A 288358-nucleotide genomic window follows, 5' to 3' on the forward strand; every position below is an offset into this window, starting at 1 on the left:
CAAAATAGTGAATTTAAACCAAAATAGGTCAAAAAAATTAGAACAATTAGAAAATTTCTTATTGATGAGGTCATTAGTCAAATGCAGAACCAAATTTGATAAAAGCAACCCATATAAACTTATATGATGGCTATTAATCTGATTCCAGGTTGTGCATGAAAGCCTATGCGTGTGACATCCACTAATCAAAATTGCATCTGGATTCAGTTCTGATAGTGAGTAGGACCAAGAGAGTGTCCTATTTGTTATTTCTTTTGCGATAATTAATGAATTACAATATTACCTGCTGTTACACATTGATGAATTTATAGCTAATGTTCAACACTAGGTAGGGAAACTGTGGCCTGCACATACAGTGCACGATAGCCTTGAAACAATTGGTAGAACCTCGGGTTGACAATTAAATGTGGATTGGGTGAATTGCATGATTCATACTTGGACACCAACAAAGGTCTTGAAGCAGTGCAAGCAAGGTGAACAAGGGAAAGAGATCTAGAGGGAGAAATTGTTTTTCAGCAGCAAACTCCATTAACTAAGCCTCCTTCTCAGCAGAGTACCATGCCAGAGCAATCTATAGCTGAGAAGACACCATTGGTTACCCGCGCTAAAGTGGAGATTATTCCAGCAAATCCAACTTCAAAGATCTTTCTTGACATTGAAGAGATCCCTTCGATGGATATTTTTTACAGCCCTGTGCACAAAGCAGTGGTAAAAAGAGGAAGGAAGAAAAGGAAGATAGATGATTCCCAGGCCTTAGTCCCAGGGAAAACTTCACAAGCTTCTCCTTTTGAAGTTCTTTGGAAAGGTACTTCAACTGCCCCTGCTGATGAACTTGGAAAGTTAACTCAATTCATAAGTGCATATGCTTCTGCCACCATGGACAAAGCCATTGAAGTACAAGAATTGCTAAGGGAGGAGGATGAGAAGATTGCCTCTTTGATCAAACACTCATCAATAAGGAAGAACAACTGAGAACACAATGGAAAACTCAATTAGATCAAAAGGAGATTGCACTGGCAGAGCTGCAAAAACAGTTCAATCCCCTTCAGATTCAACATGCAAAGGAGGTCAAGTCAAAAGATAAAAAAACTCTGAGAATCTTAGCATAAGAGAAATCAATTATAGGACAGGACCCTTCAGCTGAAGGATTTCAAACAAGAGGTCCATGATTTGAATGCACGGCTACAGAGGCAACAACAGTTATTTTGTGAGAAATTGGGTTTGATCTAGGAACAATTCAGATTGGGAAATGCTTTGACTAATGAGTTAGTAGAAATGATCTCATGTTTTGATGAAGCCAAGAAGGATCTCACTGAAATGTTAGAATGGCAAGATAGTGTTGAGGGGAGGAAATCCAACTTTCCCAAAATCAATGCAATGCATAAATCAGTGATTCTTAAGGGATGGAAAGCCAGGATACATCCAGTTAAAAAACTCATCAGTGATGCTCGTAAAATGTCAAATGCCCTAGTTGAATCCATCAATGATTCCCTACTCAAATTGAATCTCATCTCCAGTTGTCCAGAGGATTTTCTGCCAAATGTGGAGAGCTTGCTTAAGAATTAGCTTGAAAAAGGGGTCGAGGTCACAAAGAGAGTTAACCGAGTAAAGTTGATCTCGAATCTAATTGGCATTTTATGTTCAAACCCCACACCAATTGGTTGATTTTAAAGTAACTTACCAACATCTCCACTTAGATGTTGTCACCATCGCAAGCGGCTATCTTCAACAGCCATACTCAAATCAAACCTCGTTCCCCTCCAGAATTGGTGATGCTTCTAAATATTCAAAAATCATGGCAAGGATGGATAGTGGAGCATGGGTCCACTTCAAAGGATCAAGCGAGCCAACAATGAAGAATTTTCTGATTCGGGAATCATGACAGATCATTGTCATTTTGCATTTTGTAAATATTTTATTTTCAAGAAATAATCAATTATGTTATGTAATAATTAGGATAACTAGGCCATTGGCATGCTTGCACAGCTAATTAGTTAGACAACTAGAACACTCTGAGATATTTTGGGTCACTGTTTTTGTTGGGACTCTCCCTATAAAAGGGAAGAGGAACTCATTTGTAAGGGTTCAATTTTCTATTCTAGAGGCCATAATCTTTTGCAAGTTTGGCAAGTTTTGAAGTTTATGAGATGTATGATATTCCTAAATACTAAAGAAGATATTTTGGTGATTCCAAGCATTGATATGTGAAGTATGTGTTCCTGTCTTTGTTTATCATTTTCATGTGTTTCTTTCCTCTTAGAAATCATGTAATTGTAGTTGTTGGAACTCAGTCTTGTATGTCAGATTTATCTATGTCATGCTATGAAAAATGGTCTCCATGGTTTTCATATGTTAGATTGAAGGTCTTAAAATGCGCTCCATGGTTTCTAATTTCATTCACTTTGTTTATTCATAATTCCATTGGAATTTAGTGCACGAGATTCTATAACTAGCCCTCTGCACCAGATTTCTTTCTTTTATTTTTTCTTTCACCTATACTACAACAACTGAAAAGACTTCATTGTCTGTGTGTAGGCCACCATGGATGAGCATTAATTCTTTGGAACAAAATATTGTTAATGTATGGAATGTGATTCGCCTCTCAGTCAAATAATTGAACCAAATTTAAATCATTTTACAGGTAACTCTTGTGCAACACTGATTTATCTTCGAGAGACACTAAGATGTCCTAGGCACTGACCCTTCTCCTCAACCTGGGGGTTGTCTATAGGAGCAACAACACTACTTTCAGATAAAGTTATGGACCATGTTGAAGATGGACCAAGTTGAAGATGCACTTCAAGCCCTAAGGAAGGAAAATAAGTTATTGTTGCAAATAATGTTTTCATATGATATATGAAGGGACAATTGACAATGTGATGCTAATAGTAAAAAATGTTGTTGATCTTGGCATGGATCTAGATGCAAGAAAGGAAGATAAAAATTGAAAGCACAAACTCAGGGGGTGCACGAGAAGTTCTCAGTAATAGAAATAAACGAGACAATGCAAATAGGGGGAACACATGTCAAGAAGTGATGAGAAGATGCAAACAAGGGGAGCACACCATTTTCCATTAATGGCAAACGGGGAAAGAATATTGAAAGGAGGAGAAATGGAAAGATTGTTGTCATCAATGACAATAGGGGAGATTGTTGAGTAAAGTTATCATTGATGTTAGAGCCCTAGCCCTAGGATTGGTGCCCTAGCCCTAGGAATAAAGCCCTAGCTCTAGGAATGATGGAAAAGAGCTTGGAATCATGTTAAATCCCCAAAAGGAATGTCAAAGCATGTGATAATAGTTCAACAAAAGCCCTAAGAATCCAACAAGAGGTGTTGCAAAAGGGTTTAACCCCTTAAAGGCAAAGATGATAATTAAAAGAATCCTTTCAAGAAAATCAAGAAATAAGTGGTCAAAGTCAAGGCAAATGCAAAGGAAAGCTACATCATCAATGTAGCCCTCAAAGATACCTTTTCATAGGTGGCATGGCTCCTAACTCTTCATGGTCTAGGAGAAATGAATTTTTCAACGTAGCACTAAAATCACATCAAGTGGACATGATGGTTCAACCAAAAGTCAAGTTGGCCCATGTGTGACACCTAAAAACTAGTATAAATAGCCATCCATATTGGTCATTTTACACTTATAAACTTGTAGATCAAGGAAAATAGAGGTATGCAAAACCATAGGAAGGAAGAGGTCTGAGTTGAAGAAGAAAACTATAATTTTTGGGTATATATTTTTGTATTTATTTTCTGAATTTGTGAATACCAATATCTACTCTGGCCAAGTTGGAGTAGAGGTTAATCTGTGGCTGAACCAGGAGAAAAAATGTCGAAACTTTCTTGTGTATTTATGTCGCACATTTTTAAATAAGCAACTCGTAAATAAAGATGAGCATCAACATAGGGTCGTAGTTTTTATTTGTTGTGGTTATCTTCATGGCATACTGAGTCATCTGTAGGTTTCTGAGGCCCATCCGCAAGAGAAACAACAAAATAGTGAGCTTGTGGAACCGATATTAGTGGCACATCTAAATAGATTTGTGGGTAGGAGAAATTCATAGCTATTATCGAAATTACGTGGCAAATTGGAGTCATTTATGTGACATATAACGTATATAAAAGAATTTGGAGAAATATTATTTTATCTACTATGTTTTATGGGAAATTTTCCAATGCCAAATATGAGCGTGTACCCGAAGTAAACCGTAGAGTTGCTTTGAGTTTTTCAATCCAAACCATAGTTAAAAAGGAGCGGGTGGAGATAAAAGGAAAAAGGTCGGAGACTTGTAGCTAAAGTGCCACACCACTTTTGCAGTAGTAATACGATCCACAACAACTTAAGAACTGTGACATAATCTGACCTGTAGTAAAAAATTGAGCCAAAGTTAAATTGTTTTACTTGTGACTTTTCTGGGTTATGTAGCTAAGTATTATTGATATGAGCACCAAACACTATTTTCATAACTTGGAATCAAAGAAGGATCATTTTCGTGTAAAGAAACTTCATGTCAAGGCCTGAATGCATGGTAATGCAATTTACAGATTTATAGGCTAAGCTACACTAGTGTATAAAGGGTGCCAATAGAAGAGGACTATGTTTTTGAAACAAGGGTTGAAGTCCTAGTAGTAAGGAATACAATAGTGTACTAGGTTCTTGCTGAAGTATTGTATGAATATTTTGTGTGAAGAACTGAAGGAAGACCTAAGTCATATACAACAATATTGACAGTGACCTATACTAATAAGTTTGAAGAAGCCCTAATTGCAGAAATGAAGCTTTAGTGATGAGTGTTCGTTACCAGGTTGGCAAACCCCTTCTTGATAAAATATATAAGAATTGATGTACTGCAGAACAAGCCTGATGAAATAAGTTAAAGTTGAAGAGCAGATAATGCTAGTGTACAAGCCGGGTGGTTGTAATAGAAGGGGTATCTGAAGATTGTGTGGTAGAGTGATGATCATTCAATGAAGGAGAATTTGTTGAGGACCTAATGTTATTTTTTATAGAACTAAAGTACAAATTGAAGCTAAGGTGGTACTCAGCCGAGGAATTGGTGTCTCCCATAATTTGTTGCCTACAAATTCACTAAGTTGGTGCTCAATTAGGGGATTGGTGTCTCCTGTAGGTTGGTACCTACAAAAGTTCTAAGTTGGTGCTTACAAAGGATTGGTGTCCTCTTTGTGAAATTGTATCAAATTAAAATTATTAAATAAAAGTTGAAGAAAATCTTTGTGTTCATATATTATTGATTGATACTTCTATGTGATTGGTGTTCAAGAGGAAAAAAGAGTTAATAATTGGTGTGATGTTGATTCATCCCCCCCATCTCAGTATCACTATGTGTTCCTACAATTGAATCCAGGAGACACGGTCATCTTATTCCCTTTTCCTTCCCATCCAACTTGGAACAATATTCTCTTAACGTGTCCATTAGTGTAATCCCTTGATCCATTGATCTTTGTCCACCAAAAAGTTTTCCATATTGTGCTTCCAAAACTCAAAACTCTACCAATTAACTTTATCGATTTATGCTCGTGATTTCCTTTCACCACAAAAATCAATATTGTTGATCTCCCACTGCAAAAAGGTTTTCCATAGGTCTGAGCCAAAACCCTTAGTCACAAATATGTCTCCTTGAAGCCAAATTGTTGTGATACCAAATGCTTATTTTAACCCTGTGTAGTTAATTATTGAAAATAGATTCTTAATAAAAACCCAAAAGATGTAATGGCACACACACATTTAACACATAGATTTTACTTTGGAAACCCAAATCGGGAAAACCATAAAAAAAAATTCAATATCTTATTTCTTTGTAGTGTTATAATACAACATTTAAATCCCACAACATCCATAAAACCCCAATCCATTCACCTTGGATTAGAATACAATTGTAGTTATTTAACCAAAATTATAAAACTATGAGCTAAACCACCATGCACCACAAAACCTCCAAAGGTGAAAATCCTGTGTCAAAAACCACTAAAAACATATGCGAAAAGACACCCAATCTATTTTTAGGGAGTGGTCCACCTATGACCCCTTAAACAAAGGGGGATGTTGCCTCTTGTGACCCCTTTGCTATACCCGGCACATATGAATTATGTATGTGACGAGTCATGTAATGACTATAAAACATACCCAACACTTTTGTCGTCATACCACTCTTGTGAAAGAGTTTAGGCTAACCTAGCTTTGATACCATATGTTAATTCCTAAAGGGAGAAATATTAAGAGATCGACACAACATAACAAATATTAATCACACGAGACACCATGATTTATCCTAGAAACCATAAATTGGGAAAACCAACACCTGAAAGATCTATTAATCTTGGCCAAAACACCAAGAGAGGCCAAAATTGGCCAATCAAGGCATCATACAATGGAGTTTCCAAGCTATTTAATAGGTTATATTACATCAAATATCATAGGAAAATCCATGGGTTACCAAGACCACAGACTCGTAAACCCATAAATGACCTACAAGAGATAGTTAGCAAAGTCGTACGATTAGGGACTAGCTTGAAATGGGGACTAAGAGGATGGACCATGACTAAACACAAAGGGTCTAGCAGAACAACCTAGATGGAAAAAACACTTTACGTAGGTCATATAAGCATAGTCTAATACAATGCATGGAGTTCAAATGGTCACATTTTTTGTTGATCATTGTATGATACTGAAAAAAGCATCATGGTGGCATATGTAATCATGGTATTTTTAGCTTTGACATCATCAAGATAGGCATAAACCTACTCATATGATGTATCACTCATGGCAAAGAAAATGAAGTAGACTAAACTAAAACTAAGGGGTAACACCTCCAACACCTAGTCATGCAAATTATAAAATTCATCCAACTCCTTGGACCATTTTCCTACCAAAACGTTAAGTCCTAATAGGTAGACATTAGCCTATTTAGTGTTAACATCAATTGGTTACATGTCTTGAACAACATACCATTCAAATTCCTTGGTGTTGTACAACTATTGCGTGATTGGTCTAAACTATGCCAAAGCATGAATGGTCTAAACTAGTGCAACAGAACTTAGACTCACCTGTTGGACTAGAATAACTAATCTTTTTCTTCGTTGGAATATAAAATTTCTTGTAGCTTAACATCCTTTGCCACTAGGCGAATCATCTGCTTGGCTTTTTGTTGTAACTTATTAATGTTCTCTTAGATGGATTATGTAGGTTCCTTTGTCTAACAATTTGCACCTAACTCTGCATGGCTATCAAAATTTATGGTATGTCATGACATAAATGTTCTCTATGAGCTACCTAACTAAGTGTGTGGTAGGATCCAAACTTTGTAATAACTAGGACGAATTTTATTGTTTGGTCAACTTCCCATAATTCCAAATTAACTTTAATTTTTTTCGCTACTTCATCTGATGGAGTGCCTGATGAAGTTGTTTGGTAATAATAGGGAACAAGGTATACAACTCTAAATTGTGGAGAACAACATCTTCTTGCGGGGTCATCCACATCTTAATTAACTTATTTTAGGTTTCTTTGAATTTATTTGCTATGATGACCTTCTCTTATTAAAGGCTATTTACTTCTTCCAAGTTGTCATCAAGTTGCAATTAGAGCTAACTATTTCCCCCATTTAGTTGTGTCAAGCCTATTCTACCTACAACAATCTATACTCGATTTCACTTCCAGAGATGAAGTGTTGGCAAATTAGGTCTACCATTAACACCTAGTTGATATTTGACAAATGGCACACCTAGGAGTGGAATGTTTCTTATGAATTCGAGATGGTTAGACACATTTATATGGTTTTGTTTGAGGAAGGCGTGAAATTGGCCTCCATATTGTCCTACTCAACCACTTCATGGATTAACACTGGGGATGCTAATTCGATCATGTATATCAACAATGATGAACTACACAATGTCAAAAAGATTTTGATACTCTTCCATGAGTATAAACTAATAATTTTTTCTTTGCAAGCCATAAGGTTAATTGCATGGTTTTCCTCATGTCTAAAGTTTTGGTCAAAACTATGATAAAGGTAGCACTAGTCACTTGAGTGGTACTAGTGCTCAAGTGAACTTTTGCATCGACTCGTTAATAATTGCTCCTACTAACTTGGATCTTACTTGGGATTTGCAACTAGTGCTTCTTCTTTATCCATCTGCTAACTAAACACACCAATAAGGTCTTCCTTAGATTTTTGGATGTCCCCTAGTTGTTGTTCTTGGGAAAAATCCTAGTCGTTGATGGAGCCTCAACCATCTACGAGTTGTTATGTATGTTATGGTTTTTGACATTTTGCTAGGTCTAGTAGGCTAGTTTCTATTTTCATTATGATTGTCAGTAACGAGGGATTGTTTCTCATGTTCAAGGTCAGCCATGGATTGTTGCACCAATGGTTGTGTTGGTAATGGTAATGTAGTGAGGGAAGGCATAAGGCGACTCACCATCGATCTAGTCATAGTGAAACTACTTGTGACTATGGAGGGAATCCCTTATGATTTTTTTCTTGGGAAAGTTGTGGTAGGTAAAGCGTTGATATGTGGCTTATCGGCAAGGGGCTTATGCATCAATATTTAGACCAATTGGGTCACTCCCTACACTGCTTAATCTTTAGTCTAGTTGGTTTTGTGAAGTATGATGATATTAGGGATCTAGAATGTTGACTTGGTGGATGCTAGGGCTATAGGGGATGACCCCACCTCAATTATGTGACATGATGAGGCACCCTTTCTTGATCCCTCTCTTATCTTTTGTGCAACAAAGGCCAAGATTTGCATCTAATCATGTTACACGATGGTAACCCTTTCTAGATCCTCTTTGTCATTGTTCTACTTCTCTTCGAGAAGAGGAATAAGTCATCTTTGTTTATGTTGATCGTGTCAGTCCTAAGCCAACTCTACACTTATTGACAATTCTCATTGGCAATTAATATATAAGCATTCGATTTGCCTCTATCTAATCTCATTAAATGATATGTTTATCATAGTTATTGTCCTAGTTGTCTTCAAATTTTAACCACTTGAGGTAGTGGTTATTGCTACAAAAATGTTGATTCATTGTCACCTCAACCATCCTTTTATACCAAGTCATAAGGACCTTGTCATTAAATTCCAAATGGTCCAATTCTTTCCTCTCCCTCTAGGGTACAAATGCCATCATGACTAGACCCTTTTATTAGGGATAAGTTGATGCCCAAATGGCGCTTCCTAGTTGAACATGGTAAGTGTTATCAAGAAATAGTCATAGGTGAAGGAGGGTGTATTCTTGTAGACCTCCAATATGGCCTTAATGATTTCATTACTAAATGTCTAGCACTAGTTCTCTAGCCTTGTGAGAATGCCTATATTACAAAGAGGGTGTATAATTACATGTAATCTTCATTTGTTTCCTAATGACTTGGCAGGAAAAAATTGTGTTTCCAGCTAAACTTGTATTGAATTATTAAGCTAATATCATCATTTCCACTACATCTGCGTCTACCATAATTCATGTACAAATAATATTCACCTAATTTATCGGCCCTCTTATGTTGTTGGAATGACATGGTTGTTAGGTCCCAATACCACTAGTGTAGCCCCTTATTGTTATTAGTGCAACCCCTTATTGTATTGTTGTGCCCATGTAGTCCCCATATTGTTATTATTGTGCTCCATAGAATCCCACTATTGTTATTGTTGTGCCCTTACATTATTATTGTTATGTCGGCTATGATTATATTGTGACCCCTTAGACTCCTATCTATAGAAATGAGGTTTTGTCATTTGTATCATCCAAGAATTGCTCATTTGTGTAATGTAAAGGCAGTTTCCCCTTCAAAGAGGCTTATTTTGAAGTCATTGATCTATCTCTTCTTCTATTTTGTGAGTTGGTTGTATAACATTTGGAATCAGAGCTTTGGATTCTAGGGTTTTGCTGCTTCAAATAGATCATTGTGGCATTTTCGCTATAACTTTTTTTCTACGAATCTTCAGACATTGAAATTAAAACCCAGTTGAGCTGAAATTTTGATACACCTCATGACTGAATTTCAGATCTTGTATCGCTATATTTTCAGAGATATGAACTGAAAAAGTTAGGGTTTTTGCAACCTCCAGAATTTGATTGCAAACAAGTGACCTTGGGAAAATCATCATAAATTTCTCTCTAAGCATCGGATTAAAATTTCGTAAAAAATGATAGAAAGAATACAAACAATAGTTTGTTGGGTATCGTTTTCAGGGCCAAAGGTCAAAATAGTGACACGTGGAACTTCATACAAGTTCGTTCTACTGAACTAGTCTATAATCAAGTCATCGTGGGAGATTGGGCATAACTCTTTCTTGAAGAATACAATCTCGATCAGACTTGTGTATTTGGAAAGAGGACTCAGAGGAATACCACATGACAAAATTTCAGACCTTGTAGATCCGAAATTACAAATATATAACAGATTCAAGATCGAGCTCATAAAAGCAAGAAAAAGAATGACTCGAATCAAGAAAATAGAAACACCTAGTAAGCAAAAATGGAGGGATGATTTGAAGAATGTGATCGAAGCTATGATCAATAAGATCAATGGTATAGAAGCAAAATTGAATGGAAACATGGAAGATTTGAATAATGACATGGAAGGTTTGAAGGAAGGAGGCACAAAGTCACTACATGAAAGGCTTTCTAATGGCGAAAAGGTAGTAGAAGAAACTCATGATAAAAACAAAAGAAATGTTAATTATGATTTCGTAGAACCTAACGTTGGATTGAAGACCCACCATATTCCAAAGACCGATACGAGGAAGTTTGATGGCACGGATCCCGCAACATGGATACTACAAATCGAGCAATATTTTGATCTCTATAATGTGCAAAACACACAAAAGGTACGTATTGCAACTTTATATTTAGAACCTAATGGGTTTGTATGGTATCTATGGCTTTTCTATCGTAAACAAATAGTCAATTGGTCCAATTTTATGGTGGAAATTATAACACATTATGAAGATACAAAGAACAACACATTCCTTAGCCAATTGATAAATCTCAAACAAAAGGGTTCAATGGCAGAGCACATTGAAGACTTTCAAAAATTGAATATAAGGGTAAATGATATTCCAGAGGAGCATATGATTGATGTCTTCATAGGGACTTTAAATGATAACATCCAACATGAGGTTCGCCTTTGGGAACCTTATTCATTGGAGAAGGCATTCAAGGTAGCCATAAAAGTGGAAAGCAAAATTATGGCAACAAGGAAGTCTGCCACTTACAACTATAAAGATGAAAGTGTTGTTGCTCCTAACCTTCCACCACCTACAAGGTTGACGCCATAAAAATTGGAAGAAAAAAGAGAAAAAGGGCTTTGTTACAATTGTGATAGAAAATACACTAAAGGTCATAAGCATGCCGAGAAGAAATTAATTTACATAGATAGGGAAGAGGAGGATGAAAAGGAACAAGAAACTTCAAAAGAAGAGGATATACACCAGGAACCAATCCTAGAGAAAGAAGAAATGAATCTGACCATATCTTGTAATTCATTGACAAGAATTACCACTCCTCAAACTCTCAAGATTGAAGGACATATCAAGAAGAAAAAGTAATAATGTTGATTGATTCGGGTAGTACCTATAATTTTATTCATTGTAAGATAGCCAAGGAATTGAATTGTTTCCTATATGCAACACCAAAGTGTCAAGTAATGGTTGCAAATGGAGGAACCATAAATTGCTCTGGAAAGTGCCATAATATCAAGCTATCCATGGGAGAATGTCTTGAATAGTCCAATGCTTTCCATTCCAATGGGTGGTGCTGATGTTGTACTAGGAGTCCAATGGTTACAATCTTTGGGGGCAATAGCTTTCAATTTTCAAGAACTTTTCTTGAATTTTTTTAGGAAGGAAAGGAAGTTGAATTAAGGGGTATCGGCCTGCAAAGGTTTGGTCTCGTGGCCAGCGGACGATCTGCTAAGTCGTCCGTGCCGCTGTGCAGGTCACAAGTTCGAGTCTCGCCTTAACCGAGAGCCATTCTTGCAGGCTGGGCAGTTCCTTCTAGAGGTTATAGTGGCAGCCGATGGGATTCGACTCCGTGTAACGCGAGTACGATACCACCGCAGTTTCCAATTCCGCTAGTTAACAAAAAAAGAATTAAGGGATATCATAGGGAATCTAGGAAAGATAATCATCTCTAATAGCATGACACAGATTCTAAAGAAAAAACAATGGGGCGTAATTGCACAATTATGTTCACTAGAGGTTCAAACAACGAAATCATCTATTTCTCATGATCTCCAAAAAGTCTTGGACAATAATTCTAAGGTTCAAGCAGTGGAAGATCATGTCGAGCATAAACAACAAGTTCTCCAACTCTTAAAGCATAACCTCACTTTGGCACATAATTGAATGAAACAACAGGTAGATCAACATTGCAGCGAAATAAGTTTTGATGTAGGTGACTAGGTATTTTTACGGCTACAAGCATACAAACAAATGTCCCTCAAGCAAGATAAGAAGGATAATAAATTATCACCAAAATATTATGGTCCTTACAAGGTGTTGCAAGAGATTATTACTATGGCATACAAATTGGAGCTTCCTGCATCTTCCTGAGTGCACCCAGTTCTCCATGTTTCATGCTTAAAGAAGGTTATAAGCGACAATCTCTTAGTTCAAACAATTTTGTCGAAACTTGACGAGGAAGTAAAAATCATATTGGAACCTGAAGCAGTTACGGAAACAAGAACCCGACAGCTACGAAATCGATCAATTTCAGAGTATCTCATCAAGTGGAAGAACTTACCCACTGAAGAGTCCACATGGGAGGACGATAATTTTATATAGAAGCATCCAGAACTACTCAAGCATTGAGGACAACATTTTTGGAAGGAGAGGGGCATGTTAGGTGCCTATACTACTAGTGTAGCCCCTTATTGTTATTAGTGCAACCACCTTATTCTATTGTTGTGCCCATGTAGTCCCCATATTGTTATTATTGTGCCCCATAGAAGCCCACTATTGTTATTGTTGTGCCCTTACATTATTATTGTTATGCCAACTCTGATTATATTGTGACCCCTTAGACTCCTATATATAGAAAGCAGGTTTTGTCATTTGTATCATCCAAGAATTTTTCATTTGTGTAATGTAAAGGAGGTTGCCTGCTCGAAGAGGCTTATTTTGGAGCCGTTGATCTATCTTTTCTTCTATTTTGTGAGCTGGTTGCATAACAATGGCCACCTTTGGTCCATTAATGGACAAATTACTAAAGTTTTGACCCTTCTCTAGCATAAATGGTATGGTTTGTCCAACCATTAATTTTCTTGGTGAATGTTATTGGGCAATAATTTGATGCATTTATGTATAGGAAGGGAGGTTCCAAATGTAGATCGATTAAGAATGTTCAATATCAATGAAATTTGTAGTGGCTACAACTCTAGAAGCATTTCCTCTCTTGTGTCTTCATCTATGAGTTGATTAGCACATCTAATAAGTAGGTTATAAATCTAGAAATTATTCAACATCAATGAAATTGTCCTTCACAATTAGCATATATTTAATCTTTCATTCAAATTCCCCTCTTTTTAAAATTTGGGGATCGATTGGCTCATCTAAGATGACCTGTTTCCTTTCACTTTCACATTTGGCTTGCCCATGTCTTCTACACCATGAACTCACCTCGTGTATACTAGTGGCAACTTACTGATAAATTATGGAAGCATTGTTCTCTACTCTCCATTTTGTTGTACGTGAGTCATCAAGCTCTACATTATCCTTCAACCTATTTCCATTTTTTAATGCTTTATATAATGACTTAAGAAGCAAACAATGTTAATTTACGTGGATTACTCTATGAATCTTGTCAATTTAGTATCAAGTTGAAATAGGGCAACATCCTCCATAAATGTAAAAATGTGACCAAATCTCTCCCAACCCTATCCCTAATTTTTTGTTGTTAAAAAAATCTACTAAAGAGAAATATAAATTTGGAAGCAACAAAACACATATAATAAACACACTATTGTTTATCTTGGGAAGTTCCAATCTAGGAAAAATCAGCTAACATAATATTCTATTAGTGTCCCCTAGCCAAACACGACCAACCTAGCTAAGTGAGCATTCATTTCTCACATCCCTAACACATTACAATGAAGCATTCCTAAGAATTTAAAAGGCTTCATTACATGTAATCCATGGGAACAAAACCATGCACCCAAAACCACCATTGTTACTTTGACTCTTTCACCGAGTCAAGTTCATCCGACAATTCCCCTTAAAAACTTGACTTTGGGTTTCCCTTGACCAAATCCAACCAAATTGGCAAAGTGAGCCAACACCCCTCATCTCTGAGCCCTATCCATTCAAGGTTTATAACTACGGTATCCGATAATTTGACATGCCCCCCTATTACCTAATTCTAAATCTAGACTTTACCAATAATTTCCTAAGGGTATGCATGTCGTATCAGGTCTTACAGTTGTGTGCCCATTTACCTGTAATTAAAAATATATATATAATTCACTATAATGATATTTTTTTTATTGTCTTAGCACTTAAACTACCATTCTCCTTTGGTGCCCCTCTCTAGATCCAACTTTTGTGCTTGTTCTCCCTATGAACCTATACACAACACCTCCATAACCACCTAATTCTAAGCCATTCATTATGGCTCATAAACATGAACCATTACTTCAAATTCATTATCATCAAACACATCCCCAAGGAGTTGAACCATGCTACATCATTTCAACTCCTCTAACTAGCTACTCCCACTATAACCCCCATTTCGATCTAATCAATCATGTGCTCGCTCAAATCACAATTCCAGTTGACATGTTATCCCTAGACAAGGTATATGCCAACTCATCATTGTTGTCCCAAGGGGGATTCACTACACTCACTAAATACAAGCAACATTTCCTTTGACGTGGTGTCTCAATGCGTTGCTTGATAAACAATAACGACTCATACTCTTAAAAAATCCAACATCTGCTTCATATTGACACCACATCGTGCTATAGGCATGGTTCACCTCCGTCTCCTTGCCCTAACAACAAGAACAATCTCCTTCACTATTTCTTCATTCGTAGTGGCCATCGATTTTGTTGTTCATCTTGCACCTTTTGATCTAGCAAATATAGCAATTCCCTTGCCCATGCACCTACAAAGCACATCATCTCCAGATATTTCAAGCATCCAAATGCATCATCCAAGAAATTCCTATGCCACTCTTGCTAGAGAATCTTGGCCAACTAGGGCTTTGAAACCAACTATTAAAAAAATTACCATAAAGAAATATAAATTTACTAGTGCAATAAAACACAAATCATAAGCACACAATGTTTATCCTGAAAAACTCCAATTTGGGGAAAAACCAACTAACAAAATATTCTATTAGTGTCCCTTGGCCAAACCCTATCAAGCCACCCAAGAGAGCTTCACCACTCACACCCCAAGCACATTACAATGAAGTATTCCCAATCATTACAATTTTGTGTTTGACTTTTATTTCATGTGTTTTATTCCACTATGCATGTTTAGTCAACTTCATTCACAATTCAATAAATTACTATGATGCACACGTATATGAATGTCATGCTATGCACATTTAATAATAATTGGTATCAAAGTCCTTTGTAGTAGTAATATGTCCCAACAAGGGAGTTGGGTGTGTGATAGAGTGGTAAGAGTCATTTGTTGTAGTAATGTGGCCTAACAAGGGAGTTGGGTGCATTACAATACAAATAATGACATCAAGAAAAATTGAGTTTGAACAAGTTAATTAATCAATTCAATATATCTCAAATATTATCAATAATGTAATAAATGCAAATGGTGACATGCTTAATAAATAAGCCAACCTCACAACGTAACCTGACAGAAAACCAACTACATTCAAATGATAAAAAGAATGCAACATATCCAACATTAAATCTTATGCTAAAAAAATCATAATTGATAGTTGAGCTTGAAAGAACAAATGAAATGAAAGGCATAGTTTGTTGATGAGGCTTGACTGATTTTTTTTTAAGGGGTCCCGCAATTCTAAAGACTCAGAGCCAGTCGAGACCTTAATAATTGGTCATGAAAGCTATACAATGTACAAATAATAGTGTCAAAACACAAATAGTTGTGTTTTATCTCAAACATAAACATATATAACATGCCATTAGATAAAATCAATTGAAATGTCTATTTGATGTAGCTCAAGTGGTTGTAAGGAAACATTGTTATCCTCTCCTTAGGGTCAAATCCCACTTTCTGACATGTTTTTTCTCATTGAGTTGATTGTTGATGTGCTATATATAATGTATCCATAAGTTTCTTGACTTGGCATTGTGCCCTAAAGAATCTAGGGTTTACCTTGAGTATCATTCTCATAATGATGGTAAGTGGTAGGGAAGTTTCGCTTGGGATATGTTACATGGAAAATGAAGAAAGAAGAAGAAGTCATATTGTAATTGGTTCGCAACCACACATGACTATTAATATCACCAATGATTGCACAAGTATACCACACCTAGGTAATCACCTTAATAACCACTAGAGTAACACCATATCAAGATGAAGTATTATTTCCCAAAGTTGCAATACATGGGCATGCATAGTTACCCCATGCATGGAATGATGAACTTGGATAAGAAAAGTTTAATGTATAAATAAGTGACCAAAATTAGAGGCATTTCGGTGGATTTTGATAACACATAGCTTTGCGTATATCAATAACACTGTGAAGTTAAATCTTTTTGTGTATGTCACCAAGAATATCATTGCTAAAATAGTGGATGGGTAAGAAATCAAAGGAGAAAGAAGGTGCCATGAACTTTGAGTTCAAATACAAAATTCAAAGCTATAAATAGGATTTCACACCTTACCTCTTGCTAGAAATGGATATGGTATTATGGGTTAAATGGTTGATTCCGTTGGGTACTTCTGCTACAAATCTCAAAAATTTGATCATGGAATTTAGTTGGAAGGGGAGAAGTATAAAGTACATGGTTTTAAATTGGGAAGGCATCCCAAAACCTATAACCTTATGATTGAGAAATGAAGTATCATGAAAGCGACTATAAAGATTCCTGTAGGAATTTACAGGGTAAGTTCCTAAGATAGAACACCAAAGGACACCACTCACAAACAGATCATAGATTAATACATCAGTATTCTTGACGTGGTTAAAACCCTCAAAGAGCGAAATAGTCCACGGCCTGAGCCAACGTGGCCACTTCAGACAATTTATTAATGTAAAAGAAAGAAAATTTACATAAGCTTCTCTCATGAACGGTCACCCTACAAATGACCCTCCATGCTCTTTAATTAGATATCATGGACCAATTGGGTGTTAAGCCACGTATCAAGTGTCGATAATATCGAGGAGAGAATGAACTGTCGGATCACTTAATGTCTAGAACATATCGTGACCATTGTTCCATATACATTACTTCATGCAAGTCCCCATGCAAGAAGGCGGATTTAACATCCATCTGATGGGCTTCCCATTTGAAAGATGCAACAAGGGAAAGAACATGGTAGATAGAGTTCATTTTGGCAGTAAGGGAGAAGGTTTCAGTATAGTCAATGCCTTCAACTTGTGAAAAACCCTTAGCAACAAGACGAGCTTTATGTTTATCAACTTTTCCATTTGATCCAAACTTGGTTCTATAAACCCATTTGCATCTAACAAGCTTTCGTCCCTTTGGAAGAGGAACAAGATCCCATGTATCATTTGCCAATATTGAACGATATTCTTCATTCATAGTTGTGTCCCTATTTGGATGGCCTGAAACTTCTGCAAAGGTGTCAAGATAATAATTCGTTGAAGCTTGAGCCAGTAAAGAAGAGGCTCTATCAAACTGAGAACGTGTACGTCGCTAATCTGTAGGATCACCTGCAACAGCACCTGCTGCATCCCGAGTAGCACGGACCCATTTTGGAAGCTGAGGAGCTGAAGGAGGATCTTGAGAAGGTGGGGGAGGATTATCATCTTCGTTGTCATCATCTGAAGAAGAAATATTTTCAGAAGTAGAATGGATAGAGAGAGGTGGCACATCCACTGAACTAGGCTCGTAGGCTGATATATTTTCAGCAAACTTTACATCTCTTCTAATGATAACATTTTTGGACTTAAGTAGAATAAGTATATATCCTTTGATATCTTCAAAATATCCAACAAAAATACATTTTTCACTCTTAGGTTCTAAGGATTTATGTTTCTCATCTGGAATATGGGCCCATGTTTCACTTCCAAAAACACGAAAGTGACTGACATTTGGTTTAATTAAGCTCCATGCTTCTTCTGGAGTGATATTCTTTAAAACCTTAGTAGGAGTGTGATTTACTATGTAATTTGCACAGTTAATTGCTTCTGCCCAAAAATTAAGACCAAGTCCTTTAGATTGAAGCATACAATTAGCCATTTCCTTTAAGGTGTGATTCTTCCTTTCATCTACACCATTTTGTTGTGGAGTATATGGAACAATATGTTGCATTTGAATTCCATACTCAGTGCAAAAGTTGATGAATTTGTTGTTAACATATTCTACGCCATTATCAGATCTTAGCTTAAGAATTTGATGTCCAGATTGTTTTTCAACAAAGACCTTAAAGGCCAAGAACATGTTAAATACTTCACTCTTGAGTTTTAAGAAGTATACCTAAGTGCGTCTGGAGAAATCATCAATGAAAGTTAAGAAATACTTGTAGCCAGAGAATGAAACAACTGGAAGTGGACCACATAAATCACTATGCACAAGCTGTAAAGGGGCTGAGGCGTGCCAAGAGGCATGTTTTTCAAAACTATCTTAATGATGTTTTCCGAGTACACATCCGGAACAAACACCATCTCTGCAAGATACCATAGGAAGACCTGTCACCATATTTTCTTTAAATAGATTTTCAAGGGAGCGATAGTTTAAGTGACCAAATCGCTCATGCCAAAGTTTTCTCACTTCATCATTATGAGCAACAAATATCGAGGGAAGAGTTGATGACCCAAAGTTGTTAAACTGATACAACCTTGTAGAATCATCAACAATGCCAGTAGCTAAAATCTGTCTTGGATTTCTTAGGTCCTTAATTACAACATCATGAGGTGAAAATTCAACGATTTTACCTTCACCTGAATGAGTTATCTGATGTACAGATAGAAGGTTGCAGGATAAGGTTGGAACACATAGTACATCATTAAATTGACCATTGTCTAGATGAATGGTTCCAGTCCCTACGACACTAGAGATCTATCATCACCAACATATATATTTTTGGTGTTACAATCATTTAAAGAAGAAAACATGGCTTTGCTTTTGCCCATGTTATAAGAAGCTCCAGAATCAATGAGCCACTCATGAGAATGAGAAGAAGAAGATACATTTAGTGCATAACCAGATCAAGATGCTTGACAACCACATGCAGAAAGTGCAATTTCTGAAGATGAAGTTGAAGTTGAAGAATGCTCCAAATGGATGTTATGCTTCTTCGTTGTTGCTTCCAAGGCTTCCATCTTTTTAAAGCATTTGGATTCTAAGTGGCCATCTCGATTACAAAAGTTGCAATTACTATCAGTCTTCTTCCCTTTGTTTTTATTTGCCTTATCATTTTGTTGAATTGATTTTTCATTTTGAGATTGAAATTGCTTAGGTCCTGTTGTAGCTATTGCGACAACACCTCCAAAAATCTAGGTAACCATTAAATTTTTGGAGCCCCTACATCAAGCCCAAGATTCAGCCCCGCCAGATCCTGCCTGAAGGTTCGTCAATGTCGATAAACCTGAAGAGAAATCCAAGTTTCTGACTAAGTTAAGCCAAGTCACCAGTTCACGCCTTGGTAGACCGTGTCACATAGTCAGAACGCGACTATCGCCTGTAATCGCAACCATGGCAACCATTGCGACCACAATGACTCACAGGTTGCAAGGTCGCATAGTCGCACCTCCAACCGCTCAACTATCCTGCGACCCGCGACCTCGCGACCTTTCGAGTCGCAAAGTCGCAAAGTCGCCTTAATTACCGTCAGTCACTTGTGCGACTATGCGACTCCGCGACTTGCAAGGTTGCAAGGTCGCAAGGTAACACTGCCTATTCATGCCCTCCAACGCAACCTCGCGACTCATGTGACTTCGTGACCTGCGAGTCGCAAGGTCACAATAGCCGCACTCCCGACCCTTGCGACCTCCACACGTGCGATTATTTTATAAATAGGAGGGCACCCAGTCGCATTTGTCAAGGCTCTGTTGGTCGCACTGGAAGCCAGAAGCCCCTCCGACCCGAATTCGCGTGCGCATCTGACTCCGGTAAGTAACGGTCCTCCCTCCTGTAATGATTATTTTCTTCCAAGTGTCACTGACTGCATCTCCTGAACTCCAACTCATCTCTCGCCCTAGGGTTTAGCCTTTTTCTCAGCTTTCCTCTCCGTTTCATGCTTCATAGCTTGCCCTAGCCTTTTCCCCATGCCTCCACTCAAAGTTTCAGGTTTGCCTTGCATTTGATCCCTTATTTGATCAAGAAGCCGAAACTCCATCCTTCTGAAAGTGACCCCGGTCTCCCAAAGCCATTCTCAGGGCCTTCTTTGAGCCGTAGTCGCGCGCCCCACGGCCGCGATACCTTCCCCTCATGACTCCGCTACTTTGTGGCTCCTCATCCCCGCGACCTCCGACCGTTTTCAACCACCACCCGCTATGCGATTGCGACCAAATTTTGCGCATCGTGACCTTGCAGTGACTCCCCGACCTTTGACCTCAGTCGCGCAGTCGCATTCTTAACATTGGAGACCGTGCGACTTGCCTTCCCCGTGACCTTCCTTTCACCGGCTAGGTCTCCTTTTATTTTTCCAATATATTGTCATGCCCTCTCTCTCATCGTGGGATTGCGTTTTTGACATGCCAGGTGACGTCGAGCTTGAGTGCATATCCATTTCTTCTTTTGAAGACGAGATGGGTCACCCGACTACTAAAGCAGCTCAAGGCACCTTGGGAAGTGGGGCATGGGAAGCCGATCCAGACGAACAACCACCTATCTTCACAGACACGGCTTGCAACATAAATAAAACCACCAGGCTCTCCTGGTATGAAATCTACAAGGAATTTGCTAAGAAGGATATCCCGGAAACACAGGAGGACTTCCAAGTATATATCAATGTCAAAAGGTCAAAATTACATAAAGTAGCGGCTCATCCACCAGTATTCCCATGCACTGAAACCATCGAATGGATCTTGCAGTGTACAAGTACAGATGACTAGATGATCAGGGGTCATGATGGAGCACCTATAGCCACCATTGCTTTGACAAGCATCAACGCCTACTACAAATTGCCTGAGAAGCAACAGATTTTTAACACCAAGTGGCTCGCCGGGTTCACCATCCCAACGAAAGACATCTTGAGGGATTGGTGGCAAGAACCTGCGAAATTCCGGGTCAAGACAGACTAGGCTTACAAGATAGAGGGGCTACGCAAAGCATATCAGTTAATCGTTGCAATGATGTGTCGGCTATATGGCAAGGCAGACTGTGATGTTTTTTTTGGCATGTGGGTTCCACTCATGTATGTTGTCGCCACTCAAGGAATTATTTTTAATTGGGCGAGCATCCTCTCATCATCCTTGAGGACAAACATAGCCGCCACCCAAAGCCCACCCCTTGAGCAACCTCCAGAATTTTATATGTCTTCATACCTCCTTGATGTTGTCTGTTCGAGGTGCCACTTTGAGCACTGGAGCTGTAATTGGGACACATCGGTAGCCCAACTCGTCCACTGCCACTACAAAGTTTTCTGGGACACAACTTATAGAAGCATGTTGGATGTAATATCCGAAACATTTATCATCCCATTATACCAACTGCTGTTTGGGGAAGAACCACCTTGCATGTCACAAAGAGCCATGAGGACCATGGTTAAAGTAGCTCATTGGTTCCCCATTGATGAAGGAACGATCGTCAGGGTGTTTGGTACTCATAAAGCTCCTCACGCTCTGCCCAAGTTTGTCACAGATAGGACACTTCTACGAGAGGTCTGTTACCAGATGACACAAGGTTTCTCGAAGGTTTTGAACAAAGGCAAGAAGAAACCTTGGCCGCCTTTCCCTCTCACTATTGGGGTGTACGTAGTAGAAAACTTCAAACAGGTAGAAGCGGAAGCTGAAGAACTGGAGGGGAGCCATTTCGTGACCCTGAATTACAGAACGTATGACCCCGAGAAAGTCGTAGCTACCCACTGTAAGAAGGCGAAATTCAGTTGGTCTTACACCCACACTAGGAAAGATCTCAAGGACGGGATTAGGAACTGGTAAAACTCCACAAGGGAGATCAGCCCCAGCGAGCAGTAGGCCATAGAAGATGATCTCCTTGATGATTTCCAGGATGATGTAAGCCTCAAAGAAAGAACACCAAAGGGAGTCGAGGAATCAAGGAAACGAAAAGGAAAAGAGGTTGAAGACTGGCTCACGAAACAGAAGGATGGGAGCACGAGATCGAAATGTACCACAATGAACTCCTCGGCTCACACGACTCCTCATCATGGTATGCCGATTTAAAACAATACCTAATACAGGGGTCTTTACTCGAAGCCATGTTCGCTAAACAGAGGAGAGCCATCAAGCTTAAAGCCGCCTCATATCAGATGGTCCAGGGGAACCTTTTCAGGAAGCATCACCTCGGTGTGTTACTAAGATGTCTAGAATATGATGAAGCTCAACAGGTGCTGAAAGATCTACATGACGGACCAGTAGGAGGTCATTATGTAGGCGACACCACGGCTCACAAGGTCATGCAGGCAAGTTTCTACTGGCCCACTCTATTCAAAGATGTTCATGCCTATGTACGAAAGTGTCCGATCTGCCAAAAGCATGCAGGTAGACAGGCAAGGTCATCTGCTCCTCTGCAACCCATAGCAGTCGAGGAACCTTTTCAACAATGGGGTCTGGACATCATAGGCGAGATCATCCCTAACTCGTCAAAGCAGCATAGGTACATACTCACAGCCACCGACTATTTCACCCGATGGGTAGAAGCAATCCCATTACGAAAGGTTAACGACGATGAGGTAATATCCTTTATCAAGCAGTACATCATGGCCAGGTTTGGCGTTCTAACCTCCCATGTTTTTGATAATGCTACTTACTTCTCATCTTTGAAATTATATAATTTTTCTCTAGAAAATAGCATAGTGTTAAAACATTTGGCTAATTACTATCCCCAAGGAAACGGCTTGGCAGAATCAACCAACAAGAACCTCATTCCTATTATCAAGAAAACCCCGCTCTCGCAGCAGAAGAATTGGCACAATGCCCTCAGTAACGCTCTTTGGGCTGATTAGGTCACTCCCAAAACCTCAATAAGCACATCTTCGTATTTCCTGGTCTACGGGAAAGAAGCCATCCTGCCACCCAATCTGTATCTCCCTGCCCTTAGGCTAGCTCAAGAGTCGCAAGGCACCCCGTGCCCATCTATACAAAGTTGGATCGATACCTTGGTAAAACTAGAGGAAGAAAGGTCCAAAACTAAGGAGAAGTTCACCATCCACCAAGCCCGGATCAAAAGATGGTTCGATAGGAAATCCGTAGGGTCCCACAAATTTGAGGTAGGGGACCTCATGCTCAAATGGGACCGGGCTCATGAGGACAAAGGCAAACACACAAAGTTTCAAGCTTTGTGGGTAGGTCCATTCCAGATTGTAGAAAAAATTGGTCATCACACTTTCAAATTACAAACCCTGGGAGGGCGAGTGGAACCCCTCCTAGTGAATGGCCATGACCTCAAACGTTACTTCACCTAGCAACCCCAGAGTTGCTAGCCCCACCTTGTACTATAGTCTACCATTGCTTTCATAGATAGTTGTCATTTACTGTCAGTTAGTTTTGATTGCTATTTTAATCGTTGTCTTTTGGAATAAAGTAGAGATGGCAGGTTAAAGTTAAAACAACCCTGCACTTTGGATCCCTCAGATGTTCTCCGGATCCGTTAACGGACCAAAGCTTAAGTTGTGACAAGAGTATAGTAGGCCGGATTGGTGACGATGGGGAACTCGATGGCATACACAGGTCCTCATTCGCGCCCACGTCGGTCTATCCCCACTGCTTACATGGTCAAAATTCTTGAAGTCGTTCTAGCTCACCCGTAGTCCTGGGAATGAAAGAGAAACTGAAGAAACCAGTAATGAGTATACATATATCCCGGGAAAACAATAAGGACTCTGAAAAATCCAGAAACAACCTCTTTGCAAGTTAAATAAGTCGGGATCCCTCGTCTGCCCAGGTTTTAAGCCTTCATTAAATAAGTGCATATATGCACAGGAAAAATAAGTGCCAATGAGCACCTACACCTTTTCATAATAAGGGCTAAAGGATTGAGAAAGGCTTCCTGCGCAAAGAGGTGAAGCAATGACTCCGTCGGGGTACTGACGAGGCTCGCTGGCAACGAAGCAACGTTTGCGATTTCTAGGTAGTGACTCCGCCGAGGTATTGTTTAGGCTCGCTGGCATCGCTGGCAACGGAGCAACACCAAAGTACCATGACCACTATACCGGGAATACCTTAAAACTCATACTGTAACTTCAGTTTCCCTTTTGGGCCCAAGACAGCAGGAGGTAGCACCCTATTGCGTGTGCAAAGATCATGTCAGGCCAGTCGGGACAACTGACCAAGTTCGAAAGGGGGACCCGGAATACCATCAGTGGGACCTGCAGCTCCATGAAGCGATATTTACTCAAGTCCCCTTAAGCGAGGCCCGTAAATATCAGAGATCCTAGGTTCTTCCAGGGAATCGCCAATTGTTGTAGCTGTTGCGACAACACCTCCAAAAATCTGGGTAACCATTAAATTTTTGGAGCCCCTACATCAAGCCTAAGCTTCGGCCCCGCCAGGTCCTGCCTGAAGGTTCGTCAGTGTCAGTAAACCTGAAGAGAAATCCAAGTTTTTGACTAAGTTAAGCCAAGTCGCCAATTCACGCCTTGGTAGACTGTGTCGCATAGTTGGAACGCGACTATCGCCTGTAATCGTGACCATGGAAACCATTGCGACCACAATGACTCACGGGTCGCAAGGTCGCATAGTCGCACCTCCAATCGCTCAACTATCCTCTAACCCCGTGATATCGCGACCTTCCAAGTCACAAAGTTGCATGGTCGCACTGCCTATTCACGCCCTCCAACGCGACCTCGCGACCTGCGAGTCGCAAGGTCGCAATAGTCGCACCCCCAACCCTCGCGACCTCCACACGTGCGATTATTTTATAAGTAGGAGGGCACCCAGTCACATTTTTCGAGGCTCTGTTGGTCGCACTGGAAGACAGAAGCCCCTCCGACCCGAATTCGCTCACGCGCCTGACTCTGGTAAGTAATGGTCCTCCCTTCTGCGATGATTATTTTCTTCCAAGTGTCACTGATTGCACCTCCTGACCTCCGGCTCATCTCTCGCCCTAAGGTTTAGCCTTTTTCTTAGCTTTCCTCTCCGTTTCATGGTTCATAGGTTGCCCTAACCTTTTCCCCATGTCTCCACTCAGAGTTTCAGGTTTGCCTTGCATCTGATCCCCTTATTTGATCAAGAAGCCGAGACTCCATCCTTCTGAAAGTGACCTCGGTCTCCCAAAGCCATTCTCAACGCCTTCTTTGAGCCGTTGTGAGCCGTAGTCGCGCGCCCCGTGGCCGCGATACCCTTCCCCTCACGACTCCGCGACTTCGCGGCTTCTCATCCCCGTGACCTCCGACCGTTTGCGACCACCACCCGTTGTGTGATCTGTGACCAAATTTTGCGCATCGCAACCTTGCAGTCGCTCCCCGCCCTTTGACCTCAGTCGCACAGTTGCATTCTTAACATTGGAGACCGTGCGACTTGGCTTCCCCGCGACCTTCCTTTCACTGGCTAGGTCTCCTTTTATTTTTCCAATATATTGTCATGCCCTCTCTCTCATCATGGGATTGCGTTTTTGACATGCCAGGTGATGTCGAGCTTGAGTGCATATCCATTTCTTTGTTTGAAGAGGAGATGGGTCACCCGCCTACTAAAGTAGCTCAAGGCACCTCAGGAAGCGGGGCATGGGAAGTCGATCCAGACGAACAACCACGTATCTTCATAGACACGGCTTGCAATATAAATAAAACCACTAGGCTCTCTTGGTATGAAATCTACAAGGAATTTGCTAAGAAGGATATCCCGGAAACATAGGAGGACTTCCAAGTATATATCAACGTCAAAAGGTCAAAATTACATAAAGTAGCGGCTCATCCACCAGTATTCCCATGCACTGAAACCATCGAATGGATCTTGCAGTGTACAAGCACAGATGACTGGATGATCAGGGGTCATGATGGAGCACCCATAGCCACCATTGCTTCGACAAGCATCAACGCCTACTACAAATTGCCTGAGAAGCAGCAAATTTTTAACACCAAGTGGCTCGCCGGGTTCACCATCCCAACGAAAGACATCTTGAGGGATTGGTGGCAAGAACCTGCGAAATTCCGGGTTAGGACAGACCAGGCTTACAAGATAGAGGGGCTACGCAAAGCATATCAGTTAATCGTTGCAATGATGTGCCGGCTATATGGCAAGGCAGACTGTGATGTTTTTTTGGCATGTGGGTTCCACTCATGTGTGTTGTCACCACTCAGGGAATTATTTTTAATTGGGTGAGCATCCTCTCATCATCCTTGAGGACAAACATAGCCGCCGCCCAAAGCCCACCCCTTGAGCAACCTCTGGAATTTTATATGTCTTCATACCTCCTTGATGCTGTCTGTTCGAGGCGCCACTTTGAGCACTGGAGTTGTAATTGGGACACATCAATAACCCAACCCGTCCACTGCCATTACAAAGATTTCTGGGATACAACTTATAGAAGCATGTTGGATGTAATATCCAAAACATTTATCATCCCATTATACCAATTGTTGTTCGGGGAAGAACCACCTTGCATGTCACAGAGAGCCATGAGGACCATGGTTAAAGTATCTCATTGGTTCCCCATTGATGAAGGAACGATCGTCAAGGTGTTTGGTACTCATAAAGCTCCTCACACTCTGCCCAAGTTCGTCACAGATAGGACACTTCTACGAGAGGTCTGTTACCAGATGACACAGGGTTTCTCGAAGGTTTTGAACAAAGGCAAGAAGAAACCTTGGCCGCCTTTCCCTCTCACTATTGGGGCGTACGTAGTAGAAAACTTCAAATAGGTAGAAGCGGAAGCTGAAGAACTGGAGGGGAGCCATTTCGTGACCCTGAATTACCGAATGTATGACCCCGAGAAAGTCGTAGCTGCCCACTGTAAGAAGGCGAAATTCAGTTGGTCTTACACCCACACTAGGAAGGATCTCGAGGACGAGATTAGGAACTGGTATAACTCCACAAGGGAGATCAGCCCCAGTGAGCAGCAAGCCATAGAAGATGAGCTCCTTGATGATTTCTAGGATGATGTAAGCCTCAGAGAAAGAACACCAAAGGGAGCCGAGGAATCAGGGAAGCGAAAAGGAAAAGAGGTTGAAGACCCTCTAAGCGACAGTGAGGAAGAAGAAGTTATGCTCATACAAAGAAATGCCAAATTGGCAAGAAAGAAGCGAGAGCTAAAGAGGCAAAGAGAACTGGAGAGCAAACAATCGTAGGAATCTGACAACCAAAGCCAGAATAAGAAAAGGAGAAAACAAGAAGAAGAAAAGAAAGCGTAGGATGAGAGAGAGAAGAAAGGCAAGAAGACGAGAAAAGTCGGTAGGAAGAAGAAAAGAGAGCTCAGGATGAGACAGAGAGGAAAAAACAAGAAGAAGCTGAAAAGCAAAGGCACGCAGAAGGAGCTGAAAAGCAAAGGCAAGCAGAAGAAGATGCAAAGAGAAAACAAGAGGAACAACAAAGGTTATAACAAGAACTGAAGAACATGGAGGAGGAGCTAGAAAGGGAACGGGCACTAGCAAAAGGAGAAAAGAGGCAACAGGAGGAGGAGCTTAGGACAGACAGGGAAAAGGAAGCTGAAGTAAATGAACAAGGAGAGACAAGAAAAGTGGTCGACTCAGGCTCAGGACAAAGTGAGCTTCCTCCTTTGGATGTACCTCCTGTTACTCCCCTCACTAGTGGACACCTTCCCCTCCGAGAGCTAGGCATCTTAGAAGATCAAGATGAAGAGGATCTAGATCTAACTAAAATCGCAGTTGATGAAGTAAACCTCAAAATTATACAGGAGAGGAAGAAATCTTGCAACAGGAACCCAACTGACCCATTGTCAGTAACTACGGCAACGGATATTGTGCCAAATATCACGACAAATCCTCAAATGATCGCCTCTGCCGGAACAACATTCGTGGCTGCCACAGAACACAACGTAGCCCGGATGAGTAAGCAGATTGTAGATTTGCAAAACAGGCTATACGCATCCGAGCAAAGGGCCACTATCGCGGAACAAGGGAAGAGAAGGATGGAGGAGGAAAATGCGACACTTCACTTATTACACACAGGATCAGCTGAATTCCAAGCGGTAGTCGCATTAGAAACAAAGATCCTGGGGGAGACTATGGCAATAGTGTATGAAGAAATGGCAAAATTGCACCACACTATAGCACCCATAGTGACCATTCAAACTCACTCAAAAGAAAGGGTTGCCATGCTCAAAGAGGCCATGACCGCTTTAGATAAAATACATGAGTGGTCTGAAAAGTACCCCAAAGCCCCGACAATAGTTCCTAGGAAAGATTGGATTGCTATGCAAAATACCAGGGTCCAGCTTCGTATCAAAGTTCAGTCCAGAGAAAAATTGGCCAAAGATGCGGAGAGGGTGTTGGCCTCCTACAGACAATTGTTCAATAGTCTAGAATCAATGATCCAACTACATGGGGCCCCCTCTATAGGAGAGATTGGACAGGTAAAAAATCAGGAGGAGATCAACAATGAGGTGCAGGCATTTGTAGAGACATATAGACAAGCCACCCGCACGAGAGATATGCCGATCTCAAGAGAAAATATCAAGCGTTACATAGTAGAACCAGTGAGGCTCTACACCAAGTTGGGTACCTTGAATAATCATATACATGCCAAACGGAATACCCTTCTCCTGGACGCACTGGAGTGCTTACACCGACATGATGAAGGCCAACCACAAATCTCTCCCATCGCAGTAGAATACAACATATGGCGCGCTTACCTGACAGAAAAGCTCGGGCTCAACATTCCGGAACTTGCCATCTGTAGATTAGCCAATTAGGATGGTAGTCATTTTTCTTTTGTGTACTACAGTAGCACAGAATGCCCTGTGAACGTGAAAGGTCACATAGAATGCCAAGAGTCATTTGGTAGGTGAGAGGTCATGAGGAAGTCCAAGAGTCAAGAGTAGACCAAAGGTCACTCTTATCCTATAAATGTAACCTCATGCCTCATTTGTAAGGGCTTTTTGCTGAGGACTATTTTGGAGATTCATAGACATATTTCTTGAGAGAATTGTTGTCCTTCTAGTCAATACAAGAGTTAATTGTATGTTTTCACTATTGAATTCTTCAAATATCTATGTGCTTGTGCCATGAGTATTTTCCTCACTTGACGGATCAAATGTTCCCGAAAGCTATTTGATGTGCGGTCTCCCCACATGCTGTTTTGTACTTCAAATCTGGTTTTGCTACGTAAGATTGGTATTTGGTTTACTCACTCTATACTCATGCTAATGAACTATTTCTTTAGGTATTAGTATAATCTGTTTTGACTGCATAGTTATGTACGCCGATAAATGGTTGATTGTTGTGAACTAATTTACAATTGTTAAGCATTATTTATCTAGCATGCACAAGTCTTATCTAAAGTCCTACTAACAGTAACTTTATGTGAGATTGTGTGGTTTACCTTTTTGCTATTCATGGTATATATATGGTACATGATATTTGTCAATTATTCTCTTGTGTTTATTAAAACTCATACATTCTACTAAGTTTATATCACACCTCCATACGAAGCTAGCTCCACAAAATTGAACGGCAGCCGGGCCTACATACCGGAAGGGATCTCCAGCACACCCGGTGCAGACTCTAGTTGGGAACCTACACCGGAGAGATCCCCTTAACTGTTGGTTTAAAATTCCAGCCCATCAACATGAGCCTTTTTTGGTTTAGGACCATTCTTTTTAGGATATTGCTTCTTAGGATTCTTTGAATTTGTTTGCTGTTGGGTGGCTAAGGCTTTCTTAGAAGAGTTTCCAAGTTTAAGAAGACCAAGATGTAAGAGTTTTTCTTGTTCTCTTATTAAAGAATCACAAAAGGCATCAAAAGAGGGGGACTTGTAGTCTGGTACTTGAGAAATGAAGACTTCTCTAGTAGAATGGAAAGTGGAAACAAACATAGAGTAGGTTGGTCCCAACTTCGTAAGAATGGAATAGATAAGGCTACCATCTTCTTTCTTAACCTTAACACCTTCCAAGAGAAGTCTAAGGGTCTTGAACTTGGATAAAAAATCTTCAATGGAAAAAAAAATTATTGGGGTCCAACGTCAGCAACTCATTTTCGAGTTGATGGGCTCTAATTTCATTTTTAATTCCAAAAACTTTAGTGAGTTGTTTCATTGCTTCATTAGGGGTATCAAGTTCTGTGATATGGAATCTAAGGTCTGGAGAAATAGAAATCCCTATCAACCCACGTGCTTGATCTTGTCTATTTTTCCATTTGGCTGCCTTATCTTCATCTTTAGGTTTAGTTTCTTGGCCTGGGGCTATTTTGTAAAGACCTTTACTTCTAAGTAAATCCACAATGTAGGACCACCATTGGAAGTAGTTGGTGCTGTCAAGAATAACTTGGCATGGAATTTCCATTTTAACAGAAATTGAAGCTGTAGATGCTAAAACTAAGTGCTCCAATGGAAAGATCTCGAAAAATTAGGCTGTTTAAAAAAAAAGGGCTCTGAAAACAACTTCCAGATGAAGAAGTTATGACTTTTTGAAGAAAAGTTATTGAAGATGCTGACAAAGTGCGTGAATGTGCGGAAGTGAATGATAATGTTATATTTAAATAAAACCCCCCCTTTCCAAACTTAATCTAATTAACTCACTTTAAAAAAAGATTTTATGTGACTCACTTTTATAAATAAGTGAAATTCACTTTTACAATGGTACTTTATGAGCTACCCACTAAATTGTAACTTAAATAAAAGATAAAGAAACTTTAGAATTATAAGTGACTCACTTTTATAATGGGTGAGAACACTTTTACATAAAGTAACTTTAAAACATAAGATACATGTGTTTTTTGAAAAAGTAACCCAACAAAAAGAAAGTTGAGCTACCCACTAAATTGTAACTTAAATAAAAGATAAAGAAACTTTAGAATTATAAGTGACTCACTTTTATAATGGGTGAGAACACTTTTACATAAAGTAACTTTAAAACATAAGATACATGTGTTTTTTGAAAAAGTAACCCAACAAAAAGAAAGACTCGAACTCAAAATCTCTATTCTCATAAAATAACTTTGGACCAAGTGAGCTAGTTTAAAAGGTCAGTAAATTTTGGAAAAGAGAAAGGGTTTTTTTGTCACTAAAGCTTTGGGGTGCGTGCTTATTTGAAAAAACTCTTTTTGCCTACAAAACAAAAAACCACACATCCCAACACGGACATACAAAAACACCAAACCTTATGGCTTGAAGTTAGCTTTTGCCAGAAACTAAATATTTTCCTCAATGTTTCTAATTTTTTGAGACACATTAAGGCGAGGTAGAAAATAGCATACACATGAGGAAAATACTTTCTTTCTGTTTCTGAATTGCCCAGATCGCACAGAGTCGCGGGGCAAAGAGCATACACATAAATGAAAGGTATAGATCTGGTAATAAAAAATAGAGAGATAAATAAACCGAAATAAATAGAGAGATGAATGACTAAAACTGCAAATAAAGACTGTATACCTCCAGATCTTAAAAATGACGTAGTTAGGGCTACCAGAATTTTTTTCGCGTGAAACGAAAGGGGTTCCTCACTGGAACAAATGCTCCTAACACAATAGAGTAGTCCTCTAGGCCCGAAAGCAGTTAGAAACAATAGATATAGGAAACGACAGTCGGATGCAGTTGTACCGACTTCCGATTTCGATCACCAACAGATGCGGCCCTCAAATAGCTCTGATACCATGCAGGATTTTACAGGGTAAGTTCCTCAGATAGAACACCAAAGGACACCGCTCACAAACAAATCACAGATCAATACACCAATATTCTTGACGTGGTTAAAACCCTCAAAGAGGGAAACAGTCCACGGCGTGAGCCAATGCGGTCACTTCAGGGAATTTATTAATGTAAAAGAAAGAAAATTTACATAAGCTTCTCTCATGGACGGTCACCCTACAAATGACCCTCCATGCTCTTTAAATAGAGATCATGGACCAATCGGGTGTTAAACCACGGATCAAGTGTCGGTAAAACCGAAGAGAGAATGAACCGTTGGATCACTTAATGTCTAGAACATATCGTGATCATTGGATTGTAAGTTACAAAACTACATAGTAAAGAAACACACTTTACCTAACTCTATACTAGACCAAGTTATACTTAACTATTTCCTATGTGTCGGAATATGCTAACAGTTCCATGCTAAGTTACTAGATCAACTAACTTTACAACTTCATGAATGCCCTATAAGGCATCGTCGGATTGTAAGTTACAAAAGTACATAGCAAAGAAACACACTTTACCTAACTCTATACTAGACAAAGTTATACTTAACTATTTCCTATGTGTCAGAATATCCTAACAGTTCCATGCTAAGTTACTAGATCAACTAACTTTACAACTTCATGAATGCCTTATAAGGCAACCTTTTTAGTATTCTAGATCAAATCAAGATCCAAGTCGGTCCTTTATAATCAGATAAGAGAAATATCGAGGACATGTTTGTAAGAAGACATTGTTGTTTATAGTCACTGCTCTTGAAAATGCTTCGAAGGAAATAAGTTTTTCTAAAGGGGAAGGCATGCAACATATATATTGTACCTCACAACAACAATAACAAAAACAATAATGCGCTTAGAGTAATAGTTGAAGTGGTTGGGAGGTGGGTTTCACACTCTCCTTGTCGAGATTTAGTTATTTTCAATACCATTTGGCTGAAAGCTAGAGGGGTGGGCATCCCTAGATGTAGGACCTCATGACATGTCTCTATATGTCTCAATCCTTTCTAAGTCATAAGTTGCTAGCATTGGCTTACAAGATGCTGATGCTAACAAGGGATTTATAATGGGAACCACTTTGATATTGAACATAATAAACTTATTTTAGTTAAAATAATGATAATAAAACTAGTATATTAAATAAACTTATTACAATATCAATAACCTCTAACGTTGAATTTAGTGATAAATCATTAAGAAATATCATCCATTATTTCTATTTAATAACACACATATACACCAACATGAAAATATTTATTATTACATATATGTGCATGGTTGTGTTCACTGAAGCTTATATTATAAATTCAAATTTGGAATATATGAAACTTACATTTATTGTGATATATCCATAAGTTATGTAGACATGTCACATTAATAAATTGAAGTTAACCACATTTATAAGTTATGTACACATGTCACATTAATAAATAAGTTATGTACACATGTCACATTAATAAATTGAATTTAACCTATGAAATACAAGTTAATCGGTTTGTGTGGAGTTTACTCTCCATCCAATTTTAAATTTAAATTTCACAGGGAGGGGTTAAGGGCCGAAGTCGTCAATTGTGAGGACTACACTTGTCTATGAGGACAATCCCCATTCCAAACTTAATTTAGTTTGAAAAAAACAATAAATTGAATTAAAAAATAATTAAATTTCATAATTAAAAAAAATTCATAATTTTATAAAACTGCAATAAATTAAAAAAACGCGTTTCCTTATAAGAGGTTATAGGTTCATATCCAAAGTGTGGTAGAGTATGTACATCTCCATAAATTTTAGCAGTCAAATTGTCATGGGGAGGTGGGTCCCTTGTCCCATAAACAAGGGGTCTCATACACCAATTTAGGGACATGTTTGACTCGTGATAAGGCTTGAAGAGTAGGTGCCCCCACCCACATGATGTCGAGTAGGTGCACCCACCCACATGATGTCTCAACTCTTGTTGAGTCATAAGTTATTGGTATATCTGACTCACTGGCTTTTGGATATACTTTTGGTGTTATAAGGACAAGGGAAGGTTTGCGCTTAGGCCTGGCCTAAATTACTTCAATGTGTTAGCAATCAACTCGATTTGGGACGACATATTCTTTGTCTCACAAAAAAAAGATCTCATACACCAATTTATGGACATGTTTGTTGTCATAATGCTCAAAGAGCAAGGAGCCATATGAACATGATGTCTCAACTCTTGTCAAGTGATAAATTATTAATATATTTAACTTAGACTTTATTAGATACGCATAACAATTGAAAAATTTAACCTTAAACCTCATTCAAATTACTACAAATTACCAATTCACCATACTTAAAAAAAAAAAAACCAAACATAAAATTTCCTTTTAAATAGTAATATCTATCTATTTAAATAAAATAATATTTTTATTTTTAAATAGTCGTATTATGAATGGGCTAAAAAGCAATATACATTTAATCAAAAACATATGTAATAAAGTGGCGATTTAAAATATCCCTTCGAAGGCACTGCTCATTGATGTCAACATTAACCAGAGGGCGCAGAGTTTGGAAGTGGCGATTTAAAAGACCCCTTCGAAGACATTGCTAATTGGTGTCGACATTAACCAGAGGGTGGCGATTTAAAAGACCCCTTCGAAGACATTGCTAATTGGTGTCGACATTAACCAGAGGGTGGCGATTTAAAAGACCCCTTCGAAGACATTGCTAATTGGTGTCGACATTAACCAGAGGGGGGTGGTGAGTTTGGGAGATATATATTGACCGTGCTCGCACTGACAATGCTCGCAGGTTCGGTTCCCTCAACTTACATGAATGGCACTCAAGAGAAGGGTGCCAAACTTGGCTAACCTATCTGAGGAGATTAAGTCTCCCCACTAGGAAATCAACGCAGTTTGGATTCAATATAAGGCTCGCCTTACAAACCTCTACAGGTATCTGTCCAAGAAACGAAAGCGGTATTTAACTGTTGAATGATTAAAGGGCGGCTAATAGAACATGCACGTTGGCAATAGTTGCCAGAATTGATGACCCAGCGTCGGAGATTGGGGTTTGCAAATTGCGCCAACACATAGCAAACCATTGGATTGAAAGGGTGGGAGAAGGACCGACCTGGGGAATGACAGCCTTGGTGGTTTTCGCATTACAACTGTGCAGTTCGGAGGAAGAGGCCAAGGTACGGTCTTGATTCATGATTGATGGTTTCCGTGTGTCACTTTTATGGTTTCAGATTTGGATGCCCCTCTGCAAGTCTTGTTAAGCCCTTGGTACTGAGTTTCTAGCAAGGGAAAAACCAATATAATGTAGGAGTACACATTTTCCTATGTGTAATTTCAACAAGGGTACTTAAACACTGAATTAGCTATTTATTGATTTGTTCTCCAATTAGATTTCTACCATTTACTTCCCAGATTTCAGCGATGATCTTACCATCCTCTGGCATTTCTAGGAATATTGATTGGTGGCTATCTGTATTTTCGTTTTTGTTTTTAAACACCATACATGGAATTTGAATGCCCTAGTTCTAGGAATATTGGTTGGTGGCTATCTGTATTTTCGTTTTTGTTTTTAAACACCATACATGGAATTTGAATGCCCTAGTTCTAGGAATATTGGTTGGTGGCTATCTGTATTTTCGTTTTTGTTTTTAAACACTATACATGGAAAATGTAATGTATGGAGTTGTTTAGGAGCTATAACTGTGGCGTCTCTGGCAAGCACTACTAGCCACGGGATGGGTAGCCAGGAAATAGGGCATTCAAATTCCGGTCTCAAGGATCCATTTACCTTGACATAACATCACAGGGACAGGTCTCCCATAGAAGCTTGAAACAGTGCGATTTAATGCATGCAGTGGAATTTACAAGCATTGACCAACTATTTGATGACAGCCTAGTGCTCATATATATAATTAATCAAACACACACCTGCAGCTTGCGATCACATAATTTTTATAGCAAAAATAATATTAATTTTGCAGATTCATAAATAAGAATAGAACGCTTATTTTTCAACAGGATTATGCCTAGAAACTAGCTGTCTATGAACAATTTTGCACCCAATTCCAGGCGGCTATTGAGGCGACAAGGGTGAAGGAACCAAGCTGTTGAGGCTCACTCAACCCAACCCTTTTTCTCTCATACTTAGCCAATTTTGTTATTGTGGATCACTGCGGGCATTAAACTTAAGTCATTATACAACCATGGCACTCTCTTTCACCACCCAATACAACTCAAGGAAGATCTTCCCTTTCATTGCGCAACAATGCCTTGGGGATATCCTTTCTTCCGTTGCTCTTTGGTGTGGGCAGAAAGAGCGCAATGTGTTTAGTGCTTTCTAGAAATTTCCTGCAAGAATAGTGCTTGGTTCTCAAGCATCCAAAGAGAAACAAGTATATGGTGGGTGAGGGTTTCTAGCTTGCCTAGTCTCTATGCACCATTAGCAGTCACATCACCATTAGGAGCTTTAAGCTCCATTTCCAGTGCCTAGTAGTCCATCGTGTGCTTTCCCAACGAATACAACCACTGAACCCCCAATACCATATTGATGTCTGCAAGATCTATCACATAAAAATCACTAGTAAAAGTATAATTACCGAGTGTTATGTTCAAACCTGGTATCATTCGGGTGCAATCCAAGTTGTATCCATCCACAACTATTACATCTAGGCCTTTGAACTCTTCGGTGGGAAGTCCTCTTTTGGCCACCAGTGCTACATCAATGAAATTGTGTGTGGCTCCTCCATCAATTAGTGTTGTGATGCGTTGCCCCTTGACAACTCCCCTAACCCTGAAGGTGTAATACTTGGGTGTACCTGAAAGGGTTGCAATCTTGACTTGGGATGGGACTTCTTTTCCTTGTTGGTCTTTTCTTCACCTTTCGCTTCCTCTTGTGGTTCTTCCTTGGAACTACTAAGCTTTTCTTCTTCTTTTGCTTCCTTTGCAGTGACTCTTCTTCAATATTTGGAGTGGCCTCTTCTCCTTTCTTGTCGTCAGAGAGCACCTCGATGTAGTGAATCTTCCCCTTTACTAAAGCTTCCGTAAAAAGCATGACTATTCTTTCTTCGGATATATCTTTTACCATGACAACAATACGTTCAAATTTGAAATGAGCTCTTCATGCAATCCTCTCTGCTTGAGAAGTGCCAATTCTCTAGAGTGTATGTCTGAGTTCTTCTAGTCAAATCTTTCTATCAACCTGTTGTGGCCACAACTACCACCCTATTAAAACATGCTCTGATAGAAAATTTTAAATGGGCCCCCTATAAGTCTGATCTATCATCTCTCTGAATGATCCTTTTCATCCCAGTAATTTTAACTCTATGAAGGGCCCAATCTTCCATTCGCAAATGGGTAAAGCCCTTTAACAAATCCCTTGCTTAAGCCCTTCATTCCTATGTTTATCGGGATTTGTTTAACCCCTCAAAACCCTCATCGCATTATTATTCCCACCGCAATGCCCTATAGCGGAAATCCTTCACAAAGCATGCATAAACCCTTTTCGGGGCCTATTGCAATAACACAAGGCATTCATGGCTTCCGGACCCGACGGGTTTTATTAACTCAAATGTATGCATTTTGGGTTCGGAGCCCCAGCAATTGAGCCCCATCGCAGATCGCTATCGGCTTAGCCCCAAAGCCATGTGTATAAACAACGCACCACTGGTCTCCAGACCTGCCGACACTATGAACTGCATTGTATACATTGTCAGGTCTGGCCCCCAATCGCATATCGCATATCGGCGGAGCCCCGAGCCTTATACATATTACGCGCAGCGATATAGCGGACCCGCCGACCTATCAAATACGATATATATATTTTTGGGTCCGAAGCCCTATCGCACATCGCGATCGGCGGAGCCCCAGGCTTGTGCCTATTGCGATATGCGATAGGGTGGACCCGACGATATTTATAGACTCCATCACATAACTTTTGAGGTCTGGCCTAAGCGATCGGGGTAGAATTTTCAGTGTTTTCCCATGTTTTCCAAATTTTCTGAAATTACAAAGGATCAGGTTTTCAGTGTAAAAGAAGGGCCTGTGGAGTCCCGATAGTGCAATTGCGCATCGGGGCGGTGGAAGGCATGGGTCCTGTGACCTGAGAAGGGGGCCGATACCCGATTGCGATGAAAGGAAGCCCTCAAAAACTGTGCCAAGCCTATGGGTTGAGCGGGAAACTGTATGTTGACTGTGTATTAGGCATAAATCCTTTTCACACTGGTTTAGTTGTTTTACAAAATGAATGAAGGCATTGTTCACGTTTAATTGAACATTTTTGTTCTATTGTGCACAATCATCAAGCTAATGATAGCTATCCTTGCAGGTGAGAAGCAAAGGATGCAAGAGGGGATTCGAAGGGCCTTGTATGCAGAAGCGCTGCGTTTAAGGGTCTGGCCGCAAGCGTTCCGGGTCGAAACCCCACGCGTTGCCTGTACATTCTGTAAGCAGAGTTGTCCCGGTCTTCATTATGGGAAGGCAACATACAGTCACCCTTTTCACCAACATCTGTTCTCTTCCTCATGAAAGGAATCGATCCGGTCGTTATACTTTCTACATGCCAGCGGTCATGCTGACAATCCTACCTCTGTGTACTCGATTTGCATATCTGAAACAATGGGAAGATGAAGAGGCAGGGTAGACCTAGAGTCATGGGGCTTTTGCATAAGTATTACCTCCGAAGAGGAGAAATGGCTTTTGATTTTCGAGAAGAACAGTGTTGCTTTATTGTGAATGAGGAGGACTGTTTTTGAGGGAAGAAGGAGCCTTTAGTTTCAGACTCATTGTATTGTTTTGGATCAGAGTGTTGTTACTGGCATGAATGTAAATGTGATTTATATTTATGCATATTGATGACTTACAGTTCACTATTAGTCTTGTTAAATTGAATGTGATTCAATTTCATGGTTAACTTGTGAATGGTCTCTGATTTGAAACTAAATTAAACATCAGTTGCAGTTTTAATTCCATAGAAGAATGTGGATTCCTATATGAGTGATTGGATTGCAATTTAGCTTTAATACAGTCTTGTCCAGCTGTGAATTCAGTGATTGATTCATTTGGACTTGAATCTATGCATGATGTTTAACCTTCTTTATCACGCTCCTGCTGAACATATATATGATGTTTAAACCTCTGTATTATGCTCTTGTAGGATAGATTAGGATAGCTAGGACTAGATTAGAGTAGTAGAAGTAGTATAGATAGGATTTAATACATAGTGGTTAGCTGTTTTATTTTGTTGATTTAATTGAGGTCTTCCTCCCGGAAGCAATCTTTCGACATGTTCAAACAGTTTACGGGGTCCCTTAAAACCTGTCGGAGCTAGCCATTCCAAACGAAAGTAGGTCTAATTGGGGCTTGCGATTGGGTTAGTTCCCCTTGTTGGCATAGCGAACATTAGCCATGTCAACAAATTGGCGCTAGAAGGAGGGCTTGAACCGCCGTCTCCAGCTTTTCAAGATTTCATCTATAAGTGCCACACATGGATTCAAAAGGATTAATGTATGGATCATAAAGGTCGGAGAGATCCTGCCACACATTTGAAAGAGCCTCATTTTGAAGAAACAGAGACCCCTCTAAGTCCTATTTCCGGGTCACCCAAGGAAGAGAGACTGTGGGAGTATCCTGTCACTCAAGAACAACCAATCAGAGCACTTACTCGGGCTTATGCTCGTTCCCTCTCTCAGCTTCCCATCTTTCACTCTTTACCTCCGACAACTAAGAGAAAGCCAAGGATCTTTACCCTGAGTGAAGATACATCTGCAGCCACTTCTCTCGAAGATATTGTGCTAGAATCCTTACAAAGTATCGACACCCCTTGGGAAGAAATTCCTGAGGATTCCCCTTCTAAAGGTAACTCCTTGCTTGATTTTGAGAATCCTAACGGAGAAGTCTCCAACCAAAACTTCCCTGTCCATAATATGGCCAACGTTCCTCCTCCAGGTGGGAATCAACCTCCACCTCCTCCTCCGGGTGGGAATCAACCTCCACCTCCTCCAGGAGCACTCCCTCCCTGGCTTGCACAGGATGCTGTAGCGGTACCTGGGCAGCAGCATCCCTTACCCAAAAATACAGAAAGAGTGTTACCCAATTTCGACCCTGAGCGAGGAGATACCGCTGATAACCATATTCGCTCTTTCTTCCTAGCCTTGCGCAGGTTGGGGGTCACCGATGAAGATGTGGTGTGCCGCCTATTCTCTTTTACTTTGACTGGTGTAGCCTCCACGTGGTATTTCAACTTGAGAATAGGGTCAATCACCTCTTGGGATGCTTTTCAGCAGGTCTTTTTAGACAAGTTTGGTGATGACAAAACACCTGCGGCCTTAGTTTTAGAACTATCCCGTCTGAAAATGGAAACCAAGGAGAAGGTTAAGGATTCTAACATCCGGTTCAACAGAATCCTAGTCATCGCTAGACCTACTGAAGAGGTGCTAATGGAATTCTATATCTCTGCTCTCCCTGTCCCTACAACGATGTGGGTTAAAAGGAGTAATGTGCAAACCTTACAAGGTGCTATTGATGAAGCGGTGAAAGTTGAAAATGAAATGATCAACCTCACAACATGCCACCCTACAACTGGAGAAAAGAAAGCCTCTCAGACATCCAAGAAGAATAATGGAAATGATAACAAAGGGGCTGAAACTAAAGACAAGGACACCACGGATGTGGAAGGGTTGCATCGGATCATTAAGAAACTTACGAACACAGTCATTGATATGAGAAGGAATCATAGAGAGAGTACTAGTGGTAAGGGAGGAGATTATAATAACAGAAAACCCTTCAAACCTTTCTACCGGAAGAAAATAAAAGGTGGTCATGGTCAGCTTGCATTGCCTGCTCCACCTAATGAAGGGGCTTTAAACACAGAAGAATTGGCTTTGATTGGATCGCTCCTCAACAAAGAAGAACCTATACTGGAGCTCGAACCAGAACAAGGAGACGAGGAGGAATACCAAGTAGAAGAACCCTCGGATGAGGAAACCCAAATTAATGTGCTGTGGGATTTCCATAGTGATGAGAATGACGACGAGGGAGATAACACTGCAGAAATCAACGCTAATGAAATCCACACGTGCAGTAAAGGGTTGCTTCCAGGTGCGACAAAGCCCTTAGACCGAACAAAGCAAGATGTTCGCCTTGTGAAAGCATCTGCTCCTAGAGTTCCTGTTGAGAAGAGTAGGCCTGGTGGTCAATCCAAGAATACCCCTGTTGCAAGTCACCCAGAGAAAGAAAATGCATCTCCCACTGCAACGAAGGCTACTCAACATGGTAAACTCCCACTTAAAAATGGCAAAACAGGTATGTTTACTCTGCCCTATCCTGTTTATAACATTGATTATAATATTGTGGATGATCTCAAGAAGTCTAGGGCCAATATCACATATTTTGACTTGTTAAAATTAACGCAGCAAAGAGATTTGCTGCTGAAAGCTATGAATGAGCAGAACTGCAAAACCCCCACCACCTCAAGCACCCAAACCAAGAAGCCAATGTCCAAACGTGTTAGTAACTTAGTACCACTAGTGCAACCCAAATACCATCAGCTATGGAGGCCACGTTATCTAAAATGAATCGAAAACCCCAAGATGTCAGCGCAGCCATGATAGGGAGGAAATCGAAATCTATGACTCCACCGTTCCTCATTACGTTTGAAATTTTCAACATGAACGTCCACAATTGCTTGGTAGATTCCGACGCCTCATCCACTGTCATGCCTTATGCTGTTGCTAAAAGACTTCAGGCCATACCTGAAAAAACTGGAACTCGAATCATGCAATTAGATAGGACAAATGTGACAGTAATTGGAGAATTGAAGGATGTGTTGATTCGGATGGCTGCTAAACCTGAGTCGATATACCTGAGGCCTATGGAATGCTGCTTAGCAGGGACTGGTCAGCAAAATTGAACGGATACTTCTCGACTAATTGGTCCCATCTCTTGTTGCCTCAGAAGGGAAAGGGTGATATGCTGAGAGTCGATAGGGAAAGATACATGAAGTATGTGGTAATGGAACTAAATGGTCCCAATGAACCTGTAATGTTTACCAACTCCATCCTTGGGAACTATAGTTTCAATGTTTATACTATAGAAACCTGTTTTGGAGAGTTTCATGTAGAAATCATTGAAGAAACTTTGACACACACACACTTGGAAATTCCCTCCCATAATCCAACTGATGAGCTATCCTGTATTATAGTAGATGATAGGACCAATTTCTTAGATAGTAGTTCAATTGATGTAACATTAGATGCAATATTCTGGACACTCTATTTTGATGGTTCTAACTGCCTTGAAGGTGCAGGTGCTGGAAGTATTCTCATTGACCCGCAAGGGAACCAACATCTAATGGCCAGCCGGTTGGAGTTCGCATGCACCAACAACATAGCGGAATATGAGGGCCTGCTGCAAGGCCTGAAGAAAGCCATTGGTATGAATGTGAAAAATCTTAAAGTTTTTGGTGACTCACAAATAATCGTAGATCAGGTAAGGAAAATGATACATTGCAATTCTCCACACCTGGTGAGGTACCAGCATGAGGTATGGGATTTAATTGACAGTTTTGATTCCTTTAATATTACATACATACCTCGAGGCCAAAACCAAGATGCTGATCTGATGGCTAATATGGCTGCTAAACTTTTGCCTGATTTTAGATTGAAGAAAAATAAATGTTCTGTTGAATTGATTTTCAGACCGTCCATGCTTGATAACATCTCGAATTGGCAGGTTTTCGAAGATGATGAGCAAATCCTTGAGTTCCTACACTGTGAGAAGACATTCAAGAGTGCAGTCATTGACGAAAAGGAGCATGACAAGCTTATGAGTGAAAGGGAAGATGAGGAAAAGGATCAGCCCAATGTGATTCCAAAATCAGTGGTTAGGATGGAGCACTTGTATGACTTGCATGATAAATTCAAGAAACCTACTAACTGCAAAACACACAGCTCGTCCATGAAGTATGAAACGGTCAACCTTGGGACCGAAAAAGACCCAAAAAATGTCAATCTAGGCCTGGGGTGCTCTCCGCAAGAAAAGGCTGCATTTGTCAAACTATTTAAAGAATACAAGGATGTCTTTGCATGGACATATGAAGACCTAAAGACCTTTGATACCAGTATTATGTAGCATGTGATCCCTTTGGAAAAGGAGGCCAAGCCCTACCAACAAAAGCTGCGTAAGATGCATCCAAGCCTAGAACCATTGGTGAAGAAAGAACTGAACAAGATGCTGGATGCTAAAATCATATTCCTGGTCAGACACACCTATTGGGTAGCCAATCTCGTGCCAGTGAGAAAGAAAAATGGAGACATCAGGCTGTGTATTGATTTCAGAAACTTGAACAGAGCGTCTCAAAAGGATAACTATCCTATCCCTTCTATGGAACACATCCTTCAATGTGTTTCTGGGTCTGAAATGTTGTCCCTATTAGATGGGTTTTCAGGATATAATCAGGTACTGGTATCTCATGGGGATCAACTTAAGACAACCTTCAACACCAAATGGGGCACCTACGCATACCGTAAAATGCCTTTTGGGCTCATTAACGCGGGTGCCACATTCCAGAGAGCTATGGACATAGCCTTTCGAGGGTTGATGAACAGATCGGTAGTGGTGTACATGGATGACATCATTGTGTATTCATATCGCAGGAGGGATCACATTTATCACTTGAGGCAGATTTTTGAAAGATGCCGAAGGTATGGAATTTCTTTGAATCCCAAGAAGAGCATCTTTGCAGCCACAGAGGGGAAACTATTGGGTCATATCCTTTCTAAAGACAAAATTGTGATTGATCCTGAAAGAATACAAACCATCATGAGAATACAGCCCCCTGCCAATAAAAAAGCCATGCAATCTTTCTTCGGGAGGATTAATTTCGTTAGAAAATTCGTCTCAGGCTTCGTTGAAATAGTACGCCCCTTGCAGTTGATGATGAAGAAAGACGTTGTGTATAAATGGAGCGATGAAGCCAAGGAAGCGTTTTGGCGAATCAAGGAAGCCATTGTTGAAGCTCCTGCACTGGTCAGCCCTGATTTTGGCAAAGGATTCTTCTTATACACCATTGCTTCTGACCTTTCATATGCTGTAATTCTCACTCAAAAGAATGATGATGGCAATGAAGTCCCCATTTCCTACATGAGTTCAAATCTCCAAGGAGCGGAGCTGAATTACCTAGACGTGGAGAAACAGGGCTATGCAGTTTTCAAGGCCGCCCTTACTTACTAAAGGCCAAGACCAAAGTCATCGTGCCCCATCCTGTTGTAAGAGCCCTCTTCGTGCAGAAAGAAATGGGTGAACGAAGAGGGAACTGGATAACCGCCCTTCAAGAGTTCGACCTGGAGATAAAGCCGACACAGATAGTTCGAGGGCAGGGACTTTGCAGGCTGGCGGCAGAAGCCTTAGCGGACCAAAAGGAGGCATCCGAAGAATCAGGAATGCTGAGCGTGCAATATGCACAAAGGGAACTCAGGGAGGAGCTCTTATGGAGTAACGAAGCGCTGATGTATGAGCGAGAAGCATCAGAAACCTTTTTGGACCTTGAGTCATGGTACCATGACATATGCTTCTATCTAGTGTGGGGTTCGTGTCCTGAACACATGGATGCATCACAGAGGAGAGCACTTAGATTGAAATCCAATCTGTATCATTTGGCCGACAACATCTTATACAGAAAAAATCATGATGGAATCTGGCTGAGGTGTTTGGAGAAAGATGATGCCAACCATGTATTGAAAGAAATGCACGACGGCCCAGCAGGTGGTCACTATGGCGGAGAGACCACTGCTCACAAAATATTGAGAGCTGGATATTATTGGCCCATAGTGTTCAGAGACTCGCATGCCTATGCTCGCAAATACAAGGCGTGCCAAACCGCCGCAGGACGAGAAAGAAAGCCTGCTGTTCCCCTCAGGCTTGTCATGATTTACCGATCGTTCCAGCAATGGGGCCTAGACGTCATAGGCGAGATCACTCCAAACTCCTCACAGCAGCACAAGTATATACTCACAACGACTGATTACTTCACCAGATGGACCGAAGCCATCCCGCTCCGGAAGGTGAACGAAGATGAGGTAATATCATTCATTGAGAAATTCATTATCAACAGGTATGGCATCCCTGACGCTCTCATTTTTGATAACACTTCTTACTTTTCATCTCTGAGACTGACTGAGTTTGCCATTGATAAGTCAATCCACATAAAATATGCAGCAAACTATTACCCCCAGGGAAACAGAGTTGCAGAGTCTTCCAATAAGAACCTTATCTGCATAATCCGCAAGTCAGTCGCTGATAACCAGAGGAACTGGCACAATGCCTTGACAAATGCCCTTTGGGCCAATAGGGTCACCCCTAAAGTGGCCTTAGGAAACTCTCCATACTTCCTAGTCTATGGACAGGAAGCCATCTTGCCCCCAAACGTTGCCCTTCCATCCTTACAGCTCTCCCAAGCTTCAAGAGGAACCCCTTCAGCCTCGCTTCAAGAAAGGATCGACCAACTGATGAAGCTGGAGGAATTAAGGGATAGAGCTAGAATTAAATTCAAAAATCACCAAATGATTGTAAAAAAATGGTTTGATCATCATCTAGCGGGAGATAAAGATTTCCAAGTGGGGGAGCTAGTCCTGAAATGGGACAAGCTGAGTGAGCCAAAGGGTAAACACACAAAATTCCAACACCTATGGCTGGGCCCATTCCAAGTTGTTGAAAAGATTGGTCAAGGGACTTACAGGTTGAAAACGTTACAGGGAGAGACTGAAAAGCTCCTTGTTAATGGCCAACATTTGAAGAGATACTTCCAGTAGCCACCGCATTGGTGGTTGCCTCCTGAGTAGGTTAGAGTTCATTTCATTTTTGCTGTTAGTTTAGTTGTATTTTTGTCCTTTCCTTTGTTTTCTGCCAAGTCTATTCTCCTGCTGTTTTGAATTACATTCCTTTTTAGCCAGCTGATTGTAGTCCTCCGGTCTCGTTCTACCTTTCAGATTTGCCCTCATTCACTACTCTCGGCCTTTCCCTTCCTCATTAGCTTGCTGATGATTCTGCTGTTCCTGAATCCATCATTTCCCCGCAAATCAAACAAACCTTCTATCAGCCCATGAGCACTTGAGAATCAGCAGTGGAATGCAAACCGAAACCCCTCATTGGCATTTGTTGGGAACTGTGTGAGATCTGTTGATAACTTGGACATCTGGAGCATGTAGGGGCATCTTTATAAAACAAAAAATGTGTAACTACAGCTGGACTAGCATGGAGGAATGCTGCATTTAAATAAATCCCACTCAGACCTAGCCTATACTTGCTTGTAAGGTTTACAGTCATTCTCCATTGGTCCCATCCACCACACTAAATGGTCCAATACCTGTTACTCACAAGTAAACCTCCTTTCATGGGCTAAGCTCACTGTCTCATACCCTGTGGCAAATCTAATTGTGCTCTAGTCCTTGTGCCTGAAACTGGAAGGACTTATCTAAAAAGAAATGAAATGTCAAGTCCTTGTGCCAATCTGGAAGGACAGGTTGTTTGGGAAGCCGGTTAGAGTAAGGACTGTTGCTGGGCTCAGAGTACCGGTTGACACAGCAAGCCCAACCTTGCTTAAGCGGTTTAAAAATATGGCATGATCCATGACTGCGCCCCATTCAATCAATAAATATAGCATTGAAATTCTCATATAAAGTGCAAGAAAAACATGTCTACATCAAGCTTGATGAGCAATAAAGAGCTGAGGTACACACCTAAATAGGTATGGACAGACCAGTGACGGCCCTAAAGGGATTTTTGAAAGTGGGAAATAGGTAAAGGAAGGTCAATAAACCCATAATACTGCCATTGGAGAATGCCTGTCAAAATCATATCAACAAGTAGAAGCTATTTGTCTCTATCCCTTCTGAAGCAGTAATGTTTAAGTGGAACCCATGCTTGTCCATCTATATAGTTTGCATTTCAAGTTTATTTTAACATCCTGATGTTCTATTGATCTGAAGGTTATTTGGAAACAGAGATAACTGGTTCACCCAGCGGTTCGCCATTTGTTGTGGCCACAACTACCACCCTATTAAAACATGCTCTGATAGCAAATTTTAAATGGGCCCCCTATAAGTCTGATCTATCATCTCTCTGAATGATCCTTTCATCCCAGTAATTTTAACTCTATGGAGGGCCCAATCTTCCATTCACAAATGGGTAAAGCCCTTTAACAAATCCCTCGCTTAAGCCCTTCATTCCTATGTTTATTGGGATTTGTTTAACCCCTCAAAACCCTCATCGCATTATTATTCCCACCACAATGCCTTATAGTGGAAATCCTTCACAAAGCATGCATAAACCCTTTTCGGGGCCAATCGCAAAAACACAAGGCATTCATGGCTTCCGGACTCGACGGGTTTTATTAACTCAAATGTATGCATTTCGGGTCTGGAGCCCCATCACAGATCGCTATCGGCCCAGCCCCAAAGCCATGTGTATAAACAACGCACCCCTAGTCTCCGAACCCGCCGGCACTATGAACCGCATTGTATACATTGTCGGGTTCGGCCCCCAATCGCATATCACATATCGGTGGAGCCCCGGGCCTTATACATATTACGCACAATGATATAGCGGACCTGCCGACCTATCAAATACGATATATATATTTTCGGGTCTGAAGCCCTATCGCACATCGCGATCGGCGGAGCCCCAGGCTTGTGCCTATTGCGATATGCGATAGGGCGGACCCGACGATATTTATAGACTCCATCACATAACTTTTGAGGTCCGGCCTAAGCGATTGGGATGGAATTTTCAGTGTTTTCCCATGTTTTTCCAAATTTTCCGAAATTACAAAGGATCGGGTTTTCAGTGTAAAAGAAGGGCTTGTGGAGTCCCGATAGTGCAATTGCGCATCGGGGCAGTGGAAGGCATGGGTCCTGTGACCTGAGAGGGGGCCGATACCCGATTGCGATGAAAGGAAGCCCTCGAAAATTGTGCCAAGCCTATGGGTTGAGCGGGAAACTGTATGTTGACTGTGTATCAGGCATAAATCCTTTTCACACTGGTTCAATAGTTTTATAAAATGAATGAAGGCAGCGTTCACGTTTGATTGAACATTTTTGTTCTATTGTGCACAATCATCAAGCTAATGATAGCTATCCTTGCAGGTGAGAAGCAAAGGACGCAGGAGGGGATTTGAAGGGCCTTGTATGCAGAAGCGCTGCGTTTAAGGGTTTGGCCGCAAGCGTTCTGGGTCGGAACCCCACGCGTTGCCTGTACATTCTGTAAGCAGAGTTGTCCCGGTCTTCATTATGGGAAGGCAACAGACAGTCACCCTTTTCACCAACATCTGTTCTCTTCCTCAGGAAAGGAATCGATCCGGCCATTATACTTTCTACATGCCAGCGGTCACGCTGACAATCCTACCTCTGTGTACTCGATTTGCATATCTGAAACAGTGGGAAGATGAAGAGGCAGGGTAGACCTAGAGTCATGGGGCTTTTGCATAAGTATTACCTCCGAAGAGGAGAAATGGCTTTTGATTTTCAAGAAGAACAATGTTGCTTTATTGTGAATGAGGAGGACTGTTTTTGAGGGAAGAAGGAGCCTTTAGTTTCAGACTCATTGTATTGTTTTGGATCAGAGTGTTGTTACTGGCATGAATGTAAATGTGATTTATATTTATGCATATTGATGACTTACAGTTCACTATTAGTCTTGTTAAATTGAATGTGATTCAGTTTCATGGTTAACTTGTGAATGGTCTTTGATTTGAAACTAAATTAAACATCAGTTGTAGTTTTAATTCCATAGAAGAATGTGGATTCCTATATGAGTGATTGGATTGCAATTTAGCTTTAATACAGTCTTGTCCAGCTGTGAATACAGTGATTGATTCATTTGGACTTGAACCTATGCATGATGTTTAACCTTCTTTATCACGCTCTTGCTGAACACATATATATGATGTTTAAACCTCTGTATTATGCTCTTGCAGGATAGATTAGGATAGCTAGGACTAGATTAGAGTAGTAGAAGTAGTATAGATAAGATTTAATACATAGTGGTTAGCTGTTTTATTTTGTTGATTGAACTTAGGTCTTCCTCCTGGAAGCAATCTTTTGACATGTTCAAACAGTTTACGGGGTCCCTTAAAACCCGTCAGAGCTAGCCATTCCAAACGAAAGTAGGTCTAATTGGGGCTTGCGGTCGGGTTAGTTCCCCTTGTTGGCATAGCGAGCATTAGCCATGTCAACACAACCTTTGCGTAAAATCTTCTTAAGAGGTAATGTTGGCATGCCCTAATGTTACTAAACCATGATACCACCATTCACGCGCTTCCCCTTTAAGATGCAATGTGGTAAAGTGGATCGCGTCTGTTTCTGCCATAAGGTTGAGCCTAAAGTAGGTGTCCAATTTCTGCACCCAAGCTCTTGCTTTACATTTAGATGATCCATCAAATGAGGGAAGGGAAAGTTTACTCACCTTGCGTATTAGATCAGAATTAGGCTGTCCCCTGGGTATGTTTCTGAATATGAAATTACTGTATTCATTGAAGGTCATGGAAACTCCCGTGTTCTCTTCTAGCACGACATATTCCCGAAAGTAACTGTCCAACAATTTGTTTGGTTCAACAACTTCTTGGTTTTCTGCGGCTTGATTATTCATGAATTGAGGAAGCAATGGTCAGTGGCTCCGTCTATTGGGTTCCCTGGTGTTAGGATAATCGGGGTTATGATTCCCACTCCCTCCATGTTAGTTCTGTTGTTGCAAGCAACATTTTCATTCCCTATGAGATGAGTCATCAGTTGAGCAAGTTGTTGACCTTGGGCCAACGTTTGCATTAACTGTTGTCTTTGTTGTTGCCTTTGTAATATCAAATTTGATATTTCTGTCTGTCCATGTATCAATACATGTAAGAGATCCCCGATGTCTAGATCTCCTCGTTCCTCCTTACCTTCCATGGCTGTCCTGCAATTACCCTTGTTCTTCTTGATTGTAACGTTACTTGTGTCTCTCGGAAACATGCACAAAACTCATAGGTTGGTAGGATTCCAACGCTCTGATACCACTGTAGCGAGCTAGGACAATTTATGCTAGGGTTTCGTAGGATATCAACAATTTTCTTTCAATACATAAATTAATTCAACACCAGTAACATCTTCTGCAATAAAGCGTGCCAATTGTTGCAATAAATTGAAACAGAGCAATAAATTTTTCCCTTCAATCAACACAACAATTAACCTTTTAGTGCATTATATGGTTCATAGATTCATACCAATGGGACACAACATCACAAATGTTCCACGTTCAACACACTGGGACAATTCGTCTAATACTTAACCAAGTATTTATCATTCTAACTTTTAAACGAAATGATACTTATCGATGATTAATACATAATCTGGAACAAGCTTAACCAATATAATTTTCAATGCAATCCAAATAGTGTGCACCAATTTAATAAAATACCCTAATTAGTGGTCCGAGCCTTTCTGCATACTGAAAATTAATGAGATATCTGGATTGACCTCAGGTTCGGATTCGGCCTCTAACTCTGATTGGCTTCAATCTACTCTCCAATATCTGCACATGATCTTCGCTTACTGTTATAGCCTTGATCTTGTGAAACGAGCTCGAAAAAACTTCCTCACTCCTGCCCATAGTTATCAGAACCAGACTGGTAATTGAACCAGTATACCCCCCGGACCGGAAACCAGTCAGAACCGTACGGAAACCGGTCAAAACGGTACGGAAATCGGTAAAAAAACCGGACCAAAAACCGGTCAAACAAAAACACAAAATATTCAAGTTTTAAAGAAAAACATATATATTCATGTGCATCCATATGAATCCAAACCATTTGTACACGAATAAGCAAAAGTTCTCATTTATATAGCATGTAAGGGTGCACATAACCAAAATATCACCAAGAGCAATCCATCTCTAAACTGAAAATACATCAGCAAACAAGCTCCACATGGCCTCTAGCATCCAAAAAAAATATGCTACAACAAATACCTACATATCATCAAAATCATTACCTATATTGGGATCTTTGTCATCAATATCACCCTCTAAGGATTAATTTAAGATAGAAAAATTATAACATGTCAAGTCAAGATTTTGTTGAGTGATGGGTATTTTTTTAAGTAGGTTCATGATAGAGGAGTTCAACAACCAAGGCCACTAACATCAAGGTACATAGAGGGCTTGGTGCTCTTGATTAAATACTAGTTCCATACCCTCGTACATGAGAAAATTCGATGTAGCGTTGCAATCCCCCCAATCCTAAAATCCTGGAAAACTGTTAAGTCTGCTAGATTTTGAGTGAGATCTAAAATTCTACTTTCTATATATGAACTCCAATGAGGTCAAAACCACTCTCAAACATCCTGAGTCATTTCATGGTAATGTTAAAAATTTAAGTAAAAGGATGGAAAATGAAAGTTAAAGGAGAATGTCACTACTTTCATTTTCCATTCTTTTACTTAAATTTTTAACATTATCATGAAATGCATAGCAATAGTAGGGCCATATGCTTGAATATTAGGCTAATAGGCACCTATTATGGGTTAGTGCCCAACTAAGACAAACTTTAAAAGAAAAAAAGCAAAAAAGATCCCACTTGCTTTCTATGTGGCTTTACCGTATTGAACCGGACAAAAATGGTTCAAGTCACTGGTTCGAACCAGTTTTTGCCTCAAAACGGTCGGACTAGTCTGAACCGGCCCGTTCGGTTGGGTCCTTATAACACTGCTCCTGCCTCAGTGTCCGAAGAATCAAATGACGACACAAGATCTTTGTTAATGCTTCGGCTTGTGGTACGAGGCACAAAAACGGTAAAACTGTCCTCGCTCGGCGTTCCTGGAATGAAACAACTGTACAATTGGACACCGACTAATTGCTCAGATTGGATTACGTTCAGGTTGTGCGATTGTGCCAGACTTTGGGATCTGTTTCGAAGTGATGTACGTAGCAAGTTTGCGGAATCTTGCAAGGCTCAATTCAGTCCATAATTCAACTGCGACTTGTCTTCAAATGAAACTGTGGATATACTTAATCACTCCAGCCTCAGAACAATAGAAGGTTATGTTGCCCAGCGTTATGACTCAGAAATTCTTTATCTTAGGATCTGCATGTTGTCCTGCAGAGAACTATGATTTGCCTAGATTTATGTTTAAGAGTTCAATTTTGCTACCAGGTGTTGTTTCAAAACTTAAAGATTTCGTTGATTTGATATGGAGGGAAAACCTGTGCCGAAACCGGGATAAAAAAATAACAGAATTTCACTGCCCTTCCATATATTGTCCTGTGCCAATTCAATAAACCAACCAACAGAGAACTGCGCTGTCTTCCAGATGATATATCCTGTGCCCAGAACAAGTAGAAAAAAATAGTAGAAGGTTTTGTCAACTAGGTTGGAATCTTTCACTACCGAAATTGATAGGGTAAAGGGGTCTTAAAACCCTCGGAGCCTCATGCTTTAAAAACAGAGATAAATTGATCCACACTTGATGCCCAAAATGAATTGATTCCTCTCATATTTATAGATTTCCTAGAGGGGCCTCTTCTTTCAAAATGGTTGAGTAAACTTTACTTCAAGCCCCAATTTTTGGGTTTCTTTGCTCAACTGCCCCAAAACTTTCTCAACAATGGGATTTTTAGGGTTTCCCCCCTTTATGGAGGACTATATCCATAGTTACCAAGTTCGGCCGTATCGGCCTGGAAAATTTGGAAATACGGCTATTCGGTTCGGTTCGAGTGAAAATTCGTTAATTCGAATTCGGTACGGGGTCATGTGAATAATAAATTTAATATTGTTATTTTTGGTAAAAAAAATTGATATATTTAAAAAAAGTTATAATAACTTGTTAATTGTATATGAAAAATTATGGAATTTGATAAAAGAAATAATTGTAAATATAAAATTTAATATTTAAAAAAAAAGTTTTATATTAAAAAATTATAATTGTGGTTTAATTTTGTAAAGTTTTTTGTTAATAAAAAATTTAATATTTAAAAAATTGAAATTTTTATATTAAAAAGTATTTAAAGAGTAAATTGTATATTAGAAAATTTGTATTTATAAAAAACAATCAGTTTCATATTGAAATATGGGAGAAAATAGTAAGTTTATAGTTACTAAAATAATAAATTCATGTAACAAAGATTATTAAATTCCTATATATAAATATTTGTAAGATATATAATTTCTATATAAAATGGAAATTTCTATATTAAAAGGTATATAAATAGTAAATTGCATATTAGAAAATTTGCATTTGTGAAAAACCATTAGTGTCATCTTGAAATATGGTAGAAAATAGTAAGTTTATAGTTACTAAAATAATAAATTCATGTAACAAAGGTCATTAAATTCTTATTTACAAATATTTGTAAGATATATAATTTCTATATAAAATGGAAATTTCTATATTAAAAGGTATATAAACAGTAAATTGTATATTAGAAAATTTGCATTTTTGAAAAACAATCAGTGTCATATTGAAATATGGTAGAAAATAGTAAGTTTATAGTTACTAAAATAATAAATTACAACAAAGATTAATAATTTCTTATTTATAAATATTTGTAAGATATATAATTTGGAATTTTTTCCATATTAAATTTTATACATATTTTTTTTCAAATTTGGTAACTATGTTTTGTACGCTCCAAAATGGAAAACCATGAATTAAGGTTTGGGTGTGCTTCCCCAGCCTAGAATGAGTAGAATGTGCAACTTTTAACTAAAAGAACAAAATCAACTTTTGAAAGTGTGCTTTCAACTAGATCCACTTGGAATGAGTAGAATGTGAAGCGTTTAACTAGAAGAACAAAATCAACTTTTGAAAGTGTGCTTTCAACTAGATCCACTTGGAACGGCTAAATCTATGAGCATGAATTTAGATTTTAGTTATTGATTAATAATGAAATTATTTTTCATTTTTAAGAGAGATATTAAAATTTATGATTTGAGGTAATTACTCTTTTCTAAAAATAATATAGGTTTATGGTCTTTTTTTTATAGAATTATATAATATTAAATATATTTATAGTATTTTCAATTGTTTTAGTTTATAAATAATTAGTTCAAGAAGATAGAAAGTAAAAAATATATATTTTTTAAATAATTAAAATTTATAAGATCTATATTTCCGAATTTTTCCCGTATTGAATTTTAAGTAGTCGAATTTTTTCCGTATCGAATTGAATTCGAATTCGTATTTGAATTCGAATTTGGTAACTATGACTATATCCTATGGGGATTGATAGGCTACTTTGTCCTATTTGTCCTCAATTCGTAGAGGACGTTACAAAGAGAGAAGAGCTCCAAGTATTGACACCAAAACCTCTGATAAGTAGGTGTTCAACTAAGTTGCATTCTCAAAGACGTATCCAACAACAACAAATTGGAGTGACAGGAGAGCCTTTATTTATAGAGGAGGCCTCTTCATTCTTCTCATTCTTTATTGTTTTCTGTCCCCTTTGATCTTTCTCATGAGAGCTATAAAAAAGACTTGTCATTCACAAATTAAAGGAGATATTCAAAATACAGCAAAGATGTGCCATCTGTACAAGAAACCCTCCATGAGAGGAGGTCATCCAACAAAAGAGAGGTCGACTAGGGTACAAAGACCTCAATGTCTCTCCAAAACGCAAGGGGGACCCTCAAAATATGGTAATATGCTCCTCCAATGAAAAATAGTCAAAATATGTTGCCTAGCACCAAATGAAGGAACAGTCACATGTGTGGGGTACATAAGCTCCAAAAAGAGATGAATACTACTCTAAGTCATCTTTATCATCCACATGTTAAGTTTGTAAGGTGAAGGAACACCCTCAAGTCATGCAAGCAACCTCCACAAACTAGGAAATGACCCTTCCCGAGTCAAAAAGTGCTCCCATGTGCTAAAACAACTTGTAGATAAATCCTCCAAAAGAGGTGATCCTCGAATCAAGTGAATTATGCCTCCAAAAGTGAAGGAAACGCATGTCAAGAGATGACCCATGTATGTAGAAATAGCTCCATAGTGTCTTGGATAATATGACCAGTGCCTTGGGATTCATGGGCCCCAAAATGCCTCGGATGATGTGACTAGTGCCTTGGGAACTATGAGCTGCCTCTATAGTGTGAACTACCTTGGGAACTGTGAAAACGCCTAAAAATCTGAATGAAACCAACTGCCGAAGAAGTATTATGCGACATCATGTAGTCCTTCCACATGCTATCAAACTCTCCAGCTCATGAAAACAAGTGCCCTGGCTGTCCAAAGCTCAAACATACAAGAGCTAGTGAAGAAATTCACTAGGGTTGCCTCGTGTCAAAATGAGGGGTAACATTGCTGAATGCAATTAGAGGTCATTGACGATTGGAGCTGATACTGTATGAAACCCTACACAGAAGAACAAAGAACCCGGGTGGTAGAGGCCTTGGCAACAAATTGAAGACAATGTTTCAGAAGTGCAGATAAGTGATGGTGAGCTATAGGCTTTTGGGATCTGTTTTGCCAACCGATAATGTCTAACAACTGTGCCTGTGACCTTAGTGTCATCCACCTCATCTTCTCCATTCTGAATTTAGCTTATAGCCTGTAGGTTATAGTTATGTGTGTATATTTACCAATGTTGTTAAAAGCGTGAGCGGGATTAAATCGGCGGCGGGAATAAAGCGGAAAAAATCGGAAAAAGCGGGAAAAAAGCGTTTGGTACAAAAATATTCTTTTTTTTTTTTTTTTCATTTTTTTTCAATTTTCATTATAAATCGTGCTGCCAGGGACCCCCGAGCTTTTTTTACGAAAAAAGCGGCAAAAATTTTTTTAGGCGCTTTTTCCCATAAAAAGCGCGATTAAATCGGCTTAAGGAAAAAAGCGCGATTTAATCGCGCTTTTAACAACACTGATATTTACTATTTTTATATATACATATAAAATAAATTGTAAAATAAAATAGACTATGTGGCATTATATTGCATCTCATTTTATATAATATCTTATAGAAACAGTATAATTCAAAATTTGGACAACATTGATGATTTTACTAGGGCTCATACTACTATTCAGATAATAAAAGCTATTCTCATTTCAAAAATGTTGTAGTGGCTGATTCATATATTTAGTTCATAGAAATGAAATTAAGGGTAAGGGCGCTCTTACATTAGATTTTCTCACATTTTTAGCAAAAGTTTATGGAGGAAATTTTAGCAGGGTAGGAGGAAATATACCTCGGTGCTCATATCAGGAACTTCAAAGTTAATTTTGGTGGTCACATTATACATCACATGCACATGAACTTCCCCATGAAAGTCAAAGCTGGATTCATCCAGCATGATTATCCATCCCTATTCAGAAATGTTGTTTGAATTATCCAGATAGAATAATCTTGCTATTAGTAAGATAATTTCTTGTGGTTTTGATAATAAAACTTACAATTTAAGTGTAATGTACCCTATTGATTAATTGCCAAGGGAGGACAAAATAGGTTATAGAACCCTGTAGGCTATAGTCATGGATAAAGGGGAACCTACTATCCAATGTTTTGGGGCAACATTGGGTAAATTTTGGGGTGGCTGGGGCAAAAAGCGTTACTTTAATTTAAGGATAAGAATCCCCACAAGGAAATCTATAAACAAGAAAGAGTTAGAATCATTTTCAATCATCGAATTGGAACTGAATTCCCTCTGTTTTTTTGAGCCCGAGGCTCTGAGGGTTTTAAGACCCTTTCTTTTTGATTAGTTTTGGTGGAGGTGATCCCACCCTAGCTAGATGCTTCTTGTCCTTGTTACGGCACAACAATAGCATTGGAGCATCTCTAGCTTGGTCTGGTGGATTATCTGGTTATCAAATCTATCTAAGAAGATCCATAAGAGTCTCTCACTGTGAACTTCGGTGGGTTGGTCACCATGATTCTGGCTGAGGGAGTCCCAATATAGCGCACTCCGGAGGTCCTCCCAATATAGCGGACTCTGGAGGTCCTCCCAAGGGTACCAAGACCCAGTTTGAAGGCAGCAGGGCACCTATGCAGCAGAAGGGTTCGTTTTGGGCACAAGCATTTCGGCCTGAGGCTAATTTAGGGCACTGGAACCCTAACCTGTTCAACAGTAACCCTCCACGAGTTTTTCTGAGGCAGAGGATCCTCTGTGCTTTCCTGTGAGGCACCAAGGACAAACAGAAGGACAGCGGGGCTCTTTCCTAGGCAGAAAATCTCTTTCCCTAGGGTCTGTTCAGCCACCGAGTCTGAGTCAGCGAACAAGGGTTCTGTCTGAGGTTAACGGAGGGATTTGAGACCTTAACAGCTTATAACAGAGGCTGCAGTAGCCTTCATCTGAAGCACTGAAGCGCTGTAGGCAGGCAGAAGCCAGCGAGACCCTTTTCCAGGTACCTTGTCGGATTGTGGTATAACTAGACATAACCAGTTGCTGGACAGTGGTTTCTACAGCCGACCTGAAGCCATTTGACCTCCTCAGAGTTCAGCCTTCCCTCAGCAGGGTAGCTGTGAGTAATTTACATGATAGGGAATACTGTGCTCGGACCAGAAGGGGCTGTCACAAGCCCTAACCAGCAGTTGTTATAAGAGAGCCGCAAGGGGATCTTGGATTAACCAGATAAGCAGTAGTCGGCCAGTGTAACTCTGTGCTTTTGGAGTGTGAATCAGTACCGTAAACAGCTTCTATTCTTTGTAAACATCCTATTGGTCTATTGTTTCTAATTAACTTCTCATTTTCACCAGAGTCACAAAATAGTACCGTTTGTTTGCAATGTATTATTGGGATTGTGATATGAACATTTGACTTCATTATGTTGAAAAGTACTTGAAATATGTAGTACCTGTATTCTTTCTAGGATTTGCATTTAAGTTGTAAGATCTTGCTTTCCATGAAAATAAATTATAGTGTCTGTATGCATTTAATTTAAGGGCACTACTTTATGTCAGAATTTTTTTTAATCAGGAGATATTTTGATGGTGTTTAGGTATCTTTGTGCTTGTAATGGCGTTCTAGGCTTTGTGAAATTGGCAAGGTGTTTGATGTCTATATAAGACACGAATGGCAAATAGAACAGATCCAGCGGCCAAGAGTGTTCATGGAACAAACCCTCAGAATTTGGTGGAGAAGATCCTACGGTCAAAGATCTACCAGAATTCATATTGGAAGGAACAATGTTTTGGACTGACAGCTGAAACATTGGTAGACAAAGCCATGGAGCTTGACCACTTTGGAGGCACTTATGGAGGGAACAGAAAAGCTACTCCATTTATGTGCCTTATGATGAAGATGCTTCAAATTCAACCAGAGAAGGAGATTGTCGTAGAGTTTATCAAGAATGAAGATTACAAGTAAGGCATTTGTTCAAGTTTTAACTAATTTTTATTTTTTGGGGCTTCATTTTAATTTGTTGGTCATCTACTTTAGAAGCAGCATTTGTTCTAACTTAGGACTGGTTCCTAGTGCATGATAACTTCTTGTTAAAAATCGAGTGAACAGTAGCTTTTACTAAGTGCATGATTTTTTTTTCCAAGGAAAAATTCTTTTAGTTCTTTCATATTCAATAAGGCACTGAGGCATTACAACAAAAGCACAGATTGTTCATACATATCTGACTGTTCTCATATATACTGGCCAAGATGGGGCACCTTCAAAATAAAACAAAATAATCCTGAATCAAATATATGGTGTTAAATCCATCTACATAGTTTCGCCCTTATAACCAAAAACAAGCCCAATATAACAGGGTAAATTTTAGAGCATCTTGTGAAAGAAACCTGAATCACTCTCAAAGCCTACCATAGCAAGACCACAGAAAGGTATAAGCCAAGTCTATACCTGACAGCCTACAAAAAAGATAGCGAGTGGCCTAGGTTTTCCTCTTCTCTTGGCACCTTGAGTCCAAAAGCTAGGAGGAGAGGAGGTTAGGCTAGCTTGAAACAAAGATAATGCACAGCCCTTACAGAAAAATTTAGAAACAGACTTCTAAATCTGAATCTGATGCTTCTGAATCTGACTTCTTCATAGGAGGCTCTAAGATCTGGCCAGAACCTTTGACGCTAATATCAGTGGAACTAATAGGGAACAATACTTCAGGACCTCTTTCAGAGGCAGATGGGAAAGCATGTGCTTCTGCTATCAGTTGCGATTGTCCACCCAAAAATTCACAGCAAGGAGATTCAGTGCCAGGTCAAATCATTTCGACCTTGTTCTCAATAGAATTGATCTTTGCCCCTTGAGTAAAGTACCCATCATAGTGTCGAGAAAGAGGAGGAACCCCATGCTCCATAGCTGAAATATGGCTGCTGATCTGTCCCTCCTCTGCCTGTGTCTTCAATTCATCTAGAGCAAGCTCCCTCTGCAAAGGGCTTTGTGACTCAAAAACATTCAGACCTTAGCACCCTTGGTCCCAAGAAATGTCCGCACTCCTATTGTCATATCCCATGCCACCGACTCTTGACCCAAGGAATCTAGAACCCCAAATTCAGGCATCCTAAAATCAGCACTGTAGGCCTCACTGACATAATTTTGAGCAACCAAATGAACTAGTTACTTGTCTCCTTTGCAACAGTCTCATCCCCAACTAACTGAGAAGAGAGCCTGCCCCATTTCCATTTCCTGGCCATATCCTAGTTGTTTTAGATGAGTTTACCAGGTTCATTGGGATTCAACATAGTGTATTTGACCCTCTCCCCAAAGACATCTACGTTACAATTTGCTACTTCGCCCCTATTTCATCTTAGTTTGTTATCCATAGTGACTCAGACAAAGACTCCTATTTGGGCCTTCTTAACCCTTAGATTTGCCTATTAGAATTAGAGGGTTAAGAGCCAGCTAGTTTTCATCAGGCTGGTATTCAGAGAGTTTTCACACAGGTCAGAGATGGCTTTCATAGACATCATGTACAGGTTTTTCAGTGATTTGAGTTCATTTCGGAGTCAGAGGCTTTTCAGAGGCATTAATCATCAGTTTTGGGGAGATTGCTATTTTTACTTTTTAGCAGTTGTCCTACTTTTTAGAGATAGTGTTTGGAGGTCCACAATTCAGAGATGATTACATATTTGGGATACTTGTGAGTTCACTATGCTGATAAAGCTTGTTTTGGGCGATATGCGAGACATTGCTATTTTTAGTAGTTAAGGGTTTAGGGCTCGCATGACAATTCTGAGCATATGTTTGGATTCCTTGCAGAAAATTGAATTCGATGAGCCTGATTTCATTAACATGCCAGAAGTTGCTAGATTTAGCAGTGTCTATTTTTAGGTGAAACATTGGCAAAAAATCCGCAAACCACGGCAAACAATTTTTTTTTTGTTGGTCTAGATTCTAACCCACGGGATTTGAACTTTGAATCTCATGCTTTACATATTACTTCATAACAAGGCGATCACCAATTGAGTTAAACCCCGTAGGAAAACCACGACAAACATTAAAAATACAAAATATATTCATTTTTCTCAAAATCAGAATTTTTTTTTGGCAAAAATCTGAAAATTCGCTTAGGTTAGAAATCACAATTTTTTGGCACATTGCCAAAATCAGTGATGTGATCAACACACTGTTGGACTGTTTCTAATGCTAAATAAATCTTGCATTTAATGCTATAACTATTGATTCAATTACTTCTATAAAAAAATCATTACTACCATTAATGTTGCAATTACAATGAATTTAAAATTAAAAGTTAATGCTGAAGTCAGTGTATTTATTAAGAGGAAAATGAAGAATGATTGATAGAGAATAAGGCAACCTTTGCTCTATTTATAATATATACTAGTTTATATGCACGAACTTCTAAGTCTACGCAATAATAAATGCAGTTTGGCTTACTGTAATGATAATCAATACAGATCAGCCTGCTATAACTGCTGTAGCATGTTTTGCATTTGCAGAGTATGGCTTACATTTAAAAACGACGTGGTATGCACTAAAAGAAGATTACAACCTGCTATCAATCAGCATCTTATCTGTCATTTGATGTTTGATATTGCTGTCATTTGCATAGTACAGCTGTTATTGTTTCATTGTACAGCTGCTATTTAGTTATGTGACACTGTTGCTAATTCATATATAGTACAACAGTTAATGAGTCATAGTAAGGCTGTCATTAATGCTCAATTTGGATCCCCAATTTAATGTAGGAGAAATTTCGTTCCTGTTAGGGTTTAAGGCCCCCCCATGCAAGGTACTTTCTTAATATTTTTAAAATCCACGAATTATTTTATGGTTTTGTTTTAATGACTTTCTAGAGGATCTAAATGAGTGACATTGAGAAGGTCAGATATGTATTCTGAGCAAAACCTCCAGCATTTCCAATTAGGATATGGATCTGGGCTGGATCCTGCTGTATCCGGATCCAATCTGTGGAAGATATTAGACTCTGGCAGGCCGGATCTGGTAACATAGTTAAAATTAAAAAAATCTGATCTGCTGATACAGTTTTCTGCTAGGCTAGGACTATTCAGAAATTGATTTTCTTGAATTTTCTGCCAAAGCAGACATGTTGGTATTCCTTGCCTATGTAGGGAGGGATAGTTCACATGTTCATGCATTGGCTTGCTAATGTAGGATTATCTGATGTATCCTATGGAATTTAAGATGTGTTTCTTAAAAAAAATGTTTTCAAATATATGCTTTATGACTTTTTCTTAAGCGAATTAATGTGAGAGTGATGTTACTCGTTGAGAATCCCAACTCGGCAGAAATTGCATTTGTAGGGTGGACATTCTAGATGGGATACTTCAACTAATATGTTAATATTTGCTTCTAACTTAGTTTTATTTCCTTGAAGATAAAACAAAGGACAATTCTAAACATTCAACTTTTTTGTTTTTCTGGCAACTATCACCGGAATCTGGCTATGGGATTGTTGGTGAAAATGCAATTTTCCATTACTCAAATTGCATTCTTGAATTCATAGATAGATTCAGTGCCCCGAAAAATCCTTGGTGCACCCAGATTATGCAATTTCCACAACTGATATCTGCAATTTCAACAATTTTGCTGAATTTTGGGCCGGATTCTGAGCAAAACTGGTCAGCCAGGAAAAGTTTAGAAGGTCAAATGTTTAGACTTCAGTTAAAACAAGCCTTGCAGGGAGGCCAGCTAAAACATTCATAAGAGAAAATACAAACTGTCCATACTACAATATGTGATTTAAATCTACATGGTCATATGTAGGCTTCAAATAATTATTGAATCTTACAGGGATGACATCCAAAGTGAGGTGCTGATAATCTGATTTCTATTGAGTTACATTCCCTACAATAAAATTTAAATATATGCTAGACTGGTTTCTGATTATTTGGCAGGATGAATAGGCTATCGAGATGCTGGAAAAGGTTAGCTCTCATATAGAGTTTCATTAGTTAAAAATTACATCTTTGTAGTATAAATTCCTAATATTATCCACTGATTGTCTTGAATGTTTTTTGTTGCAATGTTTTTTTCATTTTTGAATGGATGATTGTTATTGGATGGACAATTTCACAATTGCATATATAGGATTAGTCTCATCAGCCATTGACAATTTCACAATTGTGTATATAGGATTTGTGCTTTGTTTATGAAACATCTTTGGTTTAAGTGCTGTAAAATGGTTATCCTTAAATTTTGTGTTCTTATAATGAATTATTTACAATATATCTCCTTCAGATATGTTCGAATCCTTGGAGCTTTGTATTTGCGCCTTGTTGGTAAACCAACTGATGTTTATCAATATTTGGAACCTTTATACAATGACTATCGAAAGCTACGACGTAAGCTTGCAGATGGAAGTAAGTTTTGGCAGTTATTGTTTCTGATCATTTTTACATGCCAAACAATGTGCCTTTATTATTATCTGTGTGTTTTTGTTGTCATAAATGTTCAATATATCTTAAAGTTGCAAGTGCTATGAAGATTAGGTTTTGTTGCTCATTTTTAATTTATTTAATCGTTCCTTTATACTCATTAATGAAGAATATTTTGTCTTCAGGTTTTGGATTGAGTCATGTGGATGAGTTTATCGATGAACTTTTGACGACTGATTATGCATGTGATGTTGCTTTGCCGCGCGTGCCTAAAAGGTGATTTATATTTTCTGTTTTTTTTGTTTTTGTTTTTGATTTTTGAAATGATTAAAAAACTCTCATGCAATACAGTTAAAGAAATTATTATTTGTTTGGTGTTGGAATATGTAACTAGGTTCAGTCTTCATAATGTCTTATGTATTGTTGATTTTATGTATTTGATGTAAAGAGAAAAGAAAAATTTATTATTATTATATTATAGCATGGGTTTCATTCTCATGGTCAATTTATTTTTAGTTCAAAGCACTCATTGTGTGCTTCTAGGGTTTGTCATAATGTCAAAGAGTCAAAATAGTCATTTTCATATGTAATAGACCCCATTGGGTATCTTGTATCGAGGCAAAATAATTTATTTGAGTAAAAATTGTGTCAAAAGACCCTCCAAGGTCAAGTCAGTCTACAAGAGAACAAGTCGGCATTGTTGTCCCCCGAAGTGTATACCAAGGGCAACAATGCTCAGGGCAGGGGCTGTCACTCTAATCTCTGCCCACTCCGTTCTAGCGATCTCCTAGGCAAGCTAAGGGGGGTAGTCTCTAAAGGTGAGAGGTGAAGGATAAGGGGAAACTTGTTGGGAACCAACAAGTTCTAGGAGATACACTTGGTTATCTTATGAACTTGATTATAATTAATTTGCAAGTGTGATTAATGAGCAATGTGGTTATTAAAGATAGATTTAGTTATTTCAATAAGACACTTAATGAGATAAATAAATGATAGAATAGTGCCCTTATAAACAATGCTCAAGACAAATTATAACACTTGCACAAGGATATTTCAAGCTATAAGATAAGTAATGTTGCAAGACCAGCACTAGTACAAGAAACCAAGAGATTATAAGCAATTAAAATTATGAGCAATAAGACTTAAGGTAAAACTTGCAAGAAAGAAAACTTGTACTTCAAGTAAAGATGCTTAATTTATGATATGACAATCAAAAGACAAATACATTAAATTGAGTACAAGAATATAAGGAAAAGCTTGCAAGGAAATAGTTAGCCCACAATTCTAATTACAAATAACCAATTGAAAGGGAAAGTTAGATGAATGAATGCAAGAGTAATATATGTGAGATGCAAAGATTAGATCTAATATGCAAATGAAATGCAAATGTTAGTGCAATGCTTTAATGAGATGCAATTAAAATAATATGCTTCAAAGAGAGAAATGCTAATCCGCTTATGATGAAAAGTACTTTAAGCCCAAAATCACAAGATCAATGAAGCATGTAAAGTTACTCAATGAAACAAAGCATTTAAGGAGAATGTCAATTAGAGAAATAACACAAGTGCTCTTAATTAGAAATTTGCTCTTTTGTGAAACAAAGCACAAGAAGTTATTTAAATGATGAGAGATATAAGCAACTTCAATAGAACTTAGATCTATTAGCCAAATAAATGCTATTTCAATATAAACCAAAGCTATTTAGATCAATAGATGATAATCAAGTGAAGTGCTTAGGCAATGCAAGTTAGAAACAATAGCTAGATGGCAGTTAGATTAACAATGAAACTAGATCTAAATGGTTAGTGAGCTACTCTAACAAATGCAAGAAAATTAAAGAGTTAGGAAGTTAGCATAACTCAAGACTCCTCCTAGAAGATGAGACAAGATACCATGGGAAATTGTTGACACCTAATCATCAGGATTGGGTAAATAAATAAAATCAATGTAAATAAATAATAAGAGACATGAACAGTCATCGGGAGATGAAGTGAACAGTCTCCCTCATGTATATAATGAAGACCAACCTGAAGGAATAATACATACGAATCAATTTTGCTTTGAGGAGTTACTGCCTGGCCTGACATGGTATCAGAGCTAGCTCCCAAAATAGTTGTAACTCCCTTCTGCCTACTGCTCTCTATCCACTGCCTACTGCTCTCTGTCCACTGTCTATTGCACTCTCTGTCCCCTCCACAGTCACTGCCACTCTGTAGTCACTACCATCCATTGAAGAACCATGCGTGAATCAGGTTCCTTGGTTGGGATCTGCGCTTGAATCAACTGTGTATTAACGCTAGTGTCAAAATTTTTTGAACTGTACGCTGTACGCTGGTCCGTTGAAGGGGGGATTCAAAACCCATCAAGGCAAGACAAGCCTACGGTCCAAAGGGCCACCGTCGCATCAGTCTGCTGGTTTTTGAGGATTCTGCAGTTGGCTACTTGGAGGCAGACCGTTTACACAAGGATTTCTCGAAAGAAGGAAGAGGTCGAGCTGATTGGGAACGACGAGGAACGCTGCTCCAGTTATTGTGTTGGTATATACCTCTGCTATATGCGTTGAACTGTTTTGAACACTGGTGGCCTATGTTAAATGGCATATATTAAATGGTATGCATTGAATATTGAAATCTGATGAAGCGCTGTCTTTGTATATTCCGATTTGAACGCTGTTCATGACATATATTAGATGGTATGCGTTGAATATTGAAATCTGATGAAGCGCTGTCTTTGTATATTCCGAGTCGAGGCAAGTGTATTTTTGGCCTGAACAGGATTTTCTACTTGTCCAATGATTCCATTATGTGACTGCGTTTGAGATTTCCTGAAAAGATTTTCTCATTCACTGTGGCATAATAACAAAAGAAAATATTTACTCTTGTCCGATTGTGTCTAGTAAATAATTTTGGGACCATTCTGGATACGAAAGGAGGAGAAGTGGATTTGATTTTGGCATTCAGAGAATGTGAAAAAAAATAAAAAAATTTGATGGAGTAAAGGAAGATGATTCAGTACTGATTCTTGTTGGTATCAAAGCGCTGTATAGTTTTTTTATATACACAGTCACTCACCATATATATCGGCTGTCTTACCCATATATATTCTATACTTTAACGCTGTCCAGATGAATGCCAATTGACATTTGAATTTGCTGTCCCATCTTATTTTTTTCCATTAAGAGTAAAAGTTTTGCAGCAGAAGTATTTTTGTTACAATATGCATTCAATCATATCCATCGTGGGAATAGTTCTCACTGGCAAAGAGAACTATCCTGAGTGGTCCCGGATGATAAAACACACGCTCATTTTCAATGAGTTGTGGAAAGGAGTGTGTGTTGGAGACGGAGACAAAGAGCCAGAACAACCTACCTTAGACAAAGAGCTTGTCATTTGGGAAAACAAGAACAACAAAGCTTATGCATTAATCGCAGCATCTGTAAATGAAGAGGTGAGTCGCCATATTTCGCCATTTTCAACTGCCTTTGAAGCCTTACAAAAGCTGAAAGAACTCTATGACTCACATTCTGCACTTGAAGTTGTTCAACTCATGATTAAACTCTTCACTCTTGAACTGCAAAATAATGATCCTCTTGCTCTTGCATCTGAAGTAAAGTCTATAATGCATGATATCAAATCCACTAAGGTTGAATTGGATATTCCTCTTATCGCTTTTCTCAAGGCACTTTATCCTACTTACTCCAATTATCTTGAGTCATTGCAAGCAAATGGAAATCTCAAAGATATCACCTTTGACTCTCTTGTGAAAAAGTTTGCTGAAAGAGAGAAAGCTTTTGGAAAGAAGACAACCCCTGAATCTTCTGAAGAGGTTGTGTGTCTTGCTCATAAAGAAAAGCATCCCGCTCAAGATTCTTCAAGAGGAAGAGATGGTCGAAGAGGAAGATATTTCAGAGGCAGGGGGGCAGACACTCTCAAGGAGAAAAGACAGATTTGCACTGCATACGCTGCAAAAGAAATGGATCACATGATGCCTCTACATGCAAGTTACCATGGGACAAAATTGAGCGGCAAAGAAACCAGCAGAAAGGTAAAACTGATGATACAGACAAAGGTAAAGCACCTGAATCCGCTCACTATGTTGTGGCACAATGTAATATTGGAGTAAATGAAGATTTATTTAATGCTTCACTTGCTTCTTGGAAAAATGATTGGTTGCTTGATTCAGGAGCAACCTGCCACATGACTCATAGAAAAGATTTTTTTGAAGAATTTACTGACAATGTTGATGGAGCAGTATACTTTGCAGACCAATCAAAAATCAAGCCATCAAGGCTTGGCACAATCAGGCTTAAATAGTCTGGTCTTCCAGACTTTCTTCTGCATCATGTTCTATATCTCCCACAGCTCAAGAGAAACTTGTTGTCCTTGGTCCACATCCGCCAGCAAGGTCACTCCATTCATATGTTTGATGGCAAGCTTGAGGTAAGAAAAGCATCTGACCACTCACTTGTCATGAGGGGAATAGAAGAAGAAAGGCTTCTCAAGCTACAAGGAACCTCTGCTCGTGCACAATATTTCTCATACAATTCTCATTATGAAGAAAGTACACTTCCATCAAGTTTATTATGGCATGCTAGATTTGGACATTTGAACTATGACAGCCTCCGCTTGTTGAAGAAAAATGGTGTTGCTGGTTTGCCTACAATTCCTAGGAAACTTAAGCAATGTGATGCTTGCATTCTAGGAAAGCATAGCAAACAGTGTTTTCATGATTCACATTCAAGAGCACATAGAAAACTTGAACTCATTCATTCAGATTTATGTGGTCCAATGCCTGTTCCTTCTGCAAATGGAAATAAATATATGATGACATTTATTGATGACTACACCAGAATGTGTTGGGTTTATTTATTGAAGAACAAATCTGATGCTTTTCAAACATTCAAGAATTTTCATAAATGGATTGAAAATGATGCACAATCTCATATTGGGTCTATTCGCACTGATAATGGAAAGGATTACACATCAAACGAATTTGAAAACTATCTTCGCCAACATGGGATCAAACATCAAACAACTGTACCTTATAATCCCCAACAAAATGGTGTAGCTGAAAGAATGAATAGGACAATCTTAAATATGGTACGATCCATGCTCTTCTTAAAAAATGTAAAGATAATGTTTTGGGCTGATGCTGTTCTATGTGCTGCATATATAAAGAATAGATGTCCATCTAATGCTATTAGAAACAAGACTCCATATGAAATGTGGTATGGACATTTTCCTTTGGTAAAGCATCTCAGGGTCTTTGGTTCCACCTGTTATGCCTTGATACCAAAGGTACATAGAAACAAACTTGGTGCAAGAAGTCGTAAGTGTATCTTCCTGGGGTATTCAAACACCTCCAAAGCATACCATCTCTATGATGAAGTAAATAAAAAGTTTGTTGTATCTAGAGATGTAATTTTTCTTGAATCATCCAAAACTGACAATGTTGTTGAGCGGCAACTTGATCGCTTGGATAGATTCGCAAAAGAAAAATCATTTCAAGAATTTGATAATCAGATTCCACATCTTGAAGGGGGATTCCTATACTAGATCAACATGTGGAATCTTCTTCTGAAGAACACTCTCCCCCGCATGAAACTCCAACAACAGATGATGGTTTAAGTGATGTGATTGATAGAATTGGGAGACTCAATCTTGATTCAGTCCCAACTCAATCAACGGAGCAACCTGGACCATCTGAGAAAGGTCCCCCAAAGTGGTTGACAAAGACACTTGAAAGTGTTCATCCTGATGAGGTTGGAAAGACAGGAACTAGAAATTCAAACCGGCAAAATGGAGGTGATGTAGATGACTCTAATTCACCTGTTGATATGGATGTTTCTTATGATTGTGAATTGAACTTGTCTACAGATTTTGAACCAACTTCCTTCAAAGAAGCTGCTTCTCATGATGAATGGAAAGAAGCGATGCAAAAGGAGTATGATGCCCTCATAAAGAACGACACTTGGAAGCTGGTTGATCCTCCATTAGGAACCAAACCAATTGGCTGCAAGTGGGTCTACAAGAACAAGTATAAAGCTGATGGCTCACTTGACAAGCACAAAGCTAGGCTCGTGGCAAAAGGTTTTGCACAGAAGGAAGGGGTCGATTATGAGGATACTTTTGCCCCCACAGCAAAATGGGCTACCATCCGGACACTTTTTGCCCTAGCAGCTCAGAACGGTTAGAAAGTCCATCAAATGGATGTAAAAATTGCTTTCTTGAATGGCGATCTAAAAGAAAATGTTTTTATGTCCCAGCCTGAAGGATTTGCTGTGAAAGGACATGAACATAAAGTATGCAAACTTGTGAAGTCCTTGTATGGCCTCAAACAAGCACCGCGAGCCTGGTATGAAAAACTAACTGAGCATCTTCTGAAACTCAATTTCAAACATTATGATCTTGATGATGCAACTTTATTTGTCAAGAAAGTTGGCAAAACAGTTGTATATCTTGTGGTATATGTAGATGATCTTTTGATGACTGGGAACAATGAAAGCTACATTGCATCAATAAAGAACGAATTGGGGAAAAGTTTTGAAATCACTGATTTGGGCTATGTTCATTACTATCTTGGTATTGAATTAACCCAACATTCGATGTCCATATTTCTTTCTCAAAAGAAATACATTGAAGATTTGTTGAACAGGTTTGGCATGACAGAATGCAATCCTCTTACTACTCCAATGGAACAAACCTTAAAGTTCACATTTATTGAAGGAAAAGAATTTGAAGATGCAACAAAGTATAGACAGCTTGTAGGAAGTCTCAACTACCTAACTACTACTAGACCAGACATTTCGTTTGCTGTTGGAATCCTCTCCAGGTTTATGCAAAAGCCTTGTGAGGGACATTGGTCTGCTGCAAAAAGAGTTCTAAGGTACTTGAAGGGAACTCAAGATTTTGGAATCAAGTATACACAGGTGGACGACTTTAGCTTGATTGGATACTCTGATTCAGACTTCGATGGAGACAAAGAAACTGGGGTATCTACTTCAGGATATGCTATGAGTTTTGGATCAGGAGCTGTCTCCTGGAGATCACGCAAACAATCAGTTCCAGCAGATTCCACAACAGAAGTAAAATACGTGGCAGTAACTGAAGCAACAAAAGAAATTGTGTGGCTTAGGAAAATTCTTGAAGATTTTCAGGTAAAACAAGTACAATCAACTCCACTCATGATTGACAATACCTCTGCAATAAAGTTGGCCAAAAACCCAAAGTTCCATGATCGAACAAAGCACATCAATACCAAATATCATCTGATTCGACATCATGTTGAGGCCAAAACAATCCATCTCCATCATTGTTCCACCAATGAGCAAATTGCCGACATCTTCACCAAAGCACTTGGAAGAGAAAAGCTTGAACGATTCAGAATGATGCTTGGACTCACCAACATCCCTTCAGATTAAGGGGGGGAATGTTGACACCTAATCATCAGGATTGGGTGAATAAATAAAATCAATGTAAATAAATAATAAGAGACATGAACAGTCATCGGGAGATGAAGTGAACAGTCTCCCTCATGTATATAATGAAGACCAACCTAAAGGAATAATACATATGAATCAATTTTGCTTTGAGGAGTTACTGCCTGGCCTGAGAGAAATAATCCCAAGCTCCCCTAAAAAAAGAAATGATTTTATTAAAGTTACAAATAAAACCCCCTTTCTGAGAAATGAGAGGGCTTTAATAATCTTAGGAATTTTCAAATAGAATTTTAATATCCTTCCCCAAGATACCTATGAGAGAAAAAACTTTATAATAATTTTACAATTTTAACAATAGACTTTATCCAAAAAAAACAACTTTCCCCCACTCCAAAAAATAATTTAAAGTCTAAAATCAAGGAAAAGTATATGCTAGGGATTAAGCGGAATAAACTTTGTGGATGGAAAATTTTTAAATCCTAAAATCCCAAGCTTAATCAATTCTCTTTTATAAAATTAATTTGCTTTTCCAAAAAACAATATTCTTTCAAACCAAGAATTTGATGAAACCCTTGCTAAACCAAATATTAGATCTCTGCAAAAATGGCAAGGGTTAGATAATAAATCAAAAGCAAGAAAGAAGCCCAAAAGGCTTGCAACCTTCTTTAAAAAAACTTAAATAAAATTTTATGGCCTTCAAAGAAATTGATCTTATGCAAAAATGGCTTGCGACCCGAAGCAAAATTATTTGAGCCACACAAAATTAAATCTTGTAATGCAAAAGGCTAGAATAAGCTTTCCAAGGTTAATGACTTCCAAAAATTAATGAAAACTCTAATAAGACTCTAGCTGTGCAAGGAAAAGAGGGTTTGGAAATTAAAAATTCAATCTTCCTCTTGATCCACCTGCAAAGAACTCGTTAGAGAAATCCTCACTCAAGCCTTCAAATCTGCAAACACAAATGTGAAAAAAAATGCAAACAAATATATATATATATATATACAAAATGAATGAAAAATATATACAAATAAATAAAACTATGCACAAGAATTTATTTACAAATTTACAACAGTTAGATCAATGGAATATGAGTATAACTCTGTTCCATGATTAGCTAATAACAACTCTAAATAGAAAATTTGTTCTATTAAGCACAATAGTTTAAAGAGATTTGAGATAAATAAAATTTTCCTCTAGCTTAAGGTCTAGAACCCCTGCAACAAAAAATCGTCAGATAAATCCTTCGAGTAAAATAGAGTGGATCCTCCTACTTCATCAAGAGTTGGTTAACTTAAACAAAAACATCTCCTCACGCTTGAGTTCTGATTCATTTAAATATTTTCCACACAACTCAGAAATATTTTGTTAGCTTCAGATGAGACATGAAAAATATAATGAAAGGAAATTCTAGCAACTTAAACAAAAGCACACTAGCCACGTCCAATCCTAAAATATTTTCCAAATCTAATTACCAATGTAAGATAACTATACACTAATAATTCTATGTAAGCAAATGAAGTAGCAAATATAATCACCAGTAGAAAATTAAGCTCAAGAATTCATTACCATATCCATAAGAGGAGCCACAATATTTCACCCCAAAGACTTGTGTATTATTATTTCAAAATAGAGAGAGCTTCAAGACCAAAAATCCAAAAGCACAACATCAAGAGATGTTATAATGAGGAGCATATGCTTCCTTATATAGAAAAAATGAGAGCTCTAGAGACTCTTCCAAGTGAATAACGACTAGTTCCATGAAGGTGCACAAATTTGACTTGGTCTTGGGTGATCAAATGCCTGATCCATGTCAATATAATCTCCACCGTTGATTATTAATCTAGTTGTTATTGATGTCAATATAGTGAAGAAGGCAAGAACATGAAGATGGTGATGAAGAAGGCTGGGACGTGGTAATGAAGAAGGCAAGGACATCAAGGACATGACGATGGTGACCCTATGTTGAAGAAACCAAACGATGGAGGAGCCTAACACTCTGCCCTGCCTCCGTTTTTGCACTAATAAATGATCAGTCACTTTAATTAATATTTTTCTCCAACTTAGAAGAAGAATCTCATCATGAGACCTGGACCATCTTAAAGAGCATAATTTTAAGAGCATAATTTTATTTTTCTAATGAGTTATTACGTGTCCCGAAATTCCAAATAACGAGAGAGAACGAGATTTTACAAATTTGAGTCATGAATCTGCGAGTGAGCCGACCTTACCTAGTCAAACTCATGTCGGCTCAGCTAGGAGACACATCTCTTCATTGTTCACGCACAAAAAGGTATATATATATAGGATATGGTGTCGTTTTTGGATTAAGCGATTTAGTGGAGAAAATAAGAAACATATAGTTCACATCTCGTGAACTAAAGAACAGAACCAGCCACCTTAAAGCATAGATTGCAGAGTGTTTTTATGGTGGATTGTGGACTGTTTTAGGGTGGTTGAAGACTGTTTTGTGGACTGTTGTAGTCCTCATCTCCAAGCTGTGGAAAGGGTCCCCAAACTTGATTGCGGGCTAAGTAATTAACCCTCGGACTGGTACATCTGTTGTGAACTGAAGTCTTAACCTTTTTTGCTGCGGTGTATCTATAAGTCTGCTATATACTTGACTGCGGACAGAGTTCGTATGGTGGTCTGAGCAACGATGCCTCTCCCTACATGTAGATAGAAGTATTGTGCCTTTCTTATAGTGCAGACAATGCAGTGAAGACATTGTACAATTCAGTGCTTGAGTGGAGATGATGATCTAATGAAGTAACCTGATGATACTGTGCCTGGAAAACATAACAGTGGGTGTTGTGATCTCGGTGGAGCCCAGAATTGTGGGTATTGTATTGATCGGTGAAGGCTTACTGTGGAAGGCTCGAACCTTAGGAAAGGCAGTCTTTTGGGAAGCTTCTTTCAAGCTCCTATCAAGCTGTGGCAGAGTTTTTTTTTGTGGTGTGACAGACCACTCTCTTGGTGCTATGACAAACCTTGTTTGGTGTCAAAATTCCCTTGGTGCTGTGGCAGGCTTCTATGGTTCAATCTGTGATGAATTAACCCCAGATCAGTGACAAGATATCCCTTGAAGTATTGAAGAGAACTTCGAACCTGTGACAATCTTAGTGCAGCAGTTGATTTGGTGTGTGGAGTAGGGAAAAGTCCTGGTGCAGTGTGATCTTCTTTGGACAGTTGGTGCAGTATGGTGTGAACATCTTAATACAGTTAACATGGTGCAAGAATTTTGATGCTACAGTAAAGTGTTTATGAAGAAGGGTGATGGTGCAAAATAAGGCAGATTGGTAAAGTGAAGTATTGGAATAATTTGAATAGTGGTCTGGTGCAGTGTGGTGCAAGGACATTTGTAAAGAAGAATTGTCACAATCTAGTGCTAAAGTCTTGGTGCGTTGGACAATGGTGTAGTGTGGTGCAAGGATTGTCATTATTGAAGTTTTGGTGCAGCATGGTGCATTGGGCAGTGTGATATTGTGGTCTGATGCAGTGAAGGATTATTGCTCATAGGAAGATTGAAGCTTGGGTCTGAAGTTTATTGACCTGTGAAAAGAACAGTCACCTGGAACCTGTGATGTGTGGATGAGTAAGACTTGAAGAAGCCTTGTAAACATCCTTGGAGACATGATGCTGTGCTGAAGTCATCATGAAGTAAACTTGGAGGATTTGATTGGGTACCATGAAGAACAATGGTGACACCTTCTATATGACAAGGTTGTCATTGATGATGTAAAGTGGAAGACTACAGTGAAGTTGAAGATTGACAGGGCTCGGTGAAGAAGATTTTGGGAGCCGTGAGTTACTACCAAACATATCTTGACGAAGTATTGCAGTGGGTTGGAGCCTCAAAAAGACAAGGTTGGTGCCTTGGATGATAGGGTTGGAGCCCTAGAGGATCGGTGTCCTCAAGAAACTAGGTTGGAGCCTGTACGAGAGAAGGGTTGGTGCCCTAGGGGTTGGAGCCTCTAAATGCAAGGTTGGTGCCTTGAGAAGATAGGGTTGGTGCCCTAGAGGTTGGAGCCTCACAAAAGTCCAAGTTGGTGCTTGTCAACAGGTTGGAGCCTGGGTGATTGAAGATTGGTGTCTTCATCTATGGTTGGAGCCCTATATACATTGTACTTGATTTATTAAAGAAATTAATGAAAGCATTTATTCTTATTGTTCATTTTGTGTTCTAAATATAAGTGATCTAATTAATAAAATTCACAATTGAAAAGAATTACTGATTCACTCCCCTCTCAGTATTTCCAACTTTGATTGTTTGAGAAAAAAATCGAATTCCTTGGTGATGCCTTTTTCTTGGTCCATTTTCTTTTGACTTTTTCTCCTCGAAAAATCCCCATTCTCTTAACCAACTTGGACAATAAATTCGATTTTCATTAAAAAATCGATTTTTCTAGGAATTAATTCCTTTTTTCTAGGCTAAATTTTCTTGAATTTTTTTCTTGCTTGATTTGTGGAGATTCCCTTCTTGGAAAGTGCACATTCCCTTTTTTAATATTTTTCACTTGGAGAGAATTTATTTTCTCTCATTTTTATTTTCTGACCAATTTCCGACTAATTATTTAACCACTTTTTCATCGGAAAACCAAAAATAAAAATTAATTAATTTTTTGGCTTAGGATTTTAATTTATTTTGGCCAGAAAAATTACTTAATTGATACTAAAGGGGATTAATAATTTTTCCACCCTTAAATATTTAAGCCATGGTGTTCAAATATGAGAGACCACGCACACAAATATTTTTACATCAAGATATTACAATTTTAATTCTCAAAGGGGAAAACACCTTTAGACATAAACCCTTAATAATTTACCCAATTGTGTGACACAATATGATCTAGTTGTCATGTAACCAGCTCACAAAATAGAAGAAAAGATAGATCAACGACTTCAAAATAAGCCTCTTTAATGGGGCAACCTCTTTTATGTTACACAAATGAATAATTCTTGGATGATACAAATGACAAAGCCTCCTTCTTATATATAGGAGTCTAAAGGGTCACAATATAATCAAACCTGACATAAGAATAATAATATAAGGGCACAACAATAACAATAGTGGGCTTCTATGGGGCACAATAATAACAATATGGGGACAATAGGGGCACAACAATAACAATAGGAGCTACAATGACAATAGTAATGGGGAATCACTAGTATTATAGGGACCTAACATGCCTCTCTCCTTCAAAAAGTGTTGTCCTCAACGCTTGAGTAGTTCTGGATGCTTCTTTATAAAATTATCACCCTCCTACGTGGAATCTTCAGCGGGTAAGTTCTTCCACTTGATGAGATACTCTGAAATTGATCAATTTCGTAGCTGTCGAGTTCTTGTTTTTGTGACTGCTTCAGGTTCCAATATGATTTTTCCTTCCTCGTCAAGTTCTGGCAATATTGTTTGAACTGAGAGTTTGTCACCTATAACCTTCTTTAAGCATGAAACATGGAAAACTAGGTGCACTCGGGAAGTTGTAGGAAGCTCCATTTTGTATGCCATAGTGCCAATCTTTTGCAACACCTTGTACGGACCATAATTCTTTGGTGATAATTTATTATCCTTCTTAGCTTGCTTGAGGGACATTTGTTTATATGGTTCTAGCCGTAGGAATACCCAGTCACCTACATCAAAACTTCTTTCGCTGCGATGTTGATCTGCTTGTTGTTTCATTCTATTCTGCGCCAAAGTGAGGTTATCCTTTAAGAGTTGGAGAACTTGTTGTTGATGCTCGATGTGATCTTCCACTGCTTGAACCTTAGAATTTTCTCTTAAATACAATGTGATGGACGGTGGATGATATCCATAAAGTGCCATAAATGGGGTCCTTTTTGTTGTAGTATGGAAGGAAGTGTTATACCACCATTCAGCCAGAGGCAACCATTTGACCCATTGTGTTTGTTTATCAGATACAAAGCAACGGAGATATCCTTCTAAACATTTGTTTACTATCTCAGTTTGCCCATCAGATTGAGGATGATAAGATGAGCTATGAGCTAACTGAGTACCAAGACAAGAAAATAATTCTGTCCAATTTTTTTTAGTGAAAATGGGATCTCTGTCGCTTACAATAATCTTTGGGTTTCCATGTAGCTTTTGAATTGTTTCGGTAAATGCAGTAGAAACTGTACTGGCTTTAAATGGATCCGATAATGCACAAAAGTGTGCATACTTGGTAAGTCAGTCAACTACCACCACGATGACACTATTAGAATATATTAGAATATTCCTATTTAGCATTTAATGCTCATTCCTTTTAGCTGTTGCTATTTATATTCTTTTAGCAGTTTCTTTGATGAAACTGAGTGTTTCTATATTCTACATAGAAACCTGATGTTTCTATTATTGTAAATATCTCTGTATTATGATTGAGCTGTTTGCTCGTTCGGAATTAATTCATTCAACATTCTTTTATGGTATCAGAGCAAGGTTAAGAGATTTCTTGAACAGTAATTCTCTTTGCATCGTAATCTCTTGAGTCCTTTCTAAGGTCGAGCCCTCTGTAAGCCAAGCAGCCTTCACTGAGTCTTAGCCTCGGCTTTGTTCGCTGTGATAAAAGCTTACAGTCGTCCATCTCGATACAGAAATGGATTCTTCCCTTGCATGATCATTTTATTAAGGAAATAACTCTGTGGCGGTGACTGTTTTCGTGGGAGCGGAATTTTTTTTGGCTGGCCAGTTCTGCTTGGAATCGTGGATCCGGCTATCTTCTTCTTCACCTGGCGGCTACTCGACCACAACGTGGAATTTCTCAGCATTTGTGATCCAGGTGTTTTCTCTCAAAACTCATTTGTTTTTTTGAAAGTCAGACTCGTGGTTTGAAAATTCGATCTGCGGGAAAATTCGTGGTTTTATTTTCAAAGCTGTCAAACCCGTGGATACGCGTGTATTTTTGAAACCCGTGGAAGCCTGTGGATATATATTCTGCCGTGGATATATATTTTCGACCCGTGGATACACATTTTGAAACCTGTGGATATATATTTTGGCGTGGATATATATTTCCGACCCGTGGCAGTTGAAACCTGTAGATATATATTTCCGACCCGTATTTGAAACCCGTGGTTCATTTATATTTCAAACCCGTGGTTCATATATATTTCCGACCCGTGGCAGTTGAAACCCATAGATATATATTTCCGACCCGTATTTGAAACCCGTGGTCCATATATTCAGTTGAAACCTGTGGATATATATACACCTGTGGATCTATATAGCTGAGCCGTATATAGCTGAGACGTATATCTCTGAGTCGTTTACAGCTGAGATGTGACGTGAAGCCTTGATAGCTCACGTGGGTCAACTTGTTTAGATATTCGTATTTGATTTATCAGCGTTACCAATCCGTGGTGCTTGCCGGAATTTTTATCTGTGGAATTTGTGGTTCTGGTTGCCGGTTTGTATTTGATTTATCAGCGTTACCAATCTGTGGTGCTTGCCGGAATTTTTATCCATGGTATTTGTGGTTCTGGTTGCCGAAATTTTTATCAGCGGAATTTTTTTTTGTGATCCTGACAGCCTCCTTTACAAGCTATACACGTGTGGTAGACTTGCATTCTCCTGTGGGAAATTGTATTCTCAGAAATATATATTTTGTGCTAGCAGTATTACCATTGTTTTAGACTGGAGAGATATCTTTGCTGGGTAATTTTTTTTTTAGCAGGACAAAGTCTGTTCTTTAATTTACACCAGGATAAACAGTCAGCTACATTGTTCTTGTGTGTCATACTTCTGTATTTTCTTTGTGAAAATGGCCACACTTACCAATCTGATGTTAGAAGGAAATCAACGCTTCAATGGCAGCAACTATAACATTTGGAAACAAAGAATGTTGACCATTTTTGAGTACAGGCGTCTTGATCAACTCATTTTGGGCAAAGAGCTTCGTCCAGGTACAGCCGGGACCGATCAAGATAAATTTGATGATCGAAATCGAGAGGCTGTTATGCTTCTCAAGCTCTCTGTCGCTGATGATCAGTTACCACAGATCCCTTCTGGCAAGACAGCTGCTGAAATCTGGCAACAGTTGAAAGAATTGCATGAGACATCTGATAAAAGCAGAGCTTTTTTTCTCAAAATCAGTTGTTCTCCATCATGACAGACGAACATATGTCTTTACAGGAACATCTCAACAAAATTAAAGACATTCGAGATCAGCTCGAAGCCATTGGTCGGACCATGGAGGAGGAAGATATGGTAGTCATTACTTTGAAAAGTCTACCGAAATCTTATGAACACTTCATTGAAACGCTCAACATTACCACCACAAATGTTGATCTGAAGTTTCCAGATTTATGTACCAAACTTCTGCAGCAGGATCGGTGGAAACAACAGTTTGGTAGTAGTGCTTCATCAGTGTCCTCGGAAAATGCATTTTCTGCAAAATATCAGTCCTCTCAGTCCTTTCAGCAGAAAGGCTCCTCTCAACCTTTTGATCCTGCTCGGAAGAAAAGTGTGCAGTGTAATTACTGTCACAGGTTCGGTCATATGAAGAAAGATTGCCGACATAGGATTGCTTCTGAACAGAGGAAGCAGGGAGGGCCACATCAGACAGCCAATGTTGCAGAACATTCAGAGCAGACAGAGTCTGCCTTTTACGCCTTTATGGCTAAAAGGCCTTCAGACCATGTTCCTTCCTCTGCATGGTACATTGATTCTGGCGCATCACGTCATTTTTCTCACAGGCGTGACTGGTTTATTGACTTCTCACCTTTCAGTGATTCCGTGGTATTTGGCGGAGGTGAAAAGTACACAGTAGCTGGCAGAGGTACAGTTCAAATTCAGTCTGGTGGGCACACACTTATATTTCTGAATGTATACTATGTTCCTGGTATGGAAATTAATCTGCTATCTGTCAGCCAGATTATGAGGAATTCTCCTCAACTTGATGTAGTGTTCAGTACCCACAAGTGCTCCATTATTGACAGGGAGTCTAGTTTAACAGTTGCTGTTGGCCTAGAAGATCATGGTTTATACAGGCTACTTGACATCGGTGACTCTCCAGAAGTGGCTCTAGCAGCACATATTTCTCCTATCAGCACTCTATGGCATCAGCGATATGGGCATCTCAATATTCAGTATCTCTCTCAGCTCTCTAGGGAGGGACTTGTGTCTGGATTACCTGATATTCAGACTCAGCAGTTGGGGGTATGCAGCGCCTGTCAAGCGGGAAAGCAACATCGGTCTTCATTCAAAAATGGAGAATCTTGGCGCGCATCTAAGGTACTTCAGTTACTTCATGCTGATATTTGCGGACCTATGAATACAGCCTCTATCACTGCTTGCAAATATTTTTTACTTATTGTAGATGATTTCAGTAGAAAGATGTGGGTATATTTTTAAAAAAATAAATCTGATGTTCTTAGTACCTTTCAGAAGTTTAAAACATTAGTGGAGAAAGAATCTGGTTGTAACATCATGACTCTTAGGACCGACAATGGGGGGGAATTTTGTTCTTCAGCGTTTGCCAACTTCTGTGATATTCATGGCATCAAACGACAACTAACCACTCCTTACACTCCTCAGCAAAACAGTGTTGTCGAGCGTCGCAATCGCACGGTTGTTGAAATGGCTCGTTCCATGCTACAACACAAGAGTGTTCCAAACAAATTCTGGGCTGAAGCAGTATTTACTGCTGTTTATCTTCTTAACAGATCACCCACTCAGGCTGTTACAGGGAAGACTCCTGAAGAGGTTTGGTCTGGCCGAAAGCCTAAGATCAGTCATCTCAAAGTATTTGGCTCAGTTGCATATGTTTGGATTCCAGCTGCTAAGCGATCTAAGTTGGATTCCAAAAGCCAGAAACTCATGATGACAGGGTACAGTGATCATCACAAAGCCTATAGGCTAATAGATATAGCCACTGGTCGTCTTAGCTTCAGTCGGGATGTAGTATTTGATGAAGACAGAGGATTTTTTCAGTCTTCTTCTTCTAAGCAGTGTTCTGAGGATCAGCCTCACAGTGTACTTCTTCCGGTCGGTCCACCTGATGGGAGGGATGATGTAGCATCAGTATTTGATCATACTCTATCTGAGCTTCCTCCAGAAAATAACCCTCCTCTTGCCGCCCCTATTGCTCTTGAGTCTCCTCCACCTCCTCCTGATATTGGTTCCTCTACTTCTGCTATTGCTTCTTCTACTCTTCGGCCAAAATGGTGGGCTAAAACCATTGGTGATCTCCGGGATGATGAGCTCCTTGAAGGCAGAACTTCTAGACATAAGAACAGACAACAGTCTACAGTCAATTTTGCCCTTATGGCTAACCTGCACAGTACTTTTGAGCCTCAAACCTATTCAGAGGCTAAGGGTACATCTGAGTGGGAACAGGCTATGGAAGCCGAATTCCAGAGTCTTCAGAAGAATCACACATGGACACTTTCTGATCTTCCTGCAGACAAAAAGCCCATAGGCTGCAAATGGGTGTATAAAGTGAAATACAAAGCTGATGGAACCATAGACAAGTATAAAGCTCGGCTTGTGGCTCGAGGATTTTCACAGAAGGAAGGCATCGACTATGAGGAGACTTTTGCTCCTACAGCCAAGATGAGTACCATAAGGCTTGTTCTTGCCCTAGCAGCTCAGTTCAATTGGAAAGTTCATCAGATGGATGTAAAAAGTGCTTTCCTAAATGGTGATCTCCAAGAAGAAGTCTACATGACGCAGCCTCCAGGATTCAAGGTTGCTGGTCAAGAACAGAAAGTGTGTCGGTTAGCTAAAGCAATCTATGGATTGAAACAAGCTCCTCGGGCTTGGTATATGAAAATTGATCAGTACCTGACAGATCAGGGTTTTCAGCGGAGCCCTTCTGATGCAAACCTGTATATCAAGCATACTGGTGATGATATCTTGTTTGTGGTTGTCTATGTGGATGATCTTATCATCACTGGCAGCTCTGCATATTTGATCCATGGGATCAAACAAGATTTATGCAGAACTTTTGAGATGACAGACTTGGGGCTTCTTCATTATTGTCTGGGGGTTGAAGTTTGGCAGACTGAAAATCAGATCTTTCTCTCTCAGTCCAAGTATGCCAAAAATCTTGTGGACAGATTTAGAATGCAGGATTGCAAACCGGCCACGACTCCTATGGAACTAGGGCTCAAACTTTCAGCTCAGTCATCCTCTCCCCTTGTGGATGAAACTTTATTCAGGCAATTAGTGGGCAGTCTCATCTATCTTACTGCTACCAGACCTGACATCAGTTTTGCAGTAAGCTACATTTCTCGCTTCATGTCTGCTCCTAAAGCTGATCATTGGCAAGCAGCAAAGCGTGTGCTACGATATGTGCGTGGCACTTCTGATTATGGCCTCCTATACACTCGAAGTTCCAATCCTATTCTCAGTGGTTACACTGATTCTAACTGGGCAGGTTCGGTTGATGACCGTAAATCTACAGCTGGGTATGTGTTTAATCTAGGATCCGGCGCTGTTACTTGGACTAGTAAGAAGCAACAGGCAGTGGCTCTCTCCTCAACAGAAGCCGAGTATCGGGGAGCAGTTAAGGCATCCTGTGAGGCAGTTTGGCTTCGACGTATGCTGGCAGATATGCATGTTTCCCAGACAGGGCCTACTTCTTTGTTTTGTGATAATCAGGGGGTGCTCAAACTTGCCAAGAATCCTGTCTTTCATGAACGAACAAAGCATGTGGAAACTCATTGCCACTACATTCGCCAGCTTGTTGAAGACGGCTCAGTTCAGTTGCAATATGTTCCGACAACAGAGCAGCCCGCCGACATCTTCACCAAGCCTCTTGGTCCTGATAAATTTGTAAAATTCAGAGGGTCTATTGGTGTTGTAAATAGATTGAGCATTAAGGGAGGGTATTAGAATATATTAGAATATTCCTATTTAGCATTTAATGCTCATTCCTTTTAGCTGTTGCTATTTATATTCTTTTAGCAGTTTCTTTGATGAAACTGAGTGTTTCTATATTCTACATAGAAACCTGATGTTTCTATTATTGTAAATATCTCTGTATTATGATTGAGCTGTTTACTCTTTCGGACTTGGGTAACCTCGTGATAAAATCCATTGAAACCTCCTCCCAACGTTGGCTTGGAATGGATAAAGGTTGTAATAGTCTTGGGGTCTTAATTGTTTCAACTTTATTTTGTTGGCAAACCAAACATTCCGCCACAAACTTTTGAATATCCGATTTAAGGCCATCCCAAAAAAATTCCTTCTTAACCCTGTGGTAAGTTTTTAAAAATCTCAAGTGACCTCCTAAGGGAGGGGTGTGCAATTCCATAAGATTTTTTTGTTTGAGTTGGGAATTCTTACATAGGTATAAGTGATCTTTGTACCATAATGAATCATTTTTCCAACTAAATGTATCAGATGCACTGGGATCTTATTGTAACTTTTGAATGAGTGACCACACTTCTTCGTCATTCTTCCATTCATCCCTTGCTTCTTTTATCCAATCTGGTTGGATAATAGAAATGGCGCAAAGCAATGCTTCCACATCCTCTTCCTTTCTTGAGAGTGCATCTGCCACAACATTTTGCTTCCCTTTTTTGTAGATGATTTCAAAGTCATAACCCAACATCTTTGTGACGCATTTTTGCTGCTCTTCTGAAGATAATCGTTGTTCTAAAAAGTTTTTAAGACTATCATGATCCGTTTTTACCTTGAAGTGTCTTCCCATTAGGTAGAGTTTCCATTTCTTAAGTGCATGTAGTATTGCCAATATTTCCTTCTCATAAATAGCTTTGTGTAAATACTTTCCTTTGATTGAACGACTTTCAAAAGCAATGGGTCTTTTTTCTTGCATTAAAACTGTTAAACTCACATGGATAGTAAACACAATAGGAAAGATAAATCAGTGAGTGTAATTTTTATTAACAAAAGATGTACATTTATAGTACAATAGGTGACTCTTGGGATTCAGATCCCAAGGTCTCTTGGACTGCTTTGTCCATTCAACTTCCACGCTAACCCTTTAGGATTAGGTGTCCAACATTCCCCCCCTTAATCCGAAGGGTTATGTATGAGTCCAAGAAGAGAGCTGTAATACAAAATGTGCAAAAAATGCATGGCAGCACTAGGCTGAATGTGCTCTATGAAATGTTGGTAAAAAGAAGGGCGGTGGTTTAAGGATGACCACCAACACTAGAACGCTTAGTGCAGTTCCCGAAACTCTTCCAAAACTGGCAAGAAACTAAAGTTTTCTGCTAGAGGAAGTGATCCTATTGTTTTAAAGAGGGAAACCTTCAACCATAAAAGGGAGGTCTCACCTCGCATAAAAGGTAAAACTTCAACCTGAAAAGGGAAGTCTCAACCTGTGATGGTTTAAGGATAACCAACAACTCTGGAATGCTTAATGCAATTCCTGGAACTCTTCCAAAACTGGCAAGAAGCTGGAGTCTTCTGCTAGAGGAAGTGTTCTCAATCTGTGTTCACGGGCATCTTTGTCTCTGGCTGCAACTCTGAAACTGGTGTGGCAGGTTGTGGCTCAGGCTCGCTTGATGTGGCTTTGAAGCTTGTAGATGACCATCATTTCCCCCCCTGTCAGGTACAAGGTGAGAAGATGGAGAAAACTCAACTGCAAGACTGTTCAATACTCTAGAACAAGTTCTAACATGCGTTTGGAATATCTTCTTGGCTTTTGATGCCCATTGCCAAGAAGCGATCCATCCAAGATGAATCTTTGTTCTTGCAGGACGTTTGTTTCTGAAGCATCTGTTTGAAGAATGGCTGGTTTTATGACAGTGCTCACATGGATGAAGATCAAAACAGTGATCTTTCAGATGGCCAACTCGATCACAGTGTTGGCATTTCACGATCTGTTGTTTTTGTTGTTGTTGTTGCTGTGGAAGAGGAGCAGAATCTGGAACAGCTGAAGCTGATCTGTCATGAGGAGCAGGTGAACTGTCATAAATAAATCCAGCACTTTGAAACTGAATGGGCTTTGAGTAGTCTGGAATATGAAAGGACAAGTCCTTGTCATATCCAAGACCAGTTCTGTGCTTGTTGTGGACAAGTTGTTCCCAAGGTCTGATGATGGGCTTGGGAAGTGCAAGCTGAACTTCTGCATCTGCATGTGACTTTGCTGCTTCATTGGCCACTGGATCAACTTGTTTCTTATGGGAGATTGTTTCAATGTTTTGAACAGAGACAAGTTCAGAATGATGACTATACTTATGTAACTCCTCTTGCTGTAGCTGTGATTCAAGCTGCAAAAAATCAATGGTTTCTTGTGAAAGTTGTAAATATGTTTGAATATCTTTGAGAGTGTCTTTGTTGAGTTTAACTGTACTTCCATTAGATAAGATTAGAGTACTTAATAACTCTAATAATCCATGAATTTTCTCCATTATTCAAACAATCAAATCAACCATGCACTTGTAAAAACAATCAAATGACCAAAAATGGTTTTTTTTTTTTTTTTGTTGGACCTCTGTCTGCTCCTTTTACACATAAAATTAGTCCACTAGATATTCACTTAACTAAATGTACGCACCCAAAATACAAGTGTTTCCTCCCTAAACAATGAGCTGATATACACTCAAGAACACAGTTTTTCTCGCAGGTAGACTGCTCTTTTCTGGGCTTACTGACCCAAAAATCTCAGCCTGCTCCTACTGCAACCTTAGCCTGTACCCAAGCATTAAGAAAAATGCTGAAAAAGACTCAGACTTCACACTGAAAAACCCATAAATCTGAGTAGTGACAAGCCTTGGTTCCTATGCAAATTCCTGCCTTTTACCGCCATTATTTTAGCTGATAAATACACACAGCTCACCTTTGAGAAATAGTACTACGATTCATTTATTATTTCAGCCTTCTATCCCTGAAACTTGGCCTGATTTTTCCTTTGCAATCATAAGCACAACAATTGTATCTCAGCGCTGCGAGTCACAATGGATTTTTCGGTAGCATCAAAATTGTTTGTGTAAGTCACCTCCAGTTGCCACCTTAGAGGATGAGGACTGGAATCCTTCTCACCTTATTCTAGTTATAACACACTAAAAAATTCCCAGAACTTGGAGAATATCTACACTGGGTTGTTCCACTGCGCAAAGATTTCGACATCTACCAAGAGGATCAAATTATACCATACAAACCTCATGTCCAGGGAGATCCCCTTTTTCTGTACACTTTCACGCTCTATGAACAGTTCAAAGTCGACCTAATGTAGCCTTTGGTAGGGCTTCCTTGTCTTGACGATGGTGAGAATAACTGGCGGAACTTCAATTTAGAACACCTTGCAATTTTAAATAAGCTTGAAGCTACACACAGGGTTCATTTCAAAGTTTAAACTTTAAAGAGGAAACTTTGCTGTACAAAAGCTGTAATATATCAGAAAACACTTCAGTGAATCTTCAACGATATCGAATTAATGTAGAATTCTATTTTGGAACTGGTGCTCTGCACTTATTCAAGACTTATTCTTTAGTGTATCTCAAGAATCCAATCCCCTGTCCATCATGATGAGAATCCTCCATCTTTGCACAATTTTGCAGAATGTTGCCTTGCAGAACCAACATGGGTGTTGTTCGTGATAGCAAGAGGCTCAGAACAGTGGATTATGGTGGGAACGCAGCCTGGATCCATTCTTTTTCTTCGCCAGCATAATCGTTTGAAGGAAATTGGTGCACGAAGGTTGCGAGAGCCTGTTGTATTATGAACAGCCGCGGCGTTTATCCATTGACTGTGAGGTGGTCTTTCGATACCATTTCAACCATGGCGGACGTAGATGGAGATGTGACCGCCGCCCAGCCCAAAAGGAGGACGTTTAAGAAGTTTTCGTACCGCGGGGTCGATCTCGATGCTCTTCTGGACATGACCTCAGATGATATTTGCAAACTTTTCCCAGCCCGTGCTCGTCGAAGGTTCCATCGAGGGCTGAAGAGACAACCTATGGCTTTGATCAAGAAGCTTCGAAAAGCGAAGCTAGAAGCTCCTTCTGGTGAGAAACCAGAACCTGTACGAACTCACATGATCACTTATAGGTCACGGAGAACATGTATTGTATAGGACATGCATCTTCCGTGAAAATGAACTTCGAAAGGAGGAAAACGATTATGAACAGCCGCTGGCAAAAATCAAGCACCACCACAAAAATTTCTTAAGGATATGAACAAGCAAAAGAGCTATGGGCCACACCCAGCCTTTTTTTTTCAGTCCAAGGTTGGCGGAAAGAGTTCTTGCAAAAATGAGAATTCAGAAAAATGGACTCAACGGCACCCAGAAAAAATGAAAATCCGTCAGGGTTTGAGACAATAAGGCAAATTTAGAATCCTTCCGGTCCGACCTGATGAATATTGTAATGACAACACTCAGTTCCAAAATCCTTGCACAAGACAAACAACATTTTGCATCATTGGCTGTTGATGCAGTAATGCGGCAGAGGTAGCGCTGGAAAAGGCAGCGCGTTATGGTCAGAGGTGAGCAGCGACTGTGGAGGGTCAGGTCGAATAGCTCTGAGCAGGTAAGGGGCGTTACAAACGCTCAATGCACCGCAGACCCACCAAATTCAATCATTAATGCAAGAGTAACGATTTTCACAAACTCAACAATGCACAGTTAGGAATTTGAATTGTCAGGACAGCAAGTAACGCAGAAGAGAGAGAGCGCAGGTATGATTTCAAGGGTCAGGCAGAGAGGCTTAAAATAGCCATGAGTCAGCAGATTTCTGGCAAACAATTAATGGAGCTTTATAGGTAATGGGCAGTACTGGAAGGTCTGCACAAATGACATATACATAGAGACCACAAAACAAGTGGCTCAGATATGAGTAGGGCCAGAATTCGCCCGCTCTGATACCATGTTAAACTCACATGGATAGTAAACACAATAGGAAAGATAAATCAGTGAGTGTAATTTTTATTAACAAAAGATGTACATTTATAGTACAATAGGTGACTCTTGGGATTCAGATCCCAAGGTCTCTTGGACTGCTTTGTCCATTCAACTTCCACGCTAACCCTTTAGGATTAGGTGTCCAACAAAAACAACACCAATTCCATTTCTCCAGGCATCACATTCCACAATAAAGGTTTTTGTGAAGTCCGACGTAGCTAGGACCGGTGCTTGGCACATTGCCTCTTTAAGATGTTCAAAGGCCTTGAAATGTAGCAGGTGCATTGATAAGGCCAAAAGGCATGACCAAAAATTCATAATGACCCTCATGAGTTCTAAATGTTGTTTTTGAAATGTCTTCAGTCTTCATTCTGATTTGATGATATTCTGAACGAAGATCCAACTTGATGACGTAAATTGATCCCATAATTCATCAATGACAAGAATGGGAAATTTATCTTTAATAGTGAGCTTGTTGAACTCCTTATAATCCGGACACATGCGCCATGACCCATCCTTCTTGTGCACCAATGCTACTGGAGCAGAGAAAGAACTTTGACAAGGTTGAATTAAACCAGCCTCTAGCATTTCTGAAACCATATGTTCAATTTCACTCTTTTGGGCATAGGGATATCTGTAAGGCCTGATGTTTGGAGGAACACTTCCTGGAATCAAATGAATAGCATGATCATGATCATGAATAGGTGGGAGGTCTTTGGGAATCTCAAATACCTTGGAATGATTGTCCAAGACTTCTTGGAAATCTGGAGAAATAGATGATTTCGATGTGGGAACCTCTAGCGAACATAATTGTGCAATTACGTCTCGTTGTTCTTTCTTTAGAAGCTTTGTCATTCCGTTAGAGCTGATTATCTTTCTCGGTTTCCCTGTGATACCCCTTAATTCAACTTCCTTTCCTTCCGAAGAAAATTTCATGAAAAGTTCTTAAAAATTAAAAGCTATTGTACCTAAGGATTGTAGCCATTGGACTCCTAGTACAACATTAGCACCACCCATTGGAATGGAAAACATTGGGCTATTCAATACATATTCTCCCATGGATAGCTTGATATTATGGCACTTTCCAGAGCAATTTATGGTTCCTCCACTTGCAACCATCACTTGACACTCTGGTGCTGGATATAGGAAGCAATTCAATTCTTTGGCTATCTTACAATGAATAAAATTATGGGTATTTCCCGAATAAATCAACACTATTACCTTTTTCTTCTTGATATGTCTTTCTATCTTGATAGTTTGAGGAGTGGTAATTCCGACCAATGCATGATATGGTCAGATTCATTTTTTCTATCTCTAGAGTTTGTTCCTCGTGTCTATCCTCTTCTTTTGATTTTTCTTGTTCCTTTTCTTCCTCCTCTTCACAATCTATGTAAAATAATTTCTTCTCAGCACACTTATGACCTTTAGTGTATTTTCTATCACAACTGTAACAAAGCCCTTTTGCTCTTTTTTCTTCCAATTGTTGTGGTGTCAACCTTGTAGGTTGTGGAAGGCTAGGGGCAACAACACTTCCATCTTTATAGTTGTGAGTGGTAGGCTTCCTTGTTGCCATAATTTCGCTTTCCATTTTTCTTGCCAACCTGAATGCCTTCTGCAATAAATCAGGTTCCCAAAGGCGAACTTCATGTTGGATGGTATCCTTTAAAATCCCTATGAACACATCAATCCTATGCTCCTCTGGAATATATTTTACTGTTATATTCAATTTTTGGAAGTCCTCAATGTGCTCCATCATTGAACCCTTTTGTTTGAGATTTATCAATTGGCTAAAAAAAGTGTTGCTTTTTGTATCCTCATAATGTGCTATCATTTCTTCCGTAAAAGTTGCGCAAGTGACAATTTGTTTACGAGAGCAAAGCCATCGATACCATACAAATTGATTTGGTTCCAAATAGAAAGTTGCAATGCATACGTTTTGTGTGTTTTGCACATTATGGAGATCGAAATATTGCTCCATCTGTAGTATCCATGTTATAGGGTCCTTTCCATCAAATGTCCTCATATCGATCTTTGGAACATGGTGGGTCTTCAATCCACCGTTAGAGTCTATGAAATCATCATTAACATTTCTTTTGTTCTCATGAGTTTCCTTTACTACCCTTTTGCCATTAGTAAGTATTTCTTGCAGCAAATTTGTCAAATCTGTCTTCAAATCTTCCTTGTTGCCTTTAAGTTTTTCTTTTATACCATCCATCTTAACGTCCAAGCTTGTCTTCAAATCTTCCATGTTGCCTTTAATTTTTTCTTCTATACCATCCATCTTAGCTTCCACGCCTTTGTTTAAACCATCCATCTTAGCTTCTGTTACTTTTTGTGCGAGTGAATTTGTTGCACTTGGTCTCATAATTTTGATATATCATGTTGCATTTCTTCCTCTTCTTCATGAGTCATGTTAGAGCTTTCAGGTTGCTTACTAGGTGTTTCCATTTTCTTTCTTCGGGGCATCAATTAATGATAATAATTCTTCACTATGCCCTTTGAATTCCTTCAAACTAATTTTTCAAACCAAACTTATGCAAAATTAAAAAAAAACTACACACCTTTTTTCACTTTGTAGGAACTCGATATTGAATCTGTTGTATCTCTGTAATTTCGGATCTCCAAGGTTTGAAATTGCGTCCTGCGGTAGCCCTCTGAGTCCTCTTTCCAACCCCGCAAGTCTGATCAAGATTGGATTCTCCAAGGAAGTGTTATGCCAAATCTCCCATGATGACTTGATTATAGACTGGTTCAATAGAGCGAATTTGTACGAAGTGCCACGTGTCACTGTTTCGACCTTAGGACCTGAAACTGATACAAAGAAAACTACAGGCCATCCTTTTTTTGTAACTTCTTACAAAATTTCAATCTGATGCTCAGAGAGAAAGTTATGACGATTTTCCCCAAGTCATCTGTTTGAGATATAATTCGGGAGCTTGCAAAAACCCTAACTTCCTTGGATCCTATCTCCGAAAATATAGTGAGAAAAGATCTGAAATTCGGACCCGAGGTTCATCAAGATTTCAGCTCAAATGGGTTTTAATTTCCGCTTCTGAAACGTCGTAGAAAAAAGTTATAGCGAAAATGCCACGATGACCTGTTTGGAGTAGCGAAACCCTAGAATCCAAAGCTTTGATACCAAATGTTATGTAACCAGCTCACAAAATAGAAGAAAAGATAGATCAACAACTTCAAAATAAGCCTCTTTGAGGGGGCAACCTCCTTTACATTACACAAATGAATAATTCTTGGATGATACAAATGACAAAACCTCCTTTCTATATATAGGAGTCTAAGGGGTCACAATATAATCAAAGCCGACATAACAATAATAATATAAGGGCACAACAATAACAATAGTGGGCTTCTATGGGGCACAATAATAACAATATGGGGACAGTAAGGGCACAACAATAACAATAAGGGCTATAATGACAATAGTAAGGGGGGAATCACTAGTATTATAGAGACGTAACACTAGTAGACCAAGTGATTCGTAATAAAATAATTTAGCCAATTACCTTAAATTATCCCCAAATCACTTTTATAGAAGACTCTACTAAGAACACTAGGACTCACTTAAGACTTTGACGATAAATTCCACCTTAGCTTTGGGGTGAGGCTGGAGGGAAAAACTTTGTTGATCATCCGTGTTTAGAAAAACAGATAATCAATGAGACGAAAAACCTCCTAGGATGAAATTTGTCACCAAAATAATAGGTTTACCTAGGTTGTTACATAATTAAACGGTCATACTAATCATTTACAATAAACTTGTAGAATTTGGGTTTACAATTCTGATGAACTGACGAATCATGATGATGAATCTTGGATATTTAATTGCTCAAACATGATGGAATTCCTTTGCAAAAATGTGTACTGCTATATGGTAGTTGACATGGAGTGGTCAACAGGCCTCATGAAGGCAATTCGTACCTCTTAGAAGCCTATATATAAGTGCATTCGACCTCATTTGAAGGATACATCCAAGAAATTCGATCAACCAAGAGAAGAAGTTCGATCACAAGAAGGAAGAAGCAAGAAGGCAAGAAAGGAAGGACGAAGAGCAAGAAGAAGAAGGAAGGAAGTTGAAATCGAAGTTTTTAGGTCTCTATCTCTCTCACACGTGCGAAGAAGAACTAAGGTTTCTGAAGTTGCGAAGTTGCTAAGTTGCTAGGTCGAAGTTGTTGGAAGTTGCTAGGTCGAAGTTGTTGGAAGTTGCTAGGTCATAATTGTTGGTGAAGCTGCTAGGTTGAAGTTGCAGAAATAACTGGGGGTCGAAATTTCAGTGGTAGCTGGAAAGCCGAAAAACTGTAGCTGGAAGCTGTTTTGACTTTGAAGGAAAAGCTCATCAAGAAGGAAGGGTGACTTGGTCTTGGAGGTGTTTTAGTCTTGGGTCTAAAGGTCACTGAATTCATCATTTGAAGATTCTATAAGAAGAGAAGAATTACTTGTGGGTTTTCCTCTCTAGGAGAGGTTTTGGCCCTGGCTAGTAGCCTATATCCTGTGTCCATTTGTGTTATTGATCTTCATAGTTTGGTAGTTGTTTGATGATAAGAACACTATAATAATCAAGAGAAGAAGAAGCTAATTATAAATACTACAAGTTGAAGTAAAGAACATCACAAACAATTATCAAAGTAAAGAGAAATCAACCTAATCTAGCTGCCCTAGATTTCTCAACATGGTTTCAGAGTTAAGGTGACAAGAAGAGGTAGCTTGAAGATCACTCAATTGAAGAAGGATACATAAGGACCAAATACAAGAATAAGAGCATCAAGGAGGACTAATCAACACATCACAAAGACTCTATCATCTTGAAGGAAGAACTCTTGGAAGAAGAAAGGAAGACCTCAAGGACCCTACATTCAAAGAAAGAAGGACCCTGCACATTTGAAGCATCTTGGGAAGTCTATCACATTCTACATCCAAAGGAAGCAACAAGAACACTTCATCATCAAAAGAATCAAAGTAATCTCCCTCACATTGAAGAAAGGATCACATCTCAAGCATCTTTGAAAAAGAACATTTCTCCTTATATTGAAGAAGAAGCATTGTCATTCTTGAAGAAGGAAGATAATCATCAAGAAAGACATCTAGTGGAAAACATCATTATCAAAGAAGCATCCTCATTTGTCATGTAAGTACTTTTTATTTCATGTCTCATTCTACAAACCAAATGACTACTTTATGCAAGGAGAACAATAAACTTGTTGGGACTTCGAACTACCTTGCATGGAAGAAGAGAATAGATTTGATCCTCATAGAAAATGAAGTTATTGAATATGTCAAGGGCTCAATCACCAAACCTTCACAAGAACAATCTCAAGCATTATCAAAGTATATGAAAGGAGAAGTAAGGGCTCAAAGGATCCTCATTGAATCAATCAAGGATTCTCTCATTCCCTATGTAGCAAAGTTGAAGACATCAAAAGAAATATATGACAAGTTGGTGGAATTGTTCTCTGTAAGTACAACAAGAAAAATAACATCTTTAAGAACTGAATTATAGAATATGAAAGTATCAAGGGAAGAAGGGGTAGCCTCATATCTCATGAAGGTATCTCAAATAAGAGATCAACTACAAGAGCTAGGAGAAACAATGTCAGATCCAGAGATGACCACTCTTGTACTCAATGCACTACCAGATGAATGGGGCAACTTTGTATCAAGCATCTATGGAAAGAAGGAAGCCACTCCATTCAATGATCTGTGGTCATTATGTAAGATTGAAGAAACTAGAATAAAAGCAAAGAATGACGTTGGATTAAATGAACAAACACAAGCATATGTAGCTATGACAAGGAAGAAAGAGAAATTTGGAAAGATTGAACCTTAAAAGAAATTTCAAAATAAAATTGACATGTCTAAGGTTTAGTGCTATGAATGTAAGGAATACGTGTTGGATGGTGTTGTCATTGATGTCAACCCATGGAGTTGATTGGGTTTGATTTTGACTAAAAACACCAGTCATTGATGTCAAATAGTTAATGAATGCTTCCTAGTAATTGTCGGATTACATCAAGTTGGCAACTCCATTGTTTTCCATGGTCTTTAAAATGGAAAACTAAGTTAGAAGGTTTCTAGGAGATGTTCAATTAGGATTACTTGAGATTGTGAGCAATATAAAATGAAATAAACTTTAATAACCATCAACACATGAGATAATGGTAAGCATATATAAAACCAGTGCCTTCAAATATTGCTTTAAGAATAAATAATACTTGCTCAAAATAAAATGAAGTGTTTCAAATTGAAACACAAACAATCCTGTCAATCAAACAAAAGATGTTAACAAGATATGATATCAATGCAAGATATAAAATATGCTTTCAAGAAATGCTTTTTAAAATATTTGATCATTCATAAATTCAAAGCATGCAAAGAAGCAACATGGAAATGATTTGCAAAGGAAACAAGTTAGAACTTTACTTGCAAAAATAAATAAGATGATACTTGCCTAAATAAAGTATTCAGTTCAAAACATTTTCATCAATAACAAGTACATGGATGATTTGCAAGTAAAATAGTAAAATGAAATGCACCTAAACTAAAATGTGATGCAATTATCTTGGTTACTTTTAATCTAAATGCGTAGTCGAGATGTGACCTTTCTTCCGACTATTTTGAAACAAGTCTCTTATGTAGGTTGTGGAAGGGGTCCAAGAGAAAAACAACGAAGACTAATTAACGATACCTTCCTTGGATTACCCAACACACCTGATGCCTCCGGCGCTGCAGAGACTGTGGCTCTGACGACTGTAAGGTCACTGTGTTAACCACATAAGAGGGTCTATGTACCTCAAGTTGATGAAAGAAAGGGGTCCGTAAGAAATGTCTTTCGATCAAGCTTATGCTTGGAGGTAAATTAAGTTAAGATGCAACTACACTAAAATGCCTAATATGGTATGTAAGTAAGTTTCCCAAATAGAGATTTGCAATGCTTTCAATATAATGGAAATAGCGCTCAAAGTAAATTGCAAATATAAACTCAATTGGAAAAGAAAATTAGCTTGCACATGAATTAAGTAAGATTACTAAACACTTTGCTTCAAGTAAATGGAAATGTGCCCAAAGAAAGATAACTTTGATAGTTTCTCAAGATAATGCAAGATACATGAGCTTCATGAACATGTTAGATTGTAAATTGCTCAAGATAATTGCTTTGACAAATGATAAACCAATAACCTACTAGAACAATGAAGCTTGAAATTTGTATGCTTGCAAAATGAACAAATAATTTGAAATAAATGAGCATGTAAATAATGAGCCTTATTGTGAGGCCAACATGAAGCAAATTGTTAGAGTAACTAAGTCAACTTTGCTACTTGAAATAAGATGCCTTGCATAAAATAAATGGCTTTCAAAAGTAAGATTTAGAATTGTGCTTGAAAGCTAAACTTGAAATGGCAAAGCATGCAAATAAGTAATAAAAGAAATTCAGAAAATTAGCTTGTGAAGGTGATGTTGTGTTAATTTTAAAGGCGTGCAAAGATAAAACAAGCTCAAGATTAAACCACCTACATGTTCCTCCTTTTGAAAAAGGAGAAAATGATGCCTTGGGTGAAAACCCAAGCTCCCACAAGAAAAACTAAGTTTTTATTAGATGTTACAAGATGAGAAGCCTTCAAGAGGTCTCAAGTAAATCTTCAAGAGGAGTTTTTACAATTCAATGATGCTTCTAGGGCTCTAGATCTTCTTCTTGAAAGTCAAATTCAGAAATGAAGTAAAATGAGAAAGCTCTCAAGATTGAAGAAGTTAAGTGTCTCTTGATGTATCAAAGCCTTGACTCCAATGGTGAATGAAATGTTGCACAAAACAAAGAGCCAATCCTCCTTAAATTCCCACAACCTCCCAAAAAATCAACCTTGGAAAGAGTTGAAAGGTCCTACAAGGAAAAATGTTCGAGTTTGTGTGATCCTATTTTGATTCTCTTATTACCAACACTTTACCTATGGGTTGCAAGATCACTAAACAAATTAGTGTAGAGTGAATATGAAAACAATTAAATAACTTACAAATAATATACAAGAAACCAAATCAAGTGATGAAAGTGAATCCCAAGGCAAATGGTGACAATCCCAAAGCAAATGGGTGACAATCCCCAAACAATCCCAAACCACCTTCATGCAAATTCAAATTTCCCAGAGAGGCCCACGCAATCCTTGAGAGGAGCTACCTCATTGTTGAAGAGGGACAAGTGTATATGGGAGTGGAGTGGTAGGAGACCACTCTCCACTAATCTTTAGTGAAACTCCAAGTCAAAGCCCACCAAAAAGATGACTCACCAAGGCAATTCGAACTCCTTTCCTCGATAATTGCATTTTTCCTTTGAGAAACTTGTGGTCCCCTCCAAAAATTCGATTTTCTTGGAGCACGTCTTTTCCTTGATTTTAGGAGTCCACATCACCTTGGGACTTCACTTTAATTCATCAATGATTTTCCACCTCATTTAGCATGTGTGGATATTTATTTTTCTCCATTTATTTAATTGTTGGCTTAATTTATTGCCACTTTTTCCACTAAACTTAGGAAAAGTGGGTTTTGAGGGTCTAGAACACATTTTTAACCCCTCAAAGTGTGTCATAGTAGAAAGTTGAGGGTGAGAGGTGCAATTTTTATTACTCATACCCCATACAACTTCTCTAAACATCACTTATTACATTTCAGATACAAATTTTATTCCAATTTCCGCCTTGCGAGCAATTAAAAAAAATTAAAAGTGACCCCCTATACCTAACCAAATTCCACGAAACTTTATGAGTGACCTAGTATGGTAATAGGCAATGACTCTAGACACCAGAACTCACCCAAGGCTTCACCATCAAGCCGTACTTTGGCTTTGGGGTTATGCTTGGAGGAAAAAACTCAATTAATTATTAAGTCCTCATAAGGAGATGATAACTAACCAAGTGAAAAAAACATCCTAGAGTAATACTCACTTGATGATAAGCTCCCAGGCCACCCATGCCTGTTACATTACTCGACTCCTCATACTAATATCACTTTTACATTGTCCTCACAAGGATTGTGGAATTTGAGTACAACAGAAAATGATAAGAAGAAGAAATAGAGTTGAAAAACTCAGAAGCATAATGATCTCTGATGGTACAAACAAAAATTGGTACATCCTTAGGCATGGGGTCTTCAAAAAATCTTTAGGTGCCAGTCCAGTGGTCAATAGGGCACACTTTCAAGAACTAGCAAAGTGTAAGATTTGACTGATTTGTTGGACAATCTTTGTTTTTATTGCCTTAGAAAAAATTTGTGGCTTGGTCTAGAATCTAGATGGTAGGTTGGAAAGGTACCTTGTAGGAAGAAGACCAAAGGTCTGTTCGTGTCAAACCCTCAACCCTCAACTAGGGCTAGGTTGCAGGCTTATTTTGACAATGGTTTGATTCTGAACTAGCGAAGGCCAGTTAGGTTATGGCCCGTCCCTCTTGCATTACAGAACTCTGCCTTAAAGGGTTTCAACCAAAGCAGTTTAATTATTTCAGGCACTATCCTATTCCTGCGGCTAGGGAAACCTCTAAGATGCAAGGGTTCTGATCAACATAGTTAACAAATTATGTGACTATATTCTCCTTTGTGTTGGTCAGTTGTGATGCGATTGCAATGCTTACCTTGACTTATAAACCTGATTCTTTACAGTGACACTTACAATCGCATAATAAAACAGAGCTGGACTTAATGATCTAGGATATGCTTACACAACAGTTTGACAACAGTGAAGAAGCATAACCTCGAGCGAAAGACATCTTGTGTATATGACAGGACATTAACATGTAGTGACTATATGTGATGAACACATTGATATTGATGTAACATCTTAATTTGACTTGACATGGTAGTGATGATGAAACTGATTGTGGCAGTGACTTAACGTTGACTGTGATAATGTTGAAGCAACAACATTCATATACTATATGACTTTTGTAATAGCTATGTTTGTTGACAAAACTGAAAAGGGTGAATTGAGTTAATACCTAGACATAACTAATGGTCCTAACATACAAATGCTTAACATTTGACCTGATACCTTAACATGATATGTTAAGTTTGACTCATAGACTGATAAATGTTTGACAGTGAGTTGACAATTGTTGGTTGTAACAAAAATTGTGAGTTGTGACAATTGTTAGCCCTGGCTGAGTGTCATAGACTGATAAATGTTTGACAGTGAGTTGACAATTGTTAGTTGTAACAAAAATTCTGAGTTGTGACAATTGTTAGCCCTGGCTGAGTGCCTACTTCTGGTGTTATTGATCTTCATGCGTTTGATTTGATGATTGCTTGATGAAAAGAAGATAAAAGAACATAAAGAAAGTTAATAAGAATATAAGAATATCATAAGTAATTGTCATTATAAGAAAATCTTTTTGCCTCTCCAATTTTCTAACATATCTATGAGTCTCAACCTACTGGTTAGGGCAATTTCTGAGCAATAAACTCTGAGCTTTTTGACCCTTTTAAAATTAATTATGAAATTATTGACAATGGCTCATATGCTTGCGGTCTTGTGTATTTTGGGACAAAATTCACAGTGTTACCTTTGATCCTTGTGGATCACCTTTGCTCTCAAACATCTAGCTAAGTTTGGCCTTGTTTTTGTCTTGTAACATCTCCTAGCAGGCCAGTAGTACGAGCCCCAGTTTCATTCAAACTTCAGTCCTCAAGACCAGTCCACTGTGCATGTTTTGGTACCGTTAATCGATGATCTAAACTCTATAGAGTTTGTGGTAAAGTTCGACATCTTACACCTGCACCCAACCTTTATTTCTGTGGCATAGTGACGCTAGTTGAAGGAACTTTGTAACATTAATTCTAGGCTGTCTTCATCTTGACTGAGGTTGAGGCATCAATTGAAAGTTTTCGTGTGCACCAGAAGTTACATGTGGAAGCAGATCTAGAATTGTTATTGAGGCTTAAGGCTATTGCAGAGATGAATTTGACACAAATTCCAGAAGTCTGAACTTAGTATTTGGATGTTGACTTGGACAACGTCCTAAGAAGTATTGGTATTGAAGATTGTAAGGTGGAGTAAGGGTTTCAGTTCGAATACAATTTTGAACACATAAGCTACATCTTACAACAGTTAGAAGGGTTTGGGATTAAAGATGCTGTTTTAGAAAGGGTTCACTGTTATACCATTTGCAAGAAGTCGTTAAAGATTATTAGTTTGCAACAAAGGGTTTACTGTCATATCACTTCGTTGTAGTCTGGTAAGGATTGTTATCATTTACAAAAGACACAATGTCATCTGCAATAGTTGTAAAGGCACATTAAGGGAAGCAAAACAAAGTTAAGGGCAGAAGTATACGAAGGGAAGAAACATTTAACAAGCAGAAGCATCTCATCATCTTTAGATTGCAGGTATGTTATGTGGCAAATTTGGAGTATTCATGGTTGGTTTGAAGTTGGGCATTTATATGTATTCATCAGTAGTTTGATATTGCACAGTTGAAAGTGGGTCATTGTCCCAGGTACGGGAGCCCACATCTTATTCTTCATTTTTTATATTTTGAAGGTGGTTGGGTGGTGCAAGGTAGGTGATTGAAGTCACCTTCGGGTTTTAGCCTAAAAACACGTTAGGGTGGTAGGGCCAAGTTGTAGCTTGCAGTGCATTGGAACGTCCTTTTGATACAGCTGGTAAAACATGGTGTTGTAGCTTCCTTTCAGTAGTCGGAGCTACCTGATAAATCTTGGACACTTTCCTAGATTACTAGGGAGTTGGGTCTTCCCTTTCAGTTGGTGCTGATGTATTGTACTCATAAATATTATTAGAGAAGCGTTCGATGGTTTTTATCTTGGAAGGGTTTCCACCTAAAATTTGTCATGCATTGTTGTTCTTTGATGTGTTGAAGTTTCAAATGTTTAATGCTCTAAAAATTAATAAATACTAATTGTAATAAGAAATACTGATTCACCGCCCTCTCAATATTTCCATCAATTGGTATCAGAGCAGGTCCCTACACAATCAGTCTAACCACTGAAGGGAGATCATGGAGTACACTAAGAATGGAGTTCTATTGTTCAATGGGAAAAAACTATGCACTATGGAGTGGAAGGATGCAGGTATATATACTTGCACAGGGATATGATATTTGGAGCGCTGTCGAAAATAGTTACACTGCACCAACCTCTCCTCCAACAGATGAAGCAGGTAAGAAACTTGTCGAGAATGATGCTAAAGCCAAGAATGCCATTTTGAGTGGTCTTTCAGAAGCTTTCTATGTCAAGGTGTTGGCTTATAAAACAACTAAGGAACTTTGGGGCAAGATTCATAAGATTCAAAGAAGCAAAACTTCAAATTTTCAAAGCACAATTTGAACAATTGAAAATAAGAGAAGACAAGAACATTGCGGCCTATTTTCTTCGATTAAACGAAGTAACAAATGCTCTGGAAGGATTTGGAGAACCTTTAGATAAAAAGGTTATTGTTCGAAAGGTTCTAAGATCTTTTCCAACAAGATTTTATCCCAAGGTTTCTGTTCTAGAAGATGGGCCAGATTTAGACAAACTCAACATGGACGAGCTACATGGGATTCTTACAGCTTATGAAATGAGGACTGAACATGAAGATCCATCTACAAGTGAAGCAACATTCAAGGCCTCAAAGAAGACAAGTAAAAACAAGCAGGAATCAAAACAAAAGCCCAATCAAAGTAACAACGAGGACTCAGATGAAGAAGTAGCCAACCTCGTAAGGAAGCTCAAGAGAGGAACCGACAAGTACAAAGGTAAGCTCCCTATATTGTGTCTTAATTGTGGAAGAATATGTCATTTTGCTTCAAAATGCCCCTATCTAGAACATTTTGACAGTGATGAAGAAGATGAAGCTCCCAAGAAAAATCAAAATCAAAAGGGGAACAGGAAACAAGGCAAAAACAAAATGCTAAGAGAAGATAGTTCTGCATCTGACAGTCGTAGTGATAGTGATTCATAATAGGTGTTGTTTATGGCATTCGAAAATCAAGATATCTCTGAGGATGAAGAAGATGTGGAAGCAAAAGTTGACCTCAAAGGCAAATTGATAAGTGCTCTTGACGATTTGTAGGTAGAAAGAAAAAATGTCAAGAAATTGCAAATAGAAGCGAGTAAAATAAAAGAACAATATGAAGATCTTGTAAAGAAAGTTGAGGACTTTGAAAAGATAATCATCGATTCGAAAATACAATTAGAAGAAGCAAAGAAGATTGAAGAAACATTCAACAAGGAATTGGAAGAAAGCTCCAAGACAAGAGAAAGACTGGAAGCAGAAATAGTCTCCCTCTGAAAGGAAGCACAAAAGAAGGATGTCCAACAGGACTTTATGAACAGTTCTAAGATATTAAGTGAAATCATCAACAATTGGAGGTCATGTGACGACAAAACCAGTTTAGGATATAAGACAAACTTTGTTAAGGGATCAAGCTCCATGATAGGGAAGGAGGATGAACATAAAAGTTATGCCGACGCTGTCAAAGAATCAATTAGGAAGCAACAATCATTCTCAACTTAGGATTAGCCAACTAGAAGGATGCCCAGGCAACAACTAGCTAACAACTAGCAAGAAGGTCCATGGAGAAATGCACCACCTAGAAGATTCTTTCTTCCAGGTATCAAACTATCTTCCTTGGTGTTTGTTACTCTTGCAACAATTTTGGGCACAAAGCTGTGAATTGCAATGCTAGAAACAAGAGAACCTATGAAAACCATCCTCAGAACAACTATGTCAGAAGACCTCATGAATATCAAAATCAAAACTACAACAATTTTGCATTACTAAACAATGAAGTAGAATGCTACAAGTGTAATAATTTTGGACATATAGCACAAGATTGTCGGATAACACTCCTTTGAAAGAGACAAAGCCAAAATTCAATGCTCCTTCAAAAGTATGGAAAAGGAAAGATGAGACATGCAACCTTGCGTTTACTGTCGAGTGCAAGAAACATGAATGGTTAGTTGACAGTGGTTGTTCAAAGCATATGACAGGAGACAAAGACAGGTTTATAGACTTGCGAAAGGACAAAGATGGAACAATATCATTCAGAAATGATGGATCATCCAAAGTTTTGGGAAAAGGCACAATTAAGCTTGGAGAATGCCTTACTCATTGAGAATTTGAATCACATTTTGTTGAGTGTGAGTCAAATGTGCGACCAGGGGCACACAGTTCTTTTCGACTCCAAAAAGTGTGAAATAAGAAAGAAAAAGATAGGTAAAGTGGTGGCTACAACATCTCAGGGACATAATAACTTATATTATCTAGATGAAATTGGAAAGGAAACATGTTGCGTAGGAAAGGAAGATGAAAGTTGGCTTTGGCATAGAAGAATGGGTCACATTCACTTTGACAACCTTGTCAAGGTCAGCAAGAAGGAAGGAGTCAAAGAAATGCCTGAAATCACAAAACGAACAAATGTGATATGCAAACATGGTTGGCAAGGAAAGCAAACCAGGGTCAAATTTAAGACTAAGGAACATTCTAACTCAAAGCCATTGGAGCTAGTGCACATCAACTTATGTGGACCCATGAGAACTAAAGGGATGAAAGGTGAGCTTTTATTCATATTGTTTATTGATGATTCTACTCGAATGACAACTATCAATTGCATAAAGAAGAAGCTCAAAGATTTTAAGCATTTCGAGATATACAAAGAAATGGTTGAAAATGAAACTTATCTGAAAATAAAATGCTTAAGATTGGACAACGGAGGTGAATTCACATCCAAGGAATTTCAACATTACTGTGAAGAACATGGCATTAAAAGAAATTATCAGTAGCTAGGACACCTCAACAAAATGGAGTTGCCAAAATAAAGAACATGATTGTAGTAGAAATGGCCAGGACTATGCTAAGTGACTCAAAATTGAGCAATATTTTTTGGGTTCAAGTAGTAGAAGCCACAATTCATATTCTGAATAGAGGAATGCTCAGGAGTAACAATGACAAAACCCCCTATGAGCTATGGAAAAGAAGACCAGTCAATGTCAGACATTTCAAAGGCTTCGGGAGCAAATGCTATATAAAGAGGGATGACTCAAAGATTGGCAAGCTAGATTCCTGAGTGGATGACGGCATATTTGTTGGGTACTCCACCAAAAGCAAGGCATACAAGTGTTATAATCTGAGACTCAACAAAATAGTGGAAAGCATCAATGTGACATTTGATGAAGGCTATAGGACACAAACCAACCAAGATTCAACAGAACAAGAAATCGAAAAGCCAAGGAAAGAGGAGAAGGTGAAGGAGAAAGAACCAATGTTACTTGGGAGCGGGAGCGGGAGCGGGGAGTGGGAGCGGAAGCGGGAGCGGGAGTGGGGAGCGGGAGCGGAAGCGGGAGCGGGAGCGACCATTTTCAGAAGCTCCCGGTTTGGGAGCGAATCCAGGAGCGATTTTTTTAAAATATATATATTTTTTATATTTTTTAATTTTTGATACATATATGTCAACAAAAACATGTAGAATGATGAAATAGACATAAAAAACATAAAAAAACATAAATTGATCATTGAACCATATCACATCAATCATCTAGAAATTATAATCGTCATCAACCATGTCCACAAGTTAGTAAAATACATATTACAACTACAACATATTGAGTCTTATAAATCATGATTCATCAAATTCAATATTAAAGTTTCAACTTCAAGCTTTCAGAATTGATAATTCAATAACATTTATCATCATTGATCACCAAAGTTGTACTTGTAAGCCAAGTTTAACCATTACAAGAAGTAATATCGAAGATATTTCTAAGTCCTAACTTCTAACTGTTAACATGATATGAAATGTTAAAAATCTATAAAATGAAACATGAATAATGAGATGAAATGAAACAACTTTAGTCTTTCACAAAGCATCATATTCATAATTCACAATCATTACCAATGAGTTATAATTGCCAAGGCCCAACTTCAAACTTCAAATTTTCATTGTCACAGTGATATAATGTTTACAAAAAATATCATAATGTCATAATGATATGAAAGAGTCAAGAGTCAAGAGTCAAGGAATCAAAACTCAACAGTTATGAAAACTAAAGTCTAATAGAAACTAAAAAAGACAAGTAAACTGTAAATCTACAAGTGGCCCTTGCCACGAGAGTTTCCAGGAGTATAAGCAGGTCGTGGTGGTCTTCTAGGAGTCTCCCGCACAGATCGACGACCAGAACTAGAGCCTCCACGCGAGGGTGTCGATGGAGGTGGCGACAACAATGGAACAAGACTCGGGCCCCGAGCACTGCTACTGGATGGTGGAGGTGGAGGTGGCATGGCTGCTGCAGCTGCTTCATTTTCATCCCTTACAAGCTCCTCTTCTAGTTCTTCAATATGTACAATGCCATCCTCCAAATTGTTGTCCTCAGGGTGATTGCCCCAAATTTTATATGTGGGATCTTCATTAGCCCGATCACTGTAATGGCTCAACAACCTCAAGTTGTAGTGCACATAAACCAAGCTTTCTGCTCGGTTTTTGTTGAGTCTGTTTCTTTTCACATTATGTATATAACTGTAGGTGCTCCAACACCTGTCTGCAGAAGAAGAATTTACAACCTGTGAAAGAACTTTTTTTGCCAATTTTGGCAACAGTCCGTGGCCGCCATATGTTTCCCACCATGTGAGAGAATCAAATTTATCTTTGTCGTCCACTGCATGGAAGTTACCATACAAACCAGTGCCACTGAAGTATCTGCCTATTTCAAGGCGCACAGCTGCACATTCCTCCCTGTCAGGCACCAACTTTTCTAATGCTTCCAGATATCCTTTAGTTACCTCTTGATCTAAATGGGGTTTGGTCCTAACCCCACCCCCTATTGCAGGTTGGCCCAACCAAGATGTAGAGTAGTATTTTGGCGTAAGGATATACGCCAAGCAATGTAGTGGAAGGTTAAGCCTATTCCACCGTTCACACACACAATCATGAATCAGTTTGTACAAGTTGGGATCTTTATTATGAACAATGTCTTTTATTTCCCCCAACATGGTATCCATTTGCTCATACACCTCGCCAATCACTGGTTTGTCTGTATCTGCAAACTGAATCATGTGATAAATTGGCTTGGTGAAATCCAATACCTGCCTCACAGTTGTCCAAAACTGCCCATCAAGAGCGGCCTCCTCCACCGTTTCAAAACCTGCCATGTCAGCTACATTTGTAGCCCTTTCCTTTAACACCTGCCAATGTGGACTTGATACCATGCTAGCTAATGCCTCTCTTACCTTCAAAAGGCGCCTGAAGGTGAGGTAATAGCTACCAAATCTAGTCCTCGCAATCTTCAACAACTTCAATCTCGAGTGACTGCGGAAAAGGCCATGGGTATTGCTATGATTTGTAATAAATTTTATCATTTGTTTTCCTTTCTTGTACAAATCACCAATCCATTGGTATTGTTCATTTTTGTTTTTGACAATATCATGCAACAGAAGGTTCAATGTGTGAACCAAACATCCAGACCAAAATATGTTCGGCTATTTATCCTCAATAATTTCTCCTGCTGCCTTACAATTAGGAGCATTATCAGTGATGACTTAGATGACATTGTATGGGCCAATACACTCAATTGTTTCAAGTAATGCTTCTGCAATGTTGATAGCAGTCTTGAACTTGTCTGAGTAATCATGTGCAACTCGAAAGATGGGACCACTAACAGACACAGCAAGAACACTTATCAATGGCTTGCCTTTTACATTTGTCCATCCATCAGATACAATGGACACCCCATTGTCAGTCCAAGAACTTGTCATTTTATTCAAAGAATGTGATATTTTTTCTTTTTCATGATCAAGGTCAACAGTTCTTGCCTTGTCATACCCAGGGCTCTTGTATCCTTTAGGGGCATCATTTATGGCAGAAACCATTTCGTGCCAATAAGGTGAGCGTAGAACATTGAATGGTATCCCACATGCATAGAGGAACCTGTAAACTTTTGAATCCACATCATTCCTACACCCCTCATCAAGGAAATCTGATATGGTTCTACGCCTTAAAGATGATGACCCTGTGCCTCCATGTCCATATCCACTGCCTTGGGAGGATGCTGAAGGAGTTCTTTGTGATTGTGAGCTTGGTTCAAAGAAACCCCTTGATCTTTTTGTTCTGTATTGGGCGTCCTCCTCTTCCTTTATGTATTTGGCTCTATCTGCTGTTGACACCGCTGCACAAGTTTTGATTCCTATTTGTTTCTCTCCATCCCAAGGCCTTTTCTCGCAGAGGTGTCTTCTAGCACGGGTGTATGAGCCTTTGTAATCAGTGTTGCAATGGGGGCAATGAAATTTAGTGGTTCCACCCCCTCTCCCTGTTTCAGCCCTCTGAACATATTTCCACAATGGAGTTTGGTCTTGTTTAGTTTTTTGAGGGTCATGTTCAACCTCCTCCACCTCCTCCTCACTGGGGTTTTCACCCATTTGACTTCCTCCGGCTTCTTCATCCACCTCTTCAGTTTGAGGCCCCCTCCGTTTCCTACTCTCCACCACCATAATAACCATAAAAGGGACCAGGAAGAGGAAAATGCCAATAAATATCCCCAGGTCCATGGTGTTTGATGTTTGTAGGGTTTTGAGTCTTGAATCTGCAAATTAATTTAGTTTATTGGGATTAATTCATTTAATTTATTAATTTTATTTAAATACATGATTTTTAAACAGTTAAACTCAAACAACTAAATTAAATCAACTAAATTAACTACCTAACCAGCTAAACTAACTAGATTACTAAGTTACTTACCTCTGCAGGCTTGCTCCTCGCTCCTTGGCAGTTGCTCCTCGCTCCTCAGCACTTGCTCTTCGCTCCAATGCTCTTGCTCCAGCTCCAAATTGCTCAATGAAGTGATAATGAAAGTTTTTTTTGGCCCATTGGCCTTATAAAACAAAAAAAAATTTCAAAATTTTTTATTATTTTCGGGTTCGGCGGATTTTTTTTCCGCCGAACCGCTCCCGGCCCGGCCTGATTCGCTCCCGGAGCGTTTTTTAATGCCCGGGAGTGATCAGGGAGCGATCGCTCCCCGATCGCTCCCGGGCATTAAAAAACGCTCCGGGAGCGCGGGAGCGGATCGCTCCCCGATCGCTCCCGGGCATTAAAAAACGCTCCGGGAGCGCGGGAGCGATCGCTCCCTGAGTCGCTCCCTAACAGACCAGGGAGCGTAAATTTTTTTACGGGAGCGCGCTCCCGAAAATTTTGGGAGTGCGCTCCCGAGCCGCTCCCGCCTGGAGCGCGCTTCGGGAGCAGGTTCGAAGGGGGGGTGGGCGCTCCCCTCAACACTGGAAAGAACCATTAGAGAAAGAACTAGAGGAACCAACAAAAGAGCAAGGAGAAATTGATCAACGAATCTCTCAAGCATCTTCTAAAGCACCTAAGAGATGGTACTAGAAAAATCACGCATTAGAACAAATAATTGGAGACATAGATGCAGGAATTGGAACGAGAAGGTGGCAAGCACATATGATAGAAGAAAGACATTTTTCATTGTTATTAACCATTGAACCTAGTAGTTTTAATGGAGCTAGCAATGATGAACACTGGGTCAAGGCCATGAATGAAGAACTTGATCAAATTAAAAAGAATGACACATGGGAACTGGTGCCAAGACTGAAGGAGAAAAATGTCATAGGTACAAAATGAGTCTTCAGGAACAAGATGAATGAAGATGGACAAGTTACAAGGAATAAAGCCAGACGAGTTCGTAAGGGATATGCACAGGTGGAAGGAGTTGATTTCAAAGAAACATTTGCTCTTGTAGCTAGAATTGAAGCCATTTGGATGTTCTTGGGATATGCTTGTTCAAGAAGAATCAAAGTATATCAGATGGATGTCAAATCAACCTTCCTGAATGGAGAATTAGAAGAAGTTTACATAGAGAAACCTGAAGGATTTATGCTTACTAATAAGAAAGACTATGTTTGTAGGTTAAAGAAAGCACTTTACAGTCTCAAGCAAGCCCCAAGAGCATGGTATGCCCGCTTAGACAAATATTTGTAGAAGCAAGGTTTCAAAAGAGGAAGTGTTGATAGCAACTTATATATTAAGATTGAACAAGACAACTTGACACTCAGAAGTATATGCGGATGATATTATTTTCGGCAATGATGATGACAGGTTGAGTAAGAAGTTTGCTAGTGACATGCAGAAGGAGTTCAAGATGTCCTTACTTGGAGAATTGACTTTCTTCTTGGGACTTCAGATTTCTCAGGAAGAAGATGGAATATTCATCTCTCAATCTAAGTACATCAAAGACATGTTGAGGAAATTTCGAATGGAGGATTGCAAACTAGTTAGCACTCCCATGGTAATAAGTTGCAAGCTAAGTAAAGACGATGAATCTAAGGAAGTTGAATAAAGATTATATAAATCAATGATTGGTAGCATCTTGTATGTGACAACTTCTAGACCAAATGTGATGTAGGCAGTTGGACAAGTTGCACGATTTCAAGCAGCACCAAAAGAATCTCATGTCCTTGCTATAAAAATGATCTTCAAATACCTCAAAGGAACAACTGATTTTGGCCTATGGTATCCTAAAGGAAATGAATTGGTTATTACAGCTTATACTAATGTAGATTGGGCAGGTTGCATTGATGATCGCAAGAGCACCAGTGGAGCAACTTTCTACTTGGGTGGATGTCTTGTGTCTTGGTTGAGTAAAAAGCAGTCTTCAGTCTCCTTATCTACAACAGAAGCAAAATATATAGTAGCAACAACATGTTGTACTCAGGTCCTCTGGATGAAACAAATGTTGCAGGATCTGCAAGTGAAGTTTGATGAGCCCATTCCGATGTTCTGCGACAACACCAATGCCAACAATCTCTCCAAGAATCCTGTCATGCATTCGAAAACAAAACACATTCCTATCAAATACCATTTTGTCTATGAGCAGGTTACAAACAAGAACATAAAGGCAGAGAACATTGGGACAAAGGAGCAAATAGTTGACATCTTCACCAAACCTCTACCCCGTGAGACTTTTGAGTACCTTCGATAGAAGCTCGGGATTTTACCTGGTCCACATTGATTTTCATCTCTTTCAGTTTGGCACACAGGGGGAGAAAGGCATATCATTAGAGGAAGGAAGCAATCACTTTGTCAAGTCCAGGGAAGCAATTTAAAGGCATGTAGTCAGGGGGAGCAGTGATCGTAGGGGGAGTCTATGTGTTGCCTGCTACTGCTCAATCTAGCAGGAGTCCTAGGAGGGGTTCCAAAGGGGCAACTACTAGACCAAGTGGCAACAATGGAGCAATAACTCACTGTCAACTTACCTAAAGCTCCTTGCTCTTTACCAACTTTCATTGATGGGAGGAGTCTTGGTACAAGGGAAATCACTAAGAATGTTAAATCAATGATAAAGAGGTAGTGATTTGAAGAGCTTATTCAAAGGAGAGACTCAAATGATAGGGATTACTTGCTCAAGAAGCAAGATGTACGGGTCTCCAAGGAGGGCTAAAGGAAACCTAAACCTAGGGATTACGGGTATATCTTGATAAAGGTATCCTAAACCTAAGAATCCTAAGAGAATATGACTCTTTGAATGATCCTTGTAAAGTTAAGAGTGACAAGGTTCTGGGAGCGCAAAGAAACCCTAGTGGACCCAAAGAATGTAAAGGGCTTTGGATGAAACTTCAAATAAAAGGTCTTGACCAAGTAAGGGAGGATAAAAGGACCATGTGAGTTAGATTTGTCTTGAGATTTAGTGCAATGATCCTTAATGAAGCCACTAACCAAAAAAACCTAGAGCCAAGGACAGAGTTGGAGCTAGGGCTTGTAATAATGCCAAATCTAGCCACGGGATTGATCTCAAAATTTGTGAGAACCTAGAGGACACCCCAACCCAGTTATGCTCCAACTCGCTTGCAAAATGTATGGCTACAATTGGTTTCATATGATGCCCTAGGAGACACTAGGGTTATGGTTTTTAAAAGGGAGAGAAGGAGGTGAAAAACAAATTTTCGTTGAGGTGATCACCACGGATTAGACCATTGCCTAGTTTGTTGGGAGAATGAAGTCAAGAATGAGATTGATTTAGGGTTTCGCTATATCAAGGAGCCTAATTGCAGCTTCACATGCCCTAGTTAAGCAGTTACCTACAACAAGGATTTATACTTCAACTCATCAAATAATGGAGTTTTAGGGTTAGGTTTTCAAAACAACCCCTAGGAACATTTGCTTTTCCTTGCCCAATGAATAACGCATGCAATAGATCAAGACTACCAAAGTGATTCAAGATTTTCGTATAATTTAAAGCACGAGCAACATCATGATGCAATATTCCATACATTAAATATATAATAAAAATTTCACAATAAAAGAGAAACTTACATGGCAAGACAAGTATATCATCCATCACATTTGCGAGAGAGAAGCTCCAAAATAGAGTAGCATTAACCTAAACATCAAAATACATTGAAAAATATCCAATTTGTCCTCCAATAGCTATAGCGAAATTCTAGAGGAAACAATGATCCAAATCCAAGTGATGATGAGAGGAGAATGAGCCTCTCATTAATTTATATCATCCTCTAAGGGTTCCATTTGCCTAATTAGGCCTAATGATGCCCCTAATAATAAAATAATGTGCCAAATAACATAACTTGGTGACAAGCCCACCAAGATAGCTCCATAATATGAAAAATAAGCCTCTCAAGAGGGGTAAAATGACAAATACAATAGATAGAAGGGCCATTGAGAGGCCAAATGGAGTCCAACATGTGGCAAGATGAATGGAAGGACTTCAAACATAGTGATAAAGAGGGTGGCCGCTTGATATTCAAGCAAATGACCTGTGGTGCTCCCAAATGGCTATGGGGGTACAAAACATCTTCATGGGTCTCCAAATGGATCGAACAAGCCTGTATCCCATCTATAACAGTTGGAACAATGATGCAAGCCCTCCCTTTGTCTCTCGTGGCGAGACACAACCTCATCTGGGCCGTGGATCAACTGCTACGTGTGTGGTGAAAATGTGTAGCCGACCGGGCAAGATGGTCCAGGTGTATCATCATCGTTGAATAAATGGAACACTAACAAGCTAGGAGTGGAGCTGAAGGATCCCATGATGTGGCTATTTGCTCTCTACTATAGTGGAGGCCCATGGCTCACAATGCTCACCCTATAAGTGCCAATATGATCCTCTAGAGGGCTTGGACCATATATAGGGAGAACCAAACCCAAGATGAAGACCCATCTACAATCTTGTATAAGATCCAATGCGTCTTCTCACCTTCCAATACAACAAATCATCAATGTAATTGAGTAAATGAGCTTACAAATCATGGAATCAAGTGGAGAATTCATGGTGGCATGCCCTTCCATAATGGGCTTAAGAACGTGCAAGTGTCTCCAAGTTTAAGAAGGAGGTCAACCAAGGACCCTATTAGGTGGTTTCAACCTCTAAGGGAGTGACAGGTTGATGGTACATCCTTTAAGTGGCAGGGGAAGGTGCATCAGGGGAAGGTGCCGAGCCACATGCCATAGTACAAGGGTAGCTATGGTAAGGGAAGCCCACACTTAGGTTTATAAATTTAGGAGGGAGCAATCGTGGTACATGTGTTACCCCGACCTTTGTTTTTCCATCCTTTTTCATATGCCTTTTGCCTTTTATTGTTTTTTCTTTTAATACTGCTTGGGGCTCCAGGGGATGAGAGCATGATGTGTAAGATATAGCAGTGAATACCTCCTTAAGGTTGGGCAGTTCATCGCCCACCAGGGGTTGGGACAATCACAGGTTTTAAAATGATGTAGAGGGCCAATATAAGGGCCTTAGGAACCAGGGTGATGGCCATAATGATAAGGGGTAGAGCTCACGATGGCTTTTGCCCACGTTCTAAATTTGTATGTCCTGACCATCTTTTGCATTTAATGGTACCTTTCCAGTTTAGAGTGGCCAAATTATGCTTTTAACTTTTTTTAGCTGCATAAACCTCTAGGGCATTGTTCCAGGCTTGACCCATGGTGTGGACAAGGGGAAGGGGAGGCTAACTTCTTGTGGATCCAATGGACAAATGTGGACCCGGATTGGAAATATGTGAGAAGGGGTTATAATGAGCGGAAGGGGGTGATGTATGTGGTGTCGGGAAGCGGGAATGCGCAACCAAAATCGGGATTTCCCATGTAGTGCCACTCCTAGAGCTAGTAGCCAATAGAGGAGATCCCACTGGACTAGGATACAAAGTTAACCACCAAGTTGGACAAGGGGACAAGAGTACAATCCAAGCACATTCTTTCCGCCGAATCCCCCACTACTTCATGCCCACAAATGTCCATGACAAGTAAGCAAAGATACCCAACTACATAATGAAAGCCATACCTTTGGTGTTGGAAGCCCCACCTTCAAACATACGATCATAATAGATGGGCGAGGGAGCATAATGGCTGGCTTAGGTGGCCGAGATGATGGCACATCGAGCTATCTGGTGGAAACAAGGGTTTGTCGGTTGAGGACCATCTAGGAGAAAAAATTCTCCTATGGGTGTCACCCAAAGGTGGGGGGTAACATCTGGCTCCAACTGGGACATGAGCTCTTAGTAGAGTGCACGAATGTACTCGAACAGGGAGGTCATGAGAACACCAACAATCTCTTGGGATTGCAGACCTGTTACCTACACATCAAAGACTAAGCACATGGGGCAACATGTTTTTGTGGTGTCTTATGATCACCCATGCTTAACATTAGGCCAAAAAACCAACAAGAAATAAAATTTAATATAGTTGCAATTTTAATCTAAGTGCAACTAATCTGGCACGATAAAAGAATATGATGTTAGTCCTAATGCGAAAATAAATATGCAATGCATCCTACCCTAAGATGCATATAATACATCGTCAAGACTGAGTGTAATCATAGAGCCGATGCAACCAACATACCATTAGATCAATATAAACATGCCTACTTGTATAATTACTCATGCAATAGATCCAAAATCCAACACAAAAACAATCACATGGAGGATGATGCAGGTGGGAGGCGAGAAAACACGATATCCATATGATGTAAAAAGGAGTCTTGGATGAGGGGAAAGATACAAATTTAGATGTTCAAAGCTTCTCTTGTACGCATAAAATGGAAGAATGAATGATCAAGCTCAAGAACTCCCTATCATGATCATTGTTCGTAACTTCATGCTTTGTGGTCGCCTCAAGGTCATGATGGGAAGGAAAAGGGGACCCAGGACAAGGAGAGACACAACAAACAGATCGCATGATATGATGGTCACATTGAAAAGGGGCAACATTTGTGTGCTCACAGCCCTGAGGGTATGACTGGGGATAAGGGATACATCCAATGAATGGCTCTTGGAGAAGGCAAGGGAATGTAGGGATCTTTTCAGTGTCGTTGCCAGTATCATAGACGGGGCCAACTACTTCCAACAAACCTTCGTCATGTATGGGAAAACAATGATCCTCCTTCTCAGGGGTGTGAACGGATATGTCATTGTGAGTTGTGCCCTAAAGAAAGGGACAATCAATTTCAACCTCACTGTCAGTGTCATAAATAGGGTCGTTGCTCAAGCGATGGCTGCCAAGTTCCCATTTTCCCTTGATGATGCATAATAAATAAGAAATGTCAATCTTAAAGGGAGCTACAACAACAATATCCTTTATTGCCCTTTCATGAATGGAAGGCCCCACTTCATGATGTTCATCCATGTGGGCTTGAATGGGGCTTTCCTCAATACCACACTCATTCCCTGCAACCTGAAGGTCCTCCATGGGTTCTTCATTTGTTTGATCATCGTGATTTCCCTGAAGATCATCCTCACCGCTAAACAAGGAGGACTTCTCTTTCTTTTCTTAAAGAATACTATGAAGAGTCTCTACCACGAGTTTGGTACCTTATTTCTAAGAAGAGATCTTATGAGGGACTTTTGTTATATTCACACTTCATAACATATAGCCTCTCTGATTGCTCATATAAATGGGAGAAAACATCCCTAGTGTTACATTTGGTCATAAGTTGCTTTCAAGATTCTTCATATTCCACCATTCTTTCTTGCAACAACTGAAGACTTTCAAGATCCATCAGTACAATCCATTGCTCGCGCATGTTCGACTTATTTGACAATGATGATGCACTTGGACCAAAGATGTTATCGTTCAATCTAGCAGGAGTCCTAGGAGGGGTTCCAAAGGGGCAATTACTAGACCATGTGGCAACAATGGAGCAATAGCTCACTGTCACCTCAGCTAAAGCTCCCTGCTCTTTACGAACTTTCACCAATGGGAGGAGTCCCGATATAAGGGAAATCACTAAGAATGATAGATCAATGATAGAGAGGTAGTGATTTCAAGAGCCTATTCAAAGGAGAGGCTCAAATGATAGGAATTACTTGCTCAGGAAGCAAGATGTATGGCTCTCCAAGCAGGGCTAAAGGAAACCTAGACCTAGGGATTAGGGATATGTCGTGATAAGAGATATCTTAGGCCTAAGAATCTTAAGAGAATAGGGCTCTTTGAAGGATCCTTGTAAAGTTATAGTGACAAGGTTGTGGGACCACAAAGAAACCCTAGTGGACCCAAACAAGGTCAAGGTGTTTGGATGAAACTTCCAACAAAGGTCTTTACCAGGTAAGGGAGGAGAATAGGACCAAAGAAGTTAGATTTTTCTTGAGATTTAGTGCAATGATCCTTATTGAAGCTACTAACCAATGAGACCTAGAACCAAGAACGAAGTTGGAGCTAGGGCTTGGGGTAATTCTGAATCTAGCCATAGGATTGATCTCAAAATTTGTGAGGACCTAGAGGACACCCCAACACAGTTTATGCTCCAACTCACTTGCAAAATGGATGTCTACAATTGGTTTCGTGTGATGCCCTAGGAGGCACTAGTGTTAAAGCTTAGAAAAGAGAGAGGAGGTAGAAAAAAACAAATTTTCATTGAGGTGATCGCCAAGGATTAGACCAATGCCTAGTCTATTGGGAGAATGGAGTCAAGAATGAGATTGATTTAGGGTTTCACTCTATCAAGGAGCCTAATTGCAGCTTCGCATGCCCTAGTGAAGCAACGACCCAACTACAACAAGAATTTATACTTCGACTTGTTAAATAATGGTGTTTTAGGGTTAGGTTTTCAAAACAACCCCTAGGAACATTCACTTTTTCTTGCCCAATGAATAACACATGCAATAGATCAAGACTACCAAAGTGATTCAAGATTTTTGCATAATTTAGAGCACAAGCAACATCATGATGACACATTAAACATATAATAGAAATTTAACATAAAAGAGAAACTTACAAGGCAAAAAAGTATATCCATCCATCACATTTGCAAGAGAGAAGCTCCAAAATAGAATAGCATTAACCCAAACATCAAAATGCATTAAAGAATCTCCAATTCGTCCTTCAATAGCTATAGCAAAATTCTAGAAGAAAAAATGATCCAAATCCAAGTGACGGTGAGAATTACAAATGAGGTCTCATGTATTTATATGAGTGTCTAATAGTTCAAATGGGTCTAATTAGCCTAAAAAACCCTTAAAAGTGTCTTTGATGTGCAAAATTATATCATAATTGGTGATAAGCTCACCAAATAGCTCCATAACATGAAAAATAAATAGCTAGGAGGGCCATCAGAAGGTCTAGTGGGGTCCAATATGTTCCAAAATAAGTGGAAAGGCTCCAAATATAGTGATAAAGGGGGTGGCCCCTTGATATCTAAGAAAATGACTTGTGGTGCTCCCAAGTGGCTGTGGGGGCACAAAAACATCCTCATGGGTCTCCAAGTAGATTGATCAAGCGTGTATCCCATTTGTAAGGGTTGGAACAATGATGCAAGCCCTCCCTTTGTCTCCCATGGTGAGACACAACCCCATTTGGGCCCTGGACCACCTTGCCCAACCAGCTACATGCTGGCACCACACACTTGGCAGTTAAGGGTCTTAGGTCTAGGACATCCCTTATAAGGAATTATCCCTCATCCCTAGGTCTAGTTTCCCTTTTAAAACCTTTCTTGGAGGCCCTACACATTGCTTCTAAAGCAGGAAAGCTTTACAATCTGAGTCTCTCCAGTGAATGGGCTCTTGGAAACACTATGTGCTTAATGGACCTACCTTTCATAGTGATTTCCCTCATACCGGGACTCCTCCTGTTAGTGAAAGTCCGTAAATAGCAAGGAGCTTTAGCTGAGGTGATAGTGGGCTATTACTCCATTCTTGCCACTTGACATAGTAGTTTCTCTATGGGAACCCCTCTTAGAACCCTTCTAGATTGAGCGGTAACATTGCCATCAATGCCAAAGGGGGAGATTGATGAACTATAAGGACAAAAAAGCTTTAAAGACAAAAATGACAAGGGATTTCTAGTCTCATGGGCTCAGGACCATCATGGTTGGATACTCCTTGTCATGCTGATTCCAACAATATATAGGATGTCATGAGATTCCTCACGGTTCGGGAAATATGCCTAGTCAAAGATCGTGCATCCACCTTGTGGTAAAAAAACCTCAACAAATGGATGATGTGGCATTTTATTATTAGCTAGAAAATTCATGAAGTTAAGAGAACTATTCATTAAAAAATCATTGACGACATCTAAGTAAATTTTAAAAAGCAATTATTAAAGTTGGCTTGATTTTGCTTGGGGTTTTGGGCTCCAAAAATTGAATTTAAAAAAATTAATTTTCCCTTCATGTAAAGTCAGTCTGCTCCTTGAAAATACATTTCGACCTCTGAGGAGTGTTGAAGACCTAACGAGGCGACATATTTTGGAAGGATTTTGGGCTATGGTTGAAACCTTAAGGGATTCGTTGGGTTGAATTTGTTTGCAGGTAGTTCTGAAGAAGTATGCATGCCAAATCAAGAGTCAACACTGAGTTATTGCCATACTTGAAGCATCTACAACCCTATTAGGGCTCGATCTGTCCAGAACTAATAAAATGAACCCCTAATTCATGACTTTTCTCTTGCATTGGTTCTTCTCTTCCATTGTGAAGGTTCCATCTTGAAATAGCCCAATTCAGTGTCTTTTACGCAGCTCTGGAACAAAGGTAACAAGTGAATATTATTTCAGTCTAATGGAGTTGTGAGGCATCGTGACATAAAACATAATCTGAATTAGTTTTCAACCTTTTTCTCAGAGCATCATATTCTCTGCGGCCTATCTTCTATGCCCTATTCAACAAATCTTGTTATGGACTTCAGTGGGTTTTTAAACATGTTTGCAGGCAGAAGGATTACACTCTATCTTTATCTCAGCCCACTGGTTAGGGCAGTTTTCTGAGCAATAAACTCTGAGCTTTTCGACCCTTTTAAAATTAAATGTGAAAATTGTTGACACTGGCTCATATGCAATGTTGCACGAAGCGGGGACGTTTTTTGGAAGCGCGGATGCGGAAGCGTCATTTCCCAAAAATCTAGGAAGTGAAGTGTCTACTATATATATATATTATATTTTTTGCATTTATATTAAATAAAACATCCAAAATAGCAAATTAGTTTTAGAAGATATGGAAGCATGCATATTTGTACATAAATCAAGTTAGATATGGCATCCATTGTACATTAATGATTAATTATTCAAGCATCAACCATCTAGAATCTAGATTCTTCTCCTCTTGTCTAGCCTTTGTCTCTACCTCGATTGTCTAGGCATATTAGTCAACATTGCCCAATTTTGATCAAACTACCTAATCCAAGCCTTAAAATACAGTAGAAAAAGCTTAACATGCTTGATTGATGATTTTGACTTGATTGAAAGGTAATTTTTTGCTAAGGGCATGACAAAGGAGCTCAACAATTAACACCACCAACACTAGGGTACATATAGGGCTTTGTGCTTTTGATTAAATGCTAATCACATACCCTCATACATGATATAATCTAATGAAATGCCACAATCCCATTGATCTTGAATTTTTGAAAACTGTTGAATCTCCTGAATTTTGAATAGGATATGAAATTCTATTTTGTCCATATGAAGTCCGATGAGGCTGGAACCATTCTCAAACATCCTGATTCATTTCATGGTAATGTTAAAAATTTAAGTACAATGATGAAAATGAAAAATAAAGGAGAATAATAAAGGAGAATGTCACTAAATAAAGGAGAATAATAAATTCAAAATAAGGGAGAATGTCACTAAATAAAGGAGAATAATAAATGAAAAATAAAGGAGAATGTCACTTTTACTTTAAGAATTTAACATTACCATGAGGGAGCATCTAGGAAGCATCTAAGGAGCATCAAGGGAGCACCTTTGGAGTGTCTGAGAAGCCCCAACCCAACTTAAGTCAAAGAAAAAAAAAATATTTAGAACCCTGTGGAACCGCCTGTCTCCCTTCGGATCCATCATTGAATCTGCGGTTTGGAAATCCAGAACTGCGGATCGGGCCAGCACGGTTCTGAATTTCCAGGAACCGTCTTCGCTGACCCAATCAGCGGTTCCGAAATTTTGGACTGCGAATCCAACAACGGATCCCCCACGGATCCCTACGGAAGGCGATTCCTGGTTTGGATCCTTAGGGGCGGGGTGGCGTTTCGTGCAACACCGCTCATATGCTTGCGGCCTTGTGTATTTTGGGACAAAATTCAGAGCGTTACCTTTGATCCTTGTGGAGCACCTTTGGTCTCAAACATCTAGCTAAGTTTGGCCTTGTTCTTCTCTTGTCACATTTCCTAGCTGGCCACTAGTACATGCCCTAGTTTCATTCAAACTTCAGTTCTCAAGACCAGTCCACTGTGCATATTTTGGCACTGTTAAATGATGATCTAAACCCTACAGAGCTTGTTGTAAAGTTCAGCCACTTACACCGGCAATGAAACTTTATTTCTGTGGCATAGTGATGCTGGTTGAAAGAACTCTGTAACACTAATTCTGGTCTGTGTTCTCATCTTGATTGAGGTTGAGGCATCAATTGAAAGTTTTTGTGTGCATCAGAAGTTACATGTGGAAGCAGATTGATGTGTTTCTGAGGCTTAAGGCTGTTGCAGAGACGAATTTGACACAAATTCCAGAAGTTTGAACTTAGTATATGGATGTTGACTTGGACAGCGTCCCAAGAAGTATTTGTATTGAAGATTGTAAGGTAGAGTAAGGGTTTCAGTCAGAATACAATTTTGAAGGCATTAGTACATCAGTTACATCTTACAACATTTGGAAGGGTCTGGAATTAAGGAAGCCCTTTTAGAAAGTGTTTCACTGTTATACCATTCGCAAGAAGTCTGTAAAGATTATCAGTTTGCAGCTAAGTTGCAGGAAACGTGGCCCTAGGGGGCGTTTCGCCAGGGGAAACGAAATGAAACGCGTTTCCCCGTACCGTACGGCCTGGAAACGCGTTTCGGTCGTACGACCACGTTTCCCGAAACGGAAACGTGGCCGTACGTCCAGAAACGCGTTTCCAGGCCGTACAGGCCACGTTTCCCCCCAAAAAACATTTGTTTTTTAATTTTTTTTTTCTAATGTAGATCTCTTACATTTGTTTGCCCTAGTGTTGATATGCAGTTCATGGTAATGTTAAATTCTTAAAGTAAAAGTGATATTCTCCTTTATTTTTCATTTTCATCCTTTTACTTAAATTTTTAACATTACCATGAAATGACTCAGGATGTTTGAGAGTGGTTTCGCCGTCATTGGATTTCATATGGAGAAAGTAGAATTTTAGATCTTACTCAAAATCCAGCAGACTTATCTGTTTTTCAGGATTTCAGGATTGGGGGGATTTCAATGTTTCCATTGGATTTTATCATGTACTAGGGTATGGAACTTGTATTTAATCGAGAGAACAAAGCCCTCTATGCAGGGGAGACTCCCAATAATCAAGAGAATGTAGGGTACTAGGGTATGAAACTTGTATTTAATCAAGAGCACTAAGGTCATTCGACTATGTAGGAGGAGACTCCCAATCAACCACGAGACAAAAAATTAGAAATTTCTCGTGGCTGATTTTGGATATTTCTATTTTCATTATGTGATTATTCATGAGTAAATGTGATATAAATTTAGATACTTATAGTCTATGCATTGACAATTGACAATTTTATCATAATGTAATAAATTAGAATGTATCATATATGCTTTATGATTGCACATATTTCTTAAATTCCTAATATATATATATATATATTCGCGTTTCCCCGTTTCCAAAATTTGGGGAGGTCGCGTTTCGTATCGCTTCCCGTTTCGGAAACTCGTACCCGTTTCCCCGTTTCGTGCAACCTTGGTTTGCAGCAAAGGTTTAATGTCATATCACTTCGTTGTAATTTGGTAAGGATTGCTATCTTTTACAGAAGTCACAATGTCATCTGTGGCAGTTGTAAAGGCACATTAAGGGCAACAAAACAAAGTTAAGGGCAGAAGTATACAAAAGGTAGAAACGTTTAACAAGTAGAAGCATCACATCATCTTTATATTGCAGGTATGTTATTTGGCAAATTTGGAGTATTCATGGTTGGTTTGAAGTTGGGCATTTATATGTATCCATCAACAGTTTGAGCTTGGTTTCTTTGGCAGTTTGATATTGGACAGTTGAAATTGGGTATTTGGGCTATCATTGAACATTATTTTTAAGTGGGCCATTGTGCCAGGTATGGGAGCCAACATCTTATTCTTTGTTTTTATATTTTGAGGGTGGTTGGGTGGTGCAAGACAGGTGATTGAAGCGACCTTCAGGTTGTAGCCTGAAAACACTTCAGGGTGGCAGGGTGGTGCTAGGGGCAAGTTGTAGCTTGCAGGGCGTTGGAGCATCCTTCCAGTAGCAGCTGGTAAAGTAGGGTGTTGTAGCATCCTTTTAGGAGTTGGAGCTACCTGATAAATCTTGAACGCTTTTCTAGAGTACTAGGGAGTTGGGGCTTCTCTTTCAGTTGGAGCTAATGTATTGTAGTAATAAATATTGTTAAAGAAGCATTTGGTGGTTTTTCTCCGGAAGGGTTTCCAACTAAAATTTTGGTGTGCATCGTTCTTTGATGTGTTGAAGTTTCAAATGTTGAATGCTTTGAAAATTAATAAATACTAATTGTAATAAGAAATACTGATTCACCCCCCTCTCATTTTTTCCAACATATATCATAATGACTAGTTCAGTGATGCCAAATCATACATCAGTTCACATGTCCTCAGAGCACCAGAGGGACCAACTTTAGATAGTTCTAGAGTAGGGCATCCTTGATTTGTTTGATCACCTCCCAGCTCTATAGGTGTAGCCAAAGATTTTTTGAGTTTATTTCTTTCGACCTCAGATGCTAGGAGTATCCCATTGCTCGTACATCCTCCCTAAGGATCATATAGTTGGACCCACCATTGGTTCCAGTGTACTTTGACAACGAGCTAGTTACTCGATCGCCTCCCTCACCATCGATCATCAATGTTTAGTGCGCTTGACATATTTAGCTCCATTGCCAGATCTTCCTATCTCACTATTTCTTTCTTGCTAGGCTATTGATTATTTAGTATTATGTCCCAACGTTTTATATTTTATATACATTTCGTAGCAACACTACCAGTTGTTCCTTTCTTTTTTCATGTTATTTTCAGCATTTTCTGTGAACTGTGCTTGCACTTCCACCTTCTATTCATACTGATTGTACTCTTCTTCGATCCCATTGACCTATTTTTTTGGTCATTTGTTGGACAATAATATAAATTATCTTCTCTTATCTTATCTTTGTGTCTTTCTCCTTCACCTAGCCTTGCTTTTATTATCTTGAGTTAGTTGACTGAAACGATTAACCCTAATCCCCAAAGTGATTAATGTTTGAAATTAGATCTCTCCTCATTTGAGATCAATGGTTAAGATTCATCTAATTCACCAATGTAAAAACCTTTACATTTCATTAGACTAAACTCACATTTTTGTGTCGAGAGGGCTCTCTAGCCCAGTATGGTAGAGATGTTGTAATGTAATGCCCTATAAACATTTTAACTCAGTCAAAATAAAAATAAAAATTAATTATTATTTTTATTAATTTCTATAAATTATTACTAGTGGTTTTTGATTTCCAGGTTTGTGAGAACCCATGGTATTGACCCTTGACATGTGAAAATTCCAAAACTGAAATCCTATTGCAGCAATTGGAAATTATTCTTCTAGTTAATTAATTTTAACAATTGATTTGCTTCGACAAATACTGAATAAATCACACTGCAACCTTCACAAAAAAAATATTGCTGAAATAATAGCGTTGGAAACTGAGAAAATTCTAGCACACATGCACAATAAAAATGACGCCGTTATTTTTGGACAATTGTCCCTGGAAAAACCCAACTTGGGAAAACCGATGCAACAGTTGAGGGTTTTATTATTATGCAACAGTGAGAAATTCTGAGTATAATAATCTGGATGCCGAATCTGGCAATCCTACAGAGAAAAATATTGGCAAAATTCTAGTGAGGAATTTTCCTCACCCCATAGGCAAATCCGGGCTTTGACTACAACTCCAAGTGAGCCGTCCAAACTGCCTCTGCGCTGGCCTACATCACCCTAGTGCAGTATTTGCCACGCTCAACGTGAATCAATTGCTCCTATAGACGTCCAGTATGCCACTGGCCGAGAAACTGTCTCTTCGGCCTTGTGGAACCCTTTCTTGGCCTCTGGAATTGAAACTCGACTTCTCTCCTGCTAAATCGAATTGCCCTCTAGAGGCTTCTGGGCAACCCCTACGTCAGCCTCACTCTGGTACTTTTGCCAGTGTTATCGGAACCGAACCGGTTCTGGCAAAACTGGCTGGTCTGACCGGTTTGGAGCAAAACCGGTCTGAACTGGCCCTCCGAATCGGAAATGACCAATTCGGTACCGAACCGGTCTAGACCGGTTCCAACCAGTTTTGCCAACCTGTGAGCCCCACGGTCACGCGGCCAGGCAGGCCAAAAAATTGATTTTTTCATTTTTTTTGGTTTGTTTTTTTTAATATTATTTTTCCTAAATTCTAAACCTAATCTAGCGCCCCCCCCCCCCCCCAAAGCTATTTAAACACCCCCACCCCCTCTATTCTACTCACACTATTCATTCGAGTCTCTTGCATTTCTTGAGCTAAGTTTGGTGAGGAGAATTTGGAGAGTTTTTTGCAGGGTTGTTCTGAGGGAGATTTTTTGCAGATTTGAAGAGTTGATTGGAGTCTTGGAGAGCTATTGGGTTGGAATATTTTTGAGCTACTTCAAAGATTTATTTTTTGCCAGAGATTTTTGGGGCCAGTTGGAGCTTCAGGGCCAGGGGAATCAAGCCGTAATCCCATTGCAGACTTGGATGCTACTCATTCTTTAGATGAGGATGAGGAGGATGATGATTCTGATGATGATTGATGATTTGATCATTGATTTGCTATAGCTGTAGCTTGTAGCATTGTAGGATGTAGTATAATACTATGATCTAGCATGTTATTTTGGACTATAAAGGCCTTTTAGAGCCTGCTTCTTGATGTTTGTAACATTTTTGGTTCAGCGATGTTTTGCACTAAGTGCTATTTTGGTTATATGCACTATTACTTGCTATATAAATGAGAACTTTTGCATACTTTTGTATAAATGGTTTGGATTCATATGGAATTACATGAATATATTTTCTTTTTCTTTAAAATATGAATATTTTATGTATTTTGAGTAAACTAGTTTTTTTTTTGTTTATTTATTATTATTATTATTATTTTTATTTTATTTGTACTGGTTTTTTCTTGTTCCAGTCCACAAGGTTTTTCGGTTCGGTGATTGGTTCGGTTCCGATAACATTGACTTCTGCTTCTCTACAAATGCATTCGCTGGATCTAGAAAAATTCCTTGAGTCTCACTGTCCCTACCCCTAACTCTCTGCTTCGATTTTTGGCTGTCCGACAACTACTGCTGCTGTCTAGAAATCGACTGCCAAGGAAATCGAACTCTCTGGTATGTCTTCTCCAAGTCTAATTGATTTCTTTTATAATCCTTTGTTGGGTTTTCAACGGCCAAGACTAAATCTTAATCAAGGGCTAGGATCATCTTGAGGTTGATGCGTGTGAGTTTCTAGAATATTCTTACCTTATCTCAATTAATACTAATTAATTAACCATATTCCCTAAGTTTAGACTTAGGAAATATTTAAAAATTGGCTAATAATCTAATTGAGATACATCTAGGTGGAATTTCTAGAAACGAGTTTTGGGATTTGGAGATCTCATGTATTCTAGCCTCTCCACCAAATTTCATGGCTAGAAAACATCTGTTGCTACAAAAACTAACATTCCCTCTTAGCAAGGAGTGTGTTCTTTCTAGTGCTGCACATCCTGCCACAACACCTTGTCTCTATGTCACCTCCTGTCACGCCGTCGATGTCTGGCCATACTGCCCACTAACCACTGCGCAACTTTGATGCTACATTTGTGCTGCTGCCGGCACTGCCATACTGTTGCCAAGACTGCATCTGCACCGCAACTCCCTCTCATCTGTTGCTGTGATAACTGCGACTGAGAAGCATCCAAAATACTGAATCAATTGTGTTCAAATGATGCACCTCTCTCCCAAGTTTTGACTGCTACTAGCATCTACAATATCATTGAAGAATCTACGCTTGCTGCTGACTTTGCCACTGAGCCACATGCTCTGCTGCCAACACTGCATTGCCCTCCTCCGCATCTGATTGCTACTAGTATACAACTTTCACAATGGTATTGACTGCATCAACTGCCATTGATCCATCCTAATACTTAATACTGTGGGCCCCCGTAGCCAGGTAATGATCCATGAGGTGGACTCCTCAAAGACCCTACCCAATCTCTGTAGCTCTCTGGGTCTACAACTCCAAGTCACCCCACCTCACTGCTGGAGGTATGGCTTCCGACATCACGAAGTCTTCCTCCAACTTGGAGGACAACCTATCTATCTCAGCGTGTGCTGCTACCTGGTCCTGCTTCTCCTACTTGTCCTTTCTGAGAGGACATTGGGTACTGTAGTGGCCAAACTCGCCACACCGGAAGCATTTGACCTTAGATGGGTCCTTCTTCTTCCTTCTCTATTCCCCTTGCCCCTGACTGGGACCCTTTGATGCGAGGGCTACATTTTCCTCCTCCACCACCACCTTCGATCTGCTGCTACTACTGCCACTGATGGAGCTCTTTAACGAAGCTCGCCTCAACTCTTCCTGCTGCAAGTTTGACCACATCCGGTCCCATTCTGGTAACTTGTCTCTGGCAATACACTTTAGACAAAAACTTGCCACTCCTCAGAGACACTGTTCAGTGCCAATCTCATTAGCTCTGTTGGTTGAGGCACTCCCCCTGTTGGAAAATTGGAAAGGCAGAAAGATTTTCTCTTATTGATAATTACTTGTGATTTCGTTAAATTATTATTATTATTATTTATTATTCTTTTATTTTTATATCTTAGTTCATCAAGCAATTACCAAAACCAAAACATGAGAATCAGGGACACCAAATATAGGCGGACAACTAGGGAAAAACCTCTATATAGGGGAAAACCCAGTCAAGAACTCTTCCTTCTGTAGATTCATATGACAGTGAGAAGACCAAGACCAACAAACTTTCCTCCTCCACCAAGTCAGTCTTTCAATGAGATACAACAACCTTCAATAGTCCCTTCTTGTCCAACAACTTCAACCCAACATCAACCTAGAAATTTCGGCCTAGCTTCACCAACAACTCTAGAATTTCGTCCGCTCCAACAGCTTCACAACTTCACACGTGTGGGTAAAAGAGAGAATTTCGATTCTGTATGCTTGTGAGAGACCTTCTCCTTCGCTATCCTTCTTCCTCTTCTTCCTTGAAATTCACACTTTTTCTGGCCCCATAAATTGCAGATCGAACTTGTTGTGTGAGAGTGACAAATGAGGTTGCGTTGCTGCCTTCATATAGTGATTCTGCTGCCCAGTTTTAAGCCAACTTGGTGGAGGAGGCATAAAAGACCAATTTTAATATAAAATAAATTTCTTTCTTGACAAATAACTCCCAAGAAGGGTTTTTTACATTATGACATGGACATGGACACTTAACACAAACCTTAGAAGCCTGCAATGGAGGCTTTGACCTAAAAATAATTGACCCAAGCATGAAACCCATGCTTTAATAAGTCAATTTTTAATAATAATAAAATTTCATTTTCTTTCTCTTGACAAATACATTATATTGTGACTTAAATACATTTATGAAGACTGAACCTAGTTAAATTCTTCAACAACCCCAACAATTGCAAGTTGGTCTTGGACCTCTTGAATCCTGGCGAGGAAGGGATCTATGCCTTCCCCTTTCTGCATCTTGATGCATTTAAGCTTTTCTTACAGGAACATCTTTCGCTCCTCAGAAGTGCGCTGATATAGTGTGGAGAGAGCGTCCCACATCTCTTTGGCGGTATCCTTGCCAGCTATGTGTGAGACTATATGGTCCCAGACTCCATCCAGGATCAACCACTTCGCCTTCACCATTTCCTTCCTGTATTCTTTTAGCTTATCCACATCTTGGGGAACTACCACAACATTGTCTATGTAGAGCTTCAAGCCATATTCATCCAACAGGAAGGACATCCTGGCCTTCCAGATGACATAGTTGGAGGAACCTTCCAATCTATCCAGATCTCTGAGTCCTGCTGTGGTCATCTCAAAAACTATCAAAAACCCCCACTTTCCTTTTGCGTGGATGCTGCTCTGCTACTCGCACTCCCTTATGGAATGCACGGATCTGCTAGCTGCTACTACCAATTTGCTTGGAAAAATCGAACTTCTAAGACTTGAAGTTCCCTGAAAGATATTTTCCCTATGCTGTGTGCTTTTCTCTTCCACCTGACGCTGGTTTTGCTGCTGCAAAACCCTCTGCATCCAACCAAGGAATCTGCACAGCGAAAAACTGAGTTGCTTCTGCTCCCTCTTCCTGCTGGAATCACTTAATCTGGAAAGTCAATTTTTTTTGCCACTCTATACTAAAGAATTGAACTTCCCAAAGCAACTCGGCCTGCCTGGCAATGGAGTGCGCTGCCTCTTAAGAATTTTGGCCTGCTGCTCCTACTAAACAATGCAATTCTTTCCTTTGCTTCTGAGCTCCCCAAATGATCACTCACGCTTTGATACCATGTGGAAATTCCAAAGCTGAAATCCTATGGCAACAACTGGAAATTATTCTTCTAATTGTTATTTAATTTTAACAATTTATTTGCTATGACAAATACTGAATAAATCACACTGCAACCTTCACAAATAAAATACTACATAAATAATAGCGATGGAAATTGAGAAAATTCTAGCACACACAGGCACAACAAAAATGACACTGTTATTTTTGGACAATTGTCCCCAGAAAAACCCAACTTGGGAAAACTGGTGCAACAGTTGAGGGTTTTCTTATTATGCAGTAGTGAGAAATTCTGAGTACAATAATCTGGATGTCGAATTTGGCAATCCTATAGAGAAAAACACTGGCAAAATTCTAGTGAGGAATTTTCCTCACCCCACAGGCAAATCCGGTCTCTGACTACAGCTCCAAGTGAGTCGTCCAAACTGCCTCTACGCTGGCCTGCATCACCCTAGTGTTGTATCTGTTGGAAATACTGAGAGGGGGGGTGAATCAGTATTTCTTTTTATCACCAAAACAAGTATATATGGAACACGGAAATAGATAGCTGGAATAAATGCTTTTATTAACACAAACAGTGCAATGAAATAGATACAGTAAATAAATAGTTGCAATCAGTTGCCAAGCACCAACTTGGACTTTTGTGAGGCTGCAACCTCCAGAGCATCAACTCTGTTTTGCTAAGGCAATAGTTCTGCACTTAAGAGCACCAACTCCCAAGGATTCCAATCCTTTTAGTTCTGAGGCTCCAACCTCGTGGGCTCCAACCCTAACCTGGAATAAACTGTTTTGTTGTTGTTCTCTACTCCCAAACCTGCTGAGTTTTTGCTTCTGTTGCCTCTGCCTTAACTTCGGCTTCCTCTCACTCTGATTATTCGCACATGCTTCCTTGTTTTTTTCCTGTTTTTGTATTCCTGATGCCTCTGACTGTTCGTTTCCGCTTTCCACTGGCTCTTCAGCTTCTTCAACGCTCGCTTCAGCTTCCTCTACGCTGGCTTGTCCTTTGGCTTCCCTCTTCTTCATTGCTTTGGCTTTTCGGTTTCCTCTGCGCTGGCTTACCCTTCGACTTCCTGGCTTTTCAATCACTGTAGCTTCCTCTGCCTCTTCGTGCTCACTGTTGCGTGTTAAAACTGTAACAGAGCCCCTTTTTCTTTTAATGATAATAGGCATACACAAGACTTTATTGTTTAATGGAGAGACTGTACCAATCAAGACGGACCCACATGCCACGTCCCAATCGCAATCGCAATCGGCTTTCGTTCAGGCCTCCTGAACTATCGGAACTGTTATCATAAGCCTTTTGGCCTAAAAACCCCACGCAATACAATTATTCTTATACCACAAGTGGTATTTCGGAAGGGGCATAAGCGGGAACTGGTATTCAGTAGATGGCTTTTGATTCCACTCGGTAGGCGACACGTAGCAGCGGGAAGGAAGAGGATACCGCTTTTTCGGGCGAGTATTCCTCGAGCTCTATGTCCGTCCGAAATATATGTAGACCATTGGATCTACAAGGGATGATCAACGGTGGAGGGTCGGATGCTGTTATGTATCTAGGGGGATAATATGGGGTACCAAGGGAGGTACCCAAGGTAATAATGTAATAATGGGATGGGCCATAGTAATAAATAAGGTGGTTAACCCATGTCATGTAAGGGACCACAAGTAATTAATAATAATGTAATGGGCCCATGGTATTAGTTGATGGTATGAGGAAACCATGGTAATGATGCATGGTATTGTATGTATGAGGCCTATATAGAGGCTAGAGAGTCCACATGGAGAGATATGAGGATGAAGAGAAGTATTCTTGTATGAACAGGCATATGGCTTGTGGAGTGTTCTCCTTCCTTAAGGAGTGAATGTATGGTGTTGCCCTACCTTAAGGGTTTGATCAATAAAGAATCTTTTCATCTTATTTCTGGGTTATTTGCATTATCTCATATCTTTATATCAGATCTATAGTATTTTTGGGTTAGATCCACAACAATTGGTATCAGAGCTACAACAAGTGGTATCAGAGCTACAACAAGTGGTATCAGAGCACTTTCTTGGGCAAATCGTGGAGATTTTTTTTTTTTTTTAATTCATTTTTGCAGGGTTTCTCGGGTGGCGAATTTGCAGATCAGATCTGTACGTTTTGGTGCAAGATCTGCATAATCTAATTGCAGATCTGTATTCCTTGTGAAAAAATAGCCGATTTCAAAAAAAAAATCGGTTGAATCGGAGTCCGGATGAAGGAGATATCGCTGATCTAAAAATCAGTGGGGTTGCAGAGAATTTTTAGGGCCAGCAAACTTGCGGCGCAGATCTGGACGTCCTGGTGCCAGATCTGTAATATCTAATTATAGATCTGGAATCCTTGTGACAAAACACCTGATTTAAAAAAAAAATCAGGCGAATCGGAGTCCGGATGAGGAAGATATCACTGATTTAAAATCAGCTCTTTTTTCAGCAATTTTGGGTGACGGCGGGAAAGTTGCAGCGCAGATTTGGAATTCTAGTACCTGGATCAAAATTTCTATCACATGGGCAGATGCAAAATGAGGGTTCCATTTCTAAAAACAGGTCATAATAAGGATTCTGAGCAATATTGACGAAACTGTGACAATTTCAATTTTTCGCCAATATTTTTGTGATGGCGGGCCTAGATCACTTTGAACAGGAAGAATCTTTTTTGCATCGTCTCGTTTGGCTCCGACAGACTGGTACAGTGGAGGAATATATTACCGCTTTTGAAGCCTTAGCCTACCGCACTAAGGGCTCACAGATGCATTCTTCAAGGAATGTTTTATCAACGGTCTTAAAGAAGCCATCAAAGCTCAAGTTCTACGTCACCACCCTTCCACGTGGAAGGAGGCTTGCCAGTTAGCTCGTCAGGTCACATTGCCTAGCAAAGATTTCATTTTTACAGAAAAGAAGGAAACTAGGAAACCTAAAGGGTTACTTCCTACGGGTATACCCTTATTGCAGAGTCATGGATTGATTCAGAAAGAGAAGATCATTGTTTCTATCAATCCTAGTTGTAAACATAATGTTATCAGTGTTAATTTGGCAAAAAAATTGCAAGTCCCAGCAAAACAAATTGCACATACACAAGTTGATGATAAGGATGTTCAAATCTATAAGGATTTGAAACTTTCTATGGATAAGTATGTGGTTCATGATGATTTTCATGCTTCAGATATGGATAACATGGATGTTGTTTTGGGATACCCTTGGATGGAATCCGTGGGTACTATCAATATTAATGTGCAGAAGAAATTCCTAAAGCTATGGTATAAAAAGAAGAAAATTACATTACAGGATATTTCCATCCATAAACAGGTAGAGCACATGGAGGCTGAAGCAGAAGATGTTCAAGGGATTGACATATCAGATGATGAGCCTTTGATGATCGACAATCAAACACAAACAGAGGCTGCAGAAGAAAAGGGTACAGGTGATGATACATCAGAGGAGGGCTCAGTGGTTGAAGTCATATTGACAAAGAAGACACCACAACAGGCACCACAGCAGGGTGAAGTCAAGCAAAAGCCATTGTGGGTTAAAACTTCAACATATCATCACCCACATCACCCAGCGAGACAACCATCAAGATGGAAACCAAGTCGTCACATGACGGATCGCGAGGAGAGAAGATCCACCCACTGCACATCAACACAGAAGAGCTGCCACGGTCAACTTCCATCTCAAGCGAGCGAGGCACCAGCGAGATCGAGGGTTCACCTTTCTCTTGGATGGCTAGATGCACGTGCATGGTATCAGTGGACTACTCTTTTGAGTAGATCTTATTATTTATGTTCTTCCCATGTTTCGGGGACGAAACATGTTTAGGGGGGTGGAATGTTATGTACGTAGGGGGGATAATATGGGTACCAAGGGAGGTACCCAAGGTAATAATGTAATAATGGGATGGGCCATAGTAATAAATAAGGTGGTTAACCCATGTCATGTAAGGGACCACAAGTAATTAATAATAATGTAATGGGCCCATGGTATTAGTTGATGGTATGAGGAAACCATGGTAATGATGCATGGTATTGTATGTATGAGGCCTATATAGAGGTTAGAGACTCCACATGGAGAGATATGAGGATGAAGAGAAGTATTCTTGTATGAACAGGCATATGGCTTGTGGAGTGTTCTCCTTCCTTAAGGAGTGAATGTATGGTGTTGCCCTACCTTAAGGGTTTGATCAATAAAGAATCATTTCATCTTATTTCTGGGTTATTTTCATTATCTCATATCTTTGTATCAGATCTATAGTATTTCTGGGTTAGATCCACAACAATTGGTATCAGAGCTACAACAAGTGGTATTAGAGCTACAACAGATGCTTAGGTAATGCGGTCCCGCCTTTTGTGGTCGCAAATGTAATACACTGGAATATATGAAAAAACGCTAAAGGGCAGACTTCAAATTTATTACGCCCGCATTTATAACTTTATCGGGTCCGCAATGTATATCGCAATCGGCGCTTGGAGGAGGACAACCCTTTGTGTATTGCGATATGCGATTACCGATAGGGCGGATGCGATATGATATTAAATCATATTTCAGTGTTTCAGCAGGTCCGCATGTATCGCAGTTATATGATATTTATACATATAATGCAAATTTGCATGTTTTAACTCGCTAGGGGTTAGAGCTCGAAAAGTTGAAATACACTAAAAACATGCTTCAGAACACTTTTGGTGGACTTCGCTGTTTATGCACCCGAACTTATATGCTCTGTCGGGTCCGCACATATGTCGCTGTCGGGGGTTTGGGGTGATGGCACATAACCGAACCGCCGATTATCATATCACCGATATATATATACCCCGCCTCTATACGTCGATATATATATCTTTCTCCGCTCCGATAGTGTATTCCAATATAACTAAGTCTTCCGCCTCCGATAGTGTAAATGCATCCATATATGTGTTTTCTGCCTCCGATAGTGTATTTGTATGCATATACACTATATTGTCCCGATCAGTGTTTTACGAAACGGCCGAGTTGAAACCGAAACGGCCGTTTCGGACCGTTTCAATAGCCAGCTCAATGACCCGGCCCATGACCCGGCTCGGCTGACCGAGTCAGCTATGACTCGGTCAACCCGGCCGGGTCCGTATTGACTCGGCCGAGTCATGGAAAGGACGGCTGGGCAGCGGTTTTTATAAAAAAAATTCATTTTTTTGCTGATATTTGGTAAAGTTAAGTAGGGTTTGTGGATTCCAAAGGGTAATGGAATATTGTTAAATGCTTTTGGGGTCCATTTCCCCCTCCCAAACTCTATTTAAGACAGCCAAATGCTCTCATTTCACTCACAGCAGTCTTATGCATTTGAGTGAGAGTCTTCTTTGAGAGTTAGTGAGCAGTTCTTGAGCTTGTTTTGGAGCAGCAGTGAGGAGTCTTGGAGGTGCATTGTAGCTGGAGTGAGGAGCTTCTTGGGCAGCCATTTGGAGCAGCATTGAGGAGCTGATTCTTGGAGCAAGCTTGAGGAGGCAGTTTGTGCCTGGAGGTATTTTTTTCCACCTCTATAAATCTGTTTTTACTTAGTAAATTTTAGGTGCATATCAAGATAGCTTAGAGAGTGTTTTTAGTCAAATAAATGAACATTGAATCAATTTTTTTTTTTTTTTTTCATTTTCAGATTGTTTTCCTAGTCAAAAAATGGCACCTAGAGCAAAAGATCCTGCTTGGGCATATGTTGAAATGGTTGATAATGAGATGTGTTGCAAGTTTTGCCATAGGAAAATTAAGTCAGGTCCTGGGGGGATTCATAGGCTGAAACAACACTTGGCAGGGATTAAAGGCAATATTACTCCATGTCCCTCTGATCAAATTGGGGAGATTAGAAAGAATTTGTTGGAAAGCTTTGAAAAATTTCAAGAAGAAAAGATTAGGCAAAAAGAGATACAGGCTGAAATTGGGAGGAAGAGGGAGATACAAAGAATGATGGCTGCCAACCCCCACTATGAGTTTGAGGGTTCTTCCTCTATCCCTCAAACTGATGCATCAAACCCTTTCCGTTATGTTCCTCCCTCTTTTGCTTCTGTTCAAGATAAGGGAAAGGGTAGAATGAAGGGTGATGGGACTATCAAAAGTTTTTTCACTCACTCAGGCTCCTCTCCATCAGATGCACATGGTCCTGAAGTTAGTATTAGTAAAGGTCTTTCTCAGCCCACTTTAGATGACCATTGGAAGAAAGAATTGAGGGAGACTGCTTGTGACTACATAGCTAGATGGTGGTATGATGCTGATATCCCCTTTAATGCTGCTCGTTCACCATATTATGAGCCTATGTTTGAGGCCATACATGCTGCTGGAAAAGGCTTCAAAGGCCCTACTATGCAAGAGCTAAGGGGGTTTCGTTTGCAGAAAGAATTAAATCAATTAATGAGTATTTGCAAGATTTCAAGGAATCATGGGCAAGAACAGGGTGTACCATCATGTCAGATGGATGGACTGATCAAAGAAACCGTACCATCATAAACTTTCTTGTCTTCTGCCCACAGGGAACCATGTTTTTAAAATCAGTTGATGCATCTGATAAGGTAAAAGATGGCCACTTGTTGTTTCAGCTATTGGATGAGGTTATTCAGGATGTGGGGGCTAATGTTGTTCAAATCATCACAGACAATGCCTCTAACTATGTTCTTGCTGGTAGACTGTTAGAGGAAAAACACAAGACCATCTTTTGGACCCCATGCGCTGCACATTGCATAGACCTCATGCTTGAGGATATTGGAAAATTAGATTGGGTCAGAAACACTGTAGATAATGCCAAAAGCATAACAAAATTTATCTACAATCATACACTGGTTTTGAGTCTCATGAGGAAACACATTGGAGGCAAGGATATTATTAGGCCTGCCATCACTAGATTTGCTACACATTTTTTGACATTGCAATCTATGCTTTCCCAACATAGAAACTTGCAAAAGATGTTTTCCAGTGATGATTGGAATCAAAGCAGTTGGTCTAAACAAACCAGAAGGCAGAGAATTGAAAAGGAAAGTCCATGATGAAACTTTTTGGAGAAAGGCAGCAGAGATTGCGATTCTTGCTGAGCCACTAGTTAAGGTGTTGCGGTTGGTGGATGGGGAAAGGTTGGCTATGGGCTTCATTTATGAGGCTATGGATCAAGCAAAGGAGCAAATAAAGACAGCATACAAGGATAGAGTGGCAAAGTATGGGCCCATTTGGGCAATCATTGATGAAAGATGGAACAATCAACTCCATCGCCCTATACATGCAGCTGAGTATTTTTTGAACCCACGGTATCATTATAAAGCTAAGGAGTCAGGAGCTTTGAGGGGGGAGGTCAGAGATGGACTGGTTGATTGCATTGAGCGCATGGTCCCATCGGAGTCTGATCAGTTGCTGATACATCAGCAGGTCACATCCTTCAGCAATGCAACAGGTACCTTTGGGAAGAACCTAGCAAAGATTGCAAGAGAAGCAGATGAGCCAGGTAAACAAAAATTTCAATTTTCAATTTCTTAATGGTTTTACTTTTTTATTAAAGTTTGTTAAATCATTTATAATTTGAAAGTTAGATATAATTTGTAATTTTGTTGAGCTTCAGCCTTCATCTAACTCATAATTCATTACACTCCTATGTTTTTTGCAGCACAATGGTGGGAGGCCTTTGGTGGCCAGTGCCCTGAATTGCAAAGGTTTGCAATTCGTATTTTGAGTCAAACTTGCAGTGCATCTAGGTGTGAGCGCAATTGGTCTGTCTTTGAGAGGATTCACACAAAGAAGAGAAACCGTTTGGAGCAAAAACGGTTGAATGATCTAGTTTTTGTCCAATACAACCTTCGGCTCAGACGGAACCAATTGCTGAACAAAAGACCTGATTCAGATCCCATTGTGTTGGAAGACATTGATCCAACATCAGATTGGGTAGTGGAGAGTCGTCTACCAGAGTTTGATCCTGATGAGGATCTTGAGATTGATCAACTTGATGTTGAACATCCACTGCAGCCTGTTCAGTTGAATGCAGATCCCGATCCACCAGCCTCAGTCTCACAGCCAGCTAGTAGGACTCCAGTTGTAGGTGCTTCGCCTTCCTCTGCTCAGCCACGACAGAAGCGCAGCCGCATTTGTACTCTATCTCAGCTTGCATCTGCTGCACAGCCTAGTGGTACTGGCACCACTTCTATAGTTGCAGTTGGAGACGATGATGATGATGAGGAGCCATGGGGCCCCTTGTCTGACTCTGATGATGATGATCCAGAGATTGGTCGAGATGATCTTGGCTCCTCTGGCAGTAGCTACTAGCCTCCTTGGTTATTTGTATTTTGTTTTGACTCTTGAGTCTTTGATCATGTATGACAGACTACAGTTGACTATGTATTTACTATTGCCATTGGGTACCATTTTGATATAATGGATTGGTTCATGAGCCTACTTTGATCATATGTTGTCTTCCATGTATATTATAATGTTGTGTGTTTGGAAACTTGAATGAAAATCTTTAAAATTATGTTTAAAATTATGTTTTTTTATAAAAAAAATAAATATTTAATGTATTTTTTACAACGACCGAGTCATTGAAATCGAGCCGGCCGAGTCATTACCGAGTCGGAGTCCGAGTCGGAGTCGATCCTCGGCTGAGTCCGAGTCCGAGTCCGAGTTGTAAAACATTGGTCCCGATAACCCCCAATAGTGTATTCTTTGGCATTCATTGCTTCGACATCTCTGTTTGCTTCCTCCAATGGCTTTGTCTGCTCTTTGCTCCTCTGATAGCTCTGTTTGCTCCTCTTGGCTCCTCCGATAGCTCTGTTTGCTCCTCTGATGGCCCTGTTTTCTCCTCTTGGCTCCTCGAATATTGCCATATTGACATCAATGACAATCTATGTCAACAGTATCTTGCACTGTTCGGTTTCTTCTTTCAACTCAATGTTGCACGAAGCGGGAGCGAAGCGGAAGCGGAAGCGGGAGCGCGGAAGCGTCATTTTCCAAAAATCTAGGAAGCGAAGCGTCTGCTATATATATATATATATATATATAGTTTTTTTTTTTTATATTTTTTTACATTTATACTCAAAACAAACATCCAAAATACCAAATTAAAATAACAAAAGAACATAATTGTGTTCGATTACGATAATGTGAGTTATGGTTCTTGTTGATTGACACTAAGTCGCTGTGAATTGACAAGGGTATTTATGATAGATCTTGCGGATTGCAAATCCGTGCAGGGTCTTATCAAATTTTTTATTATTATTAGATAATTAATTTATGAGGATAGTTGGTAATTGAGTTTTTTGGTTGTCATTTTAATTTTTTTAAATAATGGATTTGTATATTAATTTTTATTGTATAATTAATTTATGATGATATTTGGTTTTGAGAGAATTTTATTTTTTGTTTTGTTTTGTTTTGTTTTTTTTTTATTTTTTAAAATAATTTTTAAATTTAATATATGAATTTTAAATTTCAAAAAAGTAATAAAAAATTCAAAAAATAATTTTAAATTTCTAAAGAAATGAATTTAATATTTAATTTTCAAAAATTTTAATAGAGATTACACATAGTTTTCCAAAAAAATTACAAATTGTTGCCAGGAAAAGTGTTGCCTCATCAATTGTAATGCAAGTAAATCATGAATATTGATCACTTAGTAAAGAATATTAAGTTCTTTAGGCCCTAAAATATTAAATTCAGTGCTACTTAGTTTTTTACATCATAATTTTCTAATATAAATCATATATGTTGTTACTTTATAATTAAATTTTCTTCGCGTGATTTATTGATTTATTTCACTAATTTCAAGCACTTTCAGATTTAATTTCCAATACTCTTTTCCCGGTTAACATTAATGTTTCATAGGGTAGTGTAGGAAAAAACTAATGATGTCTGATTGAATTAGATTACCGCCATCGCTGAGACAGTGAGGCGCCCTTTTCTCCTTGAGCCACATATTCCAATAAAGTTTTAACTTCACGCTTCCACTTCCGCTCTTTACGTATTGCAACGATAATTCCCATCGCCATCCGCGTTACGTAAAACATCTCACCTGCGGAGAGAGGATATCAGTAATCTTTATGTCACTCTCGTCCACGAATCTGAAAATGTTATGCGTGATTTCCGAAGTGTACTCAAGATATACAGAGCCAAGGCCATGTTTTCAAAAGAATATATACACTGGAAAGCTAGAGCATGCGAGATAAACTATATTCCGCATGCTGGTAAAAAGAAGAAAACATTGGACATGGACCTAATTAGGAGCACAGGAGATAGAAAAGCAATGCAATGTGGCAAATCGATCAGCACGAAACGGGACTGGGTGGCCCAGCCATTACATTCAAAGTGTTAGAATCACACGTTAGGAGTCTTAAATCTATTTATTTCATAACAAAACAAAATCACAACTGCAAATCAAATGCAATTATAAATCGCCACCTCACCTGCGACTTGGCAATTCTAAAATATATTTCCAAATTATAATCAAGGTTCTGAAGCGTACGCTTCCAGGCTCGAAGTGTGGCGCTTCGGGCCTCCGAAGCGCCATCCGAAGCGCGCTTCGGGGCCCACGCTTCCTAAAATCCAGGAAGCGCTTTAAAAATGCTGAATCGCGCTTCGGAATTTTCGGAATCGCGCTTCCGGGGGCGCTTCCTAAACGCTTCCGTACGGAGCGCGCTTCCGGCCTAGGATCCGGGGGGGGGGGGGCGCTTCCTGCAACACTGTTTCAACTACCCTATTTTGCTGGGGTGTTCTGGCAGCAGAGAATTCTCTTTTAATTCCATGTATATTACAGAACTCATTAAACTCTTTTGATGTGAATTCTCGCCCTCTATCTGTTCTGAGGCACTTAATTTTTGAGTCCTTTTCATTTTCTACAAGTGCTTTTAGATTTTTAAAACATTTAAATGTTTCAGATTTATATTTTATAAAATATATCCACATCATTCTAGTATAGTCATCAACAAATAAAACAAAGTACCTTTTTCCTTGGAGTGCCTGATTTCTAGTTGGTCCACATAAATCAGCATGGATGATCTCCAAGGGCTTTGATGTAAAGAGCTCCTTGATCTTGTCGCTGGTTCTGGTTTGCTTTCCATGTTGACAGGGACCACATACTCCTTGATTTGGTTTGAATAGCCTTGGGATGTTTCGTATAGCTTTAATCTTGCTGATATTGATTAGATTTTCGAAGCTTGTGTGTCCAAGTCGCTTGTGCCACAACCAACTTTCATCTGTCTGACTCAGGTAGAATTTATTTTCTTGAATCTTGTTCAGAATGTAAATGTTGTTTGGTGTTCTAACCCCTTTCGCCACAAGTTCCCTTGAGGAAGAGTTCCTTATTTCACAGTCTTTGGTGCTAAAGACAACATTATGTCCTTGATCACAAATTTGGCTGACACTCAGGAGGTTGTGTTTGAGCCCGTCTACTAGCAAAGCATCTTGAGCTTTTCCTTTTCCATTGATGAGGGTAATAGTTCCTTTTCCTGCAATTCTGCCAGATCCACTTCCAAAGGACACATTTCCTTCCTTTTTGCTCAATGAGACAAACTTCCTTTTGTCCCCTGTCATGTGTCTGGAGCACCCACTATCCACAAACCAATGATTTTCATTATTTTGAGCATATAGAGCCAGGCCACATTTATCCATGTTGGGATTCTCACTACTTGCTTTTCTCCTTTTGAGTGGGCAGTTTTGTTCATAGTGTCCATTATTGTAGCATAATGAGCAAATCAAATCAAATTTGGTCAAGGGATCAAACAAATTGAAGGTTTTGATTTGTCCCTGCCTTTTGGGGCCATATGGTTTGATTATTTGATCCTTTAGCTTTGGTGTTTCACTCTTGCGAGCCATGCAATGTCTGGCTTGATGACCAAAGTTTTTACAATGAAAACAATGTCCAAGAAAGATAGTTTTGTACCTATTGTAGTAGCCACGGTTTGAGTCAATTTCCTTCCTTGGAATTACTCCCGCTTCATTCTTTGGATTTGAGATGGGCCTTTGATGGAATACTGGTTTGTATTTGCTGTAGTATCCATGATTCGAATCCACATTCTTCTTTGGAGTTATTCTCTCTTCATTCTTTGGATCTGGGATGCGCCTTTGATGACATACTTTTTCTTCTTTTGGGTTGCTGGAAAGTGCATCGACATAGCTTTTCGCACTATTCTTAGTGCTTGATGATTCTCCTTTAAAACCTATTCCAGACTTGTCATGTTGAGGTTTTGACTTTTCAGGATAGTCTCAAGTATTTGAGAGCTTTTCCAACCCTTTTTAACTTGCTCCAATTCCTTCCTCAGAGATACTATTTCGGCTTCACGTTCTTCACATCTTTTCTTTTTCTTTTAGCTTTGTTTCCAAGAGATCTTTTCTTCTTCTTGTTTCCTCGTTTTCTACCTTGAGAGAAATGATTTTATTCCGTAATTTCTCATTTTATTCAATGGCACTTATTAACAGTTCATCAACATTTCCTTCTAGCCCTGAGTCATCATCATTTGTGAATGCCATGAATAATGTTTCTTGGCTTTCATCATGGTCACTTTCCTCATCTGATTTCTTTTTGATGACTACAAATTCATCCTCATCAGACTCATCTTGCTTAGAGAAGAAGTTCTTCTTATTGATCATTTCCTTCATCATCACTATCATGTTTATAAGGACATTTCGCAGCATAATGACCTATTTTTCCACATTTGAAACAGATAAGAGGGTACTTACCTTTTAGCTTAGATCCTTTCTTCAGCTTTCGTACAAATTGAGCCAATTCAGATTCCACATCGGAGTCATCACTACAGTCATTCCTTTCTTTCCCCTTCTTTGATTTTGAGGCCTTGAATGCTGCATCTTTGGAGCTTGGGCCACCTTTTCTCATCTCATAGGCAGTGAGGATTCCATGGAGTTCATCCATCTTGAGAGTATCTAGATCCTTTGCTTCTTCTATGGCGCTTATTTTGGAGTCAAATCTGTCTGGAAGAGATCTTAAGACCTTTTGAACAACGATACTTTCTTCAATCTTTTCGTCCAATCCTTTAAGAGAATTGACCACTTCAGCTACTCGAAGGAAGTATGATGCAATATCTTCTTCATCTTCCATCTTCAGACTTTCAAATTGCCTTCTGTGAGTTTGAAGCTTTGCCTTCTTGACTTTTGAGTCTCCATCGTATAAGCCAACTAGCTTATCCCACATTTCTTTGGCAGAGTTACAATTCATGACTTTTGTAAACTCAGAATCAGTGATTCCACTAGTGATGGAGTTCAAGGCTTTTGCATTTGCAATGTAGGCTTTCCTCTCGTCTTGATCTGTTGGAAGAGTGGCAGGAATTTGGTACTCATTTAGAACAAAATGCTAGACTTCAGGTCCAAGGGACATTAAGTAGTAGGTCATTCTCTTTTTCCAGAAACCAAAGTTGGTGCCGTCGAATAGAGGAGGTTTTCCTGATGCTTCGTGATTTCTCATCATGACTACGAATTTTTCTTCAAGCTGTTAGGCTAATATGAAGAAGCCAGCGCTGATACCAATTGTTGGAAACACTGAGAGGGGGGTGAATCAATGTTTCTTTTTATCACCAAAACAAGTATATATGGAACACAAAAATAGATAGATGGAATAAATGCTTTTATTAACATAAACAGTGCAATGAAATAGATACAATATGTAAATAATTCCAATTAGTTGCCAAGCACCAACTTGGACTTTTGTGAGACTCCAACCTCCAGAGCACCAACTCTGTTTTGCTAAGGCAATAGTTCTGCACTTAAGAGCACCAACTCCCAAGGATTCCAATCTTTTTAGTTCTGAGGCTCCAACCCCGTGGGCTCCAACCCTAACCTGGAATAAACTGTTTTGCTGTTGTTCTCTGCTCCCAAACCTGCTGAGCTTCTGCTTCACTCCTATTCTCCTGCTTCTGCTGCCTCTGCCTTAACTTCGGCTTCCTCTCACTCTGATTATTCGCACACGCTTCCTTGTTTTTTTCCTGTTTTTGTATTCCTGATGCCTCTGACTGTTCGTTTCCGCTTTCCACTGGCTCTTCAGCTTCTTCAACGCTCGCTTCAGCGTCCTCTACGTTGGCTTGTCCTTTGGCTTCCCTCTTCTTCATTGCTTTAGCCTTTCGGTTTCCTCTGCGCTAGCTAACCCTTCGGCTTCCTGGCTTTTCGATTGCCGTAACTTCCTCTGCCTCTTCGTGCTCACTACTGCATGTTAAAACTGTAAAAGAACTCCTTTTTCTTTTAGTGATAATAGGCATACACAGGACTTTATTGTTTAACGGAGAGACTGTACCAATCAGGACGAACCCACATGTCATGTCCCAATCGCAATCGCAATCGGCTTTCGTTCAGGCCTCCTAAACTATCGGAATTGTTCAGTGTTATCATAAACCTTTTGGCCTAAAAACCCCACGCAATACAATTATTCTTATACCACAGGTGGTATTTCGGAAGGGGCATAAGCGGGAACTGGTATTCAGCGGATGGCTTCTTGTTAAAATTGGCAACCATGGCAAAACTTCATGTGGGTCATCTTATTCATGGTTGATAATATTTTTATTAGATTCCTCTCGTCGAGAGGTGTAGGATTGATATAAAGATCATTTGATTCTGATAAGTATTCATGGAGATATGAATTTATTTTGATTATGGAATTATTATCAAGCCGACCTACAACTCATGTAGGCTCAGAAGCCCAACAGTTGCATCTATTCAAACACCAACGTTGTGTATAAATATAAGAGGACTTTTCCTCATTTGCACTCACACTTCTCATCACATCTCTCTCTCTACTGCGCAGAAATGAGTCTCTTCTCTACTGTGCAGAAATGGGTCTCTCTCTCACACATGTGAAGCCGGAAACTGCTGAAACTGAAGCTGCAACTGCAGAAGTAAAGATTGACCTGCGTGGCCTAGAAGATCTCCTCTTTGGAACTGCGTTGTAGGTTCATCTGAACCTCCTCTTAAAGCCGCAACTTTTGGTGGTGGAATGAAGTCAATCCGATGAACGGTTTGCAAGATATCGACTGCCCTAGTTTGAAGCCGGAAACTGCTGAAACTGAAGCTGCAACTGCAGAAGTAAAGATTTACCTGCGTGGCCTAGAAGATCTCCTCTTTGGAACTGCGTTGTAGGTTCATCTGAACCTCCTCTGAAAGCCGCAAATTTTAGTGGTGGAATGAAGTCAATCCGATGAACGGTTTGCAAGATATCGACAGCCCTAGTTTGAAGCCGGAAATTGCTGAAACTGAAGCTGCAACTGCAGAAGTAAAGATTGACCTGCATGGCCTAGAAGATCTACTCATCTGAACTGTGCTGTAGGTTCATCTGAACCTCCTCTGGAAGCCGCAACTTTTGGTGGTGGAATGAAGTCAATCCGACGGTTGGTTTGTGAGATATCATCTGCCTTAGTTTGATAATGAAGCCGCTAATGCTGATGCTGCTGATCTAGGGTTTGCTACTGCTGATATGAATAAGATTTATTGTACTATTTCTCTCTGCTGAATTAATGAAGATAAAAGAAGATTTGATCAAAGGGTTTCCCCACACATTGTGGGGTTTGTCCCTGGCTAGTCGCCACATCTTGTGTCTCTTGTCTTGGCTTGTTTTCTGTCAATCGTTTAATGTTCTATTTGCACTTTACTTTATGTACATGTGATTGCTAATCTGTGGAATATAATAAGAAAAATAAGTAAACTGTTATAAGCATAGAACATACCATAACTTAACACTTCTGATTCCACTCGGTAGGCGACACGTAGCAGCGGGAAGGAAGAGGATACCGCTTTTTCGGGCGGGTATTCCTCAAGCTATATGTCCACCCGAAATATATGTAGACCGTTGGATCTACAAGGGATGATCAACGGTGGAGGGTTGGATGCTCAGGTAATGCGGGCCCGCCTTTTGTGGTCGCAAATGTAATACACTGGAATATATGAAAAAATGCTAAAGGGCGGACTTCAAATTTATTACACCCGCATTTATAACTTTATCGGGTCCGCAGTGTATATCGTAATCGGCACTTTCAGGAGGACAACCCTTTGTGTATTGCGATATGCGATTACCGATAGGGCGGATGCGATATGATATTAAATCATATTTCAGTGTTTTAGCAGGTCTGCATGTATCGCAGTTATATGATATTTATACATATAATGCAAATTTGCATGTTTTAACGTGCCAAGGCTTAGAGCCCGAAAAGCTGAAATACACTAAAAACATGCTTCGGAACACTTTTGGCGGACTTCACTGTTTATGCACCCGAACTTATATGTTCCGTCGGGTCCGCACATATATGTCACTGTCGGGGGTTTGGGGTGATGGCACATAACCGAACTGCCGATTATCATATCGCCGATATATATATACCCCCCCTCTATATGCCGATATATATATATCTTTCTCCGCTCCGATAGTGTATTCCAATATAACTAAGTCTTCCGCCTCCGATAGTGTAAATGCATCCATATATGTGTTTTCTGCCTCCGATAGTGTATTTGTATGCATATACACTATATTGTCCCGATAGCCCCCAATAGTGTATTCTTTGGCATTCATTGCTCCGATAGCTCTGTTTGCTTCCTCCAATGGCTTTGTCTGCTCTTTGCTCCTCCGATAGCTTTGTTTGCTCCTTTTGGCTCCTCCGATAGCTCTATTTGCTCCTCTTGGCTCCTCCAATAGCTCTGTTTGCTCCTCTGATGGCCCTGTTTGCTCCTCTTGGCTCCTCGAATATTGCCATATTGACATCAATGACAATCTATGTCAACAGTATCTACCACGCTCAGCCTAAATCAACTGCTCTTGTAGTCGTCCTGTCTGCCACTGGCTGAGAAACTGTCTCTCTGGCCTTATGGAACCCTTTCTTAGCCTCTAGAACTAAAACTCGGTTTTTCTCCAGCTAAATCAAACTGCCCTCTAGAGGCTTATGTGTAGCCCCTGTGTCAGCCTTGTTACCGCTCAAACTAGTACGGGGCCTAAAAGGGGGTCCTAAGGGACAATTACTAGATCAAGTGCAACGATGGAGACTTAGCCCACTGTCACCTCAACTAAGACTCCCTACTCTTTATAGACTTTCATCGATGGAGGAGCCCCAGTATATAGAAAGTCACTTGTGAAGGATGAATCAATAAATGTATGTGAAGTGACCTTAATGATCCTTTCCCTAGAAGGAGGTTAAGAATGGAGCTTGCTTGCTCTTTAAGCAAGGTACAAAGCTTTCTAGGAGAAGGAGGTGAGGATTTAAGGTCTAGGTTAAGGGAATATGACTTGTAAAGAAGTTTCCTAATCCCTAAAATCCTTGCAAAACTTGGATTCTCGAGTTGTCTTGGAAGAATTGTCTTTGATGAGAAATGGGATGACATGGGCCAAGTGGACCCCAAGTTAGGTCAAGGGGGGGTTTAGCAACCAATGATGAGCTTGACCTAATCAGGGACGAAAAGGGGATCAAAGATTTTTTTTTTTCAATGAAAGGTGGCACAATGATCCCTATGAGGTAACTAGCTTAAGGAAAACAAAGGGCAAGAATTGGTCTTTGAGCTAGGGCTTGCGATATCTCAAGATCCCACTGTTGGAATCTCATGAAATTTGGAGGGCTTCTTGAGGACACACCAACACAGTTGTGGACCAAAAATCGAAGTATTTGGATGGTTAGATTGTGAGATATTCGATGCCCTAGGTGACCTATATGGGGCTAGACCTAGATATAAGAGGAGAAGGTGAAAAAAAAAGAAGTTTTAGGGTGATCACCTATGGTAGACTAGTGCCTAATCCTTTGGGGAGATTGGAGTCAAGAATGATTATGAATTCGGATTTGATTTTCTTGGTCAAGGAGGCCTTAAAGGCAACATCACTTAGCATTAGGGCAAAGGAGAGCAGTTTCAAAGACTTATACTTCGTTTTGCAAAGTAGATGGCTTATCAAGATAATTTCAACCAGGAAATATCCCTGGGAACATGCACTCATCATACATGGCCCATACATGAAGCATCACTATCTAGAAACAAAATTTCCACAACTTCGCAATAATAGATGCAACAAATTAGCCCCAAAATAGCGAAATCCCAACAACAATGTATGTGACAAAAATAGAGCAAATAATAGCATTAAAATTGCACTTACATGTGTTAGAGTATATCCATCCATCAAAATTTGCTAAACAAGAAGCTCCAAGACCTCAAAATTTGCTAAACAAGAAGCTCCAAGACAAGAGAAAATGATCCAAACATCAAAATTCATTCCATGCTCCAAAATTTTGTCCACCAAGAAGGATAGCGAAGTTCTCTAAAGAGATACAAGTCCAACCAAGTGATGATGCTAAAATGAATTCACATCACTTGTATTTATACACTTCTAATGAGTTTGATTTAGCTAATTAGGCCTACATTAGCCCCTACAATAAAATAATGTGCAAAATAACTAACTTTTGGTGACAAGCCCACCAAACTAGCTCATAAACAAAAGAATAAGCCTCTCAAGAGGTCGAATAATGAATAGTGCATGTCGTTGGGCCTTGGAGGAGGCCTAATGGAGTCCATATGTGCCATAATGTGTAGTTGAACTCCCAAAAGTAGTGGACAAGGGGTTGGCCCCTTGTAATAACCTGTGGTGCTCCAAATGACATGTGGGGCACACAAGTGTCCTCATGGGTCTCCAAACAAATTGAAGATGTCTGTAGATCACTTGCAAGGGCTAGGATGATGGTGTAGGTGATGCCACATCATCATGCAAGCCCTGGATCATCTGCCAAGTGTATGGTGCAACTCTGGGGCTAGCTGGGCATAATGGATCAGGTGCATCTTCCTCGTCCAATAAGTGAACCATAAACAATCTCTGAATGTCTTTGGGGATCCATGGAGTGTTGTTTGCTGTTGTGAAGGCCCATGGCTCTCTATACACACCCTACATGTGCCAATGTAGCCCTCTAGGGTCAAGACCCCGTATAGGGAGACCAAACCCAAATGGAAACCACCTGCAATCCTGCATAAGATCCAATGCGTCTTCGTGCCTTCCATCACACTAAGTCATTAAAGAAATCAAGTAAAATAGTTTATAAACCATGGATAACAAGTGAGCACTTCATAATGGCATGCCCTTCCATAGTGGGCTTTGGCATGTGCTAATGTCTCCCAACTCCAAATAGGGTTAACCAGGCATCCTATTAGGTGGTTTCTACCTCTAAAGGGGGTGGTATATGCGTGGTACATCCTTCAAGTGGTGGTGGCATGTGGCATAATGATGGAATGGAGTAGGGAATGAAAGAGGGAAACTTGGATCACATGCCATGGTACAAGGGTAGCTAATAAAAGGGAAGCCCACACTTGGGTAAATAATGTGTAGGAGGGAGCAATCGTGGTGCATGAGTTACCACGACCTTGATTTTTCCACCCTTCATATGCCTTTTTGCCTTTTGTGATTTTCTTTGGTTAACTACACGGGGCTCTAGGTAATGAGAACGTGATGCGTAAAGTATAGCAGTGGATACCCCCTTATAAGGTGGTGCAGTTCATCTCCCACCGGGGCTGGGACAATCATGGGTTCTGTTAGGATTCCAAGAAACTCTCCTAGGTTGTAGCTCGGAGATGCCTGGTAACATATAAATTCAACTATTGTTGCAATGGATGAATGGAAGGAATGATGCTTGTCCAAGCTAGATAACCACTTCTACTTTGTTCCCCTCCAGACATGTGTGAACACCTCCAGGCTACAAGGCTTTAGACCACCAACTACTCACAGTTTAGAGATTGGGTGGATATGGAGAATACTGACCACACCAGTAGATGCACAAGACCATGTGATGGCTGGCTGCAACCAGTAAGAAAGTCTGCAAATCTAATCTACTAATGCAAAGACAGGATGACAACTTTCTTGCATTAGACAGAAAGAAACCTGGACCACCCGTTCAATGATGCATACAAGACTCTAACACAAAGATATGATGACAACTATCTAATGTTAAATTTCGAAAGCTTAGAACACAGCATATCAGGCACAACTTAGAAAAGAGGGAAATGGAAAGTGAGCAGTTAACAGCAAAAGAAGCTTGTATTAGCTGAAAATAAAGACGAGACGCTGCAAGTGATGAAATATCGACAGTCTCTAGAAGTTGAACCTTACATCAAATGCTAACCTATCAACCTTGATTACCTCTTTCTTCTGGGTATTTATAGACTTTACATTACAAAGGCACTTGGCCATTTAGGTATGGAGGGGTCATAATTGACCACCAACTGCATTTAACTGCTTGATGGAGTCTCTGACTGTGTTTGTTTGCTGTAGTGGATGAATCCGATCTGCTCAGGTGCTGTGCTGTCCTCTTAGGCAGTTGGAGTGTTCGTACTAGTGAAGTTCCATAACTGATAAATGCAGTTACTGGGTCGTGCTTGTCCTTTTTCTCCTTGGCCATACTGTCTGTTTAAACATGGTTGTTGAGGATTTACTGTGACTGGTACTGGCAAGCTGGTCGCCTTCCTCCTTCGGACAAACAGAGTGGTCAAAGGACGTGGAGTGCATGGGTGAATGGACAGTCGAGATGATAGGGGAGGATGACCGTCGGATCGGGAGAATAGATGGCAGAGATGGCTTGGCGGAGGATATCGGATGAGGTGGGAGCGGGATGAATGTGGGCCGTTAGATCTTAGGTGGATAGATCAGACGATGATTGGGCGGTGGAGTTGCGCGGGAGTTTAACGGGCGGGCGGATAGGTTAGGCGGTAAACGGTATTGATCGCACCGCCTTCGGGCATAAAGCGGTAAAAGGACAAGACCGAGCGATTCCACTCAGCGCTTGACATGTAGCGGCGGATGAGAGAGAAAAACCGCTCTCATCGCGCGCTAACGTTCGATTACATTGTGGGCGCGATAAGTGCGAAGGCCGTCAGATCTCTTCAGAGGTGATCGGATGGTTGGGAAATGAGCGCGTGGGTTGCTTTATCGGGTGCGATGGGAGCCATTAGATTCGGCAAGGAAATCAACGGCGGGGAAACGATGAAGGGCTTTAGCAAGCGCGTGAGGGCGTATGGGAAGGTTTTATGAGGGTTTAGACTTTGTGCTCGGGGCTTAAAGGCAAAGGGGCTATTTCGGGTTTAGAAGGGAAAATAAAGGAATGGAGGTGGCGGAGAGAAAACGGAGTAGAAGGAAAAAGGGAAGATGACCATTATGAGCTTCCTTTTGAGTAGAACCAAGCAGATCAAGCTCATCTCTGACCCTTGAAAATCCTCGTTATATAGCAGAGCTAACAGGTTCCTGAATGATAAAGGAGGCTTATCAAGGGCCATGTAGGAACCAGGGTGATGGCCATGGAATGGGGTTCATGTCATGGCTTTTGCCCACGTGCTAAATGCTTTTGTCCCGACCATCTTTTTCATTTTGTGGTACAATTTCCTGTTGAATGTGGCCAATTATGCTTTTTCTTTTTCTTTTAGCTGCATCAACCTCCGGGCATCATTCCAGGCCTGACCCAAGATGTGGGGCAAGGGGAGGGGGTGGCTGACCCTATGTGGACCCAGTGGAGGAATGTGGACCCAGGTGGGAGGAGAGATGATTGGGGGTGTAATGAGCGGAAGGGGAGTAATATATGCGAATCAGGGAGCGGGACCACACAACCAAAATTAGGGTTTCCCATGTAGTACCATCCCTAAAACCAATAGGTCAGTAAAAGAGATCCCACGGGACTAGGGTGCAAGGTTAACATCCCAAAAGAGACCTAGGGGACAAGAGCACAGACCTAGACCACTCTTTCCGCTAAATCCCCCCATTAATCCATGCCCAAAGTTTCCATGATAAATAAACTAGAATACTCAATTACCAAATAACAAGGCATACCTTTAGGTTTGGGAGGCCCACCTTCAAACATACGATCATGATAGATGGGTGAGGGACCCCATGGTTAGTTGTTGTGAGGGGCTGTCGACTGAGGACCATCATGGGGAAAAAAATGTCCTAGGGATATCACCCACAAAATGGTGTGTAACAAGCCTCACTGTGGTACTTTTGCCTCTCTGCAAATGCACTTTCTGGATCTAGAAAACTTCCTCCGACCTCACTGTCCCTGCTTCTCACTCTCTGCCTCGAATTTCTGGTTCTCTGACAACTATTGCCGCTCTTTGGAAATGGAACTGCCAAGGAAATTGAACTCTCTGGTGTGTCTTCTCTAGGTGCCCATCGACTTCTTCTTATAATCCTTTGTTGGGTTTCCAACAACCAAGATTAAATTTTAGTCAAGGGCTAGAATCATCTTGAGGTCAATCCGTGTGAGTTTATAGACTATTCTCACATTATCTCAATTAATACTGATTAATTAACCATATTCCCTAAGTTTAGACTTGGGAAATATTTAAAAATTGTTTAATAATCTAATTGAGATACTTCTAGGTGGAATTTCCAGAAACAATTTCTGGGTTTTGGAGATCTCATGTATTCTAGCCTCTCCACCAAATTTTGGGGCTATAACACATCCGATGCTATAGAAACTAACATGGTATTCATGTGGAATATAGCCTATTTAAGGGGGAAATTAAACCATCCTAGATCCATCTTAATTCTGGATCTACCAAGTGCCGAGAGCGGTAAAATCTCCTGAGATGAAAACCTCTTTTAGAGTGAAAAGAGATTTGATCCCTCTCGGCATTTGGTAGATCGAGAGTTAAAATGGATCTAGGCTGGTATAAAATGCAATTAACTTTAATAATTCCTTTAATTAAATTTGTTACAGTTGAAGGCCTTGGACGACTTCCACATGTCTAGACAATTAGACCTGTGTGGAAGTACTTGTCCAAGATACAAACATCAACATTTATTACATTTCATTACATTAGTCATATTAGAGTGTTATACTCCAACTCTAGAGACCCCAGTGACATTTCTCTTCCCGATATCATACCAGCAGTTGTGCAGTTTCATCCAAGTCTAGTGCCTGTTTGCCTCTCTCAGGAAACAATGCCTGACGCAGTCTAGATCTTTTCGCAGTGCATCCTTTGGACATTCATCTATTTGGAGTTTCCCTCCATTTGGCCACGGGCTTAGGGGAGCTAGCTCTAGCGCACCCTGATACTTGGGTACTCTTTGTATTCTTTGCTCTGTATCCATTTTTCTTCCAATTCGGCTTTCTACTTATATTTTCCAGTGATCAGGTCTTAGCTTAGATTATTATTTTGCATTCTACATCTTACTCTATATAGGAGTTGCTTTTGTGCTTCTACTTTCTATTGGCATTATTGTACTCAACAGTCCCATTGACCTACTTTTGTGGTCATCTGTTGGGCATTAATATATTAGTGATAAATTATAATATATTAGTGATAATAATGACACAAAGTCAAAATTATAGAGTCTAGACTAACAATAACTTCTGATATGTGGACATTATGTCACTTTACTTACATGTTCCTTCTTGCCCTTGCACAGTCCAAGTATCCTTCCTGTTGGATGAAGTGGCTGTCCCTTGTAACCTGACATTCCCACTGTTGTCACTTCTACCATCGGCTCCATCTACTGTCCTCCATTTTGAACCATCCCTTTGTGGTTTGCCACATCCTTCCACTTTCTCTGCTTGGTTATTGTTTTCTTCTTCGATAAGCACTTTAATTGCCTGTTAGTGTTCACCTTCTCTTAGATCTGGTTTGCCACACCCTTCCACTTTCTCTCCCTGGTTATTGTTGTCTTCTTCTATAATCACTTTAATTGCCTGTTAGTGTTCACCTTCTCTTAGATCTGGTTTGCCACACCCTTCCACTTTCTCTGCTTGGTTATTGTTGTCTTCTTCTATAAGCACTTTAATTGCCTGTTAGTGTTCACGTTCTCTTAGATCCTGCCACTTCATTTGCAGAGGTTCTTCTCTCCATTCTTTCTCAGCACTGAACATTTAAAGAACTTATTAGAATGGGATGACAAAACGATTTTCATAAAACTTAGAAGTTTGACATTTGCAAAATGTGCTGTTCATGTATGTTTTATATGTTTTATTAGGGATTGGTGCATAAGGCAAGTGCAAAGCTATATAATTTTTTTTGGGAATGCTTGTGTTAAAATTAGTTATGTGAATTAAGAATGTAAACTAGCAATTGTGCTTTTTGATTTCAACTTCATCATTAACTATTTGTTGGTGGTAAATTAATTAAGTTGACTCTGGTCGGACATACTTATATAAGATAATTGGAAGTTAGAAAGTGTGGTTAGATATACAGTTTGTTCAATTTTACTGTTGATTGTTCTTGAGAACTTGAATCTGTATATTTGTAGCTCTGGTGGTGTTTCAAATCCACATATTTTCCTAGTTGCATTTCATGCTATATTTTCTCTACCCATTGCAAGATGAAGGAAAAGTTATTTCTAAAGTTGACATTGATGAGGATGACAAAAAAGGTGGATGATTTGCTAGTCACGAGTTCAAATGTTACAATAGGTGTTACTTTACCAATTGGAGGATGATCAAAACTTCAGTTTTTCACATTGCAAATTTATTTATACGTTACTATTTCTCATATGGCATTAAAATTAACAGGTGGACTCTTGAAGCAACTGGTCAGTTGGAGCCAAGGAGGAGTGCTCTGGAAGATGATTTTGAGGAGGAAGAAGAAAAAGAAGAAGAAGACCAAACACTGGTTGGCTTGGATTCACTTGCTTTAGATAAGGTTGCTACCCATCATCACTTTGGGTTGTATGCCTAACTTTTTGTAGCAAAACTATTCACTATATATGTAATTGGATGGTTACTGTACATTTTTTGTATATGTAGGATCATCGTCGTGGTAGGAGTTCGCCGAGGGAGAGAGATAGAGATGCTAAAAAACGAGATATGTATCGGCAACACAGGTACCATTTTCCGAGTTATTTCCAAATTCATGGATTAATGTTTTTCTTTTTGCCTTGTATTTTTATTAGCTTTTTGTACAGGCCAAGTAAAGAAAGACTGGATTTTATTCTTTCTTGGAAATTTTGGTTACAATGGTTCTTTCTAAATTTTGTTTTCAACCATGTATAGGATGGGTGTGTTTCAGGCAGCATCAGCTATCACAGTCGATATTGGGGGCTTGTTCTCTTTAGCACTATTTTGCTTTTGACGTTTAATATTTATTTGTTTCAATTTGTTATATATTCAGGTTTAATTCAGTAGATATTGTTGTCTGTACATGGCTGGTACTGTTAATTGGATTTGCCTCTACTGCATCTTTTGGGTGTTTTGTCTATCTATATTCTATCGATATGTTCTTAATGTTGTTAGTAGATTCCCTGTTTGTACTATCAGACATTCATCCTCTGCTTTTGATTTATGGAATAAAATGCCATGTTTGAGCTGTTGTATGCCACCTTCCTTATTGTCTGCAGGCTGTTATGTTCCATGTATGAACAGTCTCATAAGATTTGTTTGATTTCATCACTTCTGAGATTATTGTTTTTCCTTTCTTAGTGCACATTATACTCAAATTCTTATAAACTGTACAATAGCTGGTTCTAATGATCCATTCTGTATGTTAAACCCTTCATCCTAGTCTAACTGAAATAGAAACTCAGATAACTTCATGGTCCAGGGTTTGCATGTTCAAATTTGTGCAGAGCAATCTGTTGATGTGACCAAATGACATTGTCAATGTTCATGGCATGACACTTTCTGTAACCCTTTCAACTTAGAGTTCCCACCGTTTCAGACTCATTCTCTGGTGTTATGGTACTGGCTAATGTCAAGATATTTTTCTTCTATTGTTTTATATTTTACTTTATATGCTTTATAAAGTTTTGTTTGTATGCACAATATACACAGATTTTTGTGACACAAGCTTAGGTTTTTGAAAAATAATGTAAAATTGTTTTGCATGAAAGAAAGTAGTAAATGTGTTACGAGGAGGAGCTCTTGATGCACTTATATTGAGAATACCTTAACATGGATGAGCATAACAAACCCTTTGATGTGGTCAAAATCTACTTTATCAACCTAATTGATGCACAAAGAGACATTAAATGAGTTCTTGAAGGAAGTGCCCATGATTTAAAAGGTAACAGTTATATTTTCGGCATTGTATTTAATAGTGATGAGTTCGGCCCAAGATTGGTTTACAATGATGAAGGATTTCCTGTGCAACTCACACATTTGAATGGAAGATTGGTCATGCAATCAAGGGAGCAACCATTTGAATGTTTGACTTTGCTCGCTAGAGGGATAAATAGCCACGAGGTGGCATAATTATGCTATTTCACTGTAAATTGGTGATGTCTTTCGGAATAGTTGCTTGAATGTTGCATCTGAGTGCATTCTTCTTTTTATCTTTCATTGCTGAAATAGATTGCCGAGGTTGCCATTATAAATATGTTGTGAAGACCTTTTTTAGAAGGGTTATTTTGCTCAGTAGCATAAAGGCAACTCTCATCTGGTCTATGTCCTAAAGCATCTCCATCATCTTTAATCATGACTGATCCTGATATCGAAATAACAATCCTTGTAGAATCAAGTTTGCATGGTTAATTTGTTGTTCTTCTTCTTTCAAATATATCCTCATCATTGGAAATAATTAACAAATCAATCTGTATTCTTGGCTCTTCCCTACAGGCCCCAGAGACGTTGCCAGACCGTATCTCGTACCAGCAGGCAGATCTGATCCCCTAGACATCAACTGCGAGTTATCACCTAGGCAGCAACATAGTAGAGGGTCCAGGTCTTCCCCTAGCTATTTTTCAGGGCCTCATCCTATCTTAAGTTTTCTTCATTTGGCCTTGGATGTTAGGAGAGGTATATCTAGTGGATCATGACCCAATCCCTAGATCCTTTCCCTTCCCACATTTCCCTCTTGTTGTGGCTGCTTGCACTTGAATCTGAGGGTTTTTTCGCGTTTTCACATATAAACTTCATGTTTCTAATTTACTTCTTGTTCTTATATAAAAGACTTCTTGGTACTCCTGCTTTGTATTGACATCATTGTACTCAACAGTCCCATTGACTTAATTTTGTGGTCATTTGTTGGAATTAGATTATCTACATATGGCTCAAACTGTGCAATTACTGGTTCATGATAGTAGTCATCTTCATCCTCCTCATTATTGGAAACTTCATCATATGCAAGGCTTCCACTATTTTGTTTTTTTTTTTAGATCTTAGTAGCAAGGAATTCTTGAACTCTTAGGGTAGTGTAGAAGGCTGTGTCCAAAGCTATTGGGTTTTGACTCCTTAAGTGGGAACAAAATTTGTGATAAAAGCAATGACATAAATTACTAGAAATTTCTTTTGGTTAGAATGTAAAAAGAATTTATGCAATGCATTGACAAATTTAATATGAAAAATGAGACTAATTTCATAGTCTCTCTTCTTAATTTGAAAGAACTTTCAACCAGGGATAAATTATTATGCATCCACTACATTGATTGAACGTCCATGATGAATCATACTCCTTTTGTAGTGAAGTTACGAAGGGAGACTTAGACAGTGATTGTTGGGTATGTGTTGTATTCATTGCACAACAAGCCCCTTGTGCTAGGTTTTTATCGACAGGTTTTCATCGAGTGGTTTTTCTTCGTATGGTTTTCGCCTTTTGGCTGTTTCATAGCACATGGTTTTGTGGTCCATGGTAATGTAGTTTCAGTTAAGGAACTATGATTGTGTTATAATCCAGGGTTAATGGATTGAGGATTTATATTGTATTGTAGGATTTTAATATACTAAAAAAATTTGCCTTTTTTTTCATGCTTTGGATTTCCAAGGTAAAATCTTTGTGTTAAATGTGTGTGTGCCATTGTATTCTTTTTTTTTTTAAATTGAGAATTTGTTTGCAATAATTAATTGTACAAAGTTAAAACCCACATTTGGTATTAGAGTAAATTGGCTTCAAAGGGATGCCTTTGTGGCTAAGGGTTTTGGTTCTGTTACCCACCACCAATGGGTGACATCTGTTGTCGCGCGGATTGACACGACAACGCTCAGACCGGGGGCTGTCACTCTGATCCCCGGTCTCTCCGTTTAAGCCTGTCTCCCACGGCTAAGGGGGGTAGACCCTGAGGAAAGATGAAGGCCAACTGCCAGACAGTTGGGCTGGGAGACGAGACGCACTAAGATGATTCCAATAATTTGATAGATCAGTGCCTTAAGAGATAGGTGCTTGAATGACTACTGGCTAGATGATATGAGAACATGAAACACAGACAGCAATCGTTTATCACCACATAAAGAGAGCAACGCTTTAAAATATCAGTAAAACCACAAAGCTCTAAATTTTTTTTTTTTTTTTTTTTTTTTTTTTTTAAAAAAAAAAGAAAAAAGAAAATGAAATCTAAAAAATTATTCTAAAACTAAACTAATTAAACTAAATCTAAATCCCCTCTCTTTTTTCCCTTTTTTTTTTTTTAAAGAAAATAATAAAAGTAAAGCTATCAAACTAAAATTTAATTCCTAAATTAAAACAAACTATTAAAATCTGAAACTAAAGTCTATTTTAATAGTTAATCTAATCCTAAAGCCAAACTACAAACGCATTTGCTTGCTTGATTTTCCCTTTTTATGGAAACTAAAAAGAAATACAAATTTTAAATAAAATCTAAACCAAAACCCTAACTACACCCTATCACACTTACGCATACAAACCAAAATTATGAAATCGACTGTGCATTTGCAGAGAGAAGGCTCAAAACCGCAAAGGATAACACGCCAGGCAGACCAGGATCAGGCATTTACAAACCAAATCGAAAAAAAATGCATACGTGACCTGAAAAACGTGATTTGAAATGAAGATGCGGCTGCTGGACGGGATGACGGAGGGCTGGGGTTTAGCTAACGAGAGCAGAGCAATCAAATGCGAAAACGATGAAAGCGGTGCCACTGGTTTAGGTTTTCAATCTTTCAGCGGCGGGGTGAGAGGCCTTCGAAGGTGACTGAGTAACGCACAGGTGATGGAGGCGTAAACCCTGATCCGTGCCCACGTTTAGACGTTAATACCCAAAGGAAAATGTAAATGCAGATATGGAGTTGCAATCAAACCAGCACGCAGAGAAGTGGACGAGAAGAGGATTGCGTGACAGGGTTTTCCAACGTGGAAGAGGGTTTCGTGGATATCACAAGCACGGTGAGATGCATGACAAGTTTGAACGGCAGGCAGAAGAAGAGCTGAACAGTAGAGCTCGATTTTGAAGGGAAAAACTCCAAAACGAAAGGCTTAACACGCTGGACACGCTCAATGATACACAGTCATAATAAATATCGATGAATACCCAGAAATAGCAAATCGTGACACTGTGCTTACTTGGAAAATATATTTGAAATGCGCAGTCAAAAGAAAACGACAGACAGAGGATGATAGCAGCAAGAGAAATGGTTTGGTACTTACCTGATATGCGTACACACAATGGCGATCAAGACAAACATGCTCAGAAAGTTTTCTGTTTTTGACTTGCAGGTATTCGACAGTAACAAGGGTCCACCGCCTTCTTTTCCAGCCAAATGTTATGCTCTTTTTTTTTTTTTGGAAAGATGCTTGTAAAATTTTCTGTTTCCCACCCCGGTTTTCAGTTTCACCTTATTTCTCCCATATAGTTAAATGCCCATTCCCATAGCCATACATTTAACAGATTGAAAAAATAAATATTGCTGAAAACACAAATTCTGGAAATTTTTCAGAGTGCTGGAAATTGCAGAAATAAAAAATCAGCAATTAAAACAGCCATAAAAACACATTTAAACTCAGTGATTTTTGGTCAACTTGACCCTGGAAAAACCCCCTACAACTCTTGGGGAAAACCAGTTTGAGAGCTCTTCTTTATTTCTGGAAAATGCCTTTTACAGAGAAAATATTTTTCAGCAAAAAATCAGCTAAAACAGAAATTTTCCAGCAAGCAAACTTATCTGTTTTTTCAGCTAACAGACAGTCTGAAAATGGCTGTACGGACTGTATGGACCGTACGGATGTACGGACTGTACGGACGTACGGATGTACGGACCGTACGGACGTACGGACGTACGGACCGTACGGACCGTACGGACTGTACGGACGACCGTACGGACTTGTACGGACAGACCTCGAAATTCGTGCAGAAAATCGCCTCCTCGATATTCGTGCTGAAAATCAATTTTTTCACTGTTTTGCTCACTAAATCTGCCTTTTTCTGCTTGTTCTTTATGCTGTTCAGATTTGCTGAAATGCTGCCTTGGTGTGTGTGCCAAACTGCTGCCTCTTTCTCCTCCTTGTCCAGAAATCTCTCTTGCTCTCTTGCTCTCCTTCTCCCAATCTGCTCATGAAAGAATGAATGATCTTTTGCTCCTTTTCCTCCCTTAACCCAACCCTAAATGACTTTTGGGTGATCCCTAAATCCAATGGCTGAAATAGATTTAGATCAATGGCTGAGATTAAATGCTCATTTAAATCTCACTTTCTATTTTTTAATTCACCCCACTTTAATAAAGACCCACTTAGTCATTTATTTCCAAAGTCACTTTTCCTTTCTAATTTTTCATTGACTTTATAAAGTCACTTTAAAATTAGACTTAGTAACTTTATCACTTAAAGTCACTTTCAAATTAGATTTAACTTTATAAAAATTATAAAGTTACTTTAGGAGAAAAATTAAATTCTTTTGGACACTTTTCCCTAGGCCAAAGATCAAAGCCTTAGGGAACCACCTGTCCTCCGGTACCAAGTTTCAACACTCCCTCTTACCGAGGAAGGTGTTCCTCACCACACCCATCTTGTCTCTGAAGTAGACATGCTTGCCCCGTGGTAAGGCTTTGGTAAGAATATCTGCAACCTGCTCATCAGTGGAAATATACTCAAGCTTTACAGCTCCCTTCTGAACATGGTCTCTGATGAAATGATATCTGATCCCGATATGCTTTGACCTGTCATGAAATACTGGATTCTCCGTGAGTTTAATGCAACTCTGATTATCACAGTAAATCACTGAAGGTCTCAACGGCTGACCAAATAAGCCAAACAACATCTTGCGAAGCCAGATGGCCTCACAACTAGCTAGACTGGCTGCCATATACTCTGCTTCCGCTGAACTCAGTGCTACTGGCTGCTGCTTCCGGCTGAACCATGACACTACTGCTGAACCCAACCCAAAACAACACCCTGAAGTGCTCTTCCTATCAGAAGCACAACCTGCCCAATCAGAATCAGTGTATCCTGCCAATCTCACTCCATCTCCCTGCCTGTAGTCCAGACCATAATCCACTGTCCCCTGCAAGTACCGCAAAATGTGTTTCGCAGCCACCCAGTGAACCTTCCTAGGCTCACACATAAACTGACTCATCGTGTTGACTGCAAAACAGATATCTGGTCTGGTGTTGACCAAATACATCAAGGAACCAATCAGCTGCCTGTACAATGTGGGATCCACCAACTCGGAATCCGAAGCATGAAGCTTCTTCCAGTTGGTGATCATCGGTGTCGACATGGGTCTACAATCCTCCATGTGGAATCTGCTAAGGATGTCCACAATATACTTCCCCTGCCCCAGGAAGAAATGCCCCTCCTCCTGCCACACCTCCAAACCCAAAAAGTAATGCATCAAGCCGATGTCCTTCATCTCAAACTCCGCTGCAAGATCTCTCTTGCAGTGCTCTATGAGTCTCTCTGCACCTGTAATGATCAAGTCATCCACATACAGCACCAGAATGAGAGGCTCCTCACCAATCACAATAAAGTAAAGGTTCGGATCTGCCTCACTCTTTGTGAAACCCATCCCCTGCAAGTATGCATCTATCCTGGAGTACCAAGCTCTGGGAGCTTGCTTCAGGCCATAAAGGGCCTTCTTCAATCTGCACACATGGGACTCCTTCCCATGCACCTCAAAGCCCTGTGGCTGCTCAATGTACACCTCCTCCTGTATGAAGCCATTGAGAAATGCGGTCTTCACATCCATCTGGTGGATCTTCCAACCCATCTCTGCTGCTATTGATATAATGGAGCGGATCGAAGTATATCGAGCCACGGGAGCGAAGGTCTCCTCATAATCAACTCCCTCTACCTGTGAGAACCCTCTAGCCACAAACCTTGCTTTGAATTTCTCAATGCTGCCATCTGCAGCATGCTTTACCTTGTAAAGCCATCTGGAAGTAACCACGGATTTGCCCTCAGGCCTCGGCACCACCTCCCAAACATCATTCTTCATGATAGAAGAATACTCCTCCTGCATGGCCTCTCTCCAGACCTGCTGGCTAGCTGCCTCCTCATAGCTAGAAGGCTCAGAGTCAAGGATGCTGGTAACCATCGCCATATAGCTACAAAAGCTCTCAGGTGGTCTACTCTCTCTGACCGGCCTCTTCGGCTCAGCAACAGATGTGGCATCTCTCAAGGTGTCCTGAAGCCACTTGGGCTTCCTCTTCCCTAAGCATGCTTCTCCCATAGGAGAATGAAACTCCTCCTCCTCATCCCATCAGTAGCCTGAACTCCTGACTGTCTGTCTGCTGTCCTCCTGCCTGCACCTGAACCTGTAGAAGCTGAGGTACCGTGTGAACTGTCCATCAGTGGACTCCCTAGTGAACTGCTCTGTGAACTGCTCTGTATGCTGCCCAAAGCACCACCCCTCTGGCTCGGCGAGCCACTGCTCACTGATGGACCTGACATCCTCATAGATGTACCTCCGGATCCTCCTGATCCCTGCCCACTGGATCCCTGCGACTGACTCAACTGCTGCTGAGGGTCTGGCTGATCCAGATACTCTAACTCCCGTGACCTCCTAAAGGCCCTGTCCTCCTCGAACTTCACATCCCGTCTGACAACAACTTTCCTCTGTGCAGGAATGTAAATCCGAAAGGCCTTTGAGGTCTCACTGTAGCCCACAAAGATACCCTTCTCTGCGGTGGGCTCTAGTTTGGTCCTCTCCTCCTTGGGTATATAGGAGTATGTAATGCATCCAAGGATATGAAGATGACCAAGATCAGGCTTCTTCCCAAAGAAAGCCTCCTCCGGAGTCATGTGCCCCAAGGCACGATGCGGACTCCTGTTCTGCAAGTAAACAGCTGTGTTGCAGGCCTCTGCCCACAAGAACAATGGCAACCCCTGATCATATAACATGGCTTTGGCAGCCCCTATGATGGATCTGTTCTTCCTCTCCGCAACCCCGTTCTGCTGGGGGTTGTAAGGAACAGTGAACTCCCTCCTAATGCCTGCCTCTGCACAATAGTCAACAAACTCTCCAAGGGTGTACTCTCCTCCATTGTCCGACCTCAGGGACTTGATCTTTCGACCTGTCTGAGTCTCCACAAGAGCTCTGAACTCCTGAAACCGCTTGAAGACCTCACTCTTGGTCTTCAAGAAATAAATCCAGGTCCTCCTGGAGTGATCATCAATGAATAAGACATAGTACTCATATCCACTCAAGGAAACATGAGACATCCGACCGCTCACATCGGAATGAATCAAATCAAGTATCCCCGTCGCTCTGCTGTCACTGCTGGGAAAAGGGGATTTGGCAAACTTGCCCATCGCACAACCTCTGCAAGTATCATGGTGATCAGTACTGAAATCTGGCACACCTGTAGTGATCTCCCGCAATGTCCTCAAGGCTCCATGAGACATGTGCCCCATCCTGCGGTGCCAAATCTCACATAGCTCAGAACTGCTAGCTCTGCTGTCGGTACTACAGCTCAATGCCAAAGGGGGCTGGAATGCAAACTTGTACACCTTTGCATGGCGTACACCTATCACTCTAGCTGAATCAGCTGGAGAGCCCCTGGGATACATCAACACCTGTCCTTCCCTGAACAGTACCTCATATCCTTTGTCCTCCAACGCTGAGACGGATATGAGGTTCTTCCTCATCCCTGGCACATAAAGAACCTCTGACACCTTCAAGGGAGGTTTGGACTCCCTCTGAAATGTCACTGTCCCCACCCCGACTGCTCTAACAACTCTGTCATCACCGAGTACTACCTCAATATCAGTGCCACTCTCTGAAAGCTCTGAGAAGTACTCCCGGACTCCTGTCATGTGACGTGAAGCCCCACTGTCCACATACCAGATACCTGTAGATGCTCCGCTAATCGAGGGAAAAGCATGCTCCCTCTGAACCTGTGTGGCAGGTGATCCTGCACTAGAGGACTCACATGTAGTGAACGCAAACTCCCGGTCAAAACGACCTGCAAAGTCCTCAATCTCAGCTGACGCTGCCACATCCTGGGTCTTCCCCTTCTTCTTCTTCTTCTCCGGACACACAACTGCATAGTGTCCCATCTTCTGACAATTCCAACACTTCACTTTGGAATAGTCCTTTTGTGAGTTACCCTGTTTACCTTTACCTTTGCCTTTGCCTCCACCACAGCTTGTGGAAGCCTGCTTCTTCCCTTTGCCTTTCTTGCCTCCTGCCATCAGTGCTACGTCCTCATCCTGCTCAACTGGCTTGGCTGCCCCAAGCTGTCCTTTCCTGATCTCTGTCTGTATACAATCATCCCAAAACCTCTCCCATGTGGGAAGGGTCTCACGTGCACAAACCCCATCAGCAAAGTTCAACCATGAACGGGGGAGGCCATTCACTGCAATACGCACCAACTCAGTGGATGGAATGGCCTCTCCAATCGCTGCCAACTCATCTCTCACATTGGTAATCTTTGTGAGATATCCAGCTGCACTATCATTCCCCATCTTAATGTTCTTCAACTTCTCCTTCAGGACCATCTTCCGGTTCTCATTGGTACTCTGGTAGAGATTGGACAATGCTGTCCACATCTCATGGGCATTGCTCTTTCCTCTCACATGAGGAATGCAATGGTCTTTGATTCCGTCTAGAATCAGCCTCTTACCCTTGTTGTTCTTTTTATTATAAGCTGCCAACTGAGTAGCATCAGTAGGCACAACAACAGGGTTCTGTGCTGTATGCACCATGATATCCCAGACTTCTGCCTCCTCAAAGATACTCTGCATTCTCTCCTTCCAAACGCTGTAATTTGAATGCCCATCCAACCTATCCTCCACCCTCAATCCCAATGACATCTTGCTGTCCTAAAACTGAAAAATAGCACTGCTGTTGTAAAGATAAACCTGCTGTTTATGAAAAATCAGCTTGCTGGAATTTTCTGAGTGAAAAATCAGCAGCTGTATTTTTTCTCTTTTGCTGTCCCAAACTGCCCTTCAGCACTCAAGCTCTGATACCATGTAAAATTTTCTGTTTCCCACCCCGGTTTTCAGTTTCACCTTATTTCTCCCATATAGTTAAATGCCCATTCCCATAGCCATACATTTAACAGACTGAAAAAATAAATATTGCTGAAAACACAAATTCTGGAAATTTTTCAGAGTGCTGGAAATTGCAGAAATAAAAAATCAGCAATTAAAACAGCCATAAAAACACATTTAAACTCAGTGATTTTTGGTCAACTTGACCCTGGAAAAACCCCCTACAACTCTTGGGGAAAACCAGTTTGAGAGCTCTTCTTTATTTCTGGAAAATGCCTTTTACAGAGAAAATATTTTTCAGCAAAAAATCAGCAAAAACAGAAATTTTCCAGCAAGCAAACTTATCTGTTTTTTCAGCTAACAGACAGTCTGAAAATGGCTGTACGGACTGTACGGACCGTACGGATGTACGGACTGTACAGACGTACGGATGTACGGACCGTACGGACTGTACGGACTGTACGGACGACCGTACGGACTTGTACGGACAGACCTCGAAATTCGTGCAGAAAATCGCCTCCTCGATATTCGTGCTGAAAATCAATTTTTTCACTGTTTTGCTCACTAAATCTGCCTTTTTCTGCTTGTTCTTTATGCTGTTCAGATTTGCTGAAATGCTGCCTTGGTGTGTGTGCCAAACTGCTGCCTCTTTCTCCTCCTTGTCCAGAAATCTCCCTTGCTCTCTTGCTCTCCTTCTCCCAATCTGCTCATGAAAGAATGAATGATCTTTTGCTCCTTTTCCTCCCTTAACCCAACCCTAAATGACTTTTGGGTGATCCCTAAATCCAATGGCTGAAATAGATTTAGATCAATGGCTGAGATTAAATGCTCATTTAAATCTCACTTTCTATTTTTTAATTCACCCCACTTTAATAAAGACCCACTTAGTCATTTATTTCCAAAGTCACTTTTCCTTTCTAATTTTTCATTGACTTTATAAAGTCACTTTAAAATTAGACTTAGTAACTTTATCACTTAAAGTCACTTTCAAATTAGATTTAACTTTATAAAAATTATAAAGTTACTTTAGGAGAAAAATTAAATTCTTTTGGACACTTTTCCCTAGGCCAAAGATCAAAGCCTTAGGGAACCACCTGTCCTCCGGTACCAAGTTTCAACAATGCTGCCGGCGGTTTGGAGACAGTCAACAACTCTCGGATGCACTGCTATTTTAAGTCGAGATGCTGGAAATAAAACCCTGCCGTTTCTAGCAACAATGACCTACGCACTGCCACTGCAAGGAAACCCCAATATCTGGCAGATACATATGCAAAATTTCACAGTAAACCTTTCACAAAAATCGACCAAATTCAAAATTTTCACAGCTCTAGGCAGCCAGATTTAACCATAATGACAGTAATGTTCTTGAAATATCAGAAGAAAATTCACTGTGAACTTCACTGTAAATCAGAAAAATTTCTCAATGTAAAACATGAAATAAACTTGAAATAATTAACCCAGGGCACAATCAGCTGGGCTCTGCACAGAACAGCCTGTGGGAGTCGGCTGGTTCAGCCCAGAACTTCCCCAAACGCCCACAAATAACCTTCACCTAAAAGTTTCCTGCACACCTCAAGCAAGCATCAGCAAACAAGGGCAAGAGATGCTGCTAGATTTCAAGGGAAAATGGAGATACCTGCCATTTTCCAGAAACCCTACAGCATTCAGACCCTAGCACGTGAGCAAGATACCTGTACTCACAATGCTCTGAAAAAAATCAGCTATTTTAACTGTTGAAAAAAACTGAAATATGCAGAAATTCAAACACCTCACAGCAGTTCCAGAGAGTAACACCAGCCAGTTTGAACCCCAAAGTCTTTTTATTAATCAGAAATCAGTTTACAAGAAAGCTTTCAGTACAGACTCACAGATCAGATGAACTAAAAATGACCCTAAGACCCTACATAAAGGAAATGATCCCAACGGCTAGTTTTGGGTGATCCACAAAAAAAATTATTATTTTATTGCTTAGGGTTTTTGCTTTATGCTTTTTATTTTTTATTATTTTTTATTTTTTCAAATTTTTTAATTTTTAATTTTATTTTTTATTTTTTATATATGAATTTATTATTTTTATTCATTAAAAAAAATTTTAAATTTATTTTAAGACGGATCATCAAACCCAGCCGTTGGAATCATCACCTAGCACCTAGGACCTAGGACTCATGAGGGGATTTACAACATTTTCAACCCTCAAGACACATTTCATCATGATTTTTTTTTACAATTTTTACAATTTACATCTCAAAGGGATGAATCCACTTTAACATAGACCCTCATAGACTGCCCAGATCTGCGACACAACTATAATCTAGCAGAGTAACACGCTAGGATTCTCCTAAAGTCCTAATGACGAAATGCATCCCGGCTTTGGGGTCGGGTTTGAAGGAAAACTCTGCCGATCCATGGATCGGTGAGACTAAAAACCTCCCGGGACGCAGATTTTCATTAGAAAGTTAGGTCCACCTAGGCAACTTTACATACATGACTCTGATCTGCTTAGATTATTTACAATTCAAACGTGCAGACTGGGTTTACAACAAAAATGATCAAGCTGTCGATGACTGTAGGCTGGCACGGACATGTCGCTCAGGAGCTATCCTTCTCTGTCAACAGGAAGGAGGTATACTGCATGGGTAGTTGACCAGTAGTGGTCAACAACATCCATAGGAGAAATTTCTCTCCAGTTTTGTCTTCAGCTAGCAACCAACAACCCCTTGCAGCCACCAGATAGCTCGATGTGCCACCATCTCCACCACCTAAGCTAGCCATTATGTGCCCTTGCCCATCTATTATGATCATATGTTTGAAGGTGGGTCTTCCAACCCCGAAGGTATGACTTTCATTATGTAATTGGGTATTTTTGCTTACTTATCATCGATACATCTGGACATGGATTTGTTGGGGGATTTGGCGCCAAGAATGGGCTTGGTCTGCACTCTTGTCCCCTTGTCCAACTTGGTGGTTAGTCGTATACCCTAGTCCCGTGGGATCTCCTCTACTGGCTACTAGCTTTAGGAGTGGCACTATGTGGGAAACCTAGATTTTGGCTGCGTGGTCCTGCTTCCTGATAGCAAATACATCACTCCCCTTTTTTCATTATAGCCCCTTTTCACATTGTGAAATTTCAACTATTGCAGCGACTGGAAATTATTCTTCTAACTGATTAATTATTAAGCAGTTTATTTGCTACAACAAATAACGAATAAAACCACAACTGCAATTTTTACCATTAAAACGCTGGGAAACTAAACTGGAAACAGAGAAATAATATGCACTCACACAATAAAATTGACAGTTATTTTCGGACAATTGTCCTTTGAAAAATCCAATGTGGGAAAACCAGTGCAATAGATGAGGGCTTTATTATTATGCAAAAGTGAAATTCTGAGTACAATCTTGGATGCATAATCTAGCAATCTAATCTGAGAGAAATACTGGAAAAATCAATTGAGGGAAATTTACGATGCTCCACAATCAATCTTGACTCACTTTGACAACTCGAACTCAAGTATCCAAACCCCTGCGCATGCTTCTGTGTTGCCTCTGCGTAGCCTGTAACTCGCACTGCCCGAATCTTCTGCTGCTCAAGAAATTTTTCCTGTTGCTAAGTTAGGAAGTGTCTCTCTTATCTTCTGGGAAATCTTCCCGGCCTCTGGAATCTGAAACGACCTCCTCTCCAGCGAAATCGAACTGCTATGCTGAAGCTACTTTGAGTGCTTGCACAACTTCCTGGAGAAATAACTCGGCCTCCTCTCACTGACTCATTGAAACTGGAAATCTTCCTCCGGTCTCACTGTCTTTGAGTCCCTATGTTGGCTCGAATTTCTCTCTGCTGAATCACTGTAGTTGGGAAACTCGATCTCTGCCAAGGAACTCAACCTCCAATTGTGTTCTTCTCCAACCCCATCGACCTCCTCTTATAATCTCCAGTTGGATCACCAACGACCACAATTAAATCCTCATCGATGGCTGAGATCATCTCTAAGTCGATCCATGTGAGTTTCTAGAGAATTCTCACCTTTCTCAATTAATCGATTTCCCTAAGTTAGACTTAGGCATTTTTTAATTATCGACCAATTAATTTCCATAAATGATTTCTGGGTTGTGGAGTTCTCATGTGTTTTAGCCTCTCCACAAAGTTTGAGACTAGAACACCATCCAATACTACAAAAACTAAAACTCGCTCTGAGCGAGGAAGGTCTTCTCAACTTCTCTCCAATAACATCCTGCATACATGCTGTTGATGTCTGACAACTGCAGCATCTTGCCACTGTCCATCAACCACTGCGCAACTTTGATTCATTTGCCACCCTAAGTTGAATCACCTTGCATTTGTGCTGCTGCTGACACTGCATTGTACAATTGTACTGCTCCCAACTTTGCCACTGCACTACAACTGATCTCATGCTGCTGCCACTGCTGCAACTACTACAACTGAAATCTAAAGTAATTAATCCCTGTTATTGAAACAAGTTCTCCACTATACCTGTTTCCTCTCTAAAATGAACGAACTTAGCTCTTCCTAGAGCTTTTGTGAGTATATTTGCAAACTGCTCTTCTGTGGGAACATATTGTAGTTGTACTGGTCCACGTTGCACACAATCTCTGATGAAATGACATCGAATATCTATGTGTTTCGACCTGTCATGAAACACTAGATTTTAAGAGAGCTTGATGCAACTTTGATTATCGTAGTAGACACTCGTTGTCCCCATCCCTCTGCCTGAACAAGCTCACCATCAACTTTCGATGCCATATAGCTTCGCACGTGGCTGTGCTAGCTGCCATATACTCTGCTTCTGCAGAGCTCAATGTTACTGACTTCTGCTTCTTGTTGCACTAAGAGACCATCCCTGAACCAACACTGAAGCAGTACCCAAAGGTACTTTTCCTATTCATTGCATTGCCCGCCCAATCTGCATTTGTGAATCCACATAGTTTGACATCATCGCCTCGAGTATATTTCAACCCATATTCTATTATATCGTGCAAATACCTTAGAATGTGCCTCACTACTGTCCAATGCATTCTCTTTGATTCCACCATAAACTGACTGAGAGTGTTGACCACGAAGCAAATATCTGGCCTAGTGTTGACCAAATACATGAGAGAATCGATAAGCTGTCTATACAAGGTGGGGTCAACATCCTTGTCCTTTGATGCGTCTATCTTCCTCTAGTTGGTGATCATGGGCGTAGACATGGGTCTACAATCCTGCATCCTGAATCTTTTCAGAATCTCTATAGCATATCTCCCTTGACTAGGGAAGATCTCCTTGCCCTTTTGCCACACTTCCAACCCTAGGAAATAATGCATCAACCTTAAATCCTTCATATCAAACTCTGTTGCCAGGCTCCTCTTGCAGTCCTCTATGAGCCCCGATGACCCTATCAAGAAGAGGTCATCCACATACAATACTAGGATTAGTGGCTAATCCTCTACTGTCAAGTAGTAAGCTGTAAGTGTTGGGATCTGCGTCACTCTTGACGAATCCCATCCGCTGCAAGTAGCTGTCAATCCGACCATACAACACACCTGGAGCTTGCTTGAGTTCGTATAGAGATTTCTTCAGCCTGCACACATGTGTGCGCCTCTCATGTGTCTCGAAGCCCTCTGGCCGTTCTATGTGCACCTCCTCCTCTATCACCCTGTTTAAGAATGTTGCCTTGACGTCCATCTAGTGAATCTGCCATTCCATTTGAGCTGATAGGGATATAACTGACTGGATAGAAGTGTATCTGGAAATTGAGGCGAAGGTCTCCTTGTAATCTATACCTTCCTTCTGCGCATACCTCTTTGCCACGAACCTAGCCTTGTACTTCTCCACGCTGCCATCTGCAGCGTATTTGATCTTGTAGATCCATCGAGAGCCCACAAATGACATATCCTCAAGCCTCAACACTACCTCCCAAATAGAACTATACTCTTCTACCACGACATCTATCCACAACTGATGTTGTGCGACCTCTTGATAGCTGGAAGGTTCTTCAACCTATGCCACCAATGCTTGGTACCTGTCTGGCTATCTGCGCTCTCTCTTATTTGTCGTAGGAGCTCAAATAAACTCCTCTGCATCTCTCAATGTCTGATGAACTTTCCTGCTGGTTCTGTTAGAAAATCAGAAAGGCAGAAATTTTTTCTTATTTAGATAATTACTTGTGATTCTTTTATCTTTTAGTTTATCAAGCAATTACCAAAAAAATAGCACAAGGTCAACAAATGTAGGCTGTCAACCAGGGAAAAACCCCTATCTAGGAGAAAATCTTGTCAACAATTCTTCCTTCTATAGTTTCTTGGGATAGTCCAAGACTCTTGACCTAAACAAAGACTTCCTCCACAACAATTCAACCCTCAATCCTTCTTGCAGATGATAACCCTTTAAAAGCAACTTCGATTTAGCAACATCAACTTGCAATAACAGCTTTGACCCTTAGCAAAAGCAACAACAACTTCAACTTAGACAAAGAAAACTTTGATCTCCTTTGATACTCCTCAGAAGTGAGAGAGGGATAGCCCAAAATTTTGATCTTGGTGTCTTCTATCTTCTTCCAAAAACTCGCACTCCTTTCCATCCTCCTTCCAACTCTTTTCCAACTTCACACTTCCCAGCTTCCAGCCTCAAGATATTGAACTATGTGTTAGAGAATGAATTGCTCCAAATGAATTCAAACTGCCTTGTATATATAGCCTTCCATTGAGGTCGAATTACCCTTCTTGAGGCTGACTTGGTGTGGAGGAGACTAAATTCATTTTTGACTAAAAAATTATTCTTTTTACATGAATCAAAAGCCCAAGAAGGGTCTCTTTTAATGGACAATGACTCTAATGACACAGAATAAATCCTAGAAGTCCTCAATGGGAAATTTGACCTAAAACAAGATGACCCAAGCATGAAACCCATGCTTTAATAAGTCATAAAGTAATAATAAAAATATTTTCTTCATTCTTTTTCACAAGTACATTATGTAACGACTCAAATATATTTATGAAGACCGAACCTAGTTACATATTTCAACACTCCCTCTTAACTAGGGAGGTATTCATAAGTACAAGTACAAGGAAGATCTCAGAACATATGAACCATGAAGAATTTTAGGCACCGCAATGCCATGGACTAGATTCCTGACCAGGGCAATCTATCCAAGGTCTTCTAACAGTTTAGGCACTCACAATGCCATGGACTAGATACCTGACCAGGGCAATCTATCTAGGTGGGACTAAGATGGGCTAAAGCTTTCAGCATCTCTACATACCATCAAACTTACTTGCTAACCATCAACCCAGGGATCTAGGTGCGTATCCGAGGCCAAAGCTCTATGACCAACGCCACCCTCCCTACTTCAGGAACTAGACATCAACACAAAGTGCTGACCAGATGTCCTCCCAGGCAATGTGTATTACACACAAAGCCTCAACGCTCCCGATTATTCCAATCGGTAACAAATCCTTTCCGATCAAACAGATCGGTAACAAATCTTTCCCTTGTAACCTGCATGCTATCAACTTTAGAGATTTACCTGTACAAAGACAACCCCAATTTGTAACAAACTTTAAGTGTACATAAGTAAACACAAACCTCCGGGGTCTTCCAGACAACTAGATGTTGCTTCTCAATTTATCACAGTAGGAATTTCAAACGAATCTTGACAGAAGATTCCTCAATCATACATTTCCTTTTCCTACTTCACATGCAACAACATATTCTACATAGATCCGACTTTTCTCATTAAAGCAACCCCTCAAAATACATTCTCCAATCTCTTCTTTCAAGGTGTCCATCATGACTATGATATGACCTCCCTCTCAACTAGGGAGATTCCTTTCATCCAAGCTCCCTCTTAACTTAGGGAGATTTCCTTTATCCAAGCTCCCTCTCAACTTAGGGATATTTCTTTCATCCAAGCTCCCTATTAACTTTCAAGGAGTTCCACTTCTTTTCTACGACATTGGAGAATCTTTTATGGCTTCCATTCTTCTTATCAGAGTTATCATAACCATAATTATTCACATAAATTTCTTCATCATGCGTATCATATCAACTTTACTTTACGAGCATCTTCACCATCTCGAAGATTATGTACTTGCAGAACTTAGAGAGCAAGTACAACCAAATCTATCGAAGCATGACCTTAACCATATTAGAATCATATAATAATGGAAGCATTCAACTTTATACATCAAATACCCAAACTTAGTTACAAACAAGAGATACATACTCTTCAACTTCTTGTTAGAGTTTTTGTGACATTGGTAGCATTCTATCTTGGACATATCGAGCTTTCTTCTTGGTCCTCTTGACTTCTTGGGGTTTCCTTTCTTGTGAGAAGCGGAGTATGCATTTGAAACCTTTTCTTCTTCATTGTTGGATACTAATGAGATTCTCATTTCTTCTTGGGTGCAAGCACTCCATAATTGCTCGAAGGTAGGAGCTTCTTTCTAGTTGTTGAGTCCTGAAGCAAAATAACTCCAAGTAGGTGGTAATCCCAATAATGCAGTGATTACTAGCTCCCTTTTTGATACATTTTCATCTATGGCTTGAAGTTCATCTCTAATTCTATATATCCTTACAAAGAAGGAAGCCATAGTATCATCCTTTGTCATTTTTGTAGTCCTCAACTCATTCTTCAAACTTGCTACTTGACCAATGTTTTTGATAGTAAATAATTTTGACAAAGCTTCATACATTTCTTGAGCATGGTCTATATTGGAAATGTATGGGACAGGATTGTCCTTTATGCTTCTACCATTAGTGTCATAGCCAATATTTCTAACTCTCTATACTTCACCTTGTCTGCATCACTGGATTCTTCGGTAGGTATCTTCACTTTTGCTTTGACCAAATCTAAGACCTTGCTCTTTTCAAGAATGAGGTCAATTCCCTTCTTCCAAGACCTGTAGTTTGATGCTCCTTCCAATTTGTTCTTACTCTTTATTGTGTTTGACATTGTCCTTGAAAATAGTGAGCTTCTTCTCTTATAAGAGCTCCTTATATGATCCCTTGATCAATCCTTTAGACTTCTTTCAGTAGATACTCAAAATTACCCTTTTCCTCCTTCACCTTAGCTCTGATACCATGTTAGAAAATCAGAAAGGCAGAAATATTTTCTTATTTAGATAATTACTTGTGATTCTTTTATCTTTATGATCTTCTTTTATCTTTTAGTTCATCAAGCAATTACCAAAACAATAGCACAAGGACAACAGATGTAGGTGGATAACAAGGGCAAAACCCCTATCTAGGGGAAAACCCAGTCAACAATTCTTCCTTCAATAGTTTCTTGAGATAGTCCAAGACTCTTGACCTAAACAAAGACTTCCTCCACACCAAGTCAACTCTCAATTCTTCTTGCAAATGATAACCCTTTAAAAGAAACTTCAATTTAGCAGCGTCAACTTGCAGTAGCAGCTTCGACCCAATAGCAGCAATAGTAGCAACTTTGACTTAGACAAAGAAAACTTCGATCTCCCTTGATACTCATTGGAAGTGAGAGAGAGATAGCCCAAAATTTCGATCTTGGTGTCAAACCTCCTTCTAGCTCTTTTCAACTTCGCACTTCCCAATTTGTCTTTGATGAAATGCTGAAGTCCTCATTGTCTACAACATCTCAGGTTTCCTCTATGCATGAATCATTGTGTCCTGTTCTCCCTCTATATCAGATCCATTATAATGCAAATTATATACCTATTGGGAATAAAATCCAATCTCTGAACAAACTCCACAGAGCATTAGTCTGGGTCTGATACCAAAAATGATGTAGCAAAGCCGCATCTTTCGTGACCTGATCCTTGGTCGGTGGGTTATGGGTCCATTGTTTGGTTAATTTTTATCGTGAGACGCTTTCGTTGCAGTGGCCCATGTTTTCCTTCACAATATCGCAGCTCACTCAATCGCGTGACTCCTCTTGCATGCAATATGCTTAAACATAGCCAGACTGAAACGATCGTTTGACTTGTATGACCAGAATTCAAATGAAATTTAATCCTCTTTGATAACATATTGGGTCACAACAAGTCCGTTAACCCATGCACATGTTCATGCGTGATTATCGTCCGATCAATCAACCAACGAACGGTCTTGATGGCCGAAACTCAACGAGGTTTTAATCCCGTTGTATAAAACCTTATTGCGTCCATTTCTAACGTTAACCTGCGCGCACTTTCGGAAGCGATATGCGTCCGATCACCCATTAAACGGACGGTCTGATCACTCTGAACCTTAAACTCTTTTTAATAACCACATCGCGTTCGTTTAAAATGTTAACCTGCTTGCATGTTCTGACGCGATATGCGTCGATCTCCTCTGATCGGACGATCACCGCTTCCCCGCGATTTCTGTCAATTTTAGCAGTCTGCCAAATTTCTTTCTCATCCACCACTTTTACCTTGACTCCAGTCTGCACTCTGCGGCCACAATACTCCTCCGAATTCACACAATTTCTGTCGATTATCTTCAATCCGCCAGATTTTAGACTGTCACGATTATTCCTTTGCAGCTAATCAATAACCAGACATGAGTTTACAGAACATCCAACCACCAAGCCAAGGGTAGTTACCAGCATAAACCTCTATCACCAAAAGGATTATTATAGAATCAAAACATAACGAACACAGAATTGTGTGAGTTCAAAACATAAGGAACACAGGTTCAATCATTTCACAGGGAATCTAAAACCCCAGAATTTGACCATTCATGCATATAAATTACAGAGATGCAGCAAGATACCAATTAGGAAATTAATAATCACAGACTCTCGCTACCAGTGCACAAATTCAACTATTCAAGCGAAGAAACCCCGATTGTCACACAGATATATACAAATCCACATTGTTTTGGTATTTATAAAATATTTACAAAGGAAACTGTCACATTCGACTGTTTTAGTTCTTTTCCATAAAATCCCTCTACTACTCTTTCTAACCTATAGCTAACCTCCAATTCTCTTCCCAAAAGGAAGAACTCTTTATTGAAAAAAACCTCTCGAATGTTTCTAAAGCTTACAATATATAAAAGAAAAGGATTCATGAACCATTTCAGTTCTGATCCCACAATTCTCTCACTTTCTCCTAAAGTATCTTTTCAACTCCATTTTTCCCTCAACAAAATCCTAAATTAGATAGTTCAAATCCCTAAAATCCTCACTCTTCCTAGGATTACTCATTCATTCCTAAGATGTTTACAACCCACGAGATATTCCCTATTAATCAAATTACATTCCAATCTCTTTAAAACTCAAAATAAACTTAGGAAAATAAATAAATAATCAAGGGAACCCACTTCCTTTAGTAAATGTGTGATAAGACTCGTAGGTCTTATAAACCTTGAAGAATGCTCCTGCATCAAAACCGTAGCCTACAAGCTTTAATTGAGAGAAACAGAGGAGCACTCAATCCAGAAGGAGCAATTGAGATACCCGATTGCTCCACGCTGCGGTCGGTACACTGCACCCTGTGTGAAGCCCTCAGTCAACCACGACATAAGCCGCTATGTATGTCCATCTCCACTGCTCCCCGTGCTATTCACCGTGCCATTTGCTGCCGCCTCTGCACTGTTGTCACCCCTGCTGCATCCATCCACACACGTTGTGATCTGCCACGTATTCCCTGCCAGACTTCACTGTCGCCTGCTCGACTTACCATACCCCCTCCCGCTACACAACCCTTCCGTCTCATTCCAAACCATCCACTGTTAATTACATCGGTACCTCTGTCCCATAGCAAACTGTCGACCATTCTACCGTCTAGCTAATACACTGCACATCGCCGCTTTGTCTCCACACTCGCTCTTGGCCTTGTCTCCTTGCAAGACCTCCATTCTTTCGACACTATTGCCGTCATTTTGTCTCCATCGAAAGTCAACTACGCGTAAAATCCTTGCTGGTTGGGGGGTCTCCATACGTCACGTCTCATCTTTTATCACAATTCGTACATCGATGTATTGTATAAGGGTGATCGTTATATATATTATGAGGTTAATATCTAATCGGCCAATAAACATTGCATTAATAGAGTTATCTTATAATAACATAATTTAATCAATTAAAATTATTTAATTATAAATATTTATCTATATATATATTATTAAAAAAATAATTTAAAAAAATGAAAAAAAGAAGAAGAAGAGGGGGGATTAAAATATATATATATATATATATATATATATATATATATATATCTATTTATATATTTAAAAAAAACCTAGTTCCAAAATAATATTACTGGCAAATTATACAAGCTAAGGTATACTAGTGACGTCGAGTTACATATGCCAAGACGAGAGAACGCAAGATAAAGAAAATTGACAACAATATAGCTTTGACGACAAAGCTCTTTGAAGGAAGGGGCAATGTTACGAATATAAATTATATAAAATAAAATAAATATAAATAATTGTAAATAATAAATAATCAAGTAATGATTATGTTAAATAGTCATTAGTTAAGTGAAAAGGCATGTCTAAAAGACATGCCCAATCATGAAAGGACACTTACCTGGGTATATAAGCAGGGCCTCATTGTAACATTCAACATCTTGTACATTTCATATATATTAATAAATTATTATTACAAATACCTTTTGTGTATTTTTATATTTAAGTCAACAAGCTATAAGTTTTGTTGCTTCATTTGCCTTCTATATGCATGGATGCATGGCTGATCTTTTCATCATCATTGTCAATACCGTAAATCTCAAAATATTTTTCCGCTTTATTGAACCATGCAACACTGCACTTCTCGTTAACCCGTCAAATTTGGAGAGTTCAAGTTTTTCTCTTCGTTGATATGTCACAATTGTTGAAGTAAAGAGAGGGTATTGATTCACAAACCGCATATTTGAGAATTGATTCTAGAGCTACATATTTTGAAAATTTGTGTTACTATTTTGTTGATGGGGTATGGACGATGCTTTTGGAGACTCAGGTTTTTCATGTGATTCTGGCGAGTTTGACGAATCCAGAGAATTGAAATGTTGAGTAGCTTCACTATTTTGGGGTATTTGATAAGGTGTAATCTTCAACTTGTCACAATTACAGGTCAACATCTCCATTGCTTGACTATGATTTAGATTCGCCATATTTGAAGGGATTGCATGATCCTTTTTAAATTCGTTATGGTTTTGCTCGAGCTGACTTTCTATTCTCTTTGTTGTATTTTGAAGCTCCTCGATTTTTCGATTGTGCTCAGTGACCTTAGTTTCAAGGTCTATTATTTTTTTATTAAAATCAACCATCGTTATAGATGAAGACATTGATCGGGTATGAGGGTGAGTATACTTATCCAGATTAGGTTTTAACTCTTTTTCTTAACTTGATCCTAATTTTTATTTTATTTATTTTATTACTATTTTATTTTTCTACTATTTTTTTTAAACTATATCATAATATAATTATTAATTAGTAATATAAATAAAGAATTATATAATTAATTAATTATATAACCTAATTAATAATATATATAACTTTATAATGTAATTACAAGTGGGGACACTATGTTGTCGTGGGGAAGGTTAGTTCGGTCAACAAAGGGTGACGGTAGCATGATAGTCGTTGGTGGTAGGGTTTGATGGTTGGGGAATAGCACGGTGACGACAGAAGGGTGTGTCAGACTAAAGGAAAACAAACATGGTGGCGTTTGACTAAGTTAGGAAACGTCGGTCGGGCGCAGGGAATAAGCGCTGTTGGGTTGTGGCGATGGTGACAATGTTGTACTAATGGATAAACGGTAGTATGGTGGAGAGAGGATGCGGCTGGGGGCAACAACGGTGGAGTGATGAGTCATTGATGGCGGTGGTTGTGCTACTGCTTGGGTGGCGTCTGTATGGTGATCGGATCAGGGAACGGATGCAAACAATAGACACAACAAGGGACAGGGCGAACACGCTGAACGACCACGAGTTGTGTAGCAGATACCAAGGAACGAACACGCTCTGATACCAAATGAGGCACATGTTGAAGAATCTACGACAGTTAGCATTAGATAGATTCTTCTATACTTGATAACAATTTGTGAAATGCTTTTACTATTTATCTTATCTTGATCTTCTTCTTATTATGAGTGTGTGTGTGTTTACTTCATCAAACTGCTACCAAAACAAAGAGACAAGAACATAAGAAGTTGGCATTCTACCAGGGCCAAAACCTCTCCCTCTTGGAGAGGAAAACCCGCACATAATTCTTCTTATAGAGATTCTAATTGACGAACACCAAGACCATTATACTTGACCCTCTATGCCACTCCAAGACCAAGACACCAATCCTCTTCCTTTGTTACTATTGAGATCATCATCATAGCTGCTTCACCGAGATCATCATTGCTGCACCATGACTACTACTTGAGATCACCACTGTGCCTTTATTGAGATCATCTCTGCCCTTCATTGAGATCATTATCATAGTATCACAGACGTCCTTCCTTGTTGCACCATTGCTTGCTTCACCATGTCAACGAGTTCTTTCTACTGCTGCACTCCACCGAGACTTGTGACAACATTTAGTAGCATGCTCCACCGAGACTGTAATTGTATTCTCCTTGCACCGAGATCACAGTTATGCCGAGAAAGTGTAACACTGTAATGCTTATCTGAAAATCACAGTGATCCGAGTTTGCTGCACCACTGTACCTTGTTCGAAATTCTGTTCTTCCTGCACCATTGTACCTTGTCCGAAATTCAGTCCTGCACCCATCCGAAATTACAGTCCTGCACCCATACGAAATTGCAGTCCTGCACCCATCCAAAATTCAGAGGAATGCGAAGTTCTGTGTTTTCTGTGGTGACCCCAGCAGGGTATTTATAGTTGTCACGTCTCCATAAATGAGCCGACATACAGTGTGAAACGTTGTGTCTGTTTATTGAGCCGACATGATAGTTATATATATATTTTTGAGGCCGACATGATGTTCTCTTCATTGTTTTGCTTGCAGGCTTCTTCTTTGAAGGATGGTGCTTGTCTTGGAGGGCTGCTTGACACTAGGTTGACTCATGTTCATTACATAAATGCTCAAGAAGAGCTCTTCAATATAATTTTGACTCTTTGACTTTCCTAGACCTATAGAATGAGCAAGAAACTCATTCATATAATTTATAAAAATAATAATTCTTTTTCTTGACAAGTACAAAGATCAAAATAACATTGACAAATACCGAACCTAGTTATCCTTTTCTTCAACAACGCACAATTCATTGATTGACATAAATAAGAATAGATATTATTAATTATTGAATGATGGATACAATTGTGGGAGGCCTTGGCTTAAATGCTACCTCGGGTGCCTCTTGGTGAATTAACTAATAATTACAGACTAATTAATTTTTACATAACATTGAAGGCCACACACCTTGTTCTAGCTTGCTCAAGCACTTCTCATCATTTAAAGAAATGATAAATGTGTGGAAGATTTTTTGATGATGGAGGCTTTTCTAGTGACACTTCACCATGAGGTTCCACTTGGACACATTTGACACATTTCATGCAAGGTTACATGGCTTATATTACCTTTCATTGTATCATTAATAGAGAGCCTTGTCCATTGGTTGAAGCCAAGGGTTGAAAGGAGGATGTGAGCAAAGAAAACCATAGAAAATGAATACCCTACCTCAAGAAGCTCCCAAAGCATTTAATGGTGACATGAAGGGTCAAACACAAGCCCTACAAGAAAATTCCCTACCTTATAAGAGGTCCAAAGCATGGCATACGGTAGAGAAAGAGCGCAAAGGACGAAATGCTCTATCTTGGAAAAAGCTTGGAGCACGATAGGTTGCAAGGCAAAGATATAAAGGAAATGCATTGCTTTAAATGGTTCAATGTGTCACTAGATTTTTTTTTTTTTTTTGTTATGGTCAAAGGAAGTCCCGTAAGGACATTGTACATTATTTGAGGTATATTCCACATATTTAGAGGCATGTTTCCTTTGTGAAGTATTTGGGGGGCAATACACTTTGTTCAAGGCATGTTCTAAATATTTGGAGAGCCCCTTGTATGCGGAGCTACCGTGTGACATGGTCCAAGCCCTTAAACAAAAGGTTAACACAATCAAAATAAATAAAAAGATGACAAGTGGCAAGTGGTTCTAGCAAAAGTAGGAGGTGCCAAGTCAAAGTAAGATCTATAAGCTGAAGGGAGGTCAAATGAAACATCGTGTTCACTCAAGAGGAAAATGAGTAGTGTTTGTGACCTCTCGAAGAGGTGTTTTAGGGTTTAAGAGGTCCTAAACAACTATGAAGAAAGCATAAGGTGGTCTTACCTAGGTGGGAGGACAAGATTTATGGATTAAATCACAATTTTCTTCTTTCTAAACCCTAAAAGGAATAAATCCTAATTTAGGAGGTTGGAAACCTATAGATAAAGGAGGATTTCATTTAAAGCTAAAGGCATGGTTGGCAAATTGCAAGTTCCCCTCCAAGCTTAGTTGAATATCTTTGGGAGGATTGAACTAAGGATGGGTTCAATGTGAGCTGTTCCACCTCTTTTTTCTTTTCATGGATGATCAGGGTTTTTGCAAGGATTTCCATGGTTTTTCCTGCTGAAATGATTTTTGGAGAAGGGAAGGTTTGTCATATGAATAGAGATTAGGGTAGCGGTTGTAAACCCTCCTTAATCCTTGATGTAACCTTCAATTATTGGAGGATTTACTGCTGTAATTTTTTGGTTAGGTGAAGCCTATTCAGTCATCTTCATATTGTTATGAAATCATATTCGAAGAACTAATGTATTGTTTGCTTTTCATTTAATAAGAAGGCTGTCCAATTCTGTCTATTTCATCTAGAGTTTCAAATTATGTCTGTTCCTTCTTTGTTTAATGGTTGTATGCTATTCTTGGTTGTAATTTCATGTTTGTGATGGTGCATCGTGTATAAGGGCACTCCTTACTCTTGCATAATAAAAAAAATGTTTTATTCCTCTTGATCTTGTTGTGAGATCAGATTTGATGAACTGATGTATTGTTTGCTGTTCGTTCAATAAGAAGGCTGTCCTACTTTATCTACTTATATAGGGTTTCAAATTATGGCTGTTCCTTCTTTGTTTAATCGTTGCATGCTATTCTTGGTTGTAATTTCATGTTTGTGATGGTGTATCTTGTATAAGGGCTCTCCCTTACTCTTCATAATATATATATATATATATATATATATATATATATATATAGATATATATATATATATATTTGGACTAATTATGGTGCATCAGTGAATGGCTTAATTATGTTTTTTTCCATCATATTCAAACCCTCTTGCTCTTTAATATCAACTCCATCACCCAGTTGGATAGACACTGGCCTTGGTAGTGTAGAAAATCCACACTGCTAATATGAACAATCTGAAAACTAGATTCTTTTCATAGAGACACAATTTTTCTACTTATTTTGCAGCGGAATAGGAATAGAAATAAACACACAATCACCTAAGTCACCTGACACGGGACACGAAGGACACAGGGATTCGAGTGTCGGACACAAACACATTGACCCCCCGGAACAAGACACATTATATATATATTAAAAATTAGATGTTTCTTACACAAATTCTCATTCATGATACAAATTCATTGATTCAAACATAGATCTTCATGACTCATGTAGATGTAAGTTTTACAAAGTAACATTATGCATACAAATACAATTGTGACATAAATGATAAATCATAATACATATTCATCAATGGTCCAATAGGAGAAAGACAAGACACTGTAGTTTTCTCATTAAGTCATCAAAATCAAAATGTGTACAATGTTACATAGGTAGTAGTAATGGAAATGGCAAATAGAAATAGCAAATACAAAACAACTACAAGCCTGAAGGCAATAGGTAGCTTATGACATCAATCCTCATAATCAAAATCAGTATCACTGTACTCATCATCATGGTCACCACTGCTTTGCTCTATTGCATCCTCCTCCTCTGTATCCAATATCATCTCTGCATCTGCTTGTGTGGAGGATGACCCCTCTACAATATCACCATCATCAAAAGTGGCAGGCTCTAACACTCGGTCATTAAGATCCATGTTGGCCAATGCCAACTCAACACTGTTGTCCAAACCCATATCATCAAGAAAAGCATCCCACATCTTTGTTTTTCCCTTCAACCATTCATCCCTATGTCTGTAAATAAGACGAAGGTTGGTGTGCACATACACCATTGTCTCTGCCCTGGACTGCTCAAGCCTGCTCTTCTTGACACTATATAAATTTCCATGTGTGCTCCAATTCCTCTCGCAACAAGAGGATGAAGTCACCTGAGAAAGGAGCCTCATGGCTAATTACTGTAGAGGAGGGCTTGTTGCCCCATGAGTTGCCCACCAAGAATAGGGTTTCTTAGCCCCCTTGTGTCTAATCACATCATATCCCGCAAATCGACCAATGCTAGTCGAAAACTCTGCAAAGGCAACCTACGCCTCATCAAGGAATGCTCTATCGTGAAAAACCCTCCTCAATGCAGCTTTCCTCCCTTGTGAAATTTCCCCATCCATGTGAGATGGGAATTTGCATGAAGGTCCATCATTCAGCCACTCATGGCTATAGTATGGCTATAGTATTTTGGGTTCAATGAGTGAGCCAAACAATGTAAAGGTGTGCAATTCTTGTCCCATCTGCTGACAATAATATCTTGTATGGTGGTGAAGAAGGTCTCTGATGATGTCTCATACTCGAGGCACTCACTTTGTAAAACAATGCTCCTCGTAGACTCAATCATGGAATCCCATCCCTCATAAACCTCTCCTATGATGGGTTGGTCTGTATATGCAAACCGAAGCAAAGAAATGATAGGGTCCATGATCTGAATAAGTAGATCTACCCTCTCCCACCAAGCATCATCTAACACTGTGTCCTTCACTCTTTTTGAGGTTGCTTGATCTGTCTTTCTCCAAAAAAACCAAAACTCTGAAATAACCATGGCCCTAAGAGCGGTCTTGACCTCCTTCAACCGCTTAAACATGATGAATGAAGAGGCAAACCGTGTATCCACAATCTTCAACAATGATAGATTAGTGTACTCGTAGATAGTGAGGGCATTTGTATGACTTTGTACATAGTTGCAGATATGTTGTGCATCCTCAATAATGCTTCCAATCCAAAGCACATTAGAAGCAATAGATTTAAGTGCTAAATTCAAAGAATGGACAATGCAAGGTGTCCAAAATACTTGTGGATATTTAGCTTCCACAATCATGCCAACAACCTTGCAAACATGTGCATTATCTGTAATGATTTGCACACAAGAATCAACACCTACATCTTCAATAACTTTAATAAACAACTCACCCATATATTGTGCATCCTTGTATTGTCCAAGTGCATCCACTGATTTCAAGAAAACTGGACCATTCAAGGAAGACACCATGAAGTTGATGAGTGGGTGCTGTGCTGGATCTGTCCATCCATCAGAAACAATGCTAACCCCATGGGCTCAAGCATTTTGTCCACCTCTTTCTTTGCCTTCGTCAACAATGTGGTTCTAAGCTTCTCTGACCCAGGAGGCACATAGCCTGATGGAGCCTCTTAAGTTAGAGCTCGACACATCTTAATAAATAAAGGTGAGCATGCAACATTAAAGGATATGAAGTTTTGATAGAAAAAAAATGCAATGGTGAGATCAATCTCTTCCCATTTCTCTTTCTGAAAAATCTTGCCCATTGGACCAAGTGCCATTGTCGTTCCTTTTGTTGTTTGTCCCCCACCAAAACTCTAAAATGGCAATTTGTTGCTGCTTTTCATCAAGAACGAAAGGGGGTCTTCATTCTTGTTTCTTTTAGATGTTGCAACCATATTTGCCATACCAACGTTGGCCTCTTTTTCCATTTCTTTCCTCTTAGTTAAAGACACCTGTGTACATGCTGCAATTCCACAACTTGGTAAAGCCAACAAATGAGCTTTCACACAGTAATATGTGCTCATGAAATGATTTTTGCAATAGTTGCATTTCCAAGCAACATTGCCTCCTCCCTTCATCTTGCTGCCTGGCCCTTGTTGTCTTGTAACATATTTCCACAAGGGATATTTGTTATCTTGAGGTTGTTGTCTTCCCTCAACATTTGAAGTTGCTGTTGCAACCCCACTTGCAATAGAGGGAACACTTGCAGACCCTGATGAAATTGGAAGAGGAGGGGCATCTCCAATGGGGACATTCTTCCCCTTCCTTTGCCCCTTCCCTGTTGCCCTTGATTGAGACATGAATGTTGTAAAAAAATAAAGAAAAAATGCACAAATTTGTAAAACAAATGCACATGCAAATCGTTGTAATAAAAATTCAAAAAAATAGAGAGAAAATGCGCTTACCTGTTGCTTGAATCGCCTCCAAAATGCTCCCACACCCTTTGATCTTAGCTCTCACACACCCACAACAAACCCACAATGACTTTGGTGAAGAAAGAATGCGCAAATCACACTTTTAAAGCTGCACGGAGGACAAAAATCTGTGACACGTGTCCTGGAATTGGGACACGATCCAGAGTACACGTGTCCCACCGAATCGTGTTCGTTTCGGGACACATGGGGCCAGGGGAACAAATCCGGTTTCTTAGACAATTACACAATGGGACACGATCAGACACGATCTGGAGGACACGTGCACCACCAAATCGTGTCCGATTCGTCCGATTCGGGACACGTGGGGCCAAGGGAACGAATCCGGTTTCTTAGACAATCACACAATTTAACAACACAATTTTTCTAGGGAATCCAACTAGGAAAACCCTCTGCTTGATTGAGAATTTTATTGATAGAAGAATGAGCAATAGATCTCTTACAAGACACTCTTGTTTCAATAGATAATACAATGATCTCCCTGCTTGAACTAAGCTTGAAGCAATCCGCAGGACCCTTGATTTGCTTGCCTTCTTGCCTTGCCTAAATGAGCCCAAAATCCTTGCGCAAATCCTTGGAATAAGCCCCTATTTCCTAGCGCATGGACTGCTCCTATTTCTTAGGAATTAGCCCCTATTTCCTAGCGCATTGACTGCTCCTATTTCTTAGGAATTAGCCCCTATTTCCTAGCGCAAGGACTGCTCCTATTTCTTAGGAATTAGCCCCTATTTCCCAAGGCAATTCTTCCTTCTTCAAAAACTCGCACAAACTCCTCTTGCACATTCTTTCCCTCACAAACTCACTGGCTCACAAACTTGTGCTCAAGAATGATTACAATTGTGCCTTCGCTCTTCCTTATAAGCAATTCAAATGGTTAATTCTGGCAAATTCTATTTTAGGAATTGATTTTGTGATTGATTAGTTAATTGAATTGAACTAACTCATGCAACTTGTCTCATCTCAATTCTAGAACTTGAGATTCAGTCACTTGTCCTTTTCCCAAATTAACTCACACTAGAAGACAACAAACTCGACCTTCCACTTTTGCACATTAGTTAACTGCTTCATAACTTGTCCTAACTTTTAGGAACGAATCCTAAATTATTGGAATTCGTCCTAACTTATAGGGAACTTAATGTGGTCCCTTTGATTAAGGCACAAATCAAGGAACCTTTCCCGCTACTATTTTCAACAAGTAGTCCACATGCCCAAAATAGACCATCAAGAGCGGTCTCCTCTGCCTGTTCAAAACCTTGCTTGTTAACTACATTTGTAGCCTTGTCCTTTAATACCTGCTAGTGTGGACTTGAGACCATGCTAGCCAATGACTCTCTTACCTTCAAAAGGCGCTTGAAGGTGAGGTAATAGCTAGCAAATATAGTCTTCACAATCTTCAACAACTCCAATTTTGAGTGACTGCGAAAAAGCCCATGGGTATTGCTATGATTTGTAATAAATTTTATCTTTTGTTTGCCTCTTTTGTACAGATCACCAATCCATTTGTATTGTTGGTTTTTGTTCATAATAATATCATGCATCAAAAGGTTCATTGTGTGAACCAAACACCCAGACCAAAATATGTTGGGATATTTATCCTCAATAATTGCTCTCGCTGCCTTACAATTTGTAGCGTTATCAGTGATGACTTGGTTGACATTGTATGGCCCAATACATTTAATTGTTTCGAGTAATGGTTCTGCAATGTTGATGCCGGTCTTGAACTTCTCTGAGTAATCATATGCTGAAAGGAAGATGGCACCACTAATGAACACAACAAGAACACTTATCAATGGCTTGCCTTTTACATTTGTCCATCCATTAGATACAATGGACACCCATGCTCAGTCCAAGAATTTGTCATTCTACTCAAAGAATGTGATATTTTTTCATTTTTCATGATCAAGTCCAATGGTTCTAGCCTTGTCATACCCAGGGCTCCTGTATCCTTTGGGGACATGATTTATGGCAGAAACCATTTCATGCCAATAAGGTGAGCGAAAAACATTGAATGGTATCCCACAAGCATAGAGAAACTGGTAAATTTTTGAATCCACATCATTCCTACACCCTTCGTCAAGGAAATATGATATGGTTCTACGCCTTAAAGAGATGTTTGTTCTTGTGCCTCCATATCCATTGCCATGGGAGGATGCTAAAGGAGTTCTTTGTGCATGTGATTGTGAGCTATATTTAAAGAAGCCCTTTGATTTTTTTGATTTATATTGGGCTTCCTCCTCTTCCCTTATGTATTTGGCTCTATCTGTTGCTGACACACTTACACAAGCTTTGATTCCTATTGGTTTATCTCCATCCCATGGCCTTTTCCCACAGAGGTGCCTTCTGGCACGAGTGTATGAACCTGTGTAAGTTTTGTTGCAATGGTTGCATGTAAATTTAGTGGTTCCACCCCCTTTCCCTGCTTCAGACCTAGTAACATATTTCCACAATGGGGTTTGGTCTTGTTTAGTTTTTGGGGCCTCATCATGTCCACTCTCTTCCTCCTCACCAAGGTACTCCTCTCCAGGGTTTTCATCAAATCCACTATAACCCACTTCTTCATCCTCTTCTTCATCATGATTAACCCTCATTTTTCTACTTTCCAACACCATAATAACCAAAAAAGGAACCAACAAGAAGAAAATGCAAAGCCATGATGTTTGAAGTTTTGAGTCTGCAAAAAAATGGAGGAATGGGAATGGGAAATAGAGAATTATTTATTTATTTAGCAATGAACATAAAAAACAAAAATGCTAGATTAGAGTGTAGATCCTACCTCTTTGGCCTTCAATCCCAAGCTCCAATCTCCCTTGCAAGCTCCTCTCTCTTGCTCTCTCTAAGCTCCAAACTCTCTCTTGCTCTCTCCAAGCTCTGAACTCTCTCTTGCTCTCTCCAAGCTCCGAACTCTCTCTTGCTCTCTCCAACTTAGACAAGCGGGTGAATAATGGGAGGGGAGAGGGTCTTTTTAACCTTTTCCCCCTCCCCTTCCCTCCCTTTCCTCTCCCTCTCCCTCCGCCTGCCGTCGCCTCTCTCTCTCAGCTGCGCAACCTTTTTCGGCGCCGACAGGAGCGCTTTTTTAAGAGGGGGAGCGGTCGGGAGCGATTGCTCCCCGACCGCTCCCCTAATCGCTCCCTCAAAAATAGGGAGCAATTTTTTTTAAAGGGAGTGCACTCTTGAGGTAGCTCCCTAGTAGCTCCCGAGTAGAGCGTGAATTGGGAGCGGATTCGGGGGGGGGGGGGGTTGGGCGGGAGCGCACCTCCGCAACCCTGGTTGTGGTTTTTGAGGGAGCAATTTTTTTTAAAGGGAGCGCACTCTCGAGGTAGCTCCCTACTAGCTCCCGAGCAGAGCGTAAATTGGGAGCGGATTCGGGGAGGGGTTGGGCAGGAGCGCACCCCCGCAACCCTGGTTGTGGTGACAGTAGAAAACCTTGCTAAGTGACTTTGGGTTTGTATTCAGGGACTTGAATATCTTTTAGGGCTAGTTCTTTGGAGGAAATTTTGTAAGATACATTTAGAGGAGGGTGACGAGTCTCCAATTGGTGATCAACTTGGGGGTGCCATGCTTTGGGATGAAACAAATAATTTCTTTTTGACACTAAACCTCGGTGATTGCTTTCTGACAACTTCCTTGTAAACATGCAGTACATATGGGCCAAAAAATCCTAGGTTTCCTTGTAGAGGTTGCATGAAAAGCAATCTAATGACTTATCGATGCCCATATCTAACAACCGACAAGGCAACTGTCCACTTATTCAAGTCAATGCCTGTTCATGCATCCTGATAAATCAATATGATGACAGGTTTTCCTTTGCTGTCAAGCTAGTTTAAAGTATTATGGTTTAACAAAAGTATTCTGTTTGGATTTTAATAGTGTCCATGTGCTTTTGTTTGAAGTATAAATGGTCATTGCTTTATGTAAAAACATGCAGGTAGTTTGATTGATGCCATGGCAATTATAATAGCAAATTTGAGTATCATAGCATTCTGTCGACTTCTTTATCCAAGTGCCTGTGTGTATTTACTATAGATTTATGTATGGATTTTTGTAATTATAATCGGTTCCTTTCCTGTTTTCATTATCTTTAAAATAGAAGCATGCTTTTAATTGAAGCTGTCGATGGTCTCTTTTTATGTCTTTGGTACTAACATCCACCATCACTCTGGGACTAGCACCACTTAACAGGTCTTGTGTTCTTTAGTGGCCCCCTTGTGATTGTTCGCCGTGTGATTCCTTCTTAGTTTCAAGCTTACTTATAAATCTAGTAGTATATCCTTTCTTTAGGAGTTTGTTCAAAGTTATTATGATCATCTATTTCTCATTATATCTATAAGAAAATTATTGACTAAATAAAGCTTCCTAGGTTTGCCCTTTAGATATCTGAACAACTGATATAAGTGAAGATTGTTTCTTAAACAGATATTCACATGACATATCACCTTTCTTTTCTTTTTGATTGCTAACTTGTTCTCAAGGAGTCATGTATTGACTGCGGCGGGTTTATATTGATTACTCAAGCGGGACTTCTGCTGATTCTATGTTATTTAAATTTTCAATTTTTCCAAATATGCATTTGCCAGGCATAAGCAAAATAGCTCCTTTTTCAAAAGCAATTATATCATTTGATTATTCAAGCAGGACTTCTGCTGATTCTATGTTATTTAAATTTTCAATTTTTCCAAAGATGCATTTGCCAGGCATAAGCAAAATAGCTCCTTTTTCAAAAGCAATTATATCATTGATATAGATTTACTAATACTGTTCCTGACTAATTTTATGCAGAGATCGTAATTATGATAGGGACTATGATTATGATCGTGGTAGAGGAAGGGAGAGAGATAGGGACAGGGACAGAGACCGAGATTATTATCGTGATCGTGATCGCTTGCGAGATGGCAGAGACCACCCCCGGGAAAGAGACAGGGAATATCACAGAAGAGAACGTGAGAAGGAAAGAGACAGACATTGGGAAAGAGAAAGGCGCCGCAGCCGATCGCGTAGTCATAGCAGAGGCAGGGATCACAGAGATCGTGACTATGACATGCAGTCTGATTATAAGAAGCGACACCGTAGTGCAAGTCCTCAGAACCGGAAACGATTAGATAAAGATGCATTAGAAGGAGAGCAGAAGAAGAAGAAGGAAAAGAAAGAAAAGAAAGAGCCTGCAGCAGATGGAACGGACCATCCTGACCCAGAAATTGCAGAAGCCAACCGCTTGCGTGCAGCATTAGGATTAAAGCCTTTAAAGCTTTGACATTGTTAAGTCTGTCTTGCCAGATTTATTTGTATTGGGGCTTGGAAGAATTTAGACCGCTTCATTGCTTTTGGCGATGTATGTTGAGATTCGAGAACACTTGTAACTCTATTATCGCATGTAAATACCTAGCGACTTCCTTTCGGCACCTGTTTGGAAGGACAACGGTAGGTATCTGTTACTAGGGATTCAAAGCATGCTTTTATATATGTATCAATCTAATTGGTATGGGCAAGTTGTGTTTTGCAGTGTCTATTTGAAATGCATATACAATTAGAGTTTCAAAGCAAGGACTATTATCTTAATTGCATTCTCAACCTGCAGGATTAAAGTATTTGTTTCATTGCATTTGATAGATTGAACAATAATCGACTTGGTTGTTTTAGTATGTCGGAAGGAACTTCAAAAATAAGTTCCTTCGGTAAATAGTTGTACGGATTGTGGGCTTTAGGTAATCTGTTTGTCCAGTTTCTTTTATATACCTTTTCTTAATGCTATACAGGTAACTCTGTTGAATGAAGCGAACAAAGTTCCTTCTTAAGATTAATTACTCCAAAAGACTTGGAATATCAAATTATCCATTAAGGATATAAATATTATATTAAATATGTGAATAAGAAATAAGAATGATGATGAACTACAATGAGAACGAGAGGCTTGCTTATATGCCAAGCAAGTGTCTCTTCATGAAGAGTCATGTCCTATTAGACATGCCTCTTCAACCTAATTACTAGCTTAACTAACTATTATTTATGATTATTATCTTTTACATTATATTTGTATTATTTATATATTTTATTCGTTACATTGCCTCCTTCCTCGAAAAGCTTTGTCCTCAAAGCTTGTCGATGAAAAAAAGCTTGATCTCTTTTTCGGCTTTGAAAGTCTTTCTGTTTTGGAATAGTCATCCTCATCGATACAAGTTGATATGATCTTCTTAGTGACAAACAAAATTGTCGCACCGAGAAGGGATCAGACCATCCCAGATTAATCTTCTGTATAGCATTCTGATCACTGGAATTTTGTAACGACTTGTTAGCATAAGACTGGACTGATTTTACGTCATTATTCTCTGAAACATCAATTTGTTGTTTCTGGTCTGGATGGTACCGATACGTAGCATGGTTGATTGGTCTACTCTCGTGATTCGGATGCCGATATAAAGTTTTTAGATTTTCTTTTGGTGAAGATGTTGTTGAATTGGTTATGGAACATTCACTTGGGATGTCCATTGTCTGAACTGCAACATCTAAGCGTGTCGTTTCTTCAACTGATTTGTCTTCTTGAGTTGTCATATTCACTGGATCGGTATTCGTTTCCTTATTTTCAACTTGGACTACTACGACCGGAGATTCCGATGCTTCTTCTTGAGTGAATTGTTCCAACTTATCTTTTAATGCTTTCTTATCATCCTTAAGCTTCTTAATTTGATTGAGCAGACTTTGATTATGGTTTCTCAGACGTAAAAGTTCTTTGGTTTTTGATTCATCAACTTTATTTTCAGTGTTTTGAATTTTAAAATTTTTATCTTTTAGATCTCTGATTTGTTCTAATAAATTTTTATTGAGGTTCTTTAAACGCAAAGTTTCCTCTTCTTGTTCTGATAAGTGCTCCTTGAGTTCCTTCTTTGATGCTTTAGCTTTCTTGACTTGTTCGAGTAGCTTTTCTTGGTGATCTCTTAGGCGCGAAATTTCTTTGTCTCTGCTGCAAATGACTTCTTCAAGCTCTTTTTGCTTCTTTGATATAGTTTTTTCGTTATCTTGAAATATCAAATCTGAGATATCCTTAAAGTCTTCTAATGAAGATTTTACTGATTTTGATTTACTTGTTATGTCTCGAAACATGACCATCTTCCCTTTATAAGGAAACGTCAAAACTTGTTTCTTTATGTTTAACATGAATGTACCCAAATCCTTAAACCAGGGTTGACTAAGTATGATGTCAGTGTTTCTATCCATCCTTACAACATGAAATTGAGATATGTAGTCATAATGACCTATTGTCACTTGTAGATCACTAATTTTATACTTGTTTTGGTCAAAAATATTTTTCTTTACACTAATGCTTAGCTCTGGAATTAATAGTTGATTTGCCAAGTTGATGTTGATATAATTTTTATCATTGCTTGGGTTGATGGCGACATTAACTTCTCTTCCTTGGATATTTCCTTTTAGTGTAATTACTCTATGATCTGTAATTGAAAGACCATTATAGGAAAACCTTTTTTCCTTCATCATTTTAACTTTGTATGGAAATATTTTTTTTTTTATTTTTTTATTTTTTATTTTTTAAACTTATTTTATCTCCCTTTATATATATATATATATATTTCCAATATTCTCTTCTTCTTCTTCTTCTTTTGTTCACTCTTTTAATAAAAATTTTATATAATAATTTTTTTTTTAATATATATAATTATAAATTATATATATTATGTACTTTTAATTTATATATATTATAAAATTATAATTATATAAAATTTATATATACTTTTTTGAGACCCACTTTTCCTTTTATATGTAACTATATAAGGCTTATATAGTATTTTTTTTATAATTATAATAATATTTTTTTTTTCGAAAATTTGGATGAGTCGTGACTAATTTGGATGAGACGTGACTCTTAGTATGGTCACAATCTTTAGATTTGAACGATTAAAATTATTTAGGTCACACCTTTTTTCTCCAATGCTTATCAAAATATCTTTCACTTTTAAAATACCATGGGCAATTACCATGGGTTGTTTCTAAAAACTCGGTTAATGTTCTCCACGTAAAATGTAAAACTTACTACTGGTTTCTAAAACCACGGGCAATTACCATTGGTTTCTAAAATACCATGGGCAATTGTTTCTAAAACCTCGGTTAATGTTCTCCACGTAAAATGTAAAACTTACCATTGGTTTCTAAAACCACAGGCAATTACCATTGGTTTCTAAAACCACGGGCTTCTCCACGTAATTTTTTTTAAATATACTTGAAAAGATTCCCGCGTATCTTTATTATGCACTTTTATCAATAATGTAAAACCCTTTATATATATATATATATATATTTTTTTTTTCAATTTTTTTGTTTGTTTGTTCAGAATATATTATTTCCTTTCCTCTTTTCTTTTTATATACCCTTCTTATTTATTCTTTATTTTTTTTTTTAAATAATGGCCAAAGACCAAAAAAATGGAGAATCTCCCAATATGTAGCGAAACGCTTCAATTATGACAGCAACGAAGTTGATGATAGGTTGATAGCCAAAGGCCTGGTGATCAGCCAACGTGGCTCCGATACCACATGAAGCGAACAAAGTTCCTTCTTAAGATTAATTACTCCAAAAGACTTGGAATATCAAATTATCCATTAAGGATATAAATATTATATTAAATATGTGAATAAGAAATAAGAATGATGATGAACTACAATGAGAACGAGAGGCTTGCTTATATGCCAAGCAAGTGTCTCTTCATGAAGAGTCATGTCCTATTAGACATGCCTCTTCAACCTAATTACTAGCTTAACTAACTATTATTTATGATTATTATCTTTTACATTATATTTGTATTATTTATATATTTTATTCGTTACATTGAAGGTAACGTCGTCTATGTGGAAAGTTTAAATGTGGTTAGAAGAGAACTATTAGATATTATTAGCTATATGTGATCTGTTGGATGGGTTTAAACTGTCAAGGAACATCACCAGATGGAGGTGGTTATGCATTCACTATACATGAATGGTAACATATTGATATCATAATTTATTATTGTAATTATGGTACATTTTCTTCTGGTAAAAAATACCATGTTTTCTATTAACAAATAAGCCCAAGCAGCCACTATTAGCAGTGGCATTGAGGACATCAACTGCTTTGATTACTAATTTCCAAACTACTATGAATATATTCAAACTACGACAAACATATTCAAAATTCACAGCACCATTTGATGCAAGTTATGAAGTCCACTGGTCAAAAAATTAGAGATGCCATCCCGTTAGGAACAAAGGTCAGGATTCTAATCATTAAAATCATAAAAGAACGCGTTGAGCAGCTGCAAGAACTACTCCCGTGGTCGCGGATCATGTTTATAATTATTTAGTTGCCTTGCCACTCCTAAATTGATGGTTTGGGCTTGGGGGATTTACTTCCTATCCATCATATATTGCTCTTGGAGCTTCCCAATTTTTGATATTGCCAATGATAGTGAGGTAAACTCATCGTTTTGAGCTATGGGGAGGAGGGTTCAACACCAACTATGATGGTACTCAGAATGCTCTCTCATGGTTTGCCCTGTTATTTGTCGACGTTGACAACTAGGTGGAGATTGGGCTGCTGGTTGTGAAGAATCTTTAGGAGGTTCTTCGTTCATGGTGCAAGTAGCTTGTCCCTAGTTTTCTGGGAATTCATAGATAATTGGTGTCCCAGCGATACAATCTGCATGAAGTTTTCTTTGCAAACTTGAGTTTTTCCCAAATTTGCTTCTGCATCTGAGATCGTGCGGCACAACCTTACCTTAGTTGCAGGGGCTTGGCTAGCCTATGCCTACTACAATCAGACTACACCTGTTCATTTAAGTTTTATCTGTAACTTTACCTTGAGTTACAATCTATCAAATGCAACTAAGTCCTACTCAACCAAATTTATTCAAAAGTGGGTATGCATCCAAAGTATCCTTTAAAACATCTCAGCAATACTTGGCCAATGCAATGCATTACAAGGGACAATAACATTCAATAACATAAAGAGTACACAACACATATTCATGGGTGGGGTACCCAAAGCAAGTGCCTTAACTTTAAATGGAGAATGTTACAATGTATGATGGAGAGGCACGACCAATTGCTTGTGGTTAATTTATAGACTAAAGTTACAAAAGACACAATGCCTACAAGAACTGTCAATCCAACCCCTGAAGCAAATACATGTATACCTCCTGCAATTCATATCTTCTTCTATCACTTAGCTAGTGTAATTTACCCCACTGTGCCAACACCAGAACTTAGCACTTTTGCAGAGCTCTTTAATAATCTTTTTTGAATGACTTTTTGATCCCAGGTGCCCCCTTCAACTCCACTTCACCCACATAACTTGTTTGTTTACATTTACATCCAATAGTGTTTGGGCACAAGTGCGGCATGCCTTTTCTTCTAATGGTGCACCCACACCCAAGTGTGCCTAGCAAGGTGCACCTCGCTTTTCCCTACAAGGTGGGTCCAAGTGTGCTTGGCCAATGTGTGTCTGTCCAAGCCTCCCAACTAAGTATGCCCAATGCACATACTCTCAACTAAGTGTGCCCAAGTAATCTATAAGCCAATGGGTGCTTCTTAGCCACTTTGTCCATCATGCTTAGTGCATGCCTATAGACGAGGTCATTTGTGATATTCTTCTTTGCCTTCTCTAAACAAGTTCCTTTCCAAGCTTCTCTTGGTGTGTCCAAGTAATGCGAATTGCCAAGGTTTTTGGTACCCCTAGTATGAGCAAGGGTGCCTAACATGTTTGCAGTGCACCTTGTCAATATGCAAGGGCACCCAAAACTGACTCTTCTAGATATCAACCTTCCATCATGTCCATTCATGCTAGTCAATGACCACCAAGGTGATCATGCATCAAAGGTGCTCAAATTCATTCAAGGTGAGGGCCTTACATGATCCCCCAGTAAACACCATTGTAGTCTTGAACAACATCCTTTAAAACCCATTGCCCTCCAACTCTATTGCACAAACCCATGCATTTGTTCATAATTGACTTCTTTAGCTACTCCACACTATTGTGACAAGAATTGTGATGCACTTGTCCATTGCCAAATTCTTTTTTTTAACAAATTGCCTTTGCCCAAATTCTACTAGCAATGCCTCTTGGACGTCTTTGTCATTGTCGTTGACTTATATTGCAACTGCAATTCAACCTCCACTAAGAAGGTTGTCAAAATGTCCAAGGGTTGCATTGTCCAAACCTACATTGCATTAACACTTCGAGCGACTTTGTCACACTTCTCTACATTGGATTCCCTCAAGCTTTGAACTGGTTCAGTAGTTAATCTAACCATTATGTCAAATCCTTGAGAATACACTTCCCCATGCCCAAACATTGTTTTCCTTCTATGTTTTCAGCGATATTGAATAACTCTTATGATCAAAGAAAAATATCTGCATCCTTGACTCAAACTATTAAGTAATTTCTAAATAGGATTTTTTAAGGTACCTTTTTATAGGTGCACTTAGCTCCACTACTTAATCTTGGGTAGTGAGCCTCCTTGCCATGGGGTAATCAAAAGAAAATGGAAAGTTGTTTCCAAGGCGACTAGTAATAATTGTACATCTAAATAGGCACATTCAAACCAATTTTTCCATCATCCTCTTCCAACAATCTTTCAGTTTCTAGGTTATTTTGCCAACCATCTTGCCCAAGTGCACCTAAGGAGGGTTCAATCTGTTGGTCCTCCCATAACAAGGTCGCTTCTTGTTATGAAAAAATAATATATAAATAATATAAATATAAACAATGATGATAATTGTAATAATGATTAGTTAATTAGTACTAAAGTTGCATGTCTAAATGAGACATAACCTTCCATGAAGAGGCCCCTGCCTGGGGTATATAAGCAGACCCTCATTCTCATTTATATAATTTCTTATATATATATATTCTTGTATTCTCAATGGAGATCTACATATTCCAAGTCTTCTGGAGTATTTAACTTGAAGAGCGAACTTTGTTCGTTCCATTTGGTATCAGAGCCACGTTCGTAGATCCAGACCTTCGGCCATCAACTTGGTGTCGCAACTAAAACGTTTCGCTACACGAGTTGGAGTTTCTCCATTTTCGGTCAGGCCTTTGGCCACTTAAAAAAAAGGAGTTCAAAAAAGAATTGGGAAAAAAATTATAAAAGAAAGGAGTTAAAAAAAAAATTAAGACCTTTGACCATTGACATTCAATGATTCTAATTAAAAACAAAAGTAGTCCGATGTAAATTTTGAAGGAAAACATTCATAACTATATATATATATATATATATATATATATATATATATATATATAATTTCTACATGATTGATAAAAAATGCATGATAAAGTCAAAAGAGAATCTTTCCAAATATCTTTAAAACTATACGTAAGAGAAAAAGGAAGATTAGATAAGATTATCTTGATTCTTCATTAAGTGCTTTACAAGCTCTAGGTTTTAGCAATCCATTGTAATTGCCCATGGTATTTTCAATGTAAAAGAACAAAAATAATACAGAATCTCTTTATGTGAATGGTAAATTTTGCTTTTTAGGTGGAGAAAATTCACTTTGTCACACATAAGTGGACATATATTTTATATTATACCCCAAAGAGGTGAATAACCATGTTTCGCTAGGGTTGTCACCTTTCAAAAAAGAAAAAAGAAAAAAAAAGAAAGATTATAAATATATATAGATATTTTTTATTTTTATTATTATTCTTATTATTATTTTTTCCATAAAAAAATATAAACAAAATAAAATTAAAAAGAGAAAATAAAAAGAAAGTGAAAAACAATTATAAAAAAAGAAGATACAGGGTTGAGGTAAGAAGTAGTGGACAAATTCCAATTCAGTTATAAAAGGAGTAATTAAAATAAATCAAAATTAAGGAAGCATTTTTCAAGAGTAAAGAGAGGAAAAAAACCAAATTATTGATTAAGACGAATATAGTCAATTTCGAAAAAATAAAATAAAAATAGAGCTTAATTCAAAAATAAAGGAAGAAAGTTTCTCCTATAAAGGTATCCCAATTATAGATCTTAGATTATTTACAGTAAAAAGGTGTATCCAATGGAAAGATATTAGTATCGCTATTAATCCAAACATCGAGGATAATTACATCAGTATTAATTTGGCAAATCAATTATTAGTTCTAGAACCAAATATAGGCGAACAGAAAGGTCTTTTTGACAAAAAAAATATGAAATTAATAATTTACAAGTGACAATTGATCATTATGAGTACATATCTCAATTCCGTGTTGTAGTTATGCTTGACAATGAGGTTGACATAATTTTTGGTCGATCTTGTGTTATATACCTAGGGGGGATAATATGGGGTACCTTGATACCACTTGTTATATATCTGATATGAAAATATATGAGAACACAAATAAACCCAAGAAATAATAAGATAGAAATAGATAGAAATGCTTCACTTGATTGATATCAAACCCTTAAGGTAGGGTAACTCCATACATTCACTCCTTAAGGAAGGAGAACACTCCACAAGCCATATGCCTATTCATACAATAATCCTTGACATCTCTCCATGTGGAGTCTCTAGCCTCTATATAGGCCTCCTACATACAATACCATGGGTCATTACCACGGTTCCCTAATACCATTGAACTAATACCATGGGCCCATTACATTATTACTAACTACTTGTGGTCCCTTACATGATATGGGTTAACCACATTATTTATTACTATGGCCCATCCCATTATTACATTATTACCTTGGGCACCTCCCTTTTTACCCCATATTATCCCCCCTAGTTATATAACATAAATTGCAAATATATTGTTTATTTACTGCGCGCACCTATATGAATGGTTTATGTTGTTATAACTTGAAGTACGCAAGTAGGCTAAAGTAATCAACTAACATTGGAATACTAGTAAGGACTTGGGTAATAACGCAGAAGCGCAACTTTCGGCCCCCGAGTAGGGCTGCGTGAAGGCAGTATATTACGCTGCGAGGTATGGGAAAGTGCGCGAAGCGACTTGCGCAGGGTCGAACCGCGGACCACTTGAACTCATCAGACATCTCCAGGGTGCGAAAACTTGGTTCTAGCACCCTCACATACTACTTCGGGTGAGACCTCAGTCCATGCTCCGCGGATTGTTGCTGAAAGGGCCAGTAGTACCGGGATTTGTTTAGCTAAATCAACTCTGAACTTGGGTTAGGCCCCAATAAGCCAACACCTACTGCCACCTCTTTGATCACGCTAAGAAATGCAGCAAGCTCATCTCCCAGACTAGGGAATTCATTTTCTGTGTGGTTCGCTCCCAAAGTAAGGGGAAGATCATCGCCACATCCGTGACCCCCGCAAAGGGTTCCTCCACACAGCAGCAACAACAGTGGATACGGTCATGAAAGCAGAGAGGGACATCTTCTCCTCACCCACAGGGACACCATTGCACTATTAGCTCAAACATTCATTCAATATGACTCCTAGAGCACCTCTACCCAACGGGTCGATGTATCGCTGCTCCATTCTAGAAAATTCCAAGTACAAGCAACGACATTATCAGCATCAGGCACCACACAAGTTTCAAGTGGGCGATAAAGTCTGGTTACATCTGCAGAAAGAACGCCTTACAAGAGCCCATCAGAAGCCTAGACCACTCTGACATGGTCCTTAAACTTGTATTAAGGCTATGGGAAACAATTATTCAGAGCACAACATTCCCCCATTCCTTCGCTTGCACAGAGTGTTCAATGTGGACGGCCCTCGACCATGCTTCCCACCATTACTGGACATAGCAGTGGTTGCAGAACAACTCAACAGGGACCAAGTTCAGCAGAAGTTTCCTCATCTCATGGAGGAACTCAACGCAATGGGGACCATTGCTTCCTAAGGGGGGAGGAATGATCCAGGTGGATGTTGGTGGCCACCCACCTATCCCACTTGGATCCCCACAACTATCTCTTTTAGTTTTTCAATTTCCTTAATTGTGGCGCAATTTACTATTTTTAGTATTTTTGCGGATCCTAAACTTTCGGAGCCATTTTGAGGCCCTAAACAACGTCTTTTGGGAAATCTGGGAGCAGCTGGGTCCATGGACCAATGTTTCTCTTCCCAAACTAGTAGTCCTGGGATAAATCTTTCTGACGAGCTATCGTGCGCGTCAAACAGAGATCGTATGCCAAAGTTACGACCCCGGGAAGTTGATGTACCAATTTACCCAAACGGGGCTCACTGTTTGGCGTTTCATGTCCCAGGGTTAGGTTTTTGGATGTTAGGGTTTTCCATTGTTTCTCAACAATAAATAGGCCTTCAAGCCTCATTGTAACATAGTTGAGAGGCATGTAGCCATCACATCTCTTCTTAGAGATAAGCTACTATCACCCTAGCTGATTTATTTCCATTTCTGTTTGTAAGTATATTTCAGTATTTTACATCAATGAAATGAAATATTATTTCTGCTGCATCTCTGTATTTATGGTTATATCTGTAATTTGTTGTGTTCCTGTTTAAATCTGGATCAGTGTCTCTGCTGTCCTTCATGGTACCCAAAAAAAATTTGCAAGGTCACCTCATGAGGGCTTCAACACAGCATCATGTCTCCAATAGTATCTTCAAAATGTCTTCAAGAAATCTTCAAAGTGTATTCAATCTACTGCCCTCAAGAAATCTCCAAGGGTGTCTTATAAGTCCTTCAATAAGCTGCTTCAAACAAGTCTTCAATATGGTCTGATCAAGAAATCCTCAATGACGCTTCTTAATCCTGTTTTAGGCTATCCTTGATAAGCTTCAAGAAGATACTCAACAAGTCTCCAAAATGACTTTGACAGATATCCAAAACTGCTTTTGTTGTGATTTGCAAGATTTTCAATGCCTCTTCAACAGGCCCACAAGTCCTTATTCAAGGTCTGCTTTCCAAATAGTTTTCAACGACTACTCCACAAAAATTTATTCTGTTATGATGTCAAAACTTCAAGTCAAGTATCATAGGTCAATACATTCTCAGGCCCGTGCTCAAGTTTTTTTCTGAATTGTAAACAGTGTCCACAGGTCTGCAAGGAGTGTCACTATAGGAATAAGACAATTAGTCACGAGTCTGAAAATAATTTGCTGAAAGATGCTTGTCCTTTCTAGCCTCTTTAATTCCAAACTCTGTTTTGCAAACCACTCCAAAATTCTGCTATCTAGTCCAAAATTCTGAAATGGATCCACAGGTCTCTTGAGATGGTTGCACAAGTTCACGTCAACAAAAATGTTTATATAAGATGTTTTCTTCTCAAATCTTCAAAGGCTGCTTTGCATAAAGGTCTAAAAGTCCTCAGGTCCAAAGATGATGACTGCAACAGGTTCATAAATTAGTGATGGGTCTGATCTCTTCTGCTCCTCCAAAAGATCTGCAAAGAAGTGCCAAAGCAGGTCTGAGTTTAACTTCGAAGTGTGCCTCCACAGAATCCGCAAAAGAATGCTACCACAGGTCATAAAAAATAGTCTTCCATAGATCCAAAATCGAAGGCTTCCTTAGAGCCAAAATTGCAGGTCTGAAATTTCAGGACTGATTAGGGCCAAATTGCAGGTCTTCTTTTTAACTGGGATCCCTTGACTTGGATGAGTTAGAGTTTTGTCCACAAATTAGACCAAACTGGACCAAACAATTATCTACAATCTTTTGTCCTTCTTAGTCTCCTTGTCACTTCAAATCTGAAACTTTTCTCCCTGTACTTGGCCTCCTTCTTAGGCTGATATTACAGACATCGTATGCCTAAAACTGCTCTAGATTATGCCTAAAACTGCGCTAGATTAGGGCTCCATCCAATCTCAAATTCAAGCTTCCGAATTTTCTTCTCTTAAGCTTCATATCTAAATGCTTTTCTTTATTCTTCACCGAATTTCTTAACTGAATTCATGCTTATACGAATGCACATAGGTTCATATATATAATTGTTTTCCATAATTGAAGGGACACATCTATTGAATGGGTATGTTATGTCTTAGTGAGCCTACATGAGTCGGCTAGCAGAATTTGGTCGAATTTGACATATGTTATTTTCAAACATTAATATCTCCATAATGGAAGGGAGTTAGGGGCTGATTAAGGGCTCGCTGGAAAGAGGAAAGAGTCATCTTCAAGATGGTGAAGGAGCCAATGTGATAGGATGTGTCCAAGGTGACAAAAGATAAATTTTTTTGTGACTGTTCTTGAAATTTTTAGTGCAGACCATGGGATGACTGTTTTGGAATTTTTAATGTGATTGGTCATTTATTGGTGCAGAATTTGAGGTAGGATAGTTAGGCTTCTTCATGGTTTGGCTTCTTGTTAGGATTCTTCATCATAGGCTTATAATGTCATCAAGAAAGTGATATGCCATTAATCATATGCAGCATTGACTTTTCTATGTCATCATAAAGTCTTCCATCATCAAGATCATCTGAGATAAGAACATCTAAGGTTATGGCTTCATCATCAAGATCATCAAAGGTACATGATTGGCACTTCATTAGTGTCTTGATATCTTCAAGAGTTTAAGTATGGGGGATTTACGCAGTGCATTATATTAGATATCATTTTTGGGATTCAACTACGTTAAGTAAGTCATTCAAACGTATGACCATTTCCATGAGAGGTAGTCGTAACTGACTAATTTCTCATGATTTTTGAATAGTTCACTTAGCACTCATTGCATCGGGTGATGCTCACAGGGGTGAAGAAGTGGCATTGAAACTAGTGAAATGTGGAGAACGAATCACATAGCATCAATCATCACTTCCGGGGCTTGCACCCGGTAACCAGGACTTCCCAGGAGGTCACCCATCCCAGAACTCCTCTGGCTCAAGCGCGCTTAACTGTGGAGTTTTTCCCCACAATCAAGCCCACTTAGCTTGCTACCCCATTTGCAAAACCTTAGCAAGTATTGTGCCTCATGAACCATTCAAGTAGAGATCCCTTGACTCTTTTTGAATTTAAGTATGGGGGATTTACGCAGTGCATTATATTAGATATCATTTTTGGGATTCAACTGCGTTAAGTAAGTCATTCAAACGTATGACCATTTCCATGAGAGGTAGTCGTAACTGACTAATTTCTCATGATTTTTGAATAGTTCACTTAGCACTCATTGCATCGGGTGATGCTCACAGTGGTGAAGAAGTGGGATTGAAACTAGTGAAGAAGTTATGACATCATTTGGCATCTCAAGAATATTTGTCATCCCGGCCAATACCATATTGACATCAATGACAACCTAGATTAATAATCTCCCTCTTTGTCATTGATGGCAATATTATTGCCCTTTCAACATTCTCTCCCCCTTTGACATCAATGGAAAACGGGGTGCCCAAAGTACTCCCCCTGTCAAGATGCTTATTTTCTTCACGACTAGTAGTTCCTCATAGGTATCTTACTCCCCTTGTCATGGTATTATTTTTCTGGCAATGTGGTCCATGATAGATGTGCTTACATTCCTTCATGTGATGAACCAACTCCCCTGTCTGCACAACCTCCTGTATCTCAGGGAAGATTACCTGCTTAGTGATGAAGTGGAAGACATCATAAAAAACAATCCATTAGATAGATAAGAGATCACGTTCTTCAATGGGGTGTTCCTGAGAAATGATCTATAAAAGAATGATTGTCAATATAGCTCATCAAGGATTTCATGAGGCCCATTCACGGATAGCGTCTTCAAGAATTATTAATCATCATAAATTCCCCCTAAGTGTATGCATGGTCTTCCTTTTGGCAGAGTCTCCCCATAAAATACTTGGAATATCAAAGATGACTTCATCAAGTCAACAACATGTATTGTTGGCTAGAGTGTTCAAGGAACTTCTGGATTCAATTTGCTTCCTTCTCCATACTTGTATAACTTTCTTCTCTGGCATGGTTCTTCCTTGTGTAGGGGCCCAAGTAAAGTTACAATCATGTGACATATGTCCAATGTTATGACACTTGAAGCACTCTATGTTGTTCATGAATAAGAATTCATGACTTCTTCTTGCAAAATTGCTTCTCGGAGATTGACAGGGACCATTATATTTATCTTTGTGATATGCCCTACAATCTTTTGCCATGTGCCCAAAGTTTGTACAAGAATAGAAATAACCAAGAAATATACTTTGGTACCTAGGAGAAGAAGGTTTCCTTGATGTACTTCTGAAGTCTTTTTGCCTTGGGATCCTTTGATGATAACCATTGCTTCTTGCATCCTTGACACCATCTGCATTTCTTCTTGGAGTAGGATTTCTTCCAATGTCAACTTGACTCTTGCCTTTGTTGGGAGCATCAACATTTCTTCCAAGCTTCCTCACATCCTTGTTGTTTGAAGCATTATCATTCTTGCTTGAGGATTCACCTGCATAGCCAAGACCTGATTTATCAAGGGGAGACCTTTGATGACTTAGGATGTCATCTAGGGTTTGAGAGCTTTTCAAGTTCTTATTCAGCAAGTCAACTTCCTTTTTAAGAAAGACAATTTCTCCTTTCAACTTTTCACAATCTTCATCTTTCATAACTAGTTGCTTCTTCATTTCTTCCATCATCCTTGTTACTTCATGTGTTTCGATTTTTAGAGAGATGACATTTGATTTTAGTAGGAAAATCTCTTCATCTTTTTCTTTTAGTTGACATGTCATAGCATTTCTTTCTTTTTATGCTTCATCAACTTGTCCTTCTATGAATGCCAAAGCTTCCATTTCCTTCTCAGCTCCTTGTGCTTGTTTCCTTGCTTCTTCTAGTTGAGATCTAAGGGAGGAGACCTCTTCCTTATATTGACCAATCTCCGTTTCAAGTTTATTCAAGCTCTTGTGCCTTTGTTCAAGGTGGCTTGACAAGGTATCTTCCCATTTCTTTGCCTTATCCAATTGATTTGTCATGGATATGATTTCTTCATGATGATTTCTCTTGTTTTGATGAAATTCTTCTTTAATCTTAGTGAGCTCCTCATCTCTTTCTTGTACTTGAATCTTGACAAGGTCAAATTCCTTCCTTGTCTTGTCCTGGTCACCAACTTGTGCTTTCTTCTTAAGTTCCTCATTTTTGTTTTTCAAATTGTTAATCTCTTCTATGGCAGCCATAAGTTTAGTGAGGAGATCTTCTTCAAAATCTTCTTCATTCTCTTCATCTTCTAGGTCTTCTTTAGCCTTGATGTTATCACTCTTATCTTCAGCTTCCTTGATGGGCTCTGGATTTCCTTCTTGTTTTCCATCATTTTCTTGACTAGAGATCATTGTCAACGCTCCTTTTGAGTGAAGATCATGAAGTTTATCCCATATTCCTTTTGCTGACGAACATTTTTCAAAATTTGCCTTCATAGAATCAGGTAGCCCATTCAAGATTGCTTTCATTGCTCTTGTATTATGTTCCTTAGATTCTCCATCCATCATGCTATCAACAATCACCAATTTCCAGACTTCAATGCCTTGAGTTTTTAAGAAATTCATCATTCTTTCCTCCCATATATCAAAGTTTCCATTAAACAATGGAGCCTTCACAAATTAATTGATTTCAATTTCGGTGGTTGAGTGAGACACATCTTTAGGAGGATTGGAGACTTTCTTCCTTGGCTTTGCCATTTTTGTTCTAATGATCAACCTTCAAGCTATTATACTTTGAGTGAAGGTAATAGCTCTAATACCAATTGTTGGAAACATTGAGAGGGGGCGTGAATCAATATTTCTTTTCAATTGTTCCTTTTACCAATTAGATCACTTATATTTAGAACACAAAATGAACAATAAGAATAAATGCTTTTATTAATTTTTTCTTTACAATAAATCAAGTACAATATATGTAGGACACCAACCCTAGATGAAGACACTGATCTTCAATCTCCTAGGATCCAACCTGTATTTTCCAAGCACTGACTTGAACTTCCAAGGCTCCAACCTTGTCAATTTTGAGGCACCAACCCCAAGGGATCCAACCCTATATCCGGTTCAGGCTCCGACCTAGTTTCTTGAGGACTCTGATCCTCTAGGGCTCCAACCCTATCTTCCAAGGCACCAACCTTGTCTTTTCGAGGCTCCAACCTCTTGGGCTCCAACCCTTAGCTTCACATTTTCAAGATGTATTTGTTATACTTCACGGCTCCCAATGTCTTCTTCAATGAGCCTTGTCTATCTTCATCTTCTCTGTAGTCTCCACGTTATGTCATCAATGACAACGTTAATCTCTTCACATGAAGGTGTCTCTGTTGTCCTTCATGGTACCCAAAACAATTTTGCAAGGTAACCTCATGAGGGCTTCAACACAACATAATGTCTCCAATAGTATCTTCAAAATGTCTTCAAGAAACCTTCAAAGTGTCTTCAATCTGCTGCCCTTAAGAACTCTCCAAGGGTGTCTTATAAGTCCTTCAATAAGCTACTTCAAACAAGTCTTCAATATGGTCTACTCAAGAAATCCTCAATGACACTTCTTAATCCTGTTTCAAGCTATCCTTGATAAGCTCCAGGAAGATACTCCACAAGTCTCCAAAATCACTTTGACAAATATCCAAAAGTGCTTATGTTGTGCTTCAATGAGCCCTGTCTATCTTCATCTTCTCTGTAGTCTCCACATTATGTCATCAATGACAACGTTAATCTCTTCACATGAAGGTGTCTCTGTTGTCCTTCATGGTACCCAAAACAATTTTGCAAGGTAACCTCATGAGGGCTTCAACACAACATAATGTCTCCAATAGTATCTTCAAAATGTCTTCAAGAAACCTTCAAAGTGTCTTCAATCTGCTGCCCTTAAGAACTCTCCAAGGGTGTCTTATAAGTCCTTCAATAAGCTACTTCAAACATGTCTTCAATATGGTCTACTCAAGAAATCCTCAATGACACTTCTTAATCCTGTTTCAAGCAATCCTTGATAAGCTTCAGGAAGATACTCCACAAGTCTCCAAAATCACTTTGACAAATATCCAAAAGTGCTTATGTTGTGCTTCAATGAGCCCTGTCTATCTTCATCTTCTCTGTAGTCTCCACGTTATGTCATCAATGACAATGTTAATCTCTTCACATGAAGGTGTCTCTGTTGTCCTTCATGGTACCCAAAACAATTTTGCAAGGTAACCACATGAGGGCTTCAACACAACATAATGTCTCCAATAGTATCTTCAAAATGTCTTCAAGAAACCTTCAAAGTGTCTTCAATCTGCTGCCCTTAAGAACTCTCCAAGGGTGTCTTGTAAGTCCTTCAATAAGCTACTTCAAACAAGTCTTCAATATGGTCTACTCAAGAAATCCTCAATGACACTTCTTAATCCTGTTTCAAGCTATCCTTGATAAGCTTCAGGAAGATACTCCACAAGTCTCCAAAATCACTTTGACAAATATCCAAAAGTGCTTATGTTGTGCTTCACAAGATTTTCAATGCCTCTTCAACAGGCCCACAAGTCCTTATTCAAGGTCTGCTTTCCAAATAGTTTTCAATGACTGCTCCACAAAAATTGCTTCTGTTATGATGTCAAAACTTAGAGTCAAGTATCATAGGTCAATACATTCTCAGGTCTGTGCTCAAGTTTTTTTCTAAATTGTAAACAGTCTCCACAGGTCTGCAAGATGTGTCACTATAGGACTAAGACAGTTAGTCACGAGTCTGCAAATAATTTGCTGAAATAAGCTTGTCCTTTCTAGCCCTCTTTAACTCCAAACTCTGTTTTGCAAACCACTCCAAAATTCTGCTATCTAGTCCAAAATTCTGAAATGGTTCCACAGGCCTTCTGAGATGGTTGCACAAGTTCAGGTCAGCAAAAATGTTTATATAAGATGTTTTCTTCTCAAATCTTCAAAGGTTGCTTTGCATAAAGGTCTAAAAGTCCTCACGTCCAAAGATGATGACTGCAATAGGTTTAGAAATTAGTGATGGGTCTGATCTCTTTTTCTCCTCCAAAAGATGTGCAAAGAAGTGCCAAAACAGGTCTAAGTTTAACTTTGAAGTGTGCCTCCACAGAATCTGCAAAAGAATGCTACCACAGGTCATAAAAAATAGTCTTCCACAAATCTGAAATTGCAAGCTTCCTCAGAGCCGAAATTGCAGGTCTGAAATTTCAGGACTGATTAGGGCTGAATTGTAGGTCTTCTTTTTAACTCAGATCCCTTGACTTGGATGAATTAGAGTTTTGTCCACAAATTAGACCAAACTGGGCCAAACAATTATCTACAGTTTTTTGTCCTTCTTAGTCTCCTTGTCACTTCAAATCTGAAAATTTTCTCCCTGTACTTGGCCTCCTTCTTAGGCTGATATTACAGACATCGTATGCCTAAAACTGCTCTAGATTAGGGCTCCATCCAATCTCAGATTCAAGCTTCCGAATTTTCTTGTCTTAAGCTTCAGATCTAAATGCTTTTCCTTATTCTTCACCAAATTTCTGAACTGAATTCATGCTTATCCGAATGCACATAGGTTCATATATATAGTTGTTTGCCATAATTGAAGGGACATGTCTATTAAATGGGTATGTTATGTCTTAGTGAGCCTACATGAGTCGGCTAGCAGACTTTGGTCAAATTTGACATATGTTATTTTCAAAAATTAATATCTCCATAATGGAAGGGAGTTAGGGGCTGAGTGAGGGCTCGTTGGAAAGAGGAAAGAGTCCTCTTCAAGATGGTGAAGGAGCCAATGTGATAGGATGTGTAAGGTCCTCGAGTTCTACCCGAGCGCGGGCACGGTTGGGCGCGGTGAACGACGGGTGCACGGGCGGTCGACGGGCGCGCGGTCGCACGGGCGGGCGCGGGCGCACGAGGTGGGCGCGGGCTGCACGACGGGCGGGCGAAGGCTGCACGACGGGCGGGCAAGGCGACACGGGAATGCGACAAAGGTGCGACGATAAAGTGCGATGTGTAAAATAAACTAAGGCAATGTGCGATGGAAGATATATACCCCCGTGGGCGTGGAGAGACATGAGCGCAGGCCGACATAACTATGGGCTGGCCGACTTACATCTGGGCGCAGTAAAGGGGTGTATTGACACTATTTGGGGGTCGGCTGGAGTGCCACCACCCACACACAAGAACGCATATATATTCATGCGTTGATACCTCATTTGGAACAAGCAAGTGGCGCAGAAATAGTACGCACTAGCTCAAGGGGTAAAATAGTGCGCAGTTTTGAGAGAGGTGCGCATAGCTCATGCGCACAATTCAAAGGCGCAGTTCTATTGTTACTTGGAGCCGGTTAAGGGTTGGGCAAGGTGTGCTCAAGGCTGTTTTCTACGCAGATTTGTGTTGGACTTGACAAGGATGTCTTGGTGACCCGGGTGGGCACTCATCCTTTGTGCAAGGTGTGCACATGTGATTGTAAAAGGCTGATTTTGCCTATGTTGTAAAATATTCTAAGTATTGGCTTGGAGCTTGCCAAGCATTACTTGTATGATTGTATTATGAAGAAAGATTGCTTATAATATATATTGTCGGGCAGACTTGTTCGGGAGTTGCCCCTCCCCTTTATACTGTGCAATTGTTATTGTCTTTTATAATTGCTATGGATAATGAATGAGTATGGGCTTCATTGGTATAAAGGATAAATGCATGTTTACTTGGTTGCGAAACACAAACTAAGTAAGGACAAGTGAATTAGGCGTAGTCCATGAATGTTAGTATTGGTGAAAAGAAAGCGTTCGGTGGTGCCGCACCTCGCTATAAGCGGTTGGAAGACTACCGCAGGTGTAGGGGCGTGACAGGATGCGTCCAAGGTGGCAAAAAAAAAATTGTGACTGTTCTTGAAATTTTTAGTGCAGACCATGGGATGACGATTTTGGAATTTTTAATGTGACTGGTCATTTATTAGTGCAGAATTTGAGCTAGGACAGTTAGGCTTCTTCATGGTTTGGCTTCTTGTTAGGCTTCTTCATCATAGGCTTATAATGTCATCAAGATAGTGATATTCCATTAATCATATGCAACATTGACTTTTCCATGTCATCATAAAGTCTTCCATGATCAAGATCATCTGAGGTAAGAACATCTAAGGTTATGGCTTCATCATCAAGATCATGAAAGGTACATTATTGACACTTCATTAGTGACTTGATATCTTCTCGAGTTGTGACATAATTTGGCATTTCAAGAATATATGTCATCCCGACCAATACCATATTGACATCAATGACAACCTAGATTAACAATAGGAGCATAGGAGCATATAGAGATAGAGGCCTTCTAATTCTCAATCATGATCAATTATTATTTCATTATGGATGAGGTCCTATAATAGGTATGTTCCTTGTATATGAATATCTTGAGGTATATCTACACCATTCTCCTATATTCTAGAAGATTATACTTAACCATTCATTCTGTCCTATCTCTATATGCTCCTATGCTACTCAAAACTTTGAAAGAAGACTTAAGTAAAGAGATTGACTTAGTCATAGTAGAGATCCGGAGGATCTTCCTTCTTCTACTTCTTGTATTCTTCTTTCACTACTTGAGTTATGTGAGCTTCTTCCCTTTTTCTCTTGTTATTGTTGTCCTTCTTAAGTTTGGGACAATCCCTGTTGTAGTGTCCATATTATTGGCATCCAAAGCATTGGACTTTGGACATATCTCTATTGCTTGTTCTTCATGGACCAAATTTGCAAAAATTTCACTTTATCTTGGACATGGTAGAAAATTATATGCCAAGAAGGACGCTACCCCACTAAGTGAACTATGGTCTCTATGAAAGATTAAGGAAACTAGACTCGAAGCAAAGGATGATGTGGGATCAAAGGGGCAATAATTTGCTACCATGGGCAAGATAAAGAGAAAATTTGGCAAATTTGGTCCACGAAGAACAAGAAATAGAGATATGTCCAAAGTCCAATGCTTTGGATGCCAATAATATGGACACTACAAAAGGGATTGTCCCAAACATAAGAAGAACAACATTAACAAGAGAAAAATGGAAGAAGCTCACATAACTCAAGAAGTGAAAGAAAAAGACAAGAAGTAGAAGGAAGATCCTCCAGATCTCTACTATGACTAAGTCAACCTCTTTACTTAAGTCTTCTTTCAAAGTTTTGAGTAGCATAGGAGCATATAGAGATAGGATAGAATGCATGGTTACATATAATCTTCTAGAATATAGGAGAATGGTGTAGATATAGATCAAGATATTCATATATAAGGAACATACCTATTATAGGACCTCATCCACAATGAAATAATAATTGATCATGATTGAGAATTAGAAGGCCTCTATCATCAAAAGGAAGAAACATTTGCAAGATAAGTGTCTTCAATATCCTCTAATAGAATCTTCAAAAGAACGTTGATAAATAAGAGGAGATGTCTATTAGGAATCCCATTCATGGGATTCAAGAAAGGATGATATGCACACAAGAAAATATGAAGCAAGAAAGGCTACACCAAACAAGAAGAACCATCAAATGAAGCCAAGATGATCAAAGCAGAATCAAGATGAGGTATGTATACATCAAAGTTTAAGTCATGTCATCATATATATTATTGAGTCATGGGAATAGTTATAAAACATGATCAAGCATAAAAGGATCTCTTTCACCAATGACATGCTCGAAAGCATGTACTACAATACAAAGAAGGTCAACATGAAGAAATGCTCCCATAAGGAGTATAAGGTGGTTGACTAATCAATCCAAGAAGAAACAAATGAAGAAAGAGATCAAGCATGTGAAGAACACCATGGTCACAAAGAATCACTATCTAACAAGATCCATTAAAGACATCTCTCGAAAGAAGGCATGACAACTCTGACAAAGGAAGAAAAAGATCAAAGGACCCTTGACAGTTATGAAGGCCTTGGAGATATTAAGGTGCAAATAGCTGATTCAACTCTACAAATATGTCATTATGAAGAAGCCATCTAAGGACTATTTGATGTTGAAGCAATATCATGATGAAGTCATGAAGGGCTACTAAATCGAAGTATGGGAACAAGCAAGTACAATTAAGCATCTATGTGATAAATATTTCGAAGCATAGTCAGATGACAAAAGAACCTGACATATATCAAGAAGGCCACTTTCCACGAAGGAAGCAATGACATGACAAACCAGGAAGGAAAGTGATAGATGGTTGATTCCCTACCAAGAAGAAGGTCAAACAAAGACTTCATGACATTAAAAGAAAGAAGGAGATCAAGCAGCTATAGGACCCACGAAGAAGAAGTTGCTGATGAATGGACAAATCCCTAGCTAAGAGGGAGTTCTAACAAGTTCCCAATTAGAAAGGAGCTTGACAAGTTTCTGGTCAGAGGAAACTTGGGCATGTCTTCCTCAATTAAGAGGAAGAGATAGACACAATATTCTTGTCTTCACTTGGGAAGAAAGAATGGAAGGATTGGGTAATCATCTGCCATCCGATACTCTTTGAGGATGTGTAGGGCATCTGAGATAAGAGTAGGCAAGATGACCGATATTCTTTGAGGGTTGGGAACCCAAGACAAGAATAATCTTAGAAGGTCATACACAGTGAACACCCGGGTGGGTATGCACCTTGAGAGCCAATGATTAAGGTGTCTATAAGTCATTGGTCTCGCCAACATTGTGCTCTGCTCTTATGAGAGATAGAGTTGTTAGTCAAAGCCTTTCTATAACAATGTTGGTTACTATGATGCTATAATAGATGGATTTCCAATCTAGTTTCTCTAATGTGAATTCTTCAAGACTGGAAAATAGCCAAACACCTTGTAATGATCTATGAATACCTCCCTAGTTAAGAGGGAGTGTTGAAGAAAGTGTAACTAGGTTTGGTCTTCATAAATGAAATTTTGATATTTCTATTTATACTAGAAAATAAATATTATTTTGTTATATTTATCAATGAGTTTCTTGCTCATTGAAATAGGTCTAGAACATGTCAAAGTGCTATAGGTAAGTCAAAGAGTCAAAAGAAAAAGTTGAAGACCCTTAAGGGCATGTAACACCATGTATATATTGTATAATAGTAAAAATAATACCTCCAAGAAAATTCACGAGTCCTCCATGCTATGACATCACCAAAAGAAGCAATTCTGAAGAAGAAAAGTCAAGTCAACCTACAATCTCATAATCGGCCTAAAGGAGGGACATACCTCTATATATAGAGGTTGTCCACCCCTCCAACGACAAGAAATTATACCTCTTAAACCAACGAGCAAGAGAAGATGAGTAAAAGGTGAAGAAAGACAAGTATAAGGAGCCTCTTGTATAGTGAAGGAGAAGGTGACATAACCGAAGTTTAAAGGACTATTTTTAGGGTGAATTGCAGTTACACGTGCGAGGAAAGGAGGGCTATGTGCGGTCACTACAACAACAACATCACAATTTCTCATCTCCCATTGTTTGGGCTAGAAACTTAGGCCTATAAGCCTCCTACTCAAGAGAAGAAGAGGCTCTCTCAAGCGAAGAAGAAAACAGTCAAATACACAAGGAAGGCTCTCACACATATGAGAAACTAGGGCTGCAATATTGTCACATTAAGTTTGCAACCTCACATCAAGAAGGAGATCGTTTGGTCCAGATAAGGATGGTATCATCATTAGTGAAGGACCTCACTAAGGATGAAAGATAAAATATCTCTACTAAGAGCTAACATAACAAGGACTATCATCAGTTGCCAGGGAATGAAGTGTTGGAATGATCCGAGTTGACTCAACTCCTGGATTTAACCAATATCTTTTTCTTCCGTGATGTTGTTAGAATTTCATTTAAAAGAGCATAAAGGAACATATATGCATGTTGTAAATAAGAAGGAACATGACAAGAATCAACAACATAAAACACAAGACGTTGATAACGGAGTTCGTCCAGGAGGGACTACATCTCCGAGCCCTAGTGTCAAGATGGTGTAGGCCACTGCATTAAGTGCTAGAAAGAGTGATGATGTACATGCATGTGTTTTCTCTATCATGAAAGGAATATGCCCTCACGCAAGAGTGGCTCCACGAGATGTTCCATTGTAGGAACTCTCATTCACAAAAGGACTCCTATCAGCATGACATAATTTCACGTATGATAATAATGAGCATCCCGCCAACATGGCATCAAAGGGATCTCAATTAAAACATACATGGTGACACATGAGTATCTTGTCAACATGGCGACAAAGGGATCTCAATCAAAACATGACAATAAGTACATCTCACATTAAGAACAAAACAAGATCCCACATCAAACATCAAGCAGGGATCTATACAGCACAATGCATCTCAAGCAAAGAGACAATGAAGTACATGATCACACTGCATATACCTCACATCAAGGAGTTATCTGAAGAAGAGGATAATAAACTGCTAGATCTGGCTATACCATCAATCTCGTGGCATCAAATATCATGGAAATCACTGCTCGCACATTGAATGCTGACACCTGCACTCCACTTTGAAAAGTGGCCAAAAAATGGAATGATAAAATGGAAAATCTTATTACACCATCAGATTTGTGGCATTGAATAGCATAAAATCGATTGTCAAATTTTTGAATTCCGACAAAGTGAAAATCTGGGGCTACATGGATCTTTTAGATTCCCCCTAGATTCTTCGAAGATTCCCTCCTCTAGGTCATCTAAAGATCTGTTGCTCAAATCAACAAAGTGATCTCACCATTGAGATCCTTGCGAAATTATGAGAATAATGAGCATAAAGTTGGTTGCATTCTGAATATGGGAAAATTCAGCGTCCACGGAATCTAGAAGATTCCCTCAAGATTCTCCTTTGCTGGGAATCTGCAAATCTTCTGCTCAAAGGTGAATCCAACTTTGCCATTGTGTTCCTTGTGAAAATTTGAGAAAAATGACTGTAAACTTGGTTACATTCTGATAAAATGAATTTTTACCTCCCAGGAGAATATTTGGGCATCGAAGAATATTTTGCCTCGAAATACGTGCAAATCATGGTTCTGCTTCAGCACTGAAAATCATGGTTCCATTGTACGGAACTCTGTTCGTGACACCTCTATCCGTTTGGCTCTATCCCCATTCCGTTCTGCCTCCATTCTCCTTCCCTCGTGCAAATGAGAACATAAGGTTTAAGTATAATTTCGTGGGCAGAGTTACCCAAGACGCTGTTGTGGCCTGTTGGTTAAGGCGGAGGCACCAAGGTAGGGAGGTTGGGGGATCAAATCCTGCCTCCGCCAAAATTACACACAACAATTTTTTTTATTATTATAAAAATGGGCGCGGTCCATTGTTTGTTGTAATCGTTGGAGTTAAATATATTCATGGGCATTTTTGTATTTGGGTTGGTGTGACACATTGGGCCGCCCAGTGGGGGCCGACCCACATGGGCCGGGTGAGTTCAATCCCCACTGGCTCGACATTAAATGTCATGTATATGGTAAAGGGGTTGGGTGTGGGTCGGGTCCACTAGAGGTGGCCCGCCCAACCCATTTAATTGTTTGTTTGATATGTGGTGGTTGAGGGGGGGGGCCGGCGGGGGTCATAGCCCGTCAACCTGTTTTAATTTTAAAATTTGTTATATATATATATATATATATATATATATATATATATTCAAACAGACCAGTGTGTGACAGGGGTGGTGGCCCGCCACCCATATTTTTTTATTTTATATTTTTTTATTAAATAGAGATATTTTTCGATTTTTTCTAATATAGGGTTATTGAACAAATTAAAGAGGCAACAATTTTGCCCGCTCTCGGGAGCTAGGTTCCCACACTAGTTGACAGTGAATTTGTAGGACATTTAAACCTGGCCCACAGCCCAACTGTGACCGCAACTTTGACTTGCTCTTTCTCCCTCATACGAGCTCAGATTTGAGTGCCATTCGCACTGTTGGAATCAAGGCGACGAGTACTTCTATCTGGTGCTGGGATGGGAGCAACCTGACCACTTTGAATTTTTCCCCTTTCTAAGTCCTCTGGGACTTTTGCATGTGTTTGGAGCCACCTGGATCATGGAAGGAGGCAAAGTGTCGGGAAACAAAGTGTTGGAAGAAGGAAGGACTTGACTTGTGTTTGAAGGATATTCTTGTCAAGGGTCTAGGGTTTGGCATTGATCAATAAGAAGCTTCAAGAAGATAAATTTACGAAAGGGTTTTCCTCTCTAAGAGAGAGGTTTTTACCCGACATAGAGCTAATATCTTGTTTTCTTGTTTCTTATGTTTTGATAGCAGTTTGATGAAGTAAACACACATACAATAATAATAGGAGAAGAAGATCAAACTAACAAGTTAAATTGAAAATGTGCTTTACAAATTTTTATCAAGTATAGAATAATCCTACTATATCTAATTTCCCTAGACTCTTCAACATTTTGCTCCGTGCTCATCCAAGCATTCAATTGATTTTTCATAGAAATATACCTTGGTCTGATTTAAATACAACTAGTCCATGCCCAAAAATATGCCATATGTACCCAATGGAAATGCATTCAAATGGGTTATCGTGTGCATGTCACTAAGCTTGAATACACATGACCTTACCCAATGGTTGATCCTTCTATTTGTCCCAGTTGCAAACTGAACCAACCAAGGTTCTTTATACAACTCTTTGCCCAAACCACATTTCTCAACAAGATTTGGGCTGACGTAGCTATAGTTAGAACCTAGATCAATTAAAATAGAAATAATTTTCTCTTGCATCTTACCTTCCATCTCAATGATGGATGCCTGGTGATATGCTTGGCAATTTTCCTCTGCGACATAAATCCTTGGCATACTCTGAGTTACCTCACCTACCGTGCAAGCCTCCTGAGCATTGTAATTCTTTGGTCTGACATTATTCTAATATGGAGATTCCCTTCTTCTCTGGTTCTCACCACAAGTCGAACATTCGAGCGGCTCTCAGCCATCAAACTTGGGTTGTGCTGACACCGGTTGCTACACATTTTTCTTAATAGCAACATTGAATTTCTACTGAGATTGTCTTGTATGAGTTGGGTGCTTACCTTCTCTCCTTTCTGAGATTTTCTTGGGCCAATTCTTCTTATGTCTAATGTTTCTTTTGGCCTACCAATTACTTTTAATATCAGGTTTGCATTTTGATTGCTCATAGTAATGCTCTAGCTTCTTGATAACAACTTTCAGGGTTTGGGGTTCCAGCAAATCAAATTTATCTCTGAATTCCATAGGAAACCCATTGATGAATCTCTGAATTTAGGTTTTTTCATCTTTGATATATGACACATACCATAATAGTTCTAAATTTTTTATGACATACTCATCACTAGTTAACTGACACATTTTGAGTTCATAGAACTCTTTGGCCTTACTATCATAATAGCATACAGGCAAGTATTTCTCTCTGAAGAGCTTCTAAAACTCATCTCAGGTCAATTATTTCTCAATAGTGGCTCTAACGTTCTTCAATTCCTCCCACCATATGTCAAATTTTCCTTTTAAGTTTTTAGATGGCGAATATGGCTTTCATATTCTTAGAATAGTCATGTACTCTGAAAAACTTCTTCATTCCTAGCAGCCAAGCTTTTGTGTCCTCTACTTTCTTCATCTCCCCATCAAATGCAGGAAAATTGGCTTTCTTAAACTCCTCACGCATGTGATCCTTGTTGAAGAATTTGGGGCAAAGTGGTGTAGTGAGATTCTTCATTACTTGATAACAATTTGTGGAGTCTTTTTACTTTTCTTGTTAGCTTAATCTTATTCTTATTATTATTAATGCATGTGTGTGTACTTCATTAAACTGATACCAAAACATAAGAACAAGAACCCAAGATATTGGGCCGCTCTCTGCTAGGGCCAAAACCTCTCTTCTCTTGAGAGGAAAACCCTTTAGTGAATTTCTCTTATTGAAGCTTCTATTGATCAATGCCAAACCCTAGAACCTTGACTTAGAATATCCTCCAAGCACAAGTCAAGTCCTCTCCTCCTTTCTGCACTTTGTTCCCCAACACATAGGCTTCCTCCTTCCGGCACTTTGTCCCCTGACACTTCGTCCTAGGGTCCTTCCACCTCCTTTCCACCTTCGCTAGAGAGATAGGCTCCTTCACTAGGCTTGGGAGTCCTTGTAGGCTTGATTTCTCACCCAAACAATGATGTGACATGGACTATTCACCAGTTGTAGACTTGTCCTCTTCTTTTTCCACACGTGTGACTGTTTCTAGCCCTAGAAACAATCCTCTTCTTCCTCAAACTTATTCCTTCTTCGCTCTTAGAGGGAGGCCTTGTAGACCTTAATTTCAAACCCAAACAACACAAGAATATTGATTGCTTGTCCCTGTTGTCATATCCGCAGATTTCTCCTTCTTCTCCTTGCACGTGTGACTGTTTCTAGCCCTAGAAACAATCCCCTACCTTCGTTGTTCTTCCTTCTTACTTCACTGCTCTTGTAGACCCTTTTTCTTTGGCTTCCTTCGTTCCTCTTCTCCTTCTTTCCTTTGCAGATTTCAGAGCTGAATCAATGCGTTGTATTGGAGTGGACAACCTCTATAAATAGAGGATTGTCCCTCCATTTAGGCCGACTAGAAGGCCGACTAGTCAACTGTTTGCAGGCTGACTTGAAGAGTGGACTTCAGATGGTTCTTTAGGTGGTGTTGCATGCTTGAAGGAGCTTCTTGATGGTGCCTTATCATAGGAGGAGACTTGAATTTGCTTGGAGGTATTCTTTTGACTTTAATACATATTTATACAAGGTGTAACATGCCCTTAAGGCCTTCAACATTTCCTTTTGACTATTTGACTCACCTATAGCACTTAAACTAGTGTTGGACCTAATTCAATGAGCAAGAAACTCATTGACATATATTATAAAAATAATATTTCTTTTCTTGAATAAGTACAAATATCAAAAGTACATTTATGAAGACCGAACCTAGTTACATTTCCTTCAACAAGCCTTTCCTTTACTTCTTGAATTATGATGACGGTAATGGTGAGAATGGTGGTGCCTTTGGGTAACAGAACTAGATGGTTTGTTAGAGTAATGCACATGTGTTCTAGTTTCTCCCCTTGGAGTGCTCAAAAGTACATCTCCTGGCACAATTTCCTCACTTTCCTGCCTATTCCTATTCCTGAACCTGCCACCCTTTGATCTATTGGTGTTTTATTCTAACTCATCAAGGCTTTTCCCGTCTCTATGGTTGGCCTTCATCCAAGATTTCCTTTTCCTTTGCCAATCCAAGAGACTTTGTAGGATGAATACATTGATCTCCGCTTTCCTTTCTTGGGCTCTTACCAGCCTCTCATTATCGCCCTTAAAGCTTCTCACCTCGACCCTTAGGATTCTCAAGGTGTCCATCCAATATGGGGAGTGATTCCCTCCGCCTTGGTCAATTGTTCTCTCTTCCTAATTAAATCTGACCCAGTCACTTCCATGTTGTGATTGATTGGAACTGTATTCAACCATTCTAGTCCTCATTGTTGTATTTCCTTTGTTTTTATGATGCTTGTGGTGTTTTATCAACCACACACATTGTTATACATTTCATGATAAATAAATAAACACATAATCATGACCATGAACTTGCATTCATGGGTATGCCATGGAGATTTCTACTATGAAAAAACAATCAGTAATGGAGGACTAACAAATATGAACCATGATGGATTTGGTATGTGTTGCCTACTAAACTCTTTTAGGAGAGTCGTGACATCTACTTTGAATATTATGAAATTGAGTGGGAAGGTTCATTTAAATGGTAGCCACACCAAGTTGTTGCAAGCTCTAGAGAAATTTTACAATCTCGCCTATCTAGTTGGTTTCTAGTTGGCTAATGTAGTTTTTCCTTTGTGCTTCCTTATTTTTATGCTTGTTATTTTATGGGTAGCCAAGGTTGGCTCCATGTGGCTCCCTTATAGTTAGATGGTCTTAATTGTCACTAAGTTGGTCTTGTTAGTTTTGGTATTTGAGTGGGTGGTTGTATTTTGCTTGTTATTCCCCTATGGCACTGATTCTATCCTCTTATCATCGTGTGGCTATGGGTTCTTTGGGGTGGGGTAAGATTTTATAGGATTTTTTGCTAGGATCTAGTCTGGCCAATGCATTGCCTCAACCATGAACTAATAATTGTTAAGGAGGCCCCTGAATCAAGAAAAATTGGGGAAAGCGGAAGAATGGTGGGTGAGGGTGATCCTCAAGGCATGTCTCTTTGTGTCATGAGGGCATGGGTGTCAAGAGGACCATTGAGAAAATCCAATAGCATTTTCAGGAAAACATTTCCAATGAAACTCATATGAAAGTTGAGACTTTGATCAACTCTATCAATCAATGGCATCAACACACCTGATTTTTGATCTATAAACTATCGTGGATATTCAACTAGACAATTTGTCACAACATATGTGATAAAATGTACTTTAAAAAAATCCAAGATCTACACTATAGCAATTTTATTTCTCTTTAGATTTATAGATCTGTAGATTACTATTATTAGCATATGCATGTGAATTAAAATTATGCAGAAAATAGAGAATAACGTAACAAAATCTCACACACATTTGACACAAGATATGACTTGGGAAACCCTTTTGAAAGAAAAACCCAGTTAGAAGGTGAGGTCGTTCCGCTCTCTTTCTCTTAATGGAAAATATACAAATAAATATGGCTTTTGGTTTGTGGCTTGTGGACTACTACAATGCACAAATCCTCCTTGTGTGCTCAGCTCGTATCCCTTTTGGCTATTTTTGTTCAACTATGGAACAAATGCACTCGAAAGAATGGAGCCACTTTTCCTCGTAGTGGCCCATTTATAACATACCTCGATAGCCTACTAGTGGTTAGGTTTGACTACCTCAACTCTTAACCAAAGTTACAATATAGACTCTTCTAGAGTCTTCTACAACATAATCACATGGCTAGCCCCTTTTTCATGAATAATGGGGGTTGACATGGCATCCTCTCAAACTATTGTGATGAAAACATGAAGGTCAACTTTTGAGTGGCATAACTTTTATTGGAAAGGTCTATGTGTGTAGAATAGGGAAAAACGGTGTTGAGCTAAAGCGAAAAAGTTTTACCCACAAAAAATGTCATTTGATGCCTCAAAGCATTCCTGAAAGGTTTCGAACTCCAATTTATCAAACTTTGTCTCGCCAGTAAAAATGATCTTGAGAGTTTATTTCTCCACTTTTTCCACTCTAAACCCATTGAGATGGATGACAAACAATATAATGATCCAATTCGAATCAAGTTTAGTATATCAATGCATAATTTCAAAATAGGGCTCAAGATTCCAAGTTTTCTTGGTCACAAGATACCAAGGTGCTATTATCTTGCCAAAATGCTATTAGCCATCTCTGTTGAAAATAAAAAAAGTTTATGAGCTTGAATCTATTGATAGGATCTACAAATTGGACGCAAAATTTAACATCCTTTTCCATGTTGCTTTTGGTCTTAGCTTTAAGGTATATGGTGAAGGTTCTGACAAATAGGAGGAAACACTGAAGCACCTAAGCACCTTTACCTCTAGAGGCACAAGCTCCAATTCAATTATCATCCAGAATGAACCAATAAAAAAGTAGCCTAGCAAACAAAAAGAGTAGATGACCACCCCTCATTGAAAACTTTCTCATATCCCTTATTGAATTAGGTAACTTAGTTTATTTTTATATTTATACGTCTTTTAAGAAATTTATTTAGCACAAATAAATTTACCAAAATTCTCCATATGTATTGGATATATATTGAATTATTTTAATTCTCTTCCAACTTAACAAAATCTTAACCAATTATATTTATACAATGTTTAATATTATAATAATATCGGCCTAGGCTGAGCTTAAACTAACCAAATAAGTAAAATAAAAATAAATACATTAGTGAGTCGAGAGGCTCATTCTACAACCCAATATGAGAGGGATGCATAAGTTTGTATGTCCGTCCTCCTTTAGAATACAAATAAAAGTTAAAAATTATGTTCTAAATAAAAAAATAATGTCGACTATAATAATAATAATAAATGGTGTCATAAAGTAATTAGAAGTTAAGAAAAAAATGTGCAAATATGATGTTTAAATCTTATAATTTGGTTAGTATGAGAGGGATGTGTAAGTTTGTCCACAAATAAAAGTTAAAAATTATGTTATAAATAGAAAAATAATGTCGACTATAATAATAAAAAAAAAAATATGTCGTAAAGTAATTAGAAGTAAAAAAAAGAACCTGTGAGTAAGATGTCTAAATCTTATAATTTGGTTATTGAAAAAATATTTTAATACGAATTAATACTGGCATACACTTAAAAATATAAATATGTTAATAATAAAAAACCATTTTAATTTGCGTCATAAATATCTAGATGTACATGTTATGTAAAATATTTTAATATCAATTGCCTATACATTATATATCATTTTTTTAAAATTATGTATATATCATGAATTATTATTTTTAATAATTAAAACATTTATTTGGTCATATGTACTTTATTTAGTATTTAAAAATATAATTTCAACAATGAAAAATAACACATTGTATTTTACACTCTAAAAAAATTTACACTTAAAAAATTTAATCTTTCTCAACTTTTCAACTCATATTAGATCCATATTTAAAATAAATCTATTCTAATAACACTATAAAACTACATCATTTTATACATTATAATAATATAAAACTACATCACTTTAAATAATAATAATAATTAATTAAAATTGAGTAACAAAAGATTGCATAGGAGTTGTTTGATGCTCACAAAAAGCTTGCAAGTGTGGCCCCTTCCTGTCGGTCAAAGTAGTGATGGAGGGCAATCATAACAATAATCATGAGAGTAATATTAATATTATTGTATTTCACTACTATTTAAAATTAGGCAACTTGATATAGTCACGAAGTTTTCTAAATTATATAGAAGCATGGTGACATCATGCATTTTAGTATTGGAATGCCTCTTACGTTTGGGTGAATTCTTTTGGATATTTGATAGACTAGTTGTTATACTAATTTGGATATTATTTTATAAAAAAGTTTATTGTATTTGTTGTTAGGTATAGTAATTGATTTGTGGTTGATTATTTTATTTATTATAAATATTGGGAAATTATATTATATAAAAAGGTGGAATTCAAAGTTTCGAGTATATGAATATAAAAAATGGTAAAAAATGGTTTTTTCCATTAGAGAAAATTTAAAATGTTGTGTTTTTATCGAAATTTTTCTTTATCCGTAATGTTATGGAAGGGTTTTAATTTTTGTTTTTTATTGTAGGAGTGAGAAGTTAGTTATAATTATAATTAGGGTATAGTGGATGAGGTTGGAGGTAGATTTTTTAATTGTCTTGTTGTGATGAAGTATTGGCCATGTTGTTATTTCCGGATTGTATTTTTCAATGTATTTGAACTTTTCGTCTGTTGAAGTAACGTTTTTATCATAGTTTCATGCTTGAGACACACTTGAGATTGAAATTGGATTCGTTTTTGATAGATGCTTCTAGATGTAACTGAAAACGGGACAATAAATCAATGAGGGTTAATTCAAGGTGTTAGAAAGAGAGGAAGAGTTTTAGGAACTCATAACAATCCACCAGTTCTAAACCAAGAGAATCATTTACTAAGCAATTGAAATGGGAAGGAGAAAGTTCTAATTGGAGGAATCTAACAAGCAGACCTATTTTACCAAGGTCAAATCCCAAGCAATTTTGGTGTTCTATTTGACAATACAAAGAGTTCCAAATAGGGAATTGGAACAAAAAAGGAAAATGTCATAAGAGAGAAATTGAGTGTGCACTAGAGAGGAGGAATTGAGGCAAGCAACAAAGATGAAGAGAGGTCTAAGTGAAAGTACCTGAAAATGCCCAAGCCATCTTTGGAATATCTGAATGAGAACCCAAAAGGAATGCAACCTAAAACTAAATGTGAGATGGACATTGTTGCATCATTATATTAGGTGAATTTAAAAGGGCATTCATTAGATGGACGAGAATTGAATTGAAGCATGCAACATAACCTAGCTTGTCGTGTCCTCCATGTCCTTGTTATGTGGGAGAGGAAGGATTTATATAGCACCACCTATTGTAATGATTCTAGGTGAAATGTGAGTTGTATCTTATAGGATTAATTTTTCATACTATTAATTATTAATATATAGAACCCTACTTTTCACCTTGAAGTCTTATTAGCTTTTGTGTCACTTTTTGAATTATTCTCACGAAGCATAGGGAACCATTCCAATGCTTCAATGTTGGTGCAATTGTGTTAGATCCTAGCCAAGAAAGAGGCAATATGAATGTTCGAAGGTGGAGTATTGGTGATCATATGCTTGATTATCAAAATAGAATCTCCAAGAACTATTAGCTTCCTTATATTGAAATTGATTGATAGAGTGAGACCTTGCAAAAGTGTGTGAGCTTCCACCCAGTTGTTGGACATGGATCTAAGGCTCCATTCATAAGTAGAAACTATTGTTCCCTCAGAGTTGAGATTTTCCCCATCCCACACATCCCTCCACAACCATTGACAACTTATTAATATGAAGGTTGATCATAAATTTTCATCTTAATTTCAAAGTTTTACATTAGCTTTTAGTTTTGTTGAGCTTTTTTTTTTCTTTTTTTTTTTGTGATTTTCTCAACAACTCCAACCTTAGACATGCTAGATTTTTAAGGTAGCTTGTCCTTTATTAGGCATGTATGGCTTCTCCATCATTCTATCTCATATTTATGCTTATGACCATCCATGGCATACTTATGCATTAAGGGATGAGCTCATTAAATATGCATTATTGTTAGTAATATGAGTTGCAATGGCAACACGTGATGTTGTTATGTAGCCTTGTTTTACAATACAAATAATTTTTGTAAAGTTTATAAGATTTCTTATGTTAATGGAGAACTTTGGTTCATTTTATCTATCAATAAAAGTTTATGTTTCTTTGTTATAGTTGAGAGAGACTTGTTTTCTCACAAGAACCCTTTTTCAAGATTAATACTTCTTTAGTGTTATCTCTTTTATGATACAAACTGTATAAAATTTCCATCGCTTTAAGTAATAGATCTATCCCTCACTCAAGAAATGTGAGAGTTATGATTTTGTCTCTGCTAGTGTAGGGTTTTGGGTTATGATTTTTAAAATATTACAATTTTAATTATGAAAAAAATAGGGTCTTATTGATAACACCTATTTTCAATTCTACAATTGATTTAAGATTTGGGTTCCAAAAGTATCGATTGCCAATGCCAATATTTCAAAAAAAATGTAATTTTATCTCTAGGAAAAAGGGGTTGCTACTGGGAGCATCACTTTTAAATTCAAAGATCGATTTTATGGTTGTAGTTGCAATAGTACTAATTGTAAAGTTTGAAGGTTTCAAAGTAGTAGTTTCAACCTCAAAAATAAAATATAATGATCTTGTTAACTCCACTTTTCGATTCGATTGATTTAAAGTTTTTATTAACATTGAAATATTGTTAAAGTCATGATTGCAAAAAGTGATAATTTCAATCGTAAAAAAAAATGATATTAGTAATACCATCTTTTTAAAATAAAAATAAAACTAACTACTAAATGTGGCTTTTAAAATATGAGAATTATAGAAGATTTTTGTTAAGTTGATAGTTATATTAACTATTAACATTAAAAAACAAAAAAGCAAAAAAAAACTCGACTAAATATTTAAAAGTTAAAAAATATATATATCTTTACTTGTACATTAAAGCTTATGACAACGTGGATCAAAGGGTTTTAAGAGAGGAGGAGAATGAAGGGTTGGAGAAGAGGTTTTGGGGTGGGAGATTTCACGTGAATATTTCCTTTTTAAAATATTTTTTTTGGGGTGGTTTTTGATTATCTTTTTTAATATTTCATTTTTGTATTTCTTATTTTGTATTTTTATTAATTTTTAAAATTGTGTTTTATTTTATTTTTAATTATAGTTTTAAAAAATATTTTTAATTTAAATATTATTTATATTTTAAATTTGTAGATGGTAAAAAAAAGACAATAATGAGAAAAGTAAGATGTGAATATGTTTTGAGGATTAATTAATAAGTATTATTTAAAAATAAATAAAAATTAAATTTTATTTATTTATTTTATTTGAATGTATTTATTTTTTAAGTTGAATTGATTAATGAAAAGTAGTTATGTATTTATATATTTTTGTTTTTTAAATTTTTATTATATATTTGATAACTTATTAAAGGTTATCAAAATATTAAATATAGTTTATCATAGTGTATTTGTGAAAAAAATCATCTTTATAGACAAAAGGAAAGAACCTTTATCTATTGCTATTCGAAGAAAAAAATTAGTGAGAATATTTTCTTTTTCTTTTTCTTTTTCTGTTAGATTGATGCTAGGCCACTTTCTGCTTGTAAAATTGAAAGATCTACCCACTAAAGTAGTGAGAATATCATTCAAACTTGAACACATCCAGATAAATGATTTATTTTTGAAAATACATAAAAATAAAATAAAAATAAAAATCCAGCTACAACATTTCCAAGTGATACATGGGTTAGAGATAAAATGCCATAGCATCTACCTCCTTAGCTTCTAGAAATTCATAATAGTTAAAAGATCGTGAAGGCATGAGGAGCCCCCACTTTTGGGCTAGAGATAAAATTCCATAGCATCTACCTCCTCACCTTCTAGAAGTTTATAATTTGAAGGCATGAGGAGCGCCCCTTTTTAGTTACACTTCTTGTAGAAATGGGTGAAAGAGAGTCACTCAAAACATTGCATCAATGATCAAATACCCTATATATTAAAAAAAAAAAATTCATATTATCTATTCCAACTTTTTTGCAAATCCTATCAATAACTACATCTATCATTTATATCTATTAAATATGGTAACTATTTAGAAAAATATCAAAATAATAAATTTTTAATATTATTAAATTATATGTAAATTTGAAAATTTTGAAATTATATATATATATATATATATATTGAAATCGTCACTCTTTTATTTATTTATTATAAATTTTACATATCATTTTCACAAATGCATTTTTAAATTGGGAAGAAATAGTATTTAAAATCATATTTTCATTTAAATTTTAATTTATTCCCATATATTTTTAAAGTGATATGGAAAGATCTTTCTAGATTCCTTAACCTTATCATATTGCTTCCAAATTTATACTCAATCTATTTGTAATATATTTCAATCTATTTGTAATATATTTATAGTTATATATTAATATAGACATTAAATATTAAGTTGATACATAAAATATTATTTGTACATTAATGACATCCTTAATAGATTAAGAAAGGAGGACAACAAATTATTCATGTTATGAAAATAGTTCAAACATTGAATGAAAAATATAATATTAATGATTTCTTTTTTTTACAAGATGTTTGTGGTTTAGTTCTTGCTCTATTTCGGATTCAAATCTTATGGAAAGGGTTGAGGATGGAAGTCACTATTGAGAAACTAAATTATCGCAAGAGATGTCAAGGCATACAATTTGGATGATAACATGTCACTTTGAGTTGATCATTTTTCTTCCATCCAATAAACCTATTAGTCTTGACCTATTTTCCAAACTTTTCTTCCATTACAGTTTCCAAACTTGGCATTAGCAACAACAACGACCGAAGCAATGGAGTCTCCTCTCCGTAATTTCCATAGGACATAGCTTGGGTACTTATAGGTAGTTTTGGCTGGTCGTTTTCTTTAGCGATGGTGCAATGGGATATGATCGTGCAAAACCGGGTGGACATGCTACTCATACACATCCTCATACTTCGCAAGCAACGCAGAGATGGGAATTCCAGATTCTTCCAACAATATGCCACACACAGACACAATATGAATACAATATGAGAAAAATTCACCCACACAAAGGATATTCATAGGGAGCCTACCAAATATTTTGGAGGTATTTTCTAGGCTTGGTCCTTGGTGGACATCAATAATCAACTAGGTTTTATTGAGTCATATCCCATGATGTTCACGGCTGATTATAACGTTGAAATTGACCAGTTGATCACAGTGGAGGAGATTTCTACTGTCCTACGATCCTTTTCCCAGGACAAATTCCCTCGGTTGAATGGGTGGACAATGGAAATTTTCATTCATTTCTCTACTTATGGTTAGTGATCTATTGAAGATGACATAGGAATCCAAGTGTGCTAGATAGATTGTTGGGGCGATCAATATGACATTCATTTCTCTCATTCTTAAGTTTTCTTGCCCTTCATCTTTCAGGGATTTCCATACAATCTCTTTATGCAATATAACATATAAATTGATCTCTAAAATAATTGCTAATTAGATAAAAGAGAAATTATTTGTGTATATTTTTGTAGAACAATTTGTAATTCTTCATAACCGACAAATTCAAGATGAGGTTTACATCGCATAGGAGTATATCCACTCAATTAAAACTAAAAAAAAAGATATCTTGTCTTGAAGTTGGACTTACAGAAGGCATATGATTGTGTAGATTGGAATTACTACGGATGATCCTAACAAAGATTGGGGATATCTCTTGGTATCGTTGATTGGACCATGGCATGTGTAACCTCTGTTAACTATGTCATGTTGATTAATGGAGTTCTAACACATTTCTTGAGGGCATACAGGGATCTCTGACAGGGTTATTCTTTATCACCATTATTGTTTTTACTAGTTATTGATGGGTTGAGCGGGAAGATTAAGGAATCTAGAGATTATGGGATTTTTCATGGTCTACAGATAACAAGGAATGTATATGTTTCACATTTGATGTTTTTCCACAACATGCTCAGTTTTGGATAGGTTTCTATGTCCCAATGGAAACACCTTTATATCATCATTTCTAAATTTGCTAAGTTTGGGGACGCGTCTGGATTATTTACGAACAAACATAAATCTAATCTTATTCATTCAACCGACAAACATGACATTGTATATGAGATTGCTAATTATTTTGAGGTGGAAACATCAGGACTTGATGAAGGTTTCACATTTTTGGGTTTTAAGATGAAACCAAACAAATATCGGCTCAAGGATTAACAATGGTTTATTAACAAATTTGAATGTAGGTTGTCACTCTGGGCTCACAGATGATTAACTATGGGTGGTAGATGTATTCTTGTGCAATTAGTGTAACATAACATATCCGTATATTGGATGCACTTATTCTTGATCCTTTGCAAGATTATACAAAATATTAAGGCCATTATTGCAAATTTCTTGTGGTCTAGGGCTAAGGGTGAGAAAAACATTCACCTAGTCCAATTGCAAGTGATTATGAGAGTGAAGGAATTTGGAGGGTGGGGGTTAAAGGACATCAAGGTATTCAGGTGGACTTTATTAACAATGAGTTTTTGGAGGGCCATAAATGGTTGTGGAATATGGCAGGTAATAATGAAAGAAAAATATATGAAAAAGTTATTTATCATGGATGGGTATAGAGATCGACAATGTTCTACCCAGAATGAATCTCATATTTGGAATGGTTTTTTGAAAATTAATAATTGGTTATTTGGTCATCTTTAGTGGGCGATTGGCACTGGTTCTAAGATATTGGTAGGAATCGATCCCATTCATGACATGTGTGTGTCACACGGAATCAGTCAAGGGTGCGGACACAGCTGACCTTCCTAGGAGTCTAAACTCTCTAGCGACAAACAAGACAAAATGGAGTGATCTTTCTCTAAATATACCTTTTACAACATGAAAACTACGAGTGTTTAGGCTTACCTTATTCCAAAACGCTGTTGTTGTAGTCCGTCCTTGCCGATCCGGATGAGCTCCTCCTTCAAGTCAATTCTGCAACTACAAACAATCAAACAATTACCAAGCACTTGTATTTCATATAATAAAACATATATTCAACATGCAGACCAAGGAACACATGAAATAACTCATTAACACAAGCTATTGAGAAAAATAAACCAGTTTGTATTAATAACGAAACAAAGAAACTCTTACAACCTGGCCTTGGTGTTGTGCAAGTTCCTCCCAGGGTCCATCAAGGGTTTTCCTCTACTTTGACAAAGCTCACCCACTTCCAAGTAGAATCAAGCAAAGACAATCTCTCCTCACAAGGTTCTAAATGGGAGTCCTAATTCCTGCAGCGTTTACCCAAAGAAAATGTATAGCTCTAACCTCTCCTCCCTCTGGCTCAATGTCTTTATTTATAGTGCTGTAAAGAGGTTATTCAGGTCCACCATCAATGGGATAATCCCCCTCTTTGGGTGGGATAGCTCCCTTATTGATGGGATAAGTTCCCTCTTAATAGAGATACATGAACCAACTGGAGGCACATCCATTTCATCAAACCGACCTCTAGAAGGTTCTAGAAGTAACCACAAGTAACTTTTTCAAGATAAAACTCGCGCATTTTGCCTTTTACAGAAGGACGCACCTGTCCCTTAACATACAGAGCGTCCATGGACGCAGCTTTTGTGAACATGGTCAGCGTCCCCGCAGGTAAGGCTAGAGAGAACCTGCGACCCCAGAGATAAACATAGATTTTACAAGACTTTCTCTCTTCTTTGAGTTTGAGATGGATAACAGAGGCATAAGACTTGCCTAAAAGGGTAGCATGACTGTTGATTTGAGCCATACTAACTGTAAGTAGTCAAGGTGACATTTTTTAGTGTAACAGATTGCCCCCTAAAGTGCGAAGCCTGGAATAGATTAGGGTTTTGTAATTCTAGGAAGGGTGAAGCGCTTTATCATTTCAAGGATTGTCTTGTGGATGACCTGGTTGGAACCTGCAATTTTCAACACAAAATACATGTATAAGATTATATCATCACTGAGGTAGGCATTCCCATACTCAGATTCAAAACTTTAACTAATGGACTAACTATTCTGATACAGGAATGATCTTGCAGTACATCATTTTTTATAGACTTTTGTAGACACAGTATGGACGCAGCCATCTGTTTATGATTAGTCTACATAGATAATGAATACAAAACTCCTCGCAGCCTGGATGGTAAAAACTAGATCCAGGGTCTTCACTTCTACTTCCCGAATTGGTACGATTCTAAGCATGTGATTAAATGATTTGATGTCGAACATGTTAGAAACCACTTGATTACCAGTCAATGATGTAAACTGTTAACAAGCGTGAGAGAGACCACCAGTAATGTCAATGGTTCTCAAAGTACCAAGCACAACCCGTGAAATGTGAATAGATGTTTTGATGTCGAAAACTTCACGGAATCCTTTGATCGAAAGTCAATGATGTAAACTGTCGTCAAAGGCGAGAAACCTGCCATTGATGCATGCAGACTTCAAGGTACTGTCGATTCCTAAGTCATCTTTCTAGATAATGTGTCGATGTCGATAGAAAGTGACCCGTTGCAGGCAAGCCTGCAACATGAAATCATTGTTCAAGTTGAAGAAATGTTGCTGTAAGGACTGACTCAGGGATAGTCAAATGGATGACAAGTATTTTGCAGATGAAAGTTTTGCTTGCAGACCTCTTGAACACATAACGACACGACAGATGGCTTGGTGACGAATAACTCAAAGTTAATCCCCGGAACCCGGTTAAAGACTTTCAAAGTGGTTTGGTCAACTGTGAGGTAAAAGATTTCCCAACCCAGGTGAATGAAAAGTGTCGTGTTCAAGAGTGGTAATAAAGTTTCTTTTGAGACAAAAGGTAACAAACAGGCTCATTCTTCTCTCTTTTCCCCCACCATTTCTGGCAAGTACCTCTTTATTTTTAACAAGCTTGAGGAGGATAACATATGCTTGATTATAAGCTCATCCTTCGGACGAGTCCAACCTAGTTTAAATTCGAACCCTAGGAAGGAGTGGTTCGTTCCTGTTTGTAATTGAACAGGTCCCTTACTGTAAAAGTTTAACGAGCCCAGTATAGGAGAAACTCGGCGTTTTTCATTTTTAGAGAGTCTGAAAAAACAAAAGGAGACTCCACGTTGAACTTTTTCGTATATTTGTGTCCCTCAAGCCCGAAAAAGTATAAAATAATACCTGGGGGAACCGCTTGATCTTGCGACCAAGGAGTACTTTCATAATTAGTGTCACTGACCTGAAAAGTAAAAAGCGATCAAGGACACGTCGTTTTATTTCCGTATCGAGTTTGAAACGACAAAAACCCGGCAATCTTTTCCTGATTCTACGGTCAGAAAAGAGCTATAAGGAGACCGTCTTTTAATTCCGTTTTAACGAGTGTAAAAGAAACGCTCGGCAATCTTTTCATTTTTTAGGAGTCTGAAAAGGGCTTAAAAGAGAACTCCGAGGTTTCACTTTTTCGTAAATTTTAACGAGTTCGAAAAAGGGATAAAAATGTACTCATGGTTTTCATTTTTTCGTAAGTTTTAACGAGTTCGAAAAAGTGATAAAAATGTACTCATATGGCCGACTTTCAATTTAATTTACGAGCAGGAAAATACGGAAAGAACTCGGCATTTTCATTTGTTTTACGAGAATGAAAAATAGCAAAATAATCTCGGTATTTTCATGAGTTTAACGAGTCTTGAAAATAACTAAAATTGACTCGTGATAGGTTTCATTTTTACAAAAGCTCGAAACAGAGAAAAATTGTGCTTCAAAGTAGTTTCATTTTTACACAAGCTTGAAACAGAGATAAAACTGTGCTTGATGCCCCCTAAGCATAACTGCTAGAGCGCATGCTCTCCAGCTTCATTTCATTCAACCAGTTGGATGAAATGAAGGTTGAGTTACGAGATCATTTGAAGGACTCGACCTAAAACTATAAGAAAATTATGCAAAAAATGAAATAACTAACCTAAATACTTAACATTTATGAGATCTAGTCAATCTCTTGACTCAAGTAGAGGAGGATTTGTTTCATTTTTTATCGAGCTTGACACAGGAAAAGAACTATGCTCGGATTCGGTTTCATGTTTATGCAAGCTTGAAACGAAAAACTATGCTTGTTATAAGTTCACATGCCCCCAGCATAATGACGCAAAACGAGGTACATGCCCCCCAAGCTTCATTGCATTCAATGAGGTGGATGGAATGAAGCTTTACTTTCAAGATCTTGGAAAGATTTGTGGGAGTTGTTTCATTTTTTAGTGAGTTTGACACAAGACAAGGAACTATGCTCATAACTACTCTCTACAATCTATCTAACAAAAAACTTTACGCTAAAAACCTTGATTCATTTTTTAACGAGCTTGACACAAGACAAGGAACTATGCTCTAAAATCCTTGTTTCATTTTTTAATGAGCTTGACACAAGACAAGGAACTATGCTCATGACTACTCTCTACAATCTACCTACTTAACCTACCATTGTTTCATTTTTTAACGAGCTTGACACAAGACAAGGAACTATGCTCAAAAAGTTCGCATGCCCCCATTATAATGATGCAAAGCGAGGTACATGCCCCCCAGGCTTCATTGCATTCAACCAGCTAGATGAAATGAAGGTTTACTTTCAATATTTAACTTGAAAAGGGAGTTGTTTCATTTTTATAGAGGTTGACACAAGAAAAGAACTATCCTCATACCTGATTCATTTTTTAATGAGGTTGACTCAGTAACTGGAACTGTCCTCAAAATCCTACTTTCTACAATCTACCTACATATCCTAAAATCTAGCTGATTCATTTTTTAATGAGGTTGACTTAGTAAAATAACTATCCTCATACCTGATTCATTTTTTAACGAGGTTGACTCAGTAGCAGGAACTATCCTCATACTAGCCTGTTTCATTTTTTAACGAGGTTGATACAGGAAAAAACTATCCTCGTACTTACTGATTCATTTTTTAACGAGGTTGACACAGTAAAAGGAACTTTCCTCGGACCCTTGTTTCATTTTTTAAACGAGCTTGACACAAGACAAGGAACTATGCTCATGACTTCCAGTTTCATTTTTTAATGAGGTTGAGACTAGAAGAAACTATCCTCACAACATCCAATTTCATTTTTTAACGAGGTTGAGAGAGGAACAAACTATCCTCGCACTCACTGATTCATTTTTTAACGAGGTTGACACAGTAAAAGGAACTTTCCTCACCACACTGATTCATTTTTTAACGAGGTTGACACAGTAAAAGGAATTATCCTCACGCTCTCTGATCATGGCTTCCAACTGGAAGAAAGACATGTCAATGGACACACCTTGATCATGGCTTCCAAGAGGTCTTCATCAGAAGGAAGAATACTTCTCTGGAAGGAACACATGTCAAGGGACTCAAAAGGGATAAGAACATCGTGTTCAAGTAATCCCATAGAGTTTTCCATGTCAATTACCGGATCTAGATCAACAATGAGAGGTTCACTTACATCGGTAACTGAAAACATGGGACCAGTTGCCACATAATTAACCCGTGGCAGGGTAGATACCACTTTAGAATCAGGAACATTTAGGGGTCTCATATTATTGGTAGTCGAAACAAGACTAGGGAATGAAAGCTGGTCTACAGTCACAATACTGCCATTGTGAGGGAAAGACATCACGCGAAAGAGTGTCGATACAACAGCTTTCATTGCATAAACATAGTCTCGCCCAAGGAGTAAATTGAAATCCAAGGGACCTCGAACTACCATAAGATCAATATTAACAGTTTTACCTTCCAAGGTAATAGAAAAATTAGGAAGGATCCCTAAAGGTTCACTAATGGTTCTGTTAAAAGCTTTCAGATTTTGCGTAATAGGCGCAAGCTGAGGGGAACCCAAAGCTTTCCAAACAGTTGAGGATAAAATACTAACAGAAGCACCTTCATCAACCTGTGTACGATGTATGTCCCTACCATCAGCCTTGACAATGATTTGGAAAGGGATGGAGGAAGGAAGACGAGGTTCTGTCAGTCTATTCCAATCAAAGGAAAAGACCTCAGTACTTGGAGGGGGTTCTATAGAAACAGGTGAAATGCCCCCTGGCGTAGAAGAATCTGATGTAACAAGAAGAACCTGAGCGGTATGAAATTCACTTTCTAAAGGGAAAGTGGGATCGACCGAATGTGAAATTGAATCGACCACTTGATCAACTAATGGATCATCAACCTGAGTGACATGAGTTTCACTCTCCAATGGAAGAGTGTGATTGGTTGTACTTGAATTTAGACCAATCACTCCGTCAGTTGACGGTAGGTTGGGAGAAAGTTTACGGTAACCAGTTGGAAATTCTTGCTGTGGAACATTAAGTTTTTCCAACAATGTTGAGGTTTCATCCATGTGAGGGCAAATGTGAGTTTGATGACTCCCTTTGCATAACTTACAAGGAAACCTAACTTTACCCTTTTTCCCAGGAACCTGACTATCACTGGTTGATGGATCAATAGAAAGTTGATGAGAGTTTTTTGACCATACTTCCAAGACCTTTGGAATACCAGGACAATTGACAAGGAAATGGTCACCCTTACAAAGCCTGCAAGGGTATTTTGGTTTACGTTGCATGTTGGAGTTTTCCTCAACACCACTAACACTTACAGCCATGGTTGGTTGGTTGACTTCTTTCTTATCTTGCTTCTTCTTCTTCTTCTTCTTCTTCCCTTTCTTCTTCTTCTTAGCCTCTTGGTTACTAACATCAAGGCTTTTACCAGGTGAAGAGGAAGAAATGGAGGACGAAAGATTAGGCGAAGAAGGTAAAGGGTCAACAGGAGGTTGGTGATGTTGAGATGGTGAACTCTGTTGAGGTGAAGCATCCGGTTGAGATGGAACAATTGGAGTATTTTGGGCCAACGAAGTTGAAAATAACCATATCGGTAATCCTATTGTAAATCCAGGTAATGACAAAGTAGCCATATAAGGAGGACCAACATTTCCAAAGTAAGGAAAAGTACTAGGATTCTCATTAGGAGGGGTTCCTAGGTTGATAAATTCCGGAACATTTGCCATTATATTCAACTTCAGTGAATTTTATTAACAATTTAAAACTAAAATTAACAATTCACACTTAACAACTAAAATTCACAATTCACACCTATGGTCTCTAAAAGTAAAAACAAACAAATTAACACGCGCTATCAAATCTAGGAGTCAAACCACAAACAAACAGTAGCCTTCCGGACCGAAAACACTAGTTGGTGATGAAATCCAACATCGCCGAATTCAGTACAGAAGTGGAGGGTGGAACAGTTACCCCGGCAACCTGCTTAATGAATAGACCGGCACAAGTTCCTCCACTTTAACCGTCTCGAAGTGAAGCGAACCCCCCGGAAAATCCAAGTGAGTATAACCGACGTCTGCTCCAGGTACAGTGGGATCTTCCCTCCACCGTCACCTTGGGTAGAATCCTAAAGATTATGGTCACTAAGGTTACCAACGGCCACAAGTACACCTGGGGGAACAGTCTAAACTCCGACAGCACGCAAGGGCAGAGTAGCAAGCTCAATCCCCTTACCGGCTCCTTGACAGTAATCCAAGGTTTACCGATAAGTGACCCCTGGCTCCTCGACAATGGTTAATCCGAGGTTTACCGTTTGTAATACGTACTGTCTAGCGTCGTTCCCAACGAGGGAGGATGGATCCCCTCATTGGTTCGGACACGAGCTCGTGCTTCTCCTTTAAGAGGAGCTTTCCCAGAGTGTAAATGTAACAATTGGATTTGATTCTATCACAAGATCAGCTACTTGTTTGGTTTTACTGTCTTGGAGAGTTAAGTACTCACCTACTCCAAGACACTAGCCTAAGCTATGTTGGTGCTTCAGAGCCCTAGAAATGTAAAAATTACTAGATGAATTTTAATTAAGCGCTGTGTTATTAAGGCTGTTATTACTCAAATGGGTAAATGGATATGAAACCAATGGTGTTATGACCCGACTCAACTGAATGCAATCGAATATGATAATGTAATCTTTTCAATTCGATGAATCCTAACTAAAGTAAGGAGAGAGTTTCCATTCACTTCCAACAATGCAAAAAATTGATCACTACGAGAAAATATAACAAATTCTCTAATGCGCTAATTTCATCAAGAAAAACTAATGCAAATCAATTCCAAACCATTTTTATTTTTATTTTTGTGTAAATTCAAATCAAAGAAAGCTGATCTAAATCTACAATGGATTTTTGCAGAATGTAAACTATGCGATTGTAATCTATGCACAATTCACTTGAAAAGTATGCAAATGTAATCTATGCACATTTTTCATTCATATTCCGAAAATGAGAATTCTAATTATGCAAATGTGATCTATGCAAGAGAATTCTCAAACACAAGATGATTCTAATGTAATCTAAGAACCAATCAAGTGCAAGTCGAGAAAATTGGGTGAGAGTTCCAAAGATCAAAACATAAAAACACTCAAAGGCGATTAACACTCATACACAATTTAGCCCCCCCCGGCGAATGAGGGGGAATTTTTTTTGCAAAAACAGAAGCAAAAAGATGCAAAATTGTGAAAAGACTGAGACAAACCTCCAAGTAATGATCAAAGGAAATCAAATCAAGAATTTCTCAAGAAAGAGACTCAAAACACCCAATTGATGAAAGCTAAGAGCAGGAACAAGCTTAGGTGAAGATTCTGGGCAAGGGACTAATGAATCTGGGCAGAAAAAACTAAGAAAAAACAAAATCTAAGAGCAAAAAAGGCAAAAAATGGAATTTTCTCAAATTTTGGCAGGGGACGCAGGTAACCCGTTAGCACAGGTGCGGGCCCGCTCTGTGCACACAGCAAAAGTGCGTCCAGGGACGCACTGTGCAGCACTCAGAGGGTGCGTCCGTCTGAAAAACTCAAGAAAAACCAAAATAAAACTAATCCTAAGCTAACCCACCCAGAGACAGAATCACAGAGCCAAAACCAAAAAAATAAACCAATTTTCTCAAAGCAAAGTTCACATAAAGGAAAAGACTTTTCTCATCAATGGAATCTATCCCCAGCGGAGTCGCCAATTTGTCACACGGAATCAATCAAGGGTGCGGACACAGCTGACCTTCCTAGGAGTCTAAACTCTCTAGCGACAAACAAGACAAAATGGAGTGATCTTTCTCTAAATATACCTTTTACAACATGAAAACTACGAGTGTTTAGGCTTACCTTATTCCAAAACGCTGTTGTTGTAGTCCGTCCTTGCCGATCCGGATGAGCTCCTCCTTCAAGTCAATTCCTGCAACCACAAACAATCAAACAATTACCAAGCACTTGTATTTCATATAATAAAACATATATTCAACATGCAGACCAAGGAACACATGAAATAACTCATTAACACAAGCTATTGAGAAAAATAAACCAGTTTGTATTAATAACGAAACAAAGAAACTCTTACAACCTGGCCTTGGTGTTGTGCAAGTTCCTCCCAGGGTCCATCAAGGGTTTTCCTCTACTTTGACAAAGCTCACCCACTTCCAAGTAGAATCAAGCAAAGACAATCTCTCCTCACAAGGTTCTAAATGGGAGTCCTAATTCTTGCAGCGTTTACCCAAAGAAAATGTATAGCTCTAACCTCTCCTCCCTCTGGCTCAATGTCTTTATTTATAGTGCTGTAAAGAGGTTATTCAGGTCCACCATCAATGGGATAATCCCCCTCTTTGGGTGGGATAGCTACCTTATTGATGGGATAAGTTCCCTCTTAATAGAGATACATGAACCAACTGGAGGCGCATCCATTTCATCAAACCGACCTCTAGAAGGTTCTAGAAGTAACCACAAGTAACTTTTTCAAGATAAAACTCGCGCATTTTGCCTTTTACAGAAGGACGCACCTGTCCCTTAACATACAGAGCGTCCATGGACGCAGCTTTTGTGAACATGGTCAGCGTCCCCGCAGGTAAGGCTAGAGAGAACCTGCGACCCCAGAGATAAACATAGATTTTACAAGACTTTCTCTCTTCTTTGAGTTTGAGATGGATAACAGAGGCATAAGACTTGCCTAAAAGGGTAGCATGACTGTTGATTTGAGCCATACTAACTGTAAGTAGTCAAGGTGACATTTTTTAGTGTAACAGTGTGGTAATTATATCCTGCCTGTTGCGCTAACAAAAGCATTGCACTACAAGGGATTTTTTCTCTTATCACAAGTTCTAGATGGTATTGATATGATACATACTTACACCACTTGGACATCAGTGGAGGCGGTGAGTCTATTTGATGAGAACGCTGTGATTTGGGACAAATACATTTTTGAACTTCAATTGGCAGTGATTTCTATCAGTGATCGTGAAGTTGAACTCCATTGGAATGGATCACTTCACCAGGGACAAATTGTGATCCAGGGGATAAAAAATACGCTCAAAACTAAAGGTACTCAAATTCAATTGAAATTGATTCCAAATCGTAGATCTCATTGTTTTGATTCCAATGATGCTTGAATCACCTCAATCTGACACCATATGAGGAAGTTTCTCATTCTGGAGTTTTTGGAAAACATAAAAAAAAACAACTTGAAGGATTGACTAGGTAGTGTACTGATGCAACGTGGCAGTCTGTATGCTGATGTGGTGCTCATATCAGAAGGTGACTATGCAACATAGAGCAAATTAGAATTGGACAAGTGGCTCAACTGTACAGAGGCATTTGGCATGATTTGATTGGTTGGTGGTGATTTTGGTTGGGCCAATCACATGCCACTACGTGGCCCAATGAAAGATTGCCACGTGGCCCTATGGAAGGCCACCATGTGGCTTAGTGTTTGGCGCCAAATTTTTTTTGTTCAACCAACCGACCTCCCCGGGGTTCGACTCGGTGACCTCTGGCAACAAAAACCTCCATTCCAACACTATGCCATGTGTTATTCTTAATATACATAGTAGGCGAGTTTTATTTAAAAACTAATGGTTGGCGTTTTCTTTTGGGTGGGCGGGGGGGGGGGGGGGGGGGGGGGGGGGAGCAAGGCTTTAGCTCCAGTTCTGTGTTATCAACGTAACCACTAGTGGGATCAATAAGAGGGGCGGGCACATGGCACTTTTCCTATGCCCAACCCATAGTCATATTAATCGTTAAGTGACTAAGAGCGAGGTCGACGGGGTGCATGGCCTCTGGCTCGCACCCCCGGTCATATTGTTTGCCACGTGACCGACCGGAGGGCAGAAAACAAGGGTGCGAGAGTCAAATTAATTGTCTGGAAATTTGCACTATTATTGGTGGGTTTCGTGGCCAATCATGCCACCTGTTTTTGCAAACATGTCATTGTGCAATGCTGCCAAAGTCCAGATTCGTTGCCAGTTTTGATAGAAGGTCAATTTTGTAGAATAGTTAGTAGGGAAATGAAGCAGGAGGCCTTACTTGGCCACTTTTCAGTCTTTTTGAGCCCAAGAAGAACCTACACATGGGTTTTTGGGTGTTCTCGACACAATTGCAGTGTTAGTTTTACAATCTGGGCATTGTATGTTGATGCAATTACATATTTAAGCATATAATTTAAAGGGCCAACATTGGAAGTTGGACACGAAGATGTAGCCCAGGAGGGGTGAACTCCATCATCAAATTATTGTTTTGTGATGTTGCTTGTTGTCTATTTCTCACTATTAAAATATGAAAAATTTACTTAGTTTATGTGCTTTTTTAATTTTGATCCATTGCTCGTAATGACATAAAATAGCTTGCAAAACTTTACATGAAACCTTCAATTTTAATTTTAGATCAAATTGTGGCATCGAAGGTTTATAATTACATTTCTCTCACTCCAAGAGAAAGTGTCTCAATGTTGGTTCAGGTTTGTTTGGTCATGGAATATGCCCTTGGAGATTAAAATTTTCAAATGGTTGGCTTGGAAAGACATGATCCTAACACGGGAAACTTGTGCAAGAGAGGATATATTGGTCCTGGTCGGTTTTATCTTTGTAGGGATGCTACAGAAAATGTTCTCTGTCTTTTCTTACATTGCCCTTTCACCATTGCAATATGGGGCAATGTTTTATAGAGTTTTAATTTAAAACAAGGATAGCATTTCAGCTCATTGAAGGCATGCTTCAAGTGGTGGATGTGAGGATGCAGTGCACATCGGTCTCTACTGCACTTTATTATTTGGGTTATTTGGATAGGTAGGAATACTTTGATTTTGAAGAACAACCTTTTGATATAGGTTACATCAACGATAGAATTTGTGCCCACTCTGTAGAATATGACAAAAAGTTATACAAATTAAAACCTCCTGTATTTTTGGACTCTGCTCAAAATGTTGTGTCTCTGGCTAGATATTTTGATGGAATTTCTCAACAAGGTTGTTTTGGATGTGGTATTGTAATTAAGGTGACCCAATATCTCTAGATTCGTTACTTTTGGAATAGTGGCTATGGTACAAACACTAGAGTAGAAATGCTTGCACCATGGGGACTGCTATATTGAGCAAGGAGGCTAAAAATGGATGAGATTTCATTTTTTTGCAATCTCTGGATCATTATTGAATGGATCAACAAACAGGCATCTCTTTCCTCTCCCTCCCTGATAAATTAGGTGTGTCAGGTCGAGGGCTTAAGGATTTCCTTTCATAGCATAACGTTTGAGCATGTGTATGAGGAGCACAACTCTGTGGCTGATGCACTATTTAAAAAGGGTCTTACATTAGTGTCAGGGTGTTTTCACTTCAATGTCTATTGCAATGGCGTGTTGCAGGATGATGGAACTTTCCCAATAGTGTGATTTTTTCCTATCTTTTGGATGGATATGTGTGGGTACATGATTTTTGTTTTGATGATGGTCAATCTATTCATCAGCAAATCAATAAATTAATGGCTCGCGTAGGTAATATGCTTTGGGCACTTTCTGTGCTAGTTTTATTTTAGAATACTAAGTATATAGAAGATGAAACCTATAATCTTGCTAATATATAAGGCAAATAAATTTTAGATATCTCAAAAATGTTTTATATGTTGATCAGTGACACGATAAAATTCATTTGTAAACTTTTAAACTATGTATTGGGTATCTTATTTTTTAATATAATACTTGCCTTCTTTATTTCCAAAAAAAAACTTGGAAATTTCATTCACTATTATTTATTAACAAAAACAATATAATAATTTAAGATAATTAATTTAAATTTATAAATTTTAATTAAAAATGATTATCATTATTAAGATATTATAATGATTAAATATATATTTAATTTACAATATTACCATTAAAAATTATTTTTATATTATTTGATCTATAAATTTATTTATATAATATAATAATTAAATTTAAAAATATACATAATTATTAATATATGTATGTATAAAAGGATAAGTGTATATATAAATGGATAGGTAATTGGGAGGCAATCATCTCTTTCGTAAGAATGATGGTGGAGTCCAATCAAAAAGGAGTCCAACCCAAAAAGTTACAACCTCAGTGGTCTATGACACACTCATTACTACATGCACGCCAAACTTGCTCTTATTTCTTTTATTTATATATTATAAATTACTCTATTTAAAACCATTAATATGACTTTTGACATTGACTATACATTTGGTTCCTTAATTAATATGACTTTTGACATTGACTATACATTTGGATACCTAAAGTGTTTGGTTCACTTCACTTCACTTTGGCTTTATCTTTATGTTGCGTTTTTCTTTATGCCAATTGCTGCAATAATTTGCATTGAAGAAGTTATAATAAAGTCAAGTGGGTTTAATTTAATGTTTTATATTTTATGCATCAGTCACGCTTACCATATTATAGTGATTTATGGCAATATTTCCCACACCCATATATTAAACTTTTACAATTAATCAATCCATTTTATAGCAAAACCATATTTTTTATCTTTATTTTAAGAGAATGAATCATAAAAAAAAATATAGTAGGAAACTCTATCTAATTATATATATATATATATATAATATATATATATATATATTTTTTTATATTTTATATATAATACAAAATATTTTAAAATACTTTTTATCATAAATGTTTGAATCACGATGACAAATTTTTAGAATGCTCTATCATAAATATAAATTATAAATAAAGATTAATCTTTATTATTAATAAGTAGTGACATTATATGTTTAAAAAGTTACGTATTAAAGAATTTGTGGTTTGACAATTATAGGAATGTAAACGAAAATAATTAAATTAAGTAAAGTCTTTTGGTAGATCAGATTTTGCTTAATTCATTATGGATTACAGAATCTTGAATAAAAAAAATAATTAAATTATTAATAGTGATAATATTGAATTCTATTTAACAATGAAGTTTAAGAATAAGATAGGTGTTATTACAAAATTTGTCATTAGCCAAGTGTAGAAGTCTCAAGGTGTAAATTTTTATAACTATGAGGTTGGCTACCATTACTTCAACAACTCTTTTCTACACTCTATATTAAGAAAGACCGAATCCTAGTCAAGGAGGGTTTCCCTATGAGTTATGGTAAAATTACATGTACAACTTTGTTATGTGTGGCTACATGTTCTAGGTTCACCATTGCAAACATTTAATTATAGGTTTTGATTGTAAGAATTAATAATAAAGCCATATAGAGAAGTCTAGCTATATTTAAAAAGGTAAAATATTTTATCTTCTGGTTACTTTATCTACAAGCAATGGAATTTTATGTCACAGACATTCTTAGTGGCTAAAATATGGTTCCTTTCCTCAAATAAGGTCTCCCTTATAAAAATTTGGTTGTGGAGCTTTTCATAAAAAGTCCCTTCCCTTCATAAATTTGTAGTATCAAGCACCCAAACTAGATATATTGTAGAGCATGCCACCTTGGTTGTGTGTAACCCCTAATCCTTCATTAGAACCAACCTTTAAAATTGCATGTATGACCACCATAGCCCAAACAAATAAGGCACTAATTTTCCTTCCATCCACCATTCCCAAAACCTTTTTTCGTTTTCCTAAGTAGTTAAGTTATCTTTATTCTCACTCTAGATTACATGAAGTAATCCTAATAACTAATAGGAAATCCCCCCTTGGTTAGGACCCAATCTCCTAAGTCTAGAGTGCAAAAGAGAGTTGGTGAGGTAACACTGACCAACTTCTTAGTTACACAAGTTTATATGCAAGTGCTTGGCAATTTTACATTTTGTGGGTGACAGATTTTGTGGTAATAGCTTGGAATGACAATGAAATCATTATAAACCTAAAACATGAAATATTATAATGATCTTATTAATCCACATTTCACAAATCAAAATTATTTTTCTAAGACTATGGATTTAAAAAAAACAGAATAAATATTTCTAAACCTAGTATTAATGTTCATGATTTCCATACTTAAATTGATTATTTAGCTAGTTAAAAAACACCTTAAAGTAAGTGAATTTATAAAATTCGTCATACAAAGGAAGATGAGAATGAGCATCATTTCTTCTTAACATACCCTACCCATAATAATATAACCCATAACTTTACCCAACTTCATAATCATATGACTTAGATCTTGGTTTACAAAAACTAAAATAAACTTAGTACTTTCATTTCCACCATATTTAAATATATACATATTATTTTTAATAATACTTTTTATTTATTCAATAAACCTTACTATAATAAGAAATAATTTATTAATAATATTACTATTATGATTCCCCAATGGGGTGAATAATAGAATTATGCGCTTAGTAGGGATTCTTTCCCACCACCCCTGGCCGGTTCGAGAATGTGCAACATTAACTCCTCAAGGTGGCATGGCCAGTCCTGTGTACGTTGTTGCATGTGATGTGAATTAAGGAAGTGTTTGGATTCAGGCTCACTTGTGTTAGCTGGTTTGCGGAGGTATTGGAGGTGTTTTCGCCAAATGACCAAGTTCTGCTCTATCATTTGGCAGTGCTAGTTTTTATACCTACTCAACTTTGCAACCAGGGTCGAGTAGTCAATTTGCATGTATCACAACTATTGGTGTTTGGGAAAGTTACGGTTGTGCAACGCTAATCAAATCTACATTTGGGACCATTCACTGACACTGGTGCCTAGGGATTGAACTCACCTGTTGTGCATGTTGATTCAGGGGTATGTTGTATCTCGGCTCTCTCTCTCTCTCTCTCTCTTTTCCCTACTTGAATCTCCCTAAATCTGTCTAGAATTCTAATGTTTGGGAATTTGCATGGTCGAATAATCTCATTTTTGATAACTTTCTCTGGTTAATTGCTTGTTTTGACTCTTGTTTGGAACATGCTTAGACCTCCCTGCACCCTCCATGTCCGAGTTATAAAATGGAGTGGGCTCCATCTACGTTTTCTTCTTACTATTACAGTGTAGGGGGATAGTATTTTGATGGCCCGAGCCTGAGAATTTATCAGTTATGTAGCTTCTCATTGGAACTATGGTATCAAGCTTCTAAACTGAAGAGATCTGTGGATTATCTTGGTGGGAGGAGTTTATCCTAGGTTTCTTGGAAAAATTGTGTTTTTAATTATCTGTTTTTATCTGTGGGTGTATCTATTGGAAATATTAAGAGGGGGGCTGAATCGATATTTATTTCAATTATTATATTATGTCAGTTAAGGTTTTTACCACAAGTTAAACCAAAAAATAAGAAAAGAAAAGAAAAGAAAAGAATATATATATAGTCAAAAGCTTAGGCTCCAACCTATACAATAAGATTTCTAACTTCTTCAAGGCTCCAACCTTGAATGAGGACTCCAATCCTCAAACACAAATCCAGGTACCAACTTGCTTTCAATGAGGACATCAATCCTTTTAAGCTCCAACCTAAATAAATACTTCCAATATACTTCAGATTTTCGCTAAGATGTCTCCAAGATAGCTTCAAGATCTGATCCAAAACCTTTCTTCAAGATATGATCCAAAAACTTGCTTCAAGATGTATTCAAAAACTTCTACAAAAATGTCTTCAAGTTTACTTCAACAATTTTGTTTCAAGGTAGCCCCGAGGGTTATCTCAATTGGTCGAGGTCCCGTTGCTAAAGAACATTTCCATTGGTAGGTCATAGGTTAAATTCTCCTCAATTCCATCGAGGTTAGGCTCAGATTAATTTGGTCAGGCGTGTCATCCATTTGGGTGGACCTACTCTGATTTTAAAAAGAGAAAAAAAATAACTATGCTTCAAGGCACTTCAAATGGTGTCAATTCTGCTTAAAATAAAAGTATTCAAGTTTTCTCCAAAAAAGCACTTCAAAATATAATATGAGGTCAAATTCTACTCCATGGTCTTCTTGAGGAATTCCTTCAAAGATGCAAAAAATCTACTCCAAGTCTTTCCAATACTGCTCAAAAGGGTTCTTCAAATTTGTGTCAAGTATGGCTTCAAATTATCTTCAAGGCTGCTTCAAAGTCTACTTTTTGGATCTATTTAAGTTATAGCCTCAAGATCCTTTCAATTTGATCAGATCAACCTCAAAAATTGTTACTCACTAGGCAGAAGATTTGTCCCAAAGTAGGGTCGAATAGAAGGTTTAAAACTGAAACAATACAGGGTTGAATTATGTGTCTTTAGTAGGTTGAATTTTGTGCCTTCCACTAGGCTAAAATTTGTCTTAATTGTAGGGTCTAAATAGGCCAGAGGAGGCCAAATATGAGTTGTAGGGACTGAACTTTATACAAAGTTAGGCCGAATTCTATCTCTTAACAGATCGAAGGTATGATCGAGTTATGTCACAATGTAAGCCTAGTTCTTAACCCTCAATAATTGCAGAGATATGTGCTACAAGAGGACCAAATTCAAGACAATATATTTGCTTAAGAATCTTCCAAAAAAAATTATTAGATGAACCCACCAAAAAAACTTAACCCAAAACAGAGTTAAAAACTTCAAATTTCCTCCAGGTTCATGAGATACGAACATTATTTACTTCTTACTCATATCGAATTGCCTCTTGTTTTATGCATGGTCGAGTTGCTGGACAAAATGGAGGAGGAATTATTTGTATTTATACAATTTTAATCACACTGAATCGTCACGACTATTGAGGAGGGCGGTTGACTTGTACTTTTGTAGGTTGACTTGACAGAGATAAAAAAATAGGTATTTTTCAACTTGTAAACTCAATTCCTCTTCAATGAGACAGAGTTAGGAGGCATGCAAGTACTTGTTGGAAAGGGATCAAAGTCCTATTTAAGCCTATGCAATTTTCTTCTTCAATTGGACAACCTTTGACATCAATAATAATTATTTTCTCCAATAATTCCCCCCTTTGTTATTGATGGCAACATTTCTCACCATGTTTCTCCCCCTGTCATCGTGCTACTACCCCTGTCATTGTGTTACTCCTTCTATCTTCATGTTCTCCCCCTTTGACATCAATAGAAAATGGATGCTCTACTGGGATGCAAGAGAAATGACCCCCATCTTTTGACAAAGATATTTAAAAGCTTCTCGAGGTAGAGGTTTTGTGAAGATATCTACAATTTGTTCCTTAGTATTGACATACTCCATTTTAATGTTCTGTTATGCAATGCATTCTCGAAGAAAGTTATTTGATTGGAAAATAGGTTAATTAAGTGAATCTTAGAGTTTATCTTGAATTATGTTTCAATTTCAAGGCTCAAAACTCGATGTCACCTGAATGTCACCTAAACACACCTATGGTGCAACTAATATGATAAAAATAGCTATTTTCATTTTCATTTTAACAATGAAAGGCCTAACTAAGTAGGGGAAGAAGAAATCAATCAACAATGAAAAAAGCAAGTGATGCAACAATCGATCTCCTCAACTTCACTATTCCAATCAAAATCAAAGCCCTATATGCAATGCAAATAATTCCTTTTCTTTTCTTTTCTTTTAATGTTTTAAATGCAAAGAAACGTATGAATGGAACTTGATCACTGACAAAAGGAAACCACACAAAATTTAATTGTAATGTAAAAGGTACATTGCAAAGTCAACAATCAATTTATGCATACAAACCCGAATTGATAAGAAGAAAGAAAGAACGAAACAAAATCTTATGAAAAGGTGATGGCACTCAAAGGTGAGCCACCCCCCAAAGATAGAGGGGGGGAATATTTTACAAAAATGAAAGAAAAAATATGCAATTTCACACAAGGGGCTTTACAAAGACAATGACAAACGTAGAGACTCAAGAAAACTTTCTGGACCAAAGTAGAAAAAAGAGCAAGGCAAAGAAATGCATTTTTTTTTTGCATCCTACTAGATCAACGTAGGTGTAGAACAGGGGATAGTGCATTGTAGCGCAGGTACAGAAAAGGAGGAAGTGCATTGAAGTGCTCTATCTCCAGATCAGGGAGTGCACTGGAGCAATTTCAGTCAAAATACGACACAAGAAATGTAGCCAAGCTCAAACCAGTGTTTTCCTAAGGTCAATCAATGTCTGAGTGAGTCAATCAAGGTCGCTTTAAGAGGTAAAAAAAAATTCTAAGGTCAAGGAAACCACTAAGGGAAGAATCGATTCCCAGTGGAGTCGCAAATTTTTTATGTGGAATTTATGATTGCGGAAAAGGTGAATTCCCTAGACTTAGTGGCATAGTCTAAAAGAACATAAGGAAAATAAAATAAAATTTTCCTTATAGAGATTAGAGTATGGGAATGAATCCTACCTCGAATCTGTAGCATGCTTCTCTTTTCTCCTCACTTGTAAGCTCCAATTGTAGCTATATGTGCTATAATTAGAACCCGCACACATGACTAAAACAAGCAAGGGATCCACAACATCTATGTAGCAAAATCTAACATCTCTAATCAGTGAATCAACATGCCATTGAAATACATGAATGTAAACATAACACAACACATAGGAAAACAATATACCTGTTGTATTAATATAAATATGAGAGATTTTACAACCATAAATGGCAGCTGATTTTGTAGATGACTCCCCAAGTTGACTTGTCCTTCCTTCTCACAAAGCACACCTCAAGATCAACCCTAATGCATGAATATAATGACTCCTCTATGTTCAAAGCAATAACATGAGGGAAATATTAGTCTCCAAAATCCAACCCAGGCCTTATGGGAGGAAGTAAATTTATAGGAGGAGTGTAGTAGTTTGGGAATTCTTATCCAATTACCAATCTAGGCTTGAGAGCCACTTAAGAGGGTAATATGAGCTCAAGGGATAATAGATAAAGTATCCAAGATAGGATTTGATTTCTCTATCCATGGTAAATGGTTAAAACTACCTTGGAAGCTTCTGGAAGAGGAAGCTTCATAAATATTTTTTAATTTTCCCGAATTTCTAGAATCAATAGACCTACAAAAGGGAGCAACAAGTGTTGATCAACGTTGGTGATTAAGCATGCAACATGCATTGAATGCAGATGGCTAAGGAGAAAAGGTGCATTGGGGCTAAAAATAATGTTTTTAGGGTAGTCAATCCGAGAAACTCAGACTTTCTTGGAGAGATTATGCTTAGGGCTTTGTGAAGGGATGATTACAAAAGGTATATGGATGTTGAATGATCCAGTTTTCATGCTATTGACCATATGTGACAAAATGGCCCTTAACATTGATGAAGAATTCTACAAAAATTGTTGTTGATGTGAAACCATGTATCTATGGTTTCTAAATGAGAAATTTTGCAGCATCTTCTTCTTATTAACGAATTAAATGGGTGTCCCATTGAGAATACTGCAATACACACATTATCCAATGCAATGTACCAAACATGTCATCTTGATAATTTCTATCAAAAACTCATTTCTTTGGCACAAAATTCATCCATGATGAATGTAGTAATTATTTTGAGTGAAATAAGGTGAAATGAGGAAATATTATAAGAAAAATATTGTATTATAGGAAAATAGAATGGAATAATGTGCAAGTGAAGAGGATTTACAAACCTCATCAATTAGGACCATTAGTACCTCTAACATCATTCTTAAGGGAAGTAGTAGTAGTAGGTTTCCCAAAAGAGGTAGTGAAATATCTCCTATAATGGTACACATAACAACCTCTCCCATTGGTTGATCATTGACTTATTTTCTTCCCATTTGGTTTAATGCCTACCATCATCATCGATAGTTCCTTGGATTGTTTTGCCTCTAGGACTAGTAGTGGAAATTATCGAGGTGTGTACATAACTATGAGTTGGAAATTCATCACTATGAGAACCACCGAGTCCCTACTTAACCTCAATACCTTCATTATATTTTCCACCCTCGGCATTTCATTGGAAGAAGGAAAATAAGCTCCATACTTCTATTTGGTTATGAAATATTTAAAAATCATTTTAGGTTCGTAACCCACAATAGTCTCTTCCCCTTTCAAATTGAATTCTTGCAAATGTTGAGCTAACTCTATCATGAGAACCATGCTTCTCACTATGATACTTTTGAATATGAATGGAGTAGTAATGAATTTCTTTCTTTTCTTGCCCTTGAAAAATGATGAATACTTATGGTATTCTCTGTAGAGATAAATCCTATTAGTCACGAACCTAAGTAATATATATGGTTTCCCCTTCAAATTAAGTAATTGAATGCATGTATTTCTTCTCCCATAAATAAATTCACCCCTACCTAAAAGAAAGTCTTAGGCTTATTTAATTAATATTTATGGGGAATTCCCGTTCAATATTTAATTTGAATCTTTTTGAAACCAATCTTGGAATTTGTAAGAAATAAAAGGGGCCTTGTGCCTCCAAAACATAGGATACCATAATGCAATGGGTTTTGAATCTATATGAGCATCCCCTTTGTGAGATAAATATTCAAACGGGGCCTTGAAAAAGAGGATTACATATACCAAATAGAAAGGCATGAAGAATCTTTAGGTTTTCTAAAAATTGGCTAGCTAGTGGGAAATCTCATTTGATATTAGCTCACCCCAATCAAACATTGCACTATCATTTATCACATAGTGCATAGCATGTAAAATGTAATTAGGAACCTTCCACTTGCTTTTACAACCAACAATCCTAGTAAAAATACATGCAACATCCTTGTATGTGTAACAACCCGGGTTAAAATTTCATGTAATAAAGTTAATAAAGGAAAAATAAGACCAAGGTCATGGGGCACTTATTCCAAGATGAATGTTGGAAAATTATCATAGTGGGTGTTTATTTGGTTTATTATGGCCAAGAGGAAATTGGAAAAGGCAATGACAAAGGTATTAAAAAGGAAAAGAGACACTAATTGGCATTTATTTATGAAAATAATGGAAAAGAGGAGAAAAGGAAGGTGAAAGGTCACGGATTCCATGTGAGGTGGAAAATGAAGGAAAAATAATCGAAATTGAAAAAATAGATGCCTCAATGATAGTTCACAACTTTTGTCAGTTTAACCTTTTGTTAGTTCATTTTTGGAACTCTCTCTTTAATCTCACTATTCTCTCATACTCTTGCATACTTAGAGCATTCTTGGAGAACTCTAGAATTGGAGAAAGGAAAGAAAACAAAGGAAAAGAAAGCAAAGGGAAGAAAATATCAAGCAATGAAGAATTGGATCAAGCGACTATAATGGGATTAATTTCAAGTATCGAGTTGCATGTATGATTTCATTGCTAGTTTTGGCATGCAGGGTATATGCATGTGTGTATTTGGTTCTCTTTTTGTCATTGGCATGGGATTTGATAGGTGTGATAGTGGTTTTAGCTTTGCCTTTCCATTTCTGGATAGCCATGGTGTGATGGGGTTATTTCATTTAGTTGAGCTTTAGATTTTCGAATGGTTTTGGAACTAGGTGAGGTGGTCTCAGGAAAATTCCCTAGGGCCTAAGAATCCCTTGACCAATAATGGTGGGATACACGATAAAGCCTAAGGGTGGAGATAGGGAAATTCCTCAAGGTATTCGTGAATAAATCCAAAGGCATCCAATATTTTTAGGGCCTAGTGATCCCTTAACCAATTTTGGCGGGATTGTGGTAAATCATGGTAGTGTATGTTTATTGTTTGGCCTAGGAATCTCATGATTGGTAATGGCAGGATTGTGGTAAAGCCTAGTTGTATAGATGAAGGTTTCGAGCCTAGAAATCCCTTGACTGACAATGGCAAGATATGCGATAAATCCTAGGTAAGCCCTGGTTGTTTTGTTGTTAGTATCACATTCATTCTTGGAATATGGCATGGGGGTGACTAGCTGAAAGAAATATTTGGTTCAACTCAATCTATGGTTAGGTGGTACATGGAAGTCCCTGACTTGGTTGGCTTTTGCATATGTTAATAAGAGCTCTTTTTCCCTTGCACTTCATGGATATTTATACTTGTTATTATGAGGCTTTGATGGTTGTTCTATCATTGTTATTATTATGGTTATATGTTGGTTATAAGCATGGTTTTATGACAGAATTTAGTTATGTCTCTCATCGTATTTTGGCTAGAAAATGAATGGTTAATGACTGCATGACCTAATAGGTGTTATTGCAACTATTATGAGAGGGCATCCGAACCTCTTGATGATTTTCAAATAAGTATGAGACCCTTATGTTCATATATGCATTTATAACCTATAGATTGCATGTTCACAATGTGTTTGACAAAATCGTTGCCATGGTTAAGCTTGGTTAGGTAAAGTCCTTGAATAATTTTTGTGCTAAAGTCTTTGTCTCTGTATCATATATTGTTCTGGAAAGTCTCATCAAGTTCTAGGCAGTGGTTTGGAGAATATTTCTGAAAAAGTGGTTCATATCTTAGGGTCACATTCACAAAACTAGAATAAAATCATTGGGAGGAAGGGTCATCCATGCGACTGGAGGGTTACAGTCAAATTTAGGCAATGTTATGCATGTATATGGGAGTCCAGGTCAGTGAAAAAGTAGTCTAGCTCAGGTTTGGGGAACTTGGAGTGATTGTTTAGCCTCTGGGGGTCCTGTAGTTCCTTAGGAAGGTCAATAAAGTTTTAGTTTATAGATTCCACTTCCTTAAATGTACCTAGGCGGTTGAGCCATATCATAGTAATTATTCGTCACAAATTTACCCCAATGGACCAATGAACTTGGGTAAGTGTGGAAGGAGGGTGTTACAGAGTGGTATCAGAGAGTGGGTTTTTGTTCTCTTTGGGTGATATATGATACCACAAAGTGGTATAACTACATGGTTCAACACTTGGACTAGATGGGCATAATGTGTTTTTCATGCATGCATGAAGGTTGTATATATGTTTATGTATGAATGGTGGTGGTCATTGTCACAATTTTGTTGATATGTATAATTTGTTGTTGTTGTTGTTGGGATGTGTTTGTCATGAATGCATGTCGGTTGTATGTGCATTTGTTACACATGTCAGTGTCTATATGTTGTTATGCATGCATTGTTATGGTCATGGTTTTTATGCATGTGGTTATGGTATGCAGTCGGTATTTTCATGCATGATATCGATGTATTGCTATGATTATGATTATACATGTATCATGTTAATATGGTTGATCTTGTAGATGATATCCTTCCCTGAACTATATTGAGGTATGTTGGCTATGTTTATGTTTAGTTTAGTTGACATGATATACTTGCATGAAGAAGAGGATCAAAGATGACTAGAAAAATGGTGGATTATAGTTCATGAGACTCTCCTTACAAATCAGATGGGCAACATGGTGATGGGTACTCTCCTGACATAGCAGACACTTTGAGAAGTTTGAAGGCGGAGATAAGAAGTTGCAAAGTAGATAATGACAGGATCATTCAATCACAAGAGAGACTTTTCAAGGCACAGGAGAAACAAGCAGAGATCTTGTTAGCTTTGCAGGTACATGGACAACCATAGATTAGTTATGGGCCGGAGGATAAGACTAATGGGGCATATGGCTATAGGTATCATGGTGGGCACAAGTCGAATAGAGATAACAAGTAAAAATATCAGAGGTTCTTGGATACACCTGATAGGAGAGGTGATGGAAATGGGTTCTATTCTAGTTCTGGTTGAGACAGGTATCATGGTCATCATCACTATCATGCTGACAAGAGGAATGACATGGGATATTTGTGAGATAAGTTAAAGAAAGCCAATCCACCAACATTTGATGGAGAATTGAAGAAGCATGAGGATGCATAGGCATGGTTACTTGGGATAAAGAAGTTATTTGAGTTACGTGATTACACCAAGGACATGAAGTCCAGGATAGTTATTTTCATCCTCAAAGGGAAAGCATACATCTGGTGGCATGAGTTCAAAATGCTTTTATGAAAGAAGTACTTGTCAGAGAAGTATTATGACAGTAAATCCAAAGAGTTCTATGAGTTAAAGATGGGATCGACGACCAATAAGGAGTACACAGCTAAGTTCTTGGATTTAGTGAGGTATTTATTGTATCTTAAGGATGAGAAAGCCAAAGTTCAGAGTTTTTTTAGTGGATTACCATTAGCATTTAAGGATCGGATTGAGTATGGTGATCCTTGGTCACTGGAAGAAGTCATTGGGAACTTGAAACACTATTATGAGCAATCGAAGCATAAGACAGAGTCTCAGCAGTGTTGGAAAGGAAAGACAAGACTAAAGGTAAATGGCCACCAAAGTGAACAAGAGATCAGGATGCAGGTGGTAAAGAGAAGTTGTTCCTTACAAGAAGTTTAATTCAGTTGAGAATGGACATGGGTCATAGCCTGGAGAGAAGAAAAATAGAGGCAATGGTAGGGGACAATTGCATTGTTGGATATGTGGCCAGGAGCATCTCAAGAAGGATTGTCCGTCATATCAGGGTGGAAGACCTCAGATTTATAGTGCACATGAATTGCAAACAGCTGGGGATGTTGGGTAGAGTATTCCTCGGAGCTATGGAACATTGGATAACAAGCAAGCGAATCACCAAGAATCTATTATTGAGATGGAACATAAGCTTTGTGATCAAGTTGTTTCTATTTTGATTGACCCTGGATCTAATTATAGTTATGTTAACCCTCACCTAGTGGATAAGTGTGGTTTGAGAAAAGAAGAGCATGTAGAATCTTAGTTAGTGCAGTTTACTATAGGTACTAAGAAGAGTGTTCATCATTGGGTAAGAGCTTTTGCACTTGAGTTGAATGGTATTCCTACATCAACACATCTAAATATACTTCCATTAGGATCATACAATATGCTTATGGGTATGGATTGGTTGTACCTTCACAGGACCAAAGTAGATTGTTATGATAAGTTTATTGAGTGCTTGGATGACAATGGAAAGTAGAGAATCTTGCAGGGTAAGAAGAATGCTACATCAATAATAATGGTTACAGTTATGCAGGAAAAGAACAGCTGCAGGAAATGGTGTGTGCTATTTGCAGTGTATATTTCTAGTGATAAAGGTAAGGATGTTGAGGATGCGGAAGTCTTGAAGAGGTACCCAACCTTGTATCAGTTTCAGGATGTGTTACCAGTAGAGATTTCAGAGTTTTTGCTGCATAGGGAAGTTGACTTTTCTATTGAGTTGGTACTAGGGGTTTCACTAACATCAAAGTCACCATACAAGATGAGCATGCCAGAGTTAGTGGAATTGAAGTTGTAGTTGAAGGAAATGCTTGATAACGGATACATTAGGCTAAGTGTATCGTCGTGGGGTGCACTAGTATTGTTTGTGAAGAATAACGATGGTACTCTTAGATTGTGCAATGATTATAGGAAATTGAACAAGGTGATCATCCAAAACAGGTATTTGTTGCCAAGGGTCGGTGACTTGTTTGATCAGTTGGAGGGAGCAGCAATGTTCTCAAAGATTGATTTGAGATCACGATACCATGAGGTATGCATTAAGGAGGATGACATCTACAAGACTAATTTCTGTACCAAGTATGTGAATTATGAGTGTGTTGTGGTTCCTTTTGGTTTGACTAACGCTCCAGCTAATTTCATGTATTTGATGAATAGCGTGTTGCGTCCTTATCTTGACAAGTGTGTTATTGTATTCTTTGATGATATATTGCTATATTCTAAGAATGAGGAAGAGCATATCGAACACTTAGCAACAATATTGAGGTTTCTAAGAGAGCATTAGTTGTATGCCAAGCTTAGTAAATGAAGTTTCTTTCAGGCATAGGTACATTACTTGGGGCATGTTGTTTCCAAGGAAGGAATAACATTGGATCAGGAAAATATAAGAGCTATTATAGAATGGGGAGTTCCTATAAATGTGGATGAGGTCATATCATTCATGGGATTAGCAGGTTACTACAAGTGGTTCATTAGGAACTTTTCACAGATTGTGTATCCTATTACATCATTGCAGCGAAAGGGAAAGAAATTTGAATGGACAAAAGAATGTGCATCGAGTTTTGAGCAGTTGAAGTAGTTCCTTACAAATGCTCCAGTTCTAAAAATTGCATATCCGGATAACAAGTTTTTGGTGTGTACATATGCTTGAAATACATGACTTAGTACATTCTTGATGCAGGACGGATAGGTGGTATGCTACAAGTCAAGGAAAATGAATGAGCATGGGTAGAACTATGTGACACATGATCTTGGTTGGCAGTGATCATTCATGCATTGAATATGTGGAGGAATTATCTTCTTGGCAAGAGGTTCATTATGATTAGTGATCACAATGGGTTGATGTACTTGTTCGACCAACCGAATCTGAATGCCAGGAAAACTAGATGTTTGGCCATGATCAGTGAGTTTGACTTTGAGATCAGGTACATCAAGGGTAAGGACAACAGGGTTGCAGGTGCTCTTAGCAAAAGAATACAGGTGAATCACATAGTAGTTATGAGCTCATATGGGACATATTTACATGATCATATCTTGCAAGTAGGACAATAGGATGGCAGATATAGGGAGCTTAGGCACAGGTTACAACAACAAGGTACAAGTGAATAGGATGTAGATTATCATATTATGATAGATGGCTTAGTGAGATTTAGGGACATGATCTATGTGTTGGACTGCAGTGAACTCAATAAGATTGGTAATTTCATGTTAAGTCTTATTAAGGTCACCCGGATATCATAATACATTGACAACAGTGAAGAAATTCCACTATGGGTTGAATCTAAAGAAAGAGGTGGAAAAGTTTGTGGCTAGGTGCTTGGATTGTCAACAAGTAAAATAAAAATGTAAGTATCCATGTGGTATACTAAAACTAATTATGATTCCAGAGTGGAAATAAGAGGTCATTTCCATTGACTTCCTAGTACATCTATAGAACATGATTCCATCATGGTTGTGGTTGACATGTTGACTAAGGTAGCTCATTTTATTGCAGTTAATTCTGCTTATTTAGCTAGTGAGATAGAACTGGTCTTCATCAAGAAGATAGTGAGATTGCATCGTATTCCTAAGAATATTGTGTCAGAAAAAAATGCTAAGTTCACTTCGAGGTTCTGGAAGGAGTTATTTGCAGGTTTGGGTATAGATTTGGCCTTCAACATAGCTTATCATCCGCAGATAGATGGATAGACAAAGGGAATCAACATGATCTTGGAGGATATGTTTAGAATGTATGTTATGCATCAACAACGAAAGTAGGAAGATTATATTCCATTGGTGGAGTTTTCTTACAAGAATGGGTATCAGGAGTCATTGAGGATGACTATGTTTGAGACACTATATGGGCAAAGTTGTAATACTCCTATCTGTTGGAGTGATCCAGTGAACAGGGTATTGCTTGTACTAGACATGTTGGAAGATATGGAACATGATATGCAAGTTACAAAGAAGAATATAAAGGTAACATAGGATAAACAAAAAAACTATGCAGGCCAACACAGGTTGTTTAAGGAATTTCAGGTTGGGGAACAGGTGTACTTGCGCATCAAGCCTAAGAAGAGCTCCTTGAGGATTGGGTCATGTGAAAAGTTGGCACCTTAGTATTGCGAGCCTTCTGAGATCCTTGAGAGGATTGGACCGATGGCCTACAGACTTGCACTACCTCCAACAGTGAAAGTCCATGATGTTTTCCATGTTTCACTGCTTAAAATATATGTACAGGATATTGATCATGTGATTGATTGGTCTGTATTGCAGGTGGAGCCAGAAGGCGAATTCCAGCCATAACCTCAGGTCCTTTTGAAGGGGAAACAACTCATGTTCTGGAATCAAGCAATCAATCAAGTTAAAGTGCAGTGGAAGCACTTTGGGCCCGATGAAGTTACAGTGGAGATGGAAGATCAGATGTGAGCTATGTCTCCTTCATTGTTTGTCGGTGAAGGAAAATGAGTTTTGGTATATGTACATATTTATGTATGGTTTTTACTGTAAATATTGCAATGAGCTATGTTATAAAGCTCCAATAAGCAGTATGGTTGTCATGTTTGTCATGTTGGTTTACTTTTCAACAGGTTGTTCATTGTAAATATTGCATTGAGCTAAGTTATAAAGCTCCATGTGCAGTATGTTTTGGTTTTCAATGGTCTTGAGGGTTATACGTGTCATTCAACATCGAGGATGGTTTTCCCATAAGGGGGAGGGGTCTGTAACATCCCCGGGTTAAAATATCATGTAATAAAGTTAATAAAGGCAAAATAAGACCAAGGCCATGGGACACTTATTCCAAGATGAACGTTGGGAAAAAAATACTAGTGGGTGTGCATTTGTTTATTATGGCTAAGAGGAAATTGAAAAAGGCATTGAAAAGGCAAAGATGCATTAATTGGCATTTATTTATGAAAATAATGGAAAATAGGAGAAAAGGAAGGTGAAAGGTCACAAGTTGCATGTGAGGAGGAAAATGAAGGAAAAAGAATGGAAATTGAAGAAAATATAGGCCTTAATGATAAAAAGGCTTATGAGGATCAGTTCACAACTTTTGACACTTTAACCTTTTGTCAGTTCAATTTCGAAGCTCTCTCTCTATTCTCTCTATTTTGTTTATTCTCTCATACTCTTTCACACTAAGAGCATTCTTGGAGCACTCTAGCATTGGAGAAAGGAAGGAAAAGTAAGGAAAATAATGCATATAGAAGAAAAGATCAAGCAAGGAAGAGTTGGATCAAGCGACTATAAAGGGATTACTTGTAGGTATCAAGTTGCATGTATGACATCCTTCCTATTTTTGGCATGCATGGTATATGCACGTGTGTATTTGGTTCTATTTTTGTAATTTGCATGGGATTTTTCAGGTGTGACAATTGTTTCAACTTTGCCTTGCCATTTCGAGAGAGCCATGGTGTGATGGGGTTCTTTCATTTGGTTGAGCTTTGGATTGTCGGATGGTTTTGGAATCAAGTAAGTTGGTATTAGGAAAATTCCGAAGGGCCTAAGAATCCCTTGACCGGTAATGGCGGGATACACGGTAAAGCTTGAGGGTGGAGGTAGGAAAATTCCTCAAGGTATTGGTGAAGAAATCTATAGACATCCAAGCTTATTTAGGGCATAGTGATCCCTTGACCTGTTTTGGTGGGACTGTGGTAAATCCTGGCAGTGTATGTTTATTGTTTGGCCTAGGAATCCCTTGACTAGTAATGACAGATTACGGTAAATCCTAGTTGTATAAATTAGGGTTTTGGGCCTATAAATCCCTTGACTGGTAATTGCAGGATATGCGGTAAAGCCTAAGGAATACATGCTTGTTTTTTTGTGAGTCCCACATTCATGCTTGGAATATGGCACAGGGATGATTAGTTGAAAGAAATATTTGGTTAAGCTCAATCTATGGTCAGGTGATACATGGAAGTACCTGACTTGGTTAGCTTTTGCATATGTTAATAAGAGATATTTTTCCCTTACACTTCATGGATATTTATAGTTGTTAATATGATGATTTTATGGTTGTTATATCATTGTTATTATTCTGGTTATATGTTGGTTATAAGCATGGTTTTATGACAAACTTTAGTTACAGACTCTCATCATGTTTTGACTAGAAAATGAATGGTTAATGAATGCATGACCTAATAGGTGTTATTACAGCAATTGTGAGAGGGCGTTAGACCTTCTTGATGATTTTAAGATAAGTATGAGACCCATATGTTCATATATTCATTTATAACCTATAGATTACATGTTCACAATGTGTTTGACGAAATGATTGTCATGGTTAAGCTTGGTTAGATCAAGTTTGTGAGTGAGTTTTAAGTTAAAGTCTTTGCCTCTGTGTCATATATTGTTTTGGAAAGTCTCATCAAGTTCTGGATTGTGGCCTAGAGACTAGCCCTGAAAAAGTGGCTCAGATATTGAGGTCACATTCACAGAATAGAGTAAATTAGACTACAATCATTGGTAGGAAGGGTCATCCATGCGACTAGAGGGTTACAGTGAAATTTAGGTAGTGTTATTCTTGTGTCTGAATTCTAGGTAAGTGAAAAAGAAGTCTAGCTCAGGGTCTAAGCACTTGGAGTGATTGTTTAGCCTTTGGGGGTCTTGTAGTTCCTGAGGGAGGCCACTAAAGTTTCAGTTTGTTGATTCCACTTCCTTAAATATACTTAGGCGATTGAGTCATATCATAGTAATTGTTCGTCACATATTTACCCCGTGTTACAATATGGTTCCATCAAGTCAATAATAACAATGATATAACAACCATCAAAGCCTCATAATAACAACTATAACATGAAGGTCTTACAATATGGTTCCATCAAGTCAATAATGTCAATTTAGTAGCTCATGACATTCTTAGTTGTTGAATTCATCAACCATTTCCTCATAAAAAAATCCTTATTGCCATTTTCATTCATGACAACATCTACATCCTTAGCCTTAAGAACACAAGTTGGTGTAGGTCATCTTAGCATATTCTAAAGGTGGTGGATATCAAAGACACAAGGGACTTACTAGCTTCATCCACTTTCATAGTGCAATGCATGGAATTGAAATTTCTAGAGCACCAATCGATGACCTCTTAGAAACCATACACTTCAAGGGCATAGAAATATTTGGACAAGTCTAACATACAAACTTTACAATCCATCTACAAGCTCTCTTTCATATCTAAATAGAACCTATAAGTTGAAGACTAGTGAAATTCCTTCCCTTTTTTTATCTAAACTATTTAATGTATCTCCACAACAATATGGTTCATGACTCTTTCTACAAGTCATCTCTAATCATTCACACAACAACTGTGAAACCCAAGGTTGAGTACTCTTAATGAATAGTAATGTCTTGATTTTATCCTTTTCTTTGTATAAAATTTGAGTGGCATGATGTTCTTTAATAAAGTCTCACCACCTTAGAGATTTGATATTAACTTTGAAGAGATATTTTTTAATACATGAAAATGCTCCTTAATTGCAACATTATGATCGATATAACAAGACATAAATGAAAATAGGAGAGGTTGAAGGTGACAATTCCCCATGTATGTGGAATGTAGGGGCAAGGAACTTAGTGAGGAAAAGGTGTTCACACTCTACACTCTCGTAAGCAACAAAGTGTAAAATACCCACACTCTGCACTGTATATGCAAAAAGTTGAATGCAAATTGTTGGATGAAAAACAAAAGGTCATTTATAGAGTTGAATTTGTGCTTTGCATTATGTATGTGGAATGTGGATAATGGACTCAAATATTTATAAAATGGAGGTTCAACAAAAGATCATTAAAAACAATATCAAATTTAACATATTTACCCAATAAATTAAGCACAACTCTTTATAATGACTCAACTTAAGGATGATCAAATATTTAATTATGTACTAACTTATGTAAAATCAAATTTAATGTATTTTAGTTCGTAAATTTAGCATAAACTCTTTATAATTAACATTGTGGAATAAAGTGGAATCATTATGACTTTCTTTTGTATGATTTTTCTTGCATGAAATGGTCAGAATGCACTTATGGAAATTTTTAAAAGTTGATACTGTAATCTCATGCTTTTTAAACTATAATCTTAGATGAAAACGACACTCTAAATCATCCAAAAAGTTGAATTTTTTTTTGAGATTTCAATAAATGTATGTTCATGAGAATCCAAAAGTATCATAAAAAATGGAACAATATGAATACTCCATATACCATGTCATAATAAATTAAACTTAAAAAAATTACATGTATTTTTTCACCCTTTCGATTAAAAATCATAATGATGATATCGATGTTGATGATGATGTTTAATGTTCACTAAGCCTATAATTACTCTATAAGACCTTAGAAACTGTAAGAGATTACTTATATTTCCTTACAATCTTGTTTCTACACTCAAAAAACATTAATAGCAGCATTCAAGGATCATAATAGTTTCAATGACATAAGAGGTTAGGAAGGTCAATAATATTGTAACAAATATTCTAAAATCAAGATCTAATTTGGGTATTTGCAAGACGATCTAGGAGAAAGTATATTTCATCTCCAATCCTCATAGTGTCATAAAGATGACAGACTTTTTCATCCCTTAGTGTCTTGGGAATTTTCTAATACCTCATTTCTCTATGTAGCGCATGACATTTGGTTTGAATTTTAACAATGTTGAATTTCTTTTGTGTAATAGTCATAACTAAGAGATATTTTTGATCTTCTAGCTAAGGGTTGACCACTTCCTTCAAGTACCTTAGCTTCTTGTTGTAGTTGCTACAACACCCTCCAAAATTTTTCCTTCATTTTAATTTTGGAGGCCTGTAAAGGTCATGTGAACTGTCATTTTGAGTCATCAAATTCATGTGTGGTCATACTTTTCTAATTGTTCAAGTATTCCCCTAGAAAATATAAGTGTCAGTGCACCGTGCATTCACATGCCTTAGTCATAGTGCACTCTCTCATGATAGACCTAGCACGCTCCTTGGAGACAGTGGAGCACACTTCTTGTCAATAAGCAAAGCGCACTTCCTATCAACAGTCAGAGCACACTTCTTGGGAGCAATCCTAGCACACTCCATGATGACAGTTAGAGCGCACTCGTTTATTACATTGAGAGCGTATCTTCTAGTAATAGTGTGAGTGCATCATCTAGAGATAGTGATAGCACACTTTCTAAAGATAGTTAGACTGTTTTTTCTAATGATAGTGCTATCACATTCTCTAGTGGCAGTTATCTTATCCTTATCCCTTGATTTTTGCATCATGCAATAGCGCACTCTCAAACCCTAATTTGTGCTCTCCCTATATAAAGAGCCTATCCAAGAGCTCATTACACACGTATCTTTTTCTTTTGACCTCTGCACACTTTTGGAGCAGAAGGAGCATTCTCCACTCTTGGTTGCAAGTGCACCATCTTTCCGGTAATATTTCTCAACCATCACACTTTGAAATTTTGCTCTTACAAGTGTTTCTTTAGTTCTTGCGCAATGATTTCAATGTATTTTCAAATTCTAAAGTATTTTCACATTCAATTCATGATTATGGTTGTATAAATGAGTATGCATGTCATCCTTTTCATCCATATGTTTCCCCTTGATTTCTCGTATCAAACACTTTGCTGATTTTCTTGAGTAGATCTTCGTCTTCTTGTATTTTGATAGCTCTTAATGATTCAATCCTTCACCAATGTGTTGCGCTCTCCTAGAAACTAAGCCATTGAGTCCTTCTTATAGATGTGACCTACACCCATCAAAGAACTTTTCTCTCCATCAAATCACAGAGAACACTTCCAAGCTACAGTTTCCAACCTTCTATCCACTAGGTTTGTGACCTCCACCCAACCTTGGTTTCCTTACCTCATGTAGCACAAAGTGCATTCCTAGGAAACAAGCATGCAACCCCTTGTCCACTCATGATGCGACCTGCACTCAAGAGGATCCTGTTTGCCAGCAAGAGGGCATTGCTTAGCTCCAGACCTCAATCATTTAACCATTGTCTCTTGTTGATGCGACCTGCGCTCAAACCAAGTCTCTCTTCTAAGACTTAGCGTAAAGCACACTTTTAGTAGCTAGTGAAATTTCCCTTGCCTCAAGCATGTGCTCTTATACTCGGAACTAGCACATTGTCCCTTCATAGTGACTTCTTTTTCATAAATAAACAAGGTAGAATAGGTGGTTTTGTGGGACTAATTGTTGTTTACCATGAGTGAATTCCAATTTCCAGGTATTGCTAATTCGGACCCTATCAGTTTTTAATCTTCCATAGACTTTATGCCTCCAATTGCAAGTAAAGGACCAACTAGAAAGGCTATTTAAAGTAGTATCGAAGGTGTCATAGACAGTTGGAAATCTAAAGTATCCATTCTGATAGATACAAAATGTTTTAATGATAATTCCACCACCATAACATGGCATATGATTTTCAGAGAGTTTATCAAATATGAGTTCCCAGAATACCTAGAGGACATGGAAGTTTACATCAATGTCAAAAAGTCTAGATTCTACAGGATTGCTAGTAGACATTCAGTTTTACCTTATGCAGAAGTGATAGGATGGATACTGCAACATATTGATTCCAAGAATATGATCCTCAGTTGTGAAAGTGGGCAAGAGGTAACTACGTATCAGCCCCATGAAATTCACTCTTATTACAAGCTGTTGAATCCAAAGGAGTACTTGAACTTAAAATTCTATGAATCTTGTTATTTGCAGTTTGTTACAAAATACATTCTCAAGGCATGGTCGCAAGAGCCGAGCAAATTCCACAAAAAACCCGATGGAATCTATAGAACAAAGTCATTTCAAAAGGTGTATCAATACCTTATGGCTATGTGTTACAGGGTGTATGGGAGTGAAGCACAAAGTTCTTTAAAGAAGGATGAGTCTATATGAGAAAATTTCAACTAAAAAATAGCCACTTAAGAAAAAAATAAGAAATTAATAAAATAATGTCATGTAGACAATTTTTTAAGGAGTCGTCTTTAAATGAAACCTTTTGGACTTTCCAGTCGATTTCTCACAGAATCCGGGAAAACATTTGTGGCAAAATCTTGATTTGTGTTGTTTAAAATGGTTTTTTTTATTGCATTTATGGATTCAATGCACTCAAAAACCCCGGGGAACTTCCATTTTGAAAAGTTCATCTATCAAACTTGTGATAATAATGAATCCCTACCATATTATAGACAAATTAGATCAAAAAATAAACCGGAAAACTTTCCGAAAAGTCACACTTAAAGACTACTTGATTTTTTTATTTATCATTTTTATTATTTTACTTTTATCAAATTTACCCAAAAAAAGGTAAATTTTAAATTTAAATTACCCAAATAAATGCACTTTTATCAAAATAACCCCCCCCCCCCGCCTGCCATACACAGATATAAGTTTATATATATATATCTATATATATATATATATATATATATATATATATATATATATATATATATATAAATTAGTTACACATAATCAAAAACACACTCAACTTATGATTTACCCTTTATTAAAATTATTCTCGATATTAAAACTTTTATAGAATACGATATTGATTTTATTTTTAATATTTAATGTAGTTCTAGGCCACTTGGGCACCATTCGCGCTTAAGATAGGTAAATTATATTATTAAGAAATTTGTTGGTGCCTAGTCATCCCTGTATCTCTTTTGAATTTTAAAGGATTTTGATTGGCTTACACATTATGACATGGAAATTCAATGTTAACTTTTTAAAATTAGTTTTCCTCTAATGGTCCATCCATGTGTTTTCAAGGGAAATATTTTCAACTGGTTAGATATATTAGCCCAACAATTGCAAAGGAATGTTGCAAAGGCGAATAATGTTTCACAAGACGAGTAGCCTAAGTTCTACATGTCATCCTTCTTGCTCAATGAGATCTGTGCTCAAAATGAATTCTGAGGCCTAGAGTGGAAATGGACCAAGAAGCAACCTCCTGTCCACGCCTATTACAAGATATTATCTAAGGTTAGTTATATGGGAGTGTATGCGAAAATAGTTGAGCACTTCATTGTTGTGCTTTATTATATGATATTTGAAGTTGAGGCACCTTGCATGATTGACCAGTCCAGAGAAGCTATTGCAAAAGTCGTAGATTGGTTTGCTTCTTCTCAAGGCACATTTATCAGAGCCTTCAGGGCTTACAAGCCTCCACATCTTATGTCGAAGTATGTAATGGATAAGGTAATCATGCAATAGATTGTTTATGAGTTATGCATAGGGTTATCACTGCAGTTGCATAAGTCAAAGAAGTAACCTTGGTCATTCTTCCCTTTGAAATAGGGTCTTCCAAACTAAATAAACTAAGGGAAATAGAGGTAGAGATGGAAGAACTTGGCCACCTCATATTTGGATAGATAAATTATTTCCATTGATATGACCCTAGAGTTGTTTACAAGAAACATTGTGTAAGCATGAGATACACATGGCCATATGAATTTGACTCTTACGAAGATGAAGATAATATAAAGAATTGGTATAATGCTTCCCAACTTCCAAGCAGTTGGACTTGGTGATGAAGTAGGTTGTTCTCGTACAATACATTTTCAAAATTATGATTAAGAAGGGACTTAGCAAGAATTGATTACTCAGGTTAATGTTGAGCCAAAGAGGAAGTAGAGACATGATGTTGAGGAAGAAAGGAGTGAGAAATTCAAGGTTGATCCATGCACTAAAGGTGCAATTGAGTTAGAGAAGAAAAGGAAAGAATTAGAAGAAGTAAGTAAAAATAAAAAAGAAGAAGGGTGTAAGAAGAAAGAAGAGAAAGAAAATAAGAAGTGGGAGTACATGCAGAAGAAGAAAGAAGATCTGAAGAAAGAAAACATGAAGAATCCTAGAAGATGCAACAAGGAGAAGCTCTCAGAAAACGAAGGGAAGAAGAGGAGCAGCGCAAGCTACAAGATGAAGAAGAAAACAGGAGGAAACATGAAGAGGAGTTCGCGAGAAAGTTAGAAGAAGATTTAGAGGCCCAAGACCTAGATGATGAACAAGAGTAGGAGAACCAAACAGTGCAAACTAAACCAATCATAGCTCCTCTAAAGATTTAACCTTTAAATCCTATGACTGATGGGAATCTTCCATTTAGTGAGTTGGGAATTTTACCTCCACATGATGATAGAATTGTGGACATATCCAACTTCACCTTTGATGAGATAAAGAATAAGACCATTCAAGAAAGAAGGAGGTATTTCCAAAATGAACCAGACTGACCTATTTCCATCCACATAGAAAGGATCATTGTGTCAAACACCAAGACCAATCCTATAGAAGTCACTTCACCAAACACAACCTTTGTAGTAGCCACACAAAAGAATACAGATTTCCTAATGCAAAAGAAGGAACAATTGGAGAAGGAATTTGCTAATGCAAAGTAGTAAATTGATCACCTCTTGGTTCAAAATCAAAGATTGTCTTCCACTAGTTCTAGCAGAAAAGCGTTACAGTTAGCTATACATGAGGAGATCAAACCATTAGAGGACATAATGAATCAATTATATGAAGAGATGATCTCTTTGCATAATGCAATGGTGTCGTTATATGAAGTTCATAAAGGATCGCATGAGAACTTGAGGATCTTAAAGTTAGCTTATGCAACTATAGATGTGATCCAAGCATGGGGTGCCAAGTATTCAAATGCATCTATAGTGTTGGTTAGAAAATATAGGTATGAATTTGAGATGGATAAAGCAGAGATAATAATTATTATGCATACCTATGACCAACTCAACACTCATATAGCCAACACTATGAAATCCTATATGCGGTTGCACAATGGATTGGAAGGCTTGGTGTGGGTACACAAAATGACTTTTATAGGTGCACTGGGAGAGGTAAAACATAAGAATATTATCAGGCGAGAGCTAAAAGAATTATTGAACTATATCACACAAGAAACCACAGGAGATGACTTGGAAGTGACTAAATATTATGTTCTACAATATGTAGTTAAGCGAGTGAAGTTACATATGAAGCCAGTTATGTCATGGAACAATGTACAATCAAGATCCAAAACTATATATCCAGATGCTTTGGAGGTCAAGATCAGGTATAATCTAGATCTACCATAAAAGGTTAGACATATAACAGTAGAATATAAATCTTGGTATCAATATGTCACAATGGAGTTGCATGTCACAGTTGTTGAAATACGGTTTCCCTATTGTGAATGCAAATGAGTATATTTTTTATTTTGTATTTTTCCGCAATTTTGTCAAATGTAATTTTGTATTTGAAAAATAATAAAATGAAAAATGAGTGTGGAAATCCAAAGGTCACATGTGGAATGTGAAGAGTCACTAGGAAGTCAAAAGGTCATAATGGATCTCAAGAGCCATGAGGAAGTTCAAGAGTCACATGGGAGGTGAAAGGTCACCTCATTTGCTATAAATAAACCTGCATGCCTCAAGCAAAGGAATTTTGGCCTTGGCTTCTCTAGCTAAACATAGGAGAGAGAGAGTGAGATCATTATTTTGAGGAGCAAGGTGGGGCTTCATGTTCCACTATTGGAACAAGTGATACATCTTTGTAATTGTGTATCTTTGCACTTTCACTTAATATCTTGAAGCTCTCAAAGATGGAGGTACTTCCATGCATGTATCGAGAATGTTGTAAGACCTTTCTTTTGATGTTTTCGGTATATGTTTATGTTTATATGTACTAAAGATAATGAACTATTTTATTAGCTTTAGTGCACATCTTAATTGAAACACGTGCCTTATTTTCTTTCATGATCATTGTTAATTTGAGAACTACTTTTCAAAATAATTAACGATTCTTCATATACATGTGTGTCTTTATTAGAGTGGCACTATTATTCTTCTTCTAAAGGCTCACTTCATTTACTCTGTCCACGAAATTACTTTATACACATTACAATTGTATGTTTCACAGAGCTAACACTACTTGCTTGTCTCAAAAGTTATGTGTGTGCTCTCTTATGTTGTTTATTGCAACCAAGGAAAATATTTAAGTTAAAATGAAGGTTAAGACATCATTCAGAATGTGAATCCTGCTCCGAAAAACACAAAGTTTAATTGGGAATTTATACTGGGGAGATCTTCTTGTGTTGGTGAAATTTCCAGCACCATCAACATTTTGGTGCTAGAAAGAGGGAGACAAGTGTATGGTTGATCACTCAACATATTCACATCAAGAACCTTCATTTCAGGGCATAAATTGTCTTATTCCAAATCCAATGCACATATATGAGAAATAAAAATCATCTCCTCACGGGCTAGAGCGTGCTTACGAGGTCACTTATGAACAACTCCAAGAGATACATCCTATCACTCATCAGTTTGCGAGAGCACTTGGATTACTCCTTGTTACATCCATTCTTCCTCATAAGCGATAAAAGAAAGAAACAACTCATGGTGGTGTTCTATTCTCTTTAGTCCAAGACTTGGTTAATGTTTCCCTTAATGATTTGGCTGACTCACTTAAACAAAATTCACACCAATGGAGCGTATCATCACCTAACACATAAAATCTAGAGGAATATAGGGATAACTTTCATATTTCAGATAACGAAGAGCTAAGTGATAACGATAAATTCAACAATAACGAAAATCTTAATAGTGAAGAGGAGGAGAAAAATTCGGACATGTCTAATGATCAGTTGGTTTGGATGGCTCAAGGGACTCTTGCTCTTTTGGGTCAACTTCACCATTTTCCTAAGCACCCAGAGAATATTTTAAAGAAGTATGATCCAGATAAAGCAACAAAATTTGAGGACCATATCGATGATTTCTACTTACACTTAAGGATGTTAGAGGTCTGCTATGATGATGACGCCTGTAGACTATTTCCTTATACTCTTGAACGCAGGGAATCAACATGGTACCACATCCTTCTAGGAAATTAAATCCATAACTGGAGGGAATTTAAGAAGCTCTTCTTATATAAATTTCCAATGACAAAACTACCACCATGCTACTAAAGGAACTCAACAATATCAAGATGATAAACAAAGAAAAAGTGAAGGACTTTAATCAAAAGTTCATACATATATTGAATAATTTTCCCACTGATGTCCATCATCACGATTTAATTACTATTACTAACGACTATTATACGTCTACCTTACCAACAAATATTTATGTATTTGTGAAGAGAGCTGAAAATGAATCATTGGCTCAAAATTTTGTAGAATCTTTTGTTGTCAAAAAGGACTTGCAAACAATAGGAGTGATCACTGATCAAGAAGATTCTAAAGATACTGGCAAGAAACCTCAAGCCTCTTCAAGTAAAACTAAGGAAAAGGATTCATTTGACATGGAGAGCTTGATTAAGTCCTTGAAGCAACTAACCAATGAAGTATATGAATTGAAGAGGAATTCAAGTGAGGCATCAACTGGTACCAAGTCCTTTAAGCCATTTTTCAAGAAGAATACCAATTGACCAGCCAAATATGCTCAGAGCTCCAATACAATATTTAATGTCAAAGATGTGGGTATGGATAATTATTGTACGCTTCATCAAGAAGCTCATTTTGAAAATATGTGCCCACAATGGAGACATAACATGATTTCTATGATTACTAATGTCTTGGAAGTACAAGCTATAGAAGAGAAACCTGAGCAGACAAAGGAAGCAAATGGGCCTGCTCCATTAGAGGATAATGCAAGTGTTGGTGAGTCAATTTTTTATTTTACTATTATTTGGAATAATGAACAATAAGGTGTTAGTGAAGCCTCAGTGGGTAAATCTCCTCTGAAACAACAGGCTAAGTTGTATAATCTTAGGAGAAAAGGACCAATGTCTTAGTTGGAAGAGGATAAATAGAGGAATCGATTCCTAAGGAAGATTTTGCCTCCGAGTAATCCATCTCAGAACTTTTAGTCTAAAACCAGAAATGACCAACCTCCTAAAAACACTTCTGGGAATAATAAGGGAAATTCCACCACCCTTAAAGCATCTGATAAGGTTTATCCACCTACTTCAACAACAAATCTTGCTAAGGATGAAGATACAATGTGAGATATTGAGTATAATATCGTTGAAGACATGAATAAAGCTCGTGCTAATATTTCCATCTATGAGCTAGCAAAATTGGCAGGCGAGTAGGAATTGATCATTAAATCTTTTGAATCCATGCCTTCGTCAAGTAAGACAACTAGTGCTTCTAAAGCTTCATCTGGTAAGTCCAGTGTTATCCTTAAATCTGTAGTTAATGCTGCTAACGTGAATGCAATATCTTCTTGCCTCCCTTTCTAGTTAACATTTGAAATTTTTAACTATAATGTCCATAATTTCCTTGTTTATTTTGAGGCATCAACAAATGTTATGCCTTTGTCTCTCGCTAAGAAAATAATTCAAATTGAGAAAAGACGGATGCAAAAATAATTCAATTAGATAGAACACAAGTACAAGCTATTGGTGAACTCAATAATGTCATAATTCGATTATCTTCTAATCATAGAGTTCATCAATGCATAGACATTGTAGGTGTGGACATTCTGGAGGCCTATGGGTTACTAATAAGTAGGGATTGGTCCAGTAAGTTACATGGTTATTTTTCTATAGACTGGTCCCACTTATGGTTACCTTACAAGGGGAAGAACAATCAGATTCGAGTTGATAGTGAGCCTCTAATGAAGTATAGAGTTAGAAGCATACAATGAGCCAATCATTTTAGCTTAAGAGATATTTTGAAATTATTTTTTAGAAACTGATATTGGATGTTATATTGCACAAACATCTTTATTACCATTAGCCATCCAGTTGGAACTTCTTCCTAGCACTCCAACTAGTGATAATGGCCTTTGTATTGTAGATGTAAATATTTTTAGTGTAGAATCTAACCCAACTGATAGTGACTTTTGGACTTTTTACTTTGATGGGTCCAAGGCACAAGAGGGTATCGAAGCAAGTTGCATCTTGATCCACCCTTGAAATAAATAAAAAATTGATTTCACGTCGATTGGAGTTTAAGTGCATGAATAATGTTCCAGAATATGAAGCACTCATTCTTGGGATGAATAAGGCCATCAACCTCAAGGTAGAGGCATTAAAGGTAATAGGTGATTCATAGATTTTCAAGTGTCAGGTACGAAATAAAATTCACTGTGTTTCACCTAATCTTAAAAGCTATCAACAAGAGGTATGAAGGCTTATTTCTTCATTTATATCTTTTAACATTAAGTTTGTTCCTAAGATTAAAAATGCAGTTGCAAACACTTTAGAAAGCGCATCTAAATCAGGCTTACTTAATTGAAGGTAAGACTAATAGGTGTGCCACTAAAAGGTAGGAATGAATCAGAGAGGGGAGGACCCACATCTATCATATGTTAATCATATAACGATGCACAATAATCAGCCTATAAAATAAGTGTGCATTACATAAAATAAATTAGCCAATTAATTAAAATTCATGCTCATAATATCATAAGGTGGCTATATAAAATCATGCCCAAAATTGTGAGAATGTTTCCTTTCTATCCAACCAAATACCAAAATATAGCATCACAACATTCTTGTAACCAAAGGGAGAGGCATTGTGGTTAGCCTCTAATAAAAGACTTTTCCATAGAAAAACTGATTTTCTTCTCCTCTTTTTGTGGTTAATCTTGAGTAATCTCCGGCAAAGTGATAGTAGGATCAGGTCTAGAACCCGTTGAAGGATTATGTTCAAGATATTCTACAGAGGGAGGATTAATAGGAGACAAGATTAAAGGACTTGAAGGAGTTGCAAAGTGTTGATGAGTGTGACTAGTAGAAGTAGCTCTAGAATGTGCATGAATAACTTGCTTTCTTGATAGAGGGAGAGCATTACCAGTAGTGGAACGAGAGCTAGAAATAGGATTAGGGAATTTTGTAATATTTCCCCATGCATCACAAACATGTTCAAAATGATTTTCGATAGGGTCCCAACCATCATTTGCATTTACAGGTGGAATGACATGGGCCAACATGACACCTTCTGGAATTTCTTAGATGTTAGGATGATGTTCGAGTGAGGGATATGAACTATTTTGATAAACTAGAAGAATGCTTGACATGTTAGGGGGGCATAAATTAACATAACGAGTAGTGGAAAGTTTATGAAATTCATTAGTGTCAGAATTAAAATGGATATACAACCAAATTTTCTTGTTCCCATCAGAATCCCACCAGCCTAGTGGGCTATTTATTCTTCCCATGGCCCTACCTGAACCTTGTGAGCTTGAATTCATTATGTAATAATCCAAACAAAATTAAAACCGATAACGGGAAGCAAAAAATAACTCAGTTCTCTTTTAAAATTGTTGCAAATAAAATTCCCTTCTAAAATTAATTATTTTTTCATACTTGCAAGGTTACTGGCCAAAGGCAGATTGAATGATAGGTTAGGGTTTTATCAAAAAGTAAGGTAAATGGAGGGATTTTGTAGGGCAAGAAACAATAAGTTCAACTCTTATTTTTCCTTTTCATTTACATTTCCATTTTGTAATATCATAAAAATAATGCTCTTCATTCTTTCAAGGAACGTCTTCAGAACCCCTTTATTTTTAAATGAAGAATTACCCTTGTATAAAAGCAGTGAATTATACAGAACTTTTTGAAATTCTTAGGGTATTGTGCATAATTTATAACTTATAATAGAAAACATGGGTGAGTAAAAGGAGTCGAGCAAAATATTATGCATAACTAGAATTTAGCATGGGTTTTGAATATCCCAGCTAAGTATTTTTATAACTGTAACAAGGTTTTTGCCCCTTTTATTCCCCATTAGGGAAATAGCTTCGAAATTTTCATAATAGCATAGCAAAATTCACAATATGGGTTTTAAACCCTCTTTTACAAAGCAAATATATGAATAAAGTCTTTCAATTTTTTTTGCAGAGTGTAGAACTTGTGAAGGCATGCTAGGGTTTTGGAATAATCCAACTGGGTTTTAACTGAAGGTTGCATGAGAAGGGTTTTGAACTAAGCTTCGACCCCTTTTTTTTGCAATGAGGGATGGTCGTAAAGAAGGGTAATACAAATAGTTCATGTGGGGGAAAAGTGAATTTAGAACTCGCAAGTAGGCAAAATAACAAAAGAAAGGAATAGTGGCTAAGTAATTGAAGATTTCACAAAAGGAGACAAGAAAGTACGTAAAGAAATCAACCATCGAAAAACAAATGAATTTTCACAACTTATCCATGAGATTGCTTGTTAAACACTAAGACTAAAAACAATATTTCCATAGCCTCTTCCTGAGCCAACAATCCAACTCTCATAAGTGGATGTTATCAGTAAACAACAATTTTCAAGTCAAGGTGGAAAATGAACAATACCTTTAGGAATAAAATATAAAATGAAATTATAGAAAGGAGGCATCGTAGGGTTGCCATATTAATGCATTAATTTTGCTTGATGGACATTATTCCCCAAGGTGGTGCATTAACGGTTGAACATAGATTAGACCATATCACCAAAACAATTGTAATTCTAATTCAATGCGTACATGTGTCAACTGCCAGGTGGAAAAGAAACCAAAAGACACATCATTCAACCTGTTAGCGCTTGAGATTTCACCCTAGGCTGAGGAAGGTAAACCTTCAAGGCAACATCAAACCATTTCACCTCGTAGCTAGCCCTACGGGGTATGAGAAGGCTCTCTCCGGTCAAACTCGGTAGATTTTCAATGGAGCGAGATGACCAATTAGGATCAAAGATATTAGGCTAGTAAACTGATAAGGAGGGTTGATTTAAAGTTTTTGGGGTTTTTGGTGGCAATTAGAGGGAGTGCAATTCAGGGTGTGGGGATTGAGCTCAGTTTTTGCAGGTGGGTCTTTGGGGCAAGGTAGGAGTTTGTGCTGATGCCTTAAGCTGAGATGGATGATCAAGGAAGGAAGAGAGGGAGCTAAAGAGGGCAAACAATGACTTTGAATCCTCTTTAGACAGTGGAAAACATAAATATTAAACAAAATTGAAAGCTGAGCATGGCATGCATGAATTCAAACTTTATCACTTCTTTTGTTTAATTAGCAGCAATAGAATAAGAGATGGAACACATAAACACACTTACAATGACAAGTAGGAAACACACCATCAACACAATAATCCACAAGAATCCACAATGATGTCTGCAAAACCCTGGCCTTCCTTTTCCTCAAAATGCAGAGATACCAGTAAAATATACAATAGGAGCTTCTCCCTCAAGAGTCCAACCATGAAAATGAGCAAGAGAAGGCATAATATAGATCATCTAACTCCTTTCCCAACCTCTAGGGGTCGAGCTCAGCTTCCTAGGAGCAGTTTGAACTAATTCTAAACTGAACACTAGATAATAGGCAGTCAAAACAACTTGCCTCTAAAACTTAGGTAACCCATTCATGCATTTAATATTCACTATTTACATCAAGGAAACTTCTAGAAGTGTTAAAGGAGAGTAAATGTATCCATGTGCCATGAAAATTACCCAACAATCCATCATTTACATGCATTAAGAGTCAACCAAAGTAAAAACAGTGTTTTGCAGGCCGAAATAGTCAAAATGGTGAAATTTCCCTGAGTGGTCGCGCCCCTCCCTTGGAGTGGTCGCGCACATTGGTAGCTGTGTTTGAGGGCCTTCCTGGTGTCCAAATCAAGTGCAAGATAGCTTGTTGGAAAGGTCTATGAGTCTAATTTCCAACCCCACCGGCATTCCTGAATTTGGAGTTGATTTGACCCCTCAAAAAGCATTTCTCCCAAGGCAGCTTTCTGCAACTCAAAATAGGGGCAGAAAGTCAAAAATTGCATGTATTTTGAGCTTTTGGAAGTCCAAATCTCCATAAAATTTGAAGTCCATCCATAGGAAAGTTTATTTTTGCATGCAAATTCCAAAAATGTAGAGTTTTCCCCGTTCTGAGCTGTCCCCATGAGTGGTCGCGCGCGGGGTGAGACCACTCCAACGGCCAAAACCTGTAAAATTGCACAAAAAATTCACAAATGACAAAATTTTCTCCAAATTTCTTGAAATTTGGGCTGAGAGTTCCCAATCAAGTACCATGCTCAGTCAAAGAGGCTTTGGCCAAAATTTGGAGTGGATCGGGCGTTTTCCTTCGTTTTTGTGCTTTGGCCAACCGTCCTTGGAGCACCTTCGTTCTCGCCGGTATTTTTGACATTTCTCTCAAACCATGACACCTGTGTAAAAAGTGAAAGAGGTTTTTCTTCCTTGGAATGTTGTGGACAAAAACCTCTCTCAGTTTTGCAAAATTCATCTTTGATTGCTCAGAAACAGCTTTTGAGTCAAACTTGTCCGGATGTGTGAAACAAGGGATTTTGTCGAAATGGAGCGAAATGAAGGGGATAGAGGGCTTCTAAATTCTTGGGGAAATTTTTGGGAGTGGGGAGGGATGTTAGGAAGCAGGGGAAAGTGGAATCCCAGAAATTGAGTGAGGGGAAGGGGTCGAAAATGACAAAACACAGGCCAAACCTAGAAAATTGCCAGGTTGTAGCTAGAAACTAGGGTTTGTGCAAAAATGAGGAATTTGGCGGATCTAAGGGATGGGAAGTGTTTGATTAGGTACTTTAAGGATAGGCGAAGGTGTATGAACATCAGGAAACAAGTTTTGCCGGTGATTTGACCGTCCAAGAGAAATTGGCTTTCAAAACCCTAGGAGAGGTAAATAAGCTTGCCTAGGCACAACTGAAGCATGAACAAGATGTAAAATGACCCATTAGATACTGACATGACGATGAAAACCCTCTGAATGATGATACACTCAGCTGAATGATGACATGGACTGACATTTGGGCAAACCCTAGACCTAATGCCTAGTGACCAAATTTTGCTTGAAGACTCACTGAAATGACAAAATTTGACCTTGACACTTCAAAATCACTTTGTAAGAGCACATTTGATCACTGTAGGAAGGCTGGAAAGACTGACACTAACATTGGCTCCAATGGGGATGGTAGCTCCTTGGAGGTGCCAAGAACCTTAGACCTCTGGGAGAGCAGACCAGTGCCTTACAATCATTGGGCAATGGAGTCATAAACTCAAGCTGAAATGCAAGACTGAAAACTAACACAAACTAACTTAACCACAAGGCTAAAAATTGACTCATAAAGGACTCATGACTCAACTAAAAACTGACTCGATACTTAAACACACTCGACCAACTGAAAATGATGCTCAAAGTGGAGCTTATTCATCAAAACCTACTCTAACAGTTTCATTCATCACCTGGTCAAGTGAAATGAAACAACCAATGTAACCAAGTAAGTATCTCATCTGTTGTTTGAAATCTCCGCAAGTTCTCACTTATGACCAACAAGAGAGAACTACTGAAAGGAAACTCCCATGACAACTTAGAAACAGATCCATTGAATGATATAAATTCTCTATCCGCCTCCAAAAACACTGCATAAGGATCTTGAAATTCAAGCACACTGGAACTTAGCTCATCCAATGGATTACTTCTCTTTTCCTCATTACATGAATGCAAACTTTGATCTGAGCCTTGTGATGAGACCTCTGCTGAAAATGACAAAGAAACCGGCTGCCGGATCAAATTCATATCAGCACATGTTTCAAGCTCATATGTAGTCAATGGAGAAAGACTTTGACTGCAAACCTCATCCAAAACATTAGCTATTGGATCATGAAAAACTTGAAAAGACTGCTGCAATGTATCCATTGAAAATGTATGACATCCTTCTAGCTGTTCATCTTTTTCTTGAGAGATTTTATGAAGATTCTGCCTCATAAACTGAAATGTTTCGAAACAAAAGGGAATAGAATCTTGCTGCATCATCAAATCATGTATTTCGGCTGCTATACCTTCATCTGTAATTTGCCCTTCAATTTCATTTGGTGGCTGCAAATCTGATGCTACAGGCTGCTCAAGAATTTTGTCATCTGTCTCATCCTCAACATTTATACTGAGAGATTGCTGATTTGTTATAGGCTGTTCATTTGAAGATTTACTATGCAATGTACCCTTCAAAAACTGAAATGATTCAAAACAGAATGGTACAAAGTCACCTTCTTGTATCATTTGATCAAATATGTCAGCTTCCATGCTTTCATCTGCAACTTGAAAACCAATGGCATTTGGGGGCTGCAAATCTGAATATGAGAAGTCTGGAACAAGGTTTTTATTGCCTCCAAGATGGTCTAGATCAAGACTTGTTGACAGCTGATTTCTAATTTCATGGAAGTTGTCTTTAATGAACTGACATGAATCAAAACAAAAAGGTAAAGATCCTTCACTTACTTCAAAATTTGCTGCACTTTCCTCGTCACTGTCATAGCTGATATGTGATGGCTGAACATTGTATTCAAGCTGCTGAAAATGAACTTTTTCCTCCCACCAACTAGCTGCTGATTTGATTGCAAGATTAGCTTCTGTTTGGAGAACATAATCATCATCATACTGATCATAATGAGGCAAATCATCACTATAAAACATATCATCAAGCATGCAGGTCATATCAACAGTTCTTTCTTCACCAAGGTGATCTACAAAACAATCATTATCAGATCTACGACAACTAGGATAAGAAACAAAATGTTTTGGATCAGCAACTTGTTCTTCTTCAATCAGCGAGCTTTGATCTTGAACATCATAAGCATTTCTTGCGGTGATCTTCTTGATCATCTCTTCTATTGCACTTACCAAAACGTCAAACTTTACCTCTAGAGATGTCGATTTGTCCGGATCTATGTTTTTCATCTCTTCTTCCTTCATTTTTGCCCTTCGGATCAGCAGATGAGCTTCTACACTTACTGCACTGTTTTGCATCTCGTGAAGTGTTGCAATATCCCTTTCTCTCAGCTGAAACTCCATCTCCGGATCAAAGGCACCTAGATAGTGCAAGAGAGCAGATCTAGGAGTAGGCCTTATATCAATTGGCATCGAATAATAAACTTGATTAAATCTGGCCGAAAATTGTTGTACTGTTTCACCTGGCAATCTTTTCAGCTGATTATACTCTTCTACAATCAAGAAAAGGTTTTGACCGATCATCCACCTGTCGAGAAAAACTTTGACAAACTGCTGGAAATCTGAAATGCTTGCATCAGGCAGGGCTTTGAACCAACTCTTCACTTTGGCTTGCAAAGAAAGAGCAAAAAGCCTTATACTAACATCTTCATCATCAACTTCAAAAAGATCTAGAAAATTCTCAAAATTCTGGACATGTTGCTCAGCGTTGACATTCTTGCATTCACCATCAAACATCGGCAAGTATAGATCATAGTTTTTGGGGAAAGCATGAAGAACAGAAGGTAAAACAAGAGGTTTATACCGATCTGGAATTTTACAAGGTATAGGGGTATGTACAGCAGGTATAGAATCAGACTTGGTCTTTTGAGATTCATCAATTTGAATATGATCATCACAAAATTCGGAAAAAGGATCTTGATCAAGCTCAAAGGCATGCAAATCATTGGTATTCACGATCTTCAAAGGGAAAGAATCAACTGCAGGCCGAGGATCTCTTCTCAAATACAATATATTTTGCAAAGCCTTCTTGACATTCGTGGGAAAAGAGAAGAAATAATTTATGATAAAGAACAAAATGTCTTGGATGAAATTCCAACTTGAATACCTGATTTTGACATATTCCCCTTTCATGTTTCTGCTGGTCGGGATCATCCTCCAGTGGAGTCTTTGGATCTGATCTTCAAAACTGATTTAGAGTCGCCAAGTGAATGATTTCAGCCTGTCAGGTGTCTGATCGTTGTCCACTATCAACAATCAGATCTGAACTTGATACATGTACTGGGGTAAAATGCAAATGAAGTGGTTGTATTCACAAGCTCACGGAGATTGACTGAAGCAGCGTTTATCTACTAACGCTGATGTAAAACAAGAGCGTTTTCGAAGGCTCCTGGTGTAACTTCAGGCTCCGTCTAAAACTTATGAAACAAACACATCAACCCACAAACAAGTTTTTTCTCCCCAGTATGGTCGCCAATATGTTAGCGCTTGAGATTTCACCCTAGGCTGAGGAAGGTAAACCTTCAAGGCAACATCAAACCATTTCACCTCATAGCTAGCCCTACGGGGTATGAGAAGGCTCTCTCCGGTCAAACTCGGTAGATTTTCAATGGAGCGAGATGACCAATTAGGATCAAAGATATTAGGCTAGTAAACTGATAAGGAGGGTTGATTTAAAGTTTTTGGGGTTTTTGGTGGCAATTGGAGGGAGTGCAATTCAGGGTGTGGGGATTGAGCTCAGTTTTTGCAGGTGGGTCTTTGGGGCAAGGTAGGAGTTTGTGCTGATGCCTTAAGCTGAGATGGATGATCAAGGAAGAAAGAGAGGGAGCTAAAGAGGGCAAACAATGACTTTGAATCCTCTTTAGACAGTGGAAAACATAAATATTAAACAAAATTGAAAGCTGAGCATGGCATGCATGAATTCAAACTTTATCACTTCTTTTGTTTAATTAGCAGCAATAGAATAAGAGATGGAACACATAAACACACTTACAATGACAAGTAGGAAACACACCATCAACACAATAATCCACAAGAATCCACAATGATGTCTGCAAAACCCTGGCCTTCCTTTTCCTCAAATTGCAGAGATACCAGTAAAATATACAATAGGAGCTTCTCCCTCAAGAGTCCAACCATGAAAATGAGCAAGAGAAGGCATAATATAGATCATCTAACTCCTTTCCCCACCTCTAGGGGTCGAGCTCAGCTTCCTAGGAGCAGTTTGAACTAATTCTAAACTGAGCACTAGATAATAGGCAGCCAAAACAACTTGCCTCTAAAACTTAGGTAACCCATTCATGCATTTAATATTCACTATTTACATCAAGGAAACTTCTAGAAGTGTTAAAGGAGAGTAAATGTATCCATGTGCCATGAAAATTACCCAACAATCCATCATTTACATGCATTAAGAGTCAACCAAAGTAAAAACAGTGTTTTGCAGGCCGAAATAGTCAAAATGGTGAAATTTCCCTGAGTGGTCGCGCCCCTCCCTTGGAGTGGTCGCGCACATTGGCAGCTGTGTTTGAGGGCCTTCCTGGTGTCCAAATCAAGTGCAAGATAGCTTGTTGGAAAGGTCTATGAGTCTACTTTCCAACCCCACCGGAATTTCTGAATTTGGAGTTGATTTGACCCCTCAAAAATCATTTCTCCCAAGGCAGCTTTCTGCAACTCAAAATAGGGGCAGAAAGTCAAAAATTGCATGTATTTTGAGCTTTTGGAAGTCCAAATCTCCATAAAATTTGAAGTCCATCCATAGGCAAGTGTATTTTTGCATGAAAATTCCAAAAATGTAGAGTTTTCCCCGTTCTGAGCTGTCCCCACGAGTGGTCGCGCGCGGGTGAGACCACTCCAACGGCCAAAACCTGTAAAATTGCACAAAAAATTCACAAATGACAAAATTTTCTCCAAATTTCTTGAAATTTGGGCTGAGAGTCCCCAATCAAGTACCATGCTCATTCAAAGAGTCTTTGGCCAAAATTTGGAGTGGATCGGGCGTTTTCCTTCGTTTTTGTGCTTTGGCCAACCGTCCTTGGAGCACCTTCGTTCTCGCCGGTATTTTTGACATTTCTCTCAAACCATGACACCTGTGTAAAAAGTGAAAGATTTTTTTCTTCCTTGGCATGTTTTGGACAAAAACCTCTCTCAGTTTTGCAAAATTCATCTTTGATTGCTCAGAAACAGCTTTTGAGTCAAACTTGTCCCGATGTGTGAAACAAGGGATTTTGTCGAAATGGAGCGAAATGAAGGGGATAGAGGGCTTCTAAATTCTTGGGGAAATTTTTGGGAGTGGGGAGGGATGTTAGGAAGCAGGGGAAAGTGGAATCTCAGAGATTGAGTGAGGGGAAGGGGTCGAAAAGGACAAAACACAGGCCAAACCTAGAAAATTGCCAAGTTGTAGCTAGAAACTAGGGTTTGTGCAAAAATGAGGAATTTGGCGGATCTAAGGGATGGGAAGTGTTTGATTAGGTACTTTAAGGATAGGGGAAGGTGTATGAACATCAGGAAACAAGTTTTGCCGGTGATTTGACCGTCCAAGAGAAATTGGTTTTCAAAACCCTAGGAGAGGGAAATAAGCTTGCCTAAGCACAACTGAAGCATGAACAAGATGTAAAATGACCCATTAGATACTGACATGACGATGACAACCCTCTGAATGATGATACACTCAGCTGAATGATGACATGGACTGACATTTGGGCAAACCCTAGACCTAATACCTAGTGACCAAATTTTGCTTGAAGACTCACTGAAATGACAAAATTTGACCTTGACACTTCAAAATCACTTTGTAAGAGCACATTTGATCACTGTAGGAAGGCTGGAAAGACTGACACTAACACAACCAACATTACATTTTTGTGACACAACATACTTCAATCCAACTCCTCATGAAAGGTCCCACATTTAAAGCACCATCATAGTAAACGAACCATATAATACTTAACCCATAGTAACAAAATTGCAACATAAGGGTTAGCAATATAACAATGCGTTGAGCATTATCAATATTTCATATAATATGTGTTTTTTCAATGCATATAATATCATATGTCCAAACATATGTGTCGATTAAATATTTTCAATAAGTGAGATATATTTGAGTGGAATTAACATATCTTTACCCCACACACGGATATATATAACCATTGTGCTTGCAACCTTGGGAGTTACCTGATATCAAAACCCAAAACTTTTACCATAAATAACTATGTTATTCAAATAAAGGCATGTGCCATGGAGGAGTTAGTATACCAAAATTATTGGCATAATAATCTCTTTATCAACGTTAATGATAAATTTTACCATAAATGACTATGTTATTCAAATAAAGGCATGTGCCATGGAGGAGTTAGTATACCAAAATTATTGGCATAATAATCTCTTTTTCAATGTTAATGACAGATGGACTGTAGAAAAAATGTGAGTGATGCATACAAATTTTTTGTTAAACTTTGTGGTCCTCCCCTTCAGTCATATCAATGAAAACATGAGTAAAACAGGTCATTGGTGGTCAAAAGGAGATGACCAAACAAGACAGAGGAGAGTAAAAGTTTGTGGCATATCACAAAGCTAAAGGATCAAAGACTAGTAGCAACATTAGCCTGGTCATTCCTTGTTCTGGATCTTAGGGGGAGGTCCCCAAGATCTAAAAAAAATGAAATGCAATAAAAAGATGAGACTAACTAGATCTTGGGGGGAGGCCCCAAAGATCTAAAAAATTGAAACGCCAAAAAAACATGAGAACACACAGTAAACAAAACCACCAATAAATTTTTATTAAAATAGAGAATAACTGTAAAAGCTACATTGTGATGGGCAAACTATCCTTTTACAAAATGTGACTTGTTACTTATAGCATTTTTTAATTATAATACTGCATGTAAATTTCATGGGTGGGTAAATACCATGGGTGAATGAATACCATGGTGGATGCCACTTACAATACAATGGGTAAATTCCATGGGTGGGTAAATACCATGGGTGAATGAATACCATGGTGGATGCCGCTTAGAATACAATGGGTAAATACCATGGTGGGTAAATACCATGGGTGAATGAGTTCCATGGGTGGGTGAATGAATACCATGGGTGGATACCACTTACAGTACTATGGGTGAATGAATAACATGGGTAAATTCCATGGGTGGCTAAATACCATGGGTAAATTCCATGGGTGGCTAAATACCATGGGTGGATGAATACCATGGTTGGATGCCACTTTCCATTCAGATCATTCCTCCCTCCTTAAGAAGCAATTGTCCCCATTACGAAAAGTTCCCTCTTGAGAAGCCTTTGTTGAATATGAAGAGCCACTAAATAGAAGGGTTTTGTGTGGTTAACCCATAACCGTGATGAACGAATATTCGAGGACAAAGATACCATGTAATGCTTGTGACCAACTGTGATAATAACAATGTGCATCCTAGCAAATGGACTTCAATGGATCATGGGTTTGTGGATGGCCCATAACCATGACAAATGAAGATTCGATGATAGAGATGCCCTGTAATTCTTGTGACCAAATGTGATACTAACAGTGTGTGGTCTAGCAAATGGACTTCGATGACAAGGGTTTTGTTTATTTGACACATAACCTTGGGTTTGTGGGTGGCCCATAACCATAATGTTTTTTACTATGGTGGCTTGTATGGTAGATTCTCCTATCCAATGACATGTTGTAAAGACTTCCTTCAAATTATTATTTTTCTACTAATAGACCTCTTGTTGCAACTTCAACGATAACTTCTGCTACATGTGATGAAATCAAATTATGTTAAAGTCACATTTGAGTTATTGAATATATATTTCTATTGATATAAAACACTTGAAATTTTATGACCTGTGGAGTGAGAAAATGATTCCTGAAACCGATGACGATAACCCCGTCAAACCCAGAATCAAATCAACTTGGTATATAAAATTGCAGCTCAGTATTTGCCAAAGCAAAACCTTAATAATTCATTCAAATGGTCACATAAATCAACCCTAACAAACATCATACCAAACTCTCTCTTCATTTACAAATCCATATTTACAAGCTTTTAGATCCAATATCAACATTCATTTTAGCATCGATCCAAATAAAAAAAAACTCATCGAAATTCTCCATCAAAGCTCAACTCAGAAGTTCCAATCAGATATGCGCCCCTGTCTTTTACTAAATGTTTCCGCGCATTGAATATACAGCTCTCATGCTGTATATATTCTACATACACAACCTTGACTTTAAACTCAACCTGCACACTGAACTTCTCATAGCTTTTCCTTTTCAATAAAAGAATACTCCCATAGATTAAAAACTCATCAAATATCCATTGATCTCTTGCAATGTTTGCGTCTTCATGAATTTAACTTCCCACGCTATCAGTTTGACCGCTCCCTTCTTCATACAAAACGAATACATCTCCAAAATGGATTACAACAATCAACAAACGGAATCTCAACTCTTAACAGTTAAAAAAAAATCCTGTTCTCTTACTTTTAAGAAGCTCAGATTTGATATATTTGATTAACCATCAAAACAACGTCAAAACGCTTTTCAGAACTCAGTTCCAGGCATATCTATGTTGCATTGGCCGCAATTAACATATAACACCAACCATTTTCAGATTGATCTAAGTCCGATGCAAGGCAAGTCTCTGCTGCTCCAGTCCAATACATTCGGCAACCGCACGTTGCTATGGATTGAATGTCAAAACTATCAACTGCTCCACAGTTCTGGTCCGATTTCTGCCACTTCCCCAACAGTCGAACTCCTACCTTCGCTCAGCGCCGATGTGATATTTCCACAATTGGAAATTAACACAGATTGCAAGATATATATATATCTATTAACTGATGTTTCGATGCAATATGTCTGCACTCAATACGATCGGCGGTCACCACATTTGAATAACATATATATATATATATATATATATATATATATATATATATATATATATATATATATATATATATATATATATATATAATATATATATATATATCTGTTGTGTGTGTGTGTGTGTGTGTGTGTGTGTGTGTGTTCAACACAAACTTCCAGCGCGATTCCACAACAAACAATCGAACTGATTTGAATGTGATCTGTTAATGGTTGCAGCTCCGATCCGATTTATTGGATTCAGAGATTTCTAACTGAGTGCTAATGCGCTCCACTGTTTCTAAGAATGCATGTCATTTATTTTTGAAATTACACAGTGTATAAACCTACGCCCTTTTTCACTCGAGCCACCACCAACAGCGTTCAATTAACACTTATGCATTCATTCTGGAATATTCTAAGGACAACAGGATTAAACTACGTCCTTTTGCACACGGGCTACCACCAACAGCGTTCAATTAACACTTATGAACTCCACGGATTTACGTTTGATGGCGCACTTTTTCTTCTCCCATTGCTATCAAAAACACAGATCAATACACAACATAATCTCTCCCCTGAATTACCAATTCAGGTTAACAATTGTCATATGAATATCGATCTCTCCAACCTTGTGTGCATAAATCAACTTACAGATTCTTTCATGTTAGCACTTTATTCAATCGATCGATACATAAATCCAGATATATGTGTTTGTGTACAACTTTTCTCAATCAATCAACGATATATATATAAATCTGAAACATTGTTTTCATATAGACAAAAGGAGATCACTTACAACCTTTTTCTTTGGCCGGATACTCAATGTTCATGGCCCTTACAATTTGCCAGAGGCTTACAGCCTTGGCTGTTCAAGCCTGCTCTCAACCACTCTCCTATTCAAGTGTATTTTTCTTCACAAAAACCACTCCTATGTACACACAAATAATGCATTTAATTCACTCAAAATATCTCTCCACCTAATCCTCAACTAATCCCATACATAGAAATCCTAATCCCAAACTTTGCTCCTAAACTATTTCACTCATATCCTTTTATTTATTAAAAGAATATTTACATAATCCTCACTTTTCATAATTATCTCCTATTTTATTAAAAATAACAAATTAATTAATAAAATATTAACAATTGTCACACCCCCCTTTTATCACATATTTACAAATGAAAAAATGGTCTTGATGCTCCTGCATCAGACTCCCAACGTTGAAACTAAACATGATCGCCTGATCATGTATTTGGATCTGTGTATGCCTGGATCCCATATCTTGTGTTGTAACTTTCCACTTGTCACCGCTTCTTTCTGATGTTCTTCTCCAGGTTTCCACACTTTATGTTGCATCGCTCCACTGGCTGTGCTCTCGCAATCTTTTGTTGTCTTTCTTTTGCTGCTTCTCCTTTGTTTTACTGATGCTGGCCTCTTTCAGGATTCTTTCATCATCATCCGCCTCATCAGTTCAATTTCTCTGTCTAACAGAATTTCTCCAGCATCTTCAATAAAACCTGTATTCACAAAACAATTGTTAGAATAAAAGCCATAAGGCTTCAGCGCCCCCATAGATGTTACTATTGTCAGTGTTGCCTCAGCTGTCACCATAAATGTCATCCCATATGTTGCTCTAGCTGTCACTATGGATGTTGCTCCACATGTTTCTACCATAAATGTTGCGACCTCCCAAACTTCCTGTCCCACTACAACATTCTTTTGCGCGTCACCTGCAATTTCATCTGTGCCTTTCACAACTTCAAGCGAATTCATTTCAATGCCTGCAACTTCTTCCTCAGGTTCAAATGTCTCCGGTAAACATTTCAGCATTTCATCAACATGTTGCAAATTAACTCCAGCATAGCTTCCATCTTCCCTTTCGACAATCTTCAGTAATTGTCCATCATCATCTTGATTGATTCTGGCAATCCAATCAAGTTTTGCAAACACTGCAGCTTCATCCTGTACTACTGTAGTAGCTCCAAAATTTTGTCCACCAGTCTTCTCTTGGCTATATAGACAAGCCAACTCTTTCTTGTCACCCACGGTAACAAGCCTCTGCTTATGAGACATGACTGTCTCATCCTCTACCTGCAACAGTTCTTCTTCTTCCAAGACAATCCCAAATGATGGACTGTCTTCTACATCATCTGTAAACACAATCAAATGGTCAGCATCAAAATCATAACACTCACTTGTCGATTCAGTCATCTGCAGCTCCAAGTCTTCTTCAGGACTCAGAAAATCTTCACTGGTTTTTTCCTCAGCTTTCTCTGGCAACACTTCAGTATGCTACTCTGAGTTCCTTTCCAACTCCTCTGTCAGCACATCAGTATGTTGATTTGCATTCACCATGAGACTGCCAGCTAGTCTCGCCTTCTTACCATCATCTGCTTCATGACTGTCCTTCATGAAAACTTTCCTACCTCGCTTCCCCAACAAATTATCCTGCACATAAGTCCTTTGTCTCTCCAATTCTCTTCTCTGAAGATCTAGTTTCCTATACAACTCAACAATTTCATTAGGAGTAGAACTCGGAAATTTTACGCAATTTTCCATACCTTCACCAGCTCTTAACCAATCATCAGCTGGTCTTTCTCTCTCTGCATCAACATTCTGATTAGACTCCTTTGTCTTCATTTCCTCCTGAGATCTTTCTATCTCAGCATCGATCTGAACAGCCTTCAGATTCAATTCTTCTTGAACAAACTCTAAAGCTTGCTCATCTCCCTGTACTGTACCTGCAAACATACACAACTTGTCAGTTTTAAAACCACAAGACTTTTCAGTCTTGACTGCTTCCTCCAACACATCCTTCTGAACAAATCTGCGTGTGGAATCTTCAAATTCCATCTCTGGTTCAAGAACTCTAAGTTCCTTTTTCAACAAGGCAATCACAATTTGCCTCAACCTCCTCTACAATTGTCGCCAAATCATTCTCTTTCCCTTCAATGGAAAGATCCAACCTCTATTCTAATTTTCCTGCTCTTGCAGCCATTCCTCTAGTACCTGCAATTGTACTTTCATTACTGCAATCTCTCTTTCTCTGACCTCATCGTTCATCCTACCGCTGTGGCATTCCTCTGAACCTCTTCTCTGATCCTCCATGATCATTTCCTTCATGAGTTTCTCAGTCACCATGAGTTGCAATAGCCTTTACGACAACAATCTCCTTTGCTACCCCTTACCTCACCAAGCTCTCCTCACTCAGTCTTTTGGTAAGTACTTGGTTCACTGCCTCTGGAACCCTTGAGCACTCTCTCTGCTCTTTCTTTAGGCTATCTCTTCTACTCACCTTTCTCTTCAGTACACTGCAATTTTCCTCCCTATCCAACCTCTAGCTGAATGTCAGGTTCACTGCCATCATCTTCTCTGCAACCATAAACCTCAATCATAAATCTCAAATCAGAAAATCATCTCACCTGCCTGATCTCATCCTTCATTCACTTCTGCAATTTCCTTCACTGCAATCCTGTTCACTTGCAATTGTGTATGCTGCATATCAGATTTAAAATCTGATCTTCATCATTCATCACACATTCAAAAATACATTTCAGTTCAACAAACCTTCTTGTCCTTATTCAGAAAATAAACATCTTTATTTCAACAGAGCCAAGCTCTGATACCAAAAATGATGACGGTAACCCCGTCAAACCCAGAATCAAATCAACTTGGCATATAAAATTGCAGCTCAGTATTTGCCAAAGCAAAACCTTAATAATTCATTCAAATGGTCACATAAATCAACCCCAACAAACATCATACCAAACTCTCTCTTCATTTACAATCCATATTTACAAGCTTTTAGATCCAATATCAACATTCATTTTAGCATCGATCCAAATAAAAAAAACTCATCGAAATTCTCCATCAAAGCTCAACTCAGAAGTTCCAATCAGATCTGCGCCCCTGTCTTTTACTAAATGTTTCCGCGCATTGAATATACAGCTCTCATGCTGCATATATTCTACATACACAACCTTGACTTTAAACTCAACCTGCACACTGAACTTCTCATAGCTTTTCCTTTTCAATAAAAGAATACTCCCATAGATTAAAAACTCATCAAATATCCGTTGATCTCTTGCAATGTTTGCGTCTTCATGAATTTAACTTCCCACGCTATCAGTTTGGCCGCTCCCTTCTTCATACAAAATGAATACATCTCCAAAATGGATTACAACAATCAACAAACAGAATCTCAACTCTTAACAGTTAAAAAAATTCTTGTTCTCTTACTTTTAAGAAGCTCAGATTTGATATATTCGATTAACCATCAAAACAGCGTCAAAACGCTTTTCAGAACTCAGTTCTAGGCATATCTATGTTGCATTGGCCGCAATTAACATATAACACCAACCATTTTCAGATTGATCTAAGTCCGATGCAAGGCAAGTCTCTGCTGCTCCAGTCCAATACATTCGGCAACCGCACGTTGCTATGGATTGAATGTCAAAACTATCAACTGCTCCACAGTTCTGGTCTGATTTATGCCACTTCCCCAACAATCGAACTCCTATCTTCGCTCAGCGCCGATGTGATATTTCTACAATTGACAAATTAACACAGATTGCAAGATATATATATATATATATATATATATATATATATATATATATATATATATATATATATATATATATATATATATATATATATATATATTAACTGATGTTTCGATGCAATATGTCTGCACTCAATACGATCGGCGGTCACCACATTTGAATAACATATATATATGTGTTCAACACAAACTTCCGGCGTGATTCCACAACAAACAATCAAACTGATTTGAATGCGAGCTGTTAATGGTTGCAGCTCCGATCCGATTTATCAGAATTCATCAATCGCCTTTTTTGAAGTGTTCTCCTCTCAAGCGCTCCAAACTTCCGATCCGATTTATTGGATTCGGAGATTTCCAACTGAGTGTTAATGCGCTCCACTGTTTCTAAGAACGCATGTCATTTATTTTTGAAATTACACAGTGTATAAACCTACGCCCTTTTTCACTCGAGCCACCACCAACAGCGTTCAATTAACACTTATGCATTCATTCCGGAATATTCTAAGGACAGCATTCAGGATTAACCTACGTCCTTTTGCACACGGGCTACCACCAACAGCGTTCAATTAACACTTATGAACTCCACGGATTTACGTTTGATGGCGCACTTTTTCTTCTCCCATTTCTATCAAAAACATAGATCAATACACAACATAATCTCTCCCCTGAATTACCAATTCAGGTTAACAATTGTCATATGGATATCGATCTCTCCAACCTTGTGTGCATAAATCAACTTACAGATTCTTTCATGTTAGCACTTTATTCAATCGATCGATACATAAATCCAGATATATGTGTTTGTGTACAACTTTTCTCAATCAATCAACGATATATATATAAATCTGAAACATTGTTTTCATATAGACAAAAGGAGATCACTTACAACCTTTTTCTTTGGCCGGATACTCAACGTTCATGGCCCTTACAATTTGCCAGAGGCTTACAGCCTTGGCTGTTCAAGCCTGCTCTCAACCACTCTCCTATTCAAGTGTATTTTTCTTCACAAAAACCACTCCTATGTACACACAAATAATGCATTTAATTCACTCAAAATATCTCTCCACCTAATCCTCAACTAATCCCATACATAGAAATCCTAATCCCAAACTTTGCTCCTAAACTATTTCACTCATATCCTTTTATTTATTAAAAGAATATTTACATAATCCTCAATTTTCATAATTATCTCCTATTTTATTAAAAATAACAAATAATTAATAAAATATTAGCAATTGTCACACCCCCCCTTTTATCACATATTTACAAATGAAAAATGGTCTTGATGCTCCTGCATTAGAAACTCATGGTACACATGGCCACCCAACAATCCAGACATATGTAACTTCAATTGCTCATATCTCTCAAATCGAGAAACGAAATAAAATTCCGTAAAAAACCCATTTGATATAACAAAAAATAATTTCACATGAGTTATTTTTAACCTTATAAAATTCTTTGTGGAGGTCATGTAACTTGCATGAAGTTTGTTGAATATTTTTTCTATGTGTTTCATCCATTATTGTGCTTCAAACCCTCATTCAAATGGAGTTGTAACCTGCTCTGATACCATTGATCCAGATCTTGGGGGAAGGCCCCCAAGATATAAAAAATTGAAATGCTATAAAGAGATGAGACTGATCTGGATCTTGGGGGAATTGAAAAATTGAAATGCCAGAAAAATATGAGAACACACAGTAAACAAAACCACCAAGAAACTTTTTATTAAAATAGAGAATAACTATAAAAGCTACATTGTGGTGGGCAATATGTCCTTTTACAAAATGCGACTTGTTACTTATAGGATTTTTTAGTTACATTACCACAGGTAAATTCCATGGGTGGGTAAATACCATGGGTGAATGAATACCATGGTTGGATACCACTTACAATACCATGGGTAAATTTCATGGGTGGATAAATACCATGGGTAGATGAATACCATGGGTGGATGCCACTTATAATACCATGGATAAATTCCATGGGTGGATAAATACCATGGGCGGATGAATACCATGGGTGGATGCCACTTACAATACCATGGGTGGATGCCATTTAGAATACTTTGGGTAAATTCCATGTGTGGATAAATACCATGGGTGGATGAATACCATGGGTCGATGCCACTTAAAATACCATTGGTAAATTCAATGGCAAACTTTTTTTTATCTTGAGGCCCACCCGAAATCCACCTTTAAGGAACTTAAATTATATAGATTGCACCTAAATTCCCCTTTGGGTCCGGTTTTATCGCTTTCAAGCATTTTCCTTTGTATTTGTAAGAATACATTAAAACACTAAAATACCGTCGAATGGCTTTATGGCGGACTTCAAACAATATACATTTGCATTTATAAACCCTTTCGGGTCCAGATTCATCGCTTATCGCATCGCATATGTGTTTTGGGTAAAATCCCAAATACACGGGAAATACGTGAAAATCCGAATTCCCGGACCTGAAATTTTATACAATCGGGCTTTGAAAACTTATCGGGTCTAGCCTTTTTATCGACATTGCTCATCGCATCGGCCCTGTGTATCGGGGATGGCCGATCTCTCGATCTACCGATTTCGGCAATCGCAATGTCGCTCGGCCGGGGTCCCACCTTAAGTCCCATGCCATCGCCGACGCCGATCTGTTGATTTCAGCGATTGGCATATCGCATCGGCCCGGGGGGTTCCTTACCTTATGTTATATGCACAAGCCTGCCTCTGAATCGATATGTCGAGGATCGACAATCAAGGGTGGCTTCGCTCTCCGCTTAAATATGCCTTTGGCCCTCCTTCGATGTGATTTCCCTTTATAAGGGTTTTTGCTCATTTTAGAGGATTTTTCCTCTTTTTCTAAAGAACATAGGGCATCTTCTTTTGGTGATAACTTCTGCATCCTAAGTCCATTTTTGCCCATTCAAGTTGCAGTAGATTCAGAATGAAAATATCTCTGCAATGGGGCTATATATAGGAACTTCCTTGGACTTTCACTTTCCTCAGTGAGGAACACTTAGACTTAGGAGTCTATCCAAAATCCACTTTGGATCACGCCTTCTCACTAAAAGAAATTTTGGTCTCCAAAAGACCGATATACTAATTTGAATAGTACCTGAGAGTAACAACACCCTCCTCTTTTAGCCTCCACACACTTGCCTTCCACAGTGCCTCTGAACCAAAGTCTCTGACCACTTCCTTTCCTGGATGGGTTGGTCTACC

General features: G+C 38.6%; 1 protein-coding gene and 1 pseudogene across 1 annotated transcript; both read left to right on the forward strand.

Annotated features, from left to right (window-relative positions):
- The first annotated feature begins 34547 nt into the window (after positions 1-34547).
- LOC149185547 (uncharacterized) lies at positions 34548-186790 on the forward strand. The gene is made up of 7 exons (XM_089410723.1): positions 34548-35220; positions 58014-58348; positions 62652-62773; positions 62974-63064; positions 150424-150553; positions 150658-150734; positions 186084-186790. The coding sequence occupies exons 2-7, from the start codon at positions 58059-58061 to the stop codon at positions 186553-186555; spliced, it is 1182 nt and encodes a 393-aa protein (XP_089266849.1). The 5' UTR covers positions 34548-35220; positions 58014-58058; the 3' UTR covers positions 186556-186790.
- Positions 85868-86208, forward strand: LOC149185548 (small ribosomal subunit protein uS19 pseudogene; annotated as a pseudogene).
- Positions 186791-288358: the final 101568 nt, after the last annotated feature.

This window comes from Pinus tabuliformis, chromosome 3_1, assembly GCF_031772625.1.
Source record: "Pinus tabuliformis cultivar Carrire ecotype Pingquan chromosome 3_1, CPIR1, whole genome shotgun sequence".
NCBI classification, from domain to species: Eukaryota; Viridiplantae; Streptophyta; class Pinopsida; order Pinales; family Pinaceae; genus Pinus; species Pinus tabuliformis.

Bases quoted from the DNA above. Each gene is read 5' to 3' on its own strand.
- LOC149185547 (XM_089410723.1), top strand. From the start codon at position 58,059: ATGGCAAATAGAACAGATCCAGCGGCCAAGAGTGTTCATGGAACAAAC. The intron at 63,065-150,423 runs GTGATTTATATT...TAAAATTAACAG, and splicing joins TTGCCGCGCGTGCCTAAAAG to GTGGACTCTTGAAGCAACTG. The intron at 150,554-150,657 runs GTTGCTACCCAT...TTGTATATGTAG, and splicing joins ATTCACTTGCTTTAGATAAG to GATCATCGTCGTGGTAGGAG.